At 41.3% G+C, this 288358-nt stretch overlaps 4 protein-coding genes, 1 non-coding gene and 1 pseudogene across 12 annotated transcripts; 3 read left to right on the top strand and 3 right to left on the bottom strand.

The window, feature by feature from the left end:
* Positions 38999-39071, top strand: TRNAR-CCU. The gene has a single exon. It is a non-coding gene; the product is annotated as a tRNA-Arg (tRNA).
* TOMM20 (translocase of outer mitochondrial membrane 20) lies at positions 77318-91309 on the bottom strand. The gene is made up of 5 exons (XM_018042526.1): positions 90960-91309; positions 84937-84983; positions 83255-83336; positions 79896-80038; positions 77318-78523 (listed from the first exon to the last, which is right to left on the bottom strand). The coding sequence occupies exons 1-5, from the start codon at positions 91078-91080 to the stop codon at positions 78479-78481; spliced, it is 438 nt and encodes a 145-aa protein (XP_017898015.1). The 5' UTR covers positions 91081-91309; the 3' UTR covers positions 77318-78478.
* RBM34 (RNA binding motif protein 34) lies at positions 96272-116571 on the bottom strand. Its single transcript, XM_005698984.3, has 11 exons — positions 116445-116571; positions 116162-116336; positions 115818-115954; positions 110964-111192; positions 109424-109483; positions 104900-104943; positions 102450-102533; positions 102241-102304; positions 99987-100026; positions 99644-99762; positions 96272-96821 (listed from the first exon to the last, which is right to left on the bottom strand). Exons 1-11 carry the CDS (start codon positions 116495-116497, stop codon positions 96543-96545), a joined length of 1284 nt encoding a protein of 427 aa, XP_005699041.1. The 5' UTR covers positions 116498-116571; the 3' UTR covers positions 96272-96542.
* On the bottom strand, positions 120769-260190 carry ARID4B (AT-rich interaction domain 4B). 7 transcript variants are annotated; one of them, XM_018042288.1, is made up of 24 exons: positions 259749-260190; positions 258881-258935; positions 204903-205013; positions 202307-202372; positions 195780-195870; positions 194255-194334; positions 189104-189195; positions 179499-179637; positions 175530-175609; positions 173812-173888; positions 172522-172676; positions 169197-169269; positions 167457-167551; positions 166344-166441; positions 165081-165324; positions 164600-164775; positions 159659-159916; positions 144680-144764; positions 142068-142266; positions 131950-133164; positions 129068-129181; positions 126424-126639; positions 125187-125333; positions 120769-122524 (listed from the first exon to the last, which is right to left on the bottom strand). In XM_018042288.1, exons 2-24 carry the CDS (start codon positions 258884-258886, stop codon positions 122397-122399), a joined length of 3945 nt encoding a protein of 1314 aa, XP_017897777.1. In that variant the 5' UTR covers positions 258887-258935; positions 259749-260190; the 3' UTR covers positions 120769-122396. The 7 variants fall into 7 exon arrangements, with proteins under 7 accessions (XP_017897777.1, XP_017897775.1, XP_017897778.1 ...); XM_018042286.1 differs by having other exon boundaries at positions 159659-159934; positions 259749-260161; XM_018042289.1 differs by having other exon boundaries at positions 159767-159934; positions 259749-260161.
* Positions 245271-245832, top strand: LOC102169255 (annotated as a pseudogene). Its single transcript, XR_001297388.2, has one exon. The product of XR_001297388.2 is annotated as a 40S ribosomal protein S24 pseudogene (transcript).
* On the top strand, positions 260534-270652 carry GGPS1 (geranylgeranyl diphosphate synthase 1). Its single transcript, XM_018042543.1, has 4 exons — positions 260534-260751; positions 264575-264667; positions 269094-269164; positions 269563-270652. Exons 2-4 carry the CDS (start codon positions 264598-264600, stop codon positions 270322-270324), a joined length of 903 nt encoding a protein of 300 aa, XP_017898032.1. The 5' UTR covers positions 260534-260751; positions 264575-264597; the 3' UTR covers positions 270325-270652.

Raw genomic sequence — 288358 nt, 5'->3', positions numbered from 1 at the left:
TCCCATGTGCCACAGCTGAGAAAGACCCGGTGCAATCAAATAAATAAATAAATATTTTTAGTTAAAAATAAAATTAAAATAACAGTAATAAATAATTTGGGATTAGTATGAAGATTAAATTGATCACATCCGGTTTCACCCTATTTGGATGCTAATATTTTTAGCAATTATTTGAAAAGGAAATGTTAAGCAAATGAAAGTGTGCTTTAAAATGTGTCTCCAAATAACAGACCTCAAGGGGGTCTCTCGCATGCTGGGTGCCAGCTCAATTCTATCACGTTAGTGTGGAAGGAACCCCCGAACACACACACACAGGCACACACTTGCATGCACGCATGCACACACACCCCTACCCAATCCACCACCATCCCTTTGTTCTCACGCTTTCAATCCAACAAATATTGTTTACAAGCTTCTCAGACATCAAGACTTGTGTCTTGGTTTCTCCATTCAGCGTTTAAGGAAAATGGTTGGGCTGAATCATGTTCCTCCAAACTTCATATGTTGAAGTCCTATGCCAAAGCACCTCAAAATATGACTATATTTGGAGAAGGGTCTTCAGAGACATAATTAAGTTATAAGGTCATGAGAGCTGGCCCTAATATACTATGAGGTGGACACAGACTTCACAGAGGGAGAGCGATGTGAGGACACAGAGAGAAGACGGCCATCGGCCAGCCAAGGAGAGAGACCCCAGAAGAAACCAAACCTGCAGACACCCTGATTTCGGACTTCTGACCTCCTGAACTGGGAGACAATTTCTGTTGTCTAAGCCACTATCTGGCATTCTGTTCAGGCAGTGAGCAGACTGACACAGTTGTGCTCACGGAGATAAGGATTCGCCTATGTGTACCTGGGGTCAATGGCCACAGGGAAATCTTCCTCCAGCTCAAAATGCCCACCCATCTGCCTCAATCAGCATGGCTGTAACAGAATGCTACACACCAAGGGGCTTACATATTTATTTCTCATAGTTCTAGAGGCTGGACCTTTCCAAGATCCTGATACCAGCATGGTCAGGTTCTGGTGAGGGCTCTCTTCCGGGCTTACAGACAGCCACCTTCTCTCTGTGTCTTTACATGGCAAAGTGAAATATCTCTCTAGTGTATAAGAAAGGATATTTTTTATATGGACACTAATGCTATCATGGTGACTCTACCCTCAAGACCAAATCACCTCCCCAAAGCCCCATTTCCTAATACGATCACACTGGGAGTTAGGGTTTCATCGTGTGAATTGAGGGGGGGGGCGGGTGGAGGGCACAAGCATTCAGTCCATAACACCAGCGGACCTCTAAAACTTGAAATTCTTTTAAAGGGAAGCCAGCCTTTAATGTCACAGTTAAATATAGGACTTAAATACAAATGAACCTACACAAGGTAAGGACTGTCTCTGAATATCAAGGAGCAAAAGCCCAGCAGGAGGGCTTGCTTGCAAAGAGGAGCATGTAGAAGGAAGGGGAGGCAGGAGGCCCAGAGTGCAGGACTGCAGGACCCTGGGGATGAGTGAAGTCCTTCTTGCTTCACAGATGTCTCCAACCCCATCTAAGGACGCAGACCCAATGACATGGAATCAGTAAATAAATGTTTCAGATATAGGGAAATGATATCAGAAGGCAACTTGGAATATCAAAAATGAAGGAAGAGCAACAGAAATGGTAAATATCTGGATAAATAGACTTTTTTTCTTCTCGAAATTATGCTGATGGTTGAAAGCAAATATTTAATATTTTTGCATTCCAATGTACGTTAGGTGTTTGACTCCACTTATACAAGATACCTAGAACAGTCAAAGTCATAGAGTCAGAAGGTGCATCGGTAGATGCCAGGGGACAGGGGGTGAGTGGGGTGCAGGGAGAGATGTGGAGCTTGGGTTTAATGGGGACAGTTTCAATTTAGGAAGGTGAAAATTTGGAGAGATGGATGGTAAAAGTTGCGCAACAGTACTTAGTGCCACTAAACTGTAGTTAACTATGGGTAAAGTAGCATGTTGTAGATTATGTGACTTTTACCACAGTAAAAGCACATTTAAAAAATGACAATATTTTTGTTCACTGTTTGTTTTTTTTTGTTCATTGTTTTTGGGTTGTTTGTAGTTCTCTTTCATTCCTCTCTTCTTCTTTTGCTCTTTTCTCTCATAATTTGATAACTATCTTTTGTGTTACATTGGATTCCTTTCTCTTTTGTGTGTGTGTGTGTGTGTGTATATATATAATTACAGTTTTTAGTTTGGGGTTATTATGAGGTGTGTATATATCAACATGTTTTTGGTTATCTTGGTTTTCCCAGGTGCTAGTGGTAAAGAATCCACCTGCCAAAGCAGGAGATACAAGCGACATGGGTCTGATCCCCGAGTTGGGAAGATTCCCTGGAAAAGGAAATGGCAACCCACTCCAGTATGCTTGCCTGGAGAATCCCATGGACAGAGGAGCCCGGCAGGGCTACAGTCCACGGGATCTCAAAGAGTCGGACATGACTGAGCACACACACATTATATAATTATTTTAAGTTGATAATCTCTTAAATTCTAATGCATTCTAACAACCCTGCATTTTTACTCCCCCACCGTGTTTAACGTTTTTGACATCACACTTGTGTACCTCTTAACTACTTATTGTAAGCAGGGGTGATTTTGACTACTTTTCTCTTTTAACCTTCCCTCTAGCTTTCTGAGTGGCTGACCTACCACTCTTCCTGGACATTTGCCTTTACCAATGAGATTTTTCCTTTCATAATTTCACATTTCTAGGTGTGTCTTTTCTGCTTAGAGAAATCTCTTTAACATTTCTTGAAAAGCCAGATTAGAGGTGCTGAACTCTTTTAGCTTTTGCTTGTCCGTAGAACTCTTTATCTCTCATTCAAATCTGAATAATAGGCTTGCCAGGTAGGGTATTACTGGTTGTAGCTTTTTTCCTGTCTTCATTTTGAATATTATGCCAGAAAGACTGGCCTGCAAGGCTTCTGCTGAAATGTCAGCTTGCAGTCTTATGGAAGTTCCCTTGTATGTAACTAGTTGCTTTTTCCTTGAAAGAAAAGAGTTTCTGTTTTTAATTGTTGCCCCCCCCGCCTTTTCTTTTTTTTTTTTTGGCCACACTGCATGGCATGGCAGGGCTTCCCTAGTGGCTCAGACAGTAAAGAATCCGTCTGCAATGTGGGAGACCCTGGGTTCGATCCCTGGGTTGGGAAGATTCCTGGAGGAGAGCATGGAAATCCACTCCATTATTCTTGCCTGGAGAATCCCCATGGAGAGAGGAGCCTGGCGGGCTACAGTCCATGCATTTGCAAAAAACGACTACACACAGCATGGCTTGCAGGATCTTAAGTTCCCCAACCAGGGATCAGACTCATGTCCCCAGCAGTGGAAGCAGGGAGATCTTAACCACTGCATCTGCAGGGAAGTCCCAGTTTTTGCCATTTTAAATCATTATCTTTCTTGATGTGGACCTCTTGATCAGGACTCTCTCTCTGCTTCCCGGGCCTCAATGTCTGTTTCCTTTCCCAGATTAGGGACGTTTTCAGCTATTATTCTTCAAATAATTTCTCTGTCCCTTTCTCTCTCTTCTCCTGGGGCCCTTATAATGTGAACGTTAGTATGTTTGATGTGGTCCCAGAGGTCTCTTAAATTCTTTTTCATTTTTCTGTTGAGCTTGGGTGATTCCCACCACTCTGCTGAGTGAGACCAGGTCCCAGTGCAGCTGGCTGTGTAGCTCACTGCTGATGCTAGCCCATTGGTGGGCAGGGCTAGGTCCCAGAGCAACTGGCTATGGGGTCCTGGTGGCACAGTGGGATGTCTGAGACTGGTTTCAGCCTGCTGGCGGATGGGGTTGGGTCCCAGGATGGCTGGCAGTAGAGCCTGGGGATCCCAGTACTAGTACCAGCTCATTGGTGAGCAGGCTCACATCCTGGGCCTGCTGGTGGGTAGGGCTGGGTCCCCGCACAGCCGACCTCTTGACCTAAGAGGTCCCAGGATTGGAGGAAAGATAAGCCTCTGGTGCTAATAGGCCAGAGACAGACAGAGAGAGAGAGAGAGAGAGAGAGAGAGTGTGTGTGTGTGTGTGTGTGTGTGTGTAGATAAAGCTGTGTCCGACTTTGCAACCCCAGGGACTGCAGACTTCCAGGCTCCTCTGTCCATGGGATTCCCCGGGCAAGAATACTGGAGTGGGTTACCATTTCCTCCTCCAGGGGATCTTCCCAACCCAGAGATCGAACCCGGGTCTCCCGCACTGCAGGTGGACTCTGTACTGTCGGGGTCACCAGGGAAGCCCAATAGGCAAGTGGGAGGGCTGCAAAATGCTGTTTGCAGCGCCAGTTTCCTTCTGGTAGAACAAGCTCCCCAGAGTGGCTGCTGCCAGCGCTTGTCCCCCAGGGGAGTCTTCGTTGCCTCCTGACTCTCCAGGAGGTTCTCCAAGGTGGTCTGACCTAGGCTCACCTCAAATTACTGCCTCTGTGCTGGGTTTTGGAGCATGAGAGATTTTTGCATGTGCCCTTTAAGAGTGAGTTTCTGTTTCCCACAACCCTCCACCCCTCCTGTCCTCATGCTCTACTGGCCTTCAAAGCCAGATGTTCTGGGGGCTTGTCTTCTCAGTGCTAGACCCCTGGGCTGGGGGTGCTGCTGTGGGGCGCAGACCCCTTGCTCCTCAAGGAGAACCTCTGCCATTGCGATGATCCTCCTGCTTGTGGGCCGCCCACCCAGGAAGTGGGTCTTGACTATATTGCATCTCCCACCCCTCTGGTTGTAGTTCCTTCTTTATATTTTTAGTCGTGGAAAATATTTTCTGCTAGCCTTCAGGTCATTCTCATCAATAGTTGCTCTGTAAACAGTTGTAATTTTGGTGTGCACGTGGGAGGAGATGAGCTCAGGGTCTGCCATCCTGGTCACGCCCTTCTAAAATTACTAACTTCTGCTCATAAACCTTTAAGATGGAAATAACAAGCTTCACACAGAGAAGGTGGATAAAGCCTGGTCATAATGTGATAAGCAGGGTCTAAAAAATTCAACTGCAAAAAGTGCAGGATTGCATTTTTGCAACAATTGTGAAAAAATATTTGTGAAAAAAATTTTCAATCAGTATTTCAGTTATTGTTGAAAAAAATGAGGAAAATGTATTTATGAGTTGTGTAGGAAATAGACATTTAAATGCTGACCTAGAAAATCCCAAACGATAAAGAACAGTTGTTTCCAAATGCCATTTCTCTGTCAACAGAGGGAAAGAAATTTAACCCACTCCTGTTTGTATGCCCAATCAAAATGGGAAATATTTTTCAAGAAGAAGAGGGAAAAAGAGCATTTTTAGACTATTCAAATCAAGCAGACTCTCAGTCACTTCAGAAAGAAGTAAAATGATCCCAGAAGAGGAAGATCTGAATGCAAGAGTAAATACAACAAAAACATACATGGGTAAATCTAAATAAAAAGGGATGGTGTAAAACAATGATAATTATGTTCCATTTGTGCAGTTAAAGTAAAACAAGTCAGAACTAAAATACCTGACAATAATACCACATGCATCTGGAAAGAATGACGGGAATTTAGGTGTTCTAAGGTTTCACATTATTCCAGAGGAAGGAAAAGATGATAAGTAACTTTACATGTTAAACGTGTAAGGTTAACTACTAACACAATAGAAATAAGAAATATAGAAATATTCCCTATATGGGAAAATAAATAGAATAAGAAAAAAATATTCATTCAGTCAAAAAAAGGGTCAAGAAATATAGAAAAATCAAAGAAAAATGCGAGACAGACATGAATCACAAAAGGATGGTAAAAAATAATTCTAAAATTATAATTACAATAAATAAAATGACTAAATGCTGTCATTAAATGACAAAGATTGTCAGATTGAGTAGTAGAAACAGAATTCAACCTTATGATGTTTAAGAGAGATACAACTGAAATATAATACAAAAAGAGTGAAAATAGATATAATGCAATATTCCAGGCATGCCTAATATAGGCTAATGTATTAATAATTAGTATGAATTAAAACAGATTTTAGGGCCAAAAAATAATTGCTAGAGATAGATTCAGTACATAAAGATAAAAGGTGCAGATCTGAATTTGTAACTAGGTAACAACAGAGACTCAAAATGTATAAAGGAAAAATGGAATGAACTGTAATAAGAAAGAGACAAAACCACCAACACAGTAGGAAGGTTTAGCACATCCTTTCATAGAATAAAACAGTGAGAAGCCAGAAAACACAACGTGTATTTTAACAGCACAATTAACAAGCTTGATCTCAAGGATCTGTAAAGAAAACCTATACATAACAACTACATATTACACAATTTTTCAAGCACATATGACATTTATGAAAATCTATGACATACTCAGCCAGAGAGCCAACTTCAACAAATTATAACAGTTTAATATTTTACAAACCATATTCTTTAACTAGAATGCAATGAAGTTAAAAATCAATAATAAAAAGATAAATAGAAAACTTAAAATATTTAGAAGTTCTTCTAAATAACTCATAGATCAAAAAAGAAATCAAAACTGAGATTAGGAGATATTTCCAGTCAAACTATAACGTAAACACCATATAGAAATATAAGACATTTTGCAAGACACAGCTAAAATGCCGCTTAAATAGAAATTTGTAGTCTTAAATGCTTGCCTTAGGAAAGAAGGCAGAAAAACTAATCAAGTTTGAAACTTAGGGAAAAAAAAGAGTTAAAAATAAACCCTAAGAAAGAAAAAGATAATAAAGAGAAGTTAATGAAATAAAAAACAAATTACAATAGGATTTTAAAAGTGGATAGTTGGGTTTTATAAAGATTAATAAAATTGACAAACTTAAGAAAGAAAGGATACAATCAAGGTATGGATACATGTCAATGTATGGCAAAACCAATACAGTATTGTAAAGCAAAATAAAGTAAAAATTAAAATTAAAAAAAAAAAGAAAGGATACAAATAAAAAGATTAAGAATGAACAGTGGTGAAGTTGCCAGGGGCTTGGGCAGGGGAAAGGCGTGGTAATAAATAGGCAGAATATAGAGGATTTGTAGAGCAATGAAAATACTCTGTGTGTTACTGTAATGGTGGATACATGTAATTACACATTTGTCAAAACATATAGAAGGGACAACGTCAAGAGTGAATTGTATTGTGAACTACAGACTTCGGGTGGCAGTGATGCCATGCAGGTTCATCAACCGTAACAAGCCTACCAGGTGGCGAGGGATGTTGACAAGAAGGGAGGCTGTGCCAATGCAGGGAGGGCGGATATACAGGAACCCTTTGTACTTTTGGCTCAATTTTGCTGTGAACCTAAAACTGCTCTAGTAGTAGTAGTAAAGTCACTCAGCCGTGTCTGACTCTTTGCGACCCCATGGACTGTAGCCCACCAGGCTCCTCCCTCCATGGGATTCTCCAGGCAAGAGTACTGGAGTGGGTTGCCATTTCCTTCTCCAGGGGATCTTCCCAACCCAGGGATTGAACCCGGGTCTCCCGCATTCCAGGCAGATGCTTTAACCTCTGAGCCACAGTTAAAATGTTATATAGGAAAAAAAAAAAGGTTAATAAGAAGATAGCGTAAAAAATAAAGGCCAGTAAGTTTGCAAGTGAATGCATTTCCAACTTAGCAAACTGACCCTAGAGGGAGAAAACTGTTACTAGTTCAACAACCACTAATGACATTGAACTGCGTAGGTAAAACTCTTCTCCCAGTTGAAAGGACTAGGCCCAGATGGTTTCACCAGCAAGTTCTACCAAACTTTTAACATTTTCTACCAAGGAACCAGTTCTATTCCAGAGAATAGATAAAGAAGGAAGAGCCCTCACCTTCTTTTATTAAGCTATCATAGCCTTGATTGTAAAACTTGATTATAAAACTGCATCAGTAACAGCCCCAGCAGGAAATAAGATGATCTGGGGAGGGCTTATTTACAGCATGTGGTCGAAGGGAAATAAGGCATTTGTACCTGGGATAGGAAACAGGGAAGAGAGACGTTATCAGAACCCCAAAAGATAAAGCGCGGAGTACAGTAGGCCGCTTTGAGAGGCCCTTCTATCAAAGGACACAGCCAGTCTGTAGTGACCTCACTCTCCTCCCCCACCTCCTGCCAGGGCTCCTCTTTGGCCCAGCCCAACTGTGAACCAGAGAGATACTGAAGACACTCATAGCCTCATACCTGGCAGTCCCACTTGGCAGTGAGCCCATCTGCGAAGGCAAACAGAAAATCTCCAAATCACAAGCCAAACTTGCTCATGAATTTCAATTTTAAATCTTTTTTTTTTAATTAGCAAAGTAGGGACTTTCCTGATGGTCCAATGCAGGGGTCCTAGGATCAGCCACTGGTAGGGAACTAGATCCTATATGCCACAACTAAAGATCCCACATGCTGCAACAAAGATGGAACATCCTCTGTGCCACAACTAAGCTCCGGCACAGTCAAATAAATAAATATTTTAAACAAATAAGCAAATAAAGAATAAAATTAGCAAATTAAATCTAACAATGTATGAAAATTCTAACATAGGATAAACAAGATGGATTTAAATTAAAAATGCAAATTTGGTTTAACTTTAGAAAACAAATTAAAGTAGTTCACTGTATTAGCAAATCAAAGGAGGAAAAATCTTGATTATCTCTATAGATGCAGGAAAAGTATTATTTAAAATTCAATATCTGTTCATGATTTTAAAATAGAAATATTCTCAGAAAACTACAAATAGAAGGAATATCCTTAACCTAATAGAGTATATTTACAAAAAATCTACAGCAGAGACAAGAAACTAAAATGTGGAAGGCTTTACCTCTGAGACTAGGAATAAGACAAAGACGCCTGATAACTCCACGTGTTTTTCAACATTTGTGGGAAATGTCAGACAATACAATAAGGCAAGAAAAAGAAATAAAAGGCAAGAGGTTTACAAAGGAAGCCTTTCTGTTATTATTTGCAGATGATATGGTTTCTACAGAAGCATCTCACTAAAAACTTTACATTTAAGTTACTAGAATTAATGAGTATAATAAGAATCCTAGACACAACATCTAAATATGAAAGCCAGTTGTGTTTTTATACTCCAGCAAAAAAGAAAATGCAGTTTTTTAAAATTCCAAAAGTATGAAAAAATAAAATGCTTAGAAGTATGACATAAAAACATGTGTAAGTCTTTAGGGAAGAAAATTCTAAGACTTCATTGAAAGATATTAAAGAACTAAACAAATGAAGAGAGGTGTCATGTCCCTGAATTAGGAGAATCAATATCGCAAAGTTTTTTTCCTGAACCAGATCCAAAGAACTATAGGCAGAGGGGCTCAACAGGGAATTTCTGAAAAACCCAAGAAAGCAACCACGACAGACAGCTTTCATCTTTTTTTAAGGAGCCAATTTTTAGGTGATTTTTAAAGTGGTTTTTGTCTAAGGTGCCAGATGTTTCTCTAACCCAGTCCTCTATTTCCCCTTGGTCTGTGCCTTTCATTCTACGTTGAGCCTTTGTCCATGCGTATCCCATCTACAGTTTACAAAGTATACAGTCAAAGCAGATAGGATTAGTCCAAGACTGCTCCACCTGGGGGCAGTGGGGGCAGGGACCAGAAGAAAAGGAAGAAAGTGGTTTATACACCAGAAATATTAGTCTGCTAGGGCTGCAGTAACCGAGGACCACAGACTAGGTGGCCTAAACAGTAGATGCTCATTTCCTCACATTCTGGAGGCTGGATGTCTGGGGTCAAGGGGCAGCACAGCTGGTTCTTTTTGAGACCTCGCTCCTTGGCTTGCAGATGGCCACCTTCTCCCCGTGTGTTCACGTGGCTTCCCTCTGTGTCTTTGTCCTAATCTCTTCTTCTTCTTATAAGGACATCATTAATGTTGGATTAGGGCCCAGCACAAGGACCTTATTCTACCTTAATCACCTCTTTAAAAAGCTCCATCTCTAAATACAGTTACATTCTGAGCTGCTGGGGTTAGGGTGTCAATGTATGAATTTGGGGGGATCCAATTCAGTACATACCAACAGCTTTCAGGCATGGTTTTCAAGTAATCCTTCCAGCAAAGCTATGAGGCCAACATTCCTTTTGCACTCATATATGATAAAACCGAGGCCCAAGAAGCTTAGGTAAACTGACCAAGGTCACACAACTAGTCAATGGCAGAGAAATGAGTCAAACCAGGTCTGACTGCCCCCAGGCCTGTGGCCGTTGCACCACACTGCCCACTGGGACCAGGTGGCTACAAGTCACGAGGGCTAGAGGCGGTGGTATATTATAAGCTGGCACTAAAAATACTGCACAGAGGGTCACATGCCCATGTGTAGTCAGCCCTAATCTTTCCTCTCGCACCCCTGTCCAGTGCCCTATGTGTTTCCTTTCCCCCTAGGTCAGCCCTCATATTTATTCTTTACTTGGCTGTGACTATTGGCAGGAATTGCAGAGACTCCCTCTTCCTAAGAAAGAGGGGGGCTCTATGGAAAAGGTGGGTCTATAAGGGACAGAGAAGGATGCACAGCGTCAGAAAGGCCTGTTTCTGACTTGGGGCTGCTGCGGGGAGCAGCTTGGAGGCTGGAGCAGGAATCAGGAAAAAGCCTGTGGAATTCTGCTGTGAGTAGGAATGGAGTTTTATGGCCTTACCCCTTTCTTCTCAGGAATTCAGTCCCAGTCTGGTCTAGAGTAGCTGGGTCCAGAGGTTCCCAAGTGTTATGAGCTGATTTGTGTCCCCCAACATTGATATGTTGATGCCTTAACACCTGGTAGGTCAGAAAATGATTCTATTTGGAAATGGGATCTTTAAGGAGGTAATTTGGGCTGATTCATGTTGATGTATGGCAGAAACCAACACAATATTGTAAAGCAATTATCTGTCAATTAAAAATAAATAATTTTTTTTAGAAAGACGTAATTAGGTTTAATGAGGTAGGCCCTAATCCCATATGAACAGTGTCTTTATAAGAAGAGATTAGAGGACTTGCCTGGTGGTCCAGTGGCTAAGACTGTGCCCCCGGTGCAGGGGACTGGGTTCAATCCTTGGTTAGAGAGCCAGATCCTACACACCGCAACTAAAAGATCCCATGTGCTGCAGCTAAGACCTGGTGCAGCCAAATAAACAGATAAAAATAAATATTAAAAAAGAGGAGGTTAGGACACAGACACACACAGAGGGAAGATCACATGAGGACAGAGGAAGGAGACGGCCACCTGCCAACCAAGGAGAGAGGCCTCGAAAGGAAGCAGCCCAGCTGACTCCCTGATCTCAAACTTCCAGCCTCTGGAGTTATGAGACAATGAATTTCCATACTCTAAGCCCGCCCAGCCTGTGGTACGTTGTTCTGGCAGCCCAGGCAGACTAAGGTACCAGGTACCAGGTCTCATAACATTGGCAAAAGCTTGGCTACCAAGGCTGCCCCAAATCTTCCTCAGTTGCCCCCCAGGACTTTCCAAAGAGATGGACTTGCTCAGAACAGACCCGCCTCTGAGAATCAAGAATAAGGTCAGCTGGGAGAGAATATGAAGACTCAAATTCTCTACCATCATCAGTGGGGGGTTGGGGGGGGGTGGTGGCGATGAGGGGTTCAGTGGTAAAAGAAGAGAAAGGAGAAAGAAATATTTAGTAATAGGAAAAAAAAGGCGCACTGATCAATCTCTGAGCAAGCTTGACCTTTGCTGTCTATGTCATTTTGAACAATATCTTTTTTTTTTCCTTTTTGGCCTCACCGCACAGCATGTGGGATCTTAGTTCCCTGACTACGGATTGAACCCCCACCTCCTGGAGTGGAAGCACAGAGTCGTAACCACTGGACCTCAAGGGAAATCTCTAAACAATATCTTCAGGGATCTCTGTCACCTTCTTCTTCTATTAATTGCAGTTTTCGCAGGTAACTCTATGAACCAACTGGTTTCATGTTAACCAGCCAACCCAAGTCTTTAGGAATTTAGCCCAGGACTTCTGATTTTCCATCCCCTATTCTAGCAGCCAAGAGGCAGGCTGCTTGTCCTCACTGCTAAGGTGGAAGAAGGCCATAAAAGTATTTATGACCTAAACATTCCAGAACCTTCCAAACACATCTGTTCCACTGTCTCCCCTAAAAGCTGGACCCACTTTCTGAGAGCTGAGGAGTAATACATTTTCTTTCCAGACCAGCTTGTCCATCTCAGCTTAGTTCACACAAACAAGAAACCCTTATCAAATGACAATCTGCTAACCCACAGAATAGGAAATTTCTAGCTCAGCACAACGGTTGCAAGTTGGAAACCCAAAGATGGAAGTGGCCTGTGTCATTTGTCACCAGAGTTCCATGCCACGTAGCAGCCCCGGCATCTCTGCGCCTCCCACTGGCAAGTCCCTGGACTGTTTGAGAGCTGAACATGGACAGCACGGCCATGTGAACTGGCAAAGAGGGCCCCGAGCTCCCCACAGGTGGAGGCATCCATGCCAGGCTTGTCAGGCAGAGCGCAGGCTAGATTCTAGCCCCATTGGACAGCCTTGAAGGCCACGGCCCCAGGCAGCAACGACTAGTCATTCCATCACAAAGGTAACAGAATGTTAAAACTGACACTTTGAAGGTCAAGCGACTTTTGCTGTAAAATTCCAAAGCAAGAAGTGTTCACATGAAACACTCAAGGTTCACAGCATGTGAGCCTACTGACCCTGAGAATATAACCCGGCAGCTCATTGAGAGACAGGATTTTGAAGAGAGGGTTTTCTGAGAAGTGTAACTTTGGAGAAAGCACAAAGTGTTTCTTGAAGGTCAGGTGGGGACCTGCCCCTCATTTCAAACATGTTGGGGGTTTCCACCAGCTACTTGGTGAGCTTACCATGTGAGTCCCTCTCAGATGTCAGGTCTAATTCTTGGAACCTACAACTGTGACCTTATTTGGAGAAAGTCTTTGCAGGTGTGATTAAGTTAAGGCTCTTGAGCTGGAAAGGTGAATCTGTATCATTCAGATGAGCCCGAATGCAATTACATGTATCCTTATAATAGAGAGCAGAGGGAAACGTAGCTGCACACAAGAAGGCCATGTGATCAAAGCAGCTGAGATTGCTGTGCTGGGGCCACAAGCCATGGAATGCTGGCAGCTGCCAGATACCCAGGGAGGCAAGGAGCAAATGTTCTCCCAGAGCTTCCGGAAAGAGCTCAGCCTTCCTGACACTGGATTTCAGCTCGGTAAACTGACTTCAGGGACTTCCCTAGCGGCTCAGTGGTAAAGAATCTGCCTGTAATGTGGGAGACCTGGGTTTGATCCCTTGGTCAGGAAGATCCCTGGAGGAGGACATGGCACCCACTCCAGTATTCATGCCTGGAGAATCCCTTGGACAGAGGAGCCTGGCTGACTATAGTCCACAGGGTCGCAAAGAGTCAGACACAACTAAAGCAACTGAGCGTGCCCCCACACACAGACTTCAGACCTCTGTCCTCAGAATTGTGGAAGATCACGTTTCTTTTAAGCCATCAGGTTTGTGGTAAGTCTTTACGGCACCCACCGAGAACTAATGAATAGGCAAGGTGACTTTTGCTTAGGTAGTGGCAGCAGGAGCAAGCACCTGGGTTGGGGTCATCCTCCACCTCAAGAGTTTGTCAGGGCAGATGACGTGTGAAGGTTAGAGCCAGGTGTGGACCACACAGGGAGGGAACCAGGATGGCCTCATTCCAAGCTCATCTGGCAGAGACCCCAGCAGCAAGAAGTTGGAGGTAAAGCCTAAGGGAAATGTCCCAAGGGACCACTCAGAAGAGGGACATCTCCCCTCTTCTAAAAGAAGTACAGAGCCTTAAAAGAATTCCACCAGGAGAAAGGTCAGCTTAAACCATACTGGGCTCCCACAGCATCCACTCAAGTAAGAGTTCTCCTGTGCCTGCTACTTGCTCCGAACCCCAGCTTCCACCTCGGGGAGGTGTGGTGTAGGGGGCACAGAAGTCCAGCAGAGGAGCTCCCTTTCCAAAGCAAGCCTCCAGGCCTAAGCAAGCTAAACTGGAGCCAGGAAAAGAATGGGATGTCAAAGTTGAGAGTTTTGACTAATATCTTGGCCTGGACCTTCAAATTCCAAATTGAGACTGTTTTCCATTTAAAGCGACCTTAGGACAGACTATTTCCTAAGAGGAGCAGAAAAGGCAGCGACTGCCAGCGTTTTCATCCCAAGCCAGGGTACATTAATCCCGCTGATCACATTTTAAAGCGGCAAGAGCAAACAGACCCTGAAGTTGCAGCCCCCAGTCCACCTCAAGCCAGGTTTATTCAACACACTAGTTGCAAGGGCTGGTGAAAACATCTCAGTGGAACAGAGTATCGCTAAGTTCCCGTGAAAGGAAAAAATGCAAATTTGTTTTCGGTATCACTGTGAAGCTTCCTGCGTGGAGCCCTTGGCCTTGACGGACTCGCATTGACGTCAGCCCGAGTTAGCCAGATCCGAGCAGCTGTTGGCTTCCTCCCTCAGCCTCGGCCCCTGGTGCAGAACACACGCTGGTTTTGTTTCATGGAAGATTAAAAACATTTGCTGCTGAGTCCATAATTCACAGCCCCTGTTATCACTGGGACCAGGAACACTGAACAAAAAATGCTTAGTCCCCTCTCCAAACCAAGGAGAAAACCCCAGAGGGAGGCCAGACGCAGGATGACGCATCAGCTGGGACCCAGCCCAGACCTGGGTCATTGCATCCTTTCCTTTCTCCTGAAACAAGAGGCAACGGATCCATAACACACTTCAAATCATGGTCATGTGCACCAAGATGCTTTGTCCTTACACACATGAGTGAGACAGGGCTGCCTACCCCTGGAAGAGGACCCCTTGCCTCCGGTCTCATGACAGAAAACCAGCAAGGCAAAATGTGAAACCAGCTCCCTGGCTCTTCACAGGGTTGTGGCAGGGCTGATGTTTATGGTGGCAAGGCTGATCGTCATATGCCCCCATCGCCCCCCTCCCGCCGAAACTGCGGCCAAGATCCTGACTCTCTATCTTGAACTTTCTGGCCCTTTCCAGCACCCAGGTGAAGACTCAGGCAGACAAAGCCCAGCTGAGATGGTTCCTGTAGCACATAATCCCACATCTTCCGTTGTGCTACCCAGACACATCCTTTAGGTGGTTTGGAGCCTCCATTAAAATGCAGCAGAGGCAAGTAGATTCTTTATGCCTTTCACTTGTTTAGTCACAGGAAGACGTAGGCTTCCCTGGTGCCTCAGTGGTAAAGAATCTGCCTGCCATGCAGGAGACACAGGCTCAGTCCCTGGGTCGGGAAGATCCCCTGGAGAAGGAAATGGCAACCCACTCCAGTATTCTTGCCTGGAAAGCCCCATGGACGGAGGAGCCCGGCAGGCCATAGTCCATTGGGTCACAAAGAGTCAGACACCACTGAGTGACTAACAGACACAAGAAGGCAGTGGGGCTTCCCCAGTGGTTCAGCAATAAGGAATCTGCCTGCAATGCAGGAGAGACAAGTTCAGTCCCTGGGTCGGGAAGATCCTCTGGAGGAGGGCATGGCAACCCACTCCAGTATTCTTGCCTGGAGAATCCCATAGACAGAGGCGCCTGGTGGGCTACAGTCCATAGGGTCACAAAGAGTCAGACATGATTGAGCGAGCAAGATCAACTAAGACAGCGAGCTGGCTGAGAGAAGGTACGTGAGAGCAGGAAGCGAGGGCTGGTGGGGGGGCTGGAATGCATGGCCACACCTCTCTGTGGCCTTCAGATGCCCTCAGCAGGGACCTGGTATGCCCGAGGTCATCCCCACTCCACCATCGCTCTGAATTCAGAGCCATCAGAGACCTCGGTTGGAATCTTCCCCACACCATCTCATATTCCACACACAGCAGCTTTGGTCCAGCCACTGCGCCAAGCTCCAACCAACACTGGAGGTCCAACTTCGGCTCCCTTCCCTCTACCCTCTCCCGGAGAGGTGGAGGGGAGTCTCCCCTGTGCCTCCCACCCCAGGATGGGTGGGACCCTTCATCTGAGATCACCTCCCTAATCGCGATTGGCTGCAGGGGGGCTGTGGCATTTCCCCATTGGCTGTGAGTCATGGGACCACAGGGACCATGCCCCTCTAAACCCAACACATAAAATGCAAAATGAAGTGTGCCAACTTCAGAAAGAGTCAAGATGTTATTGTTGTTATTCATCGAGTACAGTGAGTTCCTTACCTACAGACCTTCTGGTTGCAAACTTTCAAAGGTGCAGACATGCATTCCATCAGCATCAGGCATGAGCGACGCTGCAGCTTGTCCTCTGTCTCCTGTTGCCGACAGTCCTTCAGCTCTACCATCTCCCACCCCCTCTCCCTCCTCCTGGCAGTAACTCTTCTTGCCTGTTCGCTCAATGCCAGTCCCTGAATGCCAGCTGCTGCACTGTACTACTGTGCATTTCAAGGTGCTCTACTGCAAGATTAAAAATGTTTTATTTCTTGTGTTTGCTTTTTATGTATCATTTGTGTGAAAAGTATTATAAACCTATTATTGTACAGTACTACATAACCAATTGCATTAGTTGGCTACGTAGGCTAACTTCATTGGACTTACGAACAAACTGGACTTACGAACTCGCTCTTGGAATGGAACTCCTTCATATGTGGAGGACTGACTGTTATGATAAATAGCCATGTTTCCCTTTCTGGAATCTGAGTAAACCCATAAGATGCTGTGGATTTACATCACAGACTGTCTGCGTTGTCTCATCGGAGTTGGGGGATATTCTGGAGGAAGACAGACCGAAGAGGGAGTTATTTTTGGTGTTGTTACTTTTAATCAATCCTTTATTCACAGCTGCAAACCTTTACTCAATTATGGATGAAACATAAGAACCTTTTTGAAATGCTCAGAAAGGAGTGGGTACCAAGTGACCACAGTGAAAATGAAACACCGAGTGGGGAAGAGGCCGGGGTTGTTCACTGAGCATGATCCAGCCCAAGGCAGGGAGATGGGGGCACTAACGGGAAGGAATGCAGGGAACTCATCTCCCCCAAACTGCTACATGCTATTGAAATACTACCCACGGAGCAATTAGACGAAGTTCAAGGTTGGCATGATGAAGTCACGATGCTGTCATTCCCTCAGCAAACACTTGGCTGAGTCATTTCATGTGTAGGGTCACACCTGTAAGGGGACGGGCTCACTGTCCCCCAGAAGTTCCCAGCTTCCAGGAGATGCTGTCACCCCAGACTGAGCAAGTGCTGTACAGACGGGGCTGGAGGAGCAGGGGGAGCAGAAAGGGGATGCAGATGGAGTCCGGTGGTAACAGCTCAGCTCAAACACCAAGAAGACCAGGGCCAAGCCCTGGAATGGAACCTTGTTGACTCTGGGACTGTGGTCAAGTTACTTAAGCTGTCTCAACCTGTTCATGCCCCCTTTGAAATGAGAATATCGGTGTCCACTTCTGAGAGCCATGCTAAAACAATCAAATAGAACATACAGCCTGGTCCACAACTTGAAGAAAATACCCAGTTGAAAGTGTTAGCCATTCAGTCATGTGAGACTCTTTGCGACACCATGGACTATAACACACCAGGCCCCTCTGCCCATGGAATTCTCCAGGCAAAAGTACTGAAGTGGGTAACCGTTCCCTTCTGCAGGGGATCTTCCTGACCCAGGGATCAAACTCAGGTCTCCTGCATTGCAGGCAGATTCTTTACCATCTGAGCCACCAGAGACACTCTCAGTAATATTAGCTTTCGTTCTTATTCACTCAACTGACAAAATCAGAGAAACTGCCACAGAGGAGGTAAGATTTTAGATGTATCAGGACTAGGACTTCCCTGGTGGTCCAGTGGTTAAGACTTGGCCTCCCAGTGCAGAGGGGTGTGGGTATGTGTTCTATGCCTGCTTGAGGAACTAAGATCCCACATGCCTTGGAGCAAAAAAAAATAAAACATATAAAATAGAAATGATATTCTAACAAATTCAATAAATTCAATAAAGACTTTAAAAATGGTTCACATCCAAAAAATATCTAATATATATTATATATTATATATATATACATTATATATGGATACATCAGCACTTAGGAAGGAGAACCAGGGATTTGGTGAAAAGGATATGTCACTCACAAAGATCTCATTTTGTTGTCCTATCACTAAGTCATGTCCAATTCTTTGCAACCCCGTGGACTGCAGCTTGCCAGGCTCCTCTGTCTTCCACTATCTCCTGGAGTGTGCTCAAACTCATATCCATTGATTCGGTGATTCCATCCCGCCATCTCATGCTCTGCTGCCCTCTTCTCCTCTTATCCTCAATATTTCCCAGTATCAGGGTCTTTTCCAATGAGTTAGCTCTTCACCTCAGGTGGCCAAAGTATTGGAGCTTCAGCATCAGTTCTTCCAATGAATATGCAGGGTTGATTTCCTTTAGGATTGAATGGTTTGATCTCCTTGCTATCCAAGGGACTCTCAAGAGTATTCTCCAGCATCACAATTCAAAAGCACAAAGATCTCAATACATACATACATGCAAGACATGTTTGGAAACCAGCAAGGAGTTCAAAGCCATCGGTCTGAGGGACTTACAGGAGGGAAGAGTTGGATGAGTTTGTTCCATGCTATCGAATTGGGACTTTGTTCTGTGGGCATTTGGTCAGAGGACAATGAGTTTGGGAGTCAAATGGTTGAGTTCCATCCCCCGCACATACTGTGGGTAGTGAGACTGGGGATCCAGAGGAGCAAGCAATTGGGAATAATAACATCCAACCTGGAGCGCTCTTGAATGGTTTACATGCAGGAGGATCAGAAAATTTTCCTCTAAAGAACCAGACAGTAAATATTTTGGGGTTACAGTTACAGCCATACAGTTCCTGTTGCAACTACTCAATTCTGCCAATGTAGCATGAGAGCATCCATAGACCATACTGACATGAGGACAGTTATGTCCCAATAAAACTTTATTTATAAAAACAAGCAGTGGGCAAGATTTGATCTGCAGGTAGTAATTTGCCCACCTTTGCTTTAGATTAGAAAACAAACCTGAAATGCCCTAAAGCAAGTCACCCGCCCTCCTTTCCACTTGTCAATAGCGGGCACTTTTCCTAGATCTTTATCTCATGTTCAGTAGCTCCAAGACATTGCTAAATGATCTGAAGATTATACTGAGCTCCCCCAATCTAAGCTCTAGAGACAGTCATATGTCAAGATAATGTGTTCCACAGAGTGAGAATTGCTTTGCCAGGAGCACTGAGTGTTTTAGTAATCAATCAATCAGTCAGAGAAAATTCACTAAGCACATGATGCTGGAGATGCTGAGATCACTGAGGCTGGATCTGCAGGAAGAGCACGTGGTTTGGTGAGAAAGTCCCACTTCCCAGGCGCCTGCATTCTACTCACAGTTTTACACAGTTTTACTTGTGCACAATCCTTGAGAGTCACATTTTCCATTTCTTAATCTGTACAGTAAAGAAATTCAGCCAAGCGAGGGTGTGGAGAAAAGGGAACCCTCCTACACTGTTGGCAGGAATGTAAACTGGTACAGTCACTATGGAAAACAGTATGGCGGTTCCTCAAAAAACTAAAAATAGAGTTGCCATATGATCCAGCAATCCCATTCCTGGGCATACATCGGAAGAAAACTCTATTTCAAAAAGACATGCAGGCCCTAGTGTTCACAGCATGTATAGACATACATACGTGCACACATATACACACACAATGGAATACTACTCAGTCATAAAAAGGAATGAAATAATGCCATTTGCAGCGATATGAATGGACACAGATATTAGCATACTAAGCAAGCCAGACAGAGAAAGACAAATACCATATGATATCACTTATATGTAGAATCTAAAATATGACATGAATGAACTTATCTACAAAACAGAAACAGGCTCACAGACACAGAGAACAGACTCATGTTGCCAAGGGGGAAGGGTCGTAAAGAAGAGATGGATTGGCAGTTTGGGGTTAGCAGATGCAAACGATTACATGCAGGATGGATAAACAACAAGATCCTACTGCATAGCACCGGAAACTATATTCAATATTCTGTGATAAACCATAATGGAAGAGAAAAAGCTTAGCCAAACGGCAATGTGATTCTGAGTGTGCTTCAGAGGGCTTTAGGAGTGGAGGAAGGCTTCCTGGCACCATCCTGAAGGAAACCATGACCATGAGCTGGCCTTCAGAAGTCAGGTTGGCATTCAGTTCTGGGGGAAGAGACACCGTGAGCCATGGGGAGAGGACGTGATTGGCAACCACTGCACAAGCATCAGTCCATGGAATGAGGGTTCAGGGAGGGAGATGCAGGAAAACGGAGAAACGCGTGGAGCCAGTGCACTCAGTAATACTCTTGGTACTTTTGCTTTCTTTTGCTGGCACATGGTGTGCATAGATCAAAGGACAAAAACTCAGTGTCTGCAGGGGCTGGGTAGGTAGGAGTGAATAAGCGGGATGGATGTAAATACCAGGAATCGTGGGGACAGGACAAACTGGTGAGTGTATGTCCTCCCTAAGGCTTTTTAAGAATGTTGGAAATTTAGGGACTTCCCTAGTGGTCCAGTGGTCCAGCCCCAGTGCTGGGGATACAGGTTCAATCCCTGGTGGGGGAACTAAGATCACATGCGCCACATAGCAGCTAAGCAAGTGGGGCACAATTACTGAGCCCACGCGCCACAACCCCTGAAGCCCACTGGCTCTAGACATACTCTGCAACAAGAGAAGCCCTCAAGCCGCAGCTAGAGAGTAGCCCCTGTTGGCCACAACGCAACGAAGACCCAGCACAGCCAAAATAATTTGTTTTAAGTGAGGGAAAAAAAAAAAAGTTGGAAGTTTAGATTTCTATGTGAGAGCTCCTGATTTTTTTTAATTAACTAAATTGTTTTTATTAACATCATGCCAGCCAAACAAAACACGGAAGGTTAGATTCTGCCCAAGTTGCTGGCTTGAAACTTCCGCTATAAACGCTGAGGCTGATTCAGAAAGAGCTTTGGAGAGCCAGCAAAGCTAAAGAGCAAAGCTGGGACTTCCCTGGTGGTCCAGCAGTTAAGAGTCTGCCTGCAACGCAGGTGGCACAGGTTTGATCCCTGGTCAGGGAAATAAGATCCCACCTGCCCCAGAACAACTAAACCCGCATGCCATAACTACTGAGCCCCACACTTGGACACTCTTGCGCCCCCTGTATTGGAAGCACAGAACCCAGGGAAGCCCTTATCATTGCTTTTTGTGGTGGGAATAAATAAGATAGAGTCTCTTAGCAAATTTGATGAATACAATATTGCTATATATATTCACTATACTGTGTATTAGACCTCCAAAGCCCATTTATCTACTAGTTGCAAGCTCATATCCTTAAATAACGCTCATAGTCCCCCCATACCCTAACCCGTGGAAACCACTGTTTTACTCACTCTTTGTGCAAGTTTGGCTTTTTAATAATAGGTTCCACATATAAGTGATGCATGGTATTTGTCTCTCTCTGTCTGACTCATTTAGCCTAATGTCCTCAAGGTCCGTCCATGTTGTTCCAAATGGCAGGATGTCCTTCTTTCTCATGGCTGAATAATATTCCACTGTATATACACACCACATCTTATGCATTCAGCTGTCGGTGGATGCTTCAGTTGTTTCCATATCTTAGCTTTTGTGAATAATGCTGCAATACCCATGGGAGTGTGTGTCACTCTTCACTATCCTGTTTTTATTTCATTTCCCTTGGTCATATACCGAGAAATGAATTTGCTGGGTCATATGGCAGTTCTATTTTTGATTTTTTGAGGAACTTCTATACTGTTTTCAGTTGTGGCTATAGCAATTTACATTTTACCAACAGTATACAGGGGTTCCCTTTTTTACATCTCCTCACCAACACTTGTCTCGTCTTCTTAATGAAAGCCATTCTAACACCTCATTTTGGCTTTGATTTGCATTTCCCTGAGGATTAGTGATGCTGAGCATCTTTTCAGGTACCCATTGGCCGTTTGGACTTTCTCTGGGAAAAAAATGTCTGTTTATTTCCTCTGCCTATTTTTTTTTAAATCAGATTGTTTGAGGTTTTTGTTATCTTGGATATTAACCTCTTATCAGATACATGGTTTGCAAATATTTCTCCTGTCCTATACGTTGCCTTTTCATTTTGTTGATTTCTTTTTCTGTTGCTGGGCACAGGCTTTTAAGTCTGATGTGGTCCCATCTGTTGACTTTTGCTTTTGTTTTTTGTGCTTTTGGTATCACATCCAAAAAATCTTCGCTAATGCCAAGTTCAAGGAGCTTCTTTTCTGTTTTGTTCTAGGAGTATCGAGTCTTACATTTAAGTCTTTTTGATCCATTTTGAGTTAATTTTTGTAAATGGTATAAGATAGAGGTCCAGTTTCATTTTTCTACTTGTGTTTATCCGCTATTCTCAACATCATTGTTGAAGAGACCATCCTTTCTTCACTGGGTGTTCTTGGCTTTCCTGTCAAATATTAGTTAACTGTATATGCTGGTAGAGAGTGGGGTTAACTTTAAGCTCAGAATTTTCCTTCTTAATTCATGCTACTGTTCTTCAGCAGCACAGCTGCTGCTGCAGGTAGTATACAGATGGTTTCTTATGTACTCAGAATGTTCTTTGGGGTGCTCAGAGAAACCCAGGACTGGTCCCAGCCGCCCTCTGCACCCTCTGTGTTCAGGCCTGAGAGCCAAACCGAAACACGGAACAGCTGGGAAGGTCTTCAAGCATTCTGAGGCAAAACACAGAAGCAAGATGATGAAGTTCTTTTTTTCTCTCTTTTTAAAATATTGATGCGTTTATTTTTTTGGCCATGCCTCTCAGCATGCCGGATCTTATTTCCCTGACCAGGGATCCAACTGTGCCCCCTGCTGTGGAAGCCCAGAGTCCTAACCACTGGACCACCAGGGAATGCCCTTGAAGTTTTTCTGTATGTTATCAAATTCCTTTCCCAGACTACATAGCGGATGACAAAGTATGTCTTCCGTTGACACACAGAGATGCCACCGCCACACACGTGCGCGCACACACACATTAATGGCCTCTGTGAGCATTTGTTTAAATCTACATCTCTTAGAAACACTGCATCAGTTTCCAAGGGCTGTATCTTACTCCACTCAGGCTACTATAACAAAATTACCATAAACTATGTGGTTTATTAACAACCAACATTAATTGCTCACAGCAGAAGAGGGTGGAAGTCCAAGATCAAGGCACCAGCAGGATCAGTGTCTGATGAAGGCCTGCTTCCTGGCTCACGGACACCTTCTCAAGGGGTCCTCACAGGGCAGGAGGGCTGAGGGAGCTCTTGTTTAACAGGGCTCTACGCTCTTGACCTGATTACCTCCCGAACGTCCCTGCCACTAATACCATCTCACTGGAGGTTAAGTTTCAACATATGAATTTCGGGAGACACACACGTGCAGCCCATAGGACCAGCTGACCTCTACCACTTGAAATTCCTGTAAAGGAAAGCCAGCCTTTCGTCCCAAGGTTAAACATAGGTTTAAGTGCAAATGAAACAACACTCTTTTCCTATGAAACTCAACCTCAAAGTAACTAAAAGATAATAATGACACATGGCATCTGTTTTTGTGTCTTTAGGCACCTTGATGTATGCTCATCACACTCACAGCCAGAGGACTCCAAAAGGAAATGCACACTCACCATTCTGGAAACCAGAGTCAGTGCTAGATTTCTAGAAGCCTGACCAGGGAGAGTGGGCCCTCAGGATGGGCCTAACTGAGCCCTTCCAAGCACAGCCTCCAAGAGGGGGAAGGGCACATGGGTAAACCGAGCTCCCATCCAGACCCCACTGCCACGGGGGATGACAGAGCAGCTGCCTCTGCTCTGTGCCCGCCTGATCAATGAAATGCGGATAACAGACTTGATGTCTCTCATTGGTATTCTTGAGAAGCGTTAAGAACCAATTAAAGATGTGTCTAAATGCTTGATGGGAAAAAAGAGTAAGCTACAGAGAACGTGACTTGAGCTGACGGCGGTAGGATTTGGTTCCAACATAAGGAAGGATTTCCGGGGAAATGTTCTTCCCTCTGGTCTTTCTTCCCTCTTTCCACGAATGGTTCTCAGATCTTGAGTACCTTGTGCTAAGGATCAAAATGAGTGCCTTGTGCTGGGATCAAAATGACCAAAACAGAGAGCCCCACGCCCTGCAAGTAATCAGTTCACCGGGCCACCTGCGGCTGCTGCTGCTAAGTCGCTTCAGTCGTGTCTGACTCTGTGCGACCCCACAGATGGCAGCCCACCAGGCTCCACTGTCCTGGGATTCTTCAGGCAAGAACACTGGAGTGGGTTGCCATTTCCTTCTCCACACTGGGCCACCTGATCCCCCCAAAATAAGCCCACCACCTGTAATCACAGGGCAGCTGCTCATGTGCAGAGGGCCCAAGGAGGCAGTGCTGTCTTCCAAGTGACTGGAAATGAAGATCACGTGTTGTCTGTTGGCAACTGCTCAGGCAGGCAGGCTAGATGCTTCCTTGGGCCCCAGGCAGGCCTCTCATTCGTTACAATGAATAGGATCGTAGGTCCCTGGGCTGGACGAATTCTAGAGGTCAGATCAGGAAATTGAGGACACTCAGGTGGGGACCAGGCCTCCCACAGTCCCTCAGAGCAGACTAGCATCCCAGGCCCTCTGTCTAAACAGTCAATTTTCCCTGCCTAGCAATTGAATTTATGAGGTTCTTTTATGGTAATGAGTTGGAACCGCGTGCACGTACACTGAAATTCAGCACAAATCACCACGAGAGCTGAAAAATGTTAATCTGCCTCCAGCATCTCCCCACCATTCTCCCAAAACTACCTGCTCCTACAAGGTTGCGGCGGGTTAATTATTGCTGCAGAGGAAATGGCACTGATTTGCATCAGCTTCCATCGACTGGAACCAGTCAATGTCAGTCCTGTGGGAACAGGCTCAGGTTAACCTATGAGTCCCACAGCTGACAGGTGGGAGGGACTCGGCCTTGCCCCCAGGACACCGCTTCCCTTGATGGATCACATGCGGTGCCCTGGCCGCCTCAGGGCCCTGCAGTGATCCAGTTACCGTTCACCTGGACTTGACGCAGCTGATACTCCAGAGCCTTCCCACCTGTTCCTCGTGGCAGCAGAAACATGAGGACCCAAGCTCAGGACCTGGTACTTCATTTGGTCTTTTTGAAAACTTCCATCTGTACCTAGTGAACTCATCAATAACCATCAAAGCCACCTTTCTTCCTCTGCAAGTTCCAGGCTTCCTATAATGACTGGCTTCCAGTGGAATTTCGATTTTTGGCTGGCTAGTGCAGGTCAGGGCCTCCCAGGTGGCGCTAGTGGTGAAGAACCCTCCTGCCAATGCAGGAGACATAAGGGTTCGATCCTTGGGTGAAGATTCCCTGAAGAAGGGCATGGCAACCCACTCCCGTATTCTTGCCTGGAGAATCCCATGGACAGAGAAGCCTGGTAGGCTACGGTCCATAGGGTCGCAAAGAGTCGGACACTAAGGGACAGCACAGCACAGTGCAGGCCAGGCCCACTTCTGAAGGCAGGACCAGTTACCAAACAGCATCACTTGCACTCAGGGAGAGTGTAAGGAAATCACTAAATGGCTCAGGCCTCTGGGGCTCTGAAGCCCTGAGTCCTCTACTCATATTGCAAGGAATTTTGAAAGATCACTGCCTGTTTGCCTCTGTGTGAAACACAGCACTGACTAGTTCTGAGAAAAGAAAGCATCGTAATCCATACATTGATATGCAAATATGTGTTTACCCAGGTGAGGTGCATTGTGAGAGACGCACCTGGTGTAGGTTCCCATTCTGAGCTTCACCTTTATCCCTGGATTCCTGTGTCAGGCCGCTGCCCAAGAGGGTTTTGAAAGAAAGTTCTGCTTGCAGACATGGCCCATCTCCAAAAATCTTTCTCTGAGCAGTGTTTTAACCCCCTCAAAGCTAATTATGTCTGCATTCACATGCGTGTGTATGTGCGTGCTAAGTCACTTCAGTCATATCCGACTCTTTGCAATGCTATGGACCAGGTTTCTCTGTCTGCGGGATTCTCCAGGCAAGAATACCTGAATGGATTGCCATGCCCTCCTCCAGGGGATCTTCCCAACCCAGGGCTCGAACCCATGTCTCTTAGTCTCCTACATTAGCAGAGGGGTTCTTTACCAGCAGTGCCACATGGGAAGCCCTTCATACATGTGGACTGTCACTGAGTGATTTGATTATAATAAGGGCACCAAGAGGTCCATATCAGAGAGCACCTGTCCTGGAAGATTCCTGATGGTGCTCACTATGTCCATATATAGTTCTTACTCCCAGGTGGGCCAGTAGTAAAGAATCCGCCTGCCTGTGTAGCAGACATGGGTTTGACCCATGGGTCAGGAAGATCCCCTGAGAAGGGAATGACAGCCGACCCCAGTGCTCTTGCCTGGAAAACTCCATAGGCAGAGGAGCCTGATGGGCTACAGTCCACGGGATCACAAAGAGTCAGACAGACTGATCACACATGTTCACACATAAGAAGCATTTACTTTGTATTTATAGATGCCACCGTGTTTTCTCCCCAAAAGGTGCTGAGCAACTCTGTGCTGATAACCCTGCTGAGGGTCCAGGATCTGATCTCGGATCACTTAGTTCACTCTCTGTCGTTGGTTCTCACAAGCTCTGGAGAGCAGAACTGAGCCTGTCCTATTTCTATACCTGGGCTGAGTGGGGCAGCTGGCTTAGAGGATGCTCAGGAGCACTGGGGCAGGGTGCTTCCCAGGTGGCTTAGGGTAAAGAATCCACCTGCCAACGCAGGAGACTCGGGTTCCATTCCTGGGTCGGGAAGATCCCCTGGAGGAGGAAATGGCAACCTGCTCCAGTATTCTTGCCTAGGAAATCCCATGGACAGAGGAGCCTGGTGGGCTACAGTCCATGGGGTCGGGTCGCAAAGAGTTGGACACGACTGAGTGACTCACACATGCACACGGTAGCACTGGGGCAGAAGTGAGTGGGTGAAGGTGGGTAGGAAAGGGCAGAAAAACGAAGTCTAGCTCGTTAAGAGAGAGCCAGTCATGGGAGGCGGCTGTGGCCACCAGGGAAACCCCGCTAGGTAAGACAGTCAGCAGGAGGGGGCCGCTGCCTGTGGCCACCTGAACGGTGCAGGGAGAGGCAGATATCTATCCGCTGAGGAATCCGGCACAAAACATGCGGCATCTTGTATGATTAGAATCTAGGGATCTTCCTAGGGCCAAAAAGGAGGACTCGGAAAGTGTCAGCAACGCCCCACCTGGTTAGCTGATGCCAGGAATTACACTGGCGCCAAGGTCTAGTCTATGAAGGTGTCACTCAGGACCAACCGCAGTGCGGGGCTCAAGTCCCCTCACTGATGGGCGTGTGTGTCAAATGCTGCCCAGGGGGCCATGTGAGCCGCGACACCCAGGGTGCCGGGGAGCAGCTCAGTGGGGGCTTGTGCCCACGGCTGATGGCCGTGACCATCACTGGGCTCCCCTTGTGTGACGCTGCCTGCACCTGCCGGCCCCCTCTCAATCCCCACCTCCCCTCCCACTCACGCCCATGTCCCATCCCCCATTCCCACCCACACCCACCAAATCCCCACTAGCCATTCCCACCCAGGAGCTGCTAATAAACGTGCTGAGTCAAAACAGAGCCACTCCACAGCCTCAACTCTGTGGCTCCATCACATTGTCCAACCTTAGGTGACCCCAAACAGCACTGTTATAATACCTTCCCCAGCCGTCACCCCATAAAGGAACACAGCTGCTAATGTACCAGACCGTTGTCAGCTGAAGCCACGTCCCTGCCAGCGCATCGACCTTTATAAACAGCGTTGGGCACAGGCTGGGGGCACACATGCCCCTTGTGCTTGTAGGTGAGATGCAAGCCCAGATTCCTGATGGCAGGAAGAGAACCCTGTAGCAGCCCCCAGGTTCACAGCAGGCTCTGGGCTGCGTTATCCTAGCAAATCCTTGTCTCCTTTAGCACACTGAAGCTCAGAGAGTTTCAGCATCAGTAAATGACAAAGCCAAATCAGGCTCAAGTCTTCTGACCAAAAAAGGCAATGCGAGAGCAGTCGGCCACCCCAGACGGGGGAGACGAGTTTTGTGATGTCTCTTGGGCCCTGCCAGGTGTTTCTCTTTGAGCTGTATTAGCCGTGAAGAGGCCTAAGGACCAGGACCAAGGACTTTTCTTTGTACTTTCCTAGAATATTTGCCAACAAAGGTCTGCGTTGCTTTGTGACAAAGGTCCATATAGTCAAAGCTATGGTAGTCATGTACAGATGTGAGGGAGGGACAATCAAAAAGGCTGAGCACCAAAGAATTGAGGCCTTCAAACTGTGGTTCTGGAGAAGACTCTTGTCCAAGATTCCCTCGGACAGCAAGGAGACCAAGCCAGTCCATCCTAAAGGAAATCAATCCTGAATAGTCATTGGAAGGACTGATGCTAAAGGTGAAGTTCCAATACTTTGGCCACCTAATGTGAAGAGCTGACTCATTGGGAAAAAAAACCCTGATGCTGGGAGAGATTAAAGGCAGTAGAAGAAGGAGGCATAGGGTGAGATGGTTTGATGGCATCACTGACTCAATGGACATGAGTTTGAACAAATTCTGGGAGATCATGGAGGACAGGGAAGCCTGGTGGGCTACAGTCCGTGGGGTCACAAAGAGACACGACTGAGCAACTGAACAACAACAGGAATATTTGCAGTCTCAGCTCAATATGTTTACTGAGCATTTAACATGCTGTGTGTTGCGCTAGAAACTCGGTTGTAGCAAAACAGGTCCTGCTCTCAGAGCGGTTACAGCCCCACAGACGAGAGTGACAGCAGGAAGGCAGACAATGACAACAGAGCGCGGGAGGAGGAGAGCGGTCCCCTCGCGGCGGTCCTGCCTTAGGTAGGAGGAAGCAGTGGTGATCCTGAGTGAGGCTCTTGCAGGATGAATAGGAGTTTGCCAGGAAACTGAGAAATTAGGAGTTATCCCTGGCAAAGAGACTCATACTTAGTAAGGCCATGGGCATGTGGCTGTTGTTTAGTCACTCAGTTGTGTCCAACTCTTTTGCGAGCCTATGGGCTATAGCCCGCCAGGCTCCTCTGTCCATGGGATTTTCCAGGCAAGAATTCTGGAGTGGATTGCTATTTCCTTCTATAAGGGGTCTTCCTGACCCAGGGATCGAACCCACATCTCCTGCATTGGCTGGTGGCTTCTTTACCATTGAGCCACTTGGGAAGCCCCAGTGGGCATGACCAGCATGCAGATGCTGGTGATTACGAGTTGCTCAGAACTTCTAGAGCACAGAGTTTCAGGAAATGAGGCCAAAAATATAAACAGGGTCCAGGTTTGCATGCCAGGCTAAGAGCTTGTGTGTGCCCCACAGCTAATCAGCAGTCATGGAAGCACATACATACATACATACAATGGAATATTAGCCATAAAAAAGAATGAAGCTATGCCATTTGCGGCAACATGGACGAACCTAGAGATTATCATATTAAGTAACATAAGTCAGAAAGAAAGACAGGAACTTCCCTGGTGGTCCAACAGGTAAGATTCCACACTCGCAACGCAAGGGTCCTGGGTTCAACCCCTGGTCAGGAAACTAGATCTGGCAAGCGGCAATCCTGCATGTCACAACTCAGACCCAGCCCAGCCAAATAAATAAATACATAATAAAGTTTAAAAAAAAAAAAGACCAAGACCATATGATATCACTTACATGTGGAATCTAAAATATGAAATAAATGGATTTATCTATGAAACAGAAACAGACTCACCGACAGAGAAGAGACCAAGTGGGAAGGGAGGTGGGGGAAGGTTGGACTAAAGGTTTAGGATTAGTAGATACAATCTATTATATGTAGGATGGATAAACAAACAGGTCCTATGATACAGCACAGGGAACTCCATTCCACATCCTGTGGTAAAAAATATGGGAAAAACAGACCAGGAGTGCATGGCCATATTCCCACTGTCCATGGCTACTCTACTTGGTTTGGAGAGAGTTTCAAGAAGCAAAGAGATTAATAGATCAGCTATTGTCATAGTCCAGGCAAGAGGGATGTGGGCCCAGTGGGGTGCCAAGTGCTGAAGGGCACACTGTCCAGGAGATAGGAGTCAGAAAGTCAACTCAACCCATAGACTAGAACAGGGGAGGTGAGGCCGAGTGAGGATGACACCCAGGTGCTCCTGGATGAGTCTGCATCCCCAGCTGCCATGGGAAATACCAGGAGCTAAGCAGACTTGGAGAGGAGGATGGCACCTTCATTCCTGGCCGTCTTGAGCTTGAGACATCTGTGGGACCGCTCCCTCAACGTGCCCCTGTGCGCCTGGACACGCGAGTGTGGAAGAGTGCCGATGAATGGCCTTAGCAGGCGAGTTTTCGGTGGGTTCGTAAGGAGTCATGAGGAAGTGAAGTCCTGAATGAATGAAGCTAAGGATAAAGAGCAGGAAATCAGAACTCTGCAGGGTAACAGAATTGACTTCCCTAGGATGCGAGAGAGCCGCAGGGAGTGAGGGGTGGGCTGTGGGGCCAGGATGCAGGCAGACATGCAGATGGGTGGCCAGGAATAGGAAAGGGTGGTTTATTTCCAGTTCCTGGAGAGAGCAAGAGGCAGACAGACGTGTGAGGACAGATATCGTCTGGTAAGTTGGGGCAAAGAGGGACAAGAAATCAAGAACTGTAATGCTGTTGCTGTTGCTCTCCTCTATTTAAACAAACACACAAACGGGCTTGGCACTTCGCTGGTGGTCCAGTGGCTAAGACTTTGAGCTCCCAATGCAGGAGGCCTGGGTTCGATCCCTGATCAGGGAACTAGATCCCGCATGCCACAACTAAAGATTCTGCCTGCTGTGACGAAGATCGAAGGTGCCATGTGCCATAACTAAGACCCGCAGCCAAATAAATAAATACATTTTTTAACGGGCTTAATGAAAAAGTTACCTAGGTAATTAGATTGCATCTTTTAATGACTAGGTAAGAAAATCTTTAGAAAGATAAACGAATTCTGAGTGAAATATGGTCAGAGCTGTCCATAGGATATGCTCATACGTTCATGATATACCAAATGTGATGGTGGAAAAAAATGCTGTTGGATATGGCCACACTGATGTATTGTACTAAGATGCTGTAAAACCATAAAAAACATAGATTGCAGCAGATAAGACCACTGCACATCAAATGCCATGTAGACTTCAGCTACCCCGACTTAGAATAATCAAAATCTATGAAAATATAACACAGATTTCTGCTCATCTGAGAAAAAGGCTGTCTGTCTCGGTATCTGGTCTTCTAAACATCACCGAACTGGAGAAGAGAACACAAGCTTCCACCTCCCAAAGGAAGAACATCTGCCATCACCCAGAGCCAAGTGAGAATGCCTTTGGAGACAAGTTTGAGGGCATTTTGAAGACTTTGATGTGCAGAGAAATTTCAAGCTTGAAAGAACAAGAGGCAAGAAGAAATAAACATTTCCAGCATTTTAAAGAAAACCAAGGCATCAAACTGCTCATTTGACCAAGGGGAGACTTACAAAAGCCTCGGGATGTAGCTTGAATCCAAAGCGGATCACCATGGCTATGGGCTTTTAAACCACCACTTGCAGAGAACAGGATTCCTACAGAAGGTATAAGGTGTGTGAGTGGGTGGGTGTCGGGTCCACATTTTGGCCCCATCTGTCAAATGCCCCTCTCTGCACAGCATGGTGCAGGCTCCATTCAGTCTCAGGGGTCACACTCCAGGATGAATTGCAAGGCAATTACAGCATCTGCCACACAGGGGCGCTGTGAGGGATAAAGGCTGTGGTCCTGATGAGCGAGGCAGGCCCTCCACTGCCTGAGAAAAGGAGTTCATACCTCCCACCAGCAGCTCTTGGGCAAGAGAGAAGACTGGAGGGGAGAGGGCTGAGCCTGTTCCCCGGCACCAGGAGAATCCCCTGGAGCGAAACCTAGACCTTCCCGCGAGTCACTCTCTAGCTGTTCTTCTCACCTGTCCTGCTTTCTCTGCCTCAAGAGTTCTGGGGATAAACACAGGGTCTGCAGGCAGGCTTCCGGCTCCAGAAGCTCACTCTTCAATTGCCACATCCTCTTAGCAGAATAACTGGGGGCAGGGAGAGGAGAAGAAGAAGATTCGGGGAATGTGATGGCCTCCCGGGAAGGAGACCATGGGCGCTGACCAGCCTGGGAGCCCAAAGACTGGGTGTGATGCAGGCGCCAGAGGAGCAGACGACCGAAGCCCTCTGGGCAGAGCTGAGGACGTGAGTGTCCAGATGAGGCAGTCTTCCCGTCCCAATCCCATTATGTTCCTCTTCAAAAGGTGTTTTGTACATCTTAAGTTCAAAGGAAAAATTTGGACAAAAGGCAGGCTGTTCCATCCCCTAAGCCAGTACTTGTTGGAACACGTGGCTTGCCGAGCGCTGACGAGGCAGGGCAAGAAGCCCTGGGCCGACCTCCCTGAGGTCCTTAGGCGATGGCAGGGCACCCACTCTGAGTCAGACGAAGGGCATGCTTCTACTATTACCGGTTCCTCCGCCACCACCAAAACAAGCCGTGTCTTTCTCTTTCCCACGTCCCTGGGCTGAGAAGCAGGTGTGGTCTATTGCAGCAAGTTTACATCAACCAAAACCACATTCCTGGGAGCCTTGATGCTATTGACATGTGCAGTTTCTGAGGCTGAATGACCCCTGACCTCTGGCCAGTCCTTGGGTTTACTCCTCCGTACAACCCACTCATCCATCAGGGAGTAACCATGCTCTTAGGACGCTCCTCCAGCTCAGCCCCAGAGAGAGCGTCGCAGGGGTCCAGGAGAACAAAGTTTGCCTGCTGCTGGAGCCCAGAGCATCCTCAAGGGTGCTCGCGGGGCATCGGCTCAGATGAACCCACCCTCCAGCCCACCTCCGTGTCAGCTACTCGGTTGCATTCACTCATTCGGGGTATTGATATTTCGTGTGCCAGCACCAGGCTCTGCCAGGTGCTGAGGGTGTGACAGGAGGCGGACCAGGTACAATGCAATATCTGATGGAGTTTACGTTTGGGTGAGAAGAGATGTGAGAAGCAAACAAGTAGAGAAACCAGTTTCTGGTGAAGACATGTGCCATGGGAAACACCAAGGTTGTTGGCGGCACGGGTGTTAACGTCAGGAAAGCCTCTCTGAAGAAGGGACACCAACCTGAGGCCTGAGTGGTGACTTTCAAGGACATTTCAGCCCTGGGCCCTCATCAGGAGAGGCCAAAAGGGAGCCGTGATGGAGAGCCAGGTCACAAGTGTGAGGCGGAAGGCCCTGGCACTACCCTAGTTCATCAGTTATAGGTGCCCGGGACTTCCCTTGCTAGTCCAGTGGTTAGACCCCAACCTTCCACTGCAGGAGTCATGAATTCGATTCCTGGCCAGGGAAGTAAGATCCCGTGGCCAAAATATATATAGGCGCTCACTGCAGGAACGTGTACAAATGTGTCCAGGACTCTGTCCCCCCACCCAACTCTGAGGGACAGGACTTCCATGAACACCAGTGCAGGTGGGACACTCTGGACTCCTCAGACAAGAAAGCCAGCATGGCCTGCTCAACCTGGAAGAGAGGCCATCCATGCAAGGACACTCAGGTAGCTCTCAGTCACTCAGATTTCCCCAGATGACCCTCCAGTTATGCCCATCACAGGATGCAAAAAGTCTCAGCCAGCTCCTGTGAACCAGCGTCCCTCCTGCTTGTGGGTGCAACCTCCACCTAGCATTCTCAGAAGAGGGGCTGGTTCGGGTATGGCCAGGGTCCTGGGGGACTCTGGGGTCCTGGGCCAAGCTGCCTAGCACATCCTCCCTTCCAGAAGCTCCCCTTCTCCCCACCATGTGGAAGGGTGCCAGGCCACACCAAGGCTTCACTCAGAAGCAGCTCACCTCCCTCCTAAACGTCGCAGCTCCATGCACTTCCTGGGGTGATGAGTGACCTTCACTCACATGGGTGAAGTAATGCCTTTCAGTCTCAACCTTCTTGGTCACATTGCAACACAGCCTTCTGGAAAGAAGAACTAGTTCCCAGGTGCCAGCTCAGGGAATTTCAAACACCTCCCAGGCTGGGCTTACCAAACTCACTGTCACACGGTCGGTCCAGGTGCCAGAACCACCCTGGCCCTTTTCCTCCAAAGATGCAACACCAGGGCCTCGGGCAGGTAGAGGCCAGAGGACTGGGGCTCATTCCCAGCTGTCCTTTTGCTGTGTGACTTTAGACAAATGACTCAGCCTCTCTGAGCTGCTGCCTCTATATCCACATAGGAATTGTGGGGAGAATTGGATGAGGAAATGGCTGTGAAAGCACTTTGTGAGTTGGAGAGCACAACACCAATGATAGTCATTCTGTCTGGCTGAAAAACTGATCCTAATAGATGAACTTCTGACTTTTTACCCAAGGAGTTGTTGGGGTGTGAGAACTGATATCCCCAAATCCACTTCAATGTTTTTAGTACACCAGCAAGTAAACTTCCAGGGTAAAATCCAAAATATACACTCCATGCCACATTGTAAAGCTCTATGATAAGATGTCAGGAGAGTCCCATATATGTAAATATCACAATAAGTCCTTTGCTCTAAACTAATTCCCTGGAGACCCAGAATTGGAGTTTCCATGGCACTACAGGCTATAAGCTGGCCTTGCAGTGACACACAGTAGGTGAGCCCAATATCAAGTCTTTTCATAGTTTCCAATTTATGCTACAAGAGAATGAACAGGTTCTTCTAAGGCACATGCTTTGAAGAGGCACAGAGGATCCCAGCCCTGCTACTCAGCAGATCCCTCTCTGGCCAATGACGCTGCTGCTCACAGCTCTTCAAATGCCTCTTCTCAGAAGAAATGGCTAAACCTTCACCATTCCATTTAAATCAGCCAAAAGAGAGACAAGGCTCCAGTTCTTCCTCACCCACAGGCGATGAGATCAGTCTAACTGCGATGCCCAAGAACAAATGACCGAGGATTTGGCTCTGAACAGGAAGGGACAAGATGAGCTGGACAGGAAGGGAAAAGCAGGCTTGGTCTGCAGAAGGCTGTTCACCATATGGCACAAGCCCATCTTGGCTGGTCTCCTTCCCCTACAGTAGAAGAGACCTCCCCCAACCCAGAAAGCAGGAGTAAAATCCTCTTTGGAAAATATGGGATGTGAGGCTTCCCCTGGAAGGCCCCAGTGAATTCAAAACCCAACTGGGATAGAACTCACCACTTTTTTTTTTTTTTTTTTGGCCTTGCATCATGCAGGATCTTATTTCCCCAAGCAGGGATCGAACCTGCCCTCTGCACTGGAAGCTCAGAGTCTCAACCACTGGGCCACCAGGGTAGTCCCAACTTTCCATCTTTCTTCTCCATGATCTCAGGAGAGCATAAGAAAGGCTGATACTCAAGCCCCATTTGCAGCCGGCTAGAAGGCAGCATCTCAAACACCCGTGTCCAAGACCATCCTCTTCACTTCCCGTCTCCGCGTGCTCTAAGTCCTCCCCATCTCAATCTGCCACTCTACTCTCCAACTCAAGCAAACACTCAGAAGTCATCCTTAACTCTCCCCTCCTTCATGCCCCACATCCAGTCCATCAGAAAAGTATGTCGGTACCGCCTCTCCAAGACATAAATCCGGGGTCACATACTGCTTGCTTACTCCCAACGTCATCTCTTGCAACGTCCTTCTCCCTAACCTTTGAACAGGCCACCTTCATTCCCCTGTGGCCTCTGCACCACTGCCCCTTCCCTCTGGCATGCTCGGGCCAGTCCAGCTTCTCCCCATCATTTGGGATTAGCTCCTACAGACTCCTGCTCTGCTTCCCTACCTAAAGTTGGCCCCCCTCCCCCAGCCTCCCCTCTAGCCCATCTCTACTACATCGTGCATTTTTATTTTCCTCTTCATTTGATGTGGTGACTATCTGTCTCCTGCGAGCCCCACAAGCCACAGGGGCCATGTCTGCCTCATTCACCACCATAGCCCTGGCACCTGGAAGTATTACCAGCACAGCTGCTCAAAAAGCACTTAATCACCACTTCCAAGAGTCCAGTAACTTTAAGCAGACTGGGCTTGGTAGAGCATGGTAGACACTTGCTGGGGTCAGCACCTCAGACCACAGAGCTGTGACTGAGTTCCTGGTTTGGCCACTGAGCTCATCAGTCCCGAGAAGCCCTGCACTGCCTCTACCCATGGCCTCTGTCTCTGAGGGGTCTCCCCCTTCCCCCCAGGAGCTGGACTTGAGACCACGAGCCAGCAGACCCTGGCCCCTCGCGCTCCAGAGTCCCAGGGGAGGGGAGGGCACCCGCCTCCCCTTCTTGGCCTCACCAGCTGGCCTGGCCAGCCCTGCCATTTCCCCGTCTATAAGACAGGGACAAAGAATGCTTTGTCACTGCACCTACTTCTCACGGGTGTTGTGAAACTACTATTTGCTTGGAAAACACTCTGAGAGCAACTCGGGTGAAGGTGCCCGTGGCTCGGATGACGCTGCTGTATTCAGTCCAGGCCAGGGAGGGCCAGGCCAACTCGTCATCTGGTGACCGCCTCAGCTGCCCGAGGGACAGGAGGGACACCCGCCTCTGCTGTGTCGCCAGGCCCGGTGTCGCCAAGCCTGCTGGCTGTGCTCTGGTCCCAGAATATATCCACGAGGTGCGTGTGCATTCCCAGAGCCACCTGACCCACTGATTTCAGCAGAATATGACCTCTCCCAGAGCCTGGGCAGTGGCCGCCAAGCACCCAGCCCACCCTGGTGTCAGGAAGGAGAGTCGAGGGTTACCTGGGGATAACCTCGCAGGCCAGGAGCTGGGACTAGACGAACGCAACAGTCTTGGCCCCTGGCCTGGGGAGGGCAGATCTACCAACCTGCACGCGCTCAGGTGCCCCTCACCAGCTGCAGGAGCAGCAGCCACCGTGTTGCCATGACAACCAGGCTTGGCAACCATCTCTCTGCCTCCCAGGAGGGGACAGTCCCCAGAACTGACCAGGCATTTCCTGGAGCCTCTCAAGGCAGACAATGGAGAAAGGCAGAGAGGCTGGCAGTGCAAGGGACAGGGGGCATACCTGCCACTCCGCCAGCACTCCAGCCTTCACGCTCCACGGGGCACTGAACTCAGCCCCACCTGCTCTCTCTCCCTGCAACATCCACCCGGGGGGCTGCCGCTTCCCTAAAGCGGGAGGCGAAGCATTTAGCAGACAGTGAACAGCAGACAGCATGTACATTTAATTATAACTCTCCCGGATAGGAAGGGCTGGCTATATACAGTATGTCTGCCTGTTACTAATTATATTTATTTTCAAACGACGAGGGGGAGGGGGATCTTCTGAAGATGAGTCAGAAAAAAAAATCCTTCAGTGTTATGAAAGGAGAGAGATCTCTGGAGGGTGTCTGCCATGCGCGGCTGTCACGGCCTGATAATGGAAAAACCTGCGCCAAGAGAACCACACTGCTGAACACCTCAAGGGGGCTCTCCCGGCCCCAGGTCCCCTCAAGTCAGGACCCGAGCAACTGAAGGGCCTTCCCCGCCCTGCCCCCCCGCCCTGGACAGAGCCTGCTCTCGTTCCTGCAAAGACAGGATCATTCAGTGTCTGCTGTCACCTTAACTGGGAGGCAATTTTCCAGTTGAAACACAGCTAAGTTTTTTTTTTCCCTCATCAAAGGAAAAGCATCCTGCCCAGATGGCCGAAAGGAAAAGGCTTCGTCTTCAATCCCCCGTTCAGCCCATGATGTTATTTATAACAACACCTAGAAACCCAGAATAGTCAGCCCCACGCCCGGCAGAAGCCAGTCCCCGCTTGGGAGGAAGGCAGACCACTGGGCTACCTTCAGCTGGATGTGGGGTCCGCACGCACAGGTGCACTCATCTCCACATGGGAGTGTGCGAGGTGCATGTGGGCGTTTAGAGGGGCCTGTTTCCCAGGCTCCAGCAGCTCCTCCTCCTCCTCCAAGGCTGCCCTGGCCCCTCCCCTCTACATGCACCAGGAGCTGAGCAGCAAAGGGAGCCCAGGGTGACACGCCTGCCCCAGAGGAGCCGTAGCATTCATGAAGAAGGCGTTTTCCAATAATGTTTTAAATAGTCACACTTGTTTTGTTTGTTTTCTTCCAGGAAGGCGGCACTGTTTTGGAAAAGGAGGGGGAGGGGGAAAACAAGTGAGTTCATTTCCTGAGTCTTTGAAACGTTTCTCCGTAGACAGAGCATTGAGAAGCTGCAGCCCCAGGTGGAGAGTGCGCAGGGCCGTAGCACACGTGGGGCGCAGACAGGAGCTTGGCCCCATCCATGTTCGTTAAGGGCCAGCGGCGGGGAAGCTGGACTCAGCACCAAGGGGCCATGAAAGGACCTGGGGGAGCAGGTCCCGACAAGTGTCATTCAGACCAGCTGTTTTGGAAAGGGTCTGTTTGTCCAGGGAAGGTTGGATGATTCCATCAGTTTATTCAAAGGAGAAGGCAGAAAATGGACCTGATCATTAGGGACCCAGGAGGGGGTTATGGGAGCTGCCAACACCTGTCACCGTCCACAGTGATTTTGGAACCCAAGAAAACAAAACCTGCCACTACTCCTCCTTTTTCCCTTTCTATTTGCCGTGAAGTGATATCATCTTAGTTTTTAAATCTGACTTTCAGGTCAGCTTTTTCACTCTCCTCATTCATCCTCATCAAGAGGCTCTTTAGCTCCTCATTGCTTTCTACCGTTAGGTGTCATCTGCATCCCTGAGGTTATTGATATTTCTCCTGGCAATCTCGATTCCAGCTTGTGATTCATCCAGCCCAGCATTTCACATGATGTACTCTGCATGTGAGCTAAATAAGCAGGGTGATGATATACAGCCTTGCCGTCCTCCTTTCCCAGTTCTGAACCAGTCAGTTGTTCTATAGTTCACGGGGTCGCAAAGAATCGGACATGACTTAGTGACTTAACAACAACAACAAATGTGCTTTTCACATTTGTTATTTCACCCCATGAGCAGTGGCACTGTGCCCACTCCACCGGGAAGGCGGGCAGGCTCTGGACAGTACATGACAGACCCAAGGGTATCCCACTCTGCCTGTGATAAAGCCATCTTTCCTGGTGGCTCTTAGCCATCTGTCCCTCTGCTTCAGGGCTGTAGTTAGCCTCATGTGCAAAAGGCACTGTAGGGGTGAGTCAGCCCGTGTCTGTCTGTCCATCGATCCCACTAGAGTAAAACCTCCATGAGGAAGGGACTTCCCTGGTAGTCCAGTGGTTAAGACTCCACACTCCTGATGCAGAGGGCCCAGGTTCGACCCCTGGTCAGGGAACTAAATCCCACATGCTGCAATAAAGGCGGAAGAACCTGCGTGCCGCAACAGTTAATAAGACCCAGCACAGCCATAAATAAAATAAGTAAATGTCTACATTAAAAAAAAAAAAAACTGGTACATATACAAGTCTCTCTCAACAATTGAGAATTTCATTATTGCGTAAGACTGAGGACTCCCCAGGTGGTGCTAGTGGTAACCCGCCTACCAATGCAGGACACATAAGAGACACAGGTTTGATCCCCGGATCCAGAAGATCCCCTGGAGGAGGGCATGGGAACCCACTCCAATATTCTTGCCTGGAGAATCCCATGAACAGAGGAGCCTGGCGGGCTACAGTCAATAGGGTCACAAAGAGTTGGACATGACTGAAGCGACTTAGCGCACACGAGCACTTCAAAACACAAGATTATGTTCCATGCCTGGGTCACACAGAATAAAAGTTGAAAAGCCTCCCTCCCTCGGATCAGTGGCCTTTGGGAGCCGAGGCCAGCAACAGGGGACTCTGTTTTCTCGTGGGCAGGACACATAACACACAGCAGAGAAGAGACGCCAGGGCTGGCTCTCCTACCTCCCACCACCACGCTTTCCAAAAGGCTATTTGGCTCCAATGGATCATATGACTTGTTCTTAGAGTTACATTTTAACTGACAAAGTTTAACAACAACTATGACTTATGGCCTTCTAAAATTGGCAGCAGAAAAATGAACTGAGGAAGTAATGGAAAAAAACCGCAAGTGAAGCCACTCTGTAACATGCACAATTTCTGTTGTGTTTTTTTTTTTTTTTTCCTTTCTAAGCATGTATATGTGTGTGTGTGTATTTTCAAATGGTAGAAAATATTTTCCAGATACACTGCCCGGGCATTTCCAGGCATGTATTTGTGCCAAGTTTATAAAAAGCAGCTGCAGACAGGGTTGACCGAAAGGATTGCTCTGCTGTCTGGCTTCCAGAAGGTGCTTGGGTCCTAGCTCTGTCATCAGGACACATTCTTACCTCCTAAAGCTCTCTCACCTGTGTCCTGCTCCCGAAAGAAGACAAACCTCTTTGGGGGCCCCGTGACCCAGAGGGACGTGGGGCCCCTACCCTCCTAGGATTCACAACACGCTTTTGTTTTGCAGGGTCCTATAATGACCTGTGCTTTATCACTTTTAGTCACTCGAAATCCCCACGCAGACACAGAAAGGAAAGGGTTCCGAGGTGCATTTCATAAATATCTGGACGACCTGCTTGGAGGGGCAGAATGGTGGGAGGCCCATTGGCGTCAGTTTCTGAATTGTGCAGAGCAGACTGTGGAACTGCGTGGCTGAGCCTGTGTCAAACTGTCTGCATCTTCTCACGTGGACCTGAGACTCTCCAGTCCCCTCCCCTCGGCCCTCAGTGGGTGAAGCCCCCGGCTGCCCAGTGAGAAGCTCCAGCCTCCCTTGCGCCCTGGAGGGGCCTCTCCCTGGGACACCCTGAGCCACTGTCTGCCTGCACCCACATCCAGACACTCACTGGCCTGAGGCAGGCCTTATGAGGCACAGCCTTAATGAGGATGACCATAACCTGCTCCCTCGCTTTCCCGGGGGGTGACTAATTCATTAATCCTGGGAAGGCCCTTTGCAGAGGACAGGCAGGGTATTACTCATGGGACTGAAGGCAGGCACCTGACCCAGTCTGGGCCTGAGTCAGCAGAGAGACCTCCCACCTGCAGGCAGGCTGGGCAAGCTGGCCGGGCTCCCTGCTCAAGGTCAGGGTTGGCCAAGGGGAGGGGTGTGGCCAGCACGCCTCCACAGAGTTTGGGAACCGTGTCTCATGGGCGTTTGCATGGTTGAATAAGCCTTCAAATGACTCTGCCAAGAGGCCAGCACACCTTGAGAATATCAGTCAAGACAGGATTTCCTGGTCATTGTTAGGGGAAAATGCTTTTCTCAGAGCGAATTCCTCCCAAGAAATGTTGTTTTCGCCTCCCCTGAGAGGGAAGCGAGCTGAGGCAGCAGCGATGGGCAGTCTGGGGGACCTGAGATAGGTGTGCAAATGTGGGGGACAGCTATGTTTTCTCTCCTCCAGCTCTTGGTCCTCTGTCTGCTCCCCACTCACATCTCACAGGAAGAGGAAGTGGCAGCCAGAACTGGGAAGCAAGGGTCAAAACCAGTGCATGAAGGCGAGGGCTGCTCAGGCCCACACCCCTACCCACCCTTGACCCGGCGGAGGGGGTTCTGACACAGCGGCAGCTCAGAAGCCAGGAACAGAAAGCCTTTGAGTGGCCAAGTTGACGCCAAGATTCCACTGCCGAGAGCCCGTTTCCTGCACTCGGCACATTCTTCCCCACCCCGTTCCCCCTTCCAGCCCCTTCTCCCAGTGACCCTGCTCCACGCTGCCTCTGTGCACGCAGCCCTAGTTTCTTTTTCCTTCTAGAACACAAGTCATGCGACCAGAAGCATTGCAGGCACTTCTGCTTTCTCTTTTAGGCCCCCAGGTCCTTATAAGTCTTTCATGGCCCTTGCTGCTTCCCTAGATTGCCTGAAACTCTAGAGGGCCCCCACCCCCACCACACACAGAATGATAAAGATGCAAAAATAGGATGGACAGAGGGGACCCTGAGGGCAGAAAGGGAGGCAGCTGGGCTACTCCTCTTTGCAGGCACCCAGGGATGGGCAGGGCAGACTGGGTTGGGGGCAGAGCAGCAGGAACAGGCTACGAAATGATTTTGTTCTGTTCTGTTTGGAAGGAGGTGGGTGGAAATGACAGTTTGGAGAGGATTGGAACGAGGGAAAACGGTTTCAGGGGAGGAAGCCTCTTTTCTCCAGTTCTAACAGTGCCATCCAGTGGCTGAGCGAGCAGGCGCAGGGCAGAGGTGCAGGGCAGAGCCTCTGGACAGCCCCCACGGCCCTGTGGAGAGAGGAGCTGCGGGACTTTCAAAGGGCGCCCAGCTGATGGCCGGGGGCCGGCCTCCAGCCGCATAGCCAAACTCTTCCCTAGAATGGTTTGCAAGGACACAGCCAAGAGAGCTCCCCAAGTGCACCCTTAAAAACCCCAGTGGAGGGACTTCCCTGGTGGTCCAGTGGCTAAGACTCTGCAGTCTCGACGCAGGGGTCCCGGCTTCGATCCCTGGTCAGGGAATGAGATCCCACATACTGCAGCTACAGATTCCACATGCCACAAGGAAGATCAGAGATCCAGTATGCTGCGATGCAGACAAATAAATAAATAAATAGATAAGATATAAATTGTGTTTCCCGAAGGACAAATAAGATGAGCTTCTTTCCGAAAAATAAAATAACCCAAATGGATAGAGGCGACCAAGCTTACCAGGCTCCTGCTTCGTTTAGCTTCTGCCTACATACACACAGGCGTCGCCTGGAGGCGTTATCCCATGAGAGACACCAAAGCGCATTTGCAACCGGAAAAGTGGTCAGTGACCAGAGCAAGCCTTTCTGGGCCCTCAGACCCTCGTCTATGTTCAAGGGAGAGCGAGGGCAGAAGGATGCTGAGCGAGACGAGGCAAGGTGAGCACACCTACGGAAACCTAATCAGGCTAAACTTCCAGCTCAGGACACAAATCTCCTGGCATTTCACTTAACTGTAGTTGCTTTCTTTTTTTTTCTTTTTTCAACCCTGTAAATCAAAATCAATTTGGCTTAGAACTCCACAAATAGCTTTCTTTCCAAAGAGAGGCATTTTACTAAAATAGGAGACTTTGCCAGCCGTTGTGTGTTTGGTACCTGGAATCAAGGAGCAAGTGGACCTCCATAATAACGTTCCCCCAGGAGTCCAGGCTCTTGATGCTCTTCACACCCTGAGACGCTGAGCTGCTGTGAACCTCTGAGGCAGTGACCTCATGCGCTAGCTTCTGTGCTCAGCTGTATCTCAGCTCTTGTGACCCGATAGACTGTAACCCGCCAGGCTCCTCTGTCCATGGGCTTCTCCAGACATGAATACTGGAGTGGGTTACCATGCCCTCTTCCAGGGGATCTTCCCCACTCAGGGATCGAACCCAGCTCTCCTACATTGCAGGCAGATTCTTTACCATCTGAACCTGTTCTATAAAACCAGGAGATATACAGTGAGATCCACAGTTTTCAAAACTCACTCCTCAGCACTAGCAGAGGGATATCAGTTTGGTGGGACTTTGGTTACCACCTCCTTTACCAGAACAACTCGGCCTTTGTCCATTTTTTTTCATAGTTGGCTGCTAGGCAAGATCTTACAGACAAGCAAAAGTTAGGAGAATTCAGCACCACTAAATCAGCTTTGGGCTTCCCCGGTGGCTCAGACGGTAAAAGTGTCTGCCTGCAATGCAGGGGACCCAGGTTCGATTCCTGGGTCAGGAAGATCCCCTGGAGAAGGAAATGGCAATCCACTCCAGCACTCTGGCCTGGAAAATCCCATGGAAGGAGGATAGGCGACAGTCCACGGGGTCACAAAGAGTCAGACACGACTGAGCGACTGAACTGAACTGAACTGAACTGAAATCAGCTTCACAACAAATGCTAAAGGAACTTCTCTAAGCAGGAAACACAAGAGAAGGGGGAAAAAAAAACTACACAAAATAAGCCCAAAACAGTTAAGGAAATGGTAATAGGATCCTACATATCGATAATTACCTTAAATGTAAATGGATTAAATGCACAAAAGACAGAATGACTGGGCAGATGAAAACATGCCCATGGATGCCCTTCCACTTACCACATCACTCTGCTTGGCCCCCACATAGTATGTAATTATTTTATATTGTTATTTTAATCATGTTTCCATTATGGCTTGCAATTGTAATGATTTTTTATGTTTTGTCTGGCTATCGATTGTGAAAACGTCTTCTACAATTGAAAATAAAAGATCTTATATGAACAAAGGGTTCCACAGTGCATAGCCAATTTTTTTTAATTTTTCATTTTATTTTACTTTACTTTTCATTTGGCTGCACCAGTTCTTAATTGTGGGATGGGGAATCTAGTTCTGCAACCTAGGATCAAATCCGGACTCTCTATGTTGGGAGCACAGAGTCCCAGCCACCACCAGAGAAGGAACACCAGAGGTCTCTTCATGGGCACTTCTGAGGCGCTTGCCTGGACCACAGTTCTCATGACGCCCCACCACGCCAGCAGACGCCCTAACACCACGTCTGTACGTCGTCACTGCATTCCCAGATGACGACTGACTACCCAAGAGATGGACAGCTGTCCCAGGCGACCCAATCTGGTTCTTCCTCCCCAGAATTTGAAAGTGGGTCAGGCTGGGTCCAAGTCAGTCTCCCGTCAGAGCTGAGGTGGCCAGCAGGGAATGGGTGTCTGGGATTAGGGGAGAGAGGAGCCCTGAGCAGCTTTCCACTCCCCGTGGGGTTCCCCCAACCTCCTCCCGCCATGTCCTCCTTCAGTAAACAATGTCACCTGTTAAAAGCTGCCATGTTCCCCTTCAGTAAACATCCCCTATTAAAAGCTTTAAAAGCTCTAGACAGGATCCTCTAAAAGCTTCCTCCTGTCTCTAAGAAAAGGCGAGATCACCCAGCCCAGTGCAACACACCTCATCTCCCTGGAGCCACATTCTGGCTTTTCTCTTTTGCTTTTTTAAGTGCAGTTTCTGGGACTTCCCTGGTGGTCCAGTGGTTGAGATTCCACGCCTCCACTGCAGGAGGCGCAGGTTCGATTCCTGGTCAGGGAGCTAAGATTCCACATGCGGCAAGACAAAGCGAAAAAGAAAAACGGGCAGTTTCTAAATAGACTTTGTAATTTTACGAACTGAAATGTTTACTGCAGTAGGCATGTAATGACTCAGGACAAAGCAACATTATCATTGCCTCTGTGATTAGTATACTCAAAAGCCATTTCTGCTGCTATACATTTTGATTTCAAAAACATTTTGTTGTTCCTATGTTCTCAGACCACATTACTTGTAACACATTTCAAAATTTATTAGTCCTGAAATCTTCCATCCAAGGACTTATGTATCTATAAATATGCTAATTCATTCATTCATCCATTTTCTTAGATGAATTTACCAAGATGAAATTCAAGATGAGTTTACTCTGAGATTTACCAAAGAAATAGATGGCAAAAATCTCTTCAGTAGGAGCTTATAGGATAGAAAAGAAATAATGTCATTTTCAGCAACATGGATGGACCTTGAGATTATTATACTAAGTCAGCCAGACAAAGACAAATACCACATGATATCACTTATATGTGGAATCTTTATTTTAAAAATGATAAAAATAAACTTATTTACAAAACAGAAACAGAATAACATGTTGCGGTCCATGCACAGGTTGGAAAAGAATTTCCAGACATGAGGAGGAATGAGACGGAAATTAAGTCTATGAGAGGGAGATGCTCTGAGAACAGCAGGCCAGTTCAAGGGAGAAGCAACGTGGAACAGGGTCCTCAGTCCACTTCCACACCCAGGGTCCAGGAGTGGGATAGGGGAAGAGGAGGGGGGATGCCGTCTGCCTGTGGGGTAGGCGGGGAGACGGGCTGTACTGTTCCATAATAGTTACAGCATGGGGAAGGGAAGGACGACAAGGGTCAGGGTTTTCTGTTCCTGCATTCCAAGACCCTCCTTGGTTTTATCTGCTCTTTTATCCTTGGCTTACCACATAACAGACTTAAAGAAACTTATGGTCACCAAAAGGGAAATGTGGGGGGGAATGATAAATTTAGGAGTTTTGGATTAACATTTACACACTACTATATATAAAATCATCGGAGAAGGAAATGGCAATCCACTCCAGTGTTCTTGCCTGGAGAATCCCAGGGACGGGAGAGCCTGGTGGGCTGCCATCTATGGGGTCGCACAGAGTCAGACACGACTGAAGTGACTTAGCATATATAAAATCAGAGAAGGCAATGGCATCCACTCCAGTACTCTTGCCTGGAAAATCCCATGGACGGAGGAGCCTGGTGGGCTGCAGTCCATGGGGTCGCTGAGGGTCGGACACGACTGAGCAACTTCACTTTCACTTTTCACTTTTACGCATTGGAGAAGGAAATGGCAACCCACTCCAGTGTTCCTGCCTGGAGAACCCTGGGGACGGGGGAGCCTGGTGGGCTGCCGTCTATGGGGTCGCAGAGTCGGACACGACTGAAGCGACTTAGCCGCAGCAGCGTATATAAAAAAAATAGCCAACAAGGACTTACTGTATAACACAGGGAACTCTACTCAGTATTCTGCAATAACCGAAATGGGAAGAGAATCAGAAAAAGAGTGGATGTATGTGTACGTGTAACTGATTGACCTGGCTGTACACCTGAAACTAACACAGCGCTGTAAATCAACCATACTCCAATATAAAATAAAAATTAAATTTAAAAAAATAAGAGGGAGTTCCCTGGTGGCCCAAGGCTAAGACTCCACGCTCCCAGTACAGGGTTCTGGGTTCAACCCCTGATCGAGGGACTAGATCCCACATGCCACAACCAAGACCCAGCACAACCAGATAAGTGCATACATACACACATAAAATAAATAAATTTTCAACTTTAAAAAAATTGTTGGATTAAAAAAGTAAGAAAAAATTTAAAAACAGCTGACAGGGTATATAATATGGAGAAATCATCATTTTCAGTGCTGTGTTTTTGTTCAGTCACTAACTCATGTCCAACTCTTTGCAGCCCCACAGGCTGCAGTACACCAGGCCGCCCTGGCCTTCACCGTCTCCCAGAGTTTGCTCAAATTCATTTCCATTGAGTCAGTGATGTCATGCAAAACCGTTCCATTCTCTGTTGCTCTCTTCTTCTGCCTTCAATCTTTCCCAGCATCAGGGTCTTCCCCAAAGTGTCAGCTCTTCAAATCAGGTGGCCAAAGTATTGGAGTTTCAGCTTCAGCATCAGTGAAGCTGATATTATTCTGAATATTATATATATATTATATATATATATCTCCAGTGAATATTCAGGGCTGATTTTTTTCAGGATTGACTGGTTCGATCTCCTTGCTGTCCAAGGGACTCTCAAGAGTCTTCTCCAGCACCACAGTTCGAAAGAATCAATTTTTCAGCGCTCAGTCATTTTTATGGTCCAACCCTCATATCCGTACATGACTACTGGAAAAACCATAGCTTTGACTATAACTTTAAGTCAGTATTTCCTAAATTAGGTCTTCTTATGCTACAGAAGACCTGCGTCTTCCTCCACAACAGATCAAAAACTCACGTAACATCAATTTGTAAAAAGGCTTTCAAGGAGCACATGTATTTGTCAAACTCTGGGTCACAACCTAATGGTGGACCCTAAAATCCACTGAGTCTACAGGAATGAGCATTTTATGTATTTTTTAAATTAGGATGTGTCACATGCAATAAGGCGAAGTATTGTTATGGAAAACCTGATTTCAGCGCAGGGTGGTGATGCGAAGTGCACCTCTCACTGTGGGTTGGGGGTGGAGGATGGGGCAGGTGGCCAGAGGGATTGGCAGGCTTGAAAGCCCTGCTCCCTTTGGTCCAGCTGATGCTTGGCCTGGATGACTGAAGCTGTCCAGCAGCCATGATTCAGCCCTCTGACTTTATCTGTGGAACTTACAGCCAGACAGCAGTCTGTGGGAGATGCTATGGACAGGCCATAGCAGAGAATCTAGTTGATAAGTGATGTTTTGGTTTACGTGGCACAAAACAACACTTTACCTAATTTTATTCTTCAAAAGGGTGATGGAACCTCGGTTTTGTTTGGGGCTCTATACAGGGCAGACCCTTACTACTCAAGACCTGGCACTGGGAGCTGGGCCTCACTTGAGAACTTATTAAAAAGACTTCCAAGCCCCATTCCAACTTAATAAATAAGAATCTGCATTTTAACAAGGGTCTGGAGATTTGTGCATATGTCTATTTTTTTTTTTTTTTAACTTTTGGCCTTGCCAAGAGGCATGTGGGATCTTAGTTCCCTGACCAGGGATGGAACCCAATCCCTGTGTTGAAAGCACAGAGTCTGAACCCCCAGACTGCTAGGGAAGCCCCCCGTGCATGCATTTAAAGTTTGAGGAGCTCTAATTTGGAAATACTGGTCCCCTTTAACTGACACTCGGCTTTGGTAGAATTTTCACTGGTCCACGTAAAAATGTCAGTGTGAAATTTGTCCTTTGTTGGCAAAAACTGGGTTTCACTCTGATTTTGTTCCCTTCCTACTACGTTTTAAGCGTCAAAAGTGCTTTAGGAAATGAAGGGGATTGTGATGGTGGATGTAGTTCTATTTTGGTTCATGTGTTTAGCAGACAAAAATAAACTTGGGTAATGAGCCCTGCCTTTTTGTCACCATTTTTCCTACGCCATGAACCCAAGGTGGCACTAGCGGTAAAGAATCTGCCTGCCAATGCAGGAGACGCGAGAGATGCTGGTTCGATGGTTCGATCCCTGGGTCGGGAAGATCCCCTGGAGGAGGGCACGGCAGTCCCCTCCAGTACTCTTGCCTGGAGAGTCCCGCAGACAGAGAGTCTGGCGGGCTTCAGTCCATGGGGTCGCAAGAGTCGAACTCTACTTGGCAACTAAAGCACCACCACCAAGAACCGTCAGAGATGGCGCCACGTGGCCCAAGACCCAGCGTGGCCAGCTTTGCTCTCTCTGACAGCCTCTCCTGAAATATGGAGGGCCTGTTAGGAGCAGGAGCCAGGAGAAGGTGACGGAATCACCCCTGGGTAATAGGAGCGACTTTCCTGAAAAAGTGGAACATTAAGATTCTAGGATCCTCAAGAAAAACAAAAGGAGGGACTGGCCTGGTGAGAAGGAAAGAAGCCCGAAAGGCAAGCAGAGCCTTCTGCAGCCACAACCCCAGGGCGGAAGCCCACCTCCCAGCAAGGACTGAGCTCCCTGCATCCAGACAAGGCAGGCAGGCCCGCCCTTCCCCCACCCCCCGCCCCAGTCCTGGGATTCTCAGCATTCCAGAGCCCACCAAATAACAATGGCAGTGTTTGTGGCATCTCAGACCAAGCTTGGAAACTTTTAAATGTCAAAATGAATGATGTGAAAGACTTGTGGGAGCAGCGAAGAGGGAAAGCTGAGCTGAGAAACGAGAGGCCAGGGGGGCCAGAGGGGCCACTGGTTAACACGTCTGCAGGGCTCCAGCGCCTTGCAATAAAAGGGATACTCAGAAGCAGAGAAACATCTTGAGCTGTCACGAGAGCCAGTGATATGGCAAAAACGAGAAGATTTATGCAGTCCCGGCGGGGATAGCCGGGCGCATGTCACTGACTCACAGAAGATCCACTGTCTGGGCCTGGGGACGGGCAGGAGCCGCTGATCGGCACCCAGGACCTGACAGAGCAAGGAACCCCATCGCCGCAGCTGACCCAGACCTGGGGTCCCGATCTGAGGATACCCAGCCTTGCTCAGAGCAGGGGGCCCCATGACTGTAGATCCCCACGTGGAAGGCCAGCTTTGTCACTCGATTCCACCACCCACATCGGCCCCTCCAGAGAACAAGGGCCACTCTGGCCTCTCAGAGCCCTTCATCCCCTGGGTGGAGGTGCCCTGTGGACCACAGTGGGGAGTCCAGGGCTCCAGCCCCACTGTGCCTGCCTTCCTGGTCAGAGAACTAGATTCCGCATGCCTCAACTAAGACCAAGAGCAGCCAAATAAATATTAACTATTAAAAAGCAGCAGAAGAAGCAACCGCAGCAAAGCAGGCCCTCTGGAGCAAAGCCACCGAGATCAGGGACCCCCTGCTCCTGGCTCTCCGGAAGTCATGGGTCCCCATCGAGGAGAAGCAGTGTGGCAAACGAATCGTCCAATGCACGTGGCCTGGGGATGGGTCTCCAAGGAAAAGGGGCTGAACACTCTTTCAGAATACAAGCTGGGCTCGGTTCAGTTGGCTGCCCTGAGTGAGGTCCCCGGCTGGTCTCTCCACGGCCCAGGCCCACACGCGACCAAGTCCAGATCCAGACGTCTGGCTCTCCCAAAGTCAGGTTTCCCAGTGAATTCACTGAAAAGTCATCTTAGCATAGAACATGAGGAGTGAGATGAGGATGCAGTTTACTCTACGGGGTCTGGTACCTGGCACTCACCGGCGGCTGGCGGGCTGGCAGCCCTCAGCTGCCTGCGAGAGACGGGTCCATCCCCTGAACAAGCCTGAGCGCAGGGGTGCCACCTGGGTCCCCCCAGACCACAGGTCAACAGATGACAGCATCTTCCTGCTGGGAGGCTCAGCGTCTGGCACAGTCAGTCTGAGTAGGGAATGGATGGGCGAGCCAGGCACAGGCCCCTCGTTAGGCCTGAGACAATGGAAGAGGTGGGCAAGCTACCCTGCCCTGGGGCGGAGAGCGGATCTCCGAAGAGGGGAGCATAGCCTCGGGAGCCCCACCTCCCTCACCCCCATGACCCCCTCTGCTGGGGGACCAGCCTGTGATGCCTGAATTTATCTGGGGCTCTCCAGCAGCAGGTAGACAAATGAGATGAGCCCGGGACCAGGTGAGCCTCGGCCTGCTGCTCATACACACCTGGCCTCAGAGGACAAGCCCCACACTGTGTACCAGCTGCCATGTCTGTAAAATGAGGACAAGAGCACCCAGCAAGTGCCCAGGACGTCGGAGACAACATCACCATAGGGAAAGCACGCCTCACAGCTGCCTGCATACAACAGGTGCTCAGTAAGTGCTCACCACTGCACTGCCTGGTGGTCCAGTGGTTAAGAATCTGCCTACCGAGGCGGGAGACACAAGTTCCATTTCTGGGGAAGATCCCACCTGCCGTGGAACAACTAAGCCCGTGCGCTCAGCTACTGAAAGTGTGCCCTGGAACCCAGGAGCTGCGACCACGGCTCCACAACCAGAGATGCCCCCGCAGGGGGCAGCGAGAATCGCAACAAAGAGTAGCCCCTCTCGCCGCAACTAGAGAAAGCCCTCTAAGTGCTAAAGACCCAGGGCACCCAAAAATAAAATTTAATTAATGAATTACTAGCGGCTTAAGATGCTTTCTCCAGTGAAGCGATGCCGACATGTCTTGCTTGAAAGAGCACCCCTGGAGCCTCAGGGACACTCAGTCAGCACCTATGAGTTCACCGCAGGAGGTGGGGGGCTGTGCGAGGGAGAGAGGGTGACCTCAGGCGGTCTGAGGAGGGGGTGGAGGCAGGGACCCTGCCACGGAGCAGAGAGCACAGGAGGCTTCCTCTGGCCCCCTCGCCATCCATCCTGCCCAGAGCGGATGAGGAGGGGGGCAGGGGTCGCCCACCTCGGGTCCTGGTTCCTCAGGGACATCCCCCCACTTCCCGAGAGCTCCCCCTTATTGTGGGCACTCAGGAGTGCAGGGCCCCATCTTTACAGAAGCACCGCCCCACGCTGGCAGATGCAAGGAAGTCAGCCCAGCGCCGGAGGACAGCCCCACGTGTCCTCTGTTTACAGGACGTCAAGTCCAAGCAGGGCGGAGGCCAGGCCTGCCGGGAGCAGGAGTCACACGTCAGCAGAAAGGTCACCGTCAGGGGCGAGGCAGAGCGGCCCCCTGCGGGACCAGGGCTCCAAGGCCTGCCGCTGAGGAAGGAGACTCGAAGGCAGGCCTGTGTGGCCCAGCGGGAGGTTCTGATGGGCAAAGCGGGGAAGAAGCTGCCAACAGCCATGGAGACTTCCAGAAAGACTCAGGTCCCTGCCGGGAAGCAGAGCAGACTCTCCATGACGCCCAGCTCCCTCGTCTCAGGGTGGACTTCCAGAACTGGCCCAAAGGGACCACCATCAACACCGAGAGGAGCCCCACGCTCCCGCCACACTGACCAGTACCAGGGCTGCCCCTGAGGAGCGCCCCGCACAGCCCTGCCCTCCTGTCCAGCCTCACCACAGGGAGCCCACACCCGATCAGAGCTGGGCTGCTCAGCATCCCTGCCCACGAACCCGACTTACTGAGAGATGTGGTCTCTCCCTAGAGGACCAACAGACAGCGTGTGAACTTGAAGCTGTAAGCAGTCCTGCCATCCTCGCCGGAGACTGGAACCGACAGTCTTTCTGCAGGGACAGGCCGGAACAAAGCTGGTGCGCGCATAAGAGCTGAGGGGTGGAATACTACTCGGCCATAAATAAGAATGAAATAATGCGTTTTGTATCAACATGGATGGACCTAGAGATTATCATACCAAGTGAAGTAAGTCAGAGAAAGACAGACACCATACACTATCACTAATACGTGGATGCCAGAAAAAATGATACATACGCACTCATTTACAAAACAGAAATAGATTCACAGCCATAGAAAACGAACTTATGGTTACCACTGGTAGGGGGATAAATTAGGAGTTTGGGATTAACAGATACACACTGCTATATATAAAGCGGGTAAACAATAAGGACCTACTGTACAGTACAGGGAACAATAACCAGCATCTTGTAATAATCTATAATGGAAAAGAATCTGAAAAAGAGTATGTATATGTATATATGCATAACAGAATCACTTTGTTGTATACCTGAAAGTAATACAATATTGTAAATCAACTATACTTCAAGTTTTTAAAAAATGAGCTGAGAGAGAGAACAAAAATTGATAGAAACACGGCTACATCCACCCCCATCTCTGTGAGCTTTCTGACGTTTTCCCAAGAAACTCCTTTTTCCAGTTACGTTAACCAGGTTTGATTTTTGATGTTCACAAGGAAAAACTCAGACAAGTCAAGCACGTTACCACACTGGATTCCCATAACAAGCTCCCACAACAAGCCGACATGGACAATACTATTTTTTGCATTTCACACATACACAAATGAAGGCAAGGTCTCCAGAGCTCGGATCTGCTGCTAGACCTTCTGTCTCCGAAGCCTGCTGTCCTCCCTGTGGGACCAGGGGCCTCTCTGCGGCCACCTCGCCTCAAGCGTCAAGTAAGGAGACTGCAGCTGAATCACAGTCACGCCCGCCAGAGGACGCAGCCGTGGTGAAGGAAGCCAGCAGGGGAGGAAATGGTCCAGAAGGCCCACAGCTGCTGGAGGGAAGTGGTCTGTCCAGAGCCAGCCCCCCGTCTCCCAGTGGTGACCCTCAGCTCTTCCTTGCTCGTCCCTTAGCTCCTTGCGCACGCTCCTCTCTTGGCCCTGAGCATGTGTGACTACCGTCATCTGCTTCTATCCCGTTTCTCCAGCTGGGCTCTGAGCCCCGTGAAGGAGAGAGGCCACTTGTTGCAATGTCTTGGGTACAAGCAAGGCTTCTCTAAATGTTTGTTAAGTGAATAAAACAAGGAGTGATGTACATGAGTCTAGAGGCCTATTAATATGTGTGTGTGTGCTCACCCGCGTCCAACTCTGCGAGCCCATGGACTGTAGCCCGCCAGGCTCCTCTGTCCATGGGATTTGTCAGGCTAGTCTACTGGCGTGGGTTGCCGTTTCCTCCTTCAGGGGATCTTTCTGAACCAGGGATTGAAACTGCGCGTCTCCTGAGCCTCTTCCATTGGCAGGCAAATTCATTACCTCTGAGCCATCTTTGTACTCAGGGAATTAAATTGGTGAGGAAGGTGCAGTACCTACATTTGGCACTAGATGGAACCCAAGCACACCAAGAAGATGCTTCTGAGACAGGAGGTGTGGGTGTTTGGTGGGGTTTTTTTTTTTTTGGTGGAGAGGTTTTTTGTTTCGTTGTTTTTCTTTTTTTGATGTATTCCTTTTTTTCTTTTTTTTAGAAATCATTCATTTGGTTATTTACGGCTGCACTGGGTCTTTGCTACTGCGCACAGGCTTTCTCTAGTCGTGGCAAGCGGGGGCTGGTCTCTAATTGTGTGTATGGGCTTCTCATTGCTGTCATTCCTCCTGCTGCAGAGCATGGGCGCTAGGTGCCTGGGCTTCAGCAGCTGTGGCTAACAGGCTCTAGAGCACCGGCTCAGTAGCTGTGGCACATAGGCTTAGCTGTCCTGCCCGACATGGGATCTTTCCAGACGAGGGATCAAACCCATGTCCCCTGCACTGGCAGATGAATTCTTCACCACTAAGCCACCAGGGAAGCCTGGTCTAGCGGTTTTAAAGAAGACTGTGGCAGGTCCCCTTACCTGAATAGCAGTTAGCTTGCACAAATGATCCAGGCTCAGTAGGACATACTGTATTAATCAGGGTTCTCCAGAGAAGCCGAACCAATAGGCCATGTATAGAAATGGATTTATTATAAGAAACTGGCTCCTGCAACCATAGAGGTTGGCAAGTCCAAAATCTGCAATGTGGGCCGACAAGCTGAAGACCCAGGAGAGCCAAAGGTGCAGACGAATTTCAAAGGCCATCAGCCTGAGGACTTGCCTGGTAGTCCAGAGGTTAAGACTCCTCGTTCTCAATGCAGGGGGCCCGGGTTCCATCCCTGGTCAGGGAACTAGATCCCACATGCTGCAACGAAGAGGTCACATGCCACAACTAAAAGAGCCTGCATGTCCCAACTGAGACCTGGAGGAGCTACATAAATAAATATGTATATTTCTAAAGCCGCCGGGTGGACATTCCCTCCAGCTTAGGGAGTCGGGTCTTCTTGTTCTACCCAGGACTTCAACTGATTGGGTGTGGCCCGCCCACTTTAGAGAGGGCAATCTGCTTTCCTCAAAGTTCACCCATTTAAATGCTAATCCCATCCGAAAACACCTTCCAACTGACACATAAAGTCAATCACCACATAATACCCTTTGAGCTGTTGGTCCAGAGTGGGGGTGACCTTGCATTCTCTCTTAATGAATGCAAAGTGCTAGCGCTTCCTCTCCTCCCCAAATCCAAAGTTTAGATTGATCAGTGTGTTTTTCCTGCCGGGACCCTACCCCTCCGGAGAAAGCAATGCGCGGGATATGAACCATGACAGTGGTTATAAGCTAACTTTCTGGGGGCACCATCCTAACCTATGCGGCTTGAGTATACCGTTTGAAAAATTTTAGTCAAGGTTTAAGAATTGGTTGATAATCCCTAAAATCCTGTGAATTGATTGTAAGAAATTAAATTGGAGATGAGTAAGTGGGAAGACCGAGGAGAAAGTTCACTCTCTCAGCTGCTCAAAGCTAAAATCCCCTCTCAGCTGTTCAGAGCTCTATGAGCAAATTCACTAAATGGATCACGTTTACCTTCCTATTGTCAACTGGAAACATTTGCTTGTTTAAAGGAAGTCTCCTGCGTTCAGTGTGATTGTTACAACCTCCCTACTGAAGGAAAGTGCAGGGTGGAGACCCAGGCTCAGCAGTTTCATAAATGACCCCTTGTTAGGTGAGACACAAACTTGCTTTAGCTGCAAAATTATTTTCTTTCACCATAAAACTGCAAATGGTTCTGCCATCAGTAAAATCACTCATGACCCTTATGTATTGGTATTTTTACACAATCCTTCTCAGGAAAAACTGGTGTTTATACACTGTCAGCACAATAAAAGATATTTTATTTAAAGTGAAAATTTCCCATTTGCAATAGACTCATTAAAAATCACTGGGGTAAAAAAACCATGTTAAATCAAATGAGATAAACTCTACTTTGCAATCCAGTTTTTAAAATAAGACTTCTGACAGATACCATCAGTGAGCTAGCGGGGCTTCTGTCTTGAAAGAAAGCCACTGTGGCCTGTCCCTTGGTCCACCTGGGTGAGAACGAAGGGACAGGGCAGCACAGACAAGGGTCTATATGGTGGGGAAGCCCTTCTATCACAACACACAACCTAGGCATGGTGTTATTAGGTCATATCCGATCCCCCAAGAAGAGGCTGAAATACACTATGGAACAGTAGGGAGGATCCTCAGAAAACTAAAACTAGAGTTGCCATTTGTTGTTTGTTGTTCAGCCGCTCAGCGTGTCCAGCTCTCTGTGACCCCAGGGACTGCAGCATGCCAGGCTTCCCTGTCCTTCACCATTTCCAGAGTTTGCCCAAATTTATGTCCACTGAATTGCCATATAATCCAGCAATCCCACTCCTGGGCATATATCCAGAGAAAAGATACATAATTCGAAAAGATACATGCACCCCAATGTTTACTGCAATAGCCAAGACATGGAAGTAGCTTAAGTGTCCATCCACGGAGGACTGGATAAAGAAGGGGTACATATATACATGGAATACTACTCAGCCATAAAAATGGATGAAATAATGCCATTTGCAGCAATACAGATGCAACGAGAGATTATCATACTAAGTGAAATCAGTCAGAAAAAGACAAATGCTATATGATATCATTTATATGTGGAATCTAAAATAGCACACAAATAAACTTATCTATGAATGCAGACTCACAGACATAGAGAACAGACTTGTGGTTAATGGGGATGGGGGAGAGAGGATGGACTGGGAGTCTGGGCTTGTAAAAAACAGACGATAAAGACTGAAATAAGGCTGAGACCAGTTCTGAGCAATGGTCCTCTCCTTGGAGGTGAAGGTGGCTATTGCCCTATCATACCCATTCTTTGAAGTAAAATGAATAAATCCTCAACAGAGCATACAACTCCAAGCTAAAATACTAAAATCCAGACTATAATAATAACTCAAGGACTTCCCTGTGGTCCAGTAGCTAAGACTCCATGCTACCAGTGCAGGGGGGCTTGGGTTTGATCCCTGGTCAGGGAACTAGTTCCCGCATGCCACAACTAAAGATCCCACTTGCCACAACTACAACTCAGCACAGCCAAATAAATAAATGTTTTTTTAAAAAGAGCAACACACTTGACAGATTATCCAGGAATGGTTCCAAATCATTCCATTTTCATTGTCAAATTGTTCCCCTATCTGGCTTTTCCAGGAAAAAAAGAAACCAAAAAACTGGCAATTAAAAAGGTGCAAAGGCTTCCCTGATGGCTCAGTGGCAAAAAATCCACCTGCCAGTGAAGGAGACACGTGTTGAAGCAATTCAGCCCCTGAAAGTGTTAGTTGCTCAGTCGTGTCCAACTCTTTGCCTCCCCATGGACTGTAGCCCACCAGGTCCCTCTGCCCGCGGGATTCTTCAGGCAAGCGTCTACTTCTGAGCCTACGTTCTAGAGCCCGTGCTCCGCAGCAAGACAGGCCGCGGCGATGAGCAGCCCGCACCCCACAAGAGAGCGACCCCCATCCGCCGCAACCAGAGAAAAGGCTGAGCAGCGACAAAGACCCAGCACAGCCAAAAATAAATCAATCAATAGCTTGAATAAATAATAACAACAAACTGGAAAGGCCACGTCTAGGAGAGAAAAGAGCCCAAGCGGGAGTAAGACCCAAAGGTGGCCCTCCCTGCCCCCCGCGGTGCTACTCTGCAAACCTGAAGCCTGGGAACGCGAAGCAGAGCACCGCGGGCGCGTCGGTTACCGGGCCGCCCCCCGCTCCCCGCCCCCCGGCACATCTGCAGCTGCGGCGGCCCTGGGGGAACAGGGCGCAGGGCGCCAGCACCACGCCCACCCCGAGCAGATGGTCTTCCTCCGGCTGTCAGCACAGGAAAAAGGATGGAGTGTGAAATGCTCGGGATCTGTGAGAAACTATGTGGTCTGGGCAGAAAAGCCCTGAAAACCGTTTTGATGCAAAAGACATTGGGCAGTGGGGTCCAATGAAGAGAATTCTCCTTTCCCACCGTGTCAAGTGCTTTCTGCAAAGGCAGGAGGGAATGTTGGTGTCCCATCCAGTGTGTCCCTTTGTAAAAGTCCAGGGAGGGTAGATGACTCGAAAGAGAAACTGGACTAAACTCTGGGTCTTTTGACCCTTTGCCTCTGGTTGGCCCTCCGAGGGTGGTGGATTTTTAGCCTTTAGTTTTAAGGTCAACCCCTCTCTCCACCAGCATATAGAAATGTTATCACAGCATTATCCAAGCCCCTGGAGGTCCCGATGGTTTCCAATTCAACCGACATATGAAGAAAGGCCAACAGCCCATATGGTGGCTTCAGGCAGGGACAGGGAAAAGGAAGGGCATGTCTTAGCAGCATGAGAAAAAAGGTAAAGGTTGCCCAAGAAAGACAGAAAGGGAAACAGGGAATTCCCTGGTGGTTCAGAGGTTAGAACTCTGAGCTTCTCACTGCCAAGCGCCCAGGTGCAATCCCTGGTCAGGGAACTAAGATCCCACAAGCTGCACAATGTGGCCAAAAAAAAAAAAAAGTGAAACAGTAAGAAATATTGGAGGTGGAAAGAGAAAACAGTGGAAGAAGACACAGTTTAAACTGAGCATTGGACTCTCAGGAAAGTTGTATCATCAGAGTTGTTGATCCTAACTTGCTGTTAAATCCTAATGAGTTAACCTGTCCCTTTTTGCTTTGGCTGTCAGGAAACTCAGAACGAAAATCTGGGTTTAATTAGAACAGCTTTCTTCAGCTGAAGCATCCTGCTTCCTGCATCATTGCTAATCCTTTCTGAGAGGAGAAGGGCACAGCACAGATGATTTTCTGGTTATGATCCATCTATTCCCCTCTTCTGTTAAACAGGCACCAAATTACCTCTCAGAAACCACCTCTCCTCCAACCCGCGTGCTTGGTTCCCACCTCCATCTCAGGGAACACGAACTGATCAGCTGCTCTATCCTTCTCACCCCAGCTTTGGTTTTGAGGGGAGTGTGTGAGCCAAGAAGATGCAAAGAACATTTTGCCAGGAATCATGGATCAGAAATCGTTCCCACTAGAGCTGATGTCCAAAAGATGCAAATCTGAAGCCGCCACAGCTGTGTTGTGACCACAAGGGAGCATCTGCCTGAAAGTGGAGCCAACTCAAGAGTGAGACCTGCGGGATGAGAGATAAAGGCCCCCAGGCCCGTCAGTGCCCAGCGCCCACCCCCACTTGGGAAGCCACAAATTCTCCATGCACCGCAGTGTGATCTGGACTTATTAGTCACTGCGGAACAGGTCGGGAAGATGCCTTGGAGGAGGGCATGGCAACCCACTCCAGTATTCTTGCCTGGAGAATCCCATGGACAGACAAGCCTGGCGGGCTACCATCCATGGGGGTCACAAGGAGTATAAATAAGAAGAAAAATCACCCCAAACCCCCTAACTTAGAGATGATGAGATAATGGACTATCCTCCAAATTTACTTTGAAGACAGGGAAAAGCCACCATCCCTGAGCATCTTCAAGCTTCCCTGGTGGCTCAGCAGTAAAGAATCGGCCTGCAATGCAGGAGACCCAGGTTCGATCCCTGGGTTGGGAAGATTCCCTGGAGGAGGGCATGGCAACCCACTCCAGTATTCTTGCCTGGAAAATTCCATGGACAGGAGTCTGGCAAGCTACCATCCATGGGGTCACAAAGAGTCAAGCTTGGGGTCACACGACTGAAAATGCTTACCATGCACGCATGGAGTTATCACATTTAAACCGCACACAGGGATGGGACTTCCCTGATGGTGCAGTGGTTAGGATTCTGCACTTAGACAACAGGGGGCACGAGTCGTATCCCTGGTGTGGGAGCTAAGACCCCATACGCCACCTGGCCAAAAAAGAAGAGTCATACAGAAGGAGAGATTTTTGTCCAGCTCTGTTTAGCTTTAGAGGGTTGTTGTAGCAGGCTTTTGACTTGGATTTAAGAAATATTTCCACCTTCCAAATCCAAAAGCCATAAACCTGTGCTCCTAGAAACCAGACACATGGTGTCAGAGATGCTCCCGACTCTGGCTTGGCCTGGCTCCAAAGGCATTTTGCTACAACAGCTGAGCTGATTGAGGGCTGCCTGCCTCCCGGCAGCAGCTGGCTTCCTTTGGAATCGGTGTGGAGGCAGTGCCGAGCTTGCCAAGCTGCTGTGATGCATCTTTGCACGGCCCTGGGAGGTAAGCTGTGGGGCCCTTGCCAGGAGTCCAGGCCCAGGAGACTTTGAATCAATAACACCATCAAAGTCCTGCTGCAACTAGTTATTGCGATAACTAGTGCTGGGCTTTCTCTAGTTGCAGGGCGCAGGCTTAGTTGCCCCAGGGATGTGGGAGCTTAGTTTCCCAAGCAGGGATCAAACTAGAAGTCTGTTATTATTAAGATTTTCAAATGTACAGAGAGAACAGAGAGAATAGTGTAACAGACACTCGTGTGCCCTGCTTCAATTTCACAGTTAACATTGTGCGAACTTTGCTTCATGTGTTTCTCTTCTTGCTGAAGTAAATTATAAACATCCTATTTCACCTCTAAAAATTAAATTCCATATATATGAATATATTTATATAAAATGAAATGGTTATCATAATAATCCCAATTATGTATTAAAACAGCTAATAAAAATAATTTTCAACATTGTCAAATACCCAGTTCATATTCAAATTTCTCCAAATAGTACATTTTCTTTTAAAGCTGTTTTGTTCAAGTAATCAAGAACCATACAATGTATTTGGTATTTTATCTCTTTTCTTTTTCTTTTTTTGACCGTGCCACGCTCCTTGTGGGATCTGAGATTAAACTCCTCCCCGCCGCAGTGGAAGCACAGAGTCCTAATCACTAGACTACCAGGGAATTCCATCTCTTATATATATTTCCTTTTTTAAAACATTTTAATTGGAGGCTAATTACTTTACAATATTGTGGTGGTTTTTGCCATACATTGACATCAATCAGTCATGAGTGTACATGTGTTCCCCATCCTGAACCCCTCTCCCATCTCCCTCCCCACCCCATCCTTCAGGGTCATCCCAGTGCACCAGCCCTGAGCACCCTGCCTCATGCATCGAACCTGGACTGGCAATCTATTTCACATATGATAATTCTTAAATATATTTTCATCCAGGACAGTCCCCTCTCCATCCAGCCTCTTTCTTAAAGATATTGACTATTTGAAGAAATTGGTCGAGTGAAATATCCCATCTCTGGATGTGTCTGATGGCTCCTTCAGAGTACATTTTATTCTTTTAATTTCCTGTTCACATTAGACATCTAAGAAGGCTGATGTAAAATAATAGCTACCGTTTATCCATTTAGAGCCCTGGTGGTTCAGTCGGCAAAAAATCCAGCTACAATGCAGGAGACCTGGGTTCCATCCTTGGGTCAGGATGATCCCCTGGAGAAAGAAATGGCAACCCACTCCAGTATTCTTGCCTGGGAAATCCTATGGACAGAGGAGCCCGGTGGGCTACAGTCCACGGGGTCCCAAGAGTCAGACATGACTCAGTGACTAAATAACTATCGCCACCACCATTTATTCATTTAATAAACACTTGCTGTTTGCCAATGGCTTCATTCATTCACTTATTTGCAAATATTTATTGAGGACCAATTAGGCTTGAGGGCTTCTCAAGGGGTACAGTGTAAAGAATCCACCTGCCAGTGCACAAGGCACAGGAGACTCACAGTCTATCCCCGGGTCAGGAGGATCCCCTGCAGAGGGCAATGGCAGCCCACTCCAGTATTCTTGCCTGGGGAGTCCCACGGACAGAGGAGCCTGGCGGGTCGCAAAGACTCAGGCAGGACTGAGTGGCTGAGCACACACACAATTAGGTTTGAAACCTGGGGATATAGCAATGAATCAAACTAAGGTGCAAGCGGAAGCCAGCCCTCACGGAGTTTACATTTTTGTGGAGGAGATGGGCATTAAATAGATAAATAAGAAACAAAATATATAGAATACATATGGGCTTTGGAGAAAGGACCACAGTGATCGTGGACGGGGTGAGAAACGATGGGTTCTGCATACAGTAGGAAGAGAGAGCCAAAAGGATTTCCTGACAGATGGGATGTGAGGTGTGAGAAAAAGAGGGCTCAAGCATGGTTCCAAAACGTTTGGCCTAAGCAACCAGATGGCTGAAGAAGCTATTAACTAGAGTCGAGGTGATCCCAAGGAGAGCAGACCTGGAAGGGAGGGTCAAAATTTCAATGTGGGGACTTCCCCAGAGTCCCGTGGTTAAGACTCCATCTTCCAACTCAAGGAGCATGGGTCCTACGCATGGTCGGGAAACTAAGCTCCCACATACCACAGGGTGTGGCCAAAAATTAAAAAAAAAAAAAAAAAGGGTCAGGGGTGAAGTCCAGGCTGGTGATGCTGCTCAAAAACATTCAGAATATATAGATAGCATTTTCAGCCTTGAGACGGGATGACATCAGTGAAGTTCGTATAGCTAGAAAAGACATCCAAGAACTGAGCCCTAGAGACTGGGAAACTGCTGGTGCAGGAGAAAACTTAGGTGCAGCGTCTCATGGCCAGGAGGATAAAGGGAGCAGGGAATGAGCGCGTCAAATACTGTCGATGGGCAGCAGAGATAAAGACTGGGAACCGACATCAATATTCAGCATGAGGCGGCCACTGCTTTCCTTGGCAAGAGCAGTCTTGGTGAATGGGCCAGGAGAAGAAGTCTGATAGTCACCAGAACAGGAGAAGCAGAGGCAGTGGGTAAGGATAGCACTTTAGAGATGTTTTTCTATGATATAAATGTGAAAAGAAAAATGGGGAGCTGGCTGCAGGGCACGAGGAGTCAGATTTTTTGTAAGATGAGAGAAATTATACCATGTCTGTGTGCCCATCAAGTTAAGGAGTGGTGAGGGGAAACTGAGGACGCAGAAATCCTGCTGGGTAAGGTCCACGAGTGATCCAGAGAAATGGACATCAGAGCGGTGTGGACAGCTTACCTCTAGGAAGAGGGGGAAGGCAACAGTATGAGCACAGACACCGTAGTTTTAATTCTCTTTTTGAAATTCTCCTTTTGAGAAGACACTATCATCCTCTTTGGAGGATGCAACTGAGAGAGGAGGAGGAGGAGGCAACTGAGAGACCTCCCTGGTGGTCCAGTGGCTAAGACTCCATAGTTTCAATGCAGGGGACCCAGGTTCGATCCCTAAGGGAGCTAGGAGTTCGCTGCAACTAAAGATTCTGAGTGCCACAACTAAGACTGGAGCAGCCACATAAATAAGTTTTAAAAAAGAAATGAGGCAATTGAGCCTCAAAGAAGGCAAGGTCGCTAGTAAGTGGCAGATCTGCCACTCAAGCCCAGGTCCCTGACTCTAAAATCTGTTTCTGCACTTTGATTATACAGAATTGGGAGAAGTTTAAGAAAATCTGTCTCATTTTATTCATTTGGCATGTTCCCATATAAAATTTTAACTTATAGGGATCTAAACCAAGACTTGACAGAATGTCATCCTGGTACATTTTCCAGGATGAACTCTTCCCCGTCTAAATGTCCTAGCATTTTCCTTTCGCTCTTGGTGATCACTATACATTATGGAGGGCTTCCCTGGTAGCTCAGATGGTAAAGAAACTGCCTACAACGCAGGAGACCCTGATTCCATTCCTGGGTTGGGAAGATCCCCTGGAGGAGGGCATGGCAACCCACTCCAATATTCTTGCCTGGAGAATTCCATGAACAGAGGAGCCTGGCGGGCTACGGTCCATGGGGTCGCAGAGTCGGACACGACTGAGCGACTAAGCATGGCACATACATTATGGAATCACATTTTCGTGCAAGGGGACGCCGAGGGCCCGAGCCTAGACGCCGGCTAGCGGACGGCACAATGGCCTCGGAGAGCACTGGGCCCGGGACAGGGCATGGCCGAGTGCTTTGGCCACCGGCAGAGACGCGGCCACCAGGTGGCGCCAGAGCTCTCCTTCGCCTCCGCTTCCACCTCCACAGGATTCTCACGGGGCTGCGCATCACTCAGCCCCCGCAGGCCGCACGGATCGCCTCCTACCCCGTGTCCAACGCCCCCGCCCCGGCGGGGACCCGAGCGCGCCGCCAGTGGTCCTCTCCCTCGTCCTGACTCGATCAGGCCGGCGTCTTCCTCTGCGACCCTGATCACTCGGCCAAGAGCAGCGCAAGACTCGGTGGATGTAGGGAGAAGGCAGGAAGAGGTATTTGTGAAAATACTACTGGACACATCCTTTGCCGACGATTGCTTCTCACAGAGCCTGCTCCAGCGTCCTCCACAAAGCCAGTTCAGCTGCCTTCACCCCTGTGGGATGGAGACGGAATTTCCCCTGTGGAGCAGCTGATGGCTTTAAATCGTCTTCAGAGGAGCTCCCCTGTTCCTTCTTCCGTTCCATGGTGACACGCCACCACGGCATGAAACAAGACCAGCTTACAGATACTTGAAACGGCAGTCTGTGGTTGACAAGCCCATCCTCGAAAAACTCGTCCCTGAGACAAGTTAGGTGAAAGAGCTCCCTATCTGATGAATATTTTCTACAATTAAACCAACCCAGATCCCCTCCCCCCCCTACACACACACTCCCACACCCACACCCAGAGAGCTTCCCTCATAGCTCAGATGGTAAAGAATCCACGTGCAATGCAGGAGACCCCGGTTCGATTCCTAGGTTGGGAAGATCCGCTGAGCAAGGGATAGACAACCCACCCTACTATTCTTGGGCTTCCCGTGTGGCTCAGCTGGTAAAAAAAATCCACCTGCCAGGCAGGAGACCTGGGTTCGACCCCTGGGTTGGGAAGATCCGGTGAAGTGAAAGGCTACCCACTCTAGTATCCTGGCCTGGAGAATTCCAAGGAATGTACAGTTCGTGGGGTCACAGAGTCCAACAGGAGTGAGCACAACTTTCACTTTCTCAGACCCCTTTGACAATTGGTTAAAGGAAATGCTTTTTCTTGACTTGAGAGGGTATCTGCCAAGTGCTTTTCAGCATGGAATAAACTAAAAAATTTTCATCATAAACTGTTTTAAAAGTCAGGGTATATTATTTATGATAGGAGTCTTCCAGGCATACTGTGGATCTAGAGCTGATGTTTGCAGGGCTGGCTTAGATGTTTCCTGGAATAATTTCTATCACTTACCTTAAGTCACTCTGAGGAAGGAGTTGATCTGAGTATCTGCTTTGGGAAATGATAGCAGGGGTAAAAGGGTATAGTGTAATTGAGATGTCACCTTTACTATGAAAAGTATTTCATATTGATTAGTACCCCTGGGAACCTATTAATAAGTTCCCTGTTATTATTATTTACTAATAACAGCCTTTTCTCTCCAACCCCATACATTTTTGTGTGTGGAACCTATGTCTTTTTAATGAACTCATTTAGCTTTTATTGAGGTGTCCCTCTTGTGCCAGAAACTATTCTAAGTACTGGGGATATAGCAATGAACAAAAATAGTTTAAAAAAAAAAAAATTAGTGCTGTGCTCCTCTCCTAGGAGAGGAGACCACCAAGTTTTAACCATGTATCCTGTCAAGATACTTACTTACTGTCCTCAAAGCATCGTGACATAGCACGGTTCGTGGTTCATATGGCTCAGGTACAAACCACGACGATAAGCCTGAATTCATTTTAACCACTAATTCAGGTAATTCAGAACAACGCCCTTCACAGCTCTATGCCTCAATTAATATCCTCTGGTAATATCCTGCCTTCCTCATAGCTTTGAGACTTCGATGATAAACATCCAGAGCTGTAAGAGCATTACACAAATACAGGTTTATGTTATGACACAGAATTTAAAGAGAGCATAAGATAAGCGAAAATAAGGGAACACTTGAGTACTGGTGATTTTTTAAACTGGTGATTTTTAAAATCAGTCAAAAGACTTGTGAGATTAGGCCAGAACTCCCTCCAACAGAAGGTATCATTTACTTTCAGCTCTTATCAATCTCTCTTAAAGGGATCAGAGTTGAGGCATGTTGTCAGCCCTGAAAACAAACCCATGAACGTTTTTTTTGCCTTTTTTTTTTTAAAACCCATGAGTTTTAGGTGTCCTCCTAGCAGGTAGGTAGACTCCCTTGGAGAGTGGCTTTAGGCAGATCTGCAGAAAAGGACTGGCTTGCCCAAACATGGAGAATGAAAACCAGCCTTGCCAGCCCCAACAGCGCTGATCTGACGAAGCTCAAGTCCACTGTGGATGGCCTCTTGCCTTTGGGGGACTCTCCAACACTGGACAACCCAGAGCCTCTCAGCAGCTGCGGTGACTGTGAGATGCACAGAGAAGACGAGATGGATCCTGAAGATGTGGTGTCTAAGGCTGCGGAGGCTGCGGTGCGTCCCACAGAAAGAAGACCCGGTAGAGCTGAGTGACAGCCCCGCCCCCGCGCCCACCCCCGACAGGATTCCGCGCTCTCAGCTTCCTCCCCTCCTCGTGCGTCCTGACAGTTGACTCCACCACCGACAGGCTTCACGGGGACTGAGTTTTCTTTTTTCATAGGAAAAGAATATTAATTCTATTTTTCTTGAGCACAGAAAAATCTGTATGCCCTTTTGCAGAAGAGAACTTACACGTGGCAAAAGAAAGAGCCTATAAATCCTGCATATTTCCAGTTGAAAGTCCTTCTTATTTAGAAAGCAGGCTGGCTGGCCATTCTATGTTTCGACTGACAAACAGGACCGTGGGCCAACATATTCTCTGCAAGGAAAGTAAACATTAGGACACCTCCCCTTCCATCTCCTCTACTCAATGCAAGTTTGGTGTGAGCCTAAGATAAATAACTGTGTCTACTCTCAAAATCAAAGAAACTTTGGGTCTAAGGACATTGGGAAGAAATCTCAAGTTTAAGAGACCTGAGAAGATTAACAGAAATATCTAAATTTTGCTTGGCATTCTCTTCAGTAAAATTAAGGGGGCAGTAAAAACATTTTGGCTGACTTCTTCATCCCATCCTGAAACTTCTGTCTCTATTTAATTAAAGGAATCACCGTAAGGCCTAGCCCAGAAAGGAAAGCCATCTTTGTCAGGTGTTAGAATATTTTAGTTCAGGCCAAGTTAACAGGTCCATTTGCCCTGATTTCTGTTCCCAAGGCTAAGAAAGTATTTCTAAGTAATGAAGCATCCAAGATCAGCCAGCCAGTATATGATAAACAATGTCTATGATGGAGCCTACAGTCACTAAAAATATTCGTAATTATTATTTAAATTGAGCTTGCTGAATATCTAATGTAGTACCTAGGAAGTTAAAGAAAATTTGTAATGTCATTTGTCATCAAATATTTAGTGAAGACATGGTCATTTTAGCTAGTAACTTTTCCTGAATATAAAGTGAATTTCAAAATGAGTCATCTATTAAAGTAGGTTAGATTTCAGGTCTTCCAAGTTCTGTAAGAGGTGCAACTCTGGACTGCTGTGGAAAGTTCTTCTTGCTCCAAGGATAGGTTAAAAAAAAATCCTGTCCTTTCTAAGGCACTGAGCAGAGTTTGGACTGTCCACAGAACAGCAGATTCAAGTGATGACTCCACATAATTCACCCCACATTTGACAAGATTTCAACAAAAGGACAAATAGTTTGGAATGACTCTTAGTTGCCTTTTTTAATCTTATAAATGCTACTTCAAGGTCTGCCAGATTTGCTTTTCCATTTTTTTTTTGCCTTTTCTTAAGCCAGGAGGCTGTCAAGAAATATGAAAAAACTAGTTTCCATCTATTTTCAAACTGTTATTTCTAGTCCAGTGACTTAGTAAGCAGCCTTTAAAACAGGCCTCTTTACTCCTCACAATCATACTTTTTTCCTTCCACTTATCCTGCGTGTGTCATGTCAAAGAATCTTTAATTTCATTGTGAAAAATTCCCAACTGACTTTTGCCCATTTGAATCTCCATTCATCCGTTATTTACTTATTCAGCATTCGAGTATGCTTTATGCTGGGAAATCCAATGGTCAGTAAGACCTATGTTCTGGACATCACTGGCGATCCAGGGATGGGGAATCTGCCTGCCAATGCAGGAGACATGGGTTCGATCCCTGGTCCGGGAGATTCCGGTGCGTGGGGGCTCCCTTGCGCCACAGCTACTGAGCCTGTGCTCAGCACCAAGAGGAGCCACCACACTGAGAAGCCCGCACATCGCTACTAGAGTGGCCCCGCTCAGCGCAGCCAGAGGCAGCACAGCCAGAAATAGAAGTAATAATAGTAACGCTAAAGAGAAAGAATTTAAGAATTTTTTTCAGATTAAGTGCTTTAAAAGAATAAGACATGTGCTTAGAAGTGGTCTAGTAGGAGAGGGACAAGTTACCAAGAAATTACAGCAACTGTGGTCGGTGCCATGGTTAGAACATTCCTGGGTCCTAAAGAATCTCCAACAAAGGGCACCGACTCTGGCACCCAGGAAGGCTCTTTTCAACCCCATGGTAAAATCAGGGGCCAAGGAATGTTTTGTCTGTCCAGAGATCTTTGGTGGTGCCTGCCAGTCTCTGGCCCATAGCACAGGACCCCTGTCACATGCAGAAGCCCTGAGGCCACAGACAGGATCAAAGCTGGAGAGGAAGGCACTACTGGGGGGATTAGTTTGGTCTAAAACTCAGCAGTGGCCACAGGACTGGAAAAGGTCAGTTTTCATTCCAATCCCAAAGAAAGGCAATGCCAAAGAATGCTCAAACTACCGCACAATTGCACTCATCTCACACGCTAGTAAAGTAACGCTCAAAATTCTCCAAGCCAGGCTTCATCAATATGTGAACCGTGAACTTCCAAATGTTCAAGCTGGTTTTAAAAAAGGCAGAGGAACCAGAGATCAAATTGCCAACATCCGCTGGATCATGGAAAAAGCAAGAGAGTTCCAGAAAAACATCTATTTCTGCTTTATTGACTATGTCAAAGCCTTTGACTTTGTGGATCACAAAAAACTGTGGAAAATTCTTCAAGAGATGGGAGAGCCAGACCACCTAACCTGCCTCTTGAGAAACCTATATGCAGGTCAGGAAGCAACAGTTAGAACTGGACATGGAACAACAGACTGGTTCCAAATAGGAAAAGGAGTACGTCAAGGCTGTATATTGTCACCCTGCTTATTTAACTTCTATGCAGAGTACATCATGAGAAACGCTGGACTGGAAGAAACACAAGCTGGAATCAAGATTGCCGGGAGAAATACCAATAACCTCAGATATGCAGATGACACCACCCTTATGGCAGAAAGTGAAGAGGAACTCAAAAGCCTCTTGATGAAAGTGAAAGAGGAGAGTGAAAAAGTTGGCTTAAGGCTCAACATTCAGAAAACGAAGATCATGGCATCTGGTCCCATCACTTCATGGGAAATAAGATGGCGAAACAGTGGAAACAGTGTCAGACTTTTATTTTTTGGGGCTCCAAAATCACTGCAGATGGTGACTGCAGCCATGAAATTAAAAGATGCTTACTCCTTGGAAGGAAAGTTATGACAAACTTAGATAGCATATTCAAAAGCAGGGACATTACTTTGCCAACAAAGGTCCATCTAGTCAAGGCTATGGTTTTCCCAGTGGTCATGTATGGATGTGAGAGTTGGACTGTGAAGAAAGCTGAGAGCCGAAGAATTGATGCTTTTGAACTGTGGTGTTGGAGAAGACTCTTGAGAGTCCCTTGGGCTGCAAGGAGATCCAACCAATCCATTCTGAAGATCAGTCCTGGGTGTTCTTTGGAAGGAATGATGCTAAAGCTGAAACTCCAGTACTTTGGCCACCTCATGCGAAGAGTTGACTCATTGGAAAATACTCTGATGCTGGGAGGGATTGTGGGCAGGAGGAGAAGGGCACGACAGAGGTTGGATGGCATCACCGAATCGATGGACATGAGTTTGAGTGAACTTCGGGAATTGGTGATGGACAGGGAGGCCTGGCGTACTGCAATTCATGGCTTCGCAGAGTCAGACATGACTGTGTGACTGAACTGACCAGAACTTGGGTTTCTGTTTGGGCGGGGAGGAGGACATCTGAGGAATGATTTCGTGATGGTGGTTTAGTCACTAAATGGTATCAACTCTCGTGACCCCACTGACTGTAGCCCATCAGCCCCTCTGTCCATGGGATTTCCCAGAGGAAAACTGTTAGCGAGTTAATCAGGTCAGAGTATAAGGGGCTTGGGCACTACAGGAGGGACAAAATGTTTCCAAACAGTTCTTTAGGCAGCAGAATGGATCCGAGGGGATGAGGCTGTGCATTTAGATAAATGGCCCACAGGAGGGACAGTGAGGCCTGAGAGGAGTGAATGGATTAGGGACATGGTAAGAAGAGGGGCAAGTGGACACTGATGGAATGTGGCCAGCAGGTAGCAGCCGGGCAGAGGGCAGTTAAGGAGGCAGGTTCAAGGGAATGGATTTAATCATCCGCATGTCACCAGAGGCGCCTGTGGACATCAGCGTGATGCTGCGCAGGGAGCCAGACCCACCTGAGCTCAGGAGGGGTCATCAGGGGCCAGTGCCACTGAAGCCAGAAAGGGTAAGATCACCCGGGAGGGATGGAAAACTGGGGAGAATTTCCAGCAGGAGACTCGAGGAGAGGAGCAAGTTCCGGCAGAGATTCACCACCTGCCCTGAGGGCCAGCTCCCACGGCCTCTGGCTCTCACCCAACTTCAGCCCAGTCCTCAGTCCCCTAACTGATCTGCTCTCCAACCTCAGGTCCCATTTATCTGGTCCAGTCTGTGACAGTAGCTTAGAAGTCACAGCATTGTCCATTCCTGAAGCATCACCTTTATTTCAGTAACTTGGGAGATTTTTCTTTGCAAAATTATAAAGCCAAAAGCACACCAGAAGTCTCATTTTACAAAAGGTATAAGGGACTTCCCCAGTGGTCCAGTGGTTGGAAATTCACCTGCCCAATGCAGGGGACACGGGTTTGATCCCTGGACCCTTGCTCCAAAACAAGTTGTGGCAATGAAGAGAGAGTCATCACGACGAGAAGTCACCGCCCCACAGAGAAGAGCAGCTCCCGCTCACCCCAACTAGACCAGTAGAGCCAAAGATAAAGACAAATAAAAATTCTTCAAAAGATGGAAGATTTCAACGATGCGTCATGTTTTTAACTTCTCAGACTCCGTTCTCACTAGAAATGGACGTGCATTCTACGTGCAACTTGAGTTATATAGTGACCATTTTGTCTCTCATCTTTAAAAACATCAACAAAAATATCCCTAATGCCTTCATCCTATCAAATAGGTAAGGTAGCCAAGTACAGCGCAAGTTACCCTTCTTAATTCAAGTCGAAAATCTTACAGTCAACTAACCTTCAACAAAAGTGCAAGAATACACAATGAGAAGTCTCTTTAATAAAGGGTGTTAGGAAAACCGGATATTCACATATAAAAGAATGCAATCACATCCTTACCTTACACCAGATGCAAAAACTAACACAAAAGGGATTAAGGACTTACATATACACCTGAAACTATAAAACTCCTAGAAGTAAATTAGGGGAGAAGATTCCTGACATCAGTCTTGGTAATTTTTTGACTCCAAATGTACCAACACAATAAAAAATAAACAAGTGGGACTACATCAAACCAAAAAGCTTCTGCTTTTTTTTTTTCTTTTGCATAGCAAAGGAAACTTAAAATGAAAAGGCAACTAATGGTTAACCCCCCCAAAATATAAGGAATTCATACAATTTAAGCAAAATAATAATCCAATTTAAAAATGGGCAAACAGCTTAGACAGACACTTTGTCCAAAGACAGTCAAATGACCAACAAGTATGTGAAAAACTGCTCAACATCACTAGTCATCTGGGAAAGTCATCAAAGTCCCAGTGAGTATCACACCTTTCATTAAGCTATGCTGGTGAGGGTGTGGATAAAGTGGACCCCAAGCACTGTTGGTGGGAATGTCATCAAGCTATGCTGGTGAGGGTGTGGAGAAAGGGGACCCCATGCACTGCTCGTGGGAATATCATCAAGCTATGCTGGTGAGGGTGTGGAGAAAGGGGACCCCATGCACTGCTCGTGGGAATATCATCAAGCTATGCTGGTGAGGGTGTGGAGAAAGGGGACCCCATGCACTGCTCGTGGGAATGTCATCAAGCTATGCTGGTGAGGGTGTGGAGAAAGGGGACCCCATGCACTGCTCATGGGAATGTAAACTGGTGCAGCCATACAGAAACCAGAGCCCCACCAGCTACACACCCAGAGGAGATGAAACTGCATCTCAAAATGGCACCTACATCCGCATGTTCACTGCCACATTATCCATACGACTCGAGATACAGAAATAACCTGTCAGTGGATGAATGGATCAATGTGATACACACCCACATACAATCAGTCACCTTTATAAAAGGAAAGTCTGCCATTCCCAACAACATAGATGAACTGGGAACATTATGCCAACAGAAGAAAGCCAGACACAGAAAGACATGCATGATCTCACTTAATTTCACAGTGGCCACACACAACAGATGTCACACTGTACATATATTTAATCCGAAATACACATACAATTTTAATTTGTAAATCATATCTCAATTAGGACGGGGGGGGCGGGGGAAATCCCTCAATCTTCCACTTACCGTGCAAAACTCGGCATACCTTGTAAACCGGTGAGGATTCATTCGTAAATTCATTCATTCTAGAGCTCAGAAAGGGCTTCCCAGGTGGCGTTAGTGGTAAAGAATCCGCTTGCCAATGCAGGAGACCGAGGTTTAATCCCTGGGTTGGGAAGATCCACTGGAGAAGGAAATGGCAACCCACTCCCATTTTTTTTGCCTGGAAAACCCCATGGACAGAGGAGCCTACGGTTGCAAGAGTCAGACACGACTGAGTGACTAAAGCACCACCACCAGAAATCAGCAAGTGTGACTGTCACCACACACATCTGCAGCTGCCAGAGCCCAGGGCTCCAGCCTCTTCTTTGTCAAAATCAAACAGGCACAGTGAGAAGCAGAGATGGCAGGAGCTGTCCAGGTGTGGTGATTCAGGTTCTAATCCTAAATCTCCCTGCTGCTGCTGCTGCTGCTAAGTCGCTTCAGTCGTGTCCGACTCTGTGCGACCCCAGAGACAGCCCACCAGGCTCCCCCGTCCCTGGGATTCTCCAGGCAAGAACACTGGAGTGGGTTGCCATTGCCTTCTCCAATGCGTGAAAAGTGAAAACTGAAAGTGAAGTCACTCAGTCATCTCCAACTCTTAGCGACCCCATGGACTGCAGCCCACCAGGCTCCTCCATCCATGGGATTTTCCAGGCAAGAGTACTGGAGTGGGGTGCCATAGGGTCCTAATTCATACAGGGAACTGCAAAGGAAGCCTTTGCAAACCACTGCAGCGCTCCACAGGAATGGGATATGGATCACACTGTTCTGTAAGAAATTTCCTGATGGTCTGGTGAGGACTCCATGCTTTCACTGCAGAGGGCCCAGGTGTGACCCCTGGTAGGGGAACTAAGATCCCACAAGGCTCATTCCATGTCTCCCCCACACCCCAAAGAAAGAAAGAAAAATGGTCTATAAAAGAATCAGTCTCTGCTGACAACTACAAAGTTATCCTCTTCAAACAGTAAGTAGGGAGAGCAACTCTGTGTGACGTGAACACCACACGGAGGAGGTCAGAGTAGCGCGTTCAGCCTCTGTGGGGACCAGGGCTGTGTCAACTCGGGGTACTGAGACGTGCTCTGATTTTAAAACTTCAAAGGTGCCTGCTCAACCAAGGGAAAAACGGACAGGCCAGCGCCGTATGTCTACTTTCTGATGGGATGGAAGGCAGGGTCCGTGGGGTGTGCGGACTCGTGTGGAGCTCCAGCGGGACCTCACTGCTGTCCCTGAGTGTGCAGACCATCAGGCACCGGCCGTTTCTCACATCCAGCCCCAGGTCAGCCACGGCCTCTCTGCCCTTTCCCCTACTTCTCTCCCCACCTCTAGCTTGTCAGTGTTACATCAAAGTACTTGACTCCCTTATCAGTTATTAGCAGAAATTAAACCAGGATTTACTACCTCAAAAATTGTATGGTACAATTCATTACATAAACATAACTTAGTTAATATAATTATTTAAACATTATATGTATAATGTTCCAGACAACCTGAATCTACAAAGGGGGGAAAATCCATCTGATTCACTCAAAGATATAAATGTGGAGTAAAAACTTAAAAATGCACAACTGAAATGTTTAGAGGATGTAATTTCTGCTTAGTTGAATTTATTTCCCTCCAAAAATTCCTAAAATACATCTAGTGGCCTGGCCTACCTTGAACGTAGTCTGATAATTGATGGCCTGTACAGGGGGCTCCCATCACGTTCCACTACAGCGGGCAGGTTTAAGCACGTATCTCATTTTTAGAGTGCTACAGGACATCGTCTGTGACCTTAACACAGCTCAAGTTCTTCTCTGTGACCATTTCCTATTCACATTTTCCACCTCACCACTGAGCATCACTGTCTGTATCATACTCATGACTCCGACACCAGCAATATCACCAAAACCAGGGAACTTGCTAGAAATGCTGATGGATATGTGTTCCTGCCCAGCAATTTGCTGTTAACAAGGCTTCCATGTGATTCTGATACATCTCAAGTTGGGAAAACATTATTACTGCCTAATCCTCACCAGCTGACATGAAAGCAGGGAGGGGTTCTAGCCTGGATCTGTGAATGCTCTGAAGCTGAACGCAGATGTCACCTGGGGAGAAGCTGCACAGCTGTCAACTGTCTCAAAGCAGTGGTGACCAAGAAACTTCATTCTGCTCTGAATCACCAAACTCAGCAGAATTCACTTCTGCAAATATACGCCAAGCCAAGATATTCTCCAAGCCTTAATACCACTTAAGAGCACTTAAACAGTTGAGGCACAAGCAATAATAAAAACTCCATTTTTTGTTACAAAAAAAATTTTTTTTGTATGGTAGACCAATTTTCTCAAAAATCTCTTGCAGTAAAATTAACACACACTCTGGTCTACAGGCTAATTCAACAAGGTCAGAAAGGCAGATAAATGATAAACTCCTGAACTTAACTGAGGAGTAAAAGGATTCAAATGTTTACTGACTGTCTACCACACACATGGAGCCAGGTCTCACACACTATGTGAGACGTGAACCTAAGCTCTGTCTGTCTGATAACAGAACAGCACTGATCCCACCAGGGAAGCCCCCGTTCTAAACGCTCTTCAAGTACAAACTGTGGAGACAACGGTGGAGAACCCGAGCATATCTTCTCGCATGAGTACGCCAAAGTCACAACTGCTGATCTGTCAATTCAAAAGGCTGGAATCTGCAAAAAGATACTCTCCAGTCAAAGACATGATAAGCCCCATACCAGGCTCCCCAGACCCGGGGCCCAGCATTAGGAGGAAACCCCGCAGCATTTGGCTTTGAAGGCCAGTAGGGCTGGGTCACAGGAAGGACTGAGGAAAAATGACATTTCACTCCAGGAGGGTGCACACAGGGTCCAGCACGGGACAAAAGTGGCAACCCCACAGAAGACTGGGTCAGACCTACCTGCTGCTCTTCAAGGGTCCCCTAGGCAGGTGGGCAGAGCTGTGGCTCTCCAGGGTCATATAAGCTGGTGGCAGACGCAGCTGGGACCTATGTTAACTCCAGTTGGCAGCAGACATTTTTTCCATCTTGGCTGTGAGACCTGGCCCCACTCGACAGCCTGCAGGCTCCTATGCTGGGACTCACAGGCCAAACAACCCACAGGGTGGGAACAGAGCCCCACACCACCTTTAGACGTGTCCCTGTCCACTAGAGGGCCAAGACCAAGCTCAACCCACGAGTGGGCGTGGACCAGTGCCTCCCACCAGGAAGCCTGAAACAGACCTCTAGCCCAGCCTTGCCCACCAAGGGGCAAACACCAGAAGCAAGGAAAATGGCAATCACAGATCACAGAACCTACCCAGGTCCTTGGCCCCTGGGTGACAAGAGGGAAACGTACTGCTGGGACACAGAACATCTACAGAGGGCCACTTCTTCAAGAAACGTTTAACTACGCTACTACACAGATTAAAAATACAAATAGAAACTTAAAAATGAGATGGCCACACAGTAGATTCCAGATGAAGGAACAAGATAAAATCCCCAAAGAACTTCATGAAGTGGAGGTGGTCAGTGGCCAACCTACCAGAAAGTGTTCAGAGTAATGGCTGTAATCCATGAACTCGGGAAACGGATGCACAGTGAGATTTCAAGTTTTCAGCAAAGAGAAAATATACAGAGCAACCAAATAAGAGTTGAAGACTCTCAGCACAAACTGTGAAACCAAACAGCACATCTTTGTCCAAGGAAGCATGCCAACGTGCACTAACATTTTCATTTCCAAAGATGTAAGTGCAACTTTAACAAATGACAACATCCAAGCTATTCCACTTGACTTAAATCTTGGGTTGAGCCCCATTTAGCCAGCAACCCCACCATTGCCTGGTTCCATCACTATGTGAGTGTTCAGTAATTATGTGTCTAGAAGGAAAAAAAGTTTTCGTACCAGCAGTAATTTTTAACACAATATAGCTATAGTAATATTGCTATAGTTTTCAAAAGTGGTATCTAATTTTTCATGGCAAACAGAAGGGGTAAAAGTGGTGAGTGACTCAATTTCTTGGGCTTCATAATCACCACGGACAGTGACTGCAGCCATGAAATTAAAAGACACTTGGTGTCTGTGGAAGGAAAACTATGCAAACCTAGACAGCGTATTAAAAAGCAGAGATATCACTTTGCCAACAAAGGCCTGTTTTCCCCAGTAGTCATGTACAGATGTGAGAACTGGACCATGAAGAAGGCTGAGCACCAAAGAACTGATACTTTTGAATTGTGGTGCTGGAGAAGACTCTTCAGAGTCCACTGGACTGCAGGGAGTTCAAACCAATCAGTCCTAGAGGAAATCAGCCCTGAATATGCATTTGTAGGACCAATGCTGAATGAAGCTGAAGTTCCAGTACTTTGGCCATCTGATGCGAAGAGCTGACTACTGGAAAAGACCCTGATGCTGGGAAAGACTGAAGGCAAAAGGAGAATGGGGAGGCAGAGGATGAGACGGTTAGATAGCATCACTGACTCAACGGACGTGAGTTTGCGCAAACTCCGGGAGATAGTGAAAGACAGGGAAGTCTGGCATGCTGTAGTCCATGGAGTCGCAAACAGTCGGACACAACTTAGTGACTGAACAATTTTTAAAGCACCGAAACTGTCATTCAAGTAATATGTACTGGGCAAAATCAGCTCTACTATAAGCACTTCACTGCCTCTTCAGTAAGCATTAAAGCAAAGCGATTATTTTCCATAAAGCCAAGTGACACCCAGCTTGGACTGCATTAGAGTTCACGAGGGCACATAGTAAGCATCCCCTCCTAAAATAAAACCTAGGCCGACCCCTCCTCCTCTCTTGGCCAGCTGTCTGCCCCTTGCTCTTTCCTCGCCTGTAATCCCCGACTGTCCCAGTCCGTCCCCATTTGGCAAACGCAGGAACGAAGACTGCTTCCTAGTTGCATGGCCAGTCACGGACTGGGCACCAGTGCACTACTTTGGATTTGGGATCCTACTAGGAAAATGAACTGATCAACATGACTGTGGTGTTCGCCTCATCCCACCTCACCCGCTAAAGAGCCTGCAGGGCTGTCACTGGAAAAAAGCACACTGTTTAAGGGCTCAGGATCACAAACCTGAAAGGTTCCTGAGGAAGAGTTACCAGCAAGTGTGAGTGGCCTAGTCTGATGTTCTTATTGTACAGATGAGAATACTGGAGTCCAGAGATGTAACATGGCCTTGCCCAAGGCTAGGTGATTATCCAGAGGCGGAAACTTAAACCATCCTCCAAACTCTTCCCACTACATCACAACCACCACAAAACCCTATTAAGAAAATATGTACATAGAAAAGGTCTCTCCACAGACTTTCACACAGAATAAAGGCAATCTGTACAATGAGAAATGCCACTCAACAGACACCGCTAAGTACCAAGGATCTTTATTCTTAGGTCTGGTATTTAATCTGTGGCTGCAGATAGTATGTCACTATTTAGAGAATAAAAGGTCCCATTATCTTCATTCAAGTCTTCAGCCACAAAGTTACACCTTATTCTCGTACAAGATAAGGGTTGGTAGGGGACTAAACAGGTACACTCAGGATAAAAGCAAAAGGGAACACACACTTTTACAAGCATATCGTCCCAGTTACCGTGAAGGTTACGTTTCAGGTTAATTTACCAAAGTAGTGACAGAACCATGATTTCAGTGAAAATCAACACGTTATACCTTTAAAAAAAACAATTCAGGAATACTAAGTCAGGCAAGCATGCAAAATTTAGAGTATAAAAAAATGCAAGGGCTGGCTGCCCAAACAGGTATTTCCCTCAGAAAGAGGGATTTGAAAATGCTGCACAGAACCAAAGGAATTAGAAGCTGAATTAGCAGACCCATTTCCTCAGTCTATATATGAGGCGAGTGGGCAGACATTAACTGGTAAAGCTTACTCAGCCAGGTGAAGAATGTATAGCATCTAATTCCTGGTGCAATCCGCAACTACATGTATCTAAAATACAAGGAGATAAATATCCAGAATACATCAAACCCACTGATTTAAAGAAAACATTTCAAGGGAGGGGGTGAAGTTGTTATTATAGCATAGCAGCACATTACACATATTTAAGAGATTAAATGGAAAGAAATAATCTCTTATTTTAATGCTCAGTTTTGATCAACACAAGTTTAGAAGCCAACTTTCTGATGTAGAGCAAAACAAGTATATTCTTTAGTTTTCTTCTACATTTTTTGGGGCCTTTCAAAACCGAGCACTGGGTATTTTTAATGTAATGGGATGTTATATGTACATTCTAATTACACATTTTAGGAATAAACAAAATGCATATTTCAGTAATTCATAGTGTATTTATAAAAAGAAAAGCTCTCTATCAAAATACACTTTTCACTGGGAAAAATAAATAAAACAGACAAATGGATCTACACAAAGTAAAAATTAACTTTGGTAGACGTCACTGTGGAGGACAGTCCATAACAAGCTTATCTGCCCTTACTCCCCCAGAGCCGATCATCTTCTGAGTTAAGATTTTAGAAATACGTTTTAATTGAGATCATTATGTTGACATTTGTTTCTCATTCCACATCATCTTCAGCCAAGCTCTGAGCACTTACAATTCTCTGAAAGAGAAAATATTTATAAATACTTATAAATTTTAAAAACTGTAAGCATTTAATCAGGATTCTAAGTTCAACATAAAATGCTTTTCTGATCTCTGATTCTAATCTCCCTGAAGTTTATTCATATTGAAATGTTAATATTTAATACTTCATACACCATTTTTAAGAAAATAATCTGTCAGCCCCACCTCAAAATTCAAGTCAGTAAAATAAAGGAAGCGTAACATTATATTGTGTTATGTTAGTCAACTTTTAAACTAAAATCAAAAAGAATTTAAGATCTCTATTCACTCCCATATGAACTAAAAATAATGATTAGTGTTTTAGTGACCACTCTATCCTCCAAACATTTCCTTATTGGCCTGTAAATGGTCTGTCATTATACAAAGAAGGAATACAGTATTCCGAAATATCAGCATTTTGAAAATATTTCCACATAACATGGCACAAGTGAACAAAGTAAAAAAGGCCATTCTTGCTGAGGAATTCAAGCTTCATCCTGAAATCATCCATATTTCAAAAGTCATCATCCTCAGGTCAATTTTCCAAAAGCACTACGCTATGCTCTCTTTCAAAAGGTGAGTAATATTAGAGGATTTTGACAAGAGACTGGGAACCACAATCATTAGGATCAAAAAATAAAATAAGAAGGATCAAAATCCAGCTTCTTGCTCTTTCAATTCTTTCCTTTACATCTTTGGGAACTTTTTCTTCTCAGTCTTTTTCCAATCCAGATGAGTAAAAGCTCAGTTTAAAGAATTAACCGGTCATTTTTATTAATTTTCAATTATATCAACCATGAAAATTCATTTAATAGACATAATATTCCAAAAAGTAGATTCATTTGGGGCTCCTGAGTATTTAAAATGAATGGGATGCATTTTAATCAACTTGTAAGTTATGCTTAACCTACTGTATCAATGAGGATGTATCCAACAGCTCCAAACTCAAAGCCCAACTCAGCATTAGCAGAGACACTGAGGCCTTCAGATACGTGAGGTCTGAGGGAGCCACAGGCCTTCAAGGGTCTGATTCCTAGGCTGTGCCATCGTGGCTCCTTTGTCCTCTGCCACGTAACCAAGAGGTCTCGCAAAAGAGGTGGCAGAAAGCTAGGTTTAGAAGCTCTCTCAGCTGGGAGTGATCTCAATTTGGGGATCTGAACACCAAGGCCTGAGATTTAGCACTAGAGAGACTTACTTCCAGTCACGCTCCTGGGCATGATCACCAGGTTCTCTGCCCCTTCGTTGGGGTGTGTTTCTATTGGTCAAGGACTGGCGTCTCTAGCACTATTCTCACTATACGGAGGAGTCTCACGTCACTTAAATGCCGAACTCTCAGACTCTACTCACTCCCGTACAGTCCAGACCTTTACCTGACTAATTGTCGGGAGCTTAGTCAAAAGCATCTGGAACACTGGTGGTGGGAGAGTTTGCTGCAACACTTGCAGTAACTGCTGCGGCTGTCCACACACAGCAATTGCATTCGTCAGATGGTCCACGCCCTTCTCATATTCACCTGCAAGATTTACAGAAAAATACCGTGTGACTGGAAAAGCCTTTGCCTTTGTCCAAAATTCAACCCTGAGGTCTTCACTGTATCTCCAAATGATAATGACCGAAAACATCACGCAGGTAAAAGTCTAGAAAATATAGTACACTCGTATAACTAAGAAGCCACCAACAGGAATAAGTCAGATTATATGTATGAAGGGACTCCAGTAACACTTCCAAAGGGGGGGAAATTAAGGTAGAGAAATGTCTAAGTTTATTACTAGTTATATACTGAGTATTTCTCAAAGGTTACTTAAGAAGTTGCTAACAACGAAACATTTTTTTACGAGAAGAGAGAACTGGAAGACTGGAGGACTGAGGTGGACAGGCCCACTTTCACTTGAAACCCCTCACACTATGTGAATATCACCACACGCAAGTAGACACCTACAGGCCTTTAATCTCTGCTGAACCTAGTCGTCACCGGCAGTTATCCTCTCTGCCTAAGAATCCTGTAGATCCAGGATACACTTATACAATGACACAACCTCAAGAGTGGTCAACCTGTCATCTTGAGCTTCCTTCACATGGAATGTTGCTACAACCTTCATAAAACTTGCTGACTGAATGGCCAGATCTCAAGTCTGAGAAACAGCTTAGAAAGCAGCATATAATCCACTTAGGACATAGCAGAGCAAGATCAAACCAAGTGTCACAAGATGGAAGTCACCATCCACTCCTCTGCTGGGCAGAACGCTCTCCCTTTCCTCAATGCCTAGGCCTTCTCTCTCAGGAAATTCAAGGTGCAGCCTGAAGGAGACCTGAAAATGTTTCCCTGGTGTATCTCATGTTCTCCCGCACTTGTTATACAGTTTCACTGATTCTCTTATTCAATGAGTGGTGATCTTTCTAGGCTTGCTAAGCAATTTAATGTAGGGACTGGACCATTTGTAACTCTTTAGGTGAAAATGAACAAATTCTGTCAAAAAATTATTTCTTAGGATTCTGGGTTGGTAAATGTATCAAAGACGAGAAGGGTGGCACCTCCAGAGAAGGCATGCAAGTTCTCCACCCCCTAACCCTGTTGCATCTCCTACCGCTGGTTACTCCTGAATAGTATTATTTATAATAAACCAATAAACACAAAGGTTTTCCAACCCTGAGTACAAATGGGACCAAATAAGGGACTGGTAATTGAGGAACTGCCTGCTGCGTAACATTTTTATTGAAACTACTCATACTGAAGAAAGCTTTAATTCTACAAAGAAGCATTAAAAATGGAAAATGTAAGGCACAGGTCTTCCACACAGGATTGGGCCTCCATCAGGGCCACAAGGGCTCCACTGACTTGGAAATTAAGACACCACAATGGCCACTGAATCCTCAGGCCACGGAATTTACAGGCCACAGAGGAGCTCACAGTACTGTCTGAGAATATTAATTCTGATTATTAAATGGAAATAAATAGAGCTGCTACCAGAGTGGTATGTGGAGAACACAGGGGATCTTTGGCTGAGACACCTCCTAAAACTTCTAAACACACTGGAAACTGTTTGTAAGCAATCACAGCAATTTAGTGTAGAAATGAAACCATTTCCTCTCCACACTGCAGCCTTGATCCTACTCACTTATCCCGAGATACTGCTCAGTTATCACGGATGAAGACACCTGCAAGAGGGAGGCCGTGTCAAGCAATGAGACTCACTGCCTAAGCTGCTTATGCTTTCTCATGGCTTACCTTTCCCTAATTCCAACCTCAGGCTGGTTTGGTGGATTCCACCAGAATAAAGGCAGCTTAGCAGGTGAGTTACATAACTCTTGGGGTGTGCTAGGCTGAAATGTGGAATATAAGCTTCAAATAAAGAATAAAAAACGCTTCCCTATCCTTTCCTGACCCCTTCACTCCCCTCATGAGTTAACTGTTCTTGTGAATATATATCTAACAGCTCAAGTCAAAGAGAAACGGCCACAGTAAGTGATCTCTAAGATAATCAAGTAACTGGGACAGGACTACAGTATCTGAGATAAATTTCTTTACATTATGTTTATTTTGGAGGCTAGAAGGGAAATTTGATTGTCATAAACTGTTATGAGTATGAACAAATACTGACAGTGTCTTTGCATAAGTTGAAATATTACAATCTCTATCCTTAGAAATAGATATTATACATGCTTTACTTTTCTTTCAATATTAAAGTAATGAAATTACAGTCTCAAATGATCTTTATGAGGCCTTAAGTGCTTTACTCTGCCCAATGATTAAAAATCCACAAATGACCTGCATCATGTAGTTCAATAATGTCAAAATCTATTATAATACAACAGTGAGAATAAGAAAAACAACACTTGATACCATTTCTACTAAAGACAGCAACTATTTCAAAGCTACTTTTGTGATAAAAGCTATTTTGACAATAAAAATATAAATACATTTAAGAAGCTCAATTATTGAATGAATTATGGTTCTCAAATTTGAAAAATGATCATTTTAATTTCATAATAGTAATTTTTTAGAAAGAATTCTTAATTCTATTGATGGAATACACAAAGCACAAAGCCTAAATCCTAGATGAGATTTAGATCACTGTTTCTGAAAACCATATGCCATTAACTGCGTAACCTTGAACAGGTAAACTAACCTTCTCTGGGATGTAGTCTATTAGTCATTCCTTCCTACAGGTACTGGGAAAGATCTGAAGATCAGGTGAAGGAGTTGAGGAAATTATATTCCCAGATATTTCTCTCAGTTACTGCTTACATATTACAATTGGCTATATTCTTTTAAACTACTTTAAAAGCAACCTCATTTGTAAAATTACTTATTTTCCTTGCATTATTAAGTTAAATGCCTCATATTATTAAATGCCTAATTCTTGAAATATTTAGAATATCCCTTTAAAAATTTTATTGTATTGGAGTATAGCTGACTAACAATGTTGTGATCGTTCCAAGTGAACAGCGAAGGGACTCAGCCACACAAACATATGTATTCATTCCCCGCCAAACTCCCCTCCCATCCAGGCTGCCATATAACATGAGCGGAGTTCCATGCGCTATACAGTAGGTTCTTGTCAGTTATCCATTTTTAACATAGCAGTGTGTACATGCCCAACCCAAACTCCCTAATTATCTCCCATCCCAGAAATTTTAAGAGTATATTTTTAAAACATAGCCACACTGCACCAAAAAAAGCCCCTTATTACCTATCTAGTTTCCTAGTCTTTCAATGACTATTAATTACCTTGAGCTAGTAATTCTTCACCAAGCTGTATTTCTTCTAGAAAGAATTTCTGAACGGCTTCAGCATCTTTAAGGTCAGGTAACTGTTTAAAAATAGAATATTTAGTAACTGGCTGGTTTACTCCAGGGATATACACAGTACAAAAAATTATGCCATTAAAAAAACCCAGCTCATTATGAAAGCTGATAAAAAGAAATTTACTCTTCAACAACACTCAAGGATAAGAGTTTAATATCTACTTTAAAATAAATGCAAGAAAAAAATCCTTTTTGATAAAACTGGTGTTTGAACAGTTCTTAGAAAGCTGTGAATCAAACCTCAAGTAAAAAGAGAGTACAGATATATCTTTACCACAAAATATGAACTATAAAACTGATATTTTTTGATGGCCATTATCACAGATTTTTATATAACTATATTGAGGGATATATAACTGTATAATCCTGATCTATTTGTTGGGCATTTGAGCTGCTTCTGATTTGGTTTTTTTTTTTTTTTGCTATTTCAAACAAGCAGGCTTATTTAATTAACTTTGCCTTTCTGTGTTTTTGTTTTAGGCTTGTTATATATTACCAAATCAAATGATTATGCATTATCTTTGTAAAAAATGTAAACCAAGTATTTAAAAAGTCCCCTTTTATTTAAAAACCTAGACTACTAGTAGAAGTTCCTGAGTATTATCATATACACTCTCACCACAGGTGTGTACAGTTACCAGGCACCAGGCAATGCTATGCACACAGTGTAGTGTGAATACAACTATTACACGGACCAGGAAACCAAAAAATTCAGTCTCTTTAAGACAGTGGTCTGGAACCAAACCAGAAATATCTTTGAATTATACCTGTAACACATCCATTTTCTATATCCTTAGAAAGACAAGACTCCTGGAAACATAATGAATATGTTACATATTTCAGAAAGGTAGTTTGGACGTAACAGGGAAACAAAGTGACTGCCTCCCAGTTTCATCTTGCTGTGATCATATCCAGTCAGTCAGGTGTGTTAATTACTCAAATGTAACATTCATTGATCTAATATTTTCACTGCTTCAACTTGCTTTAAAAAGAACTACTACTGATCCAGTAGGTCCAAGTACTGGATATCCAGATGATGGAACTAATTTCAATTTAAAAAAAAAAAAAAAAAAAGGCTATATGCCCAGTGATTAACATTTACCTATACATAATGCTCTTTATAAAATAGATAAATAAATCTAGTCATGAAAAATAATGATGAACATAGGATCTATGAAAAGGAAAAAAATGAATAAGACTTAAGTCTACATTTACATATTACAGGTAAAAATTTGACAGGCAGTGGGAATGTGGATCAGTGGGTGTGAATAATCTTATGTAACTTTCAAAATGAGTAACGTGGTTCTTCTAAAGGAATTAGTAATAAATGTTTTGTTATTTTGGAGCAGCTAAGTGAAAAAGTTTGAACTTTTTGCTAAGTGTCTTCAGAGCCTATCATCTTACCACCCTCACTGTTCGCACAGTAAGCTGTCTGCTATGAGGCTGACAAAGGGGAAATAGGAAGGACTGAAAAATCTGCAGGGGAACAGAGCTAACAACCGTTCTAAGAAAGAAATTCTACTTTAAAACATAAAATCAGTGTCTGATACCAATTAGCTTTCTCAAAATATACTTTTGAAGTGGACTATAAAAAAAGATTATTACCTTGGAAAGCCCAGCTCTCTCCTTGGCAAGCTTTTGTTTCTTTCTTCCTGGAAGAAAGGGAATATTTTCATTTTATTATTAAAGTGGGAATCAAAAGAAGTCTGATTGCTGTGGTACTCATTCTATTTGCAAAACATGACCAACTCAGGCTTTTTTTTCTTGTGATTTGTCAGGGTCATAAAAATAGTTCAGGTCAGCGACCGGCAATGGGACATTCCTGGACAGAAGCTTTGTCCTTCCCTCTGGGGTACCAGGATCGGCAGTTTGCAACATGGAGATAATTAAGAGACTCAGCTGTTGGAAGCATCCTAAGTAGAGAAAGTCTCTCTCCCCCACCTCCACAGGACAGACACATGACCAAGAGTCAAGCCTCTGTTGTTGTGATGGAATTTTATTACTGAAATATAACTGACTCTGTCTTTACTAAATTTTGAAAACTATCTGGCATTATTAAATAAGAAAAGAATTTTAAAAACAGCATCTGAAAAAGCTTTCTTGAGAAAAAACGCACAGTATTTATGCATTTGGCAAAAATAAGTGCAAAGAAAGGCAGCACTCAAATAATTACTGCCAGTTAAAGGGAAAAAACCCTCGCCCTACAGTCTGTAGGTTGTTTTTGTTTCTGACATGAAATAGTAATAGTACAAACTCAGGAGTAAGTGGCATTGTTTAAATCAATTAGTCAACCTTTAAAATCAAATCAGTAGTAGGACACTAACAATATTTTAAGCTGCTGTTTAATTGCATGGGCCTCCCTGGTAGTTCAGCTGGTCAAGAATCCGCCTGCAATGCAGAAGATCCTGGTTCAAATCCTGGGTTGGGAAGATCCACTGGAGAAAGGAATAGGCTCCCCATTCCAGTGTTCCTGGGCTTCCCTGGTGGCTCACCTGGTAAAGAATCTGCCTGCAATGTGGGAAACCTGGGTTTGGTCCCTGGGTTGGGAAGATCCCCCAGAGAAGGGAATGGCTACCCACTCCAGTATTCTGGCCTGGAGAATTCCACGGGGTAGCAAAGAGTCAGACACAACTGAGTGACTTTCACTTTAATTGTATACTCCATGAGAAAGGGTGCTGGCACAAGGAAGCTTGGGTTTCCTTTATATCCCAGATCTTCCACTGACAAGCAGTGTGACCTTGGGCAAGTTATGGTTAACAGTATTACTATGCCTCTCTTTCTCCTTATGTAAACCTGGTTTAAGAACAATACCTGCTTCACAGAGTTGATATGAGGATTAAATTAGTTACTGTATTTTCAGTGCCTGGTTGGCACTATTGAGATATAAGCACTCAGGAGCTCAACAGCAACCAACTCCTCAGCTAAGGAGTTGTACTATGCTAAGTAGTTAAGTTAGTTTCATTAACCAGTTAAAATTACCAAAGGCACCATGTGGCTAAAAGGTAAAGCTCTAATACTTATTACTGGGTCAGCAAATAAATATCAACTCTCAAAAGATCAGACATGCTTTATTACTGTGAGAAACAAAATTCTATAAATCCAATTTTCAATGCATGAGTAGAGAGGCTGTGACCTAAGTGCACACAAATTGTTAATTTACTCTGGTCAGGGAACCTTTTCTAACTTGCATTTACAAACTAGGTTTACCACCAGTATCTCTAGCCAATTCTAGCCCTCAGATATCGTAAAGTGCTACAACTCTAAGGCCTCAGCACTTTCAAAAATATACTTATAGGTTAAAGCTGATCTTACTATTAATTTGGAGACTGCCCATTTTCCCTAACTACCTTTCTTAGGTGTTTGTCATTAGGCAACTGTGGAGAAACAGAATATATAACTTCAATTAAGGTTCAGCTCTCTTTTGGCAGAATGACACCAGACTATATTAACTAGTTATTAAAAGATCACGATACCAATGTGCTGGGAAGAACACTAGGATTGGACATGGAACACTTGACGTTAAGGATAAGCACTGGTTTTAGATTCGAGAGACACTATCCTACACTATCCTATCCTGCTTATTTATCCTCACAACAACAGGAGGACAGGTACTAATATCATCACCATGTTATCACAGAGATAATTTACCAAGATCACAACTAATGGGTGGTGGAGTGGCAATCCAAACACTCAGGAAGCAGAATTTCACTCAGACATTACTCTACACTGCAGATAAGTGAAGATATGCCCATCAGTATAAAAGGCATCTCAGAAATAAACATGGCAAGTTTGTGGAATAAACAGAGATATAAAATTTGTTACGTCAAAATTTGCAGAAAATGACAAAAGTGGTAATAGTAGAAAGAAGCCTGATTTCCAAACATACATACATACATACATATATATATATGGTTTTTTAATGGAGTGGAGAAGAATGTGTGATTGTTGCTGAATGTTTGGTAGTTACCAAATTTTAAGCTTGCTTAGCTGCTTTAAATTTACAGCAGTTAAGATTAAAATTCTCACTTTACTTTTCTAAGACAACTAACTTGTTCCATCAACTTATTTATCAAACAGTATCTCTGACAAACGGGCAGTAACAGACTGAAAAATCAAGGAGCTACTACATATTCAATCAGCAGACTGACACAGTATTTGGCTAGAAATCAGTCCAAAGTGCCTCTGCGTAAACCCAGCAAGTTAGACTAAAAAAAATACACATAAAATACAAAAAGTCCCAAATCTAAAGCAATCAATTACTTTATTTTAAAATGAATCATTTCATACAGTGCTGTAAAATGAAAAACATCTGTAGTTGGTACTTTGTAGGTTAATTATCATTTATTAATGATTATTTAGATAAAAATTATGCTGTAGGAGTTTCTGGTAATCTCACATTAACGGAAGGTTAGAAAAAAATTGAATAAATTAAGTCTTGATTTAACTTCAAACTTATTTTTAAACAGCCTAATTCTCTTTTCCTAAAAACAACACCAAAAAACCTTCAGAAACACTGATTTGAAAAACTCTGCCCTTTTATTACAGATATCAGTTAATTCAGTGGCTCAGTCCAACTCTTTGAGACCCCATAAATGGCAGCACACCAGGCTTCCCTGTCTATCACCAACTCCCAGAGCTTGCTCAAACTCATTGTCCATCCAGTTGCTGATGCCATCCAACCATCTTATCCTCTGTTCTCCCCTTCTCCTTTCGTCAGTCTTTCCCAGCATCAGGGTCTTTTCCCACGTGTCAGTTCTTCACACCAGGTGGCCCAAGTATTGGAGCTGCAGCTTCAGCATCAGTCCTTCCAATGAAGGTAGGATGTATAAGCCCCACCACAGAGCCACTGAGCAGACAACCCACAAACTGGAGAACAATTATAGCAAAGAAGCTCTTGCACTGTTCTGAAAGTTCTATAGTCCACAACAGATTTCCCAATGTGGAGATCCTGCAAAGGAACTGAGAACCCCCAGGGAATTTGACTTTGGAGGCCAGTGGGATTTGATTATAGAACTTCCACACCACTGGGGAAACAGACTCTTGGAAGGCACAAACAAAGGTCCTTGTGCTCACCAGGACCCAGGAGAAAGGAGCAGTGACCCCACAAGAGACTGAGCCAGACTTGCCCGTGAGTGTCCAGGAGTCTCCCATGGAGGCGTGGCCAGAGTACTGAATACAAGGGTTCAGGCATAAGTCCTTTTGGAGGTCGTCATTATCCCTACCATAGGTCAAACTACCTGGAGGGAACACAGCCCCACCCATCAACAGAAAATTGGATTAAAGATTTACTGAATCAGACCCAGATTCCCCCCAGTTAGTCTCTCTCATCAGGAAGCTTCCAGAAGCCTTTTATCCTTATTTAGAGGGCAGACAGAATGGAAACCACAATTAGAGAAAACTAACTAAACTGATCTTGCAACAAACTGGATCACAGCCTTGTCCAACTCAATGAAACTATGAGCCATAGGGCCATGGTAAAGAGTTCTGACGAAATGTGGCCCACTGGAGAAGGGAATGGCAAACCACTTCAGTATTCTTGCCTTGAGAACCCCATGAACAGTATAACAGATATAAGTATTCTATTAGAAATTAAGCTAAGAAAATGAAAAATTAACTAAACTGAAATCAATTGCACCCCACAAATACAAAACATCCTCAAGTTCTTAGAATCAGTCAACCACACAGAAGGACTTCAAAATTACTCTGAGCATGTTTTACTTAAGAAAATACAAAATAACAATTATATTCATTAACAATTTTTCAGTTCAGTTGCTCAGTCCTGTCTGACTCTTTGCGACCCATGAATTGCAGCACTCCAGGCCTCCCTGTCCATCACCAACTCCCGGAGTCTAGTCAAACTCATGTCCATCAAGTCGGTGATGCCATCCAGCCATCTCATCCTCTGTTGTCCCCTTCTCCTCCTGCCCCCAATGCCTCCCAGCATCAGGGTCTTTTCCAATGAGTCAGCTCTTCGCATGAGGTGGCCAAAGTACTGGAGTTTCAGCTTTAGCATCAGTCCTTCCAATGAACACCCAGGGCTCTAGCATTCATTAATCACCATGTGTCAGGTACTGTACTAAACTCTACATGATAATGTTCTACAAAAAAAGAAGGAAACTAAAGCTTGGAATTTGTTGCCCAAGGTTATTTAGCTGCTAATTCAAGCCTGACACTTAAGTCATTAGGCTACTACTGAAACTAGAAAGAAATTTATGGAAGACCAAATTAAAAAAAAAACTGTGAAAATAACAGATTTCTCAATTTGTTCAAAATCACAGCTTTTATTATTTCTTCAACCAAAAATTAGTTTTCTCAAGGTTTTCAACAATAGGATTGCAGCGATTCCAAAGGAAGGGTTAATCCATTCTTTACAGAGATCTACTTCCCCACCACCACTGCCCAACTATTTCTTGGAAGCTACAGGAAAATGATAACAATTCCAAAAATTACATTTACAGCAGGAATTTCTAGGATGTTCTCCATGTCAAGAATGGTGGTGAGCACATCAAACATTTTAATCTTCACAAAACCAACAAGAGGCAATACCTGATTTGCAAGCTAAGAAAATAATTAAGACTCAGAAAACCCAAGATCATACCGCTAATCTGTGACTAACCTGGGTCAGGAAACTCAGTGTCTGAATCCAAAGCAGCATTATTTCCATTAGTTCACCTAACTATAAATAAAAAAATCACCTCTATATCCCTTTCTTCCTGAGACACAAGAGAGCCAGAATCAGGTATCACATTGCAGACGGTGTAAGAGCAGCAGTTTCCAGTAAGGTAGTCCCAGCCACGTGTGACCCAAGTACACGTGAAACGCTAATCACTTTCTCCTATTTTTCTGGGCTTTAGTAATTCACCTATACATTCTAGTTTCAGGAACTATTCTGACTGAGCAACCTAGGTAGATTACAAAATTATTTCTTGATGCAACAAATTTGCTCTTCTGTTGCTGCGAACGGAGCATACCTCCGAAATTCAAAGCACACGAAAGGTTTTGGCGACACGATTTCCTTCTTGTAAATCTCTTTTAAAAGATGTCGCAGGTATGAAATAAGACTGAGCCACAGGAAACGTGCAGCCTTTTGGACGCCCCTGCGATTTCTATAGCATTCACTCATATCTTGGAAGCCTTTACAGTGGAGCTACCAAGAGGGTTTAAGAATGCATGCAACCTTATCGTTTGAGAATGATACTAAACTGGATTTGCAGGTTCAGCCTAAGCACAAATCCGTAAAATACAAAAAAAAAAAAAAAAAAAAACCACACACAAAAAAACCCGACTTTCGAGTTCGGAAGAGGCGAAAAAAGATAAACAGCAAAAAAGAGCCACAACCCCCTAAATTATAATACAAACGAATCTGCACTTACACAGCACATGCTTAGGGAAAACAAAATGGGAAAAATCGTTCCTCCAAAATGGAGGGACGCTTTCGTTGGCACACGAGCCGGGAGCAACCCTGGAAGCGGCGCCATCACCTTTCTCTGGCGGGTGCGCTCCAGGGCCCAGACCCTGCAGCACCACGCGGCCGCCCAGCACGCGGCGGGTCGGCCGGCGGGAAGCAGGGGACGCGGGCGCCGCGGGGGGAGGGGGAGGGAGGCCCAGGGAACCGGAGACCCACTCACGTTCTCGCAGCCTGTTCTTGAAGTTGGGGTCACTCCGTCTCTTGCGGTCGAAGTAAATGCAGTAACCGATAAAAAGGGCCCCGCACACGCCGGCGGCGATGGCGCTGTTCCGGCCCACCATCTTCTCTCCACCGAGGAGCCGGGTCGGCTGCGGCGGGGCCCTAAAAGAAGCCGTTGACCGCGAAGACCCAGATCCGAGTGCGCGGCTCCGTCCCGACGCCCGCCGCCCGCCGCGAGGGACGCGGAAAGGCGGAACATGCGTCACTTCCGGCCCCCGTCGCCGAGGCCCCTGGGGATGTCCGCAGCAGTGCCTGAGGGGAGGCACCCGCGCCGCTTCTGCGCCTGCGCAGGTGCTTAAGTTCGCTACGGAGTTGAGATACTGCGCGTTAAGAGCGTTTGAGCTTGACGTGATGAGGATGGCACGTGGCCGTCGTGCGCACACTCCAGAGTGTGTGTAGCTGACTTCCTTGCTTGTGTCAAAGATGGAAGGTCACTGGTCGCAAATGCTTCATCATTTTAGGTTACACAGGCGCCCTGTAACTCTTACTTGAATTCACTTTCATTTGGTTTCAAGCTCAGTCACAATCCGTTTTGCAGCAAGGACCTTAATCTAGTGATTCGATTTCAAAAGATTGTTACGGTATAGTCTCAGGAGTGGAAGAAAATTAAATGGAGCGATTCCTGGAAAAGGATAACGGGTAAGAGACACAATGGAAAAAAATAGTAAACATTGAGTTGTCAAGTTGTCATACCCACTGAAGACATTATGTGCGTAGCTTAAATTTGAAAAGACATAGACGGGATCCTCTGAAACCTTTGGAGTGATAGGAATGTTTATTATAGACTGTAGTGTCCTGACAGTTTATGCGAAAGAGATGGTTCATCATGGGGCTGCCCAGCAAGACCTGAAAGACCAGGGTTGTGATTAGGCGGTTGGGACTTTGATCTGGGTGGTATCAGCCCTATTTCTGGGGGAAAGGAGGGGAAGGAGGCTGGAGAATAACTTCATGGAGTTCAACTTCATGACCTACATAAGTGAAGTTGCTCAGTCGTGTCCGACTCTTTGTGACCCCATGGACTGTAGCCTACCAGGTTCCACCATCTGTGGGATTTTCCAGGCAAGAATACTGGAGTGGGTGGCCATTTCCTTCTCCAGGAGATCTTCCTGACCCAGGATCGAACCCAGGTCTCCCTCACTGTGGCAGACGCTTTACCGTCTGAGCCACCAGGGAAGGTAGGTTATGACCCACACAGGGAAGCCCACTGAAGGCTCTGGACACTGAAGCATGTGCCCTTCCGAGGTTGGCAGTACTCTGTACTTAGGAATCAACGTGCCATGTGCACGGAGGGTGAGGTGTTCTGTCTTCTGGGAGGTGTTCAGGGAGGGAACAACAGAAGCTTTGAATTTGGGACTTGCCCATACCTTTCCCTTGTGCATGCCTCTTCTCTTTCCCTTTGGCTGGTTTTGGTTTGTTCTTTTTTGGCTGCACAGCAAGGCTTGTGAAATCTTAGTTCCCTGACCAAAGGTTACCACTGGACTACCAGGGCATTCCCTGGCTGCATTTTATGTATATCCTTTAGCTGTAATAAAACTGTAATCATAAGTAGAACATGTTCTTGAGTTCTGTGATTCCTTATGGTGAACCTGAGACAGGGAGTAGGAACCTCCAAATTACTAGCTGGTCGGTCAGAAGAGTGGCCTGGAGACACATCTCTCCCTGTATTTGTGACCTGTGTATTCTCATACAGCCATCTTGTCATACAGCAATACTGTCCCCATAACACAAAGTCTGGCTCAACTCTAGGGTAGATGGTGTCAAGCTGTTGCAGGGTACTTATGGAAACATTTAGCTGACATTCCTAACCTAGTCCAAGAGCTTGGGAAAGCCCTTTTGCTTGAGTGATAATGAACCTGTGCAAGTGTGCGTGCTAAGTCACTTCGGTCGTGTCTGACTTTCTGTGACCATATGAACCCTCCAGGCTCCTCTGTCTATGGGATTCTCCACGCAAAGAAAGAGTACTGGACTGAGCTGCCATGCCCTCTTCCAGAGCATCTTCCCAACCCAGGGATTGAACCTGAGTCTCTATGCCTCCTGCATTGGCAGGCAGTTTCTTTACCACTTGCGCCACCTGGGAACCTGAGATCCTATAAGACTGGAAATTTGATCAAAGGTACATGTACATTGCCTGGACTGGGGTGAGATGCGAAGGTGCATATATATCACAGCAAAGCAAATGACTGCTATCAGGGGGTTGGACACAACAGAAAAAAAGCTTTTCCTTATGTCATGCACACATACGGATTCTTCCTAGCCTCAACAGTGCACCTCTATCAGCTGACAGAGGTATGTCCTGAGCCACAGGTGGAACAGAAGACTTGTAAGGCCGCACAGATGACCTGAGGCCTAGAACTTGACCCGGGGAAATCTGAGACTATGTGTGCATTACCTTATGACACTAAGGAAAGGACACGCTGTTCTTTCTGTTGTGCATCATAGAATGCCATGTAAGTAGGAGGTCATTGCTATGAGATAAGATAAACCAAGCAACCTGTTGATACAAAGAACAGTTAGTGCAACTCCTGTGCCTCTGAATTTCTCAACCACTCGACAGTTATTCATATTTTTTTTTCACTTGTAAACCACCTAGAATCCTCAAACAGAAGCAGACTGTAAATCCCTGAGGCATGTTGCTTGTAAGTGGTATCGTTATTGGGCTGTGGACTGACCTTAGTGGATCATCACCAGTGTTGTAAACAGAATGAAAAGTATCCGAGGGCAACATGGGTAGTAAGGACTGGTATTGTCATGTGAGACTTGTGTGTCAGATAAATATACCTATGACTGTACTGATCACAGTGAGAAATTAAAGACTATCACAGATCATAGTCAAAAAAGTGGGAAACCACTGATCTAGTCCAAGCCCCTTATTTTCCCAGTCAAGATATTTAGATAAAGAGGTTGAGGTTAGTCCAAGGTCATGCATACACAGCCAGAGAACTGGGTCAAGGATCAGATGGCCCTACACCCTAGTCCAGGGGTCCTTACATGAAAACCCAAAGACCCACACTCTATGTGCCAAGCCACAACTGAGACCTGGCACAATCAAATAAATAAATATTGAAAAACAAGGTTCAAAGTGCCATAGAAGATCCTAAGCATAAAATATCCAGTCTTTGGATACATGAAAATGGAGCTCTTTTTGCTTTCTACAGAGCTACATTTTTTAAAAAAATTTTTTTAACTTTTAAAAGGTGAGAATTTATACTCTTTTTATATTAAGATATAAATTAATGACTTATACCCTGAAGAATTTATCATAAAATAATACTGCCCAGTGCACTTGTGCAAACAATAAATAATTCACTCAGAGTATTAACATTCATGTGTAATTAAGTTTACAAATGTACAAAATTTTGGGTAACAAACACTTTAAACTCATTTTCCAAACATTCAATAAGCCCATCCCCGCCCAGAGCTACATTTTAAAGACCTATTTAGGTTTTCCCTGTGCAAAGCCTAAAGACAACATTTTCAAAATAATGAGTAATAACTCACTGTCCTGCAATTCCCTTGCCCACCTGTAAGTAATCAGTTGCATGTATCACAAATGAGCCTGCCTCAGATCAGCCCCCCTGGCTCACGCCCACTCCTCCCTCCAGGACACAGCTTCAGCTTGCTAAGTCTTGTGAGCAGGGCACCAGCTGTATGTCCTAAGGGTAAATCTCAACGGAATGCAATGCTCTTCTTTCCCCCGGTTGAACTTTACACTTTGTGACATCAGTACCATACTTTTTCAGAAAATTGTTTCCAGGATTTAACTTATTTTTTGGCCACACTGTGTGGCATGTAGTCTTGGTTCCCTGAGCAGGGGTCAAAACCTGCGCCCCCCAGCATTGGAAGGTGGTCTTAACCCCAGACTGCTGGTTTTTGTTGTTTTTTTAGTCACTAAAGTCAAATCTGACTCTTCGAGACCCCGACTGTAGCACACCAGGTTCCTCTGTCCTCCACTATCTCCCAGTTTGCTCAGATTTGTGTCCAGAGTCAGTGAGGCTGTCTAACCATCTCATCCTCTGCCACCCCCTTCTCCTCTTGCCTTCTATCTTTCCCAGCATCTGAGTCTTTTCCAATGAGTCAGCTCTTCACATCAGATGGCTTCCAGTTCAGAGAGTGAAAAGTGAAAGTGTTAGTCGCTCAGTCATGTCTGACTCTGCAATCCCATGGACTGTAGCCTACCAGGCTCCTCTGCCCATGGGATTCTCCAGGCAAGAATACCAGAATGGGTAGCCATTCCCCTCTCCAGGGGATCTTCCCCACCCAGCGATCAAAACCAGGTCTCCTTACTGCAGGCAGATTCTTTAACTTGCCACCAAAGAAGTCCAACAGTTCTTGGTAAGTCCCTAAGTATGATTTTTAAAAAAACAGTTTCATTCTATTGGGTGACATTAAGTATCACAAGTATTCCTGGGAGAATATTCTTCAAATTAAAAATAGAGGTGGGACTGTCCAGTAGTTAAGAAGCCACCTGCCAATGCAGGGGACACGGGTTTGATCCCTGCTCCAGGATGATCCCACATGTGGGGCAACTAATCCCATGCGCCACAACTACTGAGTCCATGCGCCCTTTAGCCTGCGCTCCACAATCCGCTTGCTGCAACTAGAGAAAAGACCAAGACTCCGTGCAGCCAAAAATATATAAAATTTTTTTTAAAAAATTGAAAAGTAAAAAATCTGCCTTATAGCAACTTTACCAAGGACTGCAATAACCAATCTAATCACCAATTAAGAATAAGAAATCAGACCTACATTTGATATAAAATTCCTGTTTAGTTATTAGGCTGATGAAATAAAATTACAACCTAGAACTCCACTTATCATAAGTACAAAAGAAAGGAAGAAAAATGACTAGCTATCATATACCAGCCCTTAAAACTTTACTCCTTAGGGATTATCACTTGACCTCAGATCAATCAGTATTCCTACTTTTATTCTGATACTTTGTCTAGGTACAGTAAGTATTAAGGTGGTTTCATTTTTCTTTCAATTTGCTCACTTTTAAATTTAGTCTCATCCCAAGTAATTCTTTGGACGGAGGCGCCCGGTGGGCTGCAGTCCTGGGGTCGCTACGAGTCAGACACGACTGAGCGACTCCACTGTCACTTTCTGTGTTCATGCATTGGAGAGGGAAATGGCAACCCACTCCAGCGTTCTTGCCTGGAGAATCCCAGGGACGGGGGAGCCTGGTGGGCTGCTGTCTGTGGGGTCGCACAGAGTCAGACACGACTGAAGCTGCTTAGTAACAACAGCAACAAGTAATTCTTAAAAATGACAGGTATATTTGCAACATAGGGTAAAATAACACATAACCACTAAAATTCTAAACGTTCCCCCTACACTTAAAATCATCTCTCATACAACCAACAGTATTACATGATGACTACATCTTAAAAAGGTAGTATTACAACATGAATAACTGAAAAAGTGTCCATGTTTCACATACATAAAAAATTCTGAAACTCAGTACATGGACTCATCTCAATTTAACTACCGGTAGGCAGTGAGGGAGAATAAAAGCTTCAGGTCGTTACTTCTGCTTTTTCTGTGTCTTAGTTCGTCTGCTTTTCTTCTGTCCTTTCTTTCTCTTCTTCATGAGAACAGCTTTCTCTCCAATAAACAAACCTTTAGAATTCTGTGCACTTTTTGAAGCAAAGTTAAGTCCCTGCTTAGGTTTACTGACATTCTTCAAACTAGGATTTGAATTTTGTTTTAACTTTTCTTTATGGACAGAACGCATGACTCTGAGTTTTCTTCCCATCAGTTCAGAATTATTTAATTTCAGAGCAAGATGAACAGCATCTGTATTCTGTAATAAAAATCAATATATTAAATTTTACAGAAACTCATCTGCAAAGAATCTAGCAAAATTACAACTTTTATGGATTAGAATAATTTTCAAGCTTGTAATACAGAAACCCCTGTCGGGAATTCCCTGGCAGTTCAGTGGTTAGAATTCTGTGTTTCCACTGCAGGGGGCACAGGTTCCATCTCTTGTTGGGGAACAAAGATCCCACCTGCCTCGGTGTGGCCAAAGAAAGAAAAAGCAGAAACCCCGCTCATTTCCACAGGCAGGAAGTCCAAGCCCAGGGTTCCAGCAGCGGTGCTTGCAGCTCTAATCATGCACCCTCATGCGCTTCTCCCCAGGAAGCACTTAGGCTGGCTGGTCAAATGACCAGGTAAGCCCACGATCAAAGAGGCTTCATTTTTTCTCAATGTAAAATGAACTTTCAACTAAGGAGATCAATCCTACGTGGCCTTTTAAAGCAATGAAGCTCCTCCTCACGAGTCTCTTCCTGCAAAGCCCCTGCTGTACTGGTTGATTTGAGAACAGAGAACTCCATTACAGTACTTGAGATGTCAGACTAGATGCCTTCAGGGTGCCATTTAAACCCCAAATACAGTTACTCTTTTATTCTAACTCAGTGTTAACAACTCTAAATATTCATGACGTGTTATAGGGGTTTACAAACTTATCAGTAGTCAGAAGACAGAGAGACAATGAGACTGTTACACCACAGTCATGGATGGAAGCATCAGGATGTGAGTCCCTTCCTTCAAACCCATCTGGTCCTACATATGAAGAGCCTTAAAAACTGTCACATGTCTTGATCTGGTTAGTGATAACCCACTGGGGAACTTTCCTAAAGAAGTGATCCAAAAAGGGAGGCAAACATTTGAAGGAAAAAACAATCACTCCAATTTCATTATTATAGAGAAAGAGAGAAAACAGCACACGTGTGATATTTGGGAAACACTAGGGGAAAAGACAGTATGAATTATGTTACATCCCTCAATGGAACATACTTACACAATAGAGAGCAACACAGAGGCAGGCTACAGAAGCTTATGTTCACAATATTAAGTGTGCCCACAAAAAGGCAGAGGCAGAAACTGAGAGGACACATATGATGGGGTGATTGAAGAGGGAAGAAAAGCTTAAGTGCCTCTGGGTTGTACGTGTATTCCCGTAATTTTAGACACAAGTTACTGGTTAATACTTAGCGAACTAAATATAAATTGTGTAACAAAAACTAAAATTTTCTTCTAGCTGAGTGAACAGTCAATTTTCTCCTTTTACAGTAGGTGGAGATTTGGAGATTTAGTACCTTTAATGTTGTTGTTTTGTTTAGTCACTAAGTTGTGTCTGACTCTTGGAGACCCCATGAACTGTAGCCCACCAGGCTCCTCTGTCTATGGGATTTCCCAGGCAAAATACTAGAGTGGGTTGCCATGTCCTTCTCCAGGGGATTCCCCAACCCAGGGATCGAACCTCCATCTCCCACACAGGCAGGCAGATTCTTTCCTGCTGAGCCACCAGGGAAGCCCAGTACTTTTAAAAGCCAGCATCTAAAACAATATTTAATGAAACAGCTGACAAAGGATTAATTTCCGAAACATACAAACAAGCAGCTCATGCAGTTCAGCACCAGGAAGCAACCCAATCAAAAAGCAAGCACAAGACCTAGCACGCACGTCCCCAAAGACATACAGACGGCCAATAAATGCATGAAAAGATGCTCAACGTCGCTCACTATTAGGGACACGCAAATCAAACTTCAATGAGCTGTCACCTCAACTGGTCAGAATGGTCGTCATCAGAAAATCTACACACAATAAATGTTGGGCAGGGTGTGGAGAAACGGCAACCTTTTTGCATTGTTGGTGGGAATGTAAACTGATGTAGCCACTATGGAGAATGATAGGGAGATTCCTTGAAAAACTAGAAATAAACCTACCATTTGACCCAACAATCCCACCACTGGGCATAAACCCCGAGGAAACCATAACTGAAAAAGACGCGTGTACCCTAATGTTCACTGCGGCACTATTTCCAATAGCTAGGACAGGGAAGCAACCTAGATGTCCATCGACAGATGAATGGATAAAGAAGCTGTGGTACATACACACAGTGGAATATTACTCAGCCATAGGAAGCCATTTGAGTCAGTTTTAATGAGGTGGATTAAGATAGAGTCTATTACCCAGAGTAAAGTAAGTCAGACAGAGAAAAACAAGAGTATATTAATGCATATATATGGAATCTAGAAAGACAGTACTGATGAACCTATCTGCTGGGCAGCAGTGGAGATGCAGACACAGAGAACAGACTTATGGACACAGTCGGGGAAAGACAGGGCCTGCACTGACAGAGTAACATGGAAACATACTAACATATGCAAAATAGCCAGCCAGTGGGAATCTGCTATATGACGCAGGGAGCACAAACTTGGCGCTCTGTGAAAACCCAAAGGGGTGGGATGGGGTTGGAGGTGGGAGTGAAGTTCAGGAAGGAGGGGACATGTACACCTATGGCTGCTTCGTGTTGATGAATGGCAGAAACCAACAGAATCCTGTAAAGCAATTATCCTCCAATTAAGAATAAATAAGAAAGATACAAAGTAGAAATGAGTAAATAAAACATTATTTCATGACATTAACATGGAGAAACAATTAGGACACTGCATGGTTAGATGCAATGTAGGAACCGTGCTCTATTATGGCAGGTTATGAATTGACTTAAGGTGCAATTCGAGAGTGACAGCGAGAGTTATGGCTGCACGATGGGACAGCAGGGACAGCCTCCCCCAACACACTTCAAGGACAGTGACGACACATTAAACTCTGTACCTCAAAGAGCACGTAGCCAAAGCCTCTGCCGACTCCAGTAACTTGATCCCGCACAATCCTCACAGCCACAACGTTCCCACAGGCCAAAAAGTGCTTCTCAACTGCAGATTCTTCAACTTCTAAAAACAGGTTCAACCAAAGGGGAAGTGAGGACTTTGAATCGCCTCAGGAAGTTAGAGATGTTTAATCACACATCAAGGTAAGCACAGCCTTGAAGTAATTAGTCAAGTTACACTCCACACTTTTCAAAGTTAGTCTTAAAGCAAAACGCTGAGCGACCACTCGGGTGTTATTTGCATTACTTCAGTGACAAACAGATAGTTTTTTATTTAAACAAACTTACTGTATGGGAGATTTCCCACAAATATGGATCTCTTGTCCCTCTGAAACACAAAATAAAAAAAATCACTCATGAAAGAGAAAATGGAAGTCACTTTGAAGTCCACTCTTTCCCTCACCGCACATGTCTGACGGGGCTCCATCTCCTGATTCCCCTGCCTATCAGGCCCCTGTTGGATTTGGCTTCTGCCATCTTTCCCGCAGGAGTGTGAGCCCCAGAGTGAGGAGTGGCTTCTGTTCACAGCTGGCACTGACAACATGGCAGTGCTCAAGAAAGGCCTGCTCCTTTGGAGGTGGGCACACTTTTTCTATAAAGGGCCAGAAAGCAAGTATTTGTGGGCCAGGCAGTCTCTGCTGTTCCCCTTGCCTCTGCTGTTAAAGCAAAATAACATGAAACTAATGGGCTTCCCCGGTAGATCAGTGGTAAAGAATCTACCTGCCAATGCAAGAGACTTGGGTTTGATTCCTGGGTCAGAAAGATCCCCTGGAGGAGGAAATGGCAACCCACTCGCGTTCTTTCCTGAAGAGTCCCATGACAGAGGAGCTGGCGGGCTACAGTCCATGGGGTTGCAAAGAGTCGGACACGGCTGAGCACATAATGGGTATCATTGTGTAGCAATAAAACTTTATTCACAAAAACGGGGAGCAAACATTGGGCCCTCAGGCCAGTTCGCTATTTGGTGCCAGGCCCACCATCAAAGCCAGGACAGTCAGCCAGGCCTTGGTCATTTCTCACCTAGCTAACCTCACACCGACAGTAACACATTCTGCCTCTGCAGTGAATTCTTACCAACTCATGCTTCATTCCTTTCAAGAGACCCCAAGGAAAAGCTTCTGAACAAAACCTAGACTCCTCGACATGGCAGGCCGGGGTCATCATGACTGCCCTCCACCTATTTCTCCAACAGCAACTCTGATTGTGGCCTCTCCTCACACTCTACCCGCTAATAACTGTACCAAGCTCTTGGAACCCCCACAAAGGATTAGGTTTTGGTCCCACCATTCACAGTGTTCAACATTTTTTTGTCCCTATAACACTGATAGGACACCTATTCTCCAGGAAACCCTCCTTTGTCCTTTCTTGCTGGTGACCTCCCACACTGCGTGGCCCATTCCTGAGCTGACGTCTATGACAGAATTTATCATAACAGTGCCGTGGTCAGCCCATCTGCTCACCTTTACCTTTACACTGCAAACTCCTAGACAGCTGAGCCTGTGTCTCAGGACCAAACACCTGACACAGAGCAGGGACGAGACACTGCTAATGAGTAATGTAACTCGAGACCTTAGTCTATAAATAAGGTGCTGGCTCCAGTGCTCTTTAATGTACCTTTCAGCCACACTCTCTAGGATTATTGGATCTGATGTAGGAGTGGGAACCACTTTTTAAAAAATTAATTAACTTATTTTAATTGGAGGCTAATTACTTTCCAATACTGTAGCGGCTTTGCCATATACTGGCATGGGTCAGTCACGGGGACACATGTGTCCCCCATCCTGAACCCCCCTCCCACCGCCCTCCCCATCCCATCCCTCTGGGTCCTCCCAGTGCAGCAGCCCCGAGCACCCTGTCTCATGCATTGAACCTGGACTGGCAATCTGCTTCACATATGGTAATATACATGTTTCAATGCTATTGTCTCCAATCACCCCACCCTCGCCTTCAGCCACTGAGACCAGAAGTCTGGGGAACCACTTTCCTGAAGCTGATGCTGACTTGAACTTCCCTGGTAATCCAATGGTTAGGACACTATGCTTTCAATGTGGCGAGCGCAGGTTCAGTCCTTCGTTTGGCAATCCTTGTGCCGCATGGCACAACCAAAAAGAAAATAAAAATCAAAAGCTAGAGCCTTCCCAGGTGGTTTAGTGGTAAAGAATCCACCTGGCAATGCAGGAGATGTGGGTTTAATCCCTAGCAGGAGATGTGGGAAGATCCCCTGGAGGAGAAGTGGCAACCCACTCCAGGATTCTTGCCTGGGAAATCTCATGGACAGAGGAGCCTGGCAGGCGACAGCCCCTGGGGTTGCAAAGAGTTGGCCACGACTGCAGTGACTGAGCACAGCAAGAATGAGCAACGCTGACTTAAGCCCTCGCCCGCCCCCGGCACCCACGCTGAGACCACAGAGGGCAGAGGCGCTTTCCTCTCCTTCCTCATGCTCCCGGCTAACCCAACTCCTCTCCCAGCACACGCTCAGAAGAAAACGTTCTTCTCTACACTACTGCAGCGAAATTCTTCAGACAGTGCAAGAACTACTTACGGAGGAGGTCTCAGTTGCAAGATCCACTCTAACACGAAATCCATCTGCAAACTGGGCCCCATTTCTGTTATAAATATGAAGGGAAAATGGCTGTTAAAAACAGGCACTGAGCTACTGGCGTATTTAATCTGAAGTGAACCCAAAGAATAAAAGAGAGCTGGACTCACACGTAGAATAATTCTGTTCAAACATCAAAGAGACAAAATTACCTTTCCAGTGCTTTTGTAGCAGCACTCTCGTCCTTAAACACAACGTAAGCATTAATATTTTTCTGATCGGGATGAATTTTACGCCTACATTAAAAAAAAAAAAAGACTGTAAAATTTGCTAATTCCAAAGTCACTAAAATAAATACAGCTTCTTTTACACTCTCAATCAACACCTATGACAAGAATTTCTGGGAGGATTTTCATAAATTCTTTTCAGAAACATTTAGTAATAACCCAAAAAATAACACACAACTTGAACAGATAATGGTGAAACGCGTGACCTATGCCCTCTTCCCAGTCATAACTGTGAGAAAGCAGGAGGCCACCCCAGGAGACCCCACCGCACGACAAACTGTCAACTTTGCTGCGGCTCTGTATCTAATACACACATAGATGGGAAAAACAACGTGCTTTTTTCTTTTTACTGTAAAATAAAAACTATACAAACCTGTAAACGTGTACAGCTAAGAAAATTATGAACAGGGTAATACCCAAATAGCAACCCACTCCACTATTCTTGCCTGGAGAATCCCATGGACAGAGGAGGCTGGCAGGCTACAGTTCATGGGGGTTGCAGAGTTGGACGCAACTGAAGCAACATAGCACTTAGCACCCTTGTAGCCTCTCTGTGGCCCCAACAACGGCAGCACTTCCTTTCCTCCTTCAAAGGCAACCACCACTCCCACCTTTATAGGAACTACTTCCCTGCATGTCTATGTGGTTTTATCACCCAAGTGTCTACCGCGAGACATACTTTGGTCTTGTTCAGTTTTCCACTTGAAAAGTCTTTAGAATCCTGTTTAATCTGATTCACCATTTATCTATCTTATAGTTTGACCTAAAGAATTTCCCTGGAAAAAACTGACCAGCCAACAGCAATCATGAGGCACTTCTGATCTGAAGATGCATTTTGGGAGAGGAACCAGAGATCAAATCGCCAACATCCTCTGGATCATCCAAAAAGCAAGAGAGTTCCAGAAAAACATCTATTTCTGCTTTATCGACTATGCCAAAGCCTTTGACTGTGTGGACCACAATAAACTGTGGAAAATTCTGAGAGATGGGAATACCAGAGCACCTGACCTGCCTCTTGAGAAACCTATATGCAGGTCAGGAAGCAGCAGTTAGAACTGGACATGGAACAACAGACTGGTTCCAATTAGGAAAAGGAGTACGTCAGGGCTGTCTATTGTCACCCTGCTTATTTAACTTCTATGCAGAGTACATCATGAGAAACGCTGGGCTGGAAGAAGCACAAGCTGGAATCAAGATTGCCGGGAGAAATCTCAATAACCTCAGATATGCAGATGACACCACCCTTATGGCAGAAAGTGAAGAGGAGCTAAATAGCCTCTTGATGAAAGTGAAAGAGGACAGTGAAAAAGTTGGCTTAAAGCTCAACATTCAGAAAACAAAGATCACGGCATCTGGTCCCATCACTTCATGGGAAATAGATGGGAAAACAGTGTCAGACTATTTTTTTGGGCTCCAAAACCACTGCAGATTGTGATTGTGGCCATGAAATTAAAAGACGCTTACTCCTTAGAAGGAAAGTTACGACCAAACTAGACAGTATATTCAAAAGCAGAGACATTACTTTGCCAACAAAAGCCCATCTAGTCAAGGCTATGGCTTTTCCAGTAGTCATGTATGGATGTGAGAGTTGGACTGTGAAGAAAGCTGAGCGACAAAGAATTGATGTTTTTGAACTCTGGTGCTGGAGAAGACTCTTGAGAATCCCTTGGACTACAAGGAGATCCAACCAGTCCATTCTAAAGGAGATCAGTCCTGGGTGTTCTTTGGAAGGAATGATGCTAAACCTGAAACTCCAGTACTTTGGCCACCTCATGAGAAGAGTTGACTCACTGGAAAAGACTCTGATGCTGGGAGGGATTGTGGGCCGGAGGAGACGGGGACGACAGAGGATGAGATGGCTGGATGGCATCACTGACTCGATGGACGTGAGTCTGAGTGAACTCCGGGAGTTGGTGATGGACAGGGAGGCCTGGCGTGCTGCGATTCGTTGGGTTGCAAAGAGTTGGACACAACTGAGTGACTGAAATGAACTGAACTTTGAGCTTAAAAATGTTAGGTATAGGAAATGTGTACCTTAGAACTGATGAAATGTGATACTTGTGATTTACAATAGAATATTTAGATGCAAAACTTTCTTATTCTCTTCACACAGTATGTCTGATTAAACATCTCTGAAATTTCTCATTTTTCATGGCACGTTTCAAGTTATTCTGCAGTTCTTTCTGTGACTCTACAGCTTACGTTGAAGCTTGAAGACAAACATCTGACAAATTTATGTTATCATAGGCATTAGAAACAATAAACCATGATGGTTGATCCAAATAGAAACATTTGTGAGGTTAAGAAATTATCTCATTTTTCACCAAAATGGAAGAGAATTTACAAGTACTCCCTTTCTCTAATTATAAACTTACTTTATTGCCGCCAACTTTTTGGACAAAGTTCCCTCTGCTGGAATCTTTAAGAGAAAAAAAAAGCATTACAGGAAAGTCATCATTTGACATTATTTCAAAATAATTATATTTTAATTAATCGAATTATAAATACCTAACTCCAATATGGAATAAAAATGAAGGAAATACTGAATCAGAAACAACGGTCCTAGTGTTGTATGAATGGGACCTCGGGGCTGAGGACAAACATTTCCAGTGACGGTGCCATATCCAGATTTCACAGGCAGCCACTCTCAAACGAGGCAGAAATAACGGATGACTCGAAGGGGTTGCTGGTCATATGAGGAGACAATGTTGTTGAAGACTCATGCGAAGAGTGTTAAGGAAAATCGTTTTATAAAATGAGCATGGAAAAAGGGGACACTTCTAAGTTGGCACTTTATTGAATGTGCTATGACTTTAAATATGTCTAACTTCAGTGAAAAGGAGTATGTCAAGGCTGTATATTGTAACCCTGCTTATTTAACTTCTATGCAGAGTACATCATGAGAAACGCTGGGCTGGAAGAAGCACAAGCTAGAATCAAGATTGCCAGGAGAAATATCAATAACCTCAGATATGCAGATGACACCACCCTTATGGCAGAAAGTGAAGAGGAACTCAAAAGCCTCTTGATGAAAGTGAAAGAGGACAGTGAAAAAGTTGGCTTAAAGCTCAACATTCAGAAAACGAAGATCATGGCATCTGGTCCCATCACTTCTTGGGAAATAGATGGGGAAACAGTGGAAACAGTGTCAGACTTTATTTGGGGGGGCTCCAAAATCACTGCAGATGGTGACTGCAGCCATGAAATTAAAAGACGCTTACTGCTTGGAAGGAAAGTTATGACCAACCTACATAGTATATTCAAAAGCAGAGACATTACTTTGCCAACAAAGGTCTGTCTAGTCAAGGCTATGGTTTTTCTAGTAGTCACGTATGGATATGAGAGTTGGACTGTGAAGAAAGCTGAGCACTGAAGAATTGATGCTTTTGAACTGTGGTGTTGGAGATGACTCTTGAGAGTCCCTTTGACTGCAAGGAGATCCAACCAGTCCATTCTAAAGGAGATCAGTCCTGGGTGTTCTTTGGAAGGAATGATACTAAAGCTGAAACTCCAGTACTTTGGCCACCTCTTGTGAAGAGTTGACTCATTGGAAAAGACTCTGATGCTGGGAGGGATCGGGGGCAGGAGGAGAAGGGGACGACAGAGAATGAGATGGCTGGATGGCATCACCGACTCGATGGATGTGAGTTTGAGTGAACTCCGGGAGTTGGTGATGGACAGGGAGGCCTGGCTTGCTGCAATTCATGGGGTCGCAAAGAGTTGGACACGACTGAGCGACTGAACTGAAATGAACTTAACTGATAAGTAATATAAGAAGACATGACACTTCACTCATATCTCTATGAGTTTATATATGTCAACTGGCAAAAACAAAACAACCCTTCAGTATCTGTCCTCGGACAAATAATGGAATCTCCCTTTTTTCAGCAACATGCTATTTTCAGTCATATTTGGTACCTAAGAGTGACGGGAACAGGTAGGGAAAGCTTTATGGAGAAGGTGGAAATTCAAATCAACAATGGTGACTAACAGCAATGTGCCAAATACCACCAGGCACTGTGAACAGGAAGGTAAGAAGATGCAAATTGCCAAGTCCACAGTCCAGGGCTGTCTATGAACACCAATCTCATTCAGGGCAGTCACTATAAATCTCTGGAAAACTTGTCTTTTAGTCATTTGATAGTTTACATAGTGAAAGTAAGAAATTTGAACTACTCCTTAGTCTGTCTTGCTCAAACTAACAAATGGTAAAGCTCTCAGAATATAGACAGAAATGCAGTCCAAGACATGAGAAATGCCCACATGAATAATCCACATGTGAATGCCAGGCATCAAAACACATCTACTAGGCTTTCTAGGAGCCCTCAAGGACCTGTGCCCTGCTATTAAAGATAAGAATGAATAGATATAGCATAAGACAATAAACTACAAAAAGGATTCAGAGGGAAAAAAATACCACTTGGTGTTATAAAGTATCAAAAAGCCTTGAATAAGTGACATCTTAAGCGCCTTCTGAAAAATACATATTATCTTGATGAGCAAAATGAGAATTTAAGGATTCCCAGACTATACATACAGTGAAATACTACTCAGCCATAAAGAAGGAAATCTTGCCATTTGCGACAATACGGATGGATGCCGAGGTATGCTGAGGGAAACAAAGACAAACACCCTGTGATGTCACTTATGCATGCGGTCTAGAGACCAAAACAGGGACTTCCCTGGTAGTCCAGTGGTTAGCACTCGGCTCTCACTGCTGAGGGCCCAGGTTTGACCCCTGGTTGGGAAACTAAAATCCTACGAGCCTCACAATATGCCCAAATGAAAAAACAAAATAAAACTCGAGAGATACAGCGAACAGATTGGTGGTGCCCTAGAGAGCAGAGGGCAGAGAGTGGGCAATATGAGTGGAGGGGCTCAAGGGCACGGCGACAGATGGTGACTAGGCCCATGGTGGTGACCGCTCTGTAGTGTGAACAGACGCTGGACTGTTACACGGCACGCCTGAAATTAGTGTAATGTTACATACCAATTTTACCCAAGTTAAAAAAACAGAACTGAGCAAAAGGATGCGGGTGCGAAGGTCCAAGTATATGATCTGGTACAAGCCCAGCGCCCAGGCTGCAGGACAGTCACGTGTGGAAGAGTGCAGGGCCCCAGGGCCACCCTGCGCAGACCGTCAGGATGTCGGGACGAACAAACAGCTAGAAAAATGACAAGATTTGGGGCACCTCCGTACATATTTGATGTGAACCAGGTGCAGGTACTGGTGACCCAGCGGGCAGCCGGGCTCACAGTCTGGTGGCACAGAGGAGCAGCATCACAACGTCCCAGCCGCCTCCTAAGGACCACCGTGAATGCCGGCTGCCGCGGGGCGGGCGGTGGCATCACAACGTCCCAGCCGCCCCTTAAGGACCACAGTGAGTGCAGGCTGCTGCAGGGCGAGCGGCGGCGTCAGAACATCCCAGCCGCCTCCTAAGGACTACAGTGAGGTGCCGGCTGCCGGAGGGTGGACGGCAGGGTCACCCCACGCACCAGTAATTCAGGGATAGGGAAGAATCAGGGCTGGCTCCTCAAGGAGAACACCAAGCCAAGTGCGTGTATGTGTGTTTGTGTGCGTGTAATGTTCACGGGAGGGGAGGTGGAGGAGAGGGATTTCAGGTTGGGAGTTCCAGGAAGAAGTGCTTTAGGAAGAGTAAGTAGACAGAGGTGTGTTGGCTACATGTGAGGCAGACTGAAAGCAGGAACCGTAGCAGGCCTCCGCAACTATTTTGGCAAGAAGTGAAAACTTAGGTGGGCCAATGCAAAAGGAAAGGAATGAATCAACTTCAGAAGAAACCACAGCTGAAAACCAGGCAGGGACGACAAGCAACAGGCTGGATGAGCCACAGAAGAGGCCACGGCTGGCAGGGTGAGCGGTGCTAAAGAACAGGTAATCAGCAGATGGCATGGGACGGGGTTGGGGATCAATGCAGGTGAGGTGAGCAGAGGGGCTGGCAGGACAGCCCTGCGGATGTGTCAGGCAAGGGTCTGATATGAGGAAACAGGACTCAGAAGGGCTGACAGAAGATGCACGTGATGAACGGAAGAATCTAACACCATGATAGTAATTATGGAGACTGTGCCAAAACCTTGAGAAAGGCCTACTTTTAGAGAAGTGGGCAGTTTTGCCCGCTGGGGACGTTTGGCAATTGGTTGTTACGACTGGGGTGGGAAGGATGCCACCGGCACCTAGAGGGCAGAGGCCAGGGATGCTGCATTACAAAGGTCAGTGTCCAACAACACACAATTATCCAGCATCAAATGTCAATCGTATCAAGGTTGAGAAACCCCATTTTAGAGACTCACGTTGAGAAAGAGCAGTTTGAAACAAGGAATAAACATTTCTTATATTCTAATACATATTAATTATATTTTTAAAAAATCTATGAATGCTGCTTCTTCATGGTCCAAGGAACATGGCTGTAACTGGTCTACAGAGCACTCAATTGGTGTAATCTGATTCCATTCACTTCCATAAAGTTTTAACATTAAACTGATTACACATACTTTATCTTTCTGTGTCAGAGCATAAGCACTGCTCTGCAGAGTCAGGCAAACCCCCCATATGAACAGCTGTGATTCCAGAAATGCTACTCAGTAGGTTGAACATCTCCACCTGTTCAACTGACTCACAAACAAAAGTCACAGATCCACTCTCCAAAATATACTTACGAAGGATATCGTTTTACTATGTGAACTCATTAAATTACCCAACAAAGTCCAAGGGTCAGTAATAGACAGCAGGTGTGACTCTGCATTGGCGCTAGATTTGAGCATGTTGATTCTAAAGGTTCAAGTCAAGGGCTCCTTCATCTCACTAAAACCAACACATGAAAAAGTCTGATTTACACGCAATACATTTTCAGATGATGTACTTCCAAGGAAGGAAAACATACCAGAGAACGAAATCGTACAGATTCTATCTGTCCATACTCTTTAAAAAATGACTTCAGCTTCTAAAAAAAAGAAAAAGATACATATATTTTAGTCCATTTTAAGAACATCAAGTAAGTACCACAAAACAGAATTAAGTAAAATGGTTGGATAATCTTTTCCTGCCACGTTTCAAGAATATTTCAGGAAAAGTAAGTAACTATTCAGTTAGAAGACAACTTTTTACTGAAACTTATGTAAAAAAAAAACAAAAACACATTCACGTTACTATCCCTGAAATACACATTCCTGCCTTTCAATCTTTCAGAATCTTTTACTGCATGTAAACTGGTACTCTATGTGTCATAGATTCTGTCATCTTTCCACACTGGCTTATTTAAACCAGAAATGGATTTTAAGGATGCTTATGTCACTATGGGAAATTTCCCAATTGCCTGGAACTGAGACCATCAGATTCAAGAAAAATCTTTGGGTGAACTGTATACATTATGCTTATGACTGGCTCAGGATGTGACGAACGTGTGTACCTGACAGCTCACACAATAATGTCTACAAGCAACTTTAATTCAAAAATAACTTATTAAACATGTAAAGCTCCACAAACACTCCCCTCCCTTGAGCCCTTATAATCTAACATGAAGACAAGTAACCAAACTGAAACTACGCTACATGGAAAATGGATCATGTTCTACAAAATAATCACCCATCAAACGCTAGGAGACAAAAGGCCAAAGGGCCAAGGGAAAAACCAGAAAGTAAGCTTTTTGTACTGTTTTAAGAAAGTGGAACTGAAATTGTTCCTCGAAAGATAAGCAGGATTTTGACCCAAGGGATTGCCATCAGGGTGACTATCACATGAACACACAGAAAGGAAAGGGCATGTCTTGGTTGATCGAACTCCACATAATGGACAAAACTCAGGAAGGATGGATTCATTCCCATGACGAATATTTATCAAGCCTCTACTACACATCAGGCACTGTTTCAATGCTAGTGACAGAGACATGAAGAAGAAAAACACACATCCCTGCAAACACCATGCTTCTGTTCTCGTGGCACGTAACCGAAGAGAAAGCTGGAGGAAAAAATCAGAGAGAAGACCCCTGCGACAGTTCAGACAAGATTTGCAAAAGCCCGAATTAGAGCAGAGAATGGAAAAGGAGCAGGTGCATGCTGGAATGAATCTATCAAATGACTTATATAGTCATTTATAATGAAAGTATGTATTAATGACTTATTAATTATGTACTTATTCAATAAAGTGATATGGCCTTCCCGGGCGGCTCAAACAGTAAAGAACCTGCCTGCAATGTGGGAGACTTGGGTTCAGTCCCTGGGTTGAGAAGATTCCCTGGAGGAGGAAATGGCAACCCTCTCCAGTATTCTTGCCTAGAAAATTCCACAGACAGAGGAACCTGGTGGACTGCAGTCCATGGGTTTGCCAAGTCAGACATGATTGAGCAACTAACACACAAACACAAAAACAAAATTATGAATTAATAATTTCTCTGCATGTTTCTAATATACAGGCTATACACTCACCTTCTTCTTACAGGTGACAGGCAAATTCCCAACAAACACAGTTCTCTCATTCTTTAATCTCTCTTCTTCTTGGTTGATTTGAATTTTCTTTCTTTGATTTACAACCGTCTCTTCTACATCATCAAGTAATTCTTTATCTGCAACTGTAACACCAGGTTGAGAATTTTTCCTTTTCTGCCCTTGTTTCTGCTGAATTTCTTCTAAATCAGCACTTGCTAACGCATCTTCTCTTTTTAAGCCAAAAAAAAAAAAGAGGGCATGGAAGTCAGGTCTAGCATTTGACAAAGCACAGATTAGGAATGCTTCCCACCTCCTGGCTTTCCTATAAATTTACCATTCATAAATACATCTACATTTAAATAGCATTATCAAAATGTGACTCGTATCTTTAGGAAACTCAAGAGTTAGCAAAAGTTAAGGTCAATTTCTGAAAATAGTTTAAAACTGCCAACTAATTAAGCAACAAAAGTTCACTCAAACAAAAGCTGGTTCACTTGTTCTTGGGGATTTAGCTTACCTGCTGCTGCTGCGTTGCTTCAGTCGTGTCTGACTCTGTGTGACCCCATAGACGGCAGCCCACCAGGCTCCCTCGTCCCTGGGATTCTCCAGGCAAGAACACTGGAGTGGGTTGCCATTTCCTTCTCCAATGCATGAAAGTGAAAAGTGAAATTGAAGTCTCTCAGTCGTGTCCGACTCTTAGCGACCCCATGGACTGCAGCCTTCCAGGCTCCTCCGTCCATGGGATTTTCCAGGCAAGGGAACTGGAGTGGGTGCCATTGCCTTCTCCATGTTTACCTTCTACCAGTGCCTAATTATATTCTCTGCTCTAGAATTCTAGAGTTACTGCAGCACTCCTAGGGGCTCTATTAAGGTTAACAGACCAGCAAAGTACTTAACTTTGTAAAACCAATCTGACTGACAGGAGAGACCAGATTTCCTACTGCAATATTTAAAGGACTGCTTATTAAAATTATTGGCTTGGCCAAAAAAGTCATTTGGGTCTTTCCATAAGATGTTATAGAAAAACCTGAATGAACTTTTTGGCCAACCCAATAAATTCTGCCAGTATTGTAAAGTATTGGTGCACTTGGATAAGCACACCAGTCCAGAAAGAGAACTGGACCAGGAACTTAGGAGTGAGGGGCAAGAATGAGTAGTCGGCATCATCAAACTCATTCATTCATTTGCTCAATATTTACTACTCAGTTCTAGCCTCTGAGAATGCAAAGATAAGCAGACCATTAACAGTCTAGTCTCTGAGGAGACAGGCAAGGTTCACCATAAAATAGTAACATGTACAATACCTGGTGTAGAAATATAAAAGAAACAAGAGACATAAGGCAGTATACAGCACGTGGTCAGTATCAGTGAATGATGACCATTATCATCCCTCCACTAGACCACAAGCTCCACTAAGGAGAGGGTATATGCCTAGTTTTTCCATTTACTATGGCATTTAAGGTACCCAGCAGCAGTGAGATGAAATGAGACGCAATAGTAAGACAGGAACCAGATCAAGAAGGACCAGGCCTGTTATGCAGAAGTGCTTAGACTTTATCCCACAGAAGACGAGGAGCTCCTGAAGACCCTGAAGGTGCCTGAAAGGGGTCACTTGGGCAGCAGCTGCTGTTCAGTCACTCAGTCGTGTCGACTCCTTGGGACCCCATGGACTGCAGCATGCCAGGAGGTTTCCCTGTCCTTTACTGTCTCCTGCAGTTTGCTTAAATTCACGTGCATTGAGTCAGTGATGCCATCCAAACAGCTCATTCTCTGTCATGCCCTCCTCCTCCTGCCTTCAATCTTTCCCAGCATCAGGGTCTTTTCCAATGAATTGGTTCTTCGCATCAGGTAGTCAAAGTATTGGAGCTTCAGCATCAATCCTTCCAATGAACACCCAGGACTGACTTCCTTTAGGATGGACTGTTTGGATCTCCTTGCAGTCCAAGGGACTCTCAAGAGTCTCTTCCAGGACCATAGTTTGAAGGCATCAATTCTTCAGCACACAGCCTTCTTTATGGTCCAACCCTCACATCTGCACATGACTACTGGAAACACCATAGCTTTGACTAAAGCAGAGCAAAGTGATGTCTGATTTTTAATACTCTATCTACATTTATCACAACTTTTCTTCCAAGGAGCAGTCGTCTTTTAATTTCATGGCTACAGTCACATCTGCAGTGTTTGAAGCCCAAGGAAAAAAAGTCTGTCACTGGTTCCACTTATCCCCCTTCTATTTGCCATGAAGTGATGGGACCAGATGCCACGATCTTAGTTTTTTGAATACTAAGGTTTAAGCGAGCTTTTTCACTCTCCTCTTTCACCCTCATCAAGAGGCTCTTTAGTTCCTCTTCACTTTCTGCCATTTGAGTGGTATCTGCATATTTGAGGTTGCATATTTCTGCATATTTCTCCCGACAGTCTTGCTTCCAGCTTGTGATTCATTCAGCCTGGCTTTTCACATTATGGGCAGCAGAGCAGAAGATAACTCTAGAACAGAGTTATGAATGCGGAAAGGCTGGGTAAGGGAGACCAGTAAGGAGACAGTTACAACTGCAGGCATCTCAGAAGATCACAAACCCGCCAGAGCAAAAGAGGTGATGGAAAGGGAAAGCGTATCATAGAGAGAATTAAAAGACAGCATCATTAGGACTTGGCAATGTATGAGATATGTGGGGAAAAAAAAGAGTCTAAGATGACTCCAAGTCACAGGCTCAGGCAACTGGAAGGCTGATGGCACCACTCATGCAGAGGAACAGGTATGATGAGGATAATGAGATCAGTTTGAAGCATCCTGAATTTGATGTGTGTATGAATAAGCCAATGGGCAGCAGAACATCGCATGAGAGGACACTGCCAAAGAACTGATGCTTTGGAACTGTGGTGCTGGAGAAGACTCTTGAGAGTCCCTTGGACTGCAAGGATCCAACCAGTCCATCCTAAAGGAAATCAACTCTGAACATTCATTGGAAGGACTGATGCTGAGGCTGAAGCTCCAACATATTGGCCATCTGATGCAAAGAGCCGACTCACTGGAAAAGACCCTGGTGCTTGGAAAGATTGAGGGCAGAAAGGGATGACAGAGGACGAGATGATGGATGGCATCACCAACTCAATGGACATGAGATGGTGAAAGACAGGGAAGCTGGCGTGCTGCAGTCCATGAGGTTGCAAAGAGTCGGACATGACTGAGCAACTGAACAACAAGAACAATGAATAGGCTGACAAACAGATCAAGCAATAAAGATCAGGGGATTACCCTGATCGTCCAGTGGGCTTCCCTCATGGCTCAGACAGTAAAAAATCTGCCGTCAATGTGGGAGATCTGGATTCGATCCCTGGGTTGGGAAGATCCCCTGGAGAAGGAAATGGCAACCCACTCCAGTATTCTCGCCTGGAAAATCCCATGGACAGAGGAGCCTGGAGGGTTACAGTTCAGGCAGTCGCAAGAAGTCGGACACGTCTGAGCAACTAACACTTTTACTTTCACCAGCGGCTAAGACTCTGCGCTCCCAAGGCAGGGGACCCGTTTTCCATCCCTGGTCAGGGAATTATATCCCACGTGCTGCAACTAAAAGATCCCTCATGTCACAACTAAGACCTGGCACAGGCAAATAAATCTATGTTTTAGAAAGAGAGAGCGAGATCAGAATGCTAGAGCCACAAAGACTGGGAGCTGCCCAGATTGATGGGTATAAAAAAGAATCAGGAGATGACCATGGACAGAATCCCAAGCGAAATGGACATTTAAGGAACAGTCAGAAGGAAAGGTGCCTGAGATAACAGTGAGAAGGAACAGAGAGAGAACTGGAAACTCGGAAGCAGCTGACATCAAAGAATGCAATAGCTTCAAGAAGAATAGCAACCACGTGACATGTAAAAGAGAGGGCTGCAGTTAGAGGCAATGCTCCCTATTAAATGCGGCACCTAGGTCAGAATGGCTCCCCTGAGCACTGTTTCAGAAGTATGGTCAGATCAAATAAAAAATTAACAACCAGAGTGCCAGTGTGTGGGAGAGAAGATAGATCAAGAAAAGGAAGCGAGAGCTAGTGGAGATTTCTAAAAGCTCAATGATGAAAGAAAGATTTGGGGGTCACATATGCCTGTGGACAGTTGGATTTCTTTAAGATGAGAATCTTTAAGAGAATCTTGAGTGGACAGATCAAAGATACAGGAAAAAGCAGAAATGGATATAGGTTATCTGATGGCATAACCTCTGAGAAGACAGAAGAGGTACGTGATATATATAAACAGTACAGGTGACTGCAGTAATCTTGGACAGGGAGTAAGACACCCTTCTCTGAAAGGGGAAGAAACTAAAAACATGCATAGCTGCAATCAGGAGGAGGACGTAATTCACAACTGTTAACAATTCATGACTCTCAGAGCAAGTAACAAGACCACCTGCGAACAGAGATATAAAGAGCGTGAAGAAAGTGGTCTAGAGACAGAGGAAAGTTAACTAGAAACGTATCGTCTTTAAAAAATAAACTGTTTTTTAAAAAAATTGAGCTAATGGAGGAATCTGATCTCTGACTAAGTTTAAAAAAACCAAACTCATCTTTTATATACACGCAGTAACATTTATAGATGAAATCTAAGTCTTAGGTTTGCTTCCAAACAATGAGGAAGATATTAACAGGATAAAGATGAAACAAGCTTTGCCAAGTATTAATTACTGCTGATGCTGGGTACTCTTTTCAATTTTTGAATATGTATGGGACTTAACATAATAAAAAAATTTTAAAGAGAACTATGAAGTAAGGAAAAAAACTAAAATGAATATTACCAGTGTAAGAATCTCAATTTTGTTACCATCTGATTTCTTTACCATCAACTTAAAAGAATTTTACCAACCTGTTTGCCAACTTCTTCTCTGCATCAGAAAGTTTCTTCTTCACTTTCATTTTTTTGGCAGGTTCTTGCAAAAGTGGCGTTTGGATTTGGGGTGAACTTTTTTCCTCCTCATCTCGTTTCCTTTTTTTGATGGCTTCCTTTTAAAAGTTTAAAGTTATGTTTGAGACCTCATCACTTACTGGTCTTTCTAAAGTAGCATCTTTTCTCTCTCACTGGTACATCCAGTAATGAAAGGCTACTGAAAATTGATCCTATCTGACCCAGTTTACAAAGCATCCCCTGCAAGGTAGGTTTGTTCTGAAGTTGTTCTAATGGGCCATTCGGAGTAGAACGCAGTGACTTACTTTAGGTACAGGCACGTACACGGGTTGAAGCTGAGGGTTCACAGAACGAAAGAGCGAAGCCAGCCGACCGGTACTGCCTCTGGAGGGTTGCTTGCCGCGGAATAAACTATTGGCGACTTGTCCAACCTCATAGTCTCCTTCCAGATTCCCACAAGGGCCATATTCCGGGTTCTCTCTAGACACGGACGCCAGAGACTCAACGACATGATTCCATGACCCACTCCTCGCGCCCCGAGCTCCCGAACGCCTTCCCGCCCAGGCAGACGAGCCACGAGCCACTCACCCCTCCTGCGCACTCCTTTTTTTCTCCCGTTTGTTCTTCCCTTCCAGGGCCATTCTTCACCTAAAAGACTCCCAGCCTGCAGCAGCAGCACGTGAACCCGCACTTCCGGGTCTCGGCTGTTAGGCTCTTGGAGCCACGCCCCTTCCGCCCCAGGAGTCTCTGTGGACGCGCTAGGGGCGGAGACAGCGGGCGAAGGGGCGGGGACAGCGGGCGAAGGGCGGAGATAGCGGATGAGGGCGGACACTGCGAGCCCGCCGGTCCAAGCGAGACTTTCGAATCGGATCGCACTTAACTCGGGCTGAGACCGCGTCTTCTTCCGAGAGTAGTTCAGGTCTGAAGTAGGAACAAGAATCAGCCAGGCTGTGAGTGGGCTATCAATCCAAGCAGAGGTAAAACACGTATGAGAATCTGCGTTGTCGAAGACAGAGGAGGTTTGTCAGGAAATGAGTATTAACAAATGATGAATCGGTGTGAAGGATACTTGGGGCTCCTTAGTGCTGCTCTTGCAACTTTTCTGAAATCTGACATTATTTCAAAGTAAAATTGAGAAGAAATTGTGGAAGACCACAGCTCTAACTTGGGCTTCCCTTGTGGCTCAGACGGTAAAGAATCTGCCTGCAACTCGGGAGACCTCGGTTCGATCCCTGGGTTGAGAAGATCCCCTGGAGGAGGGCATGGCTACCCACTCCAGTACTCTTACCATGGCCGGAGGGAGCCTGGCGGGCTACAGTACATGGGGTCTCGAGTCGGACAGGACTGAGCGACTAAGCAGAGCACACGTACAGCTCTAACCTGATCTGCGCTATTAAACCAGAAAAAGGAGAACCTTGGCTCTCAAAGCCTGAAGACTCCCCATGGTCAGAGGAAACTGGCTGGTTTCCTCTGACCCAATTCCTTGGGGTCGCAGTTCAGTTCAGTTGCTCGGTCGTGTCCGACTCTTTGGAGTCGCAGAGTCGGACACAACTGCGCGACTAAGCGCACTGTATTGGCTCTCAAAGCTAATGCGATTTTCTCAACCTACTCAGCGTGCGTGATAAGTCGCTTCAGTCGTGTCCGACTCTGCCATCCCATGGACTGTAACCCGCCAGGCTTCTCTGTCCATGGGACTCTCCAGGCAAGAATACTGGAGTGAGTTGCCATGCCCTCCTCCAAGGGATCTTCCCTACGCAGGGGTCGAACACACGTCTTGTAAGTCAGCTGCACTGGCAAGTGAGTTCTGTTACCACTAGCGCCACCTAGGAAGCCCCCGCCTCCAAGGTCCAAGCCTCCAAAGCCTGCTTTTTCCCCACCACCTCGTTATTTCATAACCTGTCATTCCTTATTTTTGTTATGCCTTCCTCCACTATTATCCTCCCCTTTACCCCTCATTGTCACCAGCAAAATTGTACCCATCCTTCAAGCCCAACTCACTTGGTAAAATTCCCTGCTATTTACAATAGGGATGAAATAGTGTCTCTAGATACAAATTGGTGTCTGTATTCTGTATCCCCAGTCACCATACCTAGTGAATATGTGGTAAACAGACTTTGAAGTAATAAAAGATAAATATTAGATTATCATTAGGTAAGTCATTGACTCAGTAGTTTGGGTGGTGAAAGCAAGCGACCTTGAATCTTTGGGGACAGACTTGCTATTTTTGGAGAGCTGCTTAACAAGTTACTGGGAATGTATGTGACCTTTTTTATAGTCCACATCAGATAACATGATGGAAAACCATTATTTATTTGCTTGGCCCTGATTTTGCTTTTGAGTCCCTCAGTTTGACTTCCCGTAATTGTGACCTTGTGGTATCTCACAGAGAAACACTGTATCTGCAACTCAAGCATCTCCATCTATTCTATACCATCCAATGAAGATATTCTGTTCAATTTTCTTTCAGAACGTCTTCCAGTCAGATTCCTTGCTCACTCTAACATTCCAAGAATCACTTCCTAGCTGGAGCATGGTAACCTCATTGAATCTGGCTTTCCTGACACTTCCTCTCCACACTAGCCTACTGCATTCCACTTCCAGATGAATCTGTGAAATGCTAAATTAAGATTTGCATCTCCTCTATGTTACCATCCCACCGATCATCGCGTTTCTTGTGTGCTCATACACTGCCCTCGTTAAAGCTCTTATGCACGTCTTCCTCAACCATATAATTTAGTGCTTAATTTTATGATCATATATATATATATATATATATATATATATATAGAGAGAGAGAGAGAGAGAGAGAGAGAGAGGCTTCCCAGGTGGCCAATGGTAAAGAATCCACCTGCCAAGCTGGAGACACAGGTTTAATCCATGTCAGGAAGATTCCCTGGAGAAAGAAATGGCAAACTGATCCAGTATCCTTGCCTGGGAGATCCCATGGCGGGCTACAGTCCATGGGTTCTCAGGGTCGGACATGACTTAGGGACTAAACAACAAATATATATTACTTCCACAATTAAACCATGAAACTATTCCTCTGGGAGATTTACCTCTTATACATATAAAACCCATCATACGATGTTAGACAAAATTCCCTAAATAGGAGCTTAAGTTTAGACAAAAGGTGGAGAAATGGCCTTTTGAATTTCAACAAAGAATGAAAGGCAGCCCACACTTCAGGAGGAAAATGGTTAAGTATGAAAGAGACAGTTAAAAAATGATCCACACTGCTATTAACAACTGTTTTTTAACCATTTAGAGATCACCAATGCCTTTGACTAGTTTCTTAAACTTATAAGCGCTCTTTTCATAAAAGAGTACAAATACATTTTGTAAAAAACGTTAGGGGTTTCATGAAATCTACTCCACTATCTCTAATCTCCCCAGGTTATTAAAATTAACAAGATCTCACCCTCAGGTTATTTCAGTAGGAAAAAAAGGTTTTGGAGAACACTGAAAAACGTACCATCTTAATCTTATCTGAGATTGTAAACTAGTTTGGTAAAATGTAGTTTAGGTGATCCGGGAAAAAAAAGTCAAATTCCAGAAATGCCATGAAATTCTCGAACTCTCTGGAGAAGCTGGGAAGAAATAGGCAAGCAAGAGGGCAGAAAAACCCAATGGTATAAAACCTGAACTCCAAAGCTGATCATCTTTGTCCTTTAGAGCACTTTTTCTATAACACACCAAGTAGATGACATTGGGAGTTCCTTGAAAAACAGGGTTTCATGATCAGGTAAAACTAAAAACAGTAGGTTAAGGAAAAAACTTTCCTAAAGTTTAAAATATGCTAATATTATAGCTCTAAGAGGCTTCCCAGGTGGCACAATAGTGAAGGATCTACCTGCTAATGCAGGAGACCCAAGAGACCTGGGTTCCATCCTTGGGCTGGGAAGATCGCCTGGAGGAGGACACACTTCAGTCTTCTTGCCTGGAGAATCCCACGGACAGAGGAGCCCGGAGGGCTACAGTCCATGGGGTCTAAAACAGGTGGATATGACTAAGTGATTAAGCACACACACACTGAAGCTCTAAGGGAATGTGCTATATATAAGCATTTCCAAAATATATTTGATAATAAATTCCCAGAGTATTTCCAAGGAAATACCAGGAATACCAGGGACTGGTATTCCGGAATCTCATTTTTGAGAAGCATTGTTCTATAGATTTAAAAACTCATCCATTAAATGTTAAACTAACTTCTGTGAAAAGGGTCATCACAAAAGTGAGTCAAAAATAAACATTTGGGCTTTGGGGCCTTAAAAAAAAGTGTTTGTTTTAAAGAAAGGATTTTCTCTTAGTGGAAAGGTCATCAAATGGGGTGAAAAACCCTAATTACTGATTTTAAAGGTTTGGAGCAATACAGTGGTTCTCAACCTAGATGCATATTAAAGTCACTGTCCACCACCTTATAAAAATAAGAGAAAATCAATAACCAGGTATCATCCCAGACCAATTAAATATGACTTTTTGAGAATGGACCCTGGGTATTGACTATTGTTTTAACAATCCCCAGATGACTCCAAGGTGTACTAATGGGGTAGAGTACACTAAAAGCTTAAGGGAGTCACAAAGGTCTAATAACATTAAAAGACAAGAAAAAAAAAAAAGCTGCTAGTAATGGCTTCAAGTGTTAAAAGAAAAAGCCTTTTTGATTTTTCTTTAGACAAACCTCCAAGTCATAAGTATTCATGTTCAGACTCAAGCTAAACAGTGTATGCAAAGATATAAGAATGCCTAATAACTCCTGTACATAAATCTTGTTAATGGACCTTCAATTCCTACAGGCAGAATATTCCCTTTTTAAAAAAATTAATCCTTTCTGATCATATATGCTGGAAAAGTATATTTCAGTCAGTCATCATACAGAAATGAACTAAAATTACTTAATCTTTTAGAAACAAAATCAAGGATTCACAAACTATGGCATTTTATTTCAGAGCCTTTGCTTACATTTGTACAATATATTACATAATTCTTCATTGTTTGCAGATCCTAATATATACTTTATAGCTTTTATTCTATAAGCTTTTCTTCAAGGTTTTGCTGTCAACAAATCTTTACAGTCCTGTACAAATTTGAATAACTTGAAACCATTTTCAACAAAATTAGTTACTGTAAGCACACACTACAAGACTGAAAATGCTTTTCTTAGAAAAGTTGAATGTAAAGGATTCTGACACGTTAGCATCTACAACAAAACGCTTCGAAATTCTCACATGTCGTATTGCCAGAAAACAAATAAAACATGCCAGCTCCATCCAAAAAAAGTACACAGAAGTACAATTAAAACAGTAAAACAGTCTGTACAGTAAAGTACTGTGTATTAACAGTGCCAGGTATTAAATAGCTTGAATGAACACATCCGCAATATACAAATGTCTTACAAAGGTGTAGAATTAAATACAAGTGCCAAACAGAACAGAGATTGGAATCATACAACATAAAGTCAACACAAGTGAAAACAATTTTGCGTTCATTTTGGATTTTATACAAGGCATTTAATTTTTATAGGCCTACCACCCCAATTAGCTATTTATACTTAAAATAACCACCATCCTTTTGAGACGGTTCGCAGCAACAGCCTTGAACCATACTAATAAAGTTTACTTGCTCCTGAAGTCCTCTTGTTGTAGCTCATAATAAAATAAGCAATACAAATGAATTATCTGTATTTAAAGAAAAAGAAACATTTACAAGAAAACACAAAAATATAACTGTTATAATTCATTATGAATAAATATACACTTTGAACTGGCTAAGTACAATCTTTATACATTGTTTAAGATTTAATACAGTTTATTAGCCATTTTCTTTTTTCACACAATGTATTATATCAAAATTAAAAAAAAATACTGATTTATAGAAAAATGGCAAAGTACAGTAGTTCCATTCCAATTTGAAGGGGCATGAAAAGCCACTGCAAGACCTTTTAGCCTAATTCAAACCTGTAAACATGTTCAGTCTTTTTTTTAAAGAGAATCTTTAATATTTGGTTATCAGGATTGATGTCTAACATCCTGTTAACTGCAGGTTTTGAATTTATTACATGTGCTTGACTTATACAATTAAAGCCACCCTAAGGTGACTTGCTTTAAAAAACAATTAGCTTGTACAAATGAAAATAGGTTCATATTTTTTCATAAATAAATGGAAAAATATCAAATGTTCCAGCTTTAACAAAATACAAGGGAATACATATACAGTAAGTTTTCTTAACATGTTCTGGCCACCCAACAACTACGCTTACTGTATCGTCTCTACAGGCAGTGAAAAGCCTCCATTTGCCACAGTGGAAGGCCTTCAAGTTACCAGACACACAATTCCCAGACAAGTTGGAAACAATTATTGCTTGAGGAAAAGCAGTCCATTGTACTTTTTCTTCATAAAAAAAGTGCACTTAAGTGCCAAGTCAGCTTGTCAAGAAACAATTTTAAATATAAAATAGTGCTTGTCTGATTTGTTTGTGCCGCTGTGCAGTATAAAAAGGCGCGGCCCGGAGCCGGAAGTGCAGAGTGCCTGGCCAGCCCGCCGTCACCTGCACTCCACCGACACTCCGTTCTGGGGCGCGCCGGGCAGGGGCGGTTCAGCCAGCGCCAGCATGACGGCAGCCGTTATGGAGCTGGATGAAGGCGAGGACGACGACGAGGAGGTGGCAGCACCTGCGCGGAAGGGAAGCCGAGAGCTTAGTAACTGCACCAAGCAGCAACACGCTAGTCCTCTAAACTGAGATTCGGCCGCAGTCTCCAGAATCATTTAGCCGACTACGAGAGCAGTCGAGTTTTAGGATACCATAATGTGCACAGAGGAGAATCCAGCGCACCTCAGGTAAGGGGACACTGCCCAACTACCGGAAGCAAGCACCAAGGAGAGACCAGGGAGCTCTCCTGCACTGCTCAAAGGAAGGTAAACTGTGGGCTCCATCCACGGAGACATGGAAATAAGATAAAGGCAGACTTGCAGTAATAATGAAACAAATGTCAAAAAGACCTTGGAATTCAATAGGAAAATCTGTGACCTAGCCCCACGTCTTTTCCCCCTTCCAATTCCTGTATCCTTCTGCCTCTGGAGTTCCTTATGAAATGAAATGGTGATGAGAATCGAAGGCTAATTGCTTTTTAAAGTTGGGGAAAATAACTAGTACTACATATCACATCATAACTGCCTTTTGCTCCACTTGGTTTACAAAGCAAATGACACATTATTATTTTCCTCAAAGAAATTCTCTGTGTTATAAATCAGCGTTTGAAGCTTATTTTTTATGGAATATATGCACAAGGTTAAAAAAAATCATTCAGAGATGGGAAATAAGGGGGGGAAATGAATTTTCCTCTGATTCAAGACCCTCCTCATCTTCCAAATTTCCCTCCCCACTGTTACCAACTGCGCCACCATCTTTAAAACGCCACAAGAGGGACTGGTAAATTTGGCCCCGGGGCCAAATCTGGTCTGCCCATTTTTGTTAAGAAAATCTGATTGGAACACAACTATGCCTATTTGTTTAGATCTAGCTTATGGCAGATTTCATACCTATGATGATAGGGTCCAGTAGTTCTAAAGAGACTACAAGGTTCACAAAGCCCAAAATATTTATTATCTGTCTCTATAGAAAATGTCTGCAACCCCAGTTCTAGAGGAATTTTATCATAGAATCTAGACACATGACATGCATATTTAAAATGAAAACACTAGTAACTTTGTGTTTAAAAATGCAAGTGGAAGCATAGTACAGAGTCTAACTGGGTTTTTACACTTAACAATGTGAGATGTTCCTTATCACTACATATACAGATTTACCTTTTTCTTTTCAAAGTTGAATAGTTTTCCATTATGTTTATGAACAGCAACTACTTTAATTCCTAGCCTTTTGCTGTTACCAACAATAAATGAATACTTAAGAGCATTATAATTAAAATTTTAAGTATTTAAATATATTATTAGAGGATACAGTTTAAAGATTTCTATCTTCTACTATAAATACTACCATAACAAACTTCTTTGTGGCCACATGTTCTTCCTTGGGACCCATTCTTAGAACTGGAGATAGCTAGTTGTCCAAAGACACAGTCAAACCATTTCCCAAGGTAATCGGGCCTGTGGTCCATCTACTTCATTTTACTGTGCTTTGCTTTTCTGTGCTTCAAAGATACTGTTTTTTACAAAAGGTTTTTGGCAATCTTGTATCCAGCAAGCCTATTGGCACCATTGTTTCCAACAGTATTGCTCACTTTCTGTATGTGTCACATTTTGATAATTCTTACAATAATTCAAGCTTTTTCATTGTTATTATATTTGTTATGGTGGTGGGAGCAGTGAGTTTTGATGTTACTATCACAATTGCTTTGGGATGTCATGAACCATGCTCATTATTATAAAAGACAGTGAACTTTTTGATTACTAAAATAATAACAAAGGATTTAGAATAAAACAAAAACTTAAGCTGATCGAACAGCAGCAGGGTTTGAGAAAACTGACTTCAATTCTGAAAGAAGTTCTACTGTGGGTAATATGCCATCAAACAACATTGCAGAGAAATCATTCATGACAGGAAAAGCCAATTGGTAGAGCAAACTTCAGAGTACTACAATGTAGTCTTATGTTAAAAAACTGCCACAGACAAACGCCAACCTTCAGCAATCACCACCCATCAACATTGAGGCAAACCCTCCACCAGCAAAATGATCACAATGAAGGCTCAGATGATGGCTAGCATTTTTAGCAATTAAGTATTTTCAACTGAGGTACGTTTATTATTCTTTGGAACATGATGCCATCGCACACTTAACAGACTACAGTACAGTGTAAATATAACTTTCATATGCACTAGAAAACCAAAGACATTCCTATGACACATGTTATTGAGACATCTGCTCTTCTGTGACAGTATGGAAACGAACCGACAACATCTTGGAAGTAGGCCTGCACTTTGTTTCAGCAGCTCTGTCAGATTAAAACAACCCCCTTCCCTCAGATTTTAACCTCTCTCACTCCCTCTGGTCCTTCAGGTTCAATGAAAATGTTACAGCCACTCTGAATCTAACACAACCCACCCAATCACTGCCTTAGCATTGCTCTACTCTGTTCACAGTGCTTTGTACTATCTGACATATTACTAGTTTTTTAAAGGGAAGCAGATGGTAAGCTCCATGAAATTGAATATTATGGTTTGAGATAATTGTTTTAGATAAAGTTTTTCCATTTTATAGATGAAGAAAATAAGCCAGAGCGGTTACTGCCTGAAGAATCACAGATACATTTCACATGAGCCCAACTGTCGAGTCAAAACTCCTTTGTGTTTAGGTAAAGTAAGGTAAAAACACTTACTTTCTCTTTCTTTCTTCTTTAAACGCTTTCTCCTCCGATCTATGGAAGCTACTTCCGATTTTAATGATAGATAATGTTTTCTGATTTCTTGAAGTTTTTCTTGAAGAACTGTGATGCGTTCAGCACTTGTCATATTTTCCAGGTCCGCTGTGAATTTAAAACTTTCATTAATATGCATTTGTGAACAAAATTTTAATATATTAGAGAATATATAGTGTGGTTGCAGAATGAGGTCAAGACAAACTTTAAAAAAAGGCTTATAAATATTGTTTGCCTAAGTTTTCTCCCCAGCCTAAAAAAATGCCCAGCACTAATACATGCAAGGTAATTTTTGAATGAATGTGTAGAATTAAAGATCTTATGACCTAAATAAACATGGATGTTAAAATTTCCACATTTGTGCCCATCCCCCCAAAAAATCCACCTATGTGTACAGCATCACCATAGTATATCATTAAAAATTATACTTAGAAACAAGACTGGAAAGACACCAAAAATTTTTTTTTCAAAATGTTTAAATTGCATATATTTTTGAATGTTAGAACTCTGAACAAAATTTTTTTCTTGTCTTTTTGTTCTTTTTTTGATTTTTTAATAAGTATGCATAACTTTAAATTGTTAGAAAAATTTTCAAATGCTCTGAAGCAATTTTCAATCTCCTAAGAATACTTCCTTGCATGAGAAACTCTGAAGTAATCTCTTTATAAAAAGAAAAACAAACAAACAAAAACTTGTAATGGCTATTTTTCAGGTATACAAAGGTACAAAGAGTAGTATGACAGAGTCACACATACTCATCCAGCTTCAATAATTAGCAATTCATTGTAAATTCTGCCTCATGGATACCCTAAACAATCCACTTTCCAGGAGCAACGCTAGATTTTTTATAGTACATTTCTGACATTATATCAGAAATATCTAGTCGATGTTGGTATGTGCCTCAACTGCCTTAACATACTGAGTCAAGTCAGTCAGACAGAGAAGGGGAAACATCACATGACACCATTTATATGTGGAATCTAGAAAATGACGACAAATGAACTTACAAAACAGAAGAAGGCTGACAGAGAACAATCTTATGGTTGCTGGGGGGAGAAGGATGGCGGGAAGGGATAGTTAGGGAATTTGGGGGACATGTACACACTGCTATATTTAAAATGGATAACCAACAAGGGGGAAAAAATTACTGGGAGGAAGTTTCCATCGCTTCACCTCTGACTTAGCGTATGTCACTTACACATCTGAAAACTCCATTTGTAAACTTTGGGTAATCGATTACTGGGTTCCTTGAGGTCAGGATCCTTATCGCCATTCTTTCCGCATTTTCCTGGAGACTGCGTCCTAGCAGGAGATTTGGTACCATGAGCCTTCATTCCAGTGGAAACTGATTTGATGGGCTGAGTCTTAGTTACACTTTCACCAGCAGAAAGTTCTTCACTATCACTACTATTTGCTGAAAAAGAAAATTTTTTTTAAAGCATTAGTAAACAGAAAAGTAATCATAATTTGTTACAGATTTTAGTGGACAATTTAAAAATTAACCATTTCCATTCACTACTATAGTAAACAACTTGCTTTACAGACCCTGACTAAAAACTTGGAAAATAATCAAGTATAAACATAGCAGCATACCAGTTAAGGAAAACAAAAACTCTTCTTACCTGAATCACCAATAATGTATTTAAAAAAAAATACTCAAAGTAATCTTTCATTATATATGGTGATTACCAAATATGCAGTAATTATTTAAATAGCTTTTAACTCTACTATATTAAAATATATATATAGGTAGATAATAGAATACAGCATTTTTTTAAATGAATCATATGAAATCTTCTTAATTTCATATTTTAAACTGTGTACATGCGACACTTTCCTACTTCTCTGGCCAAATCAATGACACACTATCATTACATTCAATAAAGAGTTCTTTGAAAATAAATTCCAAATTTTAATATATACAATGATTTCTTAAGAAACTCCTACATCATAACCTGTTGACTAAAGTAAATCATAGGTTTTACCCTGATAAATATATTCAGTAATTTATGAAGAATTCAGAAGTCTATGCAATAATGTTAAATCTGCCTTTGTTGATTAAAACCTCAACGAAGTGTGTGAGTGTGCGTGTGTGCGCACGCACATGCTCAGTCATGTCTGACTCTTTGTGACTTTATGGACTATAGTCTGCCAGGCTCCTCTGTACATGGAATTTCCCAGGCAACAATACTGGTGTGGGTTGCCATTTCCTACTTCAAGGCATCTTCCCGACCCAGGAATCGAACCTCTGTCTCTGTTATCTCCTGCATTGGTAGATGGGTTCTTTATCACTGCGTCACCTGGGAAGCCCAAAGCCTCAGTACCAGAATGGAAATCTTTAACATCTTGACATGTGAATAGGTGATGGAATTGCTATTTCCATAAATTACCTCTTTCTGGATACAAAGCATTACTGTAGATTCTATGAGAGTTAATTCATTTGACTAAATTATTCTCAGAGAACTGTTTCCTCATTCTGATTTACCAAGATCTCAGTCCAGTAATTAAAATGGAAGAATATATGATCAACTGCTATAGCTCAAAATTATATGAATATGTCAACTGACTTGTTGAAAATGAGCCCTCTTAGAGAATGTCATTTAAAAGTCTTAAAGATAAAAACATTACAATGTAATTAAAAAAGTCTTGAATATCCTTTCAGTTACTCCAAATGTGGCATCAATCTGGCATCAAATTTATCCATTTTCTTTTATCAGTTCTTCATTTAACAATAGCTACCCTCCAAAAAATATAGTTCAGCTCTAAAAAACTGAAAAGTATTCCAGATAGGAAAGACACAGAGCAACTCCTCCCCACTGTGGTGTTCAGGAGTAAAGAAACTCCACCACTCTTTTGTATATGTCTTAAAAGAATCCCTTCCCAGTCCCCCCACTGCTGCTCTGGAACCCCTGGCAACTCCTAGCTCAGCCACCCAAGGCTTGGCCCCACTCTGATGCAGTGGTCTGCCTCAGCTCGGCTTTCATGGCCTTGCTGAACACAGCCGCCCGGGGCCCCGAAGGATGCCATATTCACCGCCTGGAAGTCATATGGGCTCAGCAGAACCGCGGGGAGCTGGCCGCAAAACCCTTTTCTGCACTGAAGTGCAGGCAAGCCGGCCGATAGCAAAGGTCAGGCAGTGGAGGTGGCAGGAATCTCCTGGAAGAGCAGCAGGAGGTCAGTGTGGGGCACCTGAAAAAAAATTCTTTACATATTTTCTGCTTCGTACTTTGTCTACGAGAGAGAGAAAAAAACGTGCAGCTCTCAGGAGAAATACAATATATATATTCCTGCAGACTGATAAATAAGAGTCATTGCTAAAGTCATTAGTTAGAACATATTTAACCCCTGTATTCTTAGAGCTGCTCTTGAATACACAGTTCAGGATATCGAAGATAAAGATATTAGGCTGCAGCTATTGGAATCATAGCTCTAAAGCTATCTTGGTTGTTCTCTTCTAGGCTGATTTTGCCTGAATGGATTACAAAGCAATCAGTTTCACTGTAATAAAAAGAATATATAATTCAAGTATTTAATAATATGTAATATATATAATGCAAAAGAATCTGCACATAAAACTAACAAAAATGTTGGTGTTTATATTACACTGGCTATTATTTTTTAAAAAGATTAAAAATCAGCAATCGATACTACTGCTGAATAACAGCAAATTGCTCAATCCTAGAATCTACCTGCAGTCAAGAGACTTCTGTGTGATTTTTGCAGGGGTAGAGACAACAATCAAAACATTAAGTATCCCATATCCTAAATCCCTTTTCTTAAAGGGAGAAAAAAACACATCCACCATCATCTTCATATTTAAACATTAGAGATTTCACACTTACTGCCTTTCCCCTTCTTTTTGTTGTTTACCACTGCAGACTTATGGCTTCGTTTCTGCTTTTTTGACGAATTTCCTCCTCCCTGAGCTTCTTTCACTCTTTTCTGACCTGTACAGGCTTTGATGGGGAAAAGAACTATTAAGTAACACAAAATAAAATCAAGCTTGTCCCCAGGTATAAATTAATTCCACATTTTAGAAGAATAGACCAATTCTGAAACTACAGATGTTCTTTGAGATTTATAAGTTATCACAGAAATTATTAGAATTTTAAAAAGTCATTAATGAGCTGAATTATAACACATCATAAAACTAGAGTTTTTTTAAAAAGCAAATAAAGCACTACCCTGGTGGCTGAGTGGTAAAGAATCTGCCTGCCAATGCAGGAGACATGGGTTCTATCCCTAGTCTGGGAAGATTCCACATGCCGCAGAGCAACTAAGCCTGTGTGCCACAGCTACTGAGCCCACGCTCTGGACCACGGGAGTCGCAACAACTGAAGCTCTCCTGCCCTAGAGTCCGGCTGGGCAATAAGAGAAGCCACTGAAATGAAAAGCCTGCACAGAGCAACAAAGAGTAGGCCCTGCTCACCGCAACTAGAGGAAAGCCTGTACAGCAACAAAGACCTAGCACAACCAAAAATAAATAAACAAATAAACATTTAAAAATGAAAAACAAATAAAGCATGCATATCCTTCTTGGGCAATGGTTAACATGTATACCATTTACAAATCCAGTACAGTAGTTCTAAAAAATATTTCATCATCTTGGTAGGAAGTTATTCCAAAATATTATAAAGTCTCTCTTTTCCTCAAGGATTAGCTCAAGTCTTACCTTCCCTGATGTGCAGGCTTCAAAACTGCTAGTCCAAACTACAGTTTCTCTACTTCTAATAGGATCCTCAGCATCTGCTGTGTTTCTAGTGTCTAATTATATGTATTGCTTTTCAGACTATATAGTAATCTCTTTTTCCTGAGACTTATAAAGTCTTATCTCTATTCCATTGCAGTGTCAGATACTATTACTATAACCACAATACAATCAATACTATGATAAAATTATGCCATGTTTGTTACTAAAAATGTTTCTTAAGCCTGTTACAATGGTAACATATACAAGACATGGCTTTGTTGGTAAAAAATTGGAACAAGCTATTTTAAATGTTTTGTTTACAACTTTTTAGTTGTTTTTTTTAACGGGTTACATCTAATTGATAACTTTCCCTAAGGCTATTTTAATATAACAAGGTGAACCATAAAGGAAGTGATTCAGATATTACCTATATTAAAGTACAGAATCTTAACAATAATTGCCAAATTTCTCTCTGAAAGAGTTTAATTCTGAAACTTTCATCTCCAAAAATAAAAAGCTCACTGTAGGCTAACCTGGAAGGCAATCTTAAATCTAAACTGTAAAACTTACATTTTTACTTTTAATATAAAGTGAAGTCTTCAATATCTGCAGATAAATTTACTCCTTTTGCAGACAAAAGGAGCCGTATGAAACAGGTGCTTAAGAATTTATTTTTAAAGAGATACAAATTCTAAAAAATTCTGTAATATGCTTTGATTTGATAAGACAGATATATCCTAAATGAAGTTCTCAAACTGCTTACTTTTTAACATAGTTAAGATTAAGATTCAAAAGGGTAATACTGACATAGGCTATCAGACTTGTTGAAAACACATCTCAATCTTTCATTAGATATGAGGAGCATGGTGAGGATGCAACCTCTTCAGAATTATGATTAAAAGTTCATTATATTTTATTGAAAGCTTCTCTAATCATCTGTAATAAATGCTTCTTTCATCTTGAGGATATTTATGCCTGGATAATTCAAATCTGTGAGACAGTACAACACACAAACATAATCACAGTAGCTATGTGTGTAAATATTTAAATAAAAAAGAAAGATCACTGAAATCTACTGCAACTACATTTTTACTTAGTATTTTTTAAAAAATGTTTTAAGACAAAATTATTTGTGTGATAGATAGTTATGTCAATTATGTCTCAGGGAAACTAGAAAAAGGAAAAAAAAGGTTTATGAGAGAAAACTGAAAGTTAACTAATTTGGTCTAGATTGTATCTCCTTAAGTTTACCTAAAAACCTGAAATCAGTATAATAAAATCTGGTATGTTATATAACATACATACCCTAGTGCTTTACACTGGAAAAGTGTGTTTTAAAGCCAAGTGTCAGCTTACAGTATACTGATTTAAAGACACCTGAATGAAGTGGTTTACAAGAAGAATGGTGTCAGAGCTATGGCACCAATAATAAGGCACTAAGACTTCAGGGAAGTACAGCATAGACACTGGTCCTTCAATTTGGAAGCTAGGCAACCAAGAAAGTTCCTTTACAAACTCTCAAACAGTAGTCAGGCTCAAAAATCAGTTTGACATGGTTATCTGAGGACAGCACAGCCTGGACAGTTGCTTGCTCCAAACCCCTACATAGAGTACTTTGGTTAAGGGTGGACGAGTCCATCAATAAATCAAAATGTTAGTGAGAAACTGCATGGGACAGCTGCAAAAACAATGTTAAAGAAATATATTTAAGCTGCTCATGCCATGCAGTCAACCAGTATATAATGAGTTTTCAAACAGGTCTGGATTTGAGCCTGGGTGCATTTTCTATTAAATAGCACATGATCTGGTCCACTGTGAAATGTCACAGGTGGCTGAAGTGAAAAAAACACTCAATTCTCAAGTTGTTAAATGCATCCCACCCTCCACTAACCAAACTACCTTTCACATTGCCACTTTCACATGCTCACACAAGTACTCCACGTAAACACCTCATGTTGTAATGAAGGGTATGAAGCCCCTGAAACCGTCAGGGGGGAAGATCATAAACCATGACGCTGGGGCCCGGGGCCTCACCTTTCTCGGGATGCTCTGCCTCAGGCTGATTGCTGCTGCTCGAGCTCACGCTGGCATCAAAGCCCGTGGGCGAGCTGTTCCCTTCTGACTGCAGGTCCTGCAGCTCCCCCGCGACACTGTCCACTTCGACTGTGCTGTCGGTCTCACTCTTGATGCTGCGGACTTCCTCATGGTTTGGGGCCAGAGGCTCTGACACTGTTACAGAAGGTGGCTGCCGACTGGCTTCCGTCACGGTGACTGAGGAAGGGGACTCAGGTGTTGTGGGAGGGGTATTGAGCACTGAATTGCTGCCGCTGCTCGGAAATTCCGATTTTTTGTCACTGACTTCAGCTGGCTTCTCCTCAGTGGGTTTGCCCTCTGCACCGGCCGAGGGCGGGGCAGCCAGATCGGTGTTGGGGGAGCAGCTCTCCTCCTCGGCCACAGTCTGCAGGGACCCCTCAGCCGGCCCCTCTTCTGGGGCAGGATGGGGTGGGGAGGCTGCGGCCTCAGTGTCAGAGTCTGAGAAAAGCTCCTTCAGCGTTTTTTTAGGCCACTGACCCTGAATACTTGACCAGACATCTTTTCGATCTTTTGCTCTGCTGTTCTGAAGTCTTTCATCAGAGTTATTTAAAAGTTTTATCCTTTTCTCGGCCACTTCTGAAAATCCTGAATAGAAACCAGTTGTCCGTAGAGACTTTCTCTTCTCCTCCAAACCATTGTATTTCTTAGTCGGTGTCACCTTGGCTTTGGACTTTCCTTCTTCGTCCTCATCTGAGGAGCTATTGCTACTGTTTTCTATGCAAAGGGCTTCTTTGTTCTTGGCCTTATCCTCCTTCTTACTGGGGGAGCCGCTTTTTAAACACTCCTCGGTATTGCAGTACCTTCTCTTACCACGTTTCACCGGTGGCTTTGAAGATTTATCAGCGGTGTCCTTTTTAACATCCTTTCTCTTTTTTGTGACTTCATCTTCTTCTTCATAGTCAGTATCTTCAGATAAGGCTTCCATATCTTTTCTTAAGCTTTCTGGAGATTTTGACAAGGGTTTGGCTATTACCAAATCTGCGTGGCCTTTGTTTTCTTCAAGCAAAGATGAACTGTTCTGTTCCTCTTTGGATGGAAGATCACTTCTGTTGTGAGTCAAATGATCCATCTTAGATTCTTCTTTGCCATGGTTCTCTAGGTCCTGAACACTTGTTTCATCCTCTTGCTCACTGTCTTCAGCAGAACTTTCAGAAGCTAGAAAAGAAAGAAAAAACAATGAGTATGATAAGAATAGCAGCGATGTCTTCTCTGGCCCCACTAATGTAAACAAGTATTAGCTCATATGCTTATAACCACTCCAGGTTGCTAGGTTTTATCCTCATTTTACAACTGAGGAAACTGAGCTTCAGAGAGAAGACACTCACCCAATGATGGAAATGTCATCTATCATGACTAGAGTGGGAGTGACACTACTGTATGCTTTTGCCGAAACTCATCATATTGTAAACATAAAACTGGTGACTTTCATTGTTTGTAAATTTTACCTCAATAAAGTAGATTATAAAAAAGAAAGAATCTTATCCAAATTTATGAGCAGAACATAGTGGAGTCAGGATGTAGTTCCAGGACGTTCAAACTCTAAAGTGTATATTCTTATAAAAGTGTAGTCTTCACTTTCAATGTAGCAATGACAACTCAAAAGTTTTGTAAGCAATGTATTTCTACCACAGATGCTTTAAAGAACAACACAATTAACTTTATACAAACATCAGTTCAGTTCAGTTCAGTCGCTCAGTCATGTCTGACTTTTTTGCAACCCCATGGACTGCAGCATGCCAAGGCCTCCCTGTCCATCACAAACTCCCAGAGTTTACTCAAACTCATGTCCATTGAGTCAATGCTGCCATTCAACCATCTCATCCCTTCTCTCGCCTTCAATCTTTTCCAGCATCAGGGTCTTCTCAAGTAAGTCAGTTCTTCGCATCAGGTGGCCAAAGTATTGGAATTTCAGCTTCAGCATCAGTCCTTCCAATGAATATTCAGGACTGATTTCCTTCAGGATGCAAAGGTTGGATCTCCTTGTACTTCAAGGGACTCTCAAGAGTCTTCCCCAACACCGCAGTTCAAAAGCATCAATTCTTCAGTGCTCAGCTTTCTTTATAGTCCAACTCTCACATCCATACATGACTACTGGAAAAATCACAGCTTTGACTATATGGACCTTCGTCAGCAAAGGGATGTCTCTGGTTTTTAATATGCTGTCTAGGTTTGTCATAGCTTTTCTATCAAGTAGCAAGGGTCTTTTAACTTCATGTCACTGTCTGCAGGGATTTTGGAGCCCAAGAAAATAAAATCGATTGGTTTCCACTTTTTCCCCATCTATTCATCATGAAGTGATGGGATCAGATCCCATGATCTTCATTTTTTGAATGTTGAGTTTTAAGCCAGCTTTTTCACTCTCCTCTTTCATGCTTAACAAGAAGCCTTTTAATTTCTCTTCACTTTCTACCATTAAGAATGGTATTATCTGTATATTTGAGGTTGTTTATATTTCTCCCAGCAATCTTGATTCCAGCTTGTGATTCCCCCAGCTTAGCATTTCGCATGATGTACTCTGTTTAAAGGGCTTCCCAGGCGGCACGAGTGGTAAGGAACCCGCCTGCCAATGCAGGAAATGAGAGAGACATGGGTCCGATCCCTGGGTTGGGAAGATCCCCTGGAGGAGGGCATGGCAACCCCAAATAGTATTCTTGCCTGGAGAATGCCATGGACAGAGGAGCCTGCCAGACTACAGTTCATAGGGTCTCAAAGAGTTGGACACGACTGAAATGACTTAGCATACACTCTGCACAGAAGTTAAATAAGCAGGGTTACAATCTGCAGCCTTGTCATACTTCTTTCCCAATTTTGAACCAGTCTGTTGTATCATGTCCGGTTCTAATTGTTGCTTCCTGACCTGCATACAGGTTTCTCAAGAAGCAGGTCAGGTGGTCTGGTATTCTCATCTCTCTAAGAATTTTGCACAGTTTGTTGTGATCCATACAGTCAAAGGCTTTAGCATAGTCAAGGAAGCAGAAGTAGATGTTTTTCTGGAATTCCCTCGCTTTCCTTATGAGCCAATAAATGTTGGTTATTTGATCTCTGGTTCCTCTGCCTTTTCTAAACCCAGCTTGTACATTTGGAAGTTCATGTACTATTAAAGCCTAGCTTGAAGGATTTTGAACATAATCTTTATTAGCATGTGAAACAAGTACAGTAGTTGGAACATTCCATGGCATTGCCCTTCTTTGAGACTGGGATAAATAATGACCTTCTCTAATCCTGTGGCCACTGGTGAGTTTTCCAAATTTGCTGACATACTGAATGTAGCACTTTAACAGCATCATCTCTTAGGATTTGATAGTTCAGCTGGAATTCCATCTCCTCCACTAGCTTTTTCCATAATAATGCTTCCTAAGGCCCACCTGACTTCACACTCCAGGATGTATGGCTCTAGGTGAGTGATTACACTATCATGGCTATCCAGGCCATTAAGACTTTTTTTGTACAGTTCTGGATATTCTTGCCACCTTTCTCAATCTCTTCTTCTTCTATTAGGTCCTTACCATTTTTCTCCTTTATCATGCCCATTCTTGCATGAAATGTTCCCTTGCTATTTCCAGTTTTCTTGAAGAGATCTCTAGTCATTCTCATTCAATTGTATTCCCCTATTTCTTTGCACGGATTACTGGGGCAGGCTTTCTTATCTCTCCTTGCTATTCTTTGAAACTCTGCATTCAGTTGAGTGTATCTTTCCTGTTCTCCCTTGTCTTTCACTTGTCTTCTTTTCTCAGCTATTTGTAAAGCCTCCTCAGATAACCACTTTGCTTCTTGCATTTCTTTTCTTGGGGATGGTTCTGGTCACTGCCTCCGGTACAATTGTTACAAATTTCCGTCCATAGTTCATCAGGCATTCTGTCTACAAGATCTAATCCCTTAAATCTATTCATCACTTCCACTGTATAATCACAAGGGATTTGATTTAGGGCATACCTGAATGGCCTAGCGGTTTTCCCTACTTTCTTCAATTTAAGCCTCAATTTTGCAGTAAGAAACTCATGACCAATTTAAGCTTCAGTTTTGCTATAAGAAGCTCATGATCTGAGGCACAGTCAGCTCTGGGTGTCATTTTTGCTGACTATATAGAGCTTCTCCATTTTTGGCTGCAAAGAATATAATCAATTTGATTTCGGTATTGACCATCTGGGGATGTCCATGTACAGAGTCGTCTCTTGTGTTGTTGGAAAAGGGTGTTTGCTATGACCAGAGTGTTTTCTTGACAAAACTCTGTTAGCCTTTGCCATGTGTCATTTTTTACTCCAAGGCCAAACTTGTCTGTTATTCTGGGTATCTCCTGACTTCCTACTACTTTTTCATTCCAATCCCCTATGATGAAAGTGACATTTTTTGGGGGGGCAGGGGGTGTTAGTTCTAGAAGGTCTTGTAGGTCTTCATAAATCAGTCAACTTCAGCCACTTCAGCATTCATGATTGGGGCATACACTTGATTACTGTGATGCTGAATGGTTTGCCTTGGAAACAAATTGAGATCATTCTGTCATTTTTGAGACTGCACCCAAGTACTGCATTTCAGACTCTTCTGTTGAGTATTAGGGCTACTCCATTTCTTCTAAGGGAATCTTGCCCACAGTAGTAGATATATACAGGTCATCTAAATTAAATTTGCCCATTCCTGTCCATTTTAGTTCACTGATTCCTAAGATGTCAATGTTCACTCTTGCCACCTCCTTCTTCACCACGTCCAATTTACCTTGATTCATGGACCTAACGTTCTGGGTTCCTATTCCACACTGCTCTGTACAGCACTGGACTTGACTTTCACACTAGACACATCCACAACTGAGTGTCATTTCCACCTTGGCATAGCTTCTTCATTCTTTCTGGAGCTAATAACAACTGCTGTCTGCTCTTCCCTAGTAGCATACTGGACACTTTCTGATCTGAGTGGCTCATCTTCAGGTGTCATATCTTTTTGCCTCTTCCTACTGTTCATGGGAAGAGTACTGGAGCGGTTTGCCATTCTCTCCTTCAGTGGACCACATTTTTTCAGAACTCTCCACTATGACCGGTCCATCTTGGATGGCCCTACATAGTGTGGCTCATAGCTTCACTGAGTTACACAGGCCCCTTTACGACAGTAAGGCTGTGATCAATGAAGGAGCAAGAAATACATGTAAACAGTGAAAACTAATTTACTCTCATAACAAAACACCAATAGCTCCTCTTTTCTTCCTTCCCCAGCTTCCAAAATCTTATAAGTATTTCCATTCATAGTTACTATCATCGTCTCTTAATAATATACTATTTGTTGACATATATAAGCAATGAGAATTCTCTTGTTAATACCTCCATCACCTTCTGCCACACTTTGTATACAAGTGGTGTTGGAAAAGCTGGACTGCTAAATGTAAATCAATGAAGTCAGAACACACCCGCACACCATATACAAAAATACACTCAAAACAGTTTAGAGTTAAGTTTAAGACATGACACCCTAAAACTCCTAGAAGAGATCACAGATAAAACATTCTCTGACATAAATTGTACCAATGTTTTCTTAGGTTCATCTCCCAAAGCAGCAGAAATAAAAGCAAATATAAACAAATGTGACCTAATCAAATTAGTTAAGATTTTGCTACAAAGGAAATCACAAAGGAAACTACAAAGGAAATCAAAACCTATGGACTGAGAGAAAATATTTGCAAACGAGGCAACTGACAAGGCTTAATTTCCAAAATATACAAATTGCTCATACAACTCAACAACAAAAAAGGAACAAACGACCCACCTGAAACATGGGCAGAAGACCTAGGCCTACCTATCTCTAAAGCAGAGAGACAGATGGCCAACAGGCCCATGGAAAGATGCTTAACATCACCTAGTACCAGAGAAATGCAAATCAAAACTATAATGAGGCACCAGCCAGAATGGCCATCATTAAAAAGTTTACTAATAACAAATCCTGGAGAAGGTGTGGAGAAAAGGGAACCCTTGTATGCTGCTGGTGGGAAAGTAAACTGATGTAGCCACTATGAAAAAGAGTATGTAGGCGCCTTAAAGAAGCTAAAAACAGAGTTTTTAGTCTTTCCTGCTGTATGATCCAACAATCCCACTCCTGGGACATCTGGGGAAAATTATAATTTGAAAAGATACACGTATCCCAATGTGCACAGCAGCAGTATTTACAATAGCCAAGACATAAAAGCAACCCTAAATGGCTACTGACAGATAAATGGATAAATAAGGTGTGGTACATATATACAATGAGATACTCCTCAGCCATACAAAAAGGAGGAAACAATGCCATTTGAAGCAACATGGATGGATCTAGAGACTATCACACTAAATGAAGTTAAATCAGAGAAAGACAAATAACATATGCCATCACTTACATGTGGAACCTAAACTATGACACAAGTAAATTATTTTGAAAAAGAAATAGACTTGAAGACACAGAAAACAAACATGACCAACAAAGGGGAAAAGGAGTGGAGTGGGTGAGTTAGGGGTTTGGGATTAGCAGATACAAACTACTATACGTAAAATAAACAACGAGGTCCTGTATAGCACAGGGAATTATATTCAAAATCTTGTAATAAACCATAAAGGAAAAGAATATGAAAAAAGACTACATATATAACTGAACCACTTTGCTATATACCAGAAACTAACACAACATTGTTAATCAACTCTACTACAATAAAAAAGAATGAAATCAGAAACAAGATATTGCACCCACCCATTTTATAAGAACAGAATTATATGAAGCATGTAGAAAAGAGTTCTTAAAAAGAAAAAACATTACAGCTGTCAATAAGCATTACAGTACTAAACAATAAAAGGATTAAAGGATAAAATCAAGAAAATTTCTAAGAAACTAGAAGACGACGACAAAACAATCAATAATGTATCTCTGAGAAAAGTTGACTATATTAGAGTATACTGCAGAAGGTTCAATATTAACATAATGGCAGGGTTCAAAAGAGAGAAAGGGAGGAGAGAGGAGTAGGGGATAGAATACGGAAGTGTACCGGAGAAAAATCAACAAAAGATCTCAAGAAAACTAGACTTTATTTTGGGGGGGCTCCAAAATCACTGCAGATGGTGACTGCAGCCATGAAATTAAAAGACGCTTCCTCCTTGGAAGAAAAGTTATGACCAACCTAGATAGCATATTCAAAAGCAGAGACATTACTTTGCTAACAAAGGTCCATCTAGTCAAGGCTATGGTTTTTCCTGTGGTCATGTATGGATGTGAGAGTTGGACTGTGAAGAAGGCTGAGCGCCGAAGAATTGATGCTTTCGAACTGTGGTGCTGGAGAAGACTCTTGAGAGTCCCTTGGACTGCAAGGAGATCCAACCAGTCCATTTTAAAGGAGATCAGCCCTGGGTGTTCGTTGGAAGGAATGATGCTGCTAAAGCTGAAACTCTAATACTTTGGCCACCTCATGCGAAGAGTTGACTCATTGGAAAAGACTCTGATGCTGGGAAGGATTGGGGGCAGGAGAAGGGGATGACAGAGGATGAGACGGCTGGATGACATCCCCGACTCGATGGATGTTGAGTTTGACTGAACTCCGGGAGCTGGTGATGGACAAGGAGGCCTGGCGTGCTGCAATTCATGGGGTCGCTAAGAGTTGGACATGACTGAGCGACTAAATGGAACTGAACTGATCCAGAACAGAAAGATACAAGTTTGTAGAATGAAGCAGCTTAGCAAGTACACATTACAATAGATGAAAATACATCCACAAAAGGGATAATCTCTGTGCAATTTGAAAACATTCAAAACAAAGATTCCAGATTTCAGAGAAAGGGAAGGCAAAAAGCAAGCCATAAAACAAGTCATCCACAAAGAATCAGAGACAAGAGCTCTGGATTTCACAGAAAACACTGAAGGAAAAATACAGCTGAACAATGCCAATAAAATAATTAAGGAAAAACTTCCAACCCTGCCGGACCATAAATAATGTTTTCAAATATGGATAGTCTTATCTTCCCTCTTACTCACTTGTTCTTAACATCTACTGGAGAATGGAAGAATGTGTTCCATCACAGTGGGTATACCAAAGATGTTTTAAAAAATCAGATACCAGAAAGAAAAAAATTTTAGGGACTACTTTGAAGAGAGAGCTTTAAAAAGTTCCCAGGAAGAGAACTATGCATCAGACACAGAAGGAAACCAGTCCAGACCCGTGTGGTGTTATTTCCAAAGGAACTCATATGACTTGTATCATCATCAGAATGCCTCTTGCCATCAGTTAGAGTCTTCCTATATTAGCTTGTTTCAACCATTTGGTGATAAGATTCCAGCTCTCGGCTCAATCTCTTTTGCGCCATTACCTGGATCAGGCAATGACATCATCCTTCCCAGCAGAAACATTTTGTTTTGACCTACACCTGAAAATTAGGAGTATATTTGGGCAGCGTAAAATCAGAACATACAGAGCACCTTATCAATAGCACAGAGCATAATTCTTTCGGTCATCCACTAAGATTATGTCAGATATTCCTGAGAGCCCTGATGTTTCCTCAGTTCAGTTCAGTCGCTCAGTCGTGTCCGACTCTTTGCGACCCCATGAATCGCAGCACGCCAGGCCTCCCTGTCCATCACCAACTCCCGGAGTTCACTCAGACTCACGTCCATCGAGTCAGGGATGCCATCCAGCCATCTCATCCTCTGTCCTCCCCTTCTCCTCATGCCCCCAATCCCTCCCAGCATCAGAGTCTTTTCCAGTGAGTCAACTCTTCACAAGAGGTGGTCAAAGTTCTGGAGTTTCAGCTTTAGCATCATTCCTTCCAAAGAAATCCCAGGGCTGATCTCCTTCAGAATGGACTGGTTGGATCTCCTTGCAGTCCAAGGGACTCTCAAGTCTTCTCCAACACCACAGTTCAGAAGCATCAATTCTTCGGCACTCAGCCTTCTTCACAGTCCAACTCTCACATCCATACATAACCACAGGAAAAACCATAGCCTTGACTAGACGGACCTTAGTCGGCAAAGTAATGTCTCTGCTTTTGAATATACTATCTAGGTTGGTCATAACTTTCCTTCCAAGGAGTAAGTGTCTTTTAATTTCATGGCTGCAGTCACCATCTGCAGTGATTTTGGAGCCCCCCCAAATAAAGTCTGACACTGTTTCCACTGTTTCCCCATCTATTTCCCATGATGAGATGGGACCGGATGCCATGATCTTCGTTTTCTGAATGTTGAGCTTTAGGCCAGCTTTTCACTCTCCACTTTCACTTTCATCAAGAGGCTTTTGAGTTCCTCTTCACTTTCTGCCATAAGGGTGGTGTCATCTGCATATCTGAGGTTATTGATATTTTTCCCGGCAATCTTGATTCCAGCTTGCGTTTCTCATGATGTACTCTGCATATAAGTTAAATAAGCAGGGTGACAATAGACAGCCCTGACGTACTCCTTTTCCTATTTGGAACCAGTCTGTTGTTCCATGTCCAGTTCTAACTGCTGCTTCCTGACCTGCATACAGATTCCTCAAGAGGCAGGTCAGATGGTCTGGTATTCCCATCTCTTTCAGAATTTTCCACAGTTTATTGTGATCCACACAGTCAAAGGCTTTGGCATAGTCAATAAAACAGAAATAGATGTTTTTCTGGAACTCTCTTGCTTTTTCAATGATCCAGCGGATGTTGACAATTAGATCTCTGGGTCCTCTGCCTTTTCTAAAACCAGCTTGTTTCCTAGAAGGCCCTAATAACATTGCCCCACTGAATTTCCTGAGAGAGGTCTTTGTAGACTCACAGAGAACCTGAATATCACCTGGAAACTCTATTCAGATGAACCTTCATTAAAGTGGAAATACTGTCTTTTTTTACATAGTTAGGTTTATGCTTGCCACAGTTTTTAAAAAAAGTAAATAATATCCTCTTTAGGAGTATATACAGGTTTAATACAGTTGTAAAAAAACATAAAATCAATGGCTGATTTCAAGTAATAACAGAGTCAAAGTTATGCTTCAGTTAAAAAAGAGAACTTGATAATGTCAATGAATTACCTTTATAGCATTTGATTTATAAAAATTAAAGACATTTAAAACAAATACTTGCATGCAACAGGATGCTCGTTATGTTTACCTTGAAGTCCATTAAGGATAGAAGTGATTTCTATGGATTTAATATGAGCTGTATCAGAGTTCTTGGCATCAGTAAGATCCAATTTGGATACCATTTCAGGAGATGGATTTGTCTGAAATGGCGGTTTTGACAAGCGCCGGAGTTTACAGTTTTTAGGAGAGTATTTTTCATCTTTGTCTTTTTCTTTGTCTAATTTATTCTAAGTTAAGGAAAAAAAGGTATCCTATGTTAGTCATAATTTATCATGAAGCATTCATTAGTAACAATGCTAAAACTCATTTTTAACTCAAAGCTATAGACTACATTACTAAAAATCATAAAAAGAATATAAAGTCCCACAAAACAGTCAGAGATGTTTTTTCAAACTTATCTAACAAATATTATAGGATAAGAAATAAAGTCTCTAATATTTATATTTTATTAATGGAAATAAATTAGCAATCATATAGGCAATTAAGAAAAGCAAACCTCCATACTGCTAATAACTGGTGTTACAAACTCTATAAAAATGAAATCACAATAGGCTTAAATATTCACTCTTTAAAAAAGAAACACAATTTCAATCTGGTAGTTTTAAAACCTGGAAGATTCTCAATATAAAATGAGGGTTGGGATTGATAAAATTTTAGTTATCTTCAGTTGACGACTGGAAAGAAACAAATGACTTGCTATAAAGTCAAGTCAGTGGGACATCCTTCCTGCATTGATAAATTAATGTTTCATGAAAAAATGAGAAAATTACCCAAATTCTCTTTTTATGAATAGACAGGAAGGGGCTAATATATTTCCTGGAAACTTCTATAGATTGCTGAGTGACTATTTTCACAGTTCTCTCATAGATGGTACAGAGCTAGTATCATTCTAGATACACAGAAGTTAATTCTGTTTAGGATAGTGGTTCTCTAAGTATGGACCATGGGCCCAGAGACCTTAGCACCTCCTGGCAATTTAAGTGAAAACTCCTCGAACCAGACTCAAAGCCAGTGAATCAGAATCACTGGGGATGGGAACAAGCAATCCGAGTTTCACCAAGTTCTCCAGGTGACTGTGACGCATGCTTAAGTGTGAGATTCACTTACTCAGAGCACCTGAGCTGAAGATTCTGGATGCACTGAGAAGGCTTATGTGTACCAAAGCTTATCAATGATTAGTGCTGCTCTAATTTTCCTATTCTTGCCAGCCTTTTCATCACTTTATACCAGAGATCATAATATATCATACAGTCTGAAGGCAGAAATAGTCTACTCCATGCAAAGTTCAAATATGGCTTTTAATGGGTGTCTTCTCAGAGTCAGATGAGATCAAGGGATGGGTATACTATTATTAAATAATTCCTAGGAAGCTTTTCCAAAATTCACATGCCTCTTCCCTTATGACCAACAATTTTAAATGCCTGGGAGGGGCCTAGAACTAAACTGAGACATAAATAAATATTTAGAAAAAATTCCCCAAGTAATATTCTAATATTGCTTCTCCTACCCCTACCCTATCCTCTACCTGAGAAATACAACTCCTAAAATTTGCTCTATGCAAGGAAACAGGCTGTTTACTGCCACACACACAAAATTCTTCTAGTAGCTTAGAAGCAATAGCATGACTTTCACACTTTTCAATAAAGACCAAGTGTCCTGAGTTGTAGCTACTGAGTTGCCAAACCAAAACTTTAAAAATATGAACCCAGTTTCATCATGAGAAAAGAGTAATAATCTTAAGGGAAAAATTTTGTATGTAGGGCCACAAAGGTATCATTTAGCCAGAAAGTAAATAGCGCCTCACTTTTAAAATGAAAATTGAATTTCAGGAGGACTATTAAACACTTCAATTATATATACCATTCAAAGTAGTAAAAAGCCATTAAGAGAGAAAAGATATTCTAAAACCTAGTTAATGGTCTGCTTTCTAATAAAACATTAAAAAGATTTAATCTTAGAATGAACAAGACTAATCCCATCATATATAAAACTAACATTAATTTCCATACAAGTGCATTATTAATAGATTCCCCATGGTATCTATGCAGTGTGTGCTTCTTGGGGTCTTGTGAACACATTCTAAAGCACTATCTATAGTGACAGAAAGATGATGAAGAACAAAAGAGCTGCAGCTAGGCTCTCCTGTGCCTTCAGGCACCTTCTTTTCTTCCTCTGAACGGTTTACAGCTATTACAGTAACCCCAGAGTTCCCAGCTACACACTACTTCTTGGCTCCCAGTTGGAGACCAGAGGTGCATGAAACAGTTGAAATGGGTAAGTGAAATCTTGGGTGAGTGGACTTATACAATGTCGGAACTAAAAAAGCCTCAAAGATCACTTAGTACTGTTTTCAAAATGCCTTTCCATAAGCTGACAATATTAACTGTACCCAAATCTAGTATTTGATAAACTGGCTATTTCAAGAGAGTATTTCCAACTCTACTAACACACACACAGAGTCACACACACACACAGAGTCTCTCTCTCAACTCACTCTGGAGGAAAGGTTCCTTAATTAAGAGCTACTAACACACACACACAGACACACACACACGCAGTCTCTCTCTCAACTCACTCTGGAGGAAAGGTTCCTTAATTAAGAGCTATAATATACAGCAAAATATATTTTGCTTTCATTACCTTTATTTTCTTGCGATGTTTTATCTTAGGCACATTTTTATCAGCAGGTCTTACTATTTTATCTGCTTTAATCCATTCGTCATACCTAAAATCAAAGGAAATTAACATTAATATACAAAACACATACTACAGAAGGAACTATGCCATATTAAAGAGAACCTCATAAATAGAATCATAATATTGTAAAACCTTGGGGGCCACTAAGTTCAACTTTCTGGTTTAAGGAACAAAGTTACCGAGGCTCAGAGAGAGATGTAGTGGCCTGTCCCAGGACACACTTTCAGCTGCTGGCTGAGCCAAGGCTCAGCTAGGTCTCTGGATTCCTGGACCAGCACTACTTCCTCTGTTACACCAAAGAGAAACCAAAGCTATACAATAACCATTAAGAGCACTCACAGTATTTCCTATATGTTTTTTGGTTTACTTTGTTCTTTTCTTAAGCAGCAAGTAGTTCATTTTTCCCTAAACATATCAGGAAGCTAAGGGGAAGCATGACTGCCAAGTTTTCAGGCTTCGGAGTTGCTTCCTACGTATACAGATGGCTGAGAGTCAACAGTTGTGATGGGTTCTCCACTCGATGCTGCCTGTCTGAGGGAGTTCACAGGGCACAAGTTACTACTGACTGCAATAAATCTATTTGTTTAAGGGAGGGAAAAAGTTTAATTTTGTAACAAACTCAGCTAGAAAGAAGAAACATTAAAAATAAACCTCTTTTTATGTTTCAAAATCACATACATTTATTCTGGAAAATGGAAAACTGATTGACATTTTTAACTTGAGAACATGAAAAACTGAAAATGCGCTTTTAAATTAAAATCTCCTCATTATTAGAGGCATTAAGTGAAGTAAGAAAGACCCTGAGTCAGGAAGTAAATGATTTAGGTCATTACCTTACTAGTAAATTATATTCTTGCTCTAGAGTAGGCCTGTATGCATACGTGCTAAGTCCCTTCAATCGTGTCCAACTCTTTTTGACACTATGGACTGTAGCCCACCAGGTTCCTCTGTCCATAGGATTCTCCAGGCAAGAATACTGGAGTGGGTTGCCTTGCCCTCCTCCAGGGGATCTTCCCAACCCAGGGATCAAACCCATGTCTCTTGCATCTCCTGCATTGGCACGGCAGGTTCTTTATCACTAGCGCCACCTGGGAAGCCCCAGAATAGGTCTAGCAAGTATCTATAAGGACACCCAGGCAGAGCTAGACTGCTGGTGCAAACTGTGGCCTGCAGCAACGTTGACGGCTCAACCCCACAAGGGCTAGGCTGGTGTCTGCTGGAAGCTGGTGAGGGCCACAGTGATAATTAGGATGAGGAAAGGATGGAATGAGTTCTAGAAAAGTCTTTACATAATCCCTGCTGACTAGCTATGTGGTCAAGACATTCTCAACCTGAGACTTCAGTTTATTCGGTATAAAGCAAATATTATTCTTCTACTAAAAACACTCCTCTGGTATGTATACTGGCACATTAGCATCTACCTGTATATTTACATATTATAAATTTTCCCATTAATGCTAAAAACTGCATTATGCTTTAGAAGAAAGCAATTTAGCTCCTAACAATATTAGACAGTGAAAGCAAAGAATAAACGGAAAATACCTCCACCCTCTGCAAAGTTGGATGTGAACTTCTAGAAGTTGCTCTTATTAGAATATAGTTATGGAAATTAATGCTATGCACTTTAATAAAACACAACACACTGTTTTCTTGTGAGAAAAAATAGTTCATGATGGTTACACATACCATCAACATAAGCTAAAGAAAGATATAATAGTATTTTAACCTGTGCTCCGATTCATGGGGTCGCAAAGAGTTGGACACAACTGAGCGACTGAACTGAACTGAACTGAACCAAAGATTCTGTTGTTTAGTTAATTTTGTAATACAAGGTATTTTGACAACCAATAAGTGTACTACTAATTTGACTTGTATTTTTGACATGAATTATATGTCAAGGTAGGATAAAATTCAAATTAGGATAAAACAGTAGCTTTCAGTGTAAGAATATTACCAAGACACTGTACCCTTGTATATTTTATATGGAGCACCAAATGCATCAAACAAGCAAAAAACAGTCACTGTCTTCATAGTTACAATGTGCACTGTGAAAATGATTTCTTTATGACTTAGAGATACAGTACATTGCTTAAAATTTCTTAGAAACAAGATAGGAGGAACCTATACATAAATAAAATAATGGTTACTCCATATGGCACAGGCTGCTTGCTACCCTGAGCACCACTAGAGTACAGATGCTATATGGTAAACATCTTCTCCTCTGCAGATGGTATCAGAGGACTGGTTATCTTGAGTAATGAATATGGGGGTGGAAGCAATGTTGAGTCAGGAAAAAAGCTAGAGAAAGGTTCTGGAATTAGATGAAACAAAATATACATGCTTCTAAAATATTTGAATAGTAGTCATTAAACCCTATGGTCTTAACTAAACTGTAACAATCATTTTTTAAGTTACTGATCATTCTGCACGGTTTTAGGAGATTCTTTGAGAAATTTTTTAGATGTGTTTCCTATTAGAATAATTATATGGGTCCGTCTAGTCAAGGCTATGGTTTTTCCAGTGGTCATGTATGGATGTGAGAGTTGGACTGTGAAGAAAGCTGAGTGCTGAAGAATTGATGCTTTTGAACTGTGGTGTTGGAGAAGACTCTTGAGAGTCCCTTGGACTGCAAGGAGATCCAACCAGTCCATTCTGAAGGAGATCGGTCCTGGGTATTCTTTGGAAGGAATGATGCTAAAGCTGAAACTCCAGTATTTTGGCCACCTCATGCGAAGAGTTGACTCATTGGAAAAGACTCTGATGCTGGGAAGGATTGGGGGCAGGAGGAGAAGGGGATGACAGAGGATGACATGGCTGGATGGCCTCACTGACTCGATGGACGTGAGTCTGAGTGAACTCCGGGAGTTGGTGATGGACAGGGAGGCCTGGCGTGCTGCAATTCATGGGGTGGCAAAGAGTCAGACACGGCTGAGCGACTGAACTGAACTGAACTGATATGGTTCCATAAGTATTAGCTAATATTATATGACTCCATTATTATTTGCCCCCTTCTACTCCATTATCTTCATGCCTTCTGTTTAGGCATTCCTTTGTTCTAACACTATTCCTTTAGGTCTTGTCTTTCCTCAGTCAGATTTTGGAGAAGGAAGTGGCACCCCACTCCAGTACTCTTGCCTGGAGAATTCCATGGACAGAGGAGCCTGGTGGGCTACAGTCCGTGGCAGTGCATAGAGTCACCTAACTGTGAAACTTTCACTTTCATTTTTCAGTCAGATTTATGCTCTTTTCATAAAATGTAATAATAACAATATTGTTAGTGTTATTATAATTTATATCCTTCAGAACTAGAACACGCCTTAAAAAATCTATCAATGAATCTATTTCACAGATTAAGAAACTCAAACCATGGAATTGAACTGACCGTTCAAACTACAGGCTTGCCAAAAAGTAGTATGTGAAGAGCCTGAGAAGAATGGGAAATGGGCCTGTTAAACAATGTGACACTAGAATGAGAAAGCGTGCCAGGTCCTATCCTGATCAAGTATACAGAATATACAGAAGAGTCCAGACCAGCAACTAAAAAGCCTCCTTAAGAATGTAAAGTGGGAATGAACCCGTGAGGAGGGGGACCAGGTGAAAACGGTGTGTGAGAATTTTGGTTAAGGTAGCCGCTTCACATTACAAATGCCCTTGCCCCACACAGAGGCTGAGAAAAGTGAAAGTGAAAAGTCGCTGAGTCATATCCAACTCTTGTGACCCCATGGACTGTACAGTCCATGGAATTCTCTAGGCCAGAATACTGGAGTGAGTAACCATTCTCTTCTCCAGGGGATCTTCCCAACCCAGGTCTCCTGCATTACAGGCACATTCTTTACCATCTGAGCCACCAGGGAGCCCAAGAATACTGGAGTGGGTAGCCTGTCCCTTCTCCAGCAGATCTTCCTGACCCAGGAATCAAACCGGGGTCTCCTGCATTACAGGCAGATTCTTTACCAGCTGAGTTACGAGGGAAGCCCTGAGGTTGAGACCACCAATGTAAACATTAACAGACAAACATTTCAGAATGTAATGAGGTTCTAAATATCACCTCAGTTGCCTGACTACTCTTACAAGGGAAAAAAAATGACCAGAAAATAAACTGATGTCATAACTAATCACTGTATTTTAAATATAAAGAAATGTTCTTGCCCATTATGTAATTACTCACTAGAGTATTATTCAAGGGTTCTATTTTCTTTACAGAATACTTTCAAAGAACACAAAGGAGAGAAAAAGAAATTGACGCAAGAGACAAAAGCAAACTGATATATCCCAAAATTACTATTGACATTAAATTATTTAAGACAGAGCTAGGCCAGTTTAATTTTTATTTTACTAGTGTTTGTTAATTTAAATAAAGGAGGTAATAATCATGGATTAAGATCTCTGATTCCCTATAAAATACCAAGAATAAAGACTTGAGTGAAATAAAGAGAATTAAGATCAGAACTACAAAAAAAGCTGTCACTGAATCTGTTTATTCTCTATCAACTTAAAACTTTTTACGTAGTATATTTAATATTTATTAAAAAGAGATTGCAACATATTTACTTTAGGCATAAGTAAATAGTCCAAGAAGATAGAACATGGGAAAATTAGTTTAAATTTAAATATCTTGCATTAAAAAAATGAAATTATGGGGAAGTGGCAAAAAGCAGAAAATTGTAGCTTAAAAAAAAAAAAAAAGACATAAAACATGTCTCAGTTCCTCCTCAGGGCACCATACCAAGTAGGATATTCATTCATCCTTCAAAATAACCTATTTATGAGGTAGATGAACCTAGAACCTATTATACAGAGTGAAGTAAGTCAGAAAGAGAAAGATAAATATCATATTCTAACGCATATATATGGAACCTAGAAAAATGGTTCTGAAGAATTTATTTACAGGGCAGCAGTGGAGAAACAGACATAGAGAACAGATTTATGGACATGGGGAGAGGGGAGGAGAGGGTGAGATGTATGGAAAGAGTAACATGGAAACTTACATTACCACATGTAAAATAGACAACCTCAGGAAACTCAAACGGGCTCCGTATCAACCTAGAGGGGTGGGATGGGGAGGGAGATGGCAGGGCGGTTCAAAAGGGAGGGGATATATGTATACCTATGGCTGATTCATGTTGAGGTTTGACAGAAGACAAGAAAACTCTATAAAGCAAATATACTTAAATTTAAAAATAAATTAAAAAAAATAACCTCTTTAAAGAAAACAGGAATTTAAAAAATTAAGGCAAATATACATTTTCTGGTTTTAAGATGCTTTCCTCCTCCTCTCAAACATTCCCAAATAAATGAACATGCTTTCATCCCTCAGCCATAGTGGTCGTCCTGTCCCAGTGGCTCTCCAGTACCCCTGATTCTGCTTTAAATACCACAAAGGGAATCAAGATATTAGAATGCATGTTCCGATGCGGACTCTCAACTGTGAATGAAGAACACTATTAACAGCTATTCAGGGCAATAGGTATTCCAAGAAACCACTTCATTGCTAAATACCTAGATTTTCCCCCAAGGACAGCAGGCCTGTTGCTGTCAGCTATCATGTTTTGTGATAATGCAGCTTGAAAACTAGTAAAGAAATTGAAGCTAAGCAGTTGGCCTATGAACAAAATGACTTGCAACTTTGATTCAAGCATCAGAGTTTTATGAGAATGTCTGAGGAAAACCAGGTACTCTAGATTATTGATAAAAACTACACCGACTACATGCATGCATGCTAAGTCACTTCAGTCATGTCCGACTCACTGCAACCCTATGGACTGTAGCCCGCCAAGTTCCTCTGTCCATGGTATCCTGCAGCCAAGAATACTGGAGTCAGTTGCCACTTCCTTCTCCAGTACTGCCTATAATTGGACTTTAAATTTAGAAACTGAAGAAAGCAACTGGCCTCTTCATGACAAAAGGAAATACAGCTTGCAAGAGCACAAGGAAACGAAAATTACTAAATACTTTCATTAAACAACGAATATTAAAAAACCAGGAAAAACAAATACTGAAGCAAACGTGAACAAACGGAATACAAAAATGAAGACTGAGCCTGTTAGTGATTAGACCACACTTTTTCAAGTCAGTTATCAATAAACTCTTTGTAATTAATGTGTGGAGCCTAGATAAGTATCTCATCTGATATTTAAAGTACTAAGGAAAATATTTTCAAAGAATATACTGACTCGGGGAAAATCTGTTGGTATCATCTAACGTTCAACTAATGGAATAAACATGAAAGAACAGAGTGTGGGCAACTCATTTACCTTCTAGCAGTTGGCTCCCTGACCTCCATAAAACAAAGAAAAGTAGAACAGATGATCCCCCAAATTAAAACCTCGAACGAAACCCCAGACTAGAAGTCTGCACAAGGGCTTGTTCACTGGACAAATATTTGTTAGGTACCTGTCATGGGAGAGGCTGTGCACTAGGCGCTGGGCAATGAATGCACCACAGCCTCTTCTCAAGGAGCTTACAATTTAACAGAGGACAACGGTAGTCAGCCACGACATGGCAACAATACAAATCTTCTGAACCCTTCCCGAAAAAGCAGCTACATAATATTTGAAATTTTAATGTGTTGAATTAAAATATTTATGCAAAGCTAAAAGGAACCATTCAGAGACCATAGCATACTTGCTCTCACCAGAGAAAAATGAAGAGTTCTAAAATGAAAACGTTTTGATTTTTGTTTGGATGTGTTGGCAAATCATCTAAGAAATCATTTAGCAACAATAAAAATGGAAAAGAGCATTCGTCAACCAGACATAAGATACCAAAACAGTTACTGTGCCCACAATAATTCAGATTTTGGCTCTTTTTTAAACCCAACTAAACCACTGTCAAAGAAATATTATCAGTCATGTATTTACATATACCCACATGATAATTACACGCAGAATAATGCACAAATAACTTCAAAAGCAAAACTGAACTGACAAAATATTTTAAAACTCATTATTTAAAATACACATACAGATTGTAAAAGATAAAAATCTAGTAACCAACCATTAATTTAAGTGAAGTATTAAAATCATTTGTACTTTTTCTATAAAGGAGAGACTCATTTAGCAACTGCTGAACAATTATGTATTTTGTATCTTGCCTATCTATATGCAAAAAAGATAACATACATCATAAAACTAACTTAGCTTTAAAAACCTCACATCTGAGATGAAAATTTAGGCCCTCTTAGGATGGAAAGGAATTTCCCCACTTAAACTGGGTAAGAAAATATGGGGGAAAATCTGTTGTAAGAGAAAAAAAAGACCAAGTTATGAGAAAAGCAGCACTAGTTATCAATTACAAACTTAACAAGCAATTTAACCAGGTTACCTACTTTGTGAATTTTCTATAATAATCTCGATTTAGACATTTATTTTTAATGTGAAAAAGTACCTAAAGCAAAATTTATAAAGAGACCTACTGAGTACTGTTTAATGCCTTTAGTCATGAACTTAAAACAGGGCTTCCCTGATGATACAGTGACTCACAATCTGCCTTGCAATGCAGGGACATGGGTTTGATCCCTGGTCCGGGAAGATCCCACATGCTACACAGCAACTGAGCCTGTGCGGCACAGCTGCCGAGTCTGAGCTCTGGAGCCCGAGTGATGCGGCTACTGAGCCCATGAGCCCTGGAGCCTGTGCTCTGCAACAAGAGAGGCCACCACAGTGAGAAGCCTGCGCCCGCCAACTGCAGTAAACCCCGCTGACCACAACGAGAGAAAGCCCATGCACAACAATGCAGAGCCTGAGCAGCCAAAAAAGTTTAAGAATAAACTTAGAAAGATAAAACAAAACAAAAATAAAAGCACAGTGTTGAAAAAAATAAAATTCTAAGCATGCTCTTAACATTTCATATTTCCACCCCAGGTAACACTGTTCAAGTCATGCCAAAAAAAGCAGGAATGGTTTCATCATAATAGAGAAAAGAAGAATGATGGAAACACTAATATTATCACATCATCATATTAAAGACATAAACAGTATAAGAGAATGGCGTTACAATACTACAGATCTGTTTTCCTAGAAAATTTAACTGTGTAAAATGAAACAAAGGTCTTCAGGCAGAGGTAGAATATACTGTTAACAACACATCACAGAACACTGTACCAGGACTATAAAGATCACTGTTAATGGTTAACAACTCTGGCACTCACTGTATGTTGTGATGCAGCTACTGACTTCTAGAAGAATCCCCAAAGTTTGTTTTATGAATATTTGATAAGTTTAGGGGGTTAGTATTTTTGTGCACATTTAGACAAACATATTGATGTACCTGCCAATCTATAAAGCTATGAAATGGAACAGGTCCAAGTTAATGGTTTACAGTAAATGTACCTATCAATCTATAATAAATACTGATGGAACAGGTCCAGTTAAATAAGCACTCTGAGAGAGAGAAAAGCCAGTTGAGTGCAAAAATACCTGAGTTTACTCATCTTTTTCACAAAGGAAATGTTTATTTTCACTTGCGCTGAAAAGCTAACGAACTCAAAAGTCATTTTTCTAAAGAGAAATTATATTTATGTTCACTTTACTCACTGCTTATAAGCTTTCATTTAAATTTCTCTACATGAAGGACTGTCTAATATAAAGCATTTTACACGGTGCAAAACAATTTTTCACATGAGCAGTAACATACAGCCCTTGACTTCCATAGTAGTTTTCCATTTTAATGCTTTGGATCATAAATGTAAGTGAACAGGCTAGGACAAGGGTTTACAGAGACAAGAGTTTGGAGATGGCAGTGAGGTATGAAGTGAAGTTAAATGAAGAAGGGCACATAAGAGGAGCCGTGCACAAAGAGGGTAAGGAGGCTTAGAGACAAAGGTATGGGAAATGTTCCCTTTCTCTCCTTACAACAGACGGACAGATATTTACTTGGAGACCACTGTCAAATGGCCTTCACTTACAGCTCTTTAGGTTAACATGGAGTGGCAGGAAAGTCACAGGAGTGGAAGGGAGGCCACAGGAGTGGGCGCTTCCAGTCTATCCGAGTCTCTAACTCTCAACCCCATGTTATCTGCAAATCAGGAGATGGGCTCTGTGTGAGACCCGAAGAGGTCACTAAAAAAGCTCAATACCACATCAAAGATAAAAATTAACGCAAGATGGACCAAAATGCTAAATATTAAAGCTAAAACTATAAAACTCTCATAAGAAAATGGGGACATTTTCATAACACTGAACTTGGCGATGTTTTCTAGGATACAAACCAAAAGCATGAGCAACACAGAAAAAAAACCAGACAAATTGGACTTTATCAAAATTAAAAACTTCTGTACAGCAAATGACAATACCAAGGGTGAAAAGACAATTCTGTGGGTTCACAGGAGAAAATATATGCAAATTCCATGTCTCATAAGGGATTAGTATACAGAATACATAGAGAACTCTGACAACTCTTTAACACCAACAAAAAAACAACCAATTCAAAAATGGGCAAAACAAAAAATTAAAAAAAAAATTCAACATCAAAAATGTGACTCAAATCAGAATTGGAAAAACAGAAATGCAGTGTAAACTAAGTTAAAGTGTATACCAGAAGAATAAAAGAGAACAATTAAAAGAGAGAAAACACATAAAGACAAGAAATAAGATAGAAAAGATAAAATAACTGAGAAGTGGTTTTTTAATTTTGAGAAAGGCAGAAAAGAAAAATAAACAAGAAAAGTAACTGCAGCTGTAGCAGTTGGAACTCATGTAAAAAGTATCACAGAAAGAGTGATCAGCTGGGTCAGTTACACAGCTAAGGCAAGTAAGAAGTTAAGAAATAAGGCTGAACAGTTGACAGCTCTGGAGGTGCACGGTGGCATGAGCTTTACTGGGTTGGGTTTACACAAAAACAATAGGAAAAGTGGATAACAGGTGTAAATAACTCAAATCATTTTTGCCAGATGGAAATGGAGCAAAGAAACAGCACAGTAGAAAACGCAGGGTAAGTTCAAAGGCGTGTTCTTTGAGATGAAAGAAGTAACTGCAGGTCTATATACAGATGGGAATGGTTTAGAAGAGAACAAGAAACTCAAAATATACAGAAAAAAGAGGAGAATTTCTGGGCCCATAACTCTGATTTTGGCAGAAGATATGGCAGTTAGAAGATGGGTTTTAGATAGGAGCATGCTTGTTCACCTAGAGAAAGATGAGAAGGCATTAAATATGGCAGCATATATAGGTAAGAAGGTCATGTAGTGGAATTCTGTAGAAATTTTCTTCTTTCAATTTTTCAATGAGGTCACCAGCTGAAAGTGGGGATGGAGAGAGTTGCCGGGGCTTGGAGGAGGGAAGAAATATTGAAAAAGAAAGATTTCTGTAACTATGTACAGTGATGGATGTGACTGAATTACACTTACTGCAGTGATCATTAATGTACACAAATATCAAAGTGCTGTTATTGTACACCTGAATATAATTACATGTTAATGATACCAATAAAAATTACAGTAATAATTAAAGATTATGCCATTAAAAAATAAAACAGTCTGAGACAGTAAGGAAGGGCACGGGGGGAGGACAAACAGTGCCCACTTGAGGTTCACAGTCATAAATTTAAAAAAGACCAGTCACTGTGGTTGTTGATCAACTGCACTGGTGCAGGCGAGGAGGAGGAGGAGGAGTGTTAGATTTAATCAGGATTCTTGCGGTTCTGTCAAGCAGGTGTTGCAAAGCAACATAAGAGCAACAGAAGAATATAGGGGTATAAAAAAGTTATAAGAAATGATTGAAGAATGTAAGCAACAGAAGGAGAGGCTGAGGGCATTGGGGGCTGTGAATCCTGGTGGGGTACTTCCCTCACCTGGACAAATTCCTCAATAGGGAATATTTCTTTGTACCTTTAATGCAAAGCGCAATATTGGCTCATAGATGTTGCACTTATGTTTGCCAAATAAAGAAACATGTTTGATAAACAGTGGGTGCATGCTCACAAAAATGTGATTAAACCAACTGGTTTCTGAAAGCCTTTTATTCCACCTATTCCCTCCAAGGAAGTGCTAATTTGCTTAGAAAAATATGGTATTTTTCAAATGAAACACCTTTTCATTTCAAGTAATATATTCAAGAATAATTTACCTTATTTTCAGTTTTCTGTGACATAATATGGACTAGAACTAACTTGTTATTTGAGTTACAGCTGAAATTTACAGTGTCTCTTATTTTTAGTTGAGGTATTCTTTAATGTAGTTGGTAATCATCAACATAAAAAATAAATTCTCTAGTCAAATTCCCAAATCCATGGTTATAGAAAGTCAAGGTGGAAATGAAGAAAAATAAATCAGCACCAATACATGATAGAATATTGATGTATTTTAAATCCCATGCCAAGCAGTCTAGATAGTTCTAACACACAAGGTTGTAAATATTACTGAACAAGGCTATTTGCTATTGAACAAGATAAATCCAACACACTCAAAGTTATGGCCAATGAATTCCAAACTGTTTATTTTCAAACATCAACCCCATGTTTTATGGCACGACCTAGAAACCTGAGAGTGGAAAGGATCAATTAGCTAATAGAACTAAAAGTGTCTAACAATAAAATATAAACATACTAAAAATACCTAATAATATAAACATCACTGAGAAATTAAAACAAATTAACAGACAGCCTACTATTAAAATTACTGAAGTATGACTAAGTTTTTTAACATATGGAGATATATTTTTTAAAAGACTAAAAGAGAACACTACAATACAAAAAAGTGATGTTATCTTTCTTTTATGTATTTTCCCATTGAATGCGATTTTTGGATGTTTTTAAAATTCTGTAAACAAGCATGTGGTGAAACAGTAAAGACCATATAGCACTGGACAGCAGCCTTACATATGGTCATCACAGCTGGAAAATTCTGTAGCTATGTTTTTCCATTTTGGGCTTCCCAGGTGGCGCTAGTGGTAAGGAACCTTGCTGCCAGTGCAGGAGACATTAAGAGACTGAGGTTGGATCCCTAGGTCAGGAAGATCCCCTGGAAGAGGGAATGACAAGCCACCACAGTATTCCTGCCTGGAGAATCCCATGGACAGAGAACCTGGCGGGCTACAGTCAGTCTGTGGGCTCACAAAGGGTCTCACACAACTCAAGTAACTTAGCAGTGAAGCAATGATCAGAATTCTGGCTATTTCTCATAAATCTGATGTGAGTACATTAAAATGTTTTTTTTTTTCTCATTGTAGTAGTTAAAAACAAACTGGCCCAAACACTATCTTATGTTAAAAAAAAAAAAAGCGACATTTTCAGTTATGAAATAGGGGTATAAATGAAAATTAACATAAAGGTTTATATAGAACTTCATAAAAAAGAAAAATGTAGAAATCATAAGAAAACAGTATTTTTCTAACTAAGATAGATATTATTTTTCTTAAGAAAAATCTGCTTTCTGGAAAATGTTTCCTATCAAACAAAACTCAAACAGCTCCATACGAAATTTCCTAAATTGCTACTGTAATGAATGACTGCCAGTGAAAATAAAACTATTTTCATGAAACTTCATGCATAAATCTTCACTTCTAATTGCACAACTCAAGTTTAAATTCAGAAATCAAGCTGGAGCTCTCCCAAGTAACAGGAAGACAGTTGTAGAGCTGATGAGGATTTGTTGAGGTCCTCATCAGATTAGCTTCAGATGTAAAAGAGCAGCAAAACTCACAATTTCTTATTCATCAATAAGACAGACTCTTTGGGTATTTCTTATTCCAGAGAGAAATGGAAATACTAGAACAGTGACTATAAAAAAATAACTGCTTAATCTACTGAAGTACAATTGCTTTCTCTGTGATGCTGGAGTCTGTAGACATCCACTCTACAAGTCTTCATTAAGATGGTTTTCTTCTTTTGAAAGTTCGTACCATACAAATGCATCAGTTGTCAGGAGTAGATGACATCCTTCTCATTAATTCAAGTTTGTCTTGTTGGACTAGGTCTCATTTTGCTTTTCTATGTTATTAAAAACTTGAATGCTTCAATTTAAAATCTTCCCTTTCTCTATCCAACCCTCCATCTACTTCAGAGCACAAGCACCAAACATTCTTTCTATCCTCTAAAATCCAGGTGCTCCTACGATAGGATTACTCTTTGCTTTATTGAATCTTTTCTTAACAAAACAAAGTTGTAACTTAACTGCAGAATAATTTCATGAATGTTTCAATTTTTATCTATGCCTCTATTTAATGAGATAATTAACAGAAAATAATCAAGTCTGTGTTACAGTTAAACTTGGAGAATGCTTAAATTCTACCCACTGGTCACAGAATTAAAGCATTTTATAAAGACTACTAGGAAAACTGCCTCATTATATAACCTAGCAGAATAACTAGAAGGAAAGAACTGGAAACAAACAAAAAAACATAAAAGATGATGTATCTCAGATTATCTATCTTGTGGGCCTTACATAATAGTTATTAATTTTCACTGATACAATTTTTCCTTTCTAATTTTAAACTAACATATTTAACATTTACATCCTGGGTCAAAGTGGAACTCCCTCTACATCTATATTTAATAAAATCAAAATGATTAAATATTACAGACAGCAAAATATTCTGATAGCAGCTCTGTAATCTCAAGTATCTTCATCTGAACATGATACTAATAGCCCTTCAGGTGAGGAAAGTCATGCACCACAGAGACAGCACAAGAACCGATAGCCAAAAGGATAAATTACACACAGTGTTAAAAAGTGGTATCTGGAGAAGCTTATGTTTCATAAGAACAATACTGATAGGTATTCTTAAAATCCAAAACTTTGTTAATCTTTCTGGTTAGAAGTAATTAAGGGAAAAAGTCCCAAACAAAACTCCTACACATTTCCTTATGACTGAAGTGCTATTTTCTTCCAAGCTTCAGAATGGAACAGAACTGTACTATTCTCAAATTAGGAAAGGTAATCAGATTAGACATGCTTCCAAAGCTTCCTACTGCTGCAAAAAGACAACACAAATCGTACTTTTAAGAAACAGACAGTGTATTTTTTCCAGAAACAGACACTCTGGAGATGATGTTTTCTTAATCACATTCCAAACCACAGAATACAATGTAAACAGAAATCATGAGAACTGTATTCCTCCTTGAAAACACTAGGTACACCATGACACTACCACTGAAAACTAAGATGACAATCTTTTCAAAAGCTACAACTCTTATCACAGGCTACTTCAAATACAGTATCAGACATTCCAAAATAAATAAGGTTTTTCTTAAAGATATCTAGATGCTCAGATCCCAAAACGAGCTTGCCAACTTTGGATAAAATTCAGATATTACCAAAGGAAACATGTATAAGAAGAAAACTCAGTCCTGCTTTTCAGTTCCCTAGGTGAGTAGAGTTGGACCATGCACCCTATTTCAGTCAAGCAGATCTGCTCATATTTCAATCATTGTTTCAAACATAAAAATTAATTTCTGAGGATTCTGAACAAGATGTCATGCAAGAGCTGCCAATGCAGATATAAGGTCTTCCTGAAATAGCTAAAGCTTCCTAAGAAATCGCAACTTTAAAATCCTGCCTACTAAAGGCAAGAAAATGTGATGATTTAAGAAGGAAACAAGAGGTTACCGTGGAAAGGTAGATGAAAATGCAAGAGAGCCAGAAGCCTCATAATTGGCTTGTAGACCTCAAGAAGCTTAAATCCCTTTTAACTTTTAAAGAAATTTTTCTATCATTTTACCAACAATGTTGCCCCTATTAATCTACATGCATAAAATTAAAATCAACTACACAGACTTTAGTTTTCTAGACTAAAGTATTTGAAGTATTGAAAACAGTAAGTAGGAAGTCACTGAAAGTTATTTACAAGTCAAAACTCCATGTTTTTTATATGGTATACTATGACCTCAATTGGAATACTAATAAATCTATAATTCGTTAAGTTTTAAAATAGAAAATTACTGTACAAGATTTTTTAGGTAGTAATCACTAGCTAAAACTCAAGTTACCTCACATTCCATCCGCAGTAATGCACCAAGTAAAGGACCTCTCCACCTTCGACATCAGAATCTTTAATACTAGCTTCATACATTTTTTGATTTTTCCCTCGTCCATACCGCACTTGGACTTTCATGCCTGGTGGATAGCACTCAAACTCCTCTTCCTCATTGTTGTCATCATCCTCTTCATCCTCTTCCTCCTCCTCCTCCTCCTCCTCCTCCTCTACTTCTTCATCATCTTCCTCTTCCTCTTTATTCGTTTCATCTCTTGAAAGGTTTAAAAAACTGCAGTTAATAAAAGACACTTCATAAGCTTTTCAGTTCCAAACCACATAAATTGATAAAAATCGTGGCTGTGATTGTTCCGGGAACAGCAGGTTCCAAGCGTATGATATTCTCTGAGTTTCAATTTAATATTAAAAACTAAAACTGTATGAGATGACCATGGGTGATTACAGAAAGATATATTCAGAGAAAATGAAAACTGAAAAGTAAGTGTATTAAAAGAAAATGTCCAACAGGCAGAAGAACAGAAGTTGTGCTGAACAGCAAGAAACTAGCTAGTAAGGTCGACGCTAACATTTTCCTCATGTTTTATTGTAGAATTTTTTTACAACTCAGTTAACAAAAACAAAAATCATCGTAACTCATAGTCATTTTGTGACTAAAAAATATTTTTCATTCAAATATTTCCAACCTCCAGATGTTTAAACAAGTTTTTACTAGCCAATGGCTAGTTTTAATAATTAAAATAATTTCAACCAGATTTTCTGAAGTTGTATTAAATGAAATAGTTTCACCTTTTATAGGAATATCCTACTAAGTTCACATTAAAATCACATCAAGTTTTTTCTATTCTTCTAAACTTCAACACAATTTCTGCTCTCTTTTCTCCATATTTACCAAAAGTCCTCTTCTACCAATTCTCTCAACTTTAAAGTTCTGAAGAAACAGGCATATGAGAGACCAGTTGCAAATATGAAACTGAAAGTCATTTGCATTCTAGAAGCAGCAATGCAACCATTCTGGTCTTCTCAATATCACGTGCTTTCTAAAACAATCATATTCATTTTATATTGATCACAAATTTGTACTCAATAAATTGGGGGGAAATCTTAAATTATAAATTTTCCATGCACTAGATTTATTTTTTAAAAACTTCAATTATTTACACTGCAGTATGCCTATCCTTATTACAACAGTTTGCTCTCAAAAAGAATCCATCACTTTATAGCTGACGAATAAATGTCATAAAATAGAACCATAAGACAGCTAAGTAACTAACCCTTAAAAGTTAATGGGCATAGTATGTAGATAAAAAAAATCTTCCTCCACTAATAATTTTAGTTTTAAATTCTTTTATGCAAACTTTTTTAGCAATAACATACTTTATCATTCCTAATTACACAATTATGTAGGCAACAAAAAATAAACTAGAAATACTGTCACAACTAGAACTGTAGGGCTTTTTTATTCCTTCTATATAGTGAGGCAGCAGGGATGAAGGGAAGCTTAATACACTTATGAAATTAAGTCTGAGTTCACAAAAGTACCAAATGAGTCAATTTTCTCTGAAATGCATCACAAAGTCTACGAAGATTCTTAAGAATTACTCCTATTTTAAAGACTTGTTTATAGTCAAATTGGTACTTAAAAATTAAATGAATCCAGCTGTAACCTGAGACAAAAAATATGAATTCTACTACTGAAAATCTATTAACATTTCTATAATGAAAAATTGTAAGTAAAGCTGAAATAGCTAAGAAATTATCAGAAAGCCTGAAATATCTAAGAAACTACCAGATAAACTATTAACAACTTAACTGACGTGTATATATATGTAATAAACATATGTAAAATTAAAATAGTAAGGCTTTTTCTGAAAGAATACTACTTGTTTAATCAGAAGATTGTATCATTGCTCATCAGGGAGAAAAGGAAGCATATTCTGCTAGATACAACAAAGATGGATCATACACCAAAGAGATTTATCATGCATCTCAGAATCATTATAGAAAACATAAAAGAGATATAGATGATTAAAAGTTTAAAATGTTTTAAACAAAAACTAACTCTAAACTGTTCATTACATTATTAAGCCAAAACTATATAGGACTGAGGGCTTCCCTGGTGGCTCAAGGGTAAAGAATCTACCTGCCAAGGCAGGAGACACAGATTCAGTCCCTGGGTTGGGAAGATCCCCTGGAGGAGGAAACGGCAACCCATTCCAGTATTCTTGCCTGGAGAATCCCATGGACAGAGGAGCCTGGTGGGCTATAGTCCATGGGGTCGCGAAGAGTCAGACACGACTGTGCGATTGAGCACACACACACACACGTAGCACTGAACACAACCGGCAAACGCCAATATTAGCTAGCACAATCCTACTTTCAGTGGTAGCCAGGGCAATCTTTCATGTAATCTGGAATAAAAACCTAATACTCTGTATTAATTTTTAAAAGCAATCAAAAATTAAAAATTAGAATTTCTCATTTAATGTCAACCTCAGACACAAATCAAATGAGTCACTCAATAACACACTGAACTACAAAGAGGCAAACAACACAATTACTGGCCATCAGCCGAAGCAAATATTCTCCCCCTCCTTCTCTTCTCAGTGGCAAAATCAGAGGTAGATACATCAAAAAGAACACAGAATGTCAAGAAAGAGAGCCTTTCAAAGTATAAAATGTAGCTGGTATACTAAGCGGATGTATGTATTACACAAAAACATAAACACAGCACACACACACATTACATGAGTTATCTTTTACATTTTGGGAAACCAAATGAATCCACGAGGACTTTTTCATCTGAACTCACAAATAATCAAATTTCCCAAGTTTGATGTCACATTCCTTACTTACAATGGACCAAAATTAAGACCATAATAACTATTATAGGTTATTAGTACCTACTACAGGCCAGGCACTGAACCAAACATTTTACATAAATTCAATTATTTAATCTTACACAACTGAACTACAAAGGAAGGACACTGAAAGTTCTTGTACCAGATAATTACTTAGAGAGTTTATATACTAGATAAATATTTATATGTTAATTCTTTACAATCACAAAATTTTCTGTTGCACTGATCTAATAAAATCCAGAGATCAGTTGAGTATTTCTAACCCATAAATTTTCTACAGCAGCCATATCAGGAAAATTTGTTTGTGGTATGATACATTTATAAATATCTGCAGTAAATAAAAAGCCATAGGAATTTTCCTGGTTGTCCAGCGGTTGAGAATCTACCCTGCAATACGGGCAATGCAGGTTCAATCCCTGGTCAGGGAACTGAGACCCCACATGCCACAGGGCAAGCCTGTGTGCCACAACTGCTGAGCCCGAGCTCTGGAGCCCAGGCACTGCAGCTAGAGAGAAGCCTGGGTGCCACAACTAAGACCTGATGCAGTCAGAAATAAAAACTTAAATTTTAAAAAAAGTGTATGGAAATGTTAAAAATTTAATGAATACATAAGCCATATAGCTGAAGAATTCAAAAAATCCACAAAATAGTTTATACCATAAAATAAGCTGAAGTACCAATGTGAAAAATTAAGATAATTATTAGTCACAAAGAGAAAATATAGGCTTATTACAGGGCTTTTCACACAGTAAATGCTCCAGAAATAGATACATATTTATAAATCAGATTTTTAGGCAAGAAGCTGAATCCTTACTAAATTTCTTAATAGCTGACATAGTCTTCAAGTAGCAGCAAGAGTACTTCAAATATACATTTAACACACACAGAAACATAACTAAGTATCATAAACACTTAAACTATATTCATTTAAAGCCAGTTTTGTTTCATTTTTCCATGTTTATTTCCATGTTGTGGTCAAAATTTTAGAAGAACACTAAAATGGCTCAGTCAGTAAAGAATATGCCTGCAATGTAGGAGACAGGAGTTCAATCCCTGAGTCAGGAAGATGCCCTGGAGGAGGAAATGGCAACCCACTCCAGTATTCTTGCCTGGAGAATCCCATGGACAGAGGAGCCTGGTGGGCTGCAGCCATGGGGTCATAAGAGTCGGACACAACTTAGTGATTAAATCACCAACCATCACCAAAATGAGCAAGAGATTTTAAGCAAAAAGATACTTACTAAGTTTCTTAAAAGTAGAAATAATTTCCAGTATCACTAAGGAGTACTTGAAATACACATTTGCACACAGAGAGACATATATATTACAAAGTGCAATAAACACATTTCACTATAGTCGTCTAAGCGTCATTTTTTCCTCTTCCTTGCTTGTCTGCATGCTGTGGCCAAATTTTAGAAAGTACGAAAATGATCAAAAAATATATAGTTGTACTTATTTAGAAGAATCATTAACAATGGGGATGTTTAGCTTTTTTTTAAGCCTCAGAAACAAGATGAAATGCCAAAAACCACCTATAAAATGCAGGGTCCACTGTCAGTATAGATATCCTTGATACATTGCTAAATAATTCTCAAATTGACCAAACCAAGTAAATGCTACTATCACATAAAATGCAATATAACAATTTTATAAACTAAGTACTAGCACTTTTCCATTCTTATTTTTTGCTTAAAAAATGATTACAACTCTCAAAATCTATACCCAACATACCATCTACAAAACACTGGAGAAAGACATCTTTCCAAATTTGTATTATCTAGTTATGAAGCAGGGGCTAATGCAGTAAGAACTGTTTTTCTCTAGCTCAAGAGTTCATTAATTTCCATGATGAGAGCAAGAATAATGGATCAGAAATATGATCTTTTTCTACAAATGTGCATTAGTAGGGTCTCTGAAGGAGGCAAATGCTATCTGCATAATAAATACAAATTAAAATTATTTATTTATCAATTATTTATTTTGTCAATCACATTTAGATTCATAAAAACACACAAAGAGCAAATTACAAAAATTCATTCAGCTATAAAATGCATCTTAACCAAAAACAGACTTCTTACCCAGATTTTGCTTTTTCTTCTCCAGCTTCTACCTTTATGCTGAGAGGTTCATCTGCTCCAGCTGTATCATCATCTTTATCTTCCAGGTTTTCATTTTCTTCTGTTTTTTTCATGTTAACTTCTTTTTCCTGTTCAGATTGTGTAGGCATAGATTCTAATAAATTCTTTTTACTCCCCTAGAAAAAGATCAGAGGAACTTAACCAACAAAAGTAAAAACTGTCAGCCTAATTCCATTATCTAATTATCAGCACAGGAGGTACCAACCAGTACTAACACTGAGAAAGTTATTTTAACAATCTTCTGCCATCCCTAAAATAATGGCAAAAATAGCTAACAGCTATTTCAAACACAAAAATAGCATGTAAGAAAGAAAATGCATGAACAATAAAATTTATAAGATAAATTAAATAAGGAATCTTTAGAGAGGATGGAGAAAATGTACCAGTGAAAACAAAGGACTATTAACAGTATCCTATTTACCTGAGAGGGCTGAGTATTCTCCTTTCTTTCAACACCCTCTTCAAGAGGCTTTTCTTCTTTTGGTATTATATTGGCTTCCTCTTCAATCTTTATTTCTTTGATTTCTGGTTCATTTTCTTCCTTAACTTTTATTTCTTTTACATTTTCACACTCCTTACAAGGCTTGTTAACAACTTTCTCTGGCAGTGCCATCTGAAATTCAATATTGGCCGACCTACAGTACTCCTCAAAACCATATAAGTATCTGGAAACATGAAAAGAAGTTATATTTGGGAAAACATTTCAAAATGTTATTGTAGAGTTGTGGTTTTTAAAATATGTGTTCACTTCTTCTAAGTTCTCAGATATTGAGCTACCTTAATATTCTAGTTTATTTTAATTCAGTTCTTTACAATCTTTTTACTCAAATAGAAACATTTTTCAAAGAAAAAAACTTCATTTAAAAAAATGCTAAAAGTGAAAAGAAAGTCATCATCTTAAATGTAGTAATTGTAGTAACAGCAGCAAGTAATAGCATCTATTTATATACTAGGTACTGGGACCTCTGAGTATATGTAAAATTTCACTAGCTGATCAGACTAATCACTACTATGAGACAAACAGTATTATCTCATTTTATGAACAAGAAAATCAAGGTCTGAAAGAACAAATAAGTAGCCCAAGGGCATAAACAACAAATAACTGGCAGAACCAGGATTCGAACCTGGGTTTATGTGACTTTAAAACTTTGGCATTTTAACTTCTACGCAATACTTTTCAAATTTGCCTGAGCACAAAAACTTTCTTCACAGATTATCTCACAGATCTAATATTCATGGAAATCAGTCCTGAATATTCACTGGGAGGACTGATGCTGAAGCTGAAACTCCAATACTTTGGCCACCTGATGTGAAGAACTGATTCATGTGAAAAGACCCCAATGCTGGGAAAGATTGAAGGCGGGAGAAGAAGGGAACAACAGAGGAAGAGATGGTTGGATGGCATCATCGACTCAACGGACATGAGTCTGAGTAAACTCCTGGAGTTGGTGATGGACAGGGAGGCCTGGCGTGCTGCAGTCCATGGGGTCGCAAAGAGTTGGACACGACTGAGCAACTGAACTGAACTGAATATTCATAGGCTATACTCTAGAAAATGCTATTATAGAGTGATTACTCTAGTAAACCTTCCTCGAAATTACTAGCCTCAGTTACATGGTAAATTCCATCTTGCTTTCTAGGTAAAATACTGGTGAATATAGCTATATTCAGCACATGGACTTACTTTTTATAAGCACATTTAACATTGTATCCTGCAGCTGAATTTAAGACAGGGATTCCAAGATCTTGGTAGACTTGTTTCCAAACAGCCCCGCTTTCAATCTGAAAGAGTAAAATGAAAATTCAAAATTAAAAGGTGAGGAATATGATAAAGTTTTGGTAAATACCAAATGTGTATGTGTTTGTGTGTATGTATGTATTACGTAGTTCTGTATTTGTTGTTTCTAGTCTCAAGGAATGGAAAATACCAATTTTGATAAATTCTACGTAAAATAATCTGGTTTACAGCAATGTTTTTAAGTTAAGTTTTGGTATTCTAACAAATCTCAGAGAATTATAAATGCTGAAATCCTAGGTCATTTGACGTTTTACCTTTTTGGCCATGCTTCAAGGCATGCAGGATTCCAGTTCCCTGACCAGGGATCAGGCTTGCTTCCCCTACACAGGAAGTTCAGAGTCTTAACCATTAGATAGATAGGGAAGTCCCCGCTTGACGTTTAAATAAACCCTGCTATGGTAAATAAGAAAACATCTACATGCCTAAATCAAAATCTTCATAAAATGACAGATAAAAAAAATTTCAATGACGTATGATTTCCTATAAGCTAATAAAGTCGTTTCATGAATCCTAGTAACACAACGTACCTTTCCTTCCCCGAGAATAGTATTAACTGGATGAGTACCATACATCATGGCAACCTTAAGATAATTTCTTCAGTTCTGCATATATGCACACATATATATGCAAATAATGTTTTCTATATATGTAAGGCACAGTGGTAGAGATCAAGGATATAAAGAATATTAAGAGAAATCGCTGCTCTTACCGATCTTACAGTCTAATGGAAAAGAGACACAGAACAAATTTCCACTAACGTGGCTGTGTTATGACTCAGATAGCTTATGAAAGTTTGACAAACTTAACAGTAAATTGGAAAGCTCATTTTAAAAAATCTTCAAGTTTAAATTTGGTCTGAGGAAGCTAGCTAGTCTAACTTGTACTCTCCATTTTCTTTTCCTTTTATTCTTAAGTTTTTGTTAATAGACACTTTTAGGTAATATTTAGATGAGAAAACATGTATGAAGAACATGTTTCACTTCTGATCGTAATACTTACATTATCAAATCCTCCAAGTTTGTGTACAAGCCTGAATAACTTAAAGAGATTCAAATTTCGATATCCAAGTACAGGTCGTTTGTTAATAGGTGTGCCTATTAAAGAAAACACGGATATATCAGAACCAGGCTTCGTATTTAAATTTTGAAGATTCAAACATTACCATCAAATATACACAGTGCAATCTGTGTCTATATGAGAAAAACATCCCTGGTTAATCAAAAATATATCTACTTAAATCCATTTTATCAAAACCTTTTTTCCTATATCAGATTTTTGAAACTTTATTTATATTTTATTCCACTTTCATTCCCCCGATGAGCAAAAGAATAAACAGTAAATGAAGCAAAATAAAATACCAACACAAAATTTTAAAACATCAGGGTAACAATGTTTGATAGAACTGAAAACAGTGTTGAGATAATTGATGGGCAACTGCTTCACAATGGGAATTCCCTTTTATTTTCTTTGTATTTTACTAACTTACTACTATTCTACAAAGTTAGTAATTCTACAGTAAAGTTATAGTGTTGTTTATTCTAGGATGTAAGAAAGTAGAAGGATACTAAAACTATCAGACTGTTAGAATGTGATTAAGAGAAAATAACAGAAAAGAAAAGAAAAGAACAGGATAGAGATACATATTTTGCCCTTTCCAAAAAACACATGACGGGGATAATCATACTCTTCATTTTTTTTTAATATTAGATTTTATTCATTTTCTTCACTTTTTAATTTAACTTATATAAAGAAAGCTTAAGAAATAGCCTGCCTTCTTAGGCCAAGCCTCCATGCACACAAATAAACAGATAAATCAAGGACATTTTATACTGAAGAATAAAAAGATAACTACATTGTAGTAGCCACTATGATTTATGAGAGCAAAAAGAAGGCCAAGCCCACAGCTACTTATCAACAATACAAAACTGGATTAAAAAAACTTGAATTCACAGAGCATAGCAGCACTTCTAAGTATCATTCATTCATTTTGTCTTTTTCTTCAAGTCAGAAAGCTTTCAGCCTCTGCCCTCTACCTTGCTAGCATCTTTACAGGAAGGGAGAAACTATACTCATAACAGCAGATAAGAAAGAAACAGGGCCACAGTTACTAGATGACCAGGTCATCACTGCAAGTTAAAAGTTAGTGTTAATTACCCATGCTTATATTTCTTGAACCACAAAGGCAGATTCAAAAAGCTAAGACAAGGCTCACCTTGAGACTTGGTCACCTTTCTCTACAGATGGTTTAATTTTGTTCTTAGTTTTACATGGCTAAGTCATAAGAAGGCGTATGGCCCATCTTAGAATGAATGACGTGTCTGTCTGTGTGTCTCTCTTACTCACATACACAAACACATACATCTTGGGGCTGGCAGTGATTTTAGAGAAGAGGCTTTTCTACAGGCATACATGGAGGCTCAAATAAAAAGACACTATGATTCCCATTCTGTTACTGTTTTCTAATGTAAAGGTTCTTTGGGGTTCCCCCAAAGAAATGGTGGGAAAGACAGGACAAAATACAGTTATTTATGGGTCCATGGCCATAACATCCATCAAAATACTGTCAAATCCCACATTCTACTTACTACGTGACAGACATTATACTAGGGTGCTGGTGATACTGGTAATCAAAATGACAGCCATGACTACCAGTGACATGCAGCTTAACAAACAGAATTCTTATTTTTAAGATATTCTCTGATATCTACATTAATAATGAATCAAAGAAAAAACACTCACCTCTATCTTCCATAAATTTGTACAACTGCTGAAGAAAGTTCTCCCTTTCCTCTGGAAATGGTTCTATTTCTTCCTAATTTTAGTCACAGAAGAATAAAATATTATTTTCCTCAGTTAAGCATTTTAGTAACACAAGCAGATTTCCTACCAACAGCAAAGACTAATCCTCGCTAGAATATTTCAAAGGCTTTTTACAAAAAAAAACACAAAAAACTTAACACTAAGCTATTCAAAACCAGAAAGTCTAGACATTTTATGCTTTACAGAGAACTATGCCCTAAAAGGTTATCTCAGTAGTGACAATCCCAAATGTAAATGCTCATGTAAGAAATGAGACCAACAAGATGGTTCATCAACTTTCTACCACATCAGAGATCTAGTCTTTAAATCACGGTCACAGGCTCAAGAAGACCTACTCTCACTTATATTAATTTGGGTCAGGGCTTAACATCGAAACGGGCTCTACTCTTGCTCCTCCAGGAACTAAACAAGTGAGGGCCCCATCAGCTGCAACTAAAATTATCCTTCATTATATTTGGCCCCACAGTATAGTACTTCAAGCTTATAAAATCAGTAAAGTGGGGAACAAACTTGATCTACAATACCTGAAGATTCAGACTTAGGGAAATCTTCAAGTAATAAAATAGTTCCCCGATTTATCAATTACAAGGGAGGGACTAGCTTCTTGCTGCTGTGGCCAGGGGCTGTGGCAGTAGGGAGCTGGTCCTGAAGCAACCTGCAAGGAGCAGGGTAGTAGGTGAGATGGAGGAACTCATCAATTCAGTGACCATCAACAAACATTTAATGAGCACCAGTGAGTGTAGGCACTGTGCAAGGTGCTGAGTCAAAAGAGAAACAAGCGATGGTGCCTGCCATTACAGAGCATGATCGGGGGTAACTGCAGAGGAAGTAATTCAAAATACACACTGAGGCTTTACAGTTACTCTGGTTGAAACAAAAGTATTCCGAGTGGTAGAAGTCAGGAGAATACTTTTCAACTGACAGCCTAAATATATTATTCTAATTTTAAAAATCATGTGTCTAAAACCACTGCTGGCGTGAGATTGGCCTCTATCTTAAAAGCAAGCAGAAAAAAGGAAGTTAAAGACAATAAAAGCTTGTATCGACAAAACTATTATGCTCGCTAATAATTGGGCAGAGAAGAATAAAAGACAATTATTAGTTTGCTTATGATAAAATTTGTTTTTCTCAACCTAAACATGATCCACATGCACCGCATTTTGGTAAGGTAGTCAGACGTGAGCCTAAGGAATACTGTTTTCTTGGTATTTTCTTAAATGCCCCCATGGCACAATATGTGACTTTCATAAACCACCAAATTTATTCCTACTGCAAAAAATTTTAAGTGAAGTCTGTATTTAACTTTAAAAAACTGTTTAAACTGGAAACCACATTTGGTTAACATAAATCTAAGTAACAAAAGTTTTGGTAACTAGTATTTACTGATCATCTGTTCCATGTTACACACTATGACAGACACTATGAGTATGAGTACAAGTAAGATGGACTCCTGACCCTTGAGGAGCCTATTGATTAGTAAGGCAAAAAACAAGCAGAAAATAATACATGCACATATGTAATGCATGTATATATGTAGGCAAAAATTTCTACGAGGAGTGGTATCTGTTTATAGACTATCAAACGGAGTGATTAACTTTTCTTGTAGAAGGTGATGGTTCTCTCCTTTACAGGGAAAACAGGTTAGTAAGGTTTAAAAAACTCAACAGGAGTGTGTCATGCTGACAAAGGGCAGGGTGGGGAAGGGCACCATGGACAAAGGGATTGGTTTGTACAGAAGTAAATAGAAACAAAGGTTTGTAATTCAATGTTGCTACAACCTAGTTCAAAGTAGGAGGGTAGGGAATTCCCTGGAGGGCCAATGTTAGAAATTTACACTTTCACTGCCAAAGGCCCGGGTTCAACACCTGGTTGGGGAACTAAGATCTGGAAAGCCACGTGGTACCACCAAAAACAAATAAACAAAAAAAATAAAAGCAGGAGAATATACCAGAAATACTGATGGAAAAAAAGAGAGCACATGTTGGGCTATAAAGGGAGGTTCTGAAAGTAAAGCCTGACTTCCAGAGTAATAAGTCATTCAGACTATGGCCCACCAGTCCAAGGAATTTTCAGGCAAGAATACTAGAGTGGGTTGCCACTTCCTAATCCAAGGGGATCTTCCTGACCCAGGGATTGAACCTGCATCTTTTGTGTCTCCTGCACTGCAGGCAGATTCTTTACCACTGCGCCACCTGAGAAGCCTTATGCAAGGGACTGATGGCTTATTTTTCACATTTTAAATAGAAAGCAATGGGGAAGATCGATGCCAGGGAAACTTTCACACTACACACTGTCATTATTGATCACTACATTATAAAACGGAAACTTTAAAATGTTCCTACTTCATCAATAGTTGTTTATTATAGTTACATGGCAAAATTTCATAACTTACCTAAAACATTACATATTGACATTAACTTATCTTTGTTTCCTAAAAACATTAAATACAATGGTCATGCACTGCAGCTATCATTACCTGCATCATTATTCCCCCAATAATTTTCATAAAGCCACTCAGCAAACCATTAAAGGGCACAGTGGTGCACTGTCGCTAGTAAGATTATGGGCAACTTTCTCAGTACTTGTCATTGATGGACCTAAAGTACCAGCTACAATAAAATCTATATTTAACTCCTTGATCTGTATAAATTCACAGATGTCTTATTTTGTACTAGATAAAATCTAATACAAAAATCTTTGTATTGATTCTTTGAATCAAAGACATTAATCTTTACTTTTATGCTGATTATTCCTTTAACATTAGATAAAAGACATATTTATCCTTTATGAGATACTGTAATAAAATATGCAGATGTAAACATAGTCTGAGATCACAGCTGTCTATGTGATGTTAAAAAGCATATGCAAGTAGAGTTTTGCTGTATTAAGAAACGTTTTTTCCCTTTTTTTAATTGAACTATAGATGACACACAATACTGTATCAATTTCAGGTGTATGACATATTGATTTGACATTTAAATACATTACGGACTGAAGATTAAGAAATATTTTTGAGATTACAGGGATAACTATACTTAATATTTTTAATTTCACAAAACCGTATTTCTATTTTAAGGTTAAGTAAGCAAACTATTTGATCATGATGAATACACAAGAACAACTGTACTATAAAACACTTCTAATACTAAAAATACTTAAGTGATAAATGACTTCATGCCAAATCCCAAAGGGAACTCAACTGTTTTTCATTGTAAAAGGCATTAAATTAACTCTTTTTACTCACCTCTTCTTCACTGCTGTTATCCTCCTTTTCTTTTTCATCATCTTCCTCCTCCTCTTCTTCCTCTGCTTCGCTGCTAGAACTATCTTCTTTCAATTCAGTCTTCCAGTTAGCAGGAATAGTCCTACTTTTGTGAAATTCAAGTGCCTGATCAAAGGCTGGAAAGAGGTGACAAACTATCAACTGGAGAAATTAAGACAACTGATTTGTCTAAAAATATTAACAGGAAAAAGAAATAAAAACTACTGTGCTGCCACCACTGACATTTACGAAGTGGTCGCTATGGGCTCGGCACTGTGCTAACTGCTTTTCGGTGTAGCAGCCTATTAATCTTAACTGTCTTAGGCATTAGATATCTATTTTATAGATGGCAAAACTTAGGTGACTTAGGTTCAAACAAAGACAAGAAAAAGGGGCAGATATATTCTTTTAAAACAAAAATTAAGAATGTCTAGTAAACATTAAAGTAAATCTTTATAATCATTTTATCAAAAAATTATTAAACAGTTTATATAATAGGCACAGAGCCACTGTAATAACTTACAAGTATCTGAAAATATACTATAAATATGTACTCTACATTTTTAATCAACTCTAAATTAAAATTATATTAATGATTAATTTAACTGGATAAATAACTAGAAACAGTTATTCTCACTTTACAATACAGAGAAATAAATTCTCTACCGTAAATCTTGATGATTTTTAACCAGTCTATATAGTGTATTATCTGTTTTGGTGAACATGGGCAAAGAAAAAAAAAAGTTATTTGCAGTGTGAAAAATCAAGTAAGAGATGTAATTACAGCATATTCCCCAATAAAATATAACTACTGTTACAAGAAATGACAAAAATCAAGACTACTTTGATTCCTGTGTTTACCATCCTCAGGAACTGATATTTACTAGGCCAGACTACAGTGATAGCTGATGACCTTGTTCTTGATCTTTTTTAGACTACTATCCCAATTATAAACAAAAAAAGACTACTATGATAACAAAAGACACATTGGTTTACAAAAGCAGAAGTCGCACAGGACCAAATGTAACTTCAAAGACTTCACTAAAAAAAAAAAATTTTTAAGACCAAAAGAATATTTAAGCTTCAGAAATACTTCCTTAGTTTTTCTTTCTTCTCTGTTTGGCCACACTGTGCGACCTAGGAGATCTTAGTTTCCTGACCAGAATCGAAGCTCGGCTCCAGCAGTAAAAGTGCAGAGTCCACCAGTGGACCACCAGGGCATGCCCCATCAGGTTTTAAGTTAAGTATAATTTGTTCCAAAATTACCCTTACCTTGCTTTAATACAGCATCAGGCTTTGGTACAGCGTCACTAGTAATTTCATGGACATCCTTCCTTGGTACTGAAGTACTGCATTTTTTTTTAAAGGAAAAAACCCACAAAAACACAATAAAGATTAATTAAGAGTCCAATTATCTACCACAGAAAGATACTGAGAACATGGGAACACTGATGGAAATGACTGCACACAGGGTTACAAATCTCAAACAAAATACTAGGCAGGACATTAAAACTGGAATCATCCAAAGAAGGACCCCACCTTAATAGATGTTTTATAAACAAGGAATTCTCAGAGTACCTGATTAAATGCAATATTAAAAATGTTGAAACCCTGAAAATAATAAATTAAAATGTTTACATAGCAGAATGCATCAATCCAGTTAAAAAAACAAGTTAAACAGCAAGAATCTGCCATCATCTTAAGATAATCCCAAGAAATGAATAAATTTAAGATTAGAAGAAAACGTACTATTTTATAATGTAAAATGTTCAATAATTTTTTTAAACTGAATTCTAGGTTCAAAGCGAACTTCTAATATACAACTGAAGTTCTTTCATGTAGAAACTATAAGAACCGTTTGGATGCAAGCAACTGGGAGAGGTCGTTTTATCATAAATGTCACATTTATTTCTTACTGTACATGAATAAATCACCATGCACCTTTTCTGCTCTTGGTTTGTTTCAACCAATCCACAGAAGTCTAAAAACTATTCCAAATACACTTTTCAGTCTGCCTCTTTTTAAACTTTAAATTTAAAAATTTCAAATATATACAGAAGTATAACAGTGAGATGAACTCCCACGAATCCATCATCCAACTACAACAATCATTAACTCAGAGTCAGTGTCTCATTTATACCCCTACCTACCTCCTCCCACCCCAACTGGATTATTTTGAAGCAGATCTCAGACATTATATAATTTAATTTATAATATTTTATTCTTTTAAAAATACAATCCTATCATCACACATTTAAAAATTCATAGTAATCTCTTAATATCAACTAGTATTCAATTTCAATGTGAAAGTGGGTTTCATTTAGATTATTTTTAAGTCATGTTTCAGAACATGAAAATCCAAAAACCAATCTTAAAGTATCATGATATTTTTAAAGCAGTCACCCACTAAGGCAAAATATCAACATAAAATACATGGATTTTCTAGTCACACAATTTTTAAAGGGAAAAAACACTCATAGAAAATGATAACTCAGTTTTAGAAAAGTTCTACATGAAAATTCACTGTCTTAATACCCAACATATATTTACAGTAACTCGTTTTAATCCTTAAGACTATTGCAAAATTCAAACGTTACACAACAGGTATTACCACACTCATTTAGAAGTAATTTAAAATGTCAGAAAATCCTAATTAGACATTCAAAACAATAAATACATATCAATTAATATATCCATGAAATATTAGATGTGGTAGATATATTGAATTTTCAATAAACCATCAGTTATTATATAGGCAAATACTGATCAACAAGACCACATTGAGAATATAGCTTAGAAAAGACCAAGTGAACAAGACATAATATATTTTAAGACTAATACACTTAATGATAATATGAAAGATGATCATGCTTTGAAACACTCAATGATAAAAAGGAAAAGCAGAACATCACTGGAAATAACTAATTTATAATTTATCATCCTAATCTGGAAAAGCAGGTTATTTTTCATACCAAGTGAATTATACTTACAATTTGCCATCTTTGAAAGATCGAACGAGAATATTATCCTTTTTCACAGCAATTTCATCACTACAGTCAGGACATACCACCTTTTTTAAAAAAAGTATGAAACTATTATAACTAAAAGCACTATTTATAGATAGTTACATAAATATCAATTATTTAAATCTTAAAAAATAGTTTCAGCTTAAAATTTAAAAACTAATTTTAGTTTGACGGTAAAAACACATACACATGCGTAACAATATACACAAGTAATTTAAAGTTTATATCCTAAAACACACACATACATATGTGGGAATGCACACAAGTAATTTCATTTTCTATATCCTTCCAGCTCTCTGGATTATCCACATTAATTTCTGACACAGGCATGATGTTGAGAGCACAGTCGTGGCTGGGACTAGACTGATGCTATGGACCAAGTCTAGGCAGAGACAGAAAACTGGCTGAGAGTGGCGCAGGGGTGGGGGGAGGGACACAGTCCGACAGAAGGCCTGCAGCAAGGCTGCAGGGGCCAGAGCGGGGTATGGGAATCTTAACCAGAGCAGCCTCTATCTTAAAAAAGACAGATGATGTGCTGGCTATTATTTACACCTAAACACGTATGTTAATAATACTAAAATCTCTCTATAACACTACCCATTCTAAAAATAAACGATTTGAAAGTGAGTACCTTCCTGGAATCTACATAACATTTACTACTACCAAAATAAAAGATTTTATTTGAAGTCACTCCAGCTATTACTGAAAATAAGGATAAAGCCTGCCTTCTCAAAGATAATATTAATTCAAGACATCCATAAATTTTTTATTATTTTAATTCCAAGAGAGTTCACTATATGTATCAAGAACACCACCATAATTTGGTTTTTTAATGAAAAAAATGGGCTGAATAAGTATGACAGATTTAAGGACTGTCTCATTAGCTCTGAAAAATGCCACAATTGTACTTAAATGCATGTATTCTCGCTACAGGTTTGAGAGGAGCCAGAAATACATAAGTTCTAATTCAGTCTTTAATTCACTTGTTTTCTAATTTATTTTTTAATGTTTTGGCTGCATCGTGTGTTACGCAGGATCTTTCTCAACCAGTGACTGAACATTCCTCCCACAGTGGAAGCACTGGTCCTAACCACTGGAGAGCACAGGAAATTCCCCTAATTCAGTCTCTAAAAGGTTAACAATTTCCATAATTGTAATTGCACTGCATCAGCATTGCTTAAATGTTGACAGCATTATGAAATAATTCACTAAGAAAAGGCTTTTACGTGTATTAGCATCTAGGAAAACTTTCCTATCATTTCAAAAGTAATGATAGGAAGTAGATCACTGAAGTAAATTTACTTCAGTAGATTTACTGAAGTAAATACTTAATTTGTCCATTCATTCATCCACTCTACAAATACAAACTATTTCATCAAGGTACTGTGTACTAGATCACAGAAGCCAAGACAGTCACCGTTTCTCCCCACAGTGAGTGTGTACTCTAACTGGGAAGGCAAGCACTAAACAAGTTAAGTGCACAGTTATTTAACTGTTATTATCTAGGTGGTCAGAAATCACTTTCTTGAGGACACAACATTTACACTAAGCTTTGAAAACTGAGGAGGAACTGACTTGACAAAGGATGGATGTGTAATACACGTGTCTGTAGGCCAGGCTGCAAGAAGAGGAAACGGATTATGGGAAGGGCCTGACACAGCAAGCAGGGCAACCCATTCTAGGAAGTAAAAGGTCAACACGGCTAACTTTCTGCCTGGGCTGAATAAGAAAGATAAGCAGAGCTTAGATTTGTCCATTTTGTAAGCCACTCGGAGGACAAAAATCTGAAGTCTCTCAGAGAAGGATCTGAAGCAAGGCAATGTCATAACAGAATTGCCATTGCCTTTTAAAAAATTAATTTTGGCTGTCACAAAGCAAGTGGACCAGAGAAGGGCATGAGTTGAAAGAGATTAACCTACTGCAAATCATCCAGGTGAGAGATGGTGACCTGGATACAAAGCGATGGTGATGGCAAATTAAAGGAAAGAGAAATATTAGAGATAATTAGGGAAGTGAAGAGGTGAGAGAGAAAAGGATGCTTGCATTTTTACCTTGTGCAAATGGCGTCATTCACAGGGCAAGGAAACAATGGAGAGGGGTCAAGTTTGGGAATACAGGGAGGAGAGAGTAAGTTTAGGTTTATTCAGCTTGTTAAGTTTTCAGGTGACTAAAGAACAACCAAGTAGAGATACTGAATAGACAGATACTCAGGTCCAGAGCTCAGAATAGAGGTCTGAACGCTAAGATATAAACCTGGGAGTAAACAGCCTAAATAGAGGTCTAAAACTGTGAGACAAATCACCCATTTTTTTCTTTCTCATGAGACTGGATTTTGAAAAACAAACATGATAGACTTTGCTGACATTGTGTGTAAGTAAGCGGGTCCACTCTCCATTCTGCTACAGGAACTAAAATCCATATTTTATCCCATTTACCCATGCATCTGATTTTCTCAGTCCTTAAGACATTTCAGTTTATTATCCCTGCAACCAATGTTATTAAAGGGGATGAGATCACCCTGAAAAAATAGAGTGATATATTCTGAACCCTAAACAACAACATTTAAAGCTCAGAGGAAAAATGATGACTAAAACTGAAAAACAGGACTGTGTGAATCAGGGAAGCTAAGATTTCCACCCCTTTAAATGGGGGTAAATACCACTTATGTTTCAGCCTCAATTCGGATGAAATGAGACTGTGCACTTAGCACAGTGCCTGGCCAGGGGAAGTGCTCAAAACATGGTAGCTATTTATTGTTCCTAAGAGTATGCAACTGTTTTCTAACATGATATTAGCAGGCACTTGTTAACATTACTCAATTTATAAACTACTTTCAAAAATAGAAATGCAAATATTTTATGTGATTATGTCAAGGTTGTTTGATTCAGAACACAATTTCACACTCTCGTTGATAAAAATTATCCATTACTGTCCAAGAGATCTCAAATTTGCGTGGAGGATAACACGTATCAATAATGCTAAGATGTTCAAAATAATAATGAAATGTTGACTAAGCAGATTACTAACCTTTTGGTACCGTTAATCTTTTCCTCATCATCAGGAAACTATTTAGAAATGATGATGAGAATATTAAATTAATATTGAAAATACCAAAGTGAAAATTTTAATGTTCCTATTGTTTTAGAAAAAGACACACAAAGCTCTTTCAAAATACGTTTTCAAAAGAAATGCTCACAAAGAATCTTAGTGCTTTATGAAAAAAGAAATGACCACATACACTGACTTAAGTTTTCTGCTTACCATTAACCCAAAGCTTGACAGGTTATTTAACCCTTCTAACACTGAGTTTCCTTATCTTTAAATGAGGATAAGTAATACATACCTCATAATCCTCATAAAGATCTTAGCACAATCCTTACACACAGCAGGCATCCAATAAATGAGAAATGGATAGATGGATATACAAAGAGGTACAAAGGTATTATACAATATTCACATTTATGAAAATAATTGCCCTCATTGGTTTAAAAGAGCTGACATTTATTGGGCACTTAGTTTTGTGCAAAACACTTTTAATACTCAGGATACAGAATACAAAACGTTCAACAAAAATGATGACAAACAGATGCCATTTGCAGACAACAGTAGAAAACAGGGTCCCGCTCTTCTTTAGCAGTCTTCTGCACGGTACATTTAGAAGTTCTAAAAGTTTGCACAAGGAATTTTTTATCCAAAATTCAGCAGTGTAATATACCAAACCTCTGAAATTACCATGATTTTGCTTTTCATGGATAAATTCAAAAGTTCTTTGTACTCAGAAACAATTTTCAAAGTAATTCTGTGTGAACTGAATGATGCTAAAACCATTTCCCATTCTGTACCTATGAAAAACACTGATTTTTAAGAAAATCAACTGCTTTCTTCATGAACTTATATAGTTGAAAATTAAACTCTTATACTGAAGTTACTCACCAATGCAGGAAACCACAGTGCTTTCTTTTTATCCAAACTAATGTAATCTACACATACAACTTTTCCCAGAAGCTCATCAATCTGTTTCCTATCATCCTCATCTTCATCACTGGAGGATGAAGAAGACTCTTCCTCTGGTCTAGGGAGAGAAAAAATGAGATATTCCTGTTCATCGTCACAAAGAATAAGCATGCCAAGTTGATAAACACAGGTTTTCTAGAAATCCTATCCTGTTTCCTACAACCTACAAAATGGCTAAATTAAAATTTTTAATAGCTTTCTAAATTGCTAAAAAATTACTTTTTTAAAAAGGTTATCACTAGAGGAAAAGCACAGCATTTTCCTAAAAATGTCCTGAATTTATTTAGTACTATTTTAAAAGATTACACAGAAGATCAAAACACAAATAGCACTGGTTCCCAAATTTTCAAAACCTGAAGGCCCCATTTTAAGTATCTGAGGACTGCACTAACATACACTACGTTCTCCTCTCAGAGTAAAGGAATTCTAGAAATGGTAATGCACTCCCAGCACAAAGCAAATTTTAAAAGGGGGAAGGGAGATCTTTACTAACAGAGGGTCAAGGTAGAGAGAGGAGACAATCTGATAAGACATCACCACTGCTATGCTTAATATCAGATACATAAAAACGAAGTATTCATAAGATGTACAATATGGTTCTTTTGTATTATGTGAAAAATTCCTTTTGGTTACACTGTATTCTGAATAAATTAAAAAGAAGAAAAAGGAACTCAAACCATCCATTTGATGTTAGAGGGAAGTACAGTAAAAAATAAAACTTAAAAAGAGAGGGGGAAAAAAAAAACACAAACACACAAAACAAAGTTCTCAATCTGGTTTTAAAAAAGCCCACAGTCAGTAGTAAAGAAAATGGATTCTAATGGGGGGATGTGCGAGAGGCTTGGAGGGAGGGGGACGTATGTATACCGCTGATTCACATCGTTGTACAGCAGAAACTAACACAACATTGTAAAGCAATTACACTCCAGTTAAAAAAAATTATTCTAATTACTATGTTCAAAATGCCCAGAATAAAGATATTAAGAAATGTGGAATAAATAGACTGCGACAAAATGAGAAGTAAACACATATGGTATTTTTATAAAATAAAAAGCACGACAACACAAACGTCACCCCTCATATTTATATGTGCTGCACGCTTAGCCGAGTCCGACTCTTTGCAATCGCATGGACTCTAGCCCTCCACGCTCCTCTGTCCATGAGATTTTCCCCGCAAGAATACTGGAGTGGCTTGCCATTTCCTTCTTCATTGTATCTATATGTTCCAACATAAATGTAAAGGAAGCAAAACCTATTATAACACTGTTAACCACTTTATAGTGATAAGGGGAATATCATGATTTGATTTCAGTGATCATTCAATTAACCTAAAAATTGTCCCCTGATAAAGAACAAACCACATCTTCAAAGTTTGCTACTGAGAACACTGTACTTCAAAATGGCACTTAAAGCAGTTCAACCCCTACTTAGAAAGCAGGTAATAGGCAGCAGGAAAAACCAACATATTTTCATATTAATGGAGCATAAAACTGTACAAATAGGCACACAGCTTGGAATAGTAATGACAGACCTTCACAAGTCTGATTTCTACTTGATTAGAAGAACTTCTCAAAGACAAGGACTTTTATTTCTCCATTTTCTAATGATTATAGAACACAACCAAATTTAAAATCATAATCATTGCTGTTTTCAAAATAGTCACAAAGGACGTATTCAGCTACGGATGCCTCTATGCCATTATCATTAGCAAGACAAAATCACAATGTCACAAATAACATTAATCAAATCTGTAAAACACAGAAAGAGAAAACTGGGCTTTACTTGGCTAACACAATCATCTGCGATAGTATAAAAGCTCTAATTTCTTTCCTAAGACTTAACGAATGTGAACACTTCAGACACGAGAAAGTTATCTATCTACTGTAAACTGACTGGCTACAGAGAACATCCATCCACTTTACTGTCTAGGTTCCACTCCAAAACCATTCCCCACTCATGGACTAGACACCCTTCTCCACTCTCACATCCACAAGCTTCTGTTCCAGCAATGTTCCTACGTCTCCCCTCTATCAGGTTTTCTACCTCTACTAGTTTGAGTCATCCTAGCACTGTGTTCGGAGAAGGCGATGGAGCCCACTCCAGTACTCTTGCCTGGAAAACCCCATGGACGGAGGAGCCTGGTGGGCGGCAGTTCACGGGATCACAAAGAGTCGGACACGACTGAGCAACTTCACTCACTTATTCAAATTTACAACCTGCCCATCCCAATCCCCCAATCTTCTTTTATTATTTCCACAGCACTAACAACTCTATCACACTACATAATTTACTTCCTTCTTTTTTTCTGTATTGCCCATCTCTCTCCATATGAGAGACTGTTAGCTCTGAAGGTAGAGGAGGTGTTCTGGCTGCACTGCATGGCATGCAGGATTTCACTTCTCTGACCAGGGATGAATCTGTGTCCAATGCATTTGAAGTGTGGAGCCTTAACCACTGGACCACATGGGAAGTCTCCCAGAGACTTTATGAATGCCTGTTTTGTTCACTGATATATCCCAGGTACTTAAACAGTGCTTGCCACAACACAGATGCTCAATAAATATTTGCTGACTAAATAAGTGAACTAAATAGGTTTATTTCTTTCTACTGTGATTCTGATTTCTATTTCTCCTGAAATTACACAATGTATACAATCAACATAATGTATACAACCAGTTTAAACCATACCTTTACACCTAAGACTCCTGTAATTTTTCCTTGTAGTGGAATGTACCCAGGAAATTGTTTATATAAGACGAGTACTCAATAAACTGATACTCCAAAATAAATGAGCATTGGAAGTATTTTAAGGGAGCAAAGACAGAATAAGCAGAGAATATGCTTGGTGTGTACTCCCCTCTGACACTGTTGCTTCTCTGGTACCAGGTACGTGTTTACAGAGCCATAACAAAGTAGCTAGTGTAGCGGAAACGGCATGTGATGATGCCACTGCAAACAATGCTAATTACATGGGAATGTTTACCAAACAAACCCACAGCTAGTCACTTAGAGCTGGTCACACATCGATATTAGCTATAAATTAATTATAAGTCAAGTAAGAATTTGGCAACTTAGACATGTGCCAAAGAATACCGTATGACGAGGTACAAACAGAAAACTGAGCCAGAAACTTCAGAGGCTCAATCTTTAAAATGCAGTTTCGACTTTAGCGATCCTTACTCTTTCAAACAACTAACTCAGTTTCAAATTTTGTACTGCAAATTCAAAATCTGTATTAGTTATCAGGAAAAATGTGCAGCCACTTAAGAGATTAAAATATACAGATCATACGAACATGTATGAACTTAACCAATAAAACATTTTTTCCCAGTTTTTATCAAGAAGGAAACTACAATCAAAGTCTCATATCAAAATAAAGCAGTTAATAATAAAAAGAACTTTTGGACTTAGGTAGTGGTGCTGGTTGTAAAATTTTGTGAATATACTAAAGAAAAAAAAAGAAAACTGAATACTTAAAAGGGTGAATTTTATATGTGAATTATATCTCAATAAAAATATTATTCAAGATCGATCTGCAGACTTGTAAATATCCGGTACAAATCACTAGTTTATTGGGTAAATCTTAGCAATGTTACTGGGTAGAAACTACCCACAAATAATACCTAACAAGTATCATTACAAGCCTTATTATGCTTTATCCTTTTTCTGAAGGATAACAGCCTAGAGTGCTTTCCTACAAAGACTGTTACATATATACTTTGGCCATGTTACTGGAAAAAACTTTTGGAGGAGCACAAAAATTTCTATAATTTCAGCATTCTATTCTTTAATTTAGGTAGAATCAAAGAAAACTTTTGCATACAATATAAATTGTAAGGGAAAAATTCACTCAAGTTATACATTATCAAAAGGATCAATGACTTACTTTTAAAAAATTAAGCTACAGGATGATAATCTTCCAAACATATATGAATACATTAGGATTAAAAGCAGGCTATAAATAAAATAATTAAAGGAAGGTGTCAAAAATAATCAATTTTGGAATAACTAGAGGCCAGTTAACTGGTCTGTGGATTAACAGTTCTTAAAAGAAAACAAACGTAGTGATATATCACTGCAACAATGGAGTCCCAGGAATCCTGGGAAGGATAATCTTATTTATCTTTGTACTAATTTTAAATGGCAATCAGAGAACCATAATGAAGACCTTTTCAAGTTGAGTAATGAAACAGGAAATGAAGGTCAGATAAATGACCTTAAGACGCAGGTCCCAGATTTTGTTGCAGAAAATCACTCTGAAGAAAGGGAAGAAAGAACTTCGAGGAAGTGTAATTTAAGGAGATGGGCATTTTAAGCTGTGGTGTTTGCCAGTGGCACTTACATGCCAGTGCTCAGAGCACCAAGGAGGCACTAAGAATGACCACAGCAGTGAGATGGAGGAAGCAGCAAGTGACGTGAGACTGTAGACAGGCGGCACTTCACTTCCTACAGTAGTAATTCTCGACCTTTGTTGTGCCTTCACACTTCACATATTTACAGCAAAATCTTTCATTGTACACACAGATTCTCAACAGGAAAATCACTAATTCAGTGCTTGCTAGAGTCTTTAGAAAACGAAAATCAATTTGCTCAGTGACAACTGCATGCTTTCTTCTCATATACAAAAAAGGGAGACCTCAGCCAAGAAACAGAACAGATAATTTAAATAATATACTAAAATTTTTGGTCTGCTGGGTGTGTGTATGTGTGTGTGCGTGCTGGGTGTGTGTGTATGCTGAGTGTGTGCTGAGTGTGTGTATGCTGGGTGTGTGTGTATGTGCGCTGGGTATCTGTATGTGTGCTGGGTGTCTGTATCTGTGCTGGGTGTGTGTGTGTGCTAGGTGTGTGTGTGTGCGTGTGCTGCGCAGCTTGTGGAATCTGAAGTTTCCCAACTGGATCTGGGCCCTCAGAATTCCTTTCTGGTCATTTTTGTGGATCAATCTATGTGATAGTCCATAAATTACCTTATTTTAAAATATTTTTACACTTCTGGATGACATCTGTAGAAAGGTAAAATATTGTTTAAATATTAGATGAAATTTGTTTCAAAATTAAAAGCATTCTTGATTCAAAAACAGTTTTCCCTAGAGTATGTACATAATATAAAACAAAGGAATGATGTTAAATTCACAAAATAGAGCCCCAAACAGTCCTTTCTGTCAGACATAAACATTAGTAAGCAGAATTTTTACATAAACAAATTTTATTTGTAAATGAAATCGTGTTACATACTGATATTTCATGAGAGTTTTTTCATTCAATACATGATGATGATATCTAGTACATATACGTGTGCGTCCGTTAGTCACTTCAGTTCAGTTGCTCAGTTGTGTCCGACTCTCCGCGACCCCATGAACCGCAGCACACCAGGCCTCCCTGTCCATCACCAACTCCCGGAGTTCACTCAGACTCACGTCCATCAAGTTGGTGATGCCATCCAGCCATCTCATCCTCGGTCGTCCCCTTCTCCTCCTGCCCCCAATCCCTCCCAGCATCACAGTCTTTTCCAATGAGTCAACTCTTCGCATGAGGTGGCCAAAGTACTGGAGTTTCCGCTTTAGCATCATTCCTTCCAAAGAAATCCCAGGGCTGATCTCCTTCAGAATGGACTGGTTGGATCTCTTTGCAGTCCAAGGGACTCTCAAGAGTCTTCTCTAACACCACAGTTCAAAAGCATCAATTCTTTGGCGCTCAGCTTTCTTCACAGTCCAACTCTCACATCCATACATGACCACTGGAAAAACCATAGCCTTGACTACACGGACCTTAGTCGGCAAAGTAATGTCTCTGCTTTTGAATATGCTATCTAGGTTGGTCATAACTTTTCTTCCAAGGAGTAAGCGTCTTTTAATTTCATGGCTGCAATCACCATCTGCAGTGATTTTGGAGCCCCACAAAAATAAAGTCTGACACTGTTTCCACTGTTTCCCCATCTCTTTCCCATGAAGTGATGGGACTGGATGCCATGATGTTCGTTTTCTGAATGTTGAGCTTTAAGCCAACTTTTTCACTCTCCTCTTTCACCAAGAGACTTTTTAGTTCTTCTTCACTTTCTGCCATAAGGGTGGTATCATCTGCATATCTCAGGTTATTGATATTTCTCCCAGCAATCTTGATTCCAGCTTGTGTTTCTTCCAGTCCAGCGTTTCTCATGATGTATTCTGCATAGAAGTTAAATAAGCAGGGTGACAATATACAGCCTTGACGTACTCCTTTTCCTATTTGGAACCAGTCTGTTGTTCCATGTCCAGTTCTAACTGTTGCTTCCTGGCCTGCATACAGATTTCTCAAGAGTCACTTAGTTGTGTCCAACTCTTTACAACTCCGTGGACTGTAGCTGGCCAGGCTCCTCTCATGGGATTCTCCAGGCAAGAATAGTGGAGTGGGTTGCCATTTCCTTCTCCAGGGGATCTTCCCGACCCAGGGATCAAACCTGGGTCTCCTGTGTTGCAGGCGGATTCTTTACCATCTGAGATACAGGGAAGTCTTACTGATTACTAAGTGATTATTATTAGTAATAGTAATTTATATAAACCTTTTAAGGATATGAATTCATTTCACCTTTGAAACAACTCTGCGGGCTTCCCTGGTGGCTCAGACAGTCTACCTGCAGTGCAAAAGATCTGGGTTAGATCCCCGGGTTGGGAAGATCCCCTGGGAAAGGAAATGGCAACCCACTCCAGTATTCTTGCCTGGAAAATCCCATGGATGGAGGAGCCTGGCAGGCTACAGTCCACGGGGTCGCAGAGTCGCACATCACTGAGTGACTTCACCTTCTTTCAAACTAAACTCTTAAGAGACAGGGAATACTATTACTTCAATTTTACAGATGATAAAATTAAGGTATGAAAAGACTGAGCATGCTGCCCAAAGTCAGACAGCAAGGAAGTGGCAGAAGCAGGATTCAAACCCATGCTATTGTGCTTCACTGTTCACACTTAAGATCTCTGTTTTTTTTTGGCCACACCTCGAGACATGCTGGATCTCAGTTCCCTGACCAGGCATTGAACCCTTGCCCCCTCCAGTGGAAGTATGGAGTCTTAACCACTGGACCAACAGGAAAGTTTCCACTGTTCACACTCTCAACTCAGCCACACTTCCACTCTTAAGAGCTAGAAAAGCGGAAAATCTTTGCTAATAAAAGTAATTTCACATTAAATATACACCCACACCTCACTATTTTAACATCATCAATCACAGTTAATTAAGAGTTGACTATAAAGCTATGGGAAGACTATAATGATCAATGATAGATAAAATTTTAATTCACAATTGAAATTATTAATTTTCAACTGGATATCAAAATATTTAACTTGTAAGTGCTTCAGTGAATATGTTATGGCAAATAATAGCCCTCTGAAAACCTGAAAACAGTATCAGATCACAATAACATTTATTAATCACAACAGGACTCTTCTAAACTGATAATGTCATTATACATTTTTCACTTGTTTTTCTTTCTGGCTAGAATACTCAAATTTTAAATGTTACACAAAGAAGAGTAAATAATAATCACAACCTCAGTATCCTAAAAATAATCAAGTCACCAGCAAGCTACATCACATGTGAGAGAAACTGTCACCTATTAATTGAGCAACATTTTCTAAAAGATTCAAAGAAGGAAGAAAAAGAAATGCATGGCCCAAATCATTAGCAGCAAAATAATCAATATTAAATATTTTTTCAATGCAAGGATTTGTCTTTTCATTTCCTCCCTCAAATGAGTCCTTATTCATTTCCTGTTAAAATTTATTTGGAAAATTAACTGTGATACTCTAAACAAGAAAGAGTCTGAGTGGGAAAAGGACTATGCCACATGGGAGAGTTCAAGTCCTGGTCCTTTCCTTCCTGTGTTTCTTGGATTAGTTACTGTCTCAGAGGCCAATTTCCCCAATTTTTAATAGGGGTAAAAATAATACCTACCTTTATGAGTTTGCTATCAGGCTGAAACTAAGCTATATGAGAGAGCATGTTTACCTAATTTTTATTGCCAAAGCTTAGTCACTATTAGATTTAATACCTGACTCTATATTTTGAATGAAAGCATTCACTTCCATTTAAAAGTTTCAATAATTCAACTAAATATTTTTCATACCTACTCTGATAATACTTAGCTCAGGCACATTAATATTTAAAAAATTTTATCCAAGTAAAATATTCAAAACTGTTTTTAAACAATTTAACCTCCAATAGAATAAATTAAAAACTACTTTTTCCTGCCGCATCCTTTCCCATTTTCTTCTGCAGAGACAACTGCTTTTAACTCTTTCAGCTCTGACGGTTAAAACCTCATCGGTAAGTAATATACCGATAGTATATAATAATAGTAATATAATTTATAGTCATAATACCACTATATTTATATATTTAAGATGCTATTCTATCGATTTCCCATTGTTATAAGGATTTCACTTTTACATTTAAGTAACTTCTCTACCCTCCATCCTACTAACGCAGTATTTCTTTCTAATATAATTTTTTGAGAGGAGTAACAATGCCTTTGATATTTTTTCCCGTCTGTTACCACTGTTACCTCTAATTTCCCCCTAATGTTCCATCATACGTGATGACAAGTCCTCCCTTTGAGAGCAGTTTTCCCGTCTCCACTCTCCAGTCTATGGATCGCCAGCACCTGGTGTTACCGCTGGGGAGTCTGACACCTGCCATTCTGCTTCTCAGTCCTTAGCAGTGAACTGTTTTTTCTTTCTGGAACTGTTACAAGATTGTGTATCTCTGATGACCTGAAGTTTCATGACTCCTTGATCCTGTGATCCCTTTTAATTTAAAGACTTTAAGAGCCTAAGCATATTTCATCAAAAATAATTTGTTAAATATGTATAGTACGTGTCACAACAGTAAGAAGACATAAGAACAAGTAAGATAGTTCGGTTGTCAGAAGGATTTAAATTATTAGGAAGCAAAAGCAAACATGACAATGATAATAAAAGGTGAAATATTGTCTATGACATTAGATAAATTCAAAGAATTTAGAGGATTCAGCGGAGAAGAAAACATGTCTGTCAACCCACGGATCAAGCCCAGGCCTCCCGCATTGTAGGCGGAGTCTTACCAGCTGAGCCACCAGGGAAGCCCAAGGAAAGAGAGGGGAGGCACAAAATGGTTCACAGAAAGGTTGGGCATTTCTGGCTGAGAACTGAAGAATGAGTGAGCCAGTGGCATGGAAGGGTGGCATTTAAGACAGGAAAAAAATAGCATGAATAAAAAACACAGTATCAGGAACAGAGAGGGTGTATTACTCAGGATACACAGGAAATATTGACTAAATCCATTTTGACACTGGCATAAGATACATGTAAGGAGAACTGGGAGGCAGATAAATAATATAGCTAAGGCTGGCTGAGCATGGAGAACCTCAAGCACCCATGCCAAGGAGAGTCTGAAGTTACTTTTAGATTCAGTTAGCACTTAAATTTAAAATTACAATTTAAAATTAACAACTATAAAACAACACTAGAAGGAGAAATGAATTCAGGTTCAACTAACAGTTATGAAAATGGACTTACATATGATTAGATCTTCTTCCTCTATTTGTTTTCTTTCCTATGACGGGAGTGCCAAAATGTTCAGGGTTGGTGAGTGGGAGCTGGTCTAATGTCTGTGGGTAGGAACATAAACCCATCAAAAGTTATTAAGTTGCAAGTTCTTTTTTTCCTGTTTAAATCAAATCAATTTAAAAATATCCTTAGATTTTTAGATTTAAAACTTCCCAAGGGAGACAAAAATACAACTTTCCTAAAGATTAAAAACTTTCACTTCAAAGATTAGAAGATGAATGAGCTCATAAACTGGAAAAAAGTGAAAAGAAATTTAGTGTTCTCTCTAGATAATTTCATTATCTACTTGAGGGTTGACAGACTTCTAAGAGTGATTAAAATATAAAACAAAACAAATACAGCTCAGTGGAAACACAGATTTGAGAGATGAGAAATCTATGTGTAAGTACCTAATCCCTAGATTGAGGTCAACTGTATCTCAAAATTTTCTTTGCATATAGGGAATTATAACCTACAAAACAGAATTCTTAATAAGTAATGGAAACTAAATTATCAGGATAACCATCAACTGCCTGAAAAAAGGGCTTCAGATAGGCGACATTATGACTCTACAAACATTTTCTGTAACAACCCCCCCTCACCTACACCCCAATCCCCCTGCACTCAGTAGGATCTTATTTCCCAAATCAGGGATCAAACGCAGGCCCTGGCAGTGAAAGCACCAAGTCCTAATCACTGGACCTCCAGGGAATTCCTGCAATAAATCCTACTTTTAAAGAAAATGTAAAAATTAGTTTTTCTAAAGTTAGTACTTTTATTTTCCCTTTCTTTTTAATACAGCAACTCCAATACTTGCTATGAAGACAATAATCAATAAGTGAACACTTCCTTCTTGTTATCAACTGGCAATTCATGTCTCTTACCTTGCTCAAAAAAAAAAAAAAACTGATTTCCAGGGAAGGAACTGGTTGTTGGTTAAAATCACAGTGAAAAAAGGGATTTTGAAATTCCGTTTCTCCATATCAGAGACTTCTTGGATTGTTTTGTGCCATTAATTCCTTAAAAGGTTTCTATATCTAAAAAGTTAAAGTATCAATCTGAAGATGCTATCCCAACTGACTTAATTCTGAGTATCACTTTGATAATAATCAAACTTTTTTAGCATCTTAAAGATTTTCCAGTTACTGTTCCTTTTATCCCTCCCAATAGAATCATTGCTATTTCAGATACTTTTATGAACACAAGGGGAACAAAAGATCCCAGGAAAACTGTCACAGTAGAATTGAGGGCAAGGAACTAGTTATGATAAAAACGTCTCAAAGTTACAAACAAGACTGTTATATGAAAGGGTGTCCATTACTTTAAAGATCAGATATTTAAATATAAACTAATGCCAATATTTAAAAGAAAAATTTTAACTTTTATTCTTAAAACTGAGATAATTTTGTTGAAACAGTGTACTAAAACATGAAAGAAGGAGGCATATTAATTTATTTTACATAATTTGTTAGAATATGTAAATATGTTTAAGGCACACACACACACACACGTGATAGTTGCTCAGTTGTGTCCAACTCTTTGTGACCCTGTGGACTATAGCCTGCTAGGCTCCTCTGTCCATGGACTTCTCCAAGCAATAATACTGGAGTGGGTTGCCATTTCCTTCTCCAGGGATATAGACATACACACACGCACACACGTGTCCAACAATTAAGAATACAGTATAGGAAAAAGGCACTAGCCACAAAGCATTAAATAAAAACTGATTTCTTGAAATGACAGACAAAAATCATAACTTTTATATGGCTAAAAATATAAATCTTTCAAATGTAGCTTGTAAGTTGGGCATTTAAAAAAATATTTGAAGGCAAAAGCTTGCCCAAATACAATAATATGCCAGACAAATCTTTTCAGAAGTAACCTGTCATTAACTCCTAATTATACTTCCCAAGTGTGAATATTTCAAAGCACTCTATTTGGTAAATAGGAAAAATAAATTATTTCGGCTCAGTTTCTTCTAAGCTAACAAAAGAATTAAATGCCCCTCCCCTAAGATTAAGGCCACTCTCTTAAAGGTAGAGAAAGATCCCCTGGAGAAGGGAAAGGCTACCCACTCTAGTATTCTGGCCTGAAGAATTCCACAAACTGTATAGGCCATGGGGTTGCAAAGAGTTGGAAACCACTGAGCAACTTTAACTAGCAGCTTTCTATTTTATTTCTATTTTAAGTATTGGCTAGTTATTTTACTTGGTTTAAGAAAGAAAATATCCAGAATTTCTGAAAAGTTATCTAGGAATCACATATAGGAATTCCCAAATAAACCACAATCTCTCCCTAGTATTTAAAAAAGAATTAGAACAATAAGAAGCAATTGTCTTATTGCTAAAAGCAGGCCTGTGTCCCTGGCCTCAATCCTGGAAAGCAGGAGCACTTTGATTTCACTTCACAGAGAAGAGTAAAGGATGGTCAGAGTTAAGAGGGCTTATCTGGCAGCTCAGTAGTAAAGAATCTGCCTGCCTGTGTAGGAGATGTGGGTTCGATCCCGGGTCAGGAACTGGAGAAGGAAATGGCTACCCACTCCAGTATTCTTGCCTGGAAAATTCCATAGACAGAGGAGCCTGGCAGGCTACAGTCCATGGGGTAGCAAAAGAGTCAGACACGACTTCAGTTCAGTCACTCAGTAGTGTCTGACCCTTTGCGACCCCATGGACTGCAGCACACCAGGCTTCCCTGTCCATCACCAACTCCCCAAGCTTGCCCAAGCTCATGTCCATTGAGTTGGTGATGCCATCCAACCATCTCATCCTCTGTCGTCCCCTTCTCCGGCCTTCAGACATGTCTTAGCAACTAAACAACTACAACAAATACTTGTAGAGCAAAACCAGAGACTCCTGGCTGTATTAAAGGCTGAGGAAAGTTCCACAGGCCTAGGGGAAACATGCTGATAGCCCTGTTATCTAAAATGGGCTGCAGCAAATATGGAGCTAGGATTTCATCTAAACTTTCTTCAGAGTTTTCAACTGCATGTAGTAACTGCACAAAGAGAATGCCAGCTGATAAAACTACTTTGGAATATTATTCAAATTACCACTCTAACAGATGCCAAGGATAAATCCCACGTCTATCTAGCTTATCCATGTGCCTAGTATAGCACCAGCATATGGCAATGGGTAAGGAATAATATACCAATATTCTAATATCCTCTAGCAAAACATGAAATTAAACATGTAGAGATACACAGAGTAAAACTGATCCCTCCTGAAATTAAGGTGGATACACTGAGCTACTCGATATCACTGCTTTGGCCTTCATACCACAACTATATTATAAACTATCCCAATTGAAATTCTCCTGGCAAAGACAAAATTAGTTCCTTAAGATACTTCACTGGAATAAATAAATAAGACATATACATATCTTCGCTTAGGTGAAAAATCAAGTGTTGAAGTTTTCATACTCATTAAATCACTATAATTATCACATATTCTAAGGAAAATGAAATTATTTCTAAGAACTCCATAAACTCAGAATTCTGTTAATGTCATCAGTGAAAGAAGCCAAGTTTACTGTACTTGTCCCAAAGTTATATGTGTTTCCTATCTTTAAACCTTAACAATTAATTCACCAAATGGTTAGTGAAGGCTTCTGTGTAGAAAACAGTACTAGGAAATGGAGAGTTCATCAAAACGACAAAAATCTGGCTATTCCAGCAAAACAGCTTACAATTTTAAATAGAAAATGATAAAAGTAACAAGAAAAGACCATAAAAAAAAAAGAGACGTGGAAAAGGATCAAAGGATACTGAGATCAAATTTGGTTAGAGAGCTCCTGAAAGACATCATGAAGGAGGAAGCATTTCTCATGGTCTTGAGAGGAACGGGGCTCAGAAGAAACAAAGAAAAGGAAATATGAACCATAATCTGAAAGTCTTACAAAGGAGAAGTACAGGGAAATAATGAAGCATGAGACTGAAACAGTAGGCCAGAATTACTACAGAGAATCTGTCCCAAATTCGGAATTGAAATGGGAAGTCAATCATTTAAGGAAAAGGAAACAACAACAAAAAATAAAGTCTAATAATTTAACAGAAATATTAAAATTCCCCACAATAACATCATTCTAAACAGTTATTAGAAAAAAGAAATCTTGGTTTGGTCACACTGTATATTAACTAATATTTATAGTATTATACAATATAACATAATTGGTAACAATGTACCCATTAAAAAAAATTTGAATGGCAAGTTATTGATTTTCAAAACTGTGTGAAGCCTGCAGGCTTATTAAAACATCTTTCAATTTTAGAGCATGATTTTGGTACTAGGAAGTCCTGGTTTGAGAAATGGTTCTGACCATCAATTTCATCAACTGTAAGCTAAGAACGACGACTGTATCTCTTTCATAATGCTGTAAATGTGAGGGCATATGCAGAGCACTAAGCAAAGTCCCTGGCAGATATGGGCACTTCAGTTATTCATCCAACTAACATTTATCCAGCTCCTGCTCTGTGCCAGGCACTGCTGCAGGAACTGGGAACAAAGTGGTGAAGAAGACACACGAAATCTCTGCCACTGAGACACACTGTAGTGAGGAAGGCAGACAATAAGTAAGCACATAAACACAGTGGTGAGAAAGATATGTGCTATTAAGAAAATTAAATTAACCTAAGGAGATTATGAGGAATGGAAGCGTCCATTTCAGAAAGGGCAGCCAGGCAAGCCTTCTCCAAAGAGAGGCTATAATAAAAGTCAGCTGCTAGCAGCAGCAGTAGTTAGGAGGTGTTTGCAGTCGTTAGAGTAGTTAGGAGGTCCCTTTAGCAATGATGATGGGGTTCAAAGGTTACAAATGAGGAACCTCTATTCTATAATTATTTATAAATTAAAGGACTCTATATGAAAGTCACCTAAGGATAATGAACAGTTTCACTGTATTTTCTTCATCGACAAATGCTAATTGCTAAAATACATTAAAAAAGAAAAAGAGTATATAGAACCTGGTAACTCAAACACAAGGCCTTAAAGTTTTCTCAGACTACATGCTAATACTTTTATATATTAATGAATTTTCCTGATTAACAAGTAAGTTGCTTGAATAAGAAAGCAAAACTCTGCCACCCCCAATACAAAATACGACATGTTTGTTCATTAAGTGATTACTTACTTCACTCTCGGCAAAATGCCTCTCTCCTTTCAGGCACAGTGAGGATCGTCTCAACGTTTTCTCATCACCATCATCAAAAACTGCGAGAAGTGGTAGAAAAGGAAACTACTGAAGGGATTTTCAAAGATTAACAAAATGACATAAGTTATCATTTAATTTTATCAGTGTAAAGAGAGCTACTGCTTTAAAAGATCAGATGTGACATTAAGTATACATTTTAAGTTTTCTAACAAACAACTTCAAATGCAGAGTATCTTATCCAATTTCTTGGGGAAAAAAATAATATAATGAAAACATCTTCCCTGGTACAGAAAACACCAAATGAAAAGAAGTTAGTATTTCAGAAAGAAAACTTTTAGATGCTGATTAACCCTTCTCAATAGTGTAGAGAAAAAGCAAGCTTTTCTACTGGTAAATGCTAACAAATTTAAGAAACAAAAAACCAGAGTATAAATTTATATATTCAGACTCTGCCCCTATAAATTACTCTAACCCCAATCTCAGCACTACTAACATTTGGGGCCAGATGAAGCAGGAAAGCCTTCTTAAACAAGATTCAAACTAAAAAAAAAGGCAACCACAGGAAAACTGACTGTCATATGAAAACTGGCAGCAGAGGCAGGAGTAAAGCAATAGAAGAATACTTGCAACTGAAGAGGAAAAGGGCTAACAATCCCTTTGTATATTTAAATATATAAACTCATATCCTAAAAATAAGATGATAACCTTTCCGAGAGGAAAAGATGGGACTGGGAAGACACTATACGTTGGCAATTCAAAAGAAGAGAAAATACAACAGAAATAATGTTCCTTTCAATAAATATATGAAAATATGTCCAATCTCACTACTAATCATGGGAGAAGCAAATTAAAACAAAATTGAGATACTGTTTTGCGTCCAGATGGGCACAAATTTAAAAATACTAGTAACATCAAATTTGACAAGGGTTGGGAAAACAAGTACATTCATACACTACTGTTTATGGGAGTGTAAATTAATAGTCTTTTAGGAAAGTGGTTTTCATAACTTACTAAAGTTTTAAAAGGACATTTCCCTTCAATCTATGCCTAGTTCTCAATGCACACACTAGGGAAATACTACAATAATGTCCATGTACAAAAGACATCCAATCCATAATGTAGTAATTTACTATATAACACCAAGAAAACTGGCAACATCATCAGCATGAATATTAGTTTTAAAAATTTATCTGTTGCATGACAACATGAATTTACTGAACGCTACTGAAATGCACACTCAAAGATGGTTAAGATGAAAAAAAATATTCTAAAATACACTTTGAAGTGAAAAGCTAGAAATCCACTGTATAATATATACAGTAAGTTCAAATTATACATTATGTACATATTTATGAAATAAAGTTTTTAAAGATCTGAAAAGATAAAAACTATTAACAGTAGTAACAACTATGGCAACTAAGAGAGGAAGTAAATCAAGAAAAAACTCTGCCTGATTTGTATTATCATTGAAAATACATTTTAAGAAGAATATGTATTCCCTTACCTACAGTGTACCAACTAGCATCTGTTAACTTATTGATTACAGCTTCCTGATATGCACCATCAAGATTCTTCACTTCCACAATAGCCCCAACCTAAAGTATTAAAAAAAAAAAAGTTAGAAAAACTTAAGAGAAATGAACAAACTAAAAACTGGCTTTTGTTTTGACAAATTGATTTCGTGATGGTGAAGAATAAAGTAACTACTGATTTGTCTTAAAGTGCCAGCAATTTTACTCACGATTGTTTCTGTATCATCAGTGAAAATATCAACATAATGAAAAAAGCAAGTAATATCTAAGTATTATTATGAAAATATATAGCTTTGTCCTTACAACCTCTCCGAGGGAACTCTCATGGGTCTGGGGATCCCTATCTGTGAAATTGCGTATCTTCGCCTCATATTACAACTCTTCTTTAAAAGATGCTGGGGAGAAATTAACAAATAATTCTGAGGTTCTCCTAAGTTACAGCGTACCAATAATGAAAATCATTCGAAATATTTTCACCTGATCAAGAAAATGCTGATAATTTATATGGTTTATAAATGTATATGGTCTTTATAAGTATGTGTGCGTGTGTGTACACACATCATACTAAAACACTTCTACACAGCAAAAGAAATTGTCAACAATTTGAAAAGGCTACCTACAAAATGGGAGAAAATACATTTGCAAATCACATATCTGGTAAGGAGTTAAAAACCAAAATATATAAAGAACTCATACAATGCAACAAAATAAAGAAGAATCAAACAATCCAATTGAAAAATCAGCAAAGGCTCTCATTCCATACAAAAAATAAACTCAAAATGGATTAAAGACTTGCATGTAAAACTGGAAACCATAAACCTGCCAGAAGAAAACATACGCAGAGCACTCCTGGACATAACACGTAGCAGTATGTTTTTTTGAATCTGTCTTCTAAGGCAAAGGAAGCAGAAGCAAAAATTAATAAATGGGACCTAATTAAACTTAAAAGCTTTTGCACAGTAAAGGAAATCATTGACAAAACAAAAATAAGAATCTACTGAATGGGAGAAAATACTTGCAAATGATGCAAATGACAAGGAGTTAAAATCTAAAATATATAAACAGCTCACAAAATTAATATCCAGAAAAGCAAAAAGCTCCATTTAAAAAATGAGCAGAAGGCCTGAACAGACATTTTTCCAAAGATGACATACAGACAGCAAACAGGTACATGGAAATATGCTCAGTATCACTAATCAACAGAGAAATGCAAATTAAACCCACAATTAGGTATCTCCTGACACCTACTGAGAATGGCTTATTATCATCAGAAGACAAGAAATAAAAGTGCTGACCAGGATGTGGAGAAGGAAGCCTTTGTGCACCACTGGTTGGGATGTAAACTGGTACAGCACTATGGAAAGCAGAACAGAGGGTCTTCAAAAAAATAAACAGACAACTATCACATAATCCAATAATTTCACTCATGGATATTTATCTGAAGGAAATGAAAACACTAATTTGAAAGGATATACGCACCCCCCAAGTTCACTGAACCATTATTTACAATAGCAAAGATATGAAAAGAAGCTGAGTATCCATCAATGGATGCTAAAGATATGTGTGTGCGCACACACATGCTCACATAAATCAGCCATTAAAAAGAATGAAATCTTGTCATCTGCAACAACATGGGCAGACAGAGGGCATTATGCCACGTGAAATTAGTCATACAGAAAAAGACAATTACCATATGATATCACTTATACCTGAAGTCTAAAAAACAAAACAAATAAAAAGCCAACTTTATAAGATACAGAGAATAAGATCGAAAATAGAGGCTAATTCTTAAAAGTCCTCACCCCAAGAAAAAAATTTTTTTTACAACTGTGTGCTAAGTTGCTTCATATAGTAGTGCCCAACTCTTTGCGACCCTTTGGACTGTGGCCCTCCAGACTCCTCTGTCTATGGAATTCTCCAGGCAAGAATACTGGACTGGGATGCTATGCCCTCCTCCAGGGGATCTTCACCCAGGGATCAAACCCGAGACTCTTACGTCTCCTGCACTGGCAGATGGATTCTTTACCACTAGCACCGCCTGGGAAGCCCCTCTGCAACCATGTATGGTGACAAATGTTAACTTCATGATCTACAAATATTGAACCATTATGCCGTATACTGAAACTAGTAATAATATTAGTTTCATCTCAGTTAAAAGAAAATGTATATGATCTTTACAGTGATAACAAAACTAAACTTGTTTAGAGAAGAGAGTGTCAGCCCCACACGATGCCCAAAAAAGGGAAGCAAATTCTTCTCTCTCTGTCTCTTCTAGTTCCCAAACCAGAGATGAAGCACAGGCCCCTTGGAGTACAAGTGCACAGTCCCAACCACTGGACTACCAGAGACTACCGTCAATAAATACATGGTGCATTTTTTAAAATATAATACTCAAATGTTCCAGTATTATTTTCATGTCAACTCACTGAAAATATACTGAAATCAAATAACCACGAATAAGTAGGAAGTTTATTTTCTCTAGGAGAAACATTTATCCAAATGTTAATACTCTCTATCAGCTGATAGAAAGCTACCAAGTATATTAGGAAACAACTGAAAATCTACATACAAAAAAAAATCCATAAGCAAGAGAAATATTTCAACAATTTTAAGACTGTAATTTAATACACTTGTCTATGTCAAAATCAAAATGATCCCAAGCCTAATCAATAACAAAGAAAATTTTAATAAGACAAATCAAACAAGCAAAATAAACCAACTATGCCACAATCAAACAGGCTTAACCAAAAGGAGAGATGTCTTGAGGATTCAAATTGTCCTTCCTATCCCTGCAACACTGAGCATTTTTTATTAACTGGTAGCAGCTAGCACGTGCCAGGTAAATAAGGTAGTCAGGCAGTGAAGAGCTAGCTGGTGTGCTCATAAGGCAAAAATAAAAATAAGGCATAGAGATGCGTGTGTTCTGATCATCCAGGGGGCACAATGCTTCAAAACTACAGGCTATGAGTCCATGAGAATTTTTATTTTTGCCATCCCATTACTGGCTGTAAGACCTAGGGCCAGATTACTTTACCTTCCATCCGCCCCCAACTTCCTCACCTCTAAAGAGCTGTTATGAGTATTATATAAAATACTATGTGCAGAGGAATTAGCACAGTACTAACACATACTAAATGCTAAATAAATGGCAATTAACATCAAATTGTGTGTGAGTGTGTGTTAGTCGCTCAGTTATGTCTGAATCTTTGTGACCCCATGGACTGTAGCCCCACCAGGCTCCTCTGTCCATGGAATTCTCCAGTCAAGAGTACTGGAGTGGGTTGCCATTTCCTTATCCAGGGGATCTTCCTAACCCAGGGACCGAACATCTTCTCTGCAGAGATCCCTTACCATCTAAGCCACCAGGGAAGTCCGACATCAAATCATACACGCACATGTTTTTGTCCTCTTATCCCTACAAGTGATACATGTGCATGCAACATTGAAGAGGACACCTATGAAACAGCACAAGGGGAAAGTAAGTTTCCCAAGGCAATACTAAAACCTCACAAGGCTTAGTCTCCCTCATGCACAAGCGCTCAGTCATGTCTGACTCTGTGACCCCATGGACTGCAATTCACCAGGCTCCGCTGTCCATGGAATTTTCCAGGCAAGAATACTGGAGTGGGTTGCCATTTCCTACTCCAAGGGATCTATCTTCCCAACGCATGGATCAAATCCACATCTCTTGCATTGGCAGGCGGGTTCTTTACCACTAGTGCTATTTGGGAAGCTCTTAGTCTTCCACAGTGTCTACTATACATGCAAGGTACTAATGCCCTGGGGATTCAATTAAAAGTTTTCAAATCAACCACCAACAAAAATTGGCAGATAAAGACATCTATCAAATTCTCTGAAAAGTACTGTTTCATTAGGAAAGGAATTTTCTTGCATCTACAAATGTTTCTTCAATTATGTTAGCATTTCTTAAAATTTGCCCAGCTAGGCCAATGTCCGTTTCAGACATTCAAAAGGGCCAAACAGCACATGGTGGCTACCTATGTATTTCCTTTAAGCCTGGTCACTAGTGGAAAGTAAGTGAAGTGAAGTTGCTCAGTTGTGTCTGACTCTCTGCAACCCTATGGACTGTAGCCTACCAGGCTTCTCCGTCCATGGGATTTTCCAGGCAAGAGTACCGGAGTGGGTCGCCTTTTCCTTCTCCAGAGGATCTTCCCGACCCAGGGATGGAACCCAGGTCTCCCGCATTACAGGCAGATGCTTTACCCTCTGAGCTACCACTGGAAAGTAAAAGTGAAGTGAAGTGAAGTCGCTCAGTCGTGTCCAACTCTTTGTAACCTCGTGGACTGTAGCCCGCCAGGCTCCTCCATCCAAGGGATTCTCCAGGCAAAAATACTAGAGTGGGTTGCCATTTCCTTCTCCAGGGGATATTCCCAACCCAGGGATCGAACCCATGTCTCCGGCATTGCAGGCAGACGCTTTAACCTCTGAGCACCAGGGAAGCCCTAGTGGAAAGTAAAGTAGCACTTAATTCATAACTGGCCAATGAAGAACAACTAATGCAAAGAACTTAAACTCTCTCTGTGTGTGTATGAACATGTTTATCACTTATAACTGCCCGATGACCCTTAAAAAACTTCATAGGCCAGCAGTTGCTTGAAAGAATTGAAAGCTCTGAAGATTTGTTTTGTTATGCTTTCTTTTCTCACATCTCACATCATCATGCAACTCAGTATCACTCGATCCCTAGTTTACCACTTAATATTTCTGGAAATTCCACCCTTTTAGTAAGTGAAACAGGGTGAGACTAAAACAGATGAGTGAATAAGAAGCAATCAATCTTTCCTTGATGTTCATTTAACTTCTGAACACAAGTTTTACTGTCACATAGGTTTTATAGCACATTAAGTCTATTTTTTTCCTATTTAGAGAGAATTACGCATTTAGAAAGCAACACTATGAACAAAGCTAGTGGAGGTGATGGAATTCCAGTTGAGCTATTTCAAATCCTGGAAGATGATGCTGTGGAAGTGCTGCACTCAATATGCCAGCAAATTTGGAAAACTCAGCAGTGGCCACAGGACTGGAATAGGTCAGTTTTCATTCCAATCCCAAAGAAAGGCAATGCCAAAGAATGCTCAAACTACCACACAATTGCACTCATCTCACACCCTAGTAAAGTAATGCTCAAAATTCTCCAAGCCAGGCTTCAGCAGTACGTCAACTGTGAACTTCCAGATGTTCAAACTGGTTTTAGAAAAGGCAGAGGAACCAGAGATCAAATCGCCAACATCCGCTGGATCATCGAAAAAGCAAGAGAGTTCCAGAAAAACATCTATTTCTGCTTTATCGACTATGCCAAAGCCTTTGACTATGTGGGTCACAATAGACTGTGGAAAATTCTGAGAGAGATGGGAATACCAGACCACCTGATCTGCCTCTTGAGAAACCTATATGCAGGTCAGGAAGCAACAGTTAGAACTGGACATGGAACAACAGACTGGTTCCAAATAGGAAAAGGAGGACGTCAGGGCTGTCTATTGTCACCCTGCTTATTTAACTTATATGCAAAGTACATCATGAGAAACGCTGGGCTGGAAGAAGCACAAGCTGGCATCAAGATTGCTGGGACAAATATCAATAACCTCAGATATGCAGATGACACCACCCTTATGGCAGAAAGTGAAGAAGAACTCAAAAGCCTCTTGATGAAAGTGAAAGTGGAGAGTGAAAAAGCTGGCCTAAAGCTCAACATTCAGAAAACGAAGATCATGGCATCCGGTCCCATCTCATCATGGGAAATAGATGGGGAAACAGTGGAAACAGTGTCAGACTTTATTTTGGGGGGCTCCAAAATCACTGCAGATGGTGACTGCAGCCATGAAATTAAAAGACACTTACTCCTTGGAAGGAAAGTTATGACCAACCTAGATAGCATATTCAAAAGCAGAGACGTTACTTTGCCAACAAAGGTCTGTCTAGTCACAGCTATGGTTTTTCCAGTGGTCATGTATGGATGTGAGAGTTGGACTGTGAAGAAAGCTGAGCACCAAAGAATTGATGCTTTTGAACTGTGTGTTGGAGAAGACTCTTGAGAGTCCCTTGGACTGCAAGGAGATCCAACCAGCCCATCCTGAAGGAGATCAGTCCTGGGTGTTCATTGGAAGGACTGATGCTGAAGCTGAAACTCCAGTACTTTGGCCACCTCATGTGAAGAGCTGACTCATTGGAAAAGACTGATGCTGGGAGGGAATGGGGGCAGGAAGAGAAGGGGACGACAGAGGATGAGATGGCTGGATGGCATCACCTACTCGATGGACATGAGTTTGAGTAAACTCTGGGTGATGGTGATGGACACGGAGGCCTGGCATGCTGTGATTCATGGGGTCGCAAAGAGTCGGACATGATTGAGCGACTGAACTGAAATGAACAGATTTATCAACTGAATTGCAAAGTAACCAATGAATTTTTTAAAAGATAAAGATTATTATTTCTAGTGCTTCAGTGGGAAACAGTAGTTATGAATAAATAAATGAATTACCTTTAGTGGGCCCTTTATATGGTCATCTTGAACTTCCACTGTTGAAGAATCATGTCTAAATGTTACCTAGAGATTACAAATTTAATTAGCCACCAAAAAAGAAAAAAAAAGCAGCACAAGCTCATTAATGCATGAATTCTTTTTTTAAATAAGTAATCTAAACAAATGGCAGCTTAGTTTATACAAAATCTCAATCCCTAAGTAGAAACTGAAAAACTTACTATTTAACAGACAACAGCCATACTAATTTACTTGATGATTCACTTACTATAGTTTATTCAGTACTATTAGTTATGAGTTTAATCATATAATTTGTTTTCCTAAAAAATGAGGAAAAAGGAGGTGGTGATCTTAGTTTATTAGGTATTCTACCATTTTAAATAAATAAATTCTACCATTTTAAATAAATCGGTAAATAATAAGCCTTAGCAACAAACATTTGCTGAGTGTCAAGCATCAAGCTCAAGCATTGAACCTATAATCTTCACAAAAACTGTTAAGACAGGTGTGGTTATTCCCATTTTACTGGTAAGAAAACAGAAGAACACAAAGTGTAAGCAACTGGTCCAAGTACATGGTAGAGCTGAGATTCAAACTCAGGCCATCCAGATCCAGAACGTGCTATACTCTGTCAGTACAGACATCAGAGAATGGGACACTAGATGGTAAAATAAAGTTAAGTTAAAATAAAGGGATCAAGTTTAAATACATAATTAGTTGGTAAAAACAAAATACTTTCCAATACTCAGTATAGAAAAGGTGGTTTCCCCTATATGAAACAACAGCTTCCAAGGACTGAACCATTAACGTGGTCTTATCTGATATGCGGTAATCAGTTATGAAACAGGCTCACAAACCAGCTACGAAAGGAGCTGTCCTGTACTCACAGCATCCCATACATTTCTGTCTCACACATGGCACTACTACTCTTTATTTAAATTAGGTGTTTACATATCTGTGCCATTCACTTAGACAGTAAAGCACTTTAGAATTGAGAAAAGGTCTTAATACTAGAGTTTCAATACCTGATACAATGCTCAGCATGTAATAAATGCTCAATAAATAAAAACTGATAGGGAAGAAGTATATCAACAAATTGCTGAAAATGTATTAACTCTGAATCATAAACAAACTGACACAGAAATATACTACCATATCTGTTGAGAAAATCATTAGCTTTGAAATATAAACACATTTTTAGAGCAGTCTAAAGAACTAAGAACGAATTTTAGACAGCCACTACTTATAAGACACAAGGTACTGGCTGGTGCTCTGTGCTATCAGCACAAGTAGTACAGGCTGCCTCCTTCCTTTCGCTGGCAGCAAGAAACGGCAGAACCGCTGTGTGTCATTCTGCAGATTCATACAGTACACAGAGACACCCAGGTGAGATCACAAATCACGGCTAAATTCCAGTGAAGCATGGTTCCTGGAGTAACACATGGCTCTTGCCCACAGAAACACCTTTTCTAACCAGCACAAGTTAGAAGGTGCTTATCTGGAGGCCAAGTTCTGCTGAGAAGTTCCACTTCTCTCCAAAGGGAGAGATTTCTGTCTAATTCACACTAAGGTATTACATGTGCTCTCAGTAGCTCTGCCTGAAAGAGTGAGAAAACTGATTTAAAAAACTTTCTCTTCATCTACAAGATAGTAATGGCAAAAATGAGTGCTCAGAGAACACCAGCGTGTGAAGTCAGAACAGGAAAAGGCACTACAGAAGCTTAGGTACACCAAGCATGTGAAACCTGAAGGCAGGGAGGGGGACCAGATCAGCATCCTACAGGCTTACAGTTAATTTAAAGGCCCTGTCACAATGGTTCTTAACTAGCAGTGTCAATTAGCATCACCCCGAAGCTTTTTTCAGCATATCCATGCATAAGGAAAGAACCAAGGCAGACAAGCATGGAAGCAGCTCTGAGAGCTCACGTACAACACCTCTGTGGCTGTTTTACTGGTGACGTTCAAAACAATATTTTATGGGGTATCTGCTAACCTGGATTCTAAATCTCTGGAAAAGAGACAAGGCCATTCTCATATCCCCATCCTCCTTCCCACCTGCACAGTTTGCAAGTCAATAAATAATTAGCAAGATTTTTTCAAGAAAAGCAGAAGATAGGGAATCAACAACGAGACCCACCATCATCAGTTATAAACCACATCTCAGTTTCATGGTTAAAATGGGGAAGGGTCTTAAAATTGATGTACTATTCTAATTCCCATTATGTCACTAATTTTCCAGAATGGCCCTGGACAAATCACTGACCTTTTATTGAGCCTCATTTTCCTCAGGATAAAATTAACAAATTAAACTACATGACTTCTAAGGTCCTTTCCAGTTCTAAAAGGCTAACAATACAAATATGACCATGTCTGTAGTGAAATGGCATTGAAAATACCAATTATGATCATCTAATTTCATTCCAATTAGAACACTTAAGAATCACAAATAATGCTTTCTTTTCAGTTATTTTTACAATCTTTACTCTTAGAAACTGAACTCAACTTGCAGAAGAAAGAATTCTTAATACATTCACCAAATAAAAGTTCAGATGTCAAATACTAAATATATACTTGATAAAATCTACATATACTGTACCTTGACTTTGACAAGTCTTTTTGCTGTCTTGATCTTGGCTTCACAAAAGGCTCCTCTGTATTTAGCACTCACATCAGTGCCCACTGTCAAATAGGGAGGTTCATCAAGCGCCTAAAAATGCAAAAACTTATTATTAGATTTAAACTTTCGAGTTCTTTCCCCCAATCAGACTGTAGAATGGCTGATCTAATCCTGTTACAGCTATAAAAGTTATAATACATGAATGTATTGTTAACAAGAACAATCTATAAAATACTCTAACTTAAAAATAAGTAAAATACATAAGGTCTATTTACATGTACCAAAATGTACATCAAAGAAGATACAAAGGCATCTTTTTTTCTCTACATAAAACACACATGGTCCATGATAAGAATTAGCTCAATCACAAGTACGTATCATTCTATCCACTCTTTTATTCAAATTTTCTTTACTAAATAACCACTGAAAGAAAAGGAACATCCTTAAAGCTCAAAGAAAATTTCTTTTCATATTTAGGCTATTATCTTGGCAGCCACCCAAATTCAGAACACCTCCCTATCAAGATGACTCTTAGGTAGAACAGTATAAAAGAGGGTAGGGAAAACCACATGGATTCAAACTATTGTTGAAAACTGAACAAAGAAATCCAATTTGAAAAATCTCAAGTAAAAATCAGCCAAAATGTCTCAACTGCTTTGGCATGAATTCACTGTTTACTTCTCGTCTACAATAAATATTATTCTAAGCTTTTTCACTGTGATTTAATTTTAATAGTCCTAATCTAGCTGGTTTTTTATAATCAGGTTCTTTTTCTGCACAGGAGCTATAGTTCTAAGGGGTTCTACTTACATTAATCAATTCCACAGACAAAGATCATACAAGTAACTTCTCCTAAATGTTTTACAAGGAAAACTAATATACCAAGATGCACCATCAGAAAAAAAAAAAAAAAGAGTTGGGAGTCTGGGAATATCAGTTTATTGAATGAATTCCCATTCTGTCTCATTATTTCCCAGTCTATTTGTCCAAAGAATCCTTTTTTAAAATTAACATCTATTAACATCCTGCAGAAATTCCATAGAATACAAGGGGGAAAAATACTATTATACAGCAATAACTAATGAGAACATCAATTTCATTTGGATCTTAAAATAAATTTACCCCTGATAGTTCTGGCTAATACACACAGAAGAGATCTATCTCTAAAAAAATATTCTAATGGTACAACAAAAATTATCATAAAGATAGCAAATAATTTTAATAACTTTTTGAAAGGTGGGGAGGTACCAGAAACCAAAAAAAGGAGTTACAACTAAACATATCAGGTCATCCTCCTTAATGGCCATTTGCCTCACATATTTTTAAAATAAATACTTAAAACATATCAAGTATATGACTTCTTAAATCTACTTAAGAAAATGATTATATTTCAATTTATGCTATAGCAGAAGTATACCCTCAAAGAAAGATAATCATTTCTGAATTGTTATTTTTTAAATATGCTGATACCATGAACTACAATTTGATAACTCTGTACTAGTCTTTGCACCTAAATTTAATAAATGCATTTCTACCTTATGGCTGAGCCCTCTTAAAATATCACCTTTCTTGGTCAAAATTTTGATTTAATTCCAGACAGGCTAGTGGCTTTATTTTAGCAAGAATATGAAAAGGAATTTGCAGCACTTCACTCAGAAATTGTCAAAAAGACATCAATTCAATTGATAAATTTTGTGTTATTGCTAAAGAAGCCCAGATAAAGGGGCTGCTTCATGACCATAAGGCCCATTAACCTCCACAACTCACAACCTCTCGCATTAATACTTCCTGCCTCATTAGCCAGCAAAATTTTATTTTCACAGATAAATAGTTTGGTTCAATAAAAATTAATGAGGAACCAGAAATTGTGAAATACCGAAAGAATCAGAGGTCATCTAAAAGTACATGTTCGTGCCCGATCAGGAACAAATAAATATTTAAGAAATGATATGCTTTTTAGGTACTTTTATTACAGAGAATTCTAAACCAAAAAGGCGGGGCGGGGGGTGAAACAGAACAGTGATATTATTTAGACTACTAGCACACATAAACTCATTTAAGGGTTCCTTTCACTAATATTCATATCAAACATTGGCAACAACCCAACATTAGCAAACAATAACTATGCTTACTGAGCAGATTTATTCAGCTTGAATTTGAGAAAGGTGATTTTTCCTCCAAATCAAAGCCACATTGTAACCAACATGGAAATCCATGTAGATAGAAAAGAGTAATAATTAGCTCAGATTTCATGAGGGCAAATTATTACTTTCAAGGAGTAATATTTTCCTTCCTTCACACTAGAACACAAGAAAAGGAATTAGCAAACTACATAAAGAAAATGTCTATTAGAAAAATACTTGCAAAGGAAAGTTGAAGTTTAAAAAAACTTGCTAAATACATTGTTAGAACAGTGTTAATTTTTCAAAAGAGCCTAAGAAAAGCAAAGATCTATGCCCTGATTTTAATTTGTCTCTCTCTCTCTTTTTTTTGGTATCATCATAGGTAAGTTACTTTTTTGTCTCTAATTTCTCTTAATTATTCGGATGAATAATCTGAATTCTGTAAACATTTGTTTAACAAGCCTGCATTTTAACACAGGTTGGAGCTACACAGATGGTCAGAATGGGATATTGAGACACATTAATTGTCTGGAAGTAAAACTATGCTAACCAGAACATGAATTTCTACAGAAAAACAAATGAAACTCACAACATACATGGTCAGATTTGTGTATATAATTTTGTTGTTGTTTAGTCACTAAGTTGCGCCTGACTCTTTGTGAACCCACAGACTGCAGCCCACCAGGCTTTTCTCTCTCCATGGGATTTCCCATGCAAGTATATGGAGTGGGTTGCCATTTCCTTCTGCAGGGGATCTTTCCAACCCAGGAACTAAACTCGCATCTTCTCTGGTTGGCAGGCAGATTCTTTATCGCTGAGCTACCAGGGAAGCCCGTATGCAATTTTCAGTTCAGTTCAGTTGCTCAGTCGTGTCTGACTCTTTGCGACCCCATGAATCGCAGCACGCCAGGCCTCCCTGTCCATCACCAACTCCCGGGGTTCACTCAGACTCATGTCCGTAGAGTCGGTGATACCATCCAGCCATCTCATCCTCTGTCGTCCCCTTCTTCTCCTGCCTCCAATCTCTCCCAGCATCAGGGTCTTTTCCAATGAGTCAACTCTTTGCATGAGGTGGCCAAAGTACTGGAGTTTCAGCTTTAGCATCAGTCCTTCCAATGAACACCCAGGACTGATCTCCTTCAGAATGGACTGGTTGGATCTCCTTGCTGTCCAAGGGACTTTCCATGAAGTGATGGGACCAGATGCCATGATCTTAGTTTTCTGAATGTTGAGCTTTAAGGCAACCTTTTCACTCTCCTCTTTCACTTTCATCAAGAGGCTCTTTAGCTCCTCTTCACTTTCTGCCATAAGAGTGGTGTCTTCTGCATATCTGAATGAAGTCACTCAGTTGTGTCCAACTCTCTGTGACCCCATGGACTGTAGCCTACCAGGCTCCTCCCTCCATGGGATTCTCCAGGCAAGAGTACTGGAGTGGGTTGCCATTTCCTTCTCCAGGGGATCTTCCCGACCCAGGGATCGAACCTGGGTCTCCTGCATTCCAGGCAGATGCTTTATCCTCTGAGCCAATTTCTCCCAGCAATCTTGATTCCAGCTTGTGTCTCTTCCAGCCCAGCGTTTCTCGTGATGTACTCCGCATATAAGTTAAACAAGCAGGGTGACAATAGACAGCCTTGACGTACTCCTTTTCCTATTTGGGACCAGTCTGTTGTTCCATGTCCAGTATGTAATTTTAGCACATCATAAATTATCACTCTATAACTAGCGTAATGTGAGACTCACAGCACAGGTTCTCAAAGCAGAAGACACGGTCCTAATCCCAGCTCTATTCATTATGCTAACTAGGTGCATCTGCACAGGCTTCAGAACCTCCCTAAACTTCAGTGTCCATCCGTATCAGAAAAACAGGACTAGTATTAAAAGTAATCAGTTATGATGCCCAAAGTATTTAAATATTCACAATTCCTATTACGAAACACTGCATGTGTGGGCAAAAAAAGTCATTAAACCAATGTAAATTCGAATTTGGCTCCCCCTCCTTGTTTTTCTTTTTAAAATGGGAGAGGCAAAACCTCATTTTACATGACTACTCATGATAAATTAGGGCAAAGAGAACGTTAAACCACTTTTCTCACTTTTCCAACCAGTGCCACTACTCCTCAGAATAGAGTATTTCTTCAGCCTTAAATCTAATGAGAGCACAGTACCGAGTAACTGGTAATATGTACATATCTTTAACCTGTTATACTTTTTATGCTCTAGAAATGCAGGAATAATCAAAAATATATTTGATACAGTATACACACAGAAAAACATGCACCTTAAAGCTGAAGACAGCTATTAAAGAGTGATTACCCTATCAGAAAGGGACTGGAAAGAAGGGGTGTGGAAATGAAAATACTTTATTCAAAGTATGTTCTCTGTTTTGCTCTAAAAAAACGTTTATTTTTTGTTTTTTACATTTGGCATGTAGCACTTTACTTTTTAAAATATAAACTAAGGAAAAAAATAAAATATAAACTAAGGAATATTTCACACATATTAAGAAAAGAAGATATAACTGTGTGATAACTCTGCCTTATAATCTGGCTCCCACAATTATCAATTATAATACTCAAAATATTATAATCTGTTAAGTCACTGGGAAGAGGGTTTATTTTGAACATTCTTAGTAATACTTGTCTATATTCTCCAGTGTGTTTGGAGTGACTCTATTAATGAGAATCAGTATAATACAGTAATTAAGAGCACAGGCTCTTGAATTAGATGCTTACATTCAAATCTACCACGGAGCAGCCAGATAACCTTGCCTCTAGACACAATAAATACTGACTATCTCACAGGGATGAAGCTTGAACCGCTACATTTAAAGTGCTTATTAGAACAGGACCCAGCATACAATACTAAATAAAGGCTGTTATTATTCAATATTCTGGAGGTACAATTGTGAATTTTAAAAAAAGCTTAAGTTCTATACAAAAGAGATTCCACATAAATAAAACAGATTCCAGTACAACTGTATATATGGATAAGGAATCTTTAAAATAGTATCCCCCTGTTCAATTCAGAAATAAAGCAATCATGTTGAATTCTAGTAGGAGGAGAGGTTAAGTGTTAGTGGGGATGCTAGAAAAAGTCTATCAGAGTCCTTTAGTGTAGCAGGAAGATTACCAAGATTATACACCTCTCTTTTGAGGCTACTGTACTTTGATCCAAAGCAGAGCTATTCAAAGAAGCATGTCAGATTTACCAAGATACTTTTGACCAACACCAACCCTGTAAGGTGTGCAATGTATACCACCAGAAAAAAAAAACAAAACAACAAACCTCTTACCTTCTTTTTTTGTTCTGCTGCTTTTGGTAAAAAATACAGACCATCTCAGAGGCTAAAATAAAATGTTTTTCTAAACTACCTCCGTGCCAAAAAGGAAATTAAATGACTAAATTACCATCCCTTTGTTTAGCAAACAGAACAGTTTTCCAGTTGTCAAGGCAACAGCTACCTCACAGTTATTTCAGCACTGCTTAAACAATTATTTTTCTAGTCAATCTACCAAGTGTCCTAACTGGCACCTAAAAACCATTAAATTCCATGGAAACACTAAAAAGCATAAGCAAATTTTAAATTAGCTATTGGTGGATAATAATCCTTCAAGAAGCCAAAATGCCATGGAAATATATAAGTACTCAAATGAATCAACAATAATCTCTTATGTGCCTTGGGCTACAGTACATGATATATGCAAGTTTAAGAGAGATAACAGTTTAATCAGTGCTCCAAATGACTAACGTTGGCACTGCCTAAGAAATATTCAGTTACTCAAGATATATTTTTCAAAAAGGAAAACATGCTAGATGACATTTTATTGAAGTATTTTTTAAAAACAGTAAGCATTCAAATTGATTACTAAGGCAGTGCCAGTGTAGCCAAGAGAATCAAGATATTAAATTTGATACTAAAATTCTCAGTAAATAAATGTATTTAAACACACAGTGTGATAATAAATCTATGAAAACCACCTTTTTATATGCGACGATCTCAAAGAGGCATTAAAACAATAATGGAGATAATTCGAACAGATGAACCCATACTACATCAAAAGGTACCAAGGATCCTTGGAGAAACAGCTAATTTCAAACTTGGGCAGAGAAAGTACAAGCAGAATCTAAAATATCTTATGGCAGAAGGTAAAGAAATGCTCAATGAATAATCGGAACATTTCAAAGGGACATAAGGAGCCACCTTGAAGGGGCTCCTACTGGCCAAATGAGGGAAACCTTCAGCAGCAAAGTAAGTACTGGCCATCCCATAATCTTGTTAGGGGATATATGTATATATCAAAAGTGAATGACTTAAGATGTGTGTGTGTGTAAGTAAATTATATTCAGGTGAAAAATCAAAACCCACTCAGTAAAACTTGCAGCTATGATTCTATATTGACAAGGAAATGAATGAATGATGAATAAACAAAAAAATGTAGAAAGAGGAAAGCTCTTTCTTACAGTAAAATGTTAATAAATGTAGCAAGAATGATGGAAACAGAGAATTATCTTTTAGCAACCATCATGGTGATTGATTTCATAGAGTTGTCAACAGATCCTAAACTGATGAGTGAAGGTGTGATAAAGAACGGGATATTGACATATTCCTGGCATATGATTCAATTATCAGTAGTGGAATGACGCCATGCACGGAGAACAAAAGCACATCCTTTCTGTGATATACATGTCAAGAATGACTTTGACGATGAGAAAAATTAGATGCATAGAATATAAGGTCTGTATTCCTTAACATGCTAAAGGACATGAAATATAGTGAAAACTGGGAAAGACTTTCAAATTGAAGCACTCTGAAGAGACGTGATAATCAAATGTAACGTGTAGTCCTAGACTGAGCATGGGCCAGAAAAGAAAAAAGACTTATTAGGAAAGTTGGTGAACTCTGAAACGGTCTCAGACTAGGATGGTAGTATTACACCAATGTCGACTTTCCGATTTAGACAGTTGAATGCACGATAAGGAGGAGTGTCTGCTGCCGTCTGTGGGGTCGCACAGAGTCGGACACGACTGAAGTGACTTAGCAGCAGCATGCTCTGCAGTATTTAGGGGTGAAAGGACATCATGTCTGCAGCTTGCTCTCCAAGTCTGAAGACAGCAATAAGATGTTATGCAAAAATCCAAAAGAACTTTTCTGCCAACCCAATGTATGAATACATATATAGAGATTATATGAATTCTGCGTACTATAAAGTTGAAATACATGCCCTGGAGAAGAAAATGGCAACCCACTCCAGCATTCTTGCCTGGGAAATCCCATGGGATAGAGGAGCCTGGCGGGTTACAGTCCCTCCCTGAGGTCTCAAAGAGTTGGACATGACTGAGTGGCTAAGCACAAGGGCACAGGCCATCTTAACAGTATTTTAGGTCTTCCAATCCATGAACGTGGGGTCTTTCCATTTATTTAGGCCTTTCTTAATTTCTTTCAGAAATATTTTCTGATTTTTTAATTTAACTCTTGTGCTTCTTTAGCAACTGAACAAGTGTTTTATTCTTTTTGATATTTTTATTAATTTTGTTTTTAGAGTATTCATTGCCAGTGTATCGAAATACAATTGATTTTAAAATTTATTTTGTAACCTGCAACTTTGTATAAGAGTCTTACTTTCTTGTAACATTATAAGTGTCCAATATTTTTATTGAAACCTGAACATTTTATATAATACATTGTCCCTACTCTGGATACTAATTATAACCAGCAATAATAATAAACAACAGGCTTCCTTTTGTTGTTAAAAAAAAAAAGAAATACATGAAAAAAATTATTTTTAAACAGTATGTATTTATTGGATATTTGTATATTTTTCCTATTAACTGCTCATATGTGTTCTTTTTTCTTTAGGTTTTATTTTTCAGTTTTATTTTACTTTACAATATTGTATTGGTTTTGTCATACATTGACATGAATCTGCCATGGGTGTACATGTGTTCCCCATCCTGAACCCCACTCTGCATCCCATCCCTCTGGATCATCCCAGCGCACCAGCCCCGGGTACCCTGTCTCATGCATCGAACCTGGACTGGCGATTCGTTTCACATGTGATAATTTACATGTTTCAATGCCATTCTCTCATATCATCCCACCCTCGCCCTCTCCCACAGAGTCCAAAAGACTGTTCTATACATCTGTGTATGCTGTCTTGCATACAGGGTTATCGTTACCATCTTTCTAAATTCCATAAATATGCGTTAGTATACTGTATTATTGTTTTTCTTCCTGGCTTACTTTACTCTGTAAAATAGGCTGCAGTTTCATCCACCTCATTATGTGTTCTTTATCAGAGTTCCTCATTTTTTAAAAAACTGAACTGTAAAAGTTCTTCCATATTAAAAAAAAACAAAACAAAAAAACAACACCAACCCTTTCCTCCAAGCACAAGAATCTTCTCTGGATGGTACGTATTTATTAATTTTCTTCCTAAAATTTAAGTTACCTTGTGAGCTGGAACTACAAATTATTTATAAGTAAACTTTAGACCCACGTCTATTAACCAGAGAGAGACCTACATATTCACAGAGGGGTTGTCTGCATACTCCTGGAAACTTAAATAACTCAAAAAAGACATTCTAACTAGAATGCTCATCATCTGCAAAGAAGTAAGAGAGAAATATACTGGGAAGGACATTTATTAAGTGCCACCTGTATTTAAGACATTATTCTGTGTGCCAAAAAGCAAAGCGACTTTCTCCATGTAACATAAAGGTAGACAATTTATTTTGCCCTCAGAGAAGTTAAACTTATCTGTTATCTTGCTAGTGAAATCAAAACCTTATTCAAATGAATCTACTTTAGCATAACATCACTCAGAACATACCATGCTTATATATAATGTTTAAACTTTAATAATCTCGAAGGTTCAGTTCAGTTCAGTCGCTCAGTCGTGTCTGACTTTTTGAGACACCATGAACTGCAGCACACCAGGCCTCCCTGTCCATCACCAACTCCCGGAGTTTAGCCAAACCCATGTCCATTCAGTCGGTGATGCCATCCAGCCATCTCATCCTCTGTCACCCCCTTTTCCTCCTGCCTTTGATCTTTCCCAGCATCAGGGTCTTTTCAAATGAGTCAGCTCTTCGCATCAGGTGGTCAAAGTACTGGAGTTTCAGCTTCAACATCAGTCCTTCCAATGAACACCCAGGACTGATCTCCTTTAGGATGGACTGGTTGGATCTCCTTGCAGTTCAAGGGACTCTCAAGAGTCTTCTTCAACACCACAGTTCAAAAGTGAAGGTTACAGCCAGTTCAAAACTCAGAAGCACAAACAAAAACCATAAGCTGGCACTGTAATGATTTATGTCTGGCCATGTGGACTTGGGGTTTGGGTCTTGGTTCACTAGCTCTCTGGATACAAGCCATCACTTATTTGTCATCTGATTTCAGAATGGCTGCTGTCTACTTGAACTGCTCAACGTACAGATTAAGATCCTGGCAAATTTGAACACACTCTGGTTTTGGAACAAGAGACTGCAATTCATTTACTGAATAACTCTGGGTATGTCTTTGGGTGTATGTCACCCCGACACTTTGATTTTTGGTTTCCTCTCTGTGGACTCATCGTGTAGGGTGCTTGAGAGTTTTAAATTAGGTAGCATGTTCAGAAACTTTTGGAGACTGACAGGTCCTGAGTAAAAAAACACTTAGCAAATATTAGATGAAATCATATGAAATTGCTATTTTTCTGAAATCAAAAAAGGTCAAATATTGGCAATTTTATATTAGTTTCAATCTCATACTGATTTTCTCCACTTCCTTTAAGCAGCTGGGAAACCACAGACCAACACCCAAGAAACAAAACAGTCCTGTTCCACAATCTGCTCAGATGCAGTTTCTGCTCTATTGCCCATGCGCAAGACAGAGCTTTGCAGGACGAATCACTCTGGAGCTTGCAGGACTCCACCTCTGTATATCAACTCCTACTGCCAGAGAACTGGGCCTCACACAGAGATCTGGGTCCTGGGCCAACCAACGATGGATTCATTCCACCACTAGTGAAGCTACAGCTATTTTCCCACCTGATGGCTGTCTGTTCACCAACCACGTTTTTGTCTGGTTTTACATTCTCAAGAATACGACCTTGGGAATTCCCTGGAAGTCCAATGGTTAGGACTGCATGCTTTCACAAGCCACAGAGCATAGCCAAAAAGAAATATACAGACAAGACATGCACAGATATGACCTTGAAAGAAGCCATCAAAAGCAAACCACAGTCTCTGATCACTTGAAAATCTATCCATTCTTTGTCTAGTGAGCAAAAGAAACTGAACCATATAATATGTAATAAACAGAAATTCTAAGCCATAGAATGCACTCTAATTTCAGAGCCCAAGGTAGTCCTTTTGGTAAACCAATGCTACAATACTCACTGCCATACTACAATACTAGCTCTGCTTGGTCCAAATGGGTACAAACATTCTGTGAAGATGAACATTTCACATTCTATTTTAGTGATTTGTATCTGTCTTCTCTCCTAGATTGAGCAACTTAAAGCAGAAACTGCATCTTATTTGTCTATCTTCAGATATCCCAGTCCTAGAATTGTACCTATATACAAGAGGAATTCAGGAATCATTTATTGAACCACAGAAGTTAGACATTAGTTAAGCCCTGCTAAATGGGATTTTCCTTAAGGTAAAAATTATTCACACTTCAAAAACAAAGAGATAAATTGGGAGGAACCTTATATACCGAGAGGTCAAAAGCATGAGCTCTGGAATAAAGAGTATCTGGGTTCAAACTCCACATCTATGTGGCCTTTGTTGTTGCTGTTTAGCTGCTAAGTCATGGCCAACTCTTTTGCAGCCCCAAGGACAGTAGCCCGCCAGGCTCCTCTGTCTGTGGGATTTCCCAGGCAAGAATACTGGAGTGGGTTGCCATTTCCTTCTCCAAAGGATCTTTCCAGACCAGGGATCGAACCTGGGTCTCCTGCATTAGCAGGTGGATTCCTTACCACTGAGCCACCAGAGAAGCCCGCATGTGACCTTTGGGACATGTTATTTAACTTCTCTGAGCCTAATTTCACATTTGCAAAGTGGAATTGCTAACAGTAATAAAGTAAACATATGATGTGTATCTATATATTCTGTAAGTAAATCATATAATATGAAAATGCATAACAAAGTTACCTATTGCACATAAAATTGTCATATGCTGACAAATCTAAAATGCAGTTTATGACTTATGAGATGATCAGATTTTTAGTTAAAAAGAATCCATATAGTTTTATAAAGAATAAGCTGCTAATGCAACAAGCACCAATTGTCAGATTATTTCTCTTAACAAAGAGGTATAAGAATTTGATTATACAGATTGTCAGCAATCTGATATACAGAGTGCCAAACAGGTTCTCCCTGTTAAGAATTCAAAACTGAAAGACTTGTCAATTTTCTGGTAGAGCAAGGTGATAAAAACCTGTTAGCCATTTTCTGACATGTATAGGGAGGAGAGAAAACCAGTCTGCAAAGAAAGAGAAACAGTAATAAAGAAAAAAGGACAGACATGTAGAGGAAAAAAGGGACACATATGAGCGTGTGTGTCTGTTAAGTGACTGAGAGAACCACTAGACTTAGTTTCTGCTAGCTTTCCAAAAGTTAAATCTCTCCTCAAACCTGACTGGGCTCTCTACTTGCAGGTACTCAGTATCCATAAAATAAATTCACTTTTTGGCTTCCAATAATTGAGATGGTTTCTATTACTGTAACCAAAATAGCCTTAATTAAACACATCAGAAAGAAGACATAAAATGTTGTATCAAGTCTACATTTACTGAGCATCCATAACTTCCTGGGCTAATTAGGACTTAGATCCTATTCATACAAATAGGAAACCAATTCCAGTTTCAAATTTTAAGTGAAATCGTCACAATATATAAAATTCTAGAAGACCAATAAGGAATAATGAAATATGGACATACAAAGTAAAACACCAGATTTTTTTATAGTCATTTTAACTTTATTATTTAATGTGAAAATATTTGCCAGGAATGTTTAAGATGTGAAAGAAATATCATAGTAAAACATCTCTTAAGATTACCATCAACTGTAAAACTCCCAACACCACTGACCCTGCTTCCTCTACAAGGAAACCACTATTATGTGCATTTTGGTTATCTTTCCTATGGAAAAAACATTTTAAGACGTTATTGAAAGTCATCAGTCATTATTACAGCAGCATTAGAAAACAACACTAAAATACAACTTCTGGTCTTCAATTTTTAAAAATCAACTTACAGGCCTTTATAGGTCTGGCTCTACACTCTTATCAACTTATTAAAAATATATTTATACTAAAAAAACAATAGTTTCTATTTTCAACAGACTTCTCCACTTTTTCCAGTCACATTTTTCAAAACTTAGAATATCTTGCCAAATCCGAAGACAGAAAGAGTGCTAGTCAAGAATAAGTAAGGGACAGAGAATCCCTGGAGGTCCCAGTCAGGACTTGGCGCTTTCACTGCTGGGGCCTGGGTTTGACACTTGGTTGGAGAACTAAGATCCCACAAGCTGTACAAAAAAAATAAAGTAGAAATAATAACTACTCAATAAAACACTAGTTAAGTGAATGAATGAACCAATCAATCAATCAAACCAGATCAAAACTGAGCTACCAGTAGGCAGTTCCTGGTGAGGTGCCCAGAATATGCAAAAAACAAAATATACTTTTCCTGTCTTCAAAAATTCATTATCCCATTGGACATAATAAGCAAAAGAACAAATCAATGTTTAAAGACAAAAGAATTTCCCCCCTACAAGTTCAAATTAATCTATATGTTCACTTATTTTTAAAAATATTCTAACCTTTAAGTGATAATATCTAATATGTGTTAGGTTTATCTGACCTAGTAGTACAACGCTCTCCAAGTTCAGCAATGTTGTCAAAAGGAAATTTTTTTTAAGTAACTCTTCAAGGACTGTGACAGTGAGAAGACTAACTGGATACATTTACTATCATATACTCCAGATAGCATGATTTGGATGGGGGCTGGGGAGTTGCCAAAACTTTCAAATTAAAATCTCAGAAACCTCAAACTAATTTGATTCACAATCCTGAAAGACTGCAGTGAAAGTAAGACCCCAGGTGGATCAGTACATTCCCAGAATTTCAGTATCAAACCCGCCTTGCTGTCTTTTATGATGACCATGCCCATCTTGTCACCAGCTAAACTGCCACTTTATGATCCTCGGACACGACTGCAGTCATGAGAAACATTCCAATGGTACTCCCTTCCATAAAGCATTCCCAGCTGGAGAGGGAAGCCAATAGAGCTCTTAAATTCTAGCATTTCCCTTACTAACCGACTGTCCCCAAGAAAATATTGAAGAAAGAATCCACTGGACTGTAATTACCCAGGTGACATGATAAATTCCAAGTGATGTGGGGAAGATTCCCTGAGCACATAAAAATATGAGGGCTCTATGATTTATCTTTAAAACAGATAAGAAAGTGTGCTTTTCTAGTAACCATCTCTTAGGCTGATCTACATGAGCGTGTGTCCCACGAGCGTCTCGAAAGAGAAGTAGCAGGTGCACACACACAGGCTGGCAACAGTGCCGCCGACTGTTCGCTCGCTCTCAGCACTGGGTCAGGCATCGCACACACACGTTCCACAGAGCACAGGATGCTGGTGTGCATGAGTTTACATTTTATCATAAACGAGAAAAGAGGTTGTTAAAGTATGCCACCGGGACCAACACCACTGACATCACCCAGGAACTTGCCAGAAATGCAAAGTCTCAGGCCCCACTCTAGGCATCCTGAATCAGAAACTCTGGGGGACGGAATCAGCAATCTGTTTTTAAACGAATTTTCCAGAGAACTCAGATGTCCCACAGTTTGAAAACCAATGATATAGAGGCTATTTCTCTAGGAACTTGGACTAGATATATTCAGCAACTAACAGACTCTCTACTTGGTTTCCTGACTGATATGGTATGAGGTAACATGGGAGGAACACTCAAGGTGAAAGCAATCTGGGAAATCACAGCTACCATTTAAAGACTTGGGGCTTCCCAGGCGGCTCAGTGGTAAAGACTCCACCTGCAATGCAGGAGACCCGGTTCTATCCCTGGATCAGGAAGAATCCCTGGAGAAGGAAATGGCTACCCACTCCACTATTCTTGCCTGCAGAATTCCATGGACAGAGGAGCCTGGCAGGATAGTCCATGGGGTCACAAAAAGTCAGACACAATTGAGCAACTAAAACTTTAAAGACTTGAGAGATGCCATGATGATGATAATGAAAAAAAAAAACAAACAGGTAACAGACACAGAATGAAATAACACAATGAAAATATGTATTTAAAATAATATAATATCAGGACTTCACTGGTGGTCCAGTGGTTAAGTCTTCCCCCTTCCACTGCAGGGGGCATGGGTTCGATCCCTGGTTGGTAACTAAGATCCCACGTGCTGCGTGGCATGGCGTGACCAAAAAATAATAAAATATAGAATATAGAAAAATGGCTTAAGAAGATTCTAGTGAAGAAATGAGAAACAGAGATAAAGTTACCAATGCAAAGACAAAAAGCTAAGAAAAGTGAAAGCTAAGCTATCTCTATGAAAAGAGTTAACACAGCAGGCCTGACTGCTATTTTTGGCCTACTTTCAAGGTTGGCCCTTGGACAGCATCTGGGAGGTTGTGGGAACCTGAATTTCGGGAGGGTTCTCACAATTAATTGATAAGAGTGGCTCACTGTGCCTAAACTATATGTACAAATAATAGTTTATGCTAAATATCTGCTTTGATTCCACTATGCGCCCGGTATGGGCTTTCTAAGTGACTGCTGCTGCTGCTACTAAGTCGCTTCAGTCGTGTCCGACTCTGTGCGATCCCAGACGGCAGCCCACCAGGCTCCCCCGTCCCTGGGATTCTCCAAGCAAGAACACTGGAGTGGGTTGCCATTTCCTTCTCCAATGCATGAAAGTGAAAAGGGAAAGTGAAGTTGCTCAGTTGTGTCTGACTCTTCGCGACCCCATGGACTGCAGCCCACCAGGCTCCTAGTCCCCAGTAAAAACCCTAGGTGCTGTGTCTCTAACAAGCTTTCCTGTTGGCAACAGTTGCGATATGCTGTCACAATTCACTGCTAGAAGAATTACCTGCGTCCTGTGACTACTGAAAGAAGACTGGAAGCCTGCACCTGGCTTCCCCAACACTTCACTCCAAGCATCCTTTCCTTTTGCTGATTACACTTTGTATTCTTAAGCCTAAGTACAACTATACACCAAGTCCTGTGAGTTCTCTCAACCAATTACCAAACCTGAGGGTGGCCTTGAGGAGTTCCAATGCACTCTTACTTCAATTCAGAGTTCTCTGACAGTCACGTAACGGTTAAAAACACTGACCAGACCAACAAATCTGCCATGTTTATGCTATTCTTACTGGATCCATTAATAATATAAAAGATTTTAGTACTATTTCATCTTCATTTTCTTATTCTTTGTAATACAGCCAGTAAGTGTAACTTAAATCACACGCTCAGTCCTTGACCCACGAAGGGCAGGGCACCTACACTGACAGTCAGTGCATTAAGGGAAAGTGGTGTGCTGTCACCAACGAAGGACCACCACCCAAATCAGGCGCTTTGGCACATGCCAAATCTACTTCAAGGACACTGGGAAAGCACTTCAAGGAGGACAGTCATGACCTCTCACAGTTCGAACTAAGTTACAGAGAGCCCTAAGTAACTTCTAATTGTTAGTTTACACGTTAAGATATAAAAACATAAAAAAACAATATGGTTTCAAACGTGAACCCAGAATAAAAAGTCACAGAGTCTACAGACTGAAGGGATAACTTGCCACCAGATTACTTCTCACCAAGACAACTCTATACAGCATGCCACAAAGTGAGCAGGAGTTTTTCATATTTAATTCAGTGGTCGGCAACTCTAGGAAAGCTGGGTGATATCTAACAAATCTTTTCTTTATATCATTTAAAGACCACGGAGAAATGTTTTAAATAGTAGAGCTAGGCATAAATGAAGAGAAAGTGATATATTACTAACCCTGCTATGTATCAATATTGTCAATAAGGGAGTAATTCTCAGGCACAAAAATGATCCTTAAAACTTTCCTATTTGGTAGCAGTGGTGGTGGCATGGCACACGGGGACCCGAGTTTGTAAAAATGAAATTTCAAGCAGCAGTAACGGCAGCTGGAGAGTGACTGGGATCGCATCACTGGCCTCCAGGATTCCCAAGCCTCTGTTTCCAGGTGGCAACAAACCTTTCACTCGGCGCCCACTGAACCTGCCTGAGCAGGCTGGACTGAAGAAGTCACTGGCAGTACAACCAGGGAAGTCCAGAGGGTTTCATGTGCACACTTCAAGATGCAAATAGAGCTAGATATTGTGTGTATTCCTGGTAAAGCTGACATGGGAACTGCAGATTCTCTGTGCCACATATATCAGAAACTTAAGGTGAAAAACCATTTATTGAGTTTTACTATTTACTGAAGATCAATTATCTTATATTTTCCCAATGCACTGCAGTTTACAATGCCTTTTAAAATATATATTCTTGCATCACACACACACAAACTTTCCTATTTGGGTAAAATAATAGCCTTGGGATATGCACAATGATTCAGGAACAAGGGGATCTAGTATGAAATAACAGAGAAGGCAATGGCACCCCACTCCAGGACTCTTGCCTGGAAAATCCCATGGACGGAGGAGCCTGGTGGGCTGCAGTCCATGAGGTCGCTAAGAGTCGGACACGACTGAGTGACTTCCCTTTCACTTTTCACTTTCATGCATTGGAGAAACCAATGGCAACCCACTCCAGTGTTCTTGTCTGGAGAATCCCAGGGACGGGGGAGCCTGGTGGGCTGCTGTCTATGGGGTCGCACAGAGTTGGACACGACTGAAGCGACTTAGCAGCAGCAGTATGAAATAAGGAAAAACACTAAAATACTAGAATTTGGTGGCACATGAGGAATTAAAGTCATCAAAAACACAATCACTACGTAAAGCATAATGGTGTAACAAGGGTCTGCCCTTAACACTGTGACATCACGTGAAACTGTTCACAACCCTGACTTTACTTATTCATATTCTCAACAGCCTTACTTTAGCCCTGTACTGATTTTATCCCTCACTGCTGTCTCTAACTCACAGAAGGTAATATTTTGCTCTAGATTACTCCAGTGGATACAACTAGCAAACAGCAACGTTCTGCTCGTTAGACTTTGGAATAACAGTATGTAAACTCAGTCAACAGAAAATTAGTTCAATGAGTGTCAGATTTTGAAAGCACAAGTAGGTAAACAAAGATGCTGTAAACAATGGATGAAGACTACTTTATATATAGGGATAATTATCCTGAAAGTCACAAAAGTGTTTCTGGAAAAGAAAAAGAAAAAAAAAAAGTGTTTCTGCAGGTCTCTGAAGACCCTGCAATTAAAGACGGAACTTTTAGAGATCTATAGATATGCCTATATACATGTGTATCTATTTAGATATATACAGACATACACACAGTGAAGCTTGTGCTTCCAAGAGATCTAAAAAATACGAATTTCTATTGTGGCATGGTTTTCATAAAGATTACCTAATTAAAATGGGAGAAAGGGAGAGAACAAGAAAACCTGAGTTAAATCAGATTTAACCAGATATGGAAATATTTACTACCTAGATATTATTCAATATTATAACAAAATAATACATTTGACAACACATCTTTTAAAAGCACTTTCATTTCCATCAAAAAACAAAACCTCTTAGGCAAATGTCAGCTTCCTTGATGCCTCAGACAGTAAAGAATCTGCCTGCAATGCAGGAAACCTGGGTTCGATCCCTGGGTTGAAAAGATCCCTTAGAGAAGGAAATGGCTACCCACTCCAGTATTCTGGCCTGGAAAATTCCACTGATAGAGGAACCTGGCGGGTTACAGTCCACGGGGTCACAAAGAGTCAGACATGAGTTGGGTGACTAATGCCTTCACTTTCTTTATGTAGGCAAACAGGAAAATTACTATTACCCACTGGTTTAATAAAGCAAACAGAGGCAGAACTTTAAGTGGTTTTAAGGTCACAGCTAATCAGAGGCAGGAAAAGAGCTTAAATTCAGATTTTTACTCAATGTCATTCTGTGCTATCAGGTAGTAACAATCTATCACCATTTAAAAATTTACCTATAACTAAAATACAAATTAAAATACTCATTTAGGAGTCACCGTCAAAAATGGTTAAAAGAAAAATTATAACAACCATTCTAAATACACACACACACACAGGTAAAGACTTAAAAGGATATAATAAAATGTTAATAGCAGTTACCTCTACAATGTCTGAATTATGAGTAATCTTTTTTCTGTCTGCTGCTGCTGCTGCTAAGTCACTTCAGTTGTGTCCGACTCTGTGTGACCCCAAAGACGGCAGGCCACCAGGTTCCCCCGTCCCTGGGATTCTCCAGTAAGAACACTGGAGTGGGGTGCCGTTTCCTTCTCCAATGCGTGAAAGTGAAAAGTGAAAGGGAAGTCGCTCGGTCGCATCCGCCTCTTCGCGACCCCGTGGACTGCAGCCTCCAGGCTCCTCTGTCCTACTGGAGTGGGGTGCCATCGCCTTCTCCTTTTTTCTGTCTACTTTTCTAAATTTTCTATAATGAGTTTTTTATAATAACGAGAAACCAAGTGAAATGTTTATTTTATTATAGCTATAAATACTAAATTTTAGTATTTAATGTATACTTTAAGGTTTATAAATACTAAATTTTAGTATCTAATGCATACTTTAAGGTTATCAATTATGCATTTTCTTGTCAATACTGTACTTTCTTAAAAAAAATTAAATTAGATTCTAAGGAAATGAAATTCTTCCTGTATTTTAAATGAATCCCCCATTAATTATATAGGGTCTTTGGGAGAATGGCATTGAAACATGTATATTATCACATGTGAAACGAATCACCAGTCCAGGTTCAATGCATGATACAGGGTACTGGGGCTGGTGCACTGGGATGACCCAGAGGGACGGGATGGGAGGGGGAGGGAGGGGGGAGGGGGGTTCGGGATGGGGAACAGATGTAACACCCATGGTGGATTCATGTTAATGTATAGCAAAACCAATACAGTATTGTAAAGTAAAAAAAAAAAAGAAAGAAATCTATAAGGCCTAACACTCTATCTCCAAGTACAATGTAAAATCATCTTAAGGTGCAATGTGATAAACTGATCTGATAGTGAAATTCAATTAGTTATTTCACTGGCTTTCACCTTTTCATACTTATATGACAAGAATATCTTTAAAAATATAATGTGACTATTGCTCACTATTTTAACTAAATATTAAGTGATTTAGTTGAAAATGACTTGAATTTTCACCTCAACTTGGTTTTTAACTTTGCCAAAATCTCCCTATTTACTGCATAACCTACTGTCATTAACCCTATTGTCAAAAGGCCGTATTGTCATTATCCTGGTTATCAAAAGAAAGTAATTACACTTCTTCCACAAAGATTAAAATGCTATATTTGGTTAACCAGAGAACAGGCAATGTATAAATACTTCTGTATTTATTCTTGCATCTCAGATTTAAGTGGGCACGAAGGTTTATCAATACAGTCACTATCATCAAGAATAGGGTCAAATTAAGTTTACAACAATCTTTTAGACAATACTGAAATACCAAGACATTATTTAAGAGTTCCAGTCAAAAAGTTTAAGGCCGGATGTTAGAAAAAGGCACAAAATGTACTGAGTATCTAGAAGTGACTCACTTTTCCCAAAAGTTCCCCAGAACCTAAGTTTTAGAGTACCCTCAAGTAATACAGCCATTCAGTACCATACAGTTCAGCCCTCAGTCGTGTCTGACTCTTTGCAGCCCCAGAGACTGCAGCACGCCAGGCCTCCCTGTCCATCACCAACTCCCAGAGCTTGCTCAAACTCATGTCCATTGAGTCGGTGATGCCATCCAACCATCTCATCCTCTGTCAGCTATTCAAATTATTACCAAAAAATGCAAACCTTCTATTAACTATCATCAGCATAAAATCCTAACATTTATGACGCTAACCTAAATGCTTCCATAGTCTCAATGAGATAACGTAAAAGAAGGTACAAGTAAATAGAGGAATAAATACATAAAGGAATGAAACTCTTAATGACAACCTGACCTTTTGTCTAACTCACAAACTTAATATTATCAGCTCCAATCCCACGAATAGAAGGCCCTAAACTGATAATTTCTTCAACAGGCATGCGGCATAAATTTTGATGCACCATTTCTGTGGTTTCTGGAATCTTGACTTACTGATTTCTTTTTAGTGTATAAGATATTTTCTTTTAAAGAACTTATTAGTCTCCTCTTTCAGCCAAAGTGGAGTAACAAGCAACCAGATTCACTCTCCAGCCTAAAACAAAAAACAAAATTCTTCAAACACACTGCTTTCAAGTCACTGAACCTCAGGCCAAAAAGGACAGAGATTCTTCAAAAGACAGAAAACAAATAAGGTGAGTAAAAGTTTCCCTGGTGGCTCAGACGGCAGAATGTGCCTGCAATGCAGGAGACCTCAGTTCAATCCCTGGGCTGGGAAGATACCCTGGAGAAGGTTACAGCTACCCACTCCAGTATTCTGGCCTGGATCACAAGAGTCAGCACGACTGAGCGACTTTCACTTTTTTCCTTTACTGACCTGAGAGCTAGCAGGCCACGGAACAACGAAAGGGAACTGAGGCAAAAGTCTAAGACATCTTTGAAGAAGCAGAGATAAGAGTCTAGGGAGGCCAAAGTAGCCAGAATTCATACAACAGACTACCAGGAAGGAGAGTGCTGCACAGAAAGAGAATCCTGGAGAAGGGCAAAGAGTTGCCCTCAACAATTCAGCAGAGGACCAGCACATGCATGGGAGGAAATCAACCAAGGCCATGCAAAGAACCACCAGAAAGGATTAAATGGAACAGTGCCTGGTTATTTTGGCAACATGAAGCCAAAAAAAGTGTCTGTTCCTGCCAGTCAAACTAAAAAGACTCATAATTTATGGGACACTGGGTAGTGTACCCAGGAAGGTCTTATCTTAGTAGCAGAAAATAATTAAACAGCCCTTGTCTGAGCTCCTGACCTGCCTAACAAATTTTAAAAGTAAGATCCCAAAAGATCAAACTGTATCCAAGTAACTTTACATCGTAAGAAAAAGTCCAGGAAGATTTATAGAACTGTAGAAATATTTAGTACCCAAAATGGCAGAAGTCACAATATCTGGCATCCGATCAAAGATTAAAAGGCGTAAGAGGTAGGAAAACATGATCCACAGTGAGAATAACCAATCACTCAAAACTGATCCAGAACTGTCACAAATGTTAGAATTAGCACCTAAGGACATCAATTACTTGTAAGTGTATTCCATACGTTCAAAAAGTCAAACAAAAACAATAGAAACTATTTTTAAAGGACTCAAATTTCTAAATATGAAAACTACAAATCTGAGGTTAAAAAACACTAGATGAGGAAAAGATCAGTGAACTTGAAGACACAGTAATAGAAATTATTCAAAATATACAGAAAGAAGAACCCCCATCTCTCTACAAAAAATGAGAGGAGCATGAGGAAGGTGCCGCACAACTTTCAAAAGTCTAACAAACATGTTGCTGGAGTCCCTAAGGAAAGAGAAAAAAATAAAGAATTTTTCAAGAAATTATAGCCAAAGTGTTTCCAAACTAGACAAAAACTATTAATGTAGGTAGGGATCCAAGAATGGCAACCCACTCCAGCACTCTTGCCTGGAAAATCCCATGGACGGAGGAGCCTGGTAGGCTGCAGCCCACAGGGTCGCGAAGAGTCGGATACGACTCAGCGACTTCACTTTCACTTTTCACTTTCACGCATTGGAGAAGGAAATGGCAACCCACTCCAGTGTTCTTGCCTGGAGAATCCCAGGGACGGGAGAGCCTGGTGGGCTGCCATCTCTGGGGTCGCACAGAGTCGGACACGACTGAAGTGACTTAGCAGCAGCAGGGATCCAAGAAGTTCAACAAATCCCAAGTAAAAGTAAGTAACGCTATCAACAAACTCAACCTGAACCCAACACAAAGAAAATATACATTCTCTTCAAACGTGCACAAAACATTTACCAAGAATATATTCTGAGTCACAATTAAGGACCAGATAAGTTTGAAGGCATTTAGGTTACACAAAGTATGACCAAAATGGAATTAATTTAAAAACCAATAACAGAAAAATCTCTGAAAAGTCTACAAACATTTGGAAATTTAGTAACACATGTCAAAATAACCCATGAGTAAATGAAGAAATAAAATGGAAAATTAAAAAGTATTCTGAACAGAATGAAAACAAAAATACAGCGCAGTGCAAAGTGTGGGACATTGCTAAAGCAGCACCTAGGCGTGTATTCATAGCACTAAACGTGCATAAAAAAGGGACTTTTCAAAGCAATGGCCTTCAACTTGTACCTTAAGAAACTAGGAAGAAAACAACAAATTAAACCGGAAGTAGAAGATATAAAAATTAACATGAATATTAATGAAAATAGAAAAATAGAGAAAATCAAGAAACAAAATCTGACTTCTTGAGATCAACAAAATTGCTAATCTAGACAAATGGATCATGAAAAAAAGAGGAAAGATGCAAGTTACCATTATCAGGAATAAAGGAAGTGATATCACTACAGAGCGTACAAATATTAAAAGGATAATAAAGGAATATTACGATCAATTTCATGCCAATAAATTCAACAATTTAGAGAAAATGGACAAATCCCTTGAAAGAAACTACAACAGCAGCACATTCAGTAAGAAACGAAAACTGAAACAGACGATCTATTTTAAAAATTGAATCTGCAGTGTAAAACTTTCTCACAAAGAAAACCATACCCAAAAAGCTTCACTGGTGAAGTCTATGAAACATTTAAAACAGACATGATAATCTACAGAAAAAAACCCATGGAACTAACTAATACTTGGCGGTTTTAGCAAGATCACAGGGTTCATAATCAACATAGCTAAATCAACTGTATTCCCATATACAAAACAATCAGAAATTAAAATTTCAAGATGATACCATTTACAGTTGAATAAAAAATTGGGGGATAATTCTGGCAGTACTCTGAGAGTACTACCTGACGTATCATGATTCCCTTACACAAGGAGTTTTCAAACTGTGAGTCAAACCCTCTTAACAGACTGTGAATGGAATCTGGTGGGTCCTCAGTAGCAGTTTTTAAAAATGAAGTAGAAAAAAAAAAAAAAGAAGTAGAAAAGATAAGAAAATACCAGAGTAAAATAAACATGGCATAATTATTACTTTGTGAAACGTGTGTTTCCATTGTTTATGTGTGTATATATGGGGCTGTTACACAAAATGTGTGTTCAAAAAAAGTTTGAAAAACTTTTATACTGTATTATAATACCCCTGGAACCATTTTTTTTCCTTATGAAAACCCCACCAAGATGCTTGGCTGAGGGTTAGGCCAAAGTAAAAGATGAGCACTCCAACTGCGAGTACTGGCCCTAAAGCAAGGAACTGGAGAGGTGTGGGTACTGGAAAGTGTATTCTAATCAAATATTCAGAAGCAAGAATCAGGCAGGAATAGCCTCTGTGCTCCAGCCATGCCAGGCTTTCACCACTTCCAGTTCTCCCAGCACAGAGGGCCTCTGGCCGCAGAGCATCCCACCTTCTAGTTTTCCATCTGGAAACTCCTATTCATTTGACAAAGTTCTGCTCAAATATAAAGGCTTTTCTGAGTTTCCAGACAATGTTCTGTATGGGTCTTACCTTTTGTTGGTCAGAGCACACAGATTCTCCCATCAGTGTTTTTACTCTACTCACTTCATGATGTATCTTTCCACCATCCCTCCACCTACCTGTGAACCACTCATATTTAAAGAAAGCGGCTAAAGACTTGCAGTTTCCCATCTAGCCTGTAAGGCGATCAGTAGTCATCACTCCCATTCCCACAAGAAAAAAAACAAACTGAATAGCAGCAGGCTTCTTAGATGTATTAGAGAACTGAGGTTACAGAACCAACCACTGCCCCCAAAATTGGAGACAAACAGGCAAATACAGAAAACCACAATTTATCAGAGAAGCAGGAGCGCAGGAAAAGGAACCCCTGCTGGAACGAGTCAGGTGTCGGCGATGAAGTGCTGGAGGCTCACTGTGGACATTGTGAGTTAAAAACTCCAAGGGGACTCAGTATTCAGGGAGCCCCCACACTTCAGGCACTCGAAATGAGGACTCACAAAGGAATGAGGTTCTCACAGCGAATATCAGAGAAAAATCTCCCTGATGCTCTGGCAGGGAGAGAGAGAACTTTTTTACCCGTTTTGAAACATGGCCAAAGCAGTCTATTCTTCTTAACAAAACTTGCCCTCAAGAGAAACAATCAGAGCCTAATCTGTTGGGGTTTTACTAGAGCCTAACTGACCTGGCTCGGAGAAGGCAATGGCACCCCACTCCAGTACTCTTGCCTGGAAAATCCCATGGGCAGAGGAGCCTGGTGGGCTGCAGTCCATGGGGTCGCTAAGAGTCAGACACGACTGAGCGACTTCACTTTCACTTTCACGCATTGGAGAAGGAAATGGCAACCCACTCCAGTGTTTTTGCCTGGAGAATCCCAGAGACGGCGGAGCCTGGTGGGCTGCCAACTATGGTGTTGCACAGAGTCAGACACGACTGAAGTGACTTGGCTAGTTAGCTAACTGACCTGGCTAAGTAAAATACCCAACTCCAGCCCCCTCAAGCCTTCCAGTCTCATCTAAGGAGAAGCACCTGAGAAGGTCATAGCCAAGGGACACCAGTGCACCAAAGAATGAGACCTGATTACAGGGCTATGGAACGCATCCCCTCCCCCCACACCTTGGCTGATATCCGGAGAACTCCTGCATAGTAACAGCGGATTACAAATGAAAGAACTGCATGTATCAGACTCACTTAAGAAATCTCTAGGAAAACCCGAAGACAAAAGCAAGGACACCAAAGAAAATTTTAGCCTGACATCTACAGCTATACCAACAGTAAACAAAGCTTAGCTTTCATACAATAAACATAAACCCACCTATTAAAAGCCTCAGTTCCTTTTACCCAGTACATCATGTCCAGCCTTTAATAAAAATTACAAAGCACGCTAACCGGGTTTGAAGAAAGAGACCACGTATCAGAACCAGACTCAGCTGCGGCAGATGCTGGAATTATAGCACAGGGACTTTAAAGTAAATGGCAGGTATCAGCGCAATTTCTCTTAATACTGCAGCATACAAATATTGCCTTTTTAGTTTTCAAACTAAAAACCATTATCACTTGCCCAGAAATCTGAAACTGAAAAAGTAACTGTCCATCCTTTGTAATAATGACAATAAATTATTTTATCCTTGAAGTATGAGGGGGGAAAAAAAGGATTAGGTATAGAATACTAGAACCCAGCAGCAAACTTCCCTTCTCTTTTCCTGTTTCCTTTTTCCTCTACCCGTTTCCCTATTTCTTCTACTCCCTCTATCGCTAGGTAGAGAAAGAACAAGCAAAGGAAGAGAAAATGGCTGAGAGGGGCATGCATGGTAAGATTAACCATCCACTGATTCACATATTTGACCTAAAGCTGATAACAGACAGGAACTGAATAGGAACGGGGTTCACAATCTAAGATGAAGTCTAGTGGAGGCGTCAGTTAAACAAGTGAGCAATTATAGCATGTAAATAACTACTGTGGCCACGTTCTGTATAAAGAGAGATAAATCAGTCTTAGGGTATCAGGGAAGGTGGTCAAGGAAAAGGAATCAAGATGTTCAGACAGTCTGAAATGAGAAATACACTCTGGAGAACTGGAGTGCAAGGGGAAATGTGGCAATACAGAAGCTGTAATTATAAATGATCATACTGAGAAGCGTTCTGACCACCAACAGACAAGCAGGACCTGACAGCAGCAGAACCATTACAAAATTTTGTGCGTAGGACTGACATAATCTGATGTAGGTCTTAGATCACTGTGGCTGCCATGTGGAAAACGGAAGAACTAGAAGAACACAACACAGAATTGAGAGACCATTCAGTTCAGTTCAGTCGTTCACTTGTGTCTGACTCTTTGTGACCCCATGGACTGCAGCACTCCAGGCCTCCCTGTCCATCACCAACTCCTGGAGTTTATTCAAACTCATGTCCATTGTGTCAGTGATGCCATCCAACCATCTCATCCTCTGTCGTCTCCTTCTCCTCCTGCCCTCAATCTTTCCCAGCATCAGGGTCTTTTCAAATGAGTCAGTTCAGGTTGCCAAAGTACTGGAGTTTCGGCTTCAACATCAGTCCTTCCAATGAATATTCAGAACTGATTTCCTTTAGGATGGACTAGTTGGATCTCCGTGCAGTCCAAGGGACTCTCAAGAGTCTTTTCCAACACCACAGTTCAAAAGCATCCATTCTTCAGCACTCAGCTTTCTTTATATAGTTCAACTCTCACATCCATACATGACTACTGGAAAAACCATAGCCTTGACTAGATGGACCTTTGTTGGCAAAATAATGTCTCTGCTTTTTAATATGCTGTCTTAGGTTGGTCATAACTTTTCTTCCAAGAAGCAAGCATTTTTAAATTTTATGGCTGTAGCCACCATCTGCACTGATTTTGGAGCCCCCAAAAATAAAGTCGCTCACTGTTTCCACTGTTTCCCCAACTATTTGCCATGAAGTGATGGGACCAAATGCCATGATCTTAGTTTTCTGAATGTTGAGCTTTAAAGCTAACCTCTTCACTCTCCTCTTTCACTTTCATCAAGAGGCTCTTCAGTTTTCCACTTTCTACCATAAGTGTGGTGTCATCTGCATATCTGAGGTGACTGATTATTTCTCCCAGCAATCTTGATTCCAGCTTGTGCTTCACCCAGCCTGGCATTTCTCATGATGTACTCTGCATATAAGTTAAATAAGCAGGGTGACAATAAACAGCCTTGACGTACCTCTTTCCCGATTTGGAACCAGTCTGTCGTTCCATGTCCAGCTCTAACTGTTGCTTCTTGACCTGCATACAGATTTCTCAGAAGGCAGAACAGGTGATCTGGTATTCTCATCTCTTTAAGAATTTTCCACAGTTTGTTGTGATCCACACAGTTAAAGGCTCTGGAGTAGTCAATAAAGCAGAAGTGAATGTTTTTCTGGAATGCTTTTGCTTTTTCGATTATCCAGCAGATGTTGGCAATTTGATCTCTGGTTCCTCTGCCTTTTCTAAAACTGCCTTTTCTAAAACCAGCTTGAACATCTGGAACTTCACAGTTCACGTACTGTTGAAGCCTGGCTTGGAGAATTTTGAGCAATACTTTGCTAGCGTGTGAGATAAGTGCAACTGTGCGGTAGTTTGAGCACTCTTTGGCATTGCCTTTCTTTAGGATTGGAATGAAAACTGACCTGTTCCAATCCTGTGGCCACTGCTGAGTTTTCCAAATTTCCTGGCATGTTGAGTGCAGCACTTTCACAGCATCATCTTTCAGGATTTGAAATAGCTCAACATCCTATCACCTCCACCAGCTTTGTTTGTAGTGGCCCTAAGTGGGCCCTAAGGCCCACTTGACTTCACATTCCAGGATGTCTGGCCTTAGATGAGATATCATACCATCGTGATTATCTGGGTCGTGAAGATCTTTTTTGTATAGTTCTTCTGTATTCTTGCCACCTCTTCTTAATATCTTCTGCTTCTGTTAGGTCCATACCATTTCTGTCCTTTACTGTGCCCATCTTTGTGTGAAACGTTCCCTTGGTATCTCTAATTTTCCTGAAGAGATCTCTAGTCATTCCCATTCTGTTGTTTTCCTCTATTTCTTTGCATTGAAAACTGAGAAAGGCTTTCTTATCTCTCCTTGCTATTCTTTGGAACTCTGCATTTGAATGGGTATATCTTTCCTTTTCTCCTTTGCCTTTGCTTCTCTTCTTTTCACAGCTATTTGTAAGGCCTCCTCAGATAACCATTTTGCCTTTTCGAATTTCTTTTTTCTTAGGGATGGTCTTGATCCCTGTCTCCTGTACAATGTCACAAAACTCTGTCCATAGTTCTTCAGGCACTCTATCATGTCTAATCCCTTGAATCTATTTGTCACTTCCACTGTATAATCATAAGGGATTTGATTTAGGTCATACCTGAATGGTCCAGTGGTTTTCCCTAGTTTCTTCAATGTAAGTCTGAATTTGGCAATAAAGAGTTCATGATCTGAGCCACAGTCAGCTCCCAGTCTTGTTTTTGCCGACTGTATAGAGCTTCTCCATCTTTCGCTGCAAAGAATATAATCAATCTGATTTCGGCATTGACCATCTGGTGATGTCCATGTGTAGAGTCTTCTCTTGTGTTGCTGGAAAAAGGTGTTTGCTATGACCAGTGCGTTCTCTTGGGAAAACTCTATTATCCTTTGCCCTGCTTCATTCTGTACTCCAAGGCCAAATTTGCCTGTTACTCCAGGTATTTCTTGCCATAATCTGGAACGAAATATAAGGTAGATAGAGAAAGAAGGACTGACTGGAAACATCACTGCTAATTCCCATTTCATAAGAATAGATCTGATCCTGGGCCAGTAAACTAAGAAAACTGAACTAGAGAGATATCCAGACTGCAGGAGAAGTTGTAGAAGAAAAGAGGAGCAGAAGAGAAAATTTCAGATGAGGATATAAGTGAAGAGAACAACTCTATATTTACCATCCTGCATGATATTAGAAACAACTAGTATTCATGATGGTATACGGGAAAAGGTTTACTTAGTTTTATTCTTGTATTTGCCCTAAAGTGATGAAAACACATCATGTCAAGCAAATAAATCAGCAAACTAGTAAAATGTATCTTTATTCTCTACCTAGTGATTCAACTAGCAGCTAGTATTTTCATTAAGAACTATTAAATGAGCCGGACAAAATGAAATCATACTCTGATTGAATTCTTGGTCTCAAAGAATTTACTCCTTTTTCCATCACAGACATTAATACATGAATTCATCATGTGCTTTATGAAAATACAGAAGTACACAAAAGTACACACAGTTTTTCTTCATTTCTTTTCTCACATCCCTCATCAACAAGACTACTGTCTTCTATTCATACGACCCTTCCAGTCCCCTTACTCTGCATTTACAAGGATACATGTACAATACCACATACTTTTATTCCCAAAGTATGTGTAAAATTAGCTTTTAGCTACACAATCTATGAATATCTTATCCTTGTATAAACAATAAAACTTTAAAAGAGAGTTCTAAATTACCATACACAATCCCAAACCACTTCCCACTGGTAATCACTTTTATCATTCAGGGATATGTCTTTCCAGATTTTTTCCCAGAATTTTCCATTTATATACATGTCTATGTGTCCATATATAGGATCTCTGTGAATATATTTTTCATAATTGGTACTATATTTAACACATTGCCTTTCAAATATGTTTCTTTCACAGAAAAAATATATTGGAGATCTTTCTAATCAGTAAATACTATCAAATTACTTTTGTGATATAATCATTGTAGGAATTTACGATGGTTCAACTTTTCTACTAATGATATAAGTGGTGTCCACTTTTTCAATATCACAAACAGGCTGCAATAGACATAATTAGAACATGCTTCCTCGTGCACCTGTACAAGTGGTGCTCTAGGGCAAATGTCAGAAAGGACGATGCAGAACTGGTACTTTAAGAGATAATGGAAATTCTTCAAGAATTTCTAAAACTTAATTCTGTTGCCGTGAAGATCAATACATAATGGAAAAAGATTATTATTTACAGCCAAGTATTCTAGTCTAGGGGGCTTCCCAGGTGGCACTAGTGGTAAAGAACCTGCCTGCCAATGTCTCTGATGTAAGAGACAGGGGTTTGATCCCTAGTCCATCAGGATCCCCAGGAAGAGGGCATGGCAACTCACTCCAGTATTCTGGCCTGGAGAATCCAATGCACAGAGGAGCCTGGTGGGCTACAGTCCGTCCATAAGGTGGCAAAGAGTCAGACATGACTGAGCAACTAACACTTTCACACTGTCCCATTCTATTTTTGACCAAAGCTTTTCTAGTAGTACTGCAGGAGTCTCACAACCTGGCACCCTGAACACAAATCACCTTTAATTTCCTCACCAGTTATTAGCAATTATGTATCTTAATGGTCTTGGGAAAAACATGGATTCAGTGTGATGGTAAATGTCAAAATTTTAAAAACATGCATATCCAACAACCCCAAGAATATACACCAAAGTTTATCCAACAGATATACTTGTATATGTGTCAGGTAACATGTTCAAAGGTATCTGTCACAGATGCAAGTCAGTAGATCTGGCTAAATCTCTAACTTAATTCAAACTGGTGATAAGTTAATGACCTTGGAAGGATATTCAATATAGGCCTTACTTTAAATAATTAATAAACTCAAAGTTCAGAAGCTATGAAAGGAAATATCGATAAATTTAGCAATAAAAAACTACATGACAAACAAAAACTACACAAAGCAAGCAAATCGAAACACAAATGACAAACTCTGAAAGGATTATAATTCGTATCTCTACAAAGAGTTAATCTCTGATTTTAAAGAACACCTAGAAATGAGTCATTTTTAAAAGGACTAACTGCTGAACAGAAAAATGAACATAAGAAGAGACAGTTGACATAAAAACAAATACAAGTAAATGGCCCTTAAGTCATTTATAACAGAAATGCAAATAAAATGACTCCAAGATACCATCTTCCACTAGCAGACTGGCACAAGCTCAGAAATCTGGTAACACACTTGGCTGGTAATGTTTGGGCAAACAAACAATTATGCTGCAGGGGAGAATATAAGTCTGTATAACCTATATGGGGAAAAACCTGCAATAATTATTAAAAAAATGTATATACACCCTTTAAATCAGTAACCCTACTCCTGGAAACTTATCCTATAGATACTCTAGCATAGGTATGAAATTATGTAGAAAGTTACCTCACCTCACAACTGTTTGTAAAAGAAAAAGGTCAACAGCAACCCAAACATCCAAAAATAGGGGAGTGGTTTTAAAAAACTACATCACATCCATAAAACTGACTAGCACAGAGCTGGCAAAAACCAGTGTGGTGCCCCAGGGCTACCTGAGGCTCAAGATGGGAGTCAGCACTGACCGCACATGTGCAGGAAGTAACTTTTCAAGGTGATAAAAACGTTCTGAAACTGGACTGTGGTGACAAAGGCATAACGCTATGCATTTATTTTAAAATCATTGGTTTTTACATTTATAATGGTTTAATTTTTTGATGTAAAAATTATACCTCAAAAGAGTGATAAGAGAACACATGAATGAGGGCACTCTCTATGTACTGGTATAGAAACATTTCCTAGATGTGTTAAGCGACAAATCTGAAAAGTGCAGAATAGTAAGTATGACTTAAAAACTGAAGGTAAAATAGAAAGAGAGAGAGAGAGGAATAAGAAGGCAAATCTGTGTTTGTTTTTCTCTGCATAGGAAATACCGGAATGATGATGCATGATAAACACCAGCAGAAAGAAGGAAATTCAAAAAAATGGAGGGAAAAGATGGAATGTAAGCTTTCTCTTACTATATTACTTTATGTATTTTTAAAACCTTATTGGCCATATAAGTGTTTTAACCTTTAGGAAAATTAAATGAAAAAAAATAGGTATTTGAACTGCAACAATATATCTGCAAATAAGTTATAAGCTTCTGTATTTCATTACATATTATATGTGACACAGTTTTGCAGTCATCCTGATTGTCCCCAAGAGTCTGACTTTGTGAAGTATTTGTAGACATATGCCTACAGAAACCTCATATCCGTAATATTCTGGGAATAGTTCCAAACACTGATTTCCAAAGCTGTTGATTTATGTATCAACAAAGGCTCTTGAAAATTCCAAACTTCCCAGGTTATATCTACAGTGACATCTAGAAGAAACAAACCAAAAATTCCTTTTTTAAAATCACATGACCCAGTTTGATATTGAGGAGGTCAATTCATCAAGGATACCTATAAAACCTCAATTCTGACTTCTTACACTTTACTGAGCAAGATAAATGAATATACCAATTTGTAGGTAACAGTAACACAACAGGTATAAAGTGGACCCAAAGTCTCTGTTGGGCAGAAAAACTGGAAATGAGTCCTCTGGGAATATATATACAAGGAAGAAAAGTTGAAGTGCCAAGAGAAGGTAGTGAGCTCAAATGAAGACAAAGCTTTTGTAAGATTACACAATACACTCCTCATATGTACACAGCTATACCCCTCCTAAGACCTACAGAGCATCTACAAAGACTCCCCTGCTCACTGATCATGTGCCAGGCATTATGCTTTAGTAATATTTTCCAGTAGTCATGTATGGATGTGAGAGTTGGACTGTGAAGAAGGCGGAGCGCCGAAGAATTGATGCTTTTGAACTGTGGTGTTGGAGAAGACTCTTGAGAGTCCCCTGGACTGCAAGGAGATCCAACCAGTCCATTCTGAAGGAGATCAACCCTGGGATTTCTTTGGAAGGAATGATGCTAAAGCTGAAACTCCAGTACTTTGGCCACCTCATGCGAAGAGCTGACTCACTGGAAAAGACCCTGATGCTGGGAGGGATTGGGGGCAGGAGGAGAAGGGGACGACAGAGGATGAGATGGCTGGATGGCATCACTGACTCGATGGACGTGAGTCTGAGTGAACTCCGGGAGTTGGTGATGGACAGGGACACCTGGCGTGCTGCGATTCATGGAGTCGCAAAGAGTCGGACACGACTGAGCAACTGAACAGAACTGAACTGAACTGAATATTATCCCATTTAACCTCATGACAACACTATGACATAAATAGTGTTAGCCTTGGTATCTAGGTACAGTAACTACGGACCAACATTACACAATTCAATGTCAGAGTCAAGGCCAAATAAATAAATAAATAAATATGCAATAACAGAGGATTTCTACTTTTCCTCAGATTTTTATACATTTGAATTACTGATTACTAACAAGCTTTTTGGAAGTGGAAAATTTTACAGTTAATGAAGCAGTACACATTCGATTAAAAAAAATCAAACATTTTAACAATACAAAGTAGACACTAAACATTTTCTATACTCCCACCACCATTAACAACTTGATACAGGTCCTTCCAGACCTTTTCCAAGAAGCATTAACACCTAATGTGCCCACTTCAATAAAACTGCTTAAAAGAAAAAAAAAAAAAACACCATCAATATACCAGTCTATACCCCTTAAGTATAGTAAATCAGTAAGAATTTACTTAAAAAAAAAAAAAGCCAATTCAATAACCTATGAGATAAAATACCTTACTTATCTAAACAGTACCAGTGTAGGCAAAAGCAAACCACTGATGAACTTATGTAAGCCAGCACACAGAATATTCTAAAAGCACAGACACTGAAAAAACAAGGAAAACAAAGAGGAAGGATGAGAGGAAGGCAGGGCCCAATAAAGTCTAGCGCCCAGCACAGCAGCACAGCCAGTTTTGTCTCCGCCTACCTACTCAAGAGCTTATTTTAACATCTATTTCCATGGCAGCCAGGCATTCAGCAAAATTACACACAAAAAAAACTTCTGGGATAAGATTCCTTCTTTCTCCTCCAATAGAAAAGTGCCCCATCTGGCAAATTTAAGCCACATAATCTAGAAGTTTGACTCTGTGTTGTGATGTCAATACATCAGCCTGTAAGACATCTTTAAATAGTTGTTAATTGACTAGGGAGGAGGGTGGAATTATTTACTGATTATCTGCAAACATCACAATCACAACGTTTAAGCAACTATATATCATTTGCCTTCTCATGACAAAATCCAGTAAAACATTGGAAATTCTAAGAAGCAATATATAAACAAGAACTATTTACTGCCATCTAGCAGCCATCCACTGGACTTTTAAATTTGAACCTTAAAAACTCATACAAGCAGATATTAAATTTTAAAATATATGGTAAAATGATATATTGCTTTAGTTAGTGATAGAATATTGGGAGAATTATGATGTGTCAAACAGCAGCATTTAAAAAAAAATACCCCTAGCATTTTGAAACAATGTAAATATTTTTTATCAAAAAATTAATAAGGAAAAATTAAGAGTATTCCTGAAAAATCAAAAGCAAGTGAAGTAAATGACCTGTTTTTCAAGTTGGCAGGATAAGCACATAGGAACAATTATTTCAATCCAATTTAAAATAAGTATTCTGTTCTTATATCCCTAGTGGAATATAGCCTAAGGACAAAAATAACATAAAGGAATCTTAAGTTGCGTTAATTAGTCTTCTTATGACTAGTAAGATGTATTATTTCAAAATGTATACATGTTATACGCAATATATTCTTAAGTTGTTAGGAGTATTTTTAGCATAAAATAAAAAAGATACAAATAGAAAATAAGTCAAAATCAAAACTCTGGGGCTTCCCTGGTGACTCAGTGTTAAAGACTCCACCTGCCAATGCAGAGATGTGGGCTCAATTCCTGGCCCAGGAAAATGCCACATGCTCTGGAGCAACAAAGCCTATGCACCACAACTACTGAGCCTGCGCTCAGCGCCAGGAGTCGCAACCAAGCCCGCACACCCTAGAGCCCACGCTCCACAACAGAAGACGACGCTGCGATGAGAAGCCCACACACCCCACTTGGTCCCAACGGAGGAGCCCCTGTTGGCCACAACGAGAGAAAAAGGCCTGTACAGCAACAGAGACCCAACACAGCCAAAAGTAAATAAATAAAATATATATATTTTTAAATCTCTGTAATTTTTATGGAAATTGAAAATATCAGTAAAAGTCCTCTATTTATTTCTCTTCTTTAAAAACAAACAAAAAACAATCATTTCCTGAGTCTAAGCACTAAAAATATCTAGAAGCAATAACGAAACCAGTACCAAGTAATACCCCTAATATCCCGACTGTGATTTCTAAAAACCATTTCTCGCTTGAAGAAACCAGGGCTTCCTGAAGAAATATCCGATTCCAAGTCTGGGACAAGAAATGTACAAGATAAACCTGAGATTCCTTGTGACAAAAAGTAATGAAGTTATCAAAAGAACATAGGAGTCCATTTGAAGAGACTCCAAACGCCCAAAGATGAGACAATTAAAGTATCACCAACAGCAACCACAACTGATGAAGACACAAATAATACATAAAAACCCATGACACTAAAACAACTAAAACAGATACAAACAAAAAACTTCACTGGTCATTTTAAGAGCTTCCTGTAGCACCAACCCATTATTCTAAACACCAGCAAAGTCAGGGGGGAAATAATCATTTATTCTGCATTTATGTATTGCAGAGTCATTAAATATGCAAATGTAGTAGGAGTAATATAATTAAAAACCTATTTTGTAATCCTTATACAATGAAGCAGACGACAATCACTAGCAGGGGCTAAAATCAGAGTGAAAGTTGACAGGATGTTTATTACAGCCAAATAAGACTGACAACACCTAAAATCACTGACCAATCATAGCATTAGTAACAGTGAATTAATGATATGCAGTAGAAAGAATGCCTCACCTACTATAATGCTCACTAAAAAAGCCTCTGGAACTAATGACCAGCTTACAGTAAAGTTAGGGGTTAAACAAAATCAAAAAGATGCAATGAGCCAAACAAAGAATGAGGGAAAGACTAAATGGCATGGACCCTTCATCAAATGTAAGGCATGAACAGGCAGGAGACTTCACAGAATAAATGACTCGGCTTAAGAGACATAACTTTCAATTGCAACATGAGGACTTTATCTGGAACTTAATGCAAACAATCCAACTGTGAAAAACATTTTGGAGACAGAAATATCTAAACATTTCTAACTATAGGATATCATTGCTGCTGCTGTTGCTACGTTGCTTCAGTCATGTCCTACTCTGCGACCCCATACAGGGCAGCCTACCAGGCTCCCGGTCCCTGGGATTCTCCAGGCAAGAACATTGGAGTGGGTTGCCATTTCCTTCTCCAATGTATGAAAGCGAAAAGTGAAAGGGAAGTCGCTCAGTCGTGTCCGAAAGTGGAGTCGCTCAGCCGTGTCCAACTCTTAGCAACCCCATGGGCTGCAGCCCACCAGGCTCCTCCGTCCATGGGATTTTCCAGGCGAGAGTACTGGAGTGGAGAACCACTGCCTTCTCCGATAGGATATCATTAGGAAACTGTTAACATTATTAGTTGTGACAATGGCATTGTACCTATGTTTTGGATAAAGATATCTGTGAAATAATACTTGGAATTTGCTTTAAAATCCTACATGGTGATGGGGAGGGGAGAGAAGGAGCAGCAGAGTAAAAAGGATAAAACAAGAAAGGCAAAATGTTGACAATGGCTGAAGCTAAGGATGGGAAAATTAACTGAACTTCATTTTAGTATGTTTTAAGTTTCTATAATAAAGTTTTAAAGCTGTGTATCACCAGTGTGCTTGCTACCCTCAAGTGTATTCACCTCTAACAATCTGTTTTTATTAGAGTCCCTAGATTTTAATATCATTCAACTTTCCAAAAATTAAAAATACTGTATTTCAAATAACATATTTATATGAATCCAAATGCCAATTACTACATCATATTAAACATGCATGTAAATTACTATCTGCATTATAGTCACTGTGCCTATCCACTGGACTGGTTAAATATTTGTTTAGCAGATTTGTGCTTAGGTAATATACTGCTTCACTAATGTAAGATCTTCATTGTGCTTAATTAGGACCCCATATTTGTTTCATCAACACTTAATTCAGCTAATATGCAATCAAGGCAATTTAAGTTGTAACTGGATGGGCATGGAGATGGGGAACCAAACCACATTGTTCATACTTACCATGAAAGCTGGCTTTGATCCATACACAGAGGCATTTCATTCATTAAAAACTGCAGTCTTGTAAGTCTCTCATTGTACATCTTAAAGTTTGAACTTAATCCAAGTTTATATATGTATAAAAAGCTTTTAGTGTTTTTCTAGGGGACAAACTGTGTTTTTAAAATTTCCAAAAGTTTAATATCCTAATAACGATAACAAATCCTGAGAGTTCAGTCTCGTCAAAATTTAACATCAGACACTAATACATCAAGGAGTTATTTTCTCATTTAAAAAAACAAAACAAAATCACTTCTTGCCTATCAGCATTCAACCTTTCATTTGAGGATCCGAATCCTGGCACTGGTGTACAAGTAGAGCAGTTCTCTACAATATAATGGAAAGGAACGCTGGATTATGAGTCAGGAGAGCCAAGTGAGGAGGCAGGTCTACACCAGTTTGAATTCATAATTCTTATCCATGGGTGGTAGGTGCCCAAAGCCTTAGTCTGCAAAGGAGTGTAAGGCTTCTTTTAGGACCAGCAGAAGTCTTTAGAGTCCCTCACAGTTCTTAAATGTATAATGTGTCTGGAACAAATATTATTCTCCCCATTTTACGTAACTGCCAAAGGTCCTGTGACTAGGCGAGGGGCAGCGCCGAATTCAACCCTAACGACTCCATCCCACTACTGCTCCGTCACAAGGGTGGCGAGGTGTGCAACAGCACATCCTGAAACACACGCTTGTGTGCTTCTAATACACCTGTAATGACATCTGGGAATGAAGGGTGGTGCTTGAATTTATCACCTTCATTAAAATGAGGTGCTGATATTTAATTTTTTTAAAGTTAGATAATTTGAATACAGTACCATGTGCTACCGAACTCAAATCATTCATTTATCTACATTTTACAAAACACTATTTGATATATATATATAACAGAAATAGTTGATATATGTAAAATAGAAACCTTGAGAGAATAAATTTACAACTCAGGGCAGACAGAACTTTGTGCAACTTATTTTGTACTGATGAATGTATGAAAATAATTGTCCAGGATTTACTGCCTGTCATTCGAGTGTGATAAGGGCACTGCTAGAACTATGTAGAAGATAACTAGAAGAAAAGGACAGAAGGGCAGAATCAGAGGATCCGCTAATGCTAGAAGAGACAAATGACTGGTTACAACTCAATCTTCAGAAACATTCTAACTTAAATCATACTCAGTCAGCAGCTATGTGCAAAGAAATATGTGATAATGCAACGCAGAGAAAAACCAACTTATTCCTACCACAGAACTGAGAAAATTTCAATTTCTTACTTGAAACATATTTGCAGTAAGACAGTCAGTGGATTTCTCTTTCCATCTATATCTACAAGATGACCTAGCGAGTAATCACACAGGAATGTTTTGTTATGTTTATTTTAGAGCTGTGCTGTGTGGTTAGTTGCTCAGTCGTGTCCAACTCTTTGCAAACCCATGGATCATAGCCCACTAGGCACCGCTGTCCATGGCGATTCTCCAGGCAAGAATACCAGAGTGGGTTGCCATGCTCTCCTCCAGGGGGTCTTCCGAACCCGGGGATTGAACCCAGGTCGCCCACACTGCAGATGGATTCTTTACCAGCTGAGCCACCAGGGAGCCCAAGAATACTGGAGCGGGTAGCCTGCCCCTTCTTCAGGGGGATGTTCCCAACCCAGGAACCGCACGGGGATCTCCTGCACTGCAGGAGGATTCTTTACCAGCCGAACTACCAGGGGAGCCCCTAGAGAAATGTAACTCAAATTTTAACCTGGAGACAGAAATAACAGAGATGACATATCTACCCTTAAAATTCCCTTTGACTTTAGAGAATGGTTTTCTAACAGCCATTTCCACTATCTACTACTCCAGTCTGTGAATCCTGCCTCACAGCACCACAGTTTTGAGAGCTGAAAGACTAAAAGAAAATTTAGGAAATGACAACACTAAACACAGCAATTCTCCAAGTTTAACTTCAAAAAAGAATATGAAGTTGGCACATACAAAACAATCAATCATCAGGAGTTGAGATTTAAAACTACAATTACTCAAGGCCTCTCCATTAATTATTGTCATAACTTTCTTTGAAAAAGGAAGTAGAAAAGCATACTGCTTTAAAAAATGTGTTGTATCTTTCAGACTAAAACAGATTCAAAGCATAAAACAAATTACAGTTAAGCATTCATCTATTTTTTTCAACTCTATGCTATAAATTAACACTATCCTCAACAAGCAAAGGTCTGGAAAAGCTGAATTCTAAGACAAAAGCCTGCCTTTATAAGAGTCAAATGAAAAGTAAACAACAGTAGAGAAGGCTCATTCTCTGGAAAGCCTGTGAGTCACTGACATCCTGTTCTGCTTCCAGAGGCCAAGTGTTAACTCCAGGTTTTCAGACTGGAGTTTACTAAACCCACTCACTGCTTACTGCAGAGACGACCTATCCACAAGTTAAGCATCTACCTAATACATAAGACCAACCAGAAAGCATCAGTTAATATTTCTGAGTGTATTCTATGCATGGTCTGTCTGCAATGGCATATAATTTCCATTTCCATAAAATTCCTTTGTAGCAAACAGTAAATATTAATCTCACTTTATGGAACAGCCTAAAAGGTTAAATAGGTCCTGCTGAACTAAGGAGTCTGTAGTAGGCAGAATAATGGCCTCCCCAAAAATGTCTGTATCCTAATTCCCTGAATCTGTGAAACTGCTGTTAAATAGCAAGAGGGAATTAAGGTTGCAGACAGAATTAAGGTTACTAACCAACTGACATTGAAATGGGAAGATTATCCTGGATTATCTGAATGGGCCCAATGAGATCACAAGGGCCCTAATATAAGTGAAAGAGGGAGGCAGAAGCAGTGTCAAAGCCAGAGAGATTTGAAGATACTAAGCTGCTGGCTTTGAAGACAGAGGAGTGAACACAACCAACAGTATGTGTACAGCCTCCAGAGGCTTGAGAAAGCAAGGAACATTCTCCCCGAGAGACCACGGAAGGAATTCAGTTCACTGAGACCCAGTTCAGATTTCTGACATACAGAACTATAAAATAATAACTCTGTGTTGTTTTAAGCCACTAAATATTTGGTAACTTGTTATAGCAGCAATATGAAATAAATACAGCCTAAATCTGTCACCATTCTGCAGGAATTTGCTGAAGTTTGTGAACAACACAGGTAGTACCAAAATTCAACTTGTATACTCTTACATAATAGTTTCTTGACATCTTAAAAAAAAAAGTACACAGGAATTAATCCTGAATTTTAAAATATTTTTTAAAAATATACCAGCAATTTACAGAACAATAGAATCAAGTCCTAACAAGGAAACAGAGGATATTTCAGACAAGCAAACTAATAACTTAAGGAATGTTACCAAAATTATAGATACTTTTTTTTGGGTGGGCATGAGTAAGGAAAGTGTAGGACACTTTTTTAGCCTAGATAACGTTCCATGCTGTTACATGGCAGGAGAGTTGGGGTCTAAATCCACAGGTCCAAACGATCTTTAAAATTCTCTTCTGCTCTTTTCCTCCCTGGCTGCTTGAAGATCAGCCGCCATCATGAACGACACAGTAACTATCCAGACTAGGAAGTTCATGACCAACCGACTGCTTCAGCGGAAACAAATGGTCATGGATGTTCTTCACCCTGGAAAGGCAACAGTACCTAAAACAGAAATTCGGGAAAAACTGGCCAAAATGTACAAGACCACACCAGATGTCATCTTTGTATTTGGATTCAGAACTCATTTTGGTGGTGGCAAGACAACTGGCTTCGGCATGATTTACGATTCCTTGGATTACGCGAAGAAGAATGAGCCCAAACATAGGCTTGCAAGACATGGCCTGTATGAGAAGAAAAAGACCTCAAGAAAACAGCGAAAGGAACGCAAGAACAGAATGAAGAAAGTCAGGGGGACTGCAAAGGCCAACGTTGGTGCTGGTAAAAAGTGAGCTGGAGATTGGACAACAGAAGGAGTAAAGATTCTGCAGTGACTGTATCTGTGGTGATTGTGCAGATTTTTCATGAAAGAGAAAATAAACTAAGACCTTTTACAAAAAAAAAAAAAAAAAATTCTCTTCTGACTCTATACGCCATAGTGTTTCAATTCAAATTACTCATGAAAATATACCCTGACAATTCATTTTTCTCCTACTTTAAAATATCTTCAAGCCTTGTACTATTTTCCTCTTACTTACAATTTCAAGCTAGAATAGGTTCTCCCAGAAAAACTAAGTCCACTGTAGTTCATTTTAATATATTTTCATATAATTTCTTCTACATTTAAGAGAATAGGATGTTTCCCTAAAATATTTACTATCACAATGCAAATAAGTTTTAGCTTTAAAACTGTTCCTTTCAATGAAAGTAGGTAAACGGTTTCTAAGCTATACTTGCTATTCCATAAGCCCATCAAAAGGTCACGAAATGATAACACCTTTCTAACTCACGCATAACTAGCAGAAAGCAGCATGGTTCCGTTTACTAACAGAAGAACAGATTCTGCCATAACTTTAGTGTGCCCGTGGGCAAATCACTCAACATCTTTGCATCTGCTTCTTCAACCATAAAAAAGGAAAAATGCTGCTGACCTGCCTCAAAGGGACGTTATAAGAAATAACTAATGATTATGAAATTTTACAAATGTAATGTGCCATTTAAAAACCTAACTATAGTGCTTAAAAAAAATACTTTACAAACCACATGTTCTGACTAAGCATCTGCTGGGGTCATTACCTAGAGTGGTCTGTCCCAAAGTAACCTTTCTAATAAACGCTACTAGAGATCCCAAGAACAACATTAGCTTCTTCAGAAACAGGCATATAGCACGGGATGTTCCCTCACTACCTCCCACGGCTTACCTTTTAAGAGCAATCTCATGCAATCAGATTTCACTAACAGCAGCTGTAATAATAATCTATAGAGTTATGAGAGACTATCATAAATGCTACAGAGGACTGGGTCTATTCACCACCTAGTAGTACTAGATATTCAAATAAATTAATAATACCTACTGAAAGAGGAGAGCGAAAAAGTTGGCTTAAAGCTCAACATTCAGAAAACAAAGATCATGGCATCTGGTCCCATCACTTCATGGGAAATAGATGGGGAAACAGTGGAAACAGTGTCAGACTTTATTTTGGGGGGCTCCAAAATCCCTGCAGATGGTGACTGCAGCCATGAAATTAAAAGACGCTTACTCCTTGGAAGGAAAGTTATGACCAACCTAGACAGCATATTCAGAAGCAGAGACATTACTTTGCCGACTACGGTCCGTCTAGTCAAGGCTATGGTTTTTCCTGTGGTCATGTATGGATGTGAGAGTTGGACTGTGAAGAAGGCTGAGCACCGAAGAACTGATGCTTTTGAACTGTGGTGTTGGAGAAGACTCTTGAGAGTCCCTTGGACTGCAAGGAGATCCAACCAGTCCATTCTGAAGGAGATCGGTCCTGGGATTTCTTTGGCAGGAATGATGCTAAAGCTGAAACTCCAAACTCTGGCCACCTCATGCGAAGAGTTGACTCATTGGAAAAGACTGTGATGCTGGGAGGGATTGGGGGCAGGAGGAGAAGGGGACGACAGAGGATGAGATGGCTGGATGGCATCACTGACTTGATGGATGTGAGTCTGAGTGAACTCCGGGAGATGGTGATGGACAGGGAGGCCTGGCATGCTGCGATTCATGGGGTTGCAAAGAGTCGGACACGACTGAGCAACTGAACTGAACTGAACTGAACTGAATACCTGGGCTTCCCAGGTGGCTCAACGTTAAAGAATCCATCTGTCAATGCAAGAGATGCAGGTTCAGTCCCTGAATCAGGAAGACCCTCTGGAGGAGGAAATGGCAAGCCACTCCAGTATTCCTGCCTCGAAAGCCCCTTGGGCAGAGGAGACTGGCAGGCTGTAGTCCATGGGGTCACAATGAGTTGGACACAACTGAGCAACTGAGCACGCATGCACTGAATGTCTACTGAGTGCTGAACACCACTAAGCAAGGCCTATACTTATCTGCCATTAACGTAAAGCTAAAGAAACATGGCATTGCCCTAAGTAAATCATTTGGTAGTAGAGAAAATAGCATACTGAATGCAAATAAAATCTTTCTGAGGGCATCAAAGAAGAATGATATATATCTTTTATAAATTGATATAGAAAGATGTAAAAACAGCCACAGAACAATATGCAAAGTATAAGCCCATTTTTGTAAAATCAAACGTATCAAAAAATATATAAGTTTATACATGCAAGGAAAAAGTTACGGAAGAACATACTCCAAACTTTTAAATCAAGCTACCAACAGGAAGAAGGTAATGACTTTTACTATTCACTGTATACATTATCTTTCTGTAATTTTTTAACATCTACAGCAAACTGCAATTGCTTTTATACTTAAAAATATATATTTAATCTTGCTAGGAACAGGACAGATTAGTTTAGAAAAGTATTTCTCCAAATTGAGGCAAGGCAAAATTAGGTGACTTACTAAGTGTGAAGCCCTCTGACACTGAACAACTTTTTAAAAAAATCACTGAACATAGGGCTGCCCTGGCAGTCCAGTGGTTAGGACTCTGCGTTTTCACTGCAGGAGGCCTGGGTTCAATCCTAGGACCGGGAACTAAGATGCCACAAGCCAAGGGGCCCAGACAAGAAAAAAAGAAATCACTGAACAACTTTCAACAAGGATATTCAGATTAAAAAGAAAAGAAATGGGGCCTTGGATGAGATACACTCAGCAAGATAAAACTGAAAATATAAAAAGCTAAATTTTTTAGAGCTCCCGAATAGGTATAAGCCAAGCTGCCTCATTTAAACTCTGGGAGCAATAGTAGCTCTTTGTCATTGAGCCTGTTCAGTTTTCCTTTTAGTCTCTCGGGTAGACAGACTCAGGCTTGGCAGGGCCCCAGGCCTCGTACACCCCACCCCCACAGCGCGCCGCGCCAGAGCAGCTTCAGGTGACTAACCGCCACATCCGAACAGAGATCAGATCAGACCATGAGAAGAAAGAAGACTTTTCCCTATATAAGCAAGGCTGGATGTGGATGCTCGCTTAGAAAATGAACATCTCCAGTGGCTCACCTAATCCAACACAAAACCTCCAGGCTTGGAAGTAAAATTTACTTTTCCCTTCAAAGAATCCCATCTAGACAAGCCAGCAGCAAATTAGAAGAAAGGGCAAGTATTTACTAAGAGAAGATTCTGCATCAGGAAGGGCTAGAATAAATACAGGTCTGAATGGAGGCAGAGTTCTAAGAATAAAGAAATCTGGTTTTCACCTTCCCTTGAACAGTCTTTTTAAGGATTTCACAAAGACAGTAATAACAGGCTTCAATCTTAATCACAAAACTGTAATTTCTTCCCCCAACTTCCAAATCAACCTTTAAGTTAAAAGAGGCTAGAGTCACTATATCACCCCCAAAGCATTTCAACTCATAAGCATTTACACATTCTTTCCATGAATTAACAATAATAGCTTCAATTTATGGAGTAGATCGTGTCATTACACTTAGTCACCCCTAACAACCCCATGAGGTAAGTGCTACCACCATTCCTCATAAGACAAGGACACCAGCCTTCCTAGAAAGTTAAAGAAAACTGCCCACAACTTGGCAAGCGTGAGAGTCCCAATTTAATCCCAAGCAGTCTCGATGAAAGAATCCTCACTCTACCCATTTATAAAAGAAGTGACAGCTTTTACCAGAATAATGCAGCTACCACGTACTGACTACTCAGAACATGTAGTTTAAGTTAAATGTTATTTCATTTAATACTTATACAACCTTGTAAGGTAACTATATTACTATCCCACTTTGCAAGAAAATGAATCTGATGTTTACTTTCACTTCAAAAATAAACAACTTTCCCCAAACTTCAACAGCCAGAACACAGAAAGACAGCCCTGGGAACAAGACCTCTCTCTTTCCAAGCCATATGCTCTTAATCACTAAGCTACACTATTTACTGGGCACTTTTAACTAAAAAAAGATGGTTTTTATAGTCATTTTCAAGTATAACTTTTACTATCAGTATCAGGTAAGTCTTTTCTTTAAATGTCATTTGGTCTAAGATTTGATGATTTATAATGTTCATTTCTGTTATTAAAGAAAATGATAGAAGTTAGTGTGACTTTAAGTGAAACTTACTAAACAGTTACCAATTACATTCTTCTAAGCAAGCATGCCCTGCAAGATTATCAAATTAGGAGACAGCAGTCCACTGTTCGTCAAAACCCTGACATAGGACTTTAAATATCCTATAGTTAGTTAAGTCACACTGCCAAAAACCCATCTATAAATTAGGGGAAAAAATGGCTTAAATAAGAAAAGTCTACATAAAGTATCTCTCACTGTCCCATACAGACCGTTTTCTGACACATTTCAATAGTAAAAGACTAGGTACAAATAATTATTCTCTCAAGTGATAGCTAAATTTATAACTTAAAAGTGATCCATTACTTTCTGTAAAGATTTTCTTCCTTCTAATGATAATAATCATCCCAAAGAATCAACCTCTCTACCACCAGACTGCCAGCACCAATGTTAAGCTGGAAAGATACACCAGGCAGAGTAATAATTCTTGTATCTTTATCTTCAACTGTCCTAATGCTCAGTACATCTAGTTATTCACAGTTAGATATTATCCTCAGAATAAGCCAAGTGTTGTTTTAAAACTTTCTTTTCTGCCTCTTTTATTTTGTCCCTTAGTCCTATCAACCAACCTAAAACATGACTGTTAGTATGTGAGGTGAAGAGGAAGTTGGTTTCTCTGGTCTCTGTGAACTGACCCTAGTAGATTTGTCTTTTATCTTCTGCTAAACTGTTTACATACTTCTTTAAACTCACTTTTCCTCCCCAAACTTGAATGCTGTCTCCAATTTTAGTATGAAAATTATCAGATTTCTAGAAACACATTATCTTCCATGGGAAATGTGAACATCAAGATTTCCTGCACTCCTCAATTTTTACAACAAAAGCTCTCTCTTAAAATTAAACATACTAATTAGCAGTTTAAGAGGTAACAAATACACTGACTTATTTTCATGTAAAGTAATAAATGAAAATATTTCAGTCATCTTGGGAACAAAAGCTTGTTATTTACAGCTCATGTTTCATTTAATGTCCACTAGGTATTAACAAGTCCCCAAAGTTTCTTTCCTTTTTCTTTCTTTTTCTGAAAGAAACAGACTTTTCAATATTTTCTTTTGTCTTCTGTATTCAAAATAAGCTACAAGCTAAAAAGCTCTGCACTCAAGTATCAATAAAAAATTTTAAGTAATTCTACTTGCAATATATGCCCTATCAAAATCCACACCTTCTAGAATCTGCAATATTTAAATATCGCAAAGATTTTGGCCCTTTCTGACCCACAGAGGACTGTGGCTGTCATCTTATACAGAATCCTGGTGCATGCTTCGCATGAATGCAGCAACATCCTTGTCCTGTGACACCCAAATGAAGGTACCACCAGTCCTGGTTTGAACAACTCATCCAAAATGAAAGGCTGCAATGTTTTTAAATACTTGTAACTAAAAACCTAATCGAGTTGACTCTTAAGCAACACTGGCAGGGGGACTGGAGGGACAGCTGAAAATCCTGGTGTAACTTTACAGTCTGCCTTCTGTATCTGCAGACCCACATTCTTGGATTCGGCTACCCATGCATTGTGTAGTGTGACTGTGTATCTGCTGAAAACACTTCTTGTATAAGTGGACCCAAGCAGTTCAAACCCATGTTATTCAAGGGTCCACTGTATAGCATATCCATATTTTGAGTTTAGTCATATTTCACCAAGCAATACACCAGTTGGCAATTTTCACAAATGTAAAATATATTTTATAAATGTATTCAATATAAATGTTTATTTCCAAAAATTAGGTAGCCCTAATTTCCTCATAAAATCCCAGCTTTCCAGTTATTCAGCCACAACATCTTGGTGCCCTCCTTGACTTTCCTGTACATTCAACCTGACAAGAACTCTTTTCGGCTCTATATTCAAACCACACCTAGAAGCTGACCATTCCACACCTCCCTCATTGGGCAGCCACCATCCTTTGTGACTACAGCTTTTTAACTGGTCGGTTTCCATCTTGTAGACTTGCCCACAGCCTGTTTTTAACACAGCAGTTAGTGATCCTTTAAAAAACGTAAGGAAAATCGGCCACTCTGTAATGAGAGCATCATTCTATTCAAAACCCACAACTGCTCCCTATTTCTATCAGAGTGAAAGTTAAAATCCTTAAAAAGGCCTTCAGGTGACTGGCTCTGACGTGCTCCATCCCGGTCGTGCAGCCCTCTCTGCCTGCCTGACCCCGTCCACTTCTGATCTCCTTCCTTCCTTCATCCGCTCCAGCTACCCTAGCCTCTGTGCAGGTCACCGAACACGTCCAGCTGCCTTGGAGGCCACGTGACTAACTCCCTTACGTCCTTTTCTCAAGTATTTGCACAAACGTCTTCTCGATAAACCCTACTTGACCACCTTACCTCATGCTACAACCTATCCACCTCATATTCCCTGTACTCCTTACCAAGCTTCCCTCTGATTTCTCTACTAATGACCACCCAACAAATTAGATAATTGATTTATTATGTCTATTCTTACTTGTCTGCCCCTCACCTCATCTTAAAAGGTAAGATGCACAGGGCCAGGACTTTCTACCTGTTTTGTTCACTGGATATATCCTAAATGGCTAGATTGGAGACTAGCACGCAAGGATTCAATAAATGTTGAGTGAAATGTTGAGTGGCCAACTCTTCAGTGGCCACTTTCTACAACACCAAACACTCAGCTCTCAATAGGGTTACCAGAGGTAGCATCACTACTCTGAAAACTGAAAGGTCCACTCCTAAGAACCCCTAAAATGGAAAATGTATGTTCACACTAAAGCCTGAAACAAATGTTAACAGCAACATTATTCACAATAGGCAAAAGTAGAAATGAACCAACAAAATGTGGTATATCCAAGGAAATGGAATATTATTCAGCAATTAAAAGGAATGAAATATTGACATAGGCCTCAGAATGAATGAATCCTGAGAATATTATGATAGGTGAAAGAAGTCAGACACAAAAGGTCACGTATTGTATGATTCCATTGCTAGAAAATGTCAAGAACAGGCAAATTAACCTTAGAGACAGGAAGTAGATTAGTGACTGCCAGGGGAAGGATAGAGGGAAGGGAGAACAAAGAGTGACTACTAGTGGACAACAGGTCTCTCTGGGGAAGATGAAAATGTTCCAGGGTTAGACAGCAGTGACGGAAACAGCCTGTGAAAGGTACTGAATTGTGTACTTTAAAAGGATGAGCTGCGGGACTTCCCTGGTGGTCCAGGGGTTAAGACTCCACATTACCAGAGCAGGGGGCCTGGGTTCAATCCCTGGTCCAGGACTAGATATCGCACGCCACAACTGAAGACCCTGCAATGCTGCAACTGAGACCTGGCGTAACAAAATTTATAAATAAATACCTTTTAAAAGGGTGAATTTTACCTCATTCCCTAAAATTCACAAGCAAAACAAAGCAACAGGAAGCACTGCTCAGTTCAGCGTTCACTGCCCACTGACAGTGGAAGGCTAAGAGTTGGGAGCGTCAATACTCTGGCCACCTGGTGCAGAGCCCAATCACTGGAGAAGACCTGATGCTGAGGAAGACTGAGGGCAGGAAGAGAACAGGTGACAGAGGAGGAGACAGTTGGATGGCATCGCCGACTCGACGGACACGAGTTTCAGCAAACTCTGGGAGACAGTGAAGGATAGGGAAGCCTGGTGCTCCAGTCATAGGGTCGCAAAGAGCAGGATACAACTGAGCGACTGAACAGCAACAAAGAGTTGGGAACGGCTTCTTGGCTGTACTAAGTTCCAAGAATCTATCCACCAACAAATCACAGCAGAAAGATTTTTTTAAAGGGACTGGGGATGGGAGGGTTAGTCATTTATAAACAGCAGTAAGCAGAAACCTCATACTCAATTCATTACACTCCTATATCCCCACCTTCAATACAACCGTTTCCCACACCTGGTCTACCTCCATGTCTCATCAAACTGACTTGCAGCTCGTCTCCCTACTTCCACTCGACTCCCCTGCAGCTGACCCCCTTCTCAATCACTTCATTCTCTGGCTTGAGACTTTTCAGTGACTTCCTAGCACACTCAGACTTTAAGCCCTTACCATGACCTACATGGCCCTACATTGTTCTGGCCCTTGTGAGCTCTCAAGCCTCATCTCCTCCCACTTCAGCCCTAAAGGTGGACAGGTCCTTCAGCAGGACACCTTCCTGCTCCTTAAACATTTCAAGATCAAACATCTAACCTAAAGTCACACTCTCCGTCACTCTACCCTTTTATCCTGATTCTGCTTCATCTCCCTTCATAGAACTTATCACTTTTTTCTTTTGGTTTAGTGTCTATCCACCCTAATACAATCAACCCTTGAACAACACAAAGATTAGGGGCCCTACTCTCCCCATGCAATGGAAAATCAATGTATAACTTCAGACTCCCCCCACATTTAACCACTAATAGTTCGATGTTAACCAAAAGCCTTACTAATAACATACAAAGTCGATAAACATATTTTGTATATGTATTTTACACTGTATTCTTACAATAAAGTAAGCCAGAGAAAAGAAAATATTATTAAGATCATAAGAAAGAGGAAATACATTTACACTACATATACCTGTATTTACTTCCCCGGTGGCTCAGATGGTAAAGCGTCCGCCTACAATGCTGGAGACCTGGATTCAAACCCTGGGATGGGAAGATCTCCTGGAGAAGCAAATGGCAACCCGCTCCAGTATTCTTGCCTGGAGAATCCCATGGACGGAGGAGCCTGGTAGGCTACAGTCCACAGGGTCGCAAAGAGTCGGACACGACTGAGCGACTTCACTATCACTATCCCTATATTTACCAAAAACCCACGCACAAGTGCAGGCTGAGCGTCAACTGTGAAGTCCACAAGGGTTAAGAATTCTCATTTTGTTTACTGCTGTGTCCTCAACACCTACAGTCGCATCTAGTACAAACAAGGCACGCGGTATCTCTTCGTGACTGAATTTACAAGGCAAGCTAGCAAAAACACATTCTTCTGTGAAATAACTACCACATTTTTAAAAATTACAATAAGCAAAGGATTAGAAATGTGGCTAGGAAACAGGTCAGTGTTTTACAAAATTATTCATCAAAAAGATCACAAGTTTATAGCACAAAATATATTTGCCATATTATGGGTCCAACTACCCTGAAATACCATAAATATTAACTATGAGGTTAACATTCACACTGGATTAACCAAGCCTCCGATTTCTCTTCATTCTACCTGATCCCTTACTCTTATATCTTAATTAGTTAAGTCCACTTGGATGCGGACCCCCTACAGGTCCCTTGAATACTCAAAACCTTATCCATGTTTACTCCAGTCACAGCATAGTTCAAAATAAAATAACATCTATCTCATACTTCAAGACAGAAACCTCCATCTTCCTTCTACCCGAGGGTGAGTTGCTAGTCCTCAATTTTACTTCCTGGATATTTCAGATCTATTCCCTCTGGTTCTACTCCCATGGAATTAGCTCCTTATTCACTTCTTACTTTGATGTATCACCTGGAACTAAGTCTCCCATGAGTCAGCTCCTTATTCACTTCTCACTTGGACTTATCACCTGGAATTTCCAGATTTTCCATTCAGATTTCCCTTTAGATATTTCACTACAATACTACCAAAGTGATCTCTCTCTAGCATAAGCCCAGTATCCTTACAGTTAGTGGGTCCATGTAGCTTTGCAGAACTTTTTCGGCTCTCTGACTTATTTTCATCTCCCAACACTGCCCTCCTATTCCCACCCCCAATGCATCACACTTTATGTCAACCTCAGCCACACTGAACTACTTACAGTTTCCAGATACATCATCCTGTTTTTTTCCTTTATTTTCCAGTATGTTGTTCCCTCTCTGAAACACTCTTTTCTACTCTTCTTACCTAGCGAAAGCTTTAACTTTCAGCTTAGATGCCAAGTCTACCAGAGAACTTTCCGTGGCTCTCTGCTTTAGATGTCCTCTTCTGTCTTCCCATTGCACTAATCACAAATACTATGCAGCAAAAAATATTTGTATAATTCAATATGTACCATTTGTTTTATTTTTCTGTGTCTTCAACTAAATTATGAGCTCCTTGAGCACAAGACTGACGTTATTTACCTTCATGTTACACTCCCTGACACATGGAAGAGGTTGTTGTTAAGTGAAAGATTTATAAAATGGGGAGAGAGAAAAGGACAAATGAGGAGAGGAAGGAACGAAAAAAAAAAACAGAGAGAAAGGAAAGGTAGAAGGGAAAGAGGGAGGGAGAGAAAGGAAAGGAGAAGGGTGGAGTGGGGAGAGAGGGACTGAGAACACTCACACAAACAAAGGATATTTCAATAGGCATGTGCAATCAATCCATTATTTTTATGTGGTCTCAGACAGTGATTACTGAGGAGTGAATGGTACATCTGAAAAAGCCCATCTCCCCAGATCCTAAGCACAACCATCTGAATCACTTATCCCCTAAAGATTCTGAAATGTCTACTCTATTCCATATCCACTTGAAAATTTACTGCAGTGTAATGAGAAATGTTAATAACATGCATGATATAAAAGCAAAAAAAAAAAGGAATTTAGAAAAAAGCACAAAATGTAACTGACATAATTCAGTCTTAGAATTTAAAGACTTCAATAATCTATCATTTCCTCACAATGTGCTATCAATGACATTGAAAGGTTTATCATAAGTATGAAAAGTAAACCCGACATAACGCCAACGTCATGATCTATGTTAAAGCACAAAACCGTTTTTATGTTATAGCCATATTTCTCAAAAACACACCGGGCAGGACCACGCGATATGGTAAAGGGGCTTTATTTATTTAAATAAATTCTTAAAGGCAGTACTACAGGAAAATTGCTTCTAAAACACACAACATTTAAAATGATATGTATATTTTTCCTTGCCTTGGGACTCTAAAGCAACAACCAAAAAAGTGTATTCCTACACACTTTTTCAGTTACCTCAATACGCTGTCACTTAATAAACTTTACTGTGACTAGGAAGACAAATAATATGAACTTAAAAGCTTGCTACAAAGTACGAACTTCTTTGGTAGACCTGACAATTGGCCTAAGTCTACAATAGAGACTGGGAACACACAAAAGAGAAAATCTAAAGTCTAATATAATCAATACTACATACTTTTTGAATTACAATTTTGTTAAAGCAAATACCAACCATGGACAGCCTCTCAACTTTTTAAGTTGAAAGAAATAAGCTAAGTTTTTAGAACTTATGATTACTAGTAGACTCCCAAAGAGAGGACTTACTGTACTGATAAAAACATAAGTTCTTCTTGTATAAAATTAGACGATTATTTTAACAATTCTTTGTTTTTAACATTACTAGTAACTTTTTGTTTAAAAGCAATAATAACAGAAATGCTGAATCTTTAAAATGAGTTCTAAAATAATAAAAATTGCATTTGCCTAATACTATGAAACTTTCAAGCTGAAGTTTCCAACGTACTTTCAGTTTTCAAAAAGGTTTAAAAAAAAAAAAAAGAAAATGAAAGGAAGAGAGAAAAAGGAAATCTAAAAGCCCTTCAACTTACTACATTTCCTTTAACCAAAAATTAGCATAGTACCCTAGATGTGCCAGGCACTCCACTGGAAACTTTGACAGATTACAACATTTATTCCAAACTAACTCCTGTATTATTCACCCTATAAACTTAAATCATTCAACCCAACACTTTTCTATAGAAATTGCTGTCCAATGCCAAAGAAGATATTTTTTTCTAAAAAATTTACTTGTCACTGTTTCACACAGGTCAGACAGAAGGTGACGGAGCTAGCATTTTTAGCATGATTAACAAAAGGGATTCATTTCTGAAACATCACTGATTGTTTTTTTATTTACATGAAAGTGAAATAGTAATTCATCAGATTTAAACTGTTTCATGTAGGAGTTTATAGCACCTCAAACTCAAAAAGAAAACAACCTAAAAAAAGACTGAATTTAACTACTTTGTATAGCTGATAAATATTTAAGTAGTCACAACTTTCACTTTCTACCATGAGCACGTACTCCAAATTTTAATTTGGAATTAAAAAATTTTTTTTAATTCAAAGAACTGTCAAAAGTAGTTGGAATTTACATTTTAACATGCTAACTGTTGCATTTCTATCCCTGTGAAAACCCTCTACTCTTTTCAAGCCTTCTGAGTTGGTAATGGATGAAAAATACCTGCTAGTCTCTAAGTTCCACTAGTTGAATCTAAACATTTCAGATATCTAAAGCTTTTCATCCTAAAGTGCGTTAAAAAAATATGGCAGCATTCAATCACATATTCTCTAAAGTGAAAAAACAACCTGTACTAAGTTTATGACTATAATTTCTTCAACCATTTAAGCAAACCATACTCTTTTAGACAATATCCTCCATTCAGATAACATGTTTACATTTAAAAGGAACCTGGCAATCGGTTTTATCACAATGCAATACAGCATCTGATAATTTATAGACCTAATGGATCAGCAGAGGAAAACACACCATATCATCCTAAATCCCCGGAAATACAAGGAACAACTAACTGCTGTCTCTGAATTATGTAAAGATCACCAACATTCTCTTCAAAAAATCTTTCAATTAAGATTATATGTAATTCTCCTAAGCAAGGAGGTCTTCTGTTAAAAATTCACAATTCTGTTCACACAATAAATGAGATGTTCTTTCATCAGTGTAACCGATAGAACCACAATACAGTTCAGTTTCTAGAATCAGATTACTTGACCTGCTTTTAAAACACTTAAATTCACGCAGCTATTTCTCTCATTCGCCGCAAAAAGAGAGGTTCTATAAGGAAAAATCATCCTCAGCGAGATATCCTATAACCGGCTCCAACTCCACAGCAAAGCCCACCGATATCCACACCAGCTGACCCTCGTCGTCTCCGGGGACGAGCTCGGGCGCCAAGCCACCACACACACCTTCCTCAGCAAAACTCGGAGGGGCCCCCTACCCGAACTCAATCAAAGCCCCCACTTCCTAGATTCTCTAGCCCCCAGGCTCGTCTTCTGGAGATCTTACCTTCATGATGATCCTGGGGCCGCGATCTCCCCGAAAATACCAGATTCACCTGCACCTGGAGAAGAAACAAAAGACACCCCGTCAACATCACGGGCACCCCTCTGCACTGGCGGAGGCGGAGGGACTCCAGCGAAGCCTGCACGCCGAAAAGGAGCTCAAGGAGGCGTCAGCCCCCAAACCACCAAACGCCGATCCAGGGTTCCCCTCTGGCCCCGCCATCCCCGCAAACCCGGCCACCTACACAGCTCGACAGCTTCCCGTCCCCATTGTCGGGACCCGACGGAGTTTCCCGTCTCCGACAATGACGCCATTTCTGTCAGAGAAGAAACTCACAACAAGCCTGGGGGCCGGCGCGGGGCCGGCCGCCCTCCTGCCCGAGGGCCTCCGCGCCGTTCCGGCAGCTCCCCCTCGAAAGGGCCGCGCACCCCAAGTCCAAGCGGGCGCAAGCTGGGCCTGGGGGAGCACAGCAGGGGCGACGGACGGGCCGGGCGGGCCGCGAGCTGCACCGACCAGCCGCAGAGCCTCAGCCCACGTCCCGCTCCGAGATGGACACCCGACAAGTGGGAGCGGGATCCGAGGGGACAGCGAGAGCGCCGAGGGGGCCAGGAGGCGGCAGAGCTCCCCCACCGACCCGGGCCCCCCACCGCGGCCGAGGGACGCTAAAGCGCTGAGTGTGCGGCCGCCAGGCTGGGGGGCGACTCGGACTCGGCAACTGCGGGGGGCGGGGGAGCTGCACGGAGGCCGAGGCCCCGAATTTCCGTGCCCGGGGAGACCACCAAAGCGACCTTCCCCGGGTCCTCGGCCGGGCCCAGGGACTCCCTTAAAGACCCCCTTACGAGACCGCGAAAGCCTCAGAAAATGTCCCTACCTTCCTCGGAGGCGAGCTCCGACCCTGGCACGTCCAGAGTCCCCTCCCCTGCTCCCCCCCAAAACCAGCAGGCCCGGGGGAGAGATGGGGGAAGAAGGGCGGCGGGTCCAGCGGTTGCTGAGGCTGAAGCTCCGGCTCCTCCTCCTCCCGCGGCGGCGACTGGTACCTTTGTTTGGCGGCCGCTCGGGCTCCCTCGCTGGGGGGAGGGGGGACGACGAAAAATCTCTCCCGGACTGGAGGTCTGGGCCCCCAATCGCGCTGCCCTCCAGAGGACGGCGGCGACAGACCCTCTGCGACTCCCTCCGAGCAAAAGTCCAGGCGGTGGCCGTGGCAGCGGCAAGCTTAAGCTGAAGAGTCTCCCTCCGCTCCGGCGCCCGAGCTCCTCACTCCGGACTCGACTGACGGGCAAACATCGCTTCCCCCCCCACCCCAAGTGCCCCCCTTCCCTCCTTTCTCCCCTCCCCTAGACTTTTTTCCCCTCCCCTACCTCTTTCCCGGATGGCTTCTTAGACGACCTCGGATTGGTTAGGCTTCTTTAGAACCCGCCTATACCCTGTTCCTATTGGTCCCCGCGATACAAACAACGACGCCATTTTCCCACCAGTTCTATGGAAACAGAAAGTTACGCCTCAAAGCTCCCCGGGAAATGTAGTCCAGCCTTTCGGGCCAATGCGCGAAGCCTCCCCCCGGAGAACTGCAAGACCCGCAATGCCCCGCGCCTCCGTGAGACAGGCGGGGGGAACGAAAGGGGGCGGAGCAACAAAGCGGAGGGGAGGTGGCAACGACGCCTGCGCAGTGTGACCGGGATGGCGCATTTTATTGCACCGAGTAATGCGGGGTCGCCGGCGGCCGAAGAGGGCGGAGAGTTCTGTGGTGAAATAGGGGAAAGTATTCATGTAGGCATCGGAAGGACCCTTACTCTGAACTATAAGGTGGGAAGCTGATACTGGGTACAGCTTATCCCGGACCCGCGGCGTGAAAGTTGTGATATCATCCTCGAACCGTGAGTGGCTGTGGTGGCGGCTGGGGGGAACCCGGATGGGGAGGTGGGTGGGGGAGGCTGGGAGGCGGAGCTGAGAGGAAAGAAAGAAAGGAGGGTGAGGACCCGGATGCTGAACCGGATTGTGTATGAATTTTCCATCCTCTATCTGGAGAAGGGGAGGAGCCGCAAGGGACCCGGTGGGGCGGAAGGGGCCCTCTGGGCGGAGAGGAAGCGGGCACCTCACCGACCCTGTGCTAGGGGAGTCGACGTCTGAAGCTCTTCTGCCAAGGCTGTGTTAAAAATCTGATTCGAAGTTATTTAAATTCCCTCCCTGTATCTCCCCGGCAGTTTTCTTCAGACCCATCCATCATCTCCTGGAGTTTGGACGGATGCGCTCTGCGCTCCGCAGCCGCCCTTATATTTGTGTGTCGATTTGGCAATACTGAAACCAGATCCTTCCCTTTAAAGAAAAAAAAAAAAAAAACCACTTTGCATGATATTATCACTTTTCCATGCCGGAGTGTGCCTTCAGTTTATCCTCTAACGCGTTGGAAGGCACTTGCCATTGGTTCCGTCGTTCATTTCACATATTTGAGCGCCTACCATGTGGAAAAACTGGTGTGGCCCCTGCCTTCCTGAATCCGAGCATAAGACGGACAGGATGGACACACACGTCAGTGTGAAATGGCAACAGGTGTGATTGCTACGAAAGAGAGTGTCACGGTGATATGCGAATTGGAAACAGGAAATTTGCCTTAGGGAGATGAGGGAAGGCTTTCCCAAGCAAGTAAAGATCGAGCTGAGAGCGGAAGGTTTAGCAGGAGTAAACTTAAGGAAAGAGCATTCCAGGCAGAAGCGGTATCATGTTGGAAAGGCTTATGCCAGCGGGAGCTTTTTAAAATATGAAGAACTGAGGCTGGAGGGCTGGGGTTTTGACTGTGCGAACCTGACACGCTTTGTTAGGGAGTTTTGTTGTGTTTAAGAGCCATGGGATAACGTGTAAGGGTTCCCAATCAGAGAGGGGAGATAGGACCAGATTTGAATTTAGAAAAGGTCACACGGTGAAGAGTAGAGGACTAGAAGAGAGGGGCAGGTACTAGGGAGTCCAGCCTGGGGGTTATTGTCTCCATGGAGAAGAGAATTTGATTTTGTGTTAATTAGTATTCATAATATATTGTTTGAACAAATTTAAGGCAATTTCCCAGTTTTGAAAAGGAGTAGTTTCAGACTCTGAACAGAGGCAGTCTGTGGTGGTGGTTCACTCTAAAAGTAAATTAGGCACAACATGGTAATGAACTGTACATCAATAAAATATTTTAAAAATTAGTAGAGTGCATGTAACACAGTAATGCCTCTTTATATTCAGGCCTCCTATGTCACAGCTAAAATTTCTAGGTGTGATAAATTGCAGTCTTTTGGGTAAAGAAAAAGGTCAGTCAGAGTATTGCCAATGTAATAAGTATTGCCACAGGGTTGTAATGTAGCAACAGTTAAACTAGACAAGACAAGAAACAGGCTGGTTGTCAGTACCTAGAAAAATTGAGGCTTCTATGTTTCCCCATTGTTGAGAATACTTTGATATAAACGTTTTTGGGGAAAGGAACATTAATTGACCTGTTTGTTAGGTGAGTATTCTTAAACTTTCTTGAATGATCAAAGGAAAAGATGTTTTTTTAAAAAATTCATAACTCATATTTTCAGTTGAAAAAAACATCAAACAAAACCCACAGAATTGAAACAGATTAGCTCTGGTATCTATCCAGCAGTGTATAGTTGCTACTAATCTAGACAGAGACAAAACAGAATTATTCAGAGTTGGTCTTACAAGTTTTTTTTTTTTCCTTTTGGCCACACCGCATGGCATGTGGGATTTTAGTTCCCCAACCAGAAATCCAAACTCTACCCCCTGCATTGGAAGTATGGTTTCTTAACCACTGGACCACTAGGGAAGTCCATATTGATTTTCAAATTATGTGTTCTGGAGGCTGTGAAAAAGATAAACAGAATATTTGTTCTCAACCTAGTTGAGAAGAGGTGGCTACTAATTGGTTTAAATAAAATAGTATATATATAGTACATTTTAAAAATTCTACATTTAATTCTGTTCAGTAATCTTTTACCTAAGTGATTATTCTTCCTGCATATCATCTTTTTTAATCTCTTAAGAATAAGGTAATCTTTGTCAGACTTTAAACAGTATAGGTATTATTAGGTTACTTCCAGGTGACACGGGTAAAAAATCAGCCTGCCAATGCAAGACAGGGTCAGTCCCTGGGTAGGGAAGATCCCCTGGAGAAAGAAATGGCAAACCACTCCAGTATTCCTGCCTGGAAAATTCTGTGGACAAAGGAGCCTGGCGGGCTACAGTCCGTGGGGTCACAAAGAATCAGATATGACTGAGCACACATCAGGTTACCAAACTCGTATTTGGATTATTCCAAAGTATTTTCTAAACTTTTTTTTACCTTGGGACATACTTAATTGTTGTTCAAGGCAGATGTAGCAGTTTTCTGTATGGAAGTTTTCTCTTTGGATTCATATTGCTAAAAGGATTTCCTTTGGGAAGTGCAGGTTTTTATGATCCTTTCACCTAGATATTCAAGAGTAGACTACAGGAAACACACCTTTCAATCCTTTAGCATGATCCTTGGGACCAGATCATTGTCTCAAAAAACAAAAGTAGGCAAAGGTAAGAAACCTCCTAAAATGTCCAGATTAGGAATGAAGACTTCCCCGCAACCACCCCCCCCAAACAAAAGAAACAGAAAAAAAAAAAAAAAACAGAAATGAAAATTCCTTAATAAGAGGACAAAAGTAGCAATAGATATTTACAAAGAGATAGTGGAGATTCAACAGTAAAGGAGGATTCTAGTAAAATTGTGAGTGCAATTTTAGGAAATATTGAAGTAAATGTAAAATTCAGAATAATAAGTCACCTCAGGGGAATATTTTCAATAATGTCATTGCACTCAAGGGACTTCCCTGGTGGTACGTGGATAAGAATCTGCCCACCAGTGCAGGGGACACTGATTCGACCCCTGGTCCAAGAAGATCACACATGCCAGAGGGCAGCTAAGCCCATGTGCCACAACTAAACCCACATGCACTGGAGCCTGTGCTCCACAACAAGAGAAGCCACCAGAGTGAGAAGCCCATGCACCACAGGAAAGAGTATGCCCCGCTTGCCACAACTAGAGAAAGTCCACGCACAATAACGGAGACCCAGCGTGGCCAAAACTTAGTAAATTAACTAATCTTGAGAAAGCTTCTTTTATAATTGCACTCTTGAGTGCATGTCTTAATCAGAGTGTCTAAAATGGATTGTGAAGAAAATGCATCAAAGAATTTTCTCCTTGTATTCTTACATTTTAAATATACATTTGACCCTTGAAGAATGTGAGTTTGAACTGCTCAGGTTCCACCTATACTCATATTTCTTTTTATACTATATACTACAGTGTTACATGATCTGTGTTAGACTTAAATCTGTGCCTGCAGAACCAGGGATACTGAGGTTCAACTGTAAAGTATTGATAGTACTCAAGATTTTCAACTGCAGAGGGGAAGGTGTTGGTGCCCCGAACCCCAGTGTTGTTTAAGGGTCACATTATAAAACATACTCATTTTAATGCTCTTAGAAAACAAAGTATGTTTTCTAATTTATATGATCAATCAAATACAGAAGTATCTAATTCTGTGGATTTGTTTTTAAGGTCTCATAGGTGTAGAATTTTCACTTAAAACCAAACTAAAACGTTTACTTTTACTAAAACATCTTGAAATACAAACTCCTTTCCACTTTGATACTCAATTACATCATCTTTATGTTTCTCCTTTTTTACAGATCAGCTTTGAAATTTAAAAACAATGGAGAAGACTCAAGAAACTGTCCAAAGAATTCTTCTAGAACCTTACAAGTACTTACTTCAGTTACCAGGTAATAGTTTAGTCATAATACATATGGGGTGATTTTCCCCACTCCAGTACTCTTGCCTGGAAAATCTCATGGATGGAGGAGCCTGGTAGGCTGCAGTCCATGGAGTCGTTAGGAGTCGGACACGACTGAGCAACTTCATTTTCACTTTTTACTTTCATGCATTGGAGAAGGAAATGGCAACCCACTCCAGTATCCTTGCCTGGAGAATCCCAGGGACAGCGGAGCCTGGCCGGCTGCAGTCTATGGGGTCACACAGAGTTGAACACGACTGAAGCGACTTAGCAGCAGTGGTCATTTAATATTAGCGTACAGAAAAGGTTAGAATTGCCAGCTCTTGAGACTTTCTATAAGAAGATACATATAAGGAAAATAATTATAAACTTTTACAGTTTTTTTTTTCTTAAAAGGGACATTTTTAAGGCACCTCTTTAAAAATACCCAATTTTATAACATAACTAAAAATAAAAATACTTAAAACATTGGAGTGTCTCTTTAGAAGTTTCATCCTTTATGGATGTGACACATTTTTATTCCCTACTGTTCTGATATTAGGGGGTTTTATGCCAGTTTGTGTGACAACAAAAAGCTACACTTAACTCTTTATGTTTTTGGCTGTGGTGGGTCCTCGTTGCAGCACGTGGGCTTTCTCTGGTTGCGGCGAGCAGGGGTTGCTCCTCAGTGAGGTGCAGGCCTCTCACTGCAGGGGCTTCTCGTTGCAGAGCATGGACTCTAGATGCACAAGCTCGGTAGTTGTGGCCCATGAGTTTAGTTGCTCCACGGCGTGTGGAATCTTTCCCGACCAAGGATCGAACCAGTATTCCCTGCATTGCAAGGTGAATTCTTGGCCACAGACCACCAGGGAAACCCCAGACAGCATTTTTTAACACTACTACTTCCTGTAAGAGACGAATAGCAGTACATTCAAAGCACATTACTTAGAAGCATAACCTAAATTATTCCTCTACAAAGATGAGTCGCTTGGACATGGCTTAACCATATGTATGTGCTTGTTTTACTTTGCTAATTTTTTTTCCTTAGCTTTTCTGAGACGTGATAGTAACAAGTAAAAAGTCATGCATTTGATAAATGTGGCTTCTCATAATAAAAATTCAAACCGGTAACTCAGGTGAAAAGTTGGGAATTCCCTGGCAATCTGGTCGTTAGGACTCTGCACTTTCACTGCCAAGGACCCGGGTTTAATCCCTGACATCCCACAAGCCGTGCAGTGTGGCCAAAAAAAAAATAAGGTGATAAGTTGGCAACCATAGGAAGACCTATTTAGCTCATAGTGTGTCTCGGTTATAGTGTAGTGATGATCTCAACTCAGTCACAATTAAAACTTTTTACTTCGGTTCCAAAGTGCACATGTGGGCTTCCCTGGTGGCTCAGTGGTAGAGAATCCACTCGCCAGTACAGGAGATGTGGGTTCGATCCCTGATCTGGGAAGATAACTGAGTGCCGCAGAGCAACTAAGCCCATGTGCCGGAACTAAGCCTGTGCTCCGGAGCACTGTAACTGCAGCTCCGGGAGTCCTTGTGCCCTAGAGCCCATGCTCAGCAACAGGAGGGGTCAACACAACGAGAAGCCTGCAGACCACAGCTAGAGTAGCCCCCACTTAGCACAACTGGAGGAAAGCTCATGCAGCAGCCAAGACCCAGCACAGCCAGAAGTGAAGAAACATTTTAAAATGAATAAACTGCACCCTTCTCTTGATGAGCATACCTCAGGGGGAGTTAGGGCGTTTCTATCCTTTATGAGCTGGGGGAGGGTCAGTGTGGTTGTCCCAAGCCAGAGAGTGGTAGCTCTACCTCCACCGTGGAAACCATCATGATTAGTGGTATTCCTACTCTAGCAGACCGTAACGTAGACACGCTTGCTACTGCCAATGCTTCAGAAGCATGGAGGAGAAACATGGAGAATGCGAGGCAACATTGCCAACTGTTCAAGAAAAAGCTAAGAGACTGCTTTTGGGTGAATTTATTCAGCTGCCAGTAGCTTCACTTATTTTAGAGTCTCAAATTGAGAAAGGTCACACTGTTTCTTCTGAACTCTCCCCGCCTGTTGCTGGACTTACTTTGTTACAAGCTGGCAAACACTGGTTGGAACTGGGCTACTGTAAAACATGCCAGTTATCAGTGATGATAGGAGTCTTAGCCAGTAATTCCCAGTGTCTCCCACTCCACTACTATACAAAGCAAGAACTGCCTGTAATTACATGTTAATAATAGTGCTTACCTACCTAATGAACTACTCCGGTAGCTTTAATTCTCATTATTCGGAAGTAATGTTTTAGGCCTTTAGACAACATATTTAAAACTCATTAGGTATCCTGTCTTTTTGTTGTTTAATCAAACATATTCTTGCATTCACGGTAGACTATAATCTCAAAAGCTTTTCCTAAAGAAGCAGGAAACGGTCATGCATATTTCCACAGAGAGCTTCAGAGTCACTCAAGTGACTTAAAGGTGGGCAAGACCACTTACTGTAAAGCTACTCTTACAATAAAAGGCTATAATAATGATTTTTGGCATTAGGGTGTTCTGAAGTTAGTGAAGTATTAATAGAATGACTTGTATTTATGTTTGTTTATTTACCTATGCAGAAGGGTAGGTCCCCAGGCCTTTGTAGTTGGAAGCCAAGGAAGAAGTAAGCGTGCAGAAAGGGAGTCGGTAATCTTAAGGTCTTAAAGAGAAAACAGTCATTATTGTAATATTAAAACCTGAAAATAAAACCTGAGTATGTGTAAATTAAGCCATTCATTTGACTGTTTTCCAAATACATCCTGAAATGAAAGCGGAAATATGACTGTACATTGCTTCTCTGTTCTTCATTTTCTAATGAAAATGAAGCTTGGTTTTTAAGTGATGAAGTTACTTTGCACAATTGTGCATTCTCATTGTAGCCCAGATTTGTCAAACTGGAAAATACATCAGATGTTAAGGGTATAATTGCTACTGAGACCATGTTCACCTTAAGGGTTAATAGAGGACACTATTTCCAGAACCCTAAGAGAGCCTTCCCTTTTAGACTTCTCACAGAAAGTGAAACTTTTTTCCGTTTGGGTATGTGATGGGGGTGTATGTATTCACTTGTTTGGATGATCGGTGCAGAGAAAAACAGATAAGACTCAGAAAATACTGTTTTTGTTTACTGAAACTTTTTATGTAACTATTTCTCTGAAGCCTAATCTGAAATTAGTATGTTACTGTGCATTCACTTTAGCAGGAAGCTCATAGAACATTTTTATTAAATGAACTGATTGTGGTTTTTAGCTACCATTTCTTTATATCTGGGCTAAAACAGCTTCTAGAGGTGACTATTAACCAAATACCTCTCTTGAGCTTTCTGTGTAAGAAAAAGATAATATTGAAAAACTAATAGCCCCAGTCAAAATAAATTAATTTTTGACTAAATTCAGGATGTTGAAAAGGAATACTTCATGGGATGGTAATCTTACTTTTTGCTTGAAAAGAAACAAGCTGTCCAGTCTCCAAAATCTTAAAGGCAGATAATTTTAAGAGGTCATTTTATAAGGTAATTCAGTAGCAAAGTACCTTTACTTAGAAATACCTATAGTTATGTATGAGATGGATAAACAAGGTTCTGCTATATAGCTCAGGAAACTATGTTCAGTATCCTATGATAAATCATAATGGAAAAGAATATTAAAAAAAGAATGTATATATGTATAACAATCATTTTGCAATATATTAGAAAGGTAACATGTTATAAATCCACTATATTTCAATTAATAAAATACCTGTAGTCTCTGAAATAGGCTAATTAACTGCCACTAACTAGACTGTCTCCGTTTTCAAAAAAGGAATGAATTAGATCATAATTCCTTAAAAGCCATTCTATTCCAAAATTGTTGATATAAGTTACGATGAAAGGAGTGGGTTCACTGATGGGCCGCTGCTGCTACTAAGTCCCTTCAGTCGTGTCTGACTCTGTGCGACCCCATAGACGGCAGCCTACCAGGCTCCCCCGTCCCTGGGATTCTCTTGGACAAGAACAGTGGAGTGGGTCGCCAGTTCCTTCTCCAGTGATTGAGTGTGAAAAGTGAAAGTGAAGTTGCTTAGTCATGTCCGACTCTTCGTGACCCCATGGACTGCAGCCTACCAGGCTCCTCCATCCATGGGATTCTTCAGGCAAGAGTACTGGACTGGGTTGCCATTGCCTTCTCCAGATGGGCCACTGGAGTACTATAAATCTGTTTCACCTGCCTAAATTTTAAAAGGTTATGTGTCTTTAGGATATGAGTTTTGGCAGTAGGGACCCAGCAGTTAGAAGATAAGCTCTATAGTAGGTAATGAATTGGTGGGGCTGGCTTTATCAAGTCTTATTAGTTTTAGAAGAAGTTTCTGAATGTGTTTCTTATAATTAAAATATTAATTTATTGCCAAATTGTATTCTTTAAACGCAGGTAAACAAGTGAGAACAAAACTTTCACAGGCGTTTAATCATTGGCTAAAAGTTCCAGAAGACAAGCTACAGGTATTTAGGCAATTATAATGTCACTATTTGTTTTGGGGTTTTTTTTAGTATATATTTATTTATTTATGGCTGCATCAGGCCTTAGTTGTGGCACACAGCATCTTTGTTGCAGTACGGTCTCTCTGTTGTGGCACGGGCTTAGTTGCCTTGCATCCTGTGGGATCCTAGTTCCCTTACTAGGGACTGAACACACGTATCCTGAATTGAAATATTCTTAACCGCTGGACCACGAGGGAAGTTCTCTAACTTCATTTTTAAGCCCAAGAAATGTCTCTAGATAGTAATTAATCGTAAAAACTAAGACACCTGACACTGATAATCTGTTATATAATGAGTATTGGTAAGCTCTTTTGAATAATTCAAATAAAATGAAACTTTTCAATTGTATTTTTTACTAGATCATCATTGAAGTGACAGAAATGTTGCATAATGCCAGTTTACTCATCGATGATATTGAAGACAACTCAAAACTCCGACGTGGCTTTCCAGTGGCACACAGTATCTATGGAATTCCATCTGTCATCAATTCTGCCAATTATGTATATTTTCTTGGCCTAGAGAAAGTCTTAACCCTCAATCACCCGGATGCAGTAAAGCTCTTTACCCGCCAGCTTTTAGAACTCCATCAGGGACAAGGCCTAGATATCTACTGGAGGGATAATTACACTTGTCCCACCGAGGAAGAATATAAAGCAATGGTGCTGCAAAAGACAGGTGGACTCTTTGGATTAGCAGTAGGTCTCATGCAGTTGTTCTCTGATTACAAAGAAGATTTAAAACCACTACTTGATACACTTGGGCTCTTTTTCCAAATTAGGGATGATTACGCTAATCTACACTCCAAAGAATACAGTGAAAACAAAAGCTTTTGTGAAGATCTAACAGAGGGAAAGTTCTCATTCCCTACTATTCATGCTATCTGGTCAAGGCCGGAAAGCACCCAGGTGCAGAATATCTTGCGCCAGAGAACCGAAAACATAGATATTAAAAAATACTGTGTACATTACCTTGAGAATGTAGGTTCCTTCGAATACACTCGGAATACTCTTAAAGAGCTTGAATCTAAAGCCTATAAACAAATTGATGCTCGTGGTGGAAACCCTGAGCTAGTAGCTCTAATAAAACACTTAAGTAAAATGTTCAAAGAAGAGAATGAATAATGTTAAGCCATTCTCGACTAGGCCTGATACTTAGTTGACTTTTTTTGTCTTTTGGCCCATTACCTTTTAAAAAAGTTGGACCAAGCTGTTAGTCTCCAAAAATTGAGTGACAATGATGATGTGAGTAAGGTTGTTTCCATTTAGAATTCTGTGTACAGATAATCATCATAGTACAAAGCTGTAGGAATCAAAAGGAGCCACATTTAAATAGGTCTTATTTGAATGTCAGAATGTGCTGTGTTGGGACCTGGTGGCCAAGTCTGCCTCGCATGTTCTGTGGATTCTGTCAATAAAAGAAGACTTCAGCTTCCAGGAACTTTTATCCACATACTTCCTAACTGTACTACATGGGCAGTTCACAATTCATCTACCCCATTTCTGCACCATCAGCTACTTGGGACCAGTTTCAATAGCTCACTGGCCTAAAGATCAGAGGAACTCTTGTTTCTTCCTAAATGTTGTTGCTTAGAATAACTCATTCTCCTCCCTGGAAATTCCCTTACTTCCATGAAGAAGCTGATCGTGAAAGTAAGCATTCTGGCCCTTTGTTTCAACTCGTTTTTCCCTTCCTCCCTATCCAGCAAATTCTGCTGTTTTAACCAAGGACTCTTCACTGAATGAAGTTTACACACTAGCCCAGATGCTTTTTTCCTCCTAATGTAACTTGCTACCCACACACATGCTCAGTGCTCTGTCGTGTCTTGACTCTTTACAACTCTATGGGTTGTAGCCTGCCAGGCTTCTCTGCCCATGGAATTTTCCAGGCAAGAATACTGGAGTGGCTTGCCATTTCCTCTTCAAGGGATCTTCCTGACCCAGGGATCAAACCTGAGTCTCCTGCATTTCCTGCGTTGCAAGCAGGTTCTTTCCCACTGAGCTAGCAGGGAAGCCCTAATGTAACTTCCACCTCAAAACTAGTGTCTGGTTATAGTGGTATCTTTCCATTTGGGAAAAAAGAAAAGGTATATGCAAAAAGTGTTTTAGGAAGGAGTCTTTAAACCTTTCTTAGTAGTAAAAATCATAAAAGAGTGATTGGCTTACTGCAAGTCAAAAGCTGGGGCAACTAACCTTTTCCTTCCCACACACATCACTAACCGCCTCCCCCCCGCCCCCCACCCGCAAAGGCAATCAGTTGCTTGAATGGAAAAAGGAAGTAGGCATCTTTAATCTCTGATTAAAGGAAAGAAAAGAGTTAACCTGAGAGCCAAAGTATGCAAAAGCTAGACTCAGGCACAATTAGCTTTATAGTGCCTTAACCATGACTATCCCTTCGTTTCATTTTAAACCCTAAGCTCCTGGAGTAATCTTGCGGCCCAAGAGCTATGAAGAAAAAGAGACTCTATTTTCTGTAGTAAGAGGTGTCACTGACATCCCAAAGTTTGTATTTCTCAGTGCAATATGTTATGTCAGGTCAAATTACCATATACTTTTGTAAGAGATTCTCACCAAAGCACTCAACCTAAGTGTTTTTTGAAAAAGTTGGGTATTGCCTTTACTAACTTAAAATTTGAATCTTCCATTTTAATTGATCCAAGGAAGCCTCTTCTGAAAATCAGATATTTGTGCTACCCTACAGATGTTTGAACTTTATTTTTATGAACCTATAACTTAAACTGGATTACTCAGAAAGATCTAATGCTAACTATATTGACAAATTACCTGTAAGTATAAAGATTGCTTAAGTAGGTTATTCCTTACCTAATCAAATTAATTTCGGCCTGGTGCAACTCATGATTCTTTTGTCATTTTTATCTTGCTTTTCAGTGACAGAAATGCTTGGCAAAGAGTTGTGTATTAAATCAAAAATCTTTTTCACTTGAACTGTAGTCATGGTGGTTAACACAGAAGAAAACGAAATTGATTTTATTTGTTGGCAAAATCAAAAGAATGAAGGCTAGTTATGTTGACAGAAAGGACTTTCTGACCTCAGCAAGGTTTTAAATGCATCAGTTCTCACTGTCAGCTTCCTGAGTTGACTTCTCTTCCTAACCTATACTTTATAGTCATTCTCTTCAGGGACCTTTTCAAGAGCTTTCGTCAATCACCTTCCTCCTTTCTTTAGGCCCTACTATCCTGCCAGTTCCCAGGATGAATCCAAGGTTCACATGCTTTGCCCTTCCCATGTTGCCTAGTGCTACTAGGGGGATGTTTTCAAAACTGCTGTTGCCACCATTGCAAGTTAATGTATTAAAGCCTCAAGAGCCCTTTTATTTTCCATCTAATCCTGATGAAGATTTAAAATCCCGATCTAGCACCCCAGCTTCTGCATCCTTCTCCCGTTTAAATGTAAACTCTTCTTGCCTTTCTTGCGCTGTACTCCTTTAGGTCTGTCTTCAAATAGTCTGCCTTCATCTCAAGAAAAGTTTGTCCTGCGCTCAGCCAAACAAGCTCTCCTTTTCTTCATTCCCTCTTCTTCTGTCTCTTGAGGGCCTGTTTCATTCCCTGCCTTGTATCCTCAAGATTTATCCATTGGCTCTTTTCTAAACATTATACCAAGAGGGAAGAAAATGTCCATTTGTGAAGTTTCTAGTAGGTACCCCCTGTTTTATGTTTTTCTCTTCGAGCATTTACTGAACAGAGCCAGGGCCTTGAATACAGATCAAAGCACTTTGTTCTGTTGGCTTCCCATTCTGTATGCACACGTAAATATGTTTAAGTTTAGAAAGCACTGATCCATTGTATTAAAGTACTAAACAGTTCCCTTCCTGTAACCTCTACCCACTCCAGTTTATCCAGTACACTCCAAAGCTGTCTTTCCAAAACACAAATTTGATTGTATCATTCCGATGTATCAAATTCTCTGAATCCCTAATACTGCCATCTATAAATTCCTTGGCACGTAAGGCTTTCCAAAATCTGATCTCTCCAACCAACTTTACCCATATAGTCTAATATTTTACTCTCCCCATACACCTTATTCTCTGCCAGAAAATAATGCTCATCATTGTTGAGATACTCCTGTTTGTCATTCAGTTCATTTAGAATATTTCTTGAGTGCCTATGAGTTAGATATTTTGTTAGGCTTTGGAGATAGAAGAGTGACAAATACTATCACTTAGCCTCATGTGATTTCCCTGTAATGGAGACTGGAAAGTAAATAGCCAATTACTAAACAGTATTGTTAGTGCTGGAATCTGAGCCCCTAATTACTTAACATGTCTGCTTCTCCCATTGGATTAGAAACTCATTAAGGGCAAGGACTGTGACTTACGCACACTCCTATTCTCAGTAGCACTTAATAAATACTTATGAATGAATAAATCTCGACTTGAAACTAATCTCCCACCTCTCAAGGGTTCCATTAAATATGATGTATGTGAAAAGATGCCATAAACTTCAAATGTTACCTTTTATGTTAATGTGGTTCTTCTACCTCTAATTCTTCCTCTAATGATTCTTATTGAATGTTTTTCCTTCCGAAAGCATTTCTAGACTGTTTACTTTCAGTTTTGTCCATACTTACTATTGTGTCAGAACCCTGACCTCATATTCAAGTTCTGTATTTTTAAACTACCTATTCATCTGAGTTTTCCGTTAGCTTGAAATCAACATATTTAAAATCAACTTAGACCTCCCTTCCTATCCCTTTACCAACCAAAATGATGGAATGAAACTGCTTCGACCTCTGTCTCTTCTGTCACCATTGGCATTTTTTTTTTTAATACCCTCACCCCCCCCACCCTGCCCCCGCTTTTTTGGCCTGAGTTCCCCCACCAAGAATTGAACTTAGGCCACCTGCAGAGTAAGTGCAGAATCCTAACCACTGAATCGCCAGGCAAGTCCACCACTGCCATTCTTAAAGTGACCCAGTAGTATGTCTTTGACTTATTAGCCTTGCCTCCTATCCAGTCCTCCCAAGACTTGTCCTTTGAGATGTCTCTTCTCTATCTCTTTACATTTTCACTTCCTTTTCATTTTCACTATGGCACTTAAAACAACCTTTATTGCCATGCTGTTATCTGTTGGTTGGAATACAGAAAAGAACTCATGATGATGAACCCCCTAATAATATGAACTGAGACATAATACAGTTGGCATTTGGCTCCCTAACCTCCCAGCACCTCCAGTTGGCTAACTGCAGATTTGTTATTTGATTAAGTCTTGGAATAATGCAACCTCAGGTTTTATGTGAATATATTGGACCTTACAGTTGCATGGCAGAATTTTACAATACTCTCGGTAAATATTGTAGTAGTGTAATAAGCAAAGGTTTAGCCCATTAGAATTTTCAATAGAAATAGACATTTCGGTATTAGCCCATTAGTTAAAGTTAATTGTGTAGAGTGTTTAATGGGCGTCTTGTCACAGAGATAGCTGGGAAGCATTTGCAGCACTACCTGCCCTGGCATGCACATATGAAGCATTCTGTGCTTGAGGAGAATAACCAGTTTGCTACCTTTGATCTGTATTTGTTACTGTACACAAAGAAAAATACATCTGAAGATTGGAACATTGGTATAATGAATAATGGAAGATATTTTGATCTCAATGGGCAAAGCAGTACTTATGGTAAGCTGCCAAAGTAATTTATAAATCTCAACAAAACTTGTGAAGTCACATAGTATGAAGTATAAAATTGGAATAGTTAAATATTTGAAAAGTAAAAAATGTAAAGAGATTTAGCTTTAGTAAATTCTAACAGCTGTCCATATTTTACAAGAAATAAATGATTTATTGAAGTTGACAGATTAAGTCAGTTAACCACAAAGAATTAGACAAAACCAAAAGAACCTGAAAATGAAGCAGAAGATTATTGAAACAAGGGAAACTAGCTATTCCAAGAGAGAAACTAATAGATTTTCTAATACATTTTATGAACATGCATTTGTGATTTGATAACAGACATGGAAGTGTAATTTTTTTCTTTTCTGTTTTGGCTGTACTGTGCAACATGCGAGATCTTAGTTCCCCTGCCAGGGATAGAACCTGTGCTCCCCTGAAGTGGGAGCATGGAGTCTCAACCACTGAACCAACAAGGAAGTCCTGAAAGTATAATTTTTTAAAGTTTGTTCAATTTTTTGCTTCTTTAAACTTGGCCATTTAAGTTTACAAAGCTCTGAATTAGAGATGAACAAAAAAATAGCATTCACTACATGGCTTAGCACTAAAGATATAAAATGCACAATTTTAGACACTCTTACAAGGCTTAGAAAAAATTTGAGTATAATTGCCGATAGTTCAGAAGGAACTAAGGATTCAGCACCATAAAGACTGTTATTTAGGAGAAATTCTCAATTTATTGAGGCCACAAGTCACCTATGATTATCAATTTAATGAGGACGTTGTTGGGAGAATTGAGCAGTTTACTGTGTTACATGACAAAGACAGGAGTATCAGCTAGTGAATGCTGCAACAAACAAAAGGTCAGTAATTTCCTCTTGCCTTGGAGTATCATAGCATATATGGATAATTAATGTTACCAGCTTGTTTTACTGGAATCCCCTCCTTTCAGTCCATGTTGCACACAACTGCCAAAGTAATCTTAATTTGCTTTCATTTTGTGCCTCTGTTCATAAATCATTTCCTTATAGGATAAACACTTTAGTTTCACAGTCAAAGCTCCCAATAATCTGTTTCTCATCTTATCTCCCACCATCCCTTCAGTTAAGCCTGACTGTTCATTCTTGCCTATTAAACACATTCCCACCTTCATGCTTGTACTCATATACTTGTTTCTGAAATGTCCCCCTGCCACCCATTAAATCTGCTCTATGTCTAAAGCCTAACTGAATATTTTTGTTCCAAATCAAAATGTCTTTATACTGATTAACAATGAAAATAGATGAAACAAGCCACTCCCACCGTTCAGATAAAAAATGAGTCAGAGGATGGCCTTAGCCAAGTACTTGGTAGCGATCCTCCAAAGCAAAGATTAAACATGGTCATTAATTAAGTTAATAAATAGCCACTAAATGGTGTGTGATTGACTCAATAAAGTCTTTTTGTTACTCTCAGCAGACCCATTGCTCTCCTAGAGTAAGTGAGGTGCTGACTCCTCTGTGGGGCAGCAGGAAAACATTTCTTTAAAAGGGATATGTAACAGTGTTTCTCCAACTTGAATACTGTACCATCTCCTTTAAAGGAAAATTATCCTGGGCCTCTGCTTTCGACCTAGGTTATTTGTGTTAACACTCTTTTGTGCTCAAACATGTCTGACTCTTTGTGACCCCACGGACTCTAGCCTGCCAGGCTTCTGTGTTGTTGGCATTGCCCTGGCCAGAATACTGGAGTGAGTTGCCATTTTCTCCTCCAGGTGATCTTCCCAACCCAGGGACTGGACCCATATCCTGTTATTGTGGGCAGGATTAGACTTAGGACCACTGAGTCACCAGGGAAGCATGTTACACCATTATGTGTGTAAAATCATAAGCTCCTACCAGGGACACCGTTGTTTATTAGCCATTCTCCTATCCTAATTCTACCTGATCATATTCCTGTTTCCTTTTGGTGAATTATGTCTTGCCAACTGTTTACAGCCAAGGTATCCTGCCTTTGAATATGGAAGCCAAAAGATCCTAGGAGGTTGCTGTCTCCTGCCCACTGCCTGGCTATAGTTGAAAGGTGATACATGACCATTTGAGATCAAACCGGTCAATCATAAAGGAAATCAGTCCTTAGTATTCATTGGATGGACTGATGCTGAAACCAAAACTCCAATACTTTGGCCGCCTAATTCAAAGAACTGACTCATTGGAAAAGACCCTGATGCTGGGAAAGATTGAAGGCAGGAGAAGGGGACAACAGAGGATGAGATGGTTGGATGGCATCACCGACTTGATGGACATGAGTTTGAGCAAGCTCCAGGAGTTGGTGATGGACAGGGAAGCCTGGCATGCTGCAATCCATGGGGTCACAAAGAGTCAGACATGACTGAGTGACTGAACTGAATTGAAAATGACCTAATCTTAACCAGCTGGATTCTGTCTCCATTCTTGTGTGGAGAAGACTGCTGGAGTTTATTCACCTGCTAGGAATCTGACCAAGCAACTAAATAGTACCTGCTGTTTTGGTTCTTTTCCAGTTCTTGTTCTGTCTTGTTCCAGTTCTTGGTTCTATCTTGTTCCAGTTCTATCTCGGTTCTTTGTCCTAAAGCTGAACCTGGTGCTCCAACGCTCCTGTTACAGTGTGAGCTATCCAGTATCCTCCCAGTATATCCCCTTTGTTCTTAAATTAGGCAGATCTCCAGCTTATGGGGGTTTCCCTGGTGGCTCCAATGGTAAAGAATCTGCCTGCAATGCAGGAGACCTGGGTTCCATCCCTGGGTCGGGAAGATCCCGAGAGAAGGAAATGGCAACCCACTCCAGTATTCTTAGCTGGAGAATCCCAAGGGCAGAGGAGCCTGGTGGGCTACAGTCCGTGGGGTTGCAAAGAATTGGACATGACTGAGCAACTAAACTTTCCAAGGTATAGGAAAAGAAAACACAAGGTTGTTAAGGTTGTAAATTACCAATTGTGTGAAAAAGAATGGAATAAAAGAAAAGTATTTGCATAGATTAGGGTAGGAACTGAGGGGCAGAGACTAAAAGTCAGAGTAGCAAGAGTGACTTCACTGTACACCTACTGACTGCTTTTGACTTTTGAAGCTTGGGACTGTATTACATATTCAAATATTGAACATATTTAAAGTCATAAAAGCAATAAGCAAGAAATATCGGAAAGTCCTAAGCAGATAATTTTTCAAGGGTGGCTACTTAACATTCAGTGTTCAAGGGTGACCTCCCTGAGGAAGCAGATGTAAGTTCAGCTCTGAGTGATTAAAAAAAAAAATATATATATATATATATATATATGTACACCACAATCCTGGTGAAGAGCAATCAAAACAAAAAGAATCCAAAGATCTTAAGGTAGGAAAGCGCTTGAGTAAGGATTTGGGGCTTTAAGTACAATTGGGAAGCCAGTGGAAGGTTTCAAGAAAGGGAGTAACTGGATTTAATTTACCTTTATAAAAGATGGTTCTGGCATCTGAGTAGAGGATGGGTGTATAGAGGTGAAGGAGAAGAGGTGAAGAGACCTATGAGGAGGGTGTTAGAATATCTCACGAGAGCTGATGGTAGCAGAAATAAGGATGATAGCACAGGACACAGTATGAAGAGGGTCAGCTGGGGACTATTTTGAAAGTGGAGCTGATAGGAATCACTGGCGGATACAAAATAGAGTTAAAAAGAGGAATCAAGGATGACTGCTAGATTTTTTTAAGATATTAAATAAATAGATCATAAATTAGATTTGGAAAGGCAGGGGAGAAACAACTTTTAGAGGGGAATTAGAGATGGCTATGAGATATCCTAGAGAGATGTCAAGAAGGTATCTGCAGGCACATATTTAGATAGGGTTCAGAGGGGAGATCAAGAAAGGCTGGAAGCTGGATTTGTGAGCCATTGACATGAAGTCATAGGATTGAATAAGCTCACCACCTAGGGAGTGTGTGAATAAGGCAAAGAAGGGGTCAGCACTGGTCCCTGGGCACTGCTACTCCTGTTTTTTGGAAACAGCTGTATTGATTCACATATCACAAATTTTTTAAAGTATGCAATTCAGTGGGTTTTAGTATATTCATGAGGCTAAGCAACCATCATCACAATCTAATTTTACAACATTTTTGCTTCCCCTAAAAGAAACCTCCATCACAACTAGCATTCACTCCTCGTTTCCCTGTCTCCATCCCTAACGCCCACTCTGTGCTGTGCTCAGTCATTCAGTAGTGTCCATTACTTTGCAACCCCATGGACTGTAGCCTGCCAGCCTCCTTTGTCCATAGGGATTCTCCAGGCAAGAATACTGGAGTGGGTTGCATGCCCTCCTCCAGATCTTCCCAACCTAGGGACTGAACCCAGGTCTCCCACACTGCAGGCAGATTCTTTACTGTCTGAGCCACCAGGGAAGCCCCAATGTCCACACTGCTGCTGCTGCTAAGTTGCTTCAGTCGTGTCTGACTCTGTGCGACCCCATAGACGGCAGCCACCAGGCTCCCCCAGCCCTGGGATTCTCCAGGCAAGAATACTGGAGTGGGTTGCCATTTCCTTCTCCAATGCATGAAAGTGAAAAGCGAAAGTGAAGTCACTCAGTTGTGTCAATGTCCACACTAGGCAGCCACTAATCTACTTTCTGTGTCTATAGAGTTGCCTGTTCTGAATGTTTAATATAAATGGAATCATACACTATATCGCCTTTTGTGACTGGCTTCTTTCACTTAGCATAATGTTTTCAAGATTCATACATACTATATCACAACCTCAATCATTTTTAAGTCTGAATTAGCTTATTGTATGAAAATACCATATTATGTTTGTCTGCTCATCAGTTGGTGGGCCTTTGAGTTATTTTTACTTTTTGGTTTTTATAAATAATGCTGCTATGAACATTTGTCTACGCATTTTTCTGTCGATATATATTTTCATTTCTCTTGGGTAATATTATGGGCTGAAAGTTTGTGTCCCTCTCAGATTTATATGTTTAAGCCTCAACCTTCAGTATTTCTATATTTGGAGATAGGATCTTCATGTAAGTAATTAAGGCTAAATGAGGTCATAAGGGTGGGGACCTGATCCAATAAAATTAATTTTCTTACAAGAAGAGACTCAAGAGAGCCCTGTTCTATTTACACCATGTGAGGACACAGAAAGAAGGCAGCCACCACAAACCAGGAAGAGAGCCCTCACCAGGAACCAGGCCCCCTGGCATTCCCATCTCTCTAAGAGTTACCCACAGTTTGTTATGATCCACACAGTGAAAGGCTTTAGCATAGTCAATGAAACAGAAGTAGGTGTTTTTCTGGAATTTCAGAGTCCAGAGGGGAAAAAAAAATGCTATGAGAAAAAAAAATCTGTTGTAAAATCCACTCAATCTGTGTATTTTATTACAGCAACCCAAGCCAACTAAGAAAGTTAAACTCTCAGCTGAGTCATATGGTACATTGTTCCACAGGACTGGAAGAGGTCAATCCTCATTCCAATTCCCAAGAAGAGTAGTACGAAAGAATGTTCAAACCTCTGGACAATTGCACTCATCTCCCATGCTAGTAAAGTTATGCTCAAAATCCTCCAAGTTATGCCTCAGCACTATACGAACGGACAACTTTCAGATGTTCAAGCTGAGTTTAGAAAAGGCAGAGGAACCAGAGATCAAATGGCCAACATTTTCTGGATCATAGAGAAAGCAAAGGAATTCCAGAAAAAACATCTACTTCTGTTTCAGTGACTGCACTAAAGCCTTTGACTTTGTGGATCATAACAAACTGGATAACTCATAGAGATGGGAATACCAGACCATCTGAACTGTCTCCCAAGAAACCTGTTTGCGAGTCAAGAAGCAAGAGTTAGAACCCTGTATGAAACAACTGACTGTTTCAGGATTGAGAAAGGAGTGTAACAAGGCTGTTTATTGTTTCCCTGTTTATTTATACACAGAGCACATCATGTGAAAGGCCGGGCCGGATGAGTTACAAGCTTGAATCAAGATTGCTGGGAGAAATATCAACAATCTCAGATATGCGGATGACACCACTCTAATGGCAGAAAGTGAAGAGGAACTAAAGAGCCTCTTGAGGGTGAAAGAGGAGAGTGAAAAAACCAGCTTGAAACTCAATATTAAAAAAACTAACAACAACAAAAAAACTAACATCATGTCATCTGGTCCCATCACTTCATGGCAAATAGAAGGAGAAAAGTTGGAAGCACTGACAGATTTCCTCTTCTTGGGCTCCAAAATCACTGTCAATGGTGACTACAGCCGTGAGATTAGATGATTGTTTTTTGGCAGGAAAGCTATAACAAACCTAGACAGTGTGCTAAAAAGCAAAGACATCACTTTGCCATCAAAGGTCCATATAGCCAGGGCTATGGTCTTTCTAGTAGTCCTATGCGGATGTGCGAGCTGGACAGGAAAGGAGCCAGAGTGCTGAACTGTGGTTCTGGAGAAGACTTTTGAGAGTCCCTTGGAAAGCAGGGAGACCAAACCAGTCAATCTTGAAGGAAATCAACCCTGCATACACTTTAGAAAGACTGATGGTGAAGCTCCAGTGCTTTGGCCACCTGATGTGAACAGTTGATTTATTGGAAAAGACCCTGATGCTGGGGAAGATTGAAGGCAGAAGGAGAAGAGGGCAACAGAGGACAAGATGGTTGGATGGCATCATTGATTCAATGAACACGAACTTGGCCAAACTCAAGGAGATGGTGAGGGACAGGGAAGCCTAGCGTACTGCAGCTCATGGGATGGTGAAGAGTCAGACACGACTTAGCGACTGACTAACAACAATGCATTGATTAAATCACACTTCAGTGATCTAACGTGGCAAAACCAACTGTATACTGTAAGTATATAGTAGCAGACTAATTTTTAAGATGTTTTTTCCCCTCCCTCTTTTTTTTTTTTTTTTGGCCTTGTTGTGTGGTTATGTGGGATCTTAGTTCCCTGACCAGGGATTAAACCTGTGCCCCCTGCAATGAAAGAATCATGGAGCCGTAACCACTGGACCACCATTTCCCTCTACTTTTTTATCTTTAGTTGTAGGAAGGTACTCAGGCCATTTTGTGCTTTCTTGCCTCAGGAAAATATTATGGTGATAAAGCTAAAAGAAGTCTCTTGTAAGACACTTCCCTTTCTGAATTAATTTTTCTACAACCTGAACCTGTTAAAGAGATTAGGCTAGATGTACTGGAGGGAGACACAAAGGAAAGGAGCAGAGACTTTAAGGGCAAACAGAACAGAGGAGAGAGGAGAGATTCCTGGGAAGGGAACAAAAAGCCAGAAGTTCCCACGGTTGTTGATGGTACTCAAGTAGTTAAACAATACTTCGCCGAAGATGAACTAGATAACATTTCCCCTCTATTCCTGTGACAGGACAGCAGAAAGGTGCCAGGTTTTGAGGGATCATTGTGGGCTTCCCTGGTGGCTCAGAGGTTAAAGCATCTGCCTCCAATGCGGGAGACCCGGGTTCGATCCCCTGGAGAAGGAAATGGCAATCCACTCCAGTATTCTTGCCTGGAGAATCCCTTAGACGGAGAAGCCTAGTAGGTTACAGTCCATGGGGTTGCAAAGAGTCGGACACGACTGAGCGACTTCACCTTACCTTACCTTATGGGCTTCAACAATAAACCTGCCAATTGTGTCTCTGATGCCTGAAGTCAAGATGCCCTCAGGCACCTCTTAAGTCTCCTAGAAGCTGCTCTTACTATGATAGGTAAAGGAGGTGCCAACACTGACTGAGACTAAATTTTCTTCCAGCAAGAAGAAAGTGCCAAAAGAACAGTCATCCTTTTCAAGATGCTGGACTGAGCATGTGGTTATCTTTTCTCCCTCTTGGGAGAATACTGAAAGGAAAGGAAGATAATATAAAGACTAAAATATCAAAATAACATTGAGAATGGAAGGACTTTATTAATGGATGAGAAATTTCAAAAAAAAAATCTGGAATATAGAAAGCAGAAAGACTGCTGACTGATGAAAGTCGTGGGGATATGGTCCGAGCTGAGGCTATTTTGAGAAGGGGTTGTGGACCCAGCAGCCACAGGAGAACCAGAAGTGCTTGGCAGAATAAGGGTCCCTCCCCCCAGTGATGTTCACATCCTCACCCCCAGAACTGATGAGTATATTAGGTTATATGGCAAAGGAGAAATAAGTTTGGAGAGAAATTATTGTTGCTAAGTGATGATCTCAAAATAGGGAGATTATCCTGAATTATTCAGGTGGACCCATCAGTAACTACAAATTTCTTCAAAGTGGAAGAAGGAGGAAGAGGAGGAGAGTCAGAGAATGAGATGTGAGGTTGGAACTAAAGACAGAGTGGTGTGATAAGAAGGACTGACTTTGAATATGGAAGAAGGGGACCACAAGGCACAGAATGCAGGCAGCTCCTAGACACTAACGGCAAAGAAACAGATTCTCTGCTGGAGTCTCCAGAAGGGAACATAGCCCTGCTGAGACCTTGAGAAGTGATGGGCTTCTGCAGAACTCTATATAATAAATAGATGTTGTTTTAAGCTACTAAGATTGTGGTAGTAGGAAACTAACTGGAACAACTCTGTACTTGCTGGAGTGATAAATGTGGACGAAAACGATTAGTCTGTAAATTGAAGGGTATATCCCCCTACACTACCTCTTTGTTATACTCCAGTGGGCAAAGTATATCATCACTGCCAGATGTTTATCTTTTTAGAGAACTACAAGTTAAGTTTATAGGAAGAATTTGAGTACATAGGGAAGGTATTGGTGCCAAAGAGCTACATTCTGTCCTGGCATTTGGTAGCCTTCCTGGAGCATGATGGATGGCTGCTCCCTTCCCACTCACGTGACATTGACACTTAACTAGTCAGCCAACCAGCCCTGCCTGCGTAAGCGGAGCTCCCATTAGTTCATGTTTAGCATTTCTCCTGCCTCATTCTGTCTAAAACATAAATGGACAACCAGAAAGGCCTACATATTTATAGAATACCTGCAGTATGACAGAGAAAGACCAAGGTAAAAAGAAAAAGGGACTTTTCTGGTGGTCCAGTAGTTAAGAATCTGCCTTGCAATGCAGGCAGGGTATGCAGGTTCAATACCTGGGTGGGGAACTAAGATCCCATATGCTGCAGTCTGCAGCCAAAAAAAACAAGCAAAAACAAAAATACAGGAAAACTTAATTTAGAGGAAACAGGAACAATTAAGGGAACAGAAAACACCTTAAAACAAGACAAACCATAACTGTAAGTAATATCATTGGAGAGATCTGAGAAGATACTGAATTGAATCTATGGCAGATGTTTTTGTTTACTGAATAGTCATTACTCAATTCTTCCTTATGAAAAGAGCCCTGATATTTTCCCCATGTTGCATGGCCATGTGTTTCAGGGGAAACAGAATTCTGTCTTCTTTGAGGGGGCTTCCCAGGTAGCACTAGTGGTAAAGAACCCACCTGCCAGTGCACAAGACATAAGAGACACGGGTTCGATCCCTGGGTCGGGAAGATCCCCTGGAGAAGGATGTGGCAGCCCAGTATTCTTGCCTGGAGAATCCCATAGTAGAGAAGCCTGGTGGGCTACCTCTATAGTGTTGCAAAGAGTCAGAAACGACTGAGGCAGCTTAGCGTGCACACATGAGGGAGCTTAGTCTTCATCACATAAGTTCTTCAACTGATCGGGTGAGGCTCACCCACATTATGGAGGGCAATCTGCTTGACTCAGAGTGTACTAATTTAACAGTTGATCTCATCTAAAACATGCCTTCACAGCAACATGGAGACTGGTGTTAGAAGAAATATCTGGGTACAATGGCCTAGCCAAGAGGACATATAAAATTAACCTTCACAACTACTTGCCAGGATGAGAAGCTGCACGTTAGAAGGTACCAAAGGAAGGAAGGAAGAAGGCTGGAGGGAACTTTGCATGGTAAACATCTGCCACTGTGAAGTTCCCAGTGGAAATCTAACTTCCTTGTGATAGAGCTGTGGGGAAGACATATATGGAAGAACAGTGTAAAATGTTACAGCAAAAGTACTAGCCTTTTATTTCATTTTTCCTATAAAAATCTTTTTCAGGATGTCCTTATGAGCAATTCCTTACAGCTTCAACTCTTGTGGTGTCCAGTTAGATACTGTGAAGTCAAATAAATCTATGGCTATTGAGTGGGTTTAACTGATCTTGATTTTTTCTTAAGTTACTCCACAACTCCAAGGTGCTTCTGTACTAAAGTAGGTGTCATTGCATATAGATAGCCAGCAGGTACATGAAACATCACTAATTATTAGGGAAATGCAAGTCAAAACTACAGAGAGGTACCTCACTCTGGGCAGAATGGCCATCATTAAAATCTCCAAATAATAGATGCTAGAGAAGCTGTGGAGAAAGGGGAACTCATCTACTCTTAGTGGGATTGTAAATTGGTGTAGCCAATATGCAAAACAGTACAGAGGTCCCTCAAAAACTAAATGTTGGGAATTTCCTGGCATGCAGTGATTAGGACTTGGCACTTTCACTGCCGTAGCAGGGTTCAACCCCTGGTCAGGGAACTAAGATCCCACAAGGCTTGTGGCATGGCCAAAAAAAGAAAGAAAAAAAGACACAGTCACCCAGTGTTCATAGTAGCACTGTTTTCAATAGCCAAGACATGGAAGCAACCTAAGTGTGAATCAACAGATGAATGGGTATAGAAAAGGTGGTATATGTACACAATGGAACACTACTCAGTCATAAAAAAGAATGGACCATGTATTTACAGCAACATGGGTGGGTCTATAGAGTATCATACTAAGTGAAGTAAGTCAGAAAGAGAAAGATAAATTCTGTATGATATCACATGTGTGGAATCTAAAAGGACGCAAATGAACTTGTCTACAGCATAGAAACAGATTCACAGACTGAACAGACTTCTGGTTGCCAAGGAGAAAGGAAGCTGGTAGAGGGCTGGATCGGGAGTTTTGGATTAGCAGATGCAAACTATTATATGTAGAACTGATAAACAACAAAGTCCTACTGTGTAGCACAGGGAACTATGTTCAATATCCTGTGATGAGCCATAATGGAAAAGAATATGAAAAAGAATATATATGTATATGTGTAGAACTGAATCACTTTGCTGTACACAGAAATTAACATTGTAAATCAACTTTAGTTCAGTTTTTTTTTTTTTTAAGTAAAATAGGTATCATGGTCCCAATAAAAAAATCAAGAAAGTAGATGTAGTCACTGAGAGAGTATGTACCATAAGGACAGTTATCAAGGAGGGAGCAGTTAATGGAATGAGGAAACTATGAAGGAAGAAGAGAACAGCTAGTTGACATTCTTAATCTGCACTCCATTTTGTTCTCTGGGGCCCATTAATGATCTTCAAAGGATTAATTAACTCCCTGAAATTATATACAAAATTTGCACGTATGTGGATAGCTGTCATCAGATTTCCAAAGTGACTTCACTCCCTGTCAACAACAGCAACAATATCAACAAAGAAAAGAAAAAGGAAAAAATAACCGCTGGAAAGAAACTATGTGGTTTCAAGAAGTGAACCATTAGAGTACTGATATAATGCAGTAGAGATACCCAATAGGATAGTAACTGAAAAATGTTTGATCAGTAGGCAATTAGAAAGTCTCTTCTTGGAATAGTCATTGAACTATGCTCCCTCAACCTCCTTTCCACTGCAGTCTGGCTTCTGAGGCCACTACTCTACCAAAATTGCTCTTGTCGATGACACTGACATTTATTTTGTGAAATCTAGTGAATAGTTCTGTCTTCTCATTTTATATGACTTCTCAGTAGCTGTGACTCCACAGTCTTCCAGTCTGCTTCAACTTTTCTGGCTTAAGCCACCATTTCCTTTTGTGCCCTAGATGAAATGACTATAATAGCTCATAACTGACTCCCTCTTTTTTTTTTTTTGGCCATGCAGCTTGCAAGATCTTAGTTCTCCATCATGAGATGTAACCCAGGCCCCGGCAGTGAAAGCACCGAGTCCTAACCATTGACCACAAGGAAATTCCCCATGAATAACCCTCTTAACCCTCCCTCAACCCTGCCTCCCACTTCTGTTATCCTATGGAACTAGAAGGATCTTCTTCCAGTTTATTTTTTCTTTTTTTAACCTTGTTCGATCCTTCTTATCTTGCAGTTGTCAGTTCAAATGTCACCTTGAAAGTTATCCTCCCCTTACTTTCCTACTTTCAGTTGCTAACATTATCACTGAACCATCTATTTTTTTTAATTGCACCTCACACAATCTGAAATTATCTTATTATTTTTATTTATGTGTCATCTGCCTCATACCATTAAGACATACATTTTTTTCCAGGACTAGAACATTGCATCTTTTTCTCTGCCAGACCTCTAGTGTCTAAAAATAGTGTTTGGTGCAGAACTGGCACTTACTGACTTGATGCATGAATGATGACACTCAAAATGAATTGCACTGTAAAGATTTTATATTTTAAGTTTGCGCTCTTTTGATACAGTGCTTTAAATATGATTTTTACAGCAAAGGTGGGTAAGTAACCCTAGCGAACTAGTCTATTGAGAAATCAAGGGATATGAGGACTAAAAAATCACCTAGATGACCTGAAGTTAGTGTTGATATTTGAAAGATAACTGTGGAAGAACTGGAGGGAAAAGAGAAGCCAGAAGGCCAGGCTAAAAAGGATTAAAGTGAGAGGAGGGTGAGGAATGAGACAGAATATAGAGATCTCTTTCAGGGGAAAATTTAGCAGAAAAAACATTTCAAAAAGATAACATGGTTGAGGGAGCAGTGTATAGGATCACTGTCTAGAGAAAGGGACTGAAGGCAGAGAAGTGTCATTCTTTCATTCTAGGCACAACCAGGCAACTATTGTCACAACTCAGTGAAGACAGGAAATATTTTACAAAGAAAAGGAATATGCATGCTTCTTTATCCATGGGGCTGGTCTGAATTTGGTGGATGCCAATAATTTTCAAAAACTGTGATCATTCTCTACCAAAAGATAACTTAAAACTCTCAAGTTAAAAAAGGGCACAGCTCTTCTCAGGACACAGATGAATGTCAGTAAATAACTTATCTTTATTCTGCTTCAGTTTTTGTCTAAACTGGGGTCAATGGTATCCTCCAACTTTCATGAGTGCAGGAGGCTTAATCAAAATAAACAGTGATAAAGCCTATCTGATAAAGCCATCTGTGTCAAACCTGTAGTCTAACAAAATTTATTAAGTTGCTGAAATAAGGAAAGCCACACACCAGAGGAATTGGAGGAGTTTAACTCAAAAAAAAAGGGGAGGGGGGAAAACAAGAAGCAGTCATAGCATAGAACTTGGTGGAGTGTAGATAAGAATTAAGCAGGCTCAAGCCTGAGCTATGAAGTTGACTCCAAGGTCATGTGTTCTCGAAAACTATTAATATAAAGTTAAATGTGGAATGTTACATTTGAAAATACGTTATTTGAAGCAGTATGCCTGGGTTGGCAAAGTGTCAGAATGATCCCCAGGACTCAGCTCTGCCAGGCAGACATACGGTATTCCATGATTACTGATATGATTTCACACAACAAAGCTTCTGAAAGTTTGTTTTTGGAACATGGTTTCTTAGCCTATGT

This window comes from Capra hircus, chromosome 28, assembly GCF_001704415.2.
Source record: "Capra hircus breed San Clemente chromosome 28, ASM170441v1, whole genome shotgun sequence".
Classification (NCBI taxonomy): Eukaryota; Metazoa; Chordata; class Mammalia; order Artiodactyla; family Bovidae; genus Capra; species Capra hircus.
The sequence above is the reverse complement of the archived record's forward strand: the minus strand, read 5'-3'. Positions and strand labels throughout refer to the sequence as shown.

What these genes read in the sequence shown, in the direction of transcription:
- ARID4B (XM_018042286.1), bottom strand. An exon ending in ATAACAGCAGTGAAGAAGAG is followed by an intron (nt 169,270 to 172,521) that starts GTGAGTAAAAAG and finishes GACTAAAATTAG; the next exon opens with GAAGAAATAGAACCATTTCC. An exon ending in GAAGAAAAAGCAAAATCTGG is followed by an intron (nt 159,935 to 164,599) that starts GTAAGAAGTCTG and finishes TATTAACTGCAG; the next exon opens with TTTTTTAAACCTTTCAAGAG.
- GGPS1 (XM_018042543.1), top strand. Translation starts at nt 264,598, where the DNA reads ATGGAGAAGACTCAAGAAACTGTCCAAAGAATTCTTCTAGAACCTTAC. An exon ending in GTACTTACTTCAGTTACCAG is followed by an intron (nt 264,668 to 269,093) that starts GTAATAGTTTAG and finishes CTTTAAACGCAG; the next exon opens with GTAAACAAGTGAGAACAAAA. An exon ending in TTCCAGAAGACAAGCTACAG is followed by an intron (nt 269,165 to 269,562) that starts GTATTTAGGCAA and finishes ATTTTTTACTAG; the next exon opens with ATCATCATTGAAGTGACAGA.
- RBM34 (XM_005698984.3), bottom strand. Translation starts at nt 116,497, where the DNA reads ATGGCCCTGGAAGGGAAGAACAAACGGGAGAAAAAAAGGAGTGCGCAG. An exon ending in TGTACGTGCCTGTACCTAAA is followed by an intron (nt 115,955 to 116,161) that starts GTAAGTCACTGC and finishes AACTTTTAAAAG; the next exon opens with GAAGCCATCAAAAAAAGGAA. An exon ending in TTGCAACTGAGACCTCCTCC is followed by an intron (nt 100,027 to 102,240) that starts GTAAGTAGTTCT and finishes TTTGTGTTTCAG; the next exon opens with AGGGACAAGAGATCCATATT.
- TOMM20 (XM_018042526.1), bottom strand. Translation starts at nt 91,080, where the DNA reads ATGGTGGGCCGGAACAGCGCCATCGCCGCCGGCGTGTGCGGGGCCCTT. An exon ending in CAAGAACAGGCTGCGAGAAC is followed by an intron (nt 84,984 to 90,959) that starts GTGAGTGGGTCT and finishes CCTTTCTTCCAG; the next exon opens with GAAGAAAGAAACAAAAGCTT. An exon ending in TGAAGAATTACTAGCTCAAG is followed by an intron (nt 80,039 to 83,254) that starts GTAATTAATAGT and finishes TAAATCTTGCAG; the next exon opens with GTGAATATGAGAAGGGCGTG.